Consider the following 288358-nt stretch of genomic DNA (forward strand, 5'->3'; position numbering starts at 1 on the left):
AAATCAGAAGAAAACAAAAGATTGGGTTCTCTGTTATAGATTTTGTCCCGTGTACAGCTCATGCTGAAAAGCTGTGTCATTCGTCTGAACTTTCAGCGCTCTGAACACACAGAATTACACAACAGTTCACTCTGTATCAATGTAATCTGTCCATGTCCCCCTGGCCTGATCAGTTCACAAACAATAACGACAGATAATCACAGAGCAAAACACAAAAAACAAAATCACAACAGTTGGGCCTGGCTCACCATTGTAAAAGGGCGAGTTCAAAAGAAAACAAAAGATTGGGTTTTGTTGTGGATTTTGTACTGTGTATCACTCAGGCTGAAGAGCTGCGTCGCTCATCCGAACTATCAGGGCACCGAACGCATAGAATAGCACAACACTTCACCGTGTATCAATGCTATCTCTGTCCACGTTCCTCCGGCCTGATCAGCTCACGGACACAGGTCTTCACAGACTGAAACACGAAAACTAAATCAACAGTTAGGCCTGGCTCGCCAATGTAAAAGGAGGAGGTTTCCCTCCAAAAATATCAGTAATTAATGGGGGAACTCTCCTACTCCTCTATTGAGGTCCGATATTAACTATTAACATCAAACTTGATTATTAATAATTAATATCCACTAACGTTATCTGTGCCTTATACTATATACCAACTGAGACAAAACCGTGTGCTAATAAAAGGTATTTATTACACAAAAGTCTACAGTTAATATACTACTATTTATCCCACTAACACAGTACACAATAATAATAACAATATACAATTCCCAATTACCTAATTTCCACCCATGTTTCCTAATCACTCATGCAATATCAGCCCACCTAACTATACTAACTTTCCCTATATATATATATATATATATATATACAGATACAAGGATAGGGTTAGTACAGAGTATGTAGGGCTAGTAAGTAAAGAGTTACAGGGGAAGAGAGATACTCAGCCATGTGTTGTGTCCATCCTCTCCAAGTGTCCCAAGAGCAAAAAGAGACCAGCACATGAGTGCTCTGGGGTTTTATGTCCAGCACAGGAAATTATTTATTATTCCCCGCCCACTGGCTAAGGTCTTTGTTCATGTCCAGCCATACTCGCAAAACCTGTTTTAGTACATGGCTGGACATTTTGTTGATCCTGCCCCCAACAGCAGCAAGCAGACTGAAACACATAAGGAGATGGGGGCCAATATATACATGTATACTTATCTGCAAGCATGGCTAGTATGTAGATACATATATACATGTACAACCTAGGACACTTCCCTTTACAGTGGTACCCCTCACCCCCCAATCCTGGTATGCATGGTCCCCTCACCCCCCAATCCTGGTATGCGTGGTACCCCTCATCCTGGTATTCTTGATCCCCTCACCTCACAATCCTGGTATGCATGGTCCCCTCACCCCACAATTCTGGTATGTGTGGCCCCCTCATCCCTTTCACACTGTACACACATACAAAAAAATAAACAGTTATACTCACCTTTCTTCTCTGTGCTCCAGCGCTGCTGCGTCCTGTTCTGCCGGAGGCTGGGGGAGGAGTGTGGCGACGGAGCACCGCGCTGTCCGTCGCCATTTTGCTGAAGACACACTGCAAATGTGTCTTCAGTAAAATGGCGCAAGATAGAGCTATGTGCATGCGCCGATCCGGCGCCCCACTCCTGCCCCAGTCTCCGGTGAAGAGAGGCGCTGCGGCAACGCTCCTCCCGATCAGGTAAGTATGGCGTCGGAGATCACGGTATGCTTTCAGTGCCTACGCATACCGCGATCTCCGGCGCCATACACTCCTCTTACCTGTAACGGCTGGATGGGTGATTCTGTCTGGAGCCAGACTGCGCGTCGCGCATGCGCAGTCTATCGAGGCTTCAGACAGAGACACGCTTGCAGTGTTATATTATAGATGGTGTTTTTCCGGTAACGGTTTTATATGAATTTATGAAGGTGCCTTAGGCTTTTAATTAATGCTGGATCCTACCTGCCCTTTAAATTTTTACGCTTATAGCCCGGGAGAGGCATGACTGATAAATATTAGGATTAGGATCCCATCAAAGAAAGGTCACCTTGTCACCGCTAGTGGGCTCTCCTGAATTTGCCAATTTATGTGCTAAATACTGTAATTTTTATAAGTAAATTCTATATAGCAGTAATGTGGTTCAAATGTCATATATTCAATGTTTGCAGCACTTACAGGGGCGGCTGTATTCTCCTGTATCTATCTATACTGAGGAGAGGGTGGACACGCCTTGGTGTTTGGGACCTGATCTTTTAAGACCCTAACAACGCCCCCGCTGCTATCCGTCCTTGGTGACACTGTCACTTTGCAGCAGCCAACAGAATGTCTCCGCACTGTGACCCTAAACTACATTCTCACTTATCTTTTTGCAAAGGACAAGAAAAAGAGGGGAGGAGACATCACACCATGTGAGCACATCCCGCCCACTTTTACTGCAGTCTTAATGCAATCTAACACTACACTAGATTCATGGGAAATGTCTGCAGCTGCTCCCCCTAGTGTTTAAAAGTTGAAAATATCAAAACTTTTATAATTTTCATCTTTTTTTACCATTAAAAGATTTTTTTTTTTAAATTAAAACTTTAGTGCTTTACATTTTTTCAATTGTTGCTGCGAGACCTCTGAAGATGATGAGTATTATACTATCCATTTCTGAGCTTTACGTTGCTTTACTCCCTACTTCACAGTACACTGACGTTGAGTATGGTCTCATCCATATGGGGTCACAAAGGTTCAGCTAATGTTATCGCGTTTTGCAGGGCTTTTCATACTGGATACATCACCGTCCATCATATAAAGTCCAACCATAAACAATATTCCATGGACCCTCAAGGTAAATCCCAAACTTCTCCCTGATCTTCTCTATGGGATATTCATGAAGCTGCTTTATATTTTATCCATGACTGTATAATAACAAGGGCTCTCTGGTTGATTAGATTATGTATAAGAGAATTTCTAAATGTTTTTTTTTTATTACAGGATGACCCACTACGTGTGGTTCCCTGGAAAAATTCCTCTGAAGATTCCATCAAGCTTCCTCTTTGGATCTTCCGTGCCACAGTTTTTGTTGCGCTGATGACTCTTGTGACAATACTAGAGAACTTGGCTTTAAAGCGCACCTGTCAGCAGGATTGTGCTTAGTAAACCACATACACTGACCGGTGGGCGCCATTACACTGAGTAAAATGATAGCTTTGTTGATGAAATCCATCCAGAGGTTCTTTTATAATCTTTAGTTTCAGTTTTGCCATAATGAGATACTCGTGCTCTGGGGCGGGACTTTAGGGAGGTGCTGTAGCTGGTGCTCTCATTATGTATGCCTATCTCTGACAGGTCACTGTGCTTTCAGTCGCCGGCCTAATATTTTAAATATTGCCTTTGTAATTTCTCTGCCAATTTGAAATTTACATCCCCAAAATGGCTGCAAAGGCCCGCGCATGCGCAGTAGCATCTTTTGGTTGCCGAAAGATGCTACTGCACACGCGCGGTCGCTATTTTGCTAAAGGAAAAAGAAACTTGCCTGCAGCAATATGGCACCCAGCAACCGAAAGATGCTACTGCGCATGCGCGGGCCCCGGCGGCCAATTTGGGGGATGTAAATTTCAAATTGACAGAGAAATTACAAAGGCAATATTTAAAATAGAAGCAGAAGCACAGTGACCTGTCAGAGGCCAGAGATAGGAATACATAATGAGAGCACCACTTACAGCCCCTCCCTAAAGTCCCACCCCAGAGCAAGAGCATATAATTATGACAGAACTGAAAATAAAGATTACAAAAGAACCTCTGGACGGATTTCATCAACAAAGGTATCATTTTACGCAGTGTAATGGCGCCCACCGGTCAGTGTATGTAGTTTACTAAGCACAGTCCTGCTCACATGTTCGCTTTAAGGCTTGTCCTGAGCAAGAAGGCAAAGTCTAAACCTGGTGAAACAACTATAAAACCCACTCCTAAGAACAAAATCATTCTGGAAGAACAAAGTACTTGTAAGGAACCAATTTGTATCCCTCAGATTCAGGAGCAAGTTTCCAGGAGAATAACTGTTCTGCCAAATGGCAAATGTTCTGGTCCATCCATGGCTCCTGCACCATAGGATGCGAATAAAGTTCCTAGACGCAACTATAAAGAGGGTTTCAGTGATATTGTCTGGGTCCATACTGTACCATATTACAGCAGAAGAAGAGCTCGAAGTTCTACAGAGCAAAAAGAGGTTTCTGATCTTTGAATGAAACCAATAACCAATAACCTAGAATTTCAGAGCCGAGAACGCCAGAGTTGAGCACACCAGTACCAAGAATACCAGAGCCTAGAGATTCAGAACCTTGAATGCTGGAGCCTAGAAAGCCCACAATACTGCAACACAGAATCGAGAGGAGAAGATTTTTTTGTAGATGTCTAAGAGGCAAAAAAGATTGAGAAAACATCTGCCTGTAGTTTCCATCGCTTGCATCTCACCTATTCCCGATCCATCACAGATTTGAGGGATACCTCCTGATGTCATCAGCATCGTAACCATCTGTGGTTCACATCCTACAGATGACGATAAACTTGAAGTTCAGATTTCTGGGTGGCTAAATGCTGGAGGGTGATGACCTATTGATGGCCCACAGCCAGAGGTTCATTATCTGTTGATGGTACACAGCTGTACAGTGGGTCAATAACTTTTGATGGGACACATCCAGGTTCCTCCCTGATTACAAGGGACCCTAGTGAACACTGATCATTCTGAACCCCCACTGACTATATACTTGCTCCACCTCACCCTATACCATCATGGAGGACACTTCCACCTGTGTCCACTGTAAGGTTGGACTTTCTTTTATAATTACAGCAGATTAATAAATATCATAAAGCTGAAAAAGTGTCGAGTAATTTTATTATTAATAAATATAAAGTATAATATATATCTATAGAGGGCACATAAGATGACTAACTATAGAAAGCATGGTATCGCCTGATATATACTGTATATTCTAGATGGCGCTATTACACTAAATACATCACAACCTCCAGGGTGATATTACCGTACAATGCGAGATCACTAATAATGGCCACAGATTATGAGAAAATGACCAGCTCCATAGTCCTGGAGTTATTATAAATGTCTCCAGTGTGAGGCAGGGACTGGACGAGTGTTGGAGGGAGGTATATTCCCCCAGGACGTCCTTTATGTATCCATGCTGTAGAATCTGCCGTACACTTCTGTTCTAGCGGTCAGACATTTCACTCTGCAAATCACAGGCTCAACATTGTGTAAAACTACCACCGTATATAAGAGCACTCAGAATAAAAACTAGCGGCATGCCGTGCACTGCCCACGTCATGTGTACGGGATACAGGACCTGCAGGACCTGGTACGGCCATTATAGTTGATAGATTAATGATACCTGTGCAGATGAAGGGAAAAAAAATATGTGCAACAACAGGAGGAGAAAGTCTCAAAATGTAATTTGAAGAGTATGAGATGCAGATATGTGGTACCAGGGAGAAACGTAAGTGTAGTCAGACAACACAATGACCTGGAAACGGGTCAAGCAGAGCCGGGTATGTGGTAATAATAAATGGGCAGGGAAATGAGTCGAAGTTTTGGTAATCATGGTGTAACAGACCGGGCAGACTGACTGGGCAGGAGAGAATTTTATGTTCTTTTGATTATAGAATCATTCGGAGAATTCCTGCTCCTTAATATTTAAAGGGGTTGTCCGGGACTATTTTTTTTTTTTTACCGTGGACCTAACAACTTACAGGCAGATCTTTGCCTGCTAACAGTGGTCACAGCCCGCTCCTGCTGGTGATTCTCCAGCTCCCGCTCTGCTCTGTTGATGGGGCATGACTGCTGCTGTCATGCTGACTGACAGCTGGCTCCCCGCTGCCTAACAGCAGGGAGCTGGCTGCCAATCAGCATGAAGTTGGCAGTCATGCCTCCATGACAGAGCAGATAGGAAAAGGAAGAGCTGTCCTGTTGACGTGAAACACCAGAATTGCTGTTAGGAGCAGTTCAGCTCATCAAGAGACTGCCAAGAGTGTGCAAAGCAGTCATCAAAGCAAAAGGTGGCTACTTTGAAGAACCTAGAATATAAGACATATTTTCAGTTGTTTCACACTTTTTTGTTAAGTATATAATTCCACATGTGTTAATTCATAGTTTTGATGCCTTCAGTGTGAATGTACAATTTTCATAGTCAAGAAAATACAGAAAAATCTTTAAATGAGAAGGTGTGTCCAAACTTTTGGTGTGTACTGTATACGAGTTGGGGGTCACTTGGGTAATAGTGATCACAAAATAATACATTTTCATGTAACCTTTAACCCCTTAATAACATCTGACGTACTAATACGCGTCTGTGCCCTGGGACTTAAGAGCCAGACCCGTATTAGTACGTCATCGCGCGCGCACACAGGCTGTGCGAGCGCGATCGCCGCCGGGTGTCAGCTGATTGTCACAGCTGACACCCGGTACTATGTGCAGGGAGCGGTCCTGCACCGCTCCCAGCACATTAACCCCTGCGATGCTGCGATCGAAGTCGATCGCAGCCGATCGCAGCATTGCGGGGACAAGGGGAGGTGATCGCAGATACTCACCTCCTCTTCCGGCTTCCAGCGCTGTCTGCAAAGGCTTCCTGGGTGTTGCCATGACGACCCGATGTCGTCATGACAACATCCGGGTCACCAGACAGCAGGAAGATTGTTTGGACATGCGCAGTGCATCTCCAAACAATCTTCTCACTGTGCAGCGCTGATAGCCTGTATGACACAGGGATGGTGCTGCATTCCTGTGCCATGCAGGCGATCAGAGAAAAAAAAGTGAAAGTCCCATAGTGGGACAAAGTAATAAAGTATAAAAACTGTCAGTAAGTGAAAAAAAAAAAAAAAAAAAAAAATTGCAAAAATATAAAAAAATAAAAAAATAAAATAATCCACCAAAAATAAAAATATAATGTACCCATCACTAAATATTATTATAAAAAAAACAAAAAAAACAATAAAAGTACACATATTTGGTATCGCCGCGTCCGGAACAACCTGACCTATAAAACTGTCCCACTAGTTAACCCCTTCAGTGAACACGGTAAAAAAAAAAAAAAAAACGAAGCAAAAAACCATGCTTTATCACCATACCGCCAAACAAAAAATGGAATAACACGCGATCAAAAAGACAAATATAAGTAAAAATGGTACCGCTGAAAACGTCATCTCGTCCCGCAAAAAACAAGCCAACATACAGCTCCATCAGCCGAAAAATAAAAAAGTTATAGCTCTCAGAATAAAGCTATGCTAAAAAATATTTTTTTCTATAAAATTGCTTTTATTATGTAAAAGTGCAAAACATAGAAAAACGATATAAATGTGGTACCGCTGTAAACGTACTGACCCGAAGAATAAAGCTGCCTTCTCACTTTTACCACACGCGGAACAGAATAAAAAAAAAAAAAACAATTCCTGAATTGTTGGTTTTTGTTTATTCTGCCTCCCAAAAATCGGAATAGAAAGCGCACAAAAAATGTCACGTGCCTGAAAATGGCACCAATAACAACGTCAACTCTGCGACTGTGTGCGGGGTGTCTGTGCGTGTGTCTGCGAGTGTGTGCGGTGTCTGTGCGATGTCTGCGGGTGTGTGCGTGTAGGCAGACATAGGCCGATGTGACACTACTACTCCCATCGGCCTATGTCTGTCCCCCGTCCACTCGTGCCAGCAGGATCAGCTCGATGGGAGCAGTAGTTCCCATCAGCCTGATCCTGCTATTTAAATTGCCCTACTGTTTCCCCAATAAATTTTAAATACATGTCATTGGTGGCCAGTGGTTACCTAAAATAAATTAGTTCATACATTACCTGTCCCCGCCGATCGCCACCTACAATAAAGTAAAAAATAAAAAACTACACCTATACTCACCTAGACACCTAATTCCCCGAAGCCATCGATCTCCTGTAATAAAATATAAAATAATAAACCACAACCTTATCCTTGCCCCTCCGTAGTAGTCCACGAGTGTCCCACGATGATCTCCAGTTTAGAGCAGCCACATAGAATGTGACCGCTCTGAACCGCTGCCGCCGCTAGAATGACGGGGCCGTAAAGCAGCCCCGTCATTGCATAAGCGGGTTCGCCGGAGTTCAGGCAGCGCTGCTCCGGTTAGCTCCTTTACGGCCCTGCTGTATCGTGAGAAATTCCCACGGTACAGCAGTGCCGTAAAGGAGGTCTCCGGAGCTGCGCTGACTGAATGCACTCCGGTGACCTCAGTCAGTGGCTCCTGCTGCCAGGAGCGGACGTGTTCCCGGCAGTGTGAGCTTACAGCAGCCATGCACAGCTGTCACCATCTCCAGATGTGACAGCTGTGCATGGGAGATCAGCGCAGGAACGTGGACAGGTAACTATTTTTTTTTAGTAAACTAAGAATTAAATAAAATTATGTGTTTTATTTCAAATAAATTATTTTTTTCTGGGTGTAGTGTGTTTTTTCTTTTTAACACTTTGTAGGTTAGTAATAGGGGTGTCTTATAGAAGCCCATCATTACTAACCTGGGCTTCATGGCAGCTGGCGCTGACATGAACCCCACCACTATTACCCCCTGCCACCGCACCAGGGCAGTGGGAAGAGCGAGGCTAAGTGCCAGAATTGGCGCATCCTATGGATGCGCCATTTCTGGGGCGGCTGACGGCTGGTGTTTCTAGCCTGGGAGGGGGCCAATATTCATGGCACCCTTCCTGGGCTATTAATATCAGCCCCCAGCTGTCCGCCTAGCCTTTGCTAGCTATTAAATAGGGGGTACCCCACGTCATTTTTTGGGGGGGGTCCCTCATTTTAATAGCTAGTAAAGGCTAGGTATTCAGCTGGGGGCTGATATTAGTAGCCTGGGAAGCTCTGTGGGCATTACCCCCTTCCCAGGCTTCAAACATCTGCCCCAGCCGTCTGCTTAACCTCCGCTAGAACCTAAAATTATGGGGGATCCCACGCCAATTTTTTTTAAAATAAATCCTTTATTTTAACACTAAATGACATTTGAGGAGTTAATAAAGATGCAGTCCCTAAATTATTATTTATTTTTTAATTAATTTTTCCCAAAAATTTTGACGTGGGCTTTGCCATATTTTTGTATGCCAGCCAGGTACAGCATCCAGCTTCTATGAACGCGCCATTTTCCGGGGTGGCTGCGGACTGCAATTTGCACCGGGGGGGGGGGGGGGGCAGAAAGCTTGGGCCTCCCTGCGCTGCGGATTCCAGCCCCCAGCTGCCTAGTTGTACCTGGCTGGACACAAAAATAGGGAGAAGCCCCACGTATTTTTTTTTTTAATTATTTCATGAAATTCATGAAATAATAAAGAAAAAAAAGGGCTTCCCTATATTGTTGTGTCCGGCCAGGTACAAATAGGCAGCTGGTGGTTGGGGGCAGCCCGTTCCTGCCTGCTGTACCTGGCTGGACACAAATATAGGGATAAGGCCCACGTCAATTTTTTTTTAATTATTTCAGGAAATTCATGAAATAATTAAAAAAAATTGATGTGGGGCTTCGCCCTATATTTGTGTCCAGCCTCGTACAGCAGGCAGGAACGGGCAGCGCCCAACCACCAGCTGCCTATTTGTACCTGGCCGGACACAACAATATAGGGAAGCCCTTTTTTAAAAAAATTATTTCATGAAATAATTTAAAAAAAATTGACGTGGGGCTTCGCACTATATTTGTGTCCAGCCAGGTACAGTAGGCAGGAACGGGCTGCCCCCAACCACCAGCTGCCTATTTGTACCTGGTTGGACACAACAATATAGGGAAGCCCTCTTTTTCTTAATTATTTCATGAATTTCATGAAATAATTTAAAAAAAAATACGTGGGGCTTCGCCCTATTTTTGTGTCCAGCCAGGTACAACTAGGCAGATGGGGCTGGAATCCGCAGCGCAGGGAGGCCCAAGCTTTCTGGGCCCCACCCGCTGCAAATTGCAGTCCGCAGCCACCCCGGAAAATGGCGCGTTCATAGAAGCGCCATCTTCTGGCGCTGTACCCAACTCATTCAGGGCCCTGGTGCGGTGGCTCACTGGGTAATAAAGGGGTTAAGGCCAGCTTGGCATTATCAGCTGGCCCTAAGCCTGAAATTCATGGGGTCACGCCAATATTAGACATGACCACCATGAATTTCTAGTAAAGTATTTAAAAAAAACACAACACCCAGAAAAAAGTCCTTTAATTGAAATAAACACACAATTCTTTATTGTTCTAAATTAAACTCTACTTACCATCACGCCCCTTCCAGCTGAAGCCAACGATCTCCTGCAATAAAAGTAAAATAATAAACCAACCTCATCCTTACCTTTCCATGGTTCCCACGACAGCTTCAGCTCTGCTACATCGAGATGACAGGCTGGACCGCAGCAGAACGCTGCCATCCAGCCTGTCATCCCGCAGACACTGAGAAGCGCAGGCATGCTTGCGCTCCTCAGTGTCTCTCTGTGACGGCATAAAGATGAGGTGAGGTCATGTCCAATGAACTCAGCTCACCTCATGCACGTCACTGACAGCGTGGGAAAATTCTCACGCTGAAGCGCTGAGTGCAGGAGAATTTTCCCACGCTGTCAGTGACGTGCATGAGGTGAGCCGAGTTCATTGGACATGACCTCGGCTCATCTTTATGCCGTCACAGAGAGACACTGAGGAGCGCAAGCATGCCTGCGCTTCTCAGTGTCTGCGGGATGACAGGCTGGAAGGCAGCGTTCTGCTGCGGTCCAGCCTGTCATCTCGATGTAGCAGAGCTGAAGCTGTCGTGGGAACCATGGAAAGGTAAGGATGAGGTTGGTTTATTATTTTACTTTTATTGCAGGAGATCGTTGGCTTCAGCTGGAATGGGCGTGATGGTAAGTAGAGTTTAATTTAGAACAATAAAGAATTGTGTGTTTATTTCAATTAAAGGACTTTATTCTGGGTGTTTGTGTTTTTTTTTTTTACTTTGACTATGGGGTTAGTAATGGGGGTGTCTTATAGATGCCTCTCCATTACTAACCTGGACTTGATGTCAGCTGGCATTATAAGCTGACATCAACCCCAGCCCTATTACCCCACTGCCACCGCTACAGGGCAGTGGGAAGAGCGAGGCTAAGTGCCAGAATTGGCGCATCCTATGGAAGCGCCATTTCTGGGGCGGCTGACGGCTGGTGTTTCTAGCCTGGGAGGGGGCCAATATTCATGGCACCCTTCCTGGGCTATTAATGTTAGCCCCCAGCTGTCTGCCTAGCCTTTGCTAGCTATTAAATTAGGGGGGACCCCACGTCATTTTTTTGAGGGGGTCCCCCATTTTAATAGCTAGTAAAGGCTAGGTATTCAGCTGGGGGATCATATTAGTAGCCTGGGAAGCTCCGTGGGTATTACCCCCTTCCCAGGCTTCAAATATCTGCCCCAGCCGTCTGCTTAACCTCCGCTAGAGACTAAAATTAAGGGGAACCCCACGCCAATTTTTTTTTAAATAAATCCTTTATTTTAACACTAAATGACAAGTACAGTAAGCAACACTGTCACTGTACTTCATATATATGTGACTGACATGTTTCTATCTATCTAATCTATGTGTGAAGCTCTATTCTGTCTGTTATAAATTGTCGGGTACCGCTGCTGAATTGCCGGCCGGCTTTTTTAAAGAGACAGTGCATGAAAACACTATTATTTTTTAAATAAATCCTTTACACTAAATGACAAGTACAGTAAGCAACACTGTCACTGTACTTCATATATATGTGACTGACATGTTTCTATCTATCTAATCTATGTGTGAAGCTCTATTTGTTCTGTAATAAATTGTCGGGTACCGGTGTATGCCGCTGATGAATTGCCGGCTTTTCATGTAATACATTCTACATTATTCTTAGTTGTTTTACTTCATGTAGAATTAACCTACAAGGAAAGAAAGGGTTTATTTTCATTCCGATATTTGTGTCCCATTGACTTGCATTGGTTTCCGGTATCGGAATCGGCGATATCCGATACTTTTTGGGTATCGGTCCGATCCAATCCGATACGATATTTCCTGATATCGGAAGGTATCGCTCAACACTAATGACAACTTATTCAATATGATGACCTAATGTAAACAAATTCTGTGTCGTACCTCTGGGTTCAAAATGTTAACTATACACCTTAATAAAATCCTTGAGGGGTATAGTTTCCAAAATGGGGTCACTTGTGGGGGAGCTCCACTGTTTAGGCACATCACGGGCTCTCCAAATGCGACATGGTGTCCGCTAACAAATTGAATGGAAAATCGGCTCAAATTGTTAGCGGACGCCATGTTGCGTTTGGAGAGCTACTGCGTGCACAAACATTGGAGCTCCCCCACAAGTGACCCCATTTTGGAAACTAGATCCCCCAAGGCACCTATCTAGATGCATAGTGAGCACTTGGAACCCCCAGGTGCTTCACAAATTGATTCGTAAAAATGAAAAAGTGAAAAAAAAACACTTTTTCATGTTTATGAATCAATTTGTGAAACACCTGGGGGTTCCAAGTGCTCACTATGCATCTAGATAGGTGCCTTAGGGGGTCTAGTTTCCAAAATGGGGTCACTTGTGGGGGAGCTCCAATGTTTGGGCACACAGGGACTCTCCAAATGCAACATGGTATCCGCTAACAAATTGTCGGCTCAAATTGTTAGCGGACATCATGTTGTGTTTGGAGAGCCCCTGTGTGCCCAAACATTCGAGCTCCCCCACAAGTGACCCCATTTTGGAAACTAGACACCCAAAGGCACCTATCTAGATGCATAGTGAGCACTTGGAACCCCAGGTGCTTCACAAATTGATTCGTAAAAATGAAAAAGTGTTTTTTTTTTCACTTTTTCATTTTTACGAATCAATTTGTGAAGCACCTGGGGGTTCCAAGTGCTCACTTTGCATCTAGATAGGTGCCTTGGGGTGTCTAGTTTCCAAAATGGGGTCAGTTGTGGGGGAGCTCCAAAGTTTGGGCACACAGGGGCTCTCCAAACGCAACTTGGTGTCCGCTAACAATTTGAGCCGATTTTCCATTCAATTTGTTAGCGAATACCATGTTGCATTTGGAGAGTCCCTGTGTGCCCAAACATTGGAGCTCTCCCACAAGTGACCCCATTTTGGAAACTAGACCCCCCAAGGCACCTATCTAGATGCATAGTGAGCACTTGGAACCCCCAGGTGTTTCACAAATTGATTCATAAATATGAAAAAGTGTTTTTTTTTTCACTTTTTCATTTTTACGAATCAATTTGTGAAGCACCTGGGGGTTCCAATTGCTTACTATGCATCTAGATAGGTGCCTTGGGGGGTCTAGTTTCCAAAATGGGGTCACTTGTGGGGGAGCTCCAATGTTTGGGCACACAGGGGCTCTCCAAACACAACATGGCGTCCGCTAATTATTCAAGCAAATTTTACAATCAAAAAGTCAAATGGCGCTCCTTCCCTTCCGAGCCCTGCCGTGCGCCCAAACAGTGTTTTTTCCCCACATATTGGGTATCTGCGTGCCCAGGGGAAATTGCACAACAAATTTTGGGGTCCATTTTTTCTTGTTACCTCTGTGAAAATAAAAAAAATTGGGTCTAAAGTAACATTTTTGTGAAAAAAGTTAAATGTTCATTTTTTTCTTCCACATTCAAAAAATTCCTGTGAAGCACCTGAAGGGTTAATAAAGTTATTGAATGTGGTTTTGAGCACCTTGAGGGGTGCAGTTTTTAGAATGGTGTCACTTTTGGGTATTTTCTGTCATAAAGACCTCTCAAAGTGACTTCAAATGTGATGTGGTCCCTAAAAAAATGGTTTTGTAAATTTTGTTGGAAAAATGAGAAATCGCTGGTCAACTTTTAACCCTTATAGCTCCCTAACAAAAAAAAATTTTGGTTCCAAAATTGTGCTGATGTAAAGTAGACATTTGGGAAATGTTATTTATTAACTCTTTTGTGTGACATATCTCTCTGATTTAAGGGCATAAAAATTCAAATTTTGAAAATTGCTAAATTTTCAAAATTTTTGCCAAATTTCAGCTTTTTTCACAAATAAACGCAAGTGATATCGAAGAAATTTTACCACAATCATGAAGAACAATATGTCGCGAAAAAACAATCTCAGAATCTGGGGGATTCGTTGAAGCGTTCCAGAGTAATTACCTCATAAAGTGACAGTGGTCAGAATTGTAAAAATTGGCCTGGTCATTAACGTGCAAACCACCCTCGGGGCTTAAGGCAGGGGCGGAACTACCGCCCGTGCAGCCGGTTCATTGAACGGGGGCCCCGAGGGAGAGGGGGCCCCTTCAGCCTCCAGCAGGGCCGCCATCAGGGCATGACTGCCCTGACTCCAGTATGGGGCCCAGCCGGTAGGGGCCCCCTTGGGGGCCCCCCTCTTGTGTGTCTCTCTCCTCATGGGGCCCCCGGCCCCATGCTAAGCGCCGGGGCCGGAACATCTCTGTCATGATTTCTCTGACTTCCGGTCATGTGACGGCACCGTCACATGACCGGAAGTCAGGAGAACCTGGTGTCATCGATTTGGACGAGGATTCTGCAGGGATCGCATGGGGGTAAGTATAACAAGTTTTTTTTTTTTTTTAAATACAATTTACTAGGAGTGGGGGGAATGGGAGGTGCACATGTGGGGGAGGGGAATGAGAGAGGTGCACATGTGGGGGAGGGGGATGAGAGAGGTGCACATGTGGGGGAGGGGGATGAGAGGTGTGCACATGTGGGGGAGGGGAATGAGAGAGGTGCACATGTGGGGGAGGGGGATGAGAGAGGTGCACATGTGGGGGAGGGGGATGAGAGAGGTGCACATGTGGGGGAGGGGGATGAGAGAGGTGCACATGTGGGGGAGGGGGATGAGAGATGTGCACATGGGGGGGATGAGAGAGGGGCACATGTGGGGGAGGGGAATGAGAGAGGTGCACATGTGGGGGAGGGGGATGAGAGAGGTGCACATGTGGGGGAGGGGGATGAGAGAGGTGCACATGTGGGGGAGGGGGATGAGAGAGGTGCACATGTGGGGGAGGGGGATGAGAGAGGTGCACATGTGGGGGAGGGGGATGAGAGAGGTGCACATGTGGGGGAGGGGGATGAGAGAGGTGCACATGTGGGGGAGGGGGATGAGAGAGGTGCACATGTGGGGGAGGGGGAATGAGAGAGGTGCACATGTGGGGGAGGGGGATGAGAGAGGTGCACATGTGGGGGAGGGGGATGAGAGAGGTGCACATGTGGGGGAGGGGGATGAGAGAGGTGCACATGTGGGGGAGGGGGATGAGAGAGGTGCACATGTGGGGGAGGGGGATGAGAGAGGGGCACATGTGGGGGAGGGGGATGAGAGATGTGCACATGGGGGGGTGAGAGCTGCACATGGGGGAATTGGGAGAAAATGAGCTGCACATGGGGGAATTGGGAGTAGGGGGATAATGAGCTGCACATAATGAATGTGGGGTGGGGGACAGTAAATGATGATGGGGTGGGGAGAGCAGGACATGATATAATGAATTGGGGCAGGGGGTGCATGTAAATAATGAATGCGGGGAGCAGGAAGTATAGAGTAGGGGGCGTTGCGGATGCAGGAGTGTAACTGGTAACAAATTGGCGGAAAGAGTAGAGGTTCTAATTAAATTATATATTAAGTGCCTATTTACAGTTAATGGGGGCACCGTGGTGGATTACAATTTATATTTGGAATGGTAGGTTGTATAATAACTAACCATATATTGATGGTGGATACACGTCTGTATTCAGCTGCGTAATGTAGAAGTTGGGGAATGTGCTCTAGATAACTGTGTTATTTTATGCAGAGACGAGTCCTGGCTGGAAGACGTAATGGCGGTCTGTGCTGGATGAAGGAGAAAAGCGTAGCTGAAGGACTTCACCTAGAGACGTCACCAGTGAGTCAGTGTATTACATGTACACTTACACTATATACTATGTACCGGGCTCCTGTGTATAATGTCACTGGTGATCACTGTATTACCTGTACACTGACACTATATACAGAGCTCCTGTGTATAATGTCACTGATGATCACTGTATTACCTGTACACTGACACTATATACAGAGCTCCTGTGTATAATGTCACTGGTGATCACTAGATTACCTGGACACTTACATTATACATACCATGTATAGAGCTCCCGTGCATAATGACACTTATGGTAATATTAGTAATGTGGTGGTAATATTAGTAATGTGGTGGTAATATGTGGTCTGGTCATGGTGTGGCAGTTTTTCCCCCTTCTGTGTGGTATTATTCGGTCACTATGTTGTGGTAATATGTGGTCTGGTCATGGTGTGGCAGTATTCCCTGTATGTGGTATTATTGGTCATTTTTAAAAAAAAATGTATATGACACATTCCCTTAAAGAAAACTAAATAAAAATATATCTAAAAAGAGTATTGGATATTTTAAGAAAATTTTAATAGGTTAGAGTAGGGCCCTGCCAGAAGAGTCTACCTTATCGTGGTGGCGGCTTTAAAAATCTTTTGGCCAAAACAAAAGCTGATGGCTATGCATGTGGCACCGTCTGGTGGCAGCGACGTGGACGAGCGCCAGGATTCTGCAGGGATCGCATGGGGGTAAGTATAACAAGTTTTATTTGTTTTAAATACAAGTAGTTAACTAGGAGTGGGGGGGATGAGAGATGCACATGGGGGGGGATGAGAGATGCACATGGGGGGGATGAGAGATGCACATGGGGGGGATGGGAGATGCACGGGGGGGATGAGAGCTGCACATGGGGGGGGATGAGAGCTGCACATGGGGGGGATGAGAGCTGCACATGGGGGGGATGAGAGCTGCACATGGGGGGGATGAGAGCTGCACATGGGGGGGCGAGAGATGCACATGGGGGGGGGTTATGTTTAGATAACTTTGTTGCCTTATGAAGCGCAGGGGGGGGGGGCCCAAAAAATTTCTTGCACAGGGGCCCACTACAGTCTGTGTCCGCCCCTGGCTTAAGGGGTTAAAAAGATGTGTAGTAGAGAGGTTTCAAGGACACTAAACGTCAGGAAGGCAAATTTCCAACGGTTGAGAGATGATCTTAGTGCAATAAACTGGGACGATATTCTGAGACATAAAGCTACACAAAGCAAATGGGAGACATTTATTAGCATCCTGAATAGGACCTGTGCACAATATATACCCTATGGGAATAAACATGCTAGAAATAGGAGGAAACCACTATGGCTAAATAGAGCTGTAAGGGGTGCAATATGTGACAAAAAGAAAGCATTTAGAGAACTAAAGCAAGTAGGTAGTGATGAGGCATTAAATAAATATAGAAAATTAAATAAATTCTGTAAAAACCAAATCAAGGCAGCAAAGATTGAGGCAGAGAGAATTATTGCCAGAGAAAGTAAAAATAACCCCAAAATATTCTTTAGCTACATAAATAGTAAAAAACTAAAAAATGATAGTGTTGGCCCCCTTAAAAATAGTCTGGGGGAAATGGTGGATGAGGATGAGGAAAAAGCCAATATGCTAAATGATTTTTTTTCAACCGTATTTACACAAGAAAATCGCTTGACAGAAAACATGATCAGTGATAACAAAAATTCTCCATTAAATGTCACTTGCTTAACCCAGCAGGAAGTACGGTGGCGTCTAAAAATCACTAAAGTTGACAAATCCCCGGGCCCGAATGGGATACACCCGCGAGTACTGCAGGAATTAAGTAAAGTCATAGATAGACCATTATTTTTAATCTTTAAAGATTCCATAATAACAGGGTCTGTACCATAGGACTGGCGTATAGCAAATGTGGTGCCAATATTCAAAAAGGGGACAAAAACTGAACTTGGAAATTATAGGCCAGTAAGCTTAACCTCTACTCTGGGTAAAATCCTGGAGGGTTTCCTAAGAGATGCTATACTAGAGTATCTGAAGAAGAATAACCTCATGACCCAATATCAACATGGGTTTACGAGGGACCGTTTCTGTCAAACTAATCTGATCAGCTTTTATGAGGAGGCAAGATCCGCACTGGACCGAGGAAATGCAGTGGATGTTGTGTATATGGACTTTTCAAAAGCTTTTGATACAGTTCCACACAAAAAGTTGATACATAAAATGAGAACAATGGGGATAGGGGAAAATATATGTATGTGGGTTAAGAATTCGCTCAGTGATAGGAAACAAAGGGTGGTTATTAATGGAAAACACTCAGACTGGGTCTCAGTTAACAGTGGGGTACCACAGGGGTCAGTATTGGGCCCCCTTCTTTTTAACATATTTATTAATGACCTTGTAGGGGGCATACAGAGTAATATTTCAATATTTGCAGATGACACTAAACTCTGCAGGGTAATCAATACAGAGGAGGACAATTTTATATTACAGGAGGATCTATGTAAACTAGAAGCTTGGGCTGATAAATGGCAAATGAACTTTAATGGGGATAAATGTAAGGTAATGCACTTGGGCAGAGGAAATAAAATGTATAATTATATGCTTAATTGTAAAACACTGGGCAAAACTGTAACTGAAAAAGACCTGGGTGTATTGGTGGACGACAAGCTCACGTTTAGTGGCCAGTGTCAGGCAGCTGCTGCAAAGGCAAATAAAATAATGGGATGCATTAAAAGAAGCATAGATGCTCATGAGGAGAACATAATTTTACCTCTATACTAGTCACTAGTGCAACCACACTTAGAATACTGTGTTCAGTTCTGGTCTCCGGCGTATAAGAAAGACATAGCTGAACTAGAGAGGGTGCAGAGAAGAGAGACGAAGCTTATTAGAGAACTGGGGGGTCTGCAATACCAAGACAGGTTATTACACTTGGGGTTATTTACTGTGGAAAAACGAAGGCTTAGGGGTGATCTTATTACCATGTTCAAGTACAGTACAGACCAAAAATTTGGACACACCTACTCACTTAAAGATTTTTCTGTATTTTCATGACTATGAAAATTGTACATTCACACTGAAGGCATCAAAACTATGAATTAACACATGTGGAATTATATACTTAACAAAAAAGTGTGAAACAACTGAAAATATCTCTTATATTCTAGGTTCTTCAAAGTAGCCACCTTTTTCTTTGATGACTGCTTTGCACACTATTGGCATTCTCTTGATGAGCTTCAAGACGTAGTCACAGGAAATGGTCTTCACTTCACAGGTGTGCCCTGTCAGGTTTAATAAGTGGGATTTCTTGCCTTATAAATGGGGTAGGGGCCATCAGTTGTGTTGTGCAGAAGTCTGGTGGATACACAGCTGATAGTCCTACTGAATAGACTGTTAGAATTTGTATTATGGCAAGAAAAAAACAGCTAAGTAAAGAAAAACGAGTGGCCATCATCACTTTAAGATATGAAGGTCAGTCAGTGTGAAAAATTGGGAAAACTTTGAAAGTTTCCCCAAGTGCAGTTGCAAAAACCATCAAGCGCTACAAAGAAACTGGCTCACATGAGGACCGCCCCAGGAAAGGAAGACCAAGAGTCACCTCTGCTTCTGAGGATAAGATTATCCGAGTCACCAGCCTCAGAAATCGCAGGTTAACAGCAGCTCAGATTAGAGATCAGGTCAATGCCACACAGAGTTCTAGCAGCAGACACATCTCTGCAACAACTGTTAAGAGGAGACTTTGTGCAGCAGGCCTTCATGGTAAAATAGCTGCTAGGAAACCACTGCTAAGGACAGGCAACAAGCAGAAGAGACTTGTTTGGGCTAAAGAATACAAGGAATGGACATTAGACCAGTGGAAACCTGTGCTATGGTCTGATGAGTCCAAATTTGAGATTTTTAGTTCCAACCACCTTGTCTTTGTGCGACGCAGAAAAGGTGAACGGATGGACTCTACATGCCTGGTTCCCACCGTGAAGCATGGAGGAGGAGGTGTGATGGTGTGGTGGGGCTTTGCTGGTGACACTGTTGGGGATTTATTAAAAATTGAAGGCATAGTGAACCAGCATGGCTAACAAAGCATCTTGCAGCTGCATGCTATTCCATCCGGTTTGCGTTTAGTTGGACCATCATTTATTTTTCAACAGGACAATGACCCCAAACACACCTCCAGGCTGTGTAAGGGCTATTTGACCAAGAAGGAGATTGATGGGGGGCTACGCCAGATGACCTGGCCTCCACAGTCACCAGACCTGAACCCAATCGAGATGGTTTGGGGTGAACTGGACCGCAGAGTGAAGGCAAAAGGGCCAACAAGTGCTAAGCATCTCTGGGAACTCCTTCAAGATTGTTGGAAAACCATTTCCGGTGACTACCTCTTGAAGCTCATCAAGAGAATGCCAAGAGTGTGCAAAGCAGTCATCAAAGCAAAAGGTGGCTACTTTGAAGAACCTAGAATATAAGACATATTTTCAGTTGTTTCACACTTTTTTGTTAAGTATATAATTCCACATGTGTTAATTCATAGTTTTGATGCCTTCAGTGTGAATGTACAATTTTCATAGTCATGAAAATACAGAAAAATCTTTAAATGAGAAGGTGTGTCCAAACTTTTGGTCTGTACTGTATATGAGGGGACAGTACAAAGACCTGTCTACTGATCTTTTTACTCTGAGGCCTGAGACGGGGACAAAGGGGCATCTTCTACGTCTGGAGGAAAGAAGGTTTAATCATAATCACAGACGGGGATTCTTTACTGTAAGAGCAGTGAGACTATGGAGCTCTCTGCCACATGATGATGTAATAAGTGATTCACTAATAAAATTTAAGAAGGGCATGGATTCCTTTCTTGAAAAGTATAATATTACAGGTTATATATACTAGATTCCTTGATAGGGCATTGATCCAGGGAACTAGTCTGATTGTCGTATGCAGTCGGGAAGGAATTTTTTTCCCCAATGAGGAGCTTAGTGTTTGCCACATGGTTTTTTTTTGCCTTCCTCTGGATCAACATGTTAGGCTATGGGTTGAACTAGATGGACTTAGTCTTCTTTCAACCTTAAAAACTATGTTACTATGTTACTTTGCCTGTGCTGTCTCAGGGTTACCCGCTAACCCACAGCTCTACCTCCTTAAGCTCCTGGCCGTATCCAGTGCAGCTGACCTCTTTCTGTCTACAGTCCACTTCACCACACAGGGTACAGGCTGCTTTGGCCATATTACTTTGCCACTGGATCTAGTTACAGAATCTTGCTATCTCTGTTCTGCTTCCTTCCAGTCTCACACTCCTCACTATGCGGCCTCATCTGTCACACTCTCTGTATTTGCCATCACCTCACTACTCATTCCAGTGCTGACTTCTCTAAGCAGGAAGAAACTCTCTTCTTACTTCCAAACACTCCTCCCATCTGTAGGGCCAGCTGACTATTAAGTCTTCCTTACCCAGTTGTCCAATCTACTACAGCTCTGATGGGAGAAATTACATTAAAAACCTGGCAGATCCCAATTCAGACTGGTAGAAGCACTACTCTGACCCTGGTCTGTCCCTACATGATGGTGGAGGTTGGCACCCTAAGATAACGCAATGGCGCCCCCTATCAATAGTGGCTCACCCTGAATGCTCCTAACAACTCCTAGTTTATCTATGCTTGTGTAGCAACTTACTTGGGAAAATAGGTTAAACACTAAAAACTACAACTGACTCTGCTTGCTCCTGTACAGACTAGATACCTTGACTACACAGTCCCCAGTGGTACCTGCGGGTGAAGAGATAGACCTAACCACAGACTAGGAGATGGCAACTATGGCCTAAACTGCCTAAAAGGCAGACAAGTTGCTTCACGTTCCTCCTAAAGAACCAGAGGGCAGAGCATAGTGTGAATTATCTAAAAGAAGAGAAGTGTGCTGAACAAAGGAATAATCCCAAAGCAAGTAAAGTAAGAAACAAAATACCAAACAAAGAATACAGCAAGTACTGTTAACAAATATACTGCCTATTTTCAAATGATAAAAAGAAGAAAAGTGCAAAGTATAGCAAATAAACAGCAAAGCGAAAAACCCTAGCTCCAAATATCAACAGAATGTCAGAATATCCAAATGAATCTATCACCAGCAGGAAACGCAGACTATAAAGCTGCACCCAAAATGTGATAGGCATCCAAATAAAAATACAAATGTGTAAAGCTAAGCAGGCTGCAGACAGAAAAGCAGAACCCAAACACCCAGTGAAAAGGTGTGTGTCCTGTGGCTCGGCAGAAAGAGAAGCCGACCACAGAACACAAACTGAAGGGATCAAATCCTGGAGCATGACATTGCCACAGACAATTCCTCTCTCTTCCTCCTCCCTGACTTCTCTAGTTTTCCATTTCTGTTGTGTCTTGGTAATTGTGGGTAACATGAGGCGGCCCATTCAGCTTGTACAGGTGGTCTGGCTCTGCCAGGACGGCATCCATACGTGCCGTCACAAGAAGGTTTGCTATATCTCGCAGCACAGTCTCAAGAGGACGGAAACAAACTCCATGTGGAAGGCATGAGGGGAAAATATCCTGTAGTGGACAAGGGACAAATCCTGCCACACCATGACCAGATCACATATTACCACCACATAGTGACCGAATACTACCATACTGAGCATTAATACAAAAACAGAATACTAATATTACCATTACTAATAGTGCCATTATTCACAGGAGCTCTGTGTATAGTATACAGTGTATAGTGTCAGTGTACAGATAACACACTGACTCACTAGTGATGTCTCTAGTTGAAGTCCTTCATCTCCACTTTTCCTCTTCATCCATCGCAGACCGCCATCACTTCTTCTCGCCAGGACTCGTCTCTGCATAAAATAACACAGTTATCTAGAGCAGCTTACAGAGCACATTCCCCAATATTTCCCCAACTTCTACACTACACCAGATGAAGAAAAAAAGTGATATAGTGCCGCCCTGCACAGTAACATGAACCCCCCACAGAAAACAGTATCCTTAAAAATAAAATACATTACAGCAGTAATAATATCCTTTAATTAGCCCCTACAGTAATAATGTCCCACATCCTACTCCCATTGTCTTCATCCTGCCCCATTGTTTCCATCCTGCCCCCAATGTCTCCATCCTGCCCCCATGTTTCCATTTGTCTCCATCCTGCCCCCAATGTCTCTCCATCCTGTCCCCAATGTCTCTCCATCCTGCCCCCAATGTCTCTCCATTCTGCCCCAATGTCATTCCATTCTGCCCCAATGTCTCTCCATTCTGCCCCCATTTCTTTCCATTCTGCCAATCTCTCTCCATTCTGCCCACGTCTCCATTCTGCCTCCATGTGTCTATTTTGCCCCATGTGTCCATGCTGCCCTCAATGTTTGTCCATTCTGCCCCCAATGTCTCTCCATCCTGCCCCCAATGTCTCTCCATTCTGCCCCAATGTCTTTCCATTCTGCCCCAATGTCTCTCCATTCTGCCCCCATTTCTTTCCATTCTGCCAATGTCTCTCCATTCTGCCCACGTCTCCATTCTAACTCCATATGTCTATTTTGCCCCATGTCTCCATTCTGCCCCCAATGTCTCTCCATTCTGCCTCCAATGTCTCCATTCTGCCCCGTCTCAATTCTGCCCCGTCTCCATTCTGCCACCAATGTCTCTCCATTCTGCCTCCGATGTCTCCATTCTGCCCCGTCTCCATTCTGCCACCATGTTTCTATTCTGCCTCCATGTTTCTATTATGCACCCAATGTCTCCATTCTGCTCCCCTTTCTCCATTCTGCCCCCCTTGCCTCCATTCTGCCCTAATGTTTCTATTCTGCCCCAATGTCTCCATTCTGCCCCCCTTGTCTCCATTCTGCCCTCCCTGTCTCCATTCTGCCCCCCTGTCTCCATTCTGCCCCCCTTGTCTCCATAATACTCCCTGGTTTCTATTCTGCCCCCAATGTCTCCATTCTGCCCCCGTCTCCATTCTGCCCCCCATGTTTCTATTCTTCCCTCGATGTCTCCATTCTGTCCCCCTTGTCTCCATTCTGCCCCCATGTTTCTATTCTGCCACACTTGTCTCCATCCATACTGCCCTCTGGTTTCTATTCTGCCCCCAATGTCTCCATACTGTCCCCATGTCTCCATTCTGCCCCCTATCTCCATTCTGCCCCCCGGTCTCTATTCTGCCCCGTCTCCATTCTGTCCCCTATCTCCATTCTGCCCCCTATCTCCATTCTGCCCCCCGGTCTCTATTCTGCCCCGTCTCCATTCTGCCCCCCTGTCTCCATTCTTCCCCCATGTTTCTATTCTGCCAACCTTGTCTCCATCCATACTGCCCTTTGGTTTCTATTCTGCCCCCAATGTCTCCATACTGTCCCCATGTCTCCATTCTGCCCCCCGGTCTCTATTCTGCCCCGTCTCCATTCTGCCCCCTATCTACATTCTGCCCCCTGTCTCCATTCTGCCCCCTATCTCCATTCTGCCCCCCGGTCTCTATTCTGCCCCGTCTCCATTCTGCCCCCCTGTCTCCATTCTTCCCCCATGTTTCTATTCTGCCCACCCTTGTCTCCATCCATACTGCCCTTTGGTTTCTATTCTGCCCCCAATGTCTCCATACTGTCCTCATGTCTCTATTCTGCCCCCTATCTCCATTCTGCCCCCCGGTCTCTATTCTGCCCCGTCTCCATCCTGCTCCCTGTCTGCATACTGCCCCCTGTCTCCATTCTGCCCCCTATCTCCATTCTGCCCCCAGGTCTCTATTCTGCCCCGTCGCCATTCTGCCCCCCTGTCTCCATTCTTCTCCCCTGTCTCAATTCTGCCCCGTCTCCATTCTTCCCCCCATGTCTCCATTCTGCCCTCAATGTGTTTCCATTCTGCCTCCAATATGACTCCATTCTCCCCCAATGTGACTCCATTCTTCCCCCCTGTCTCCATTCTGCCCCGTCTCCATTCTGCCCACCTGTCTCCATTCTGCCCCCTGTCTCCATTCTGCCCCCCCGGTCTCTATTCTGCCCCGTCTCCATTCTGCCCCCCTGTCTCCATTCTTCCCACCTGTCTCCATTCTGCCCCGTCTCCATTCTTCCCCCCATGTCTCCATTCTGTCCTCAATGTGTTTCCATTCTGCCTCCAATATGACTCCATTCTCCCCCAATGTGACTCCATTCTGACCCCAATGTCTCCCATTCTGCCTCCATGTTTCCCATTCGACACCCCCATGTCTCCATTCTTCCCCCTTGTCTCCATTCTGCCCCGTCTCCATTCTGCCCCCCATGTCTCTATTCTGCCCTCAATATATTTCCATTCTGCCTCCAATATGACTCCATTCTCCCCAATGTGACTCCATTCTGCCCCCAATGTCTCCCATTCTGCCTCCATGTTTCCCATTCGACCCCCCCATGCCTCCATTCTGCTCTCAGTGTCCCTCACCCTGCACCCACCCTGTGCGGTTTTGGTGATTTTTTTCCTCTATAGACTTCTATGTGGAGCATAAAAAAACGTCTGTAAGAAACTGCAGATACTTTTTTAAGTGCAGAATCAAAGCTTTTCTGTACTGTAAAAAACAATTAAAAACGCGGTTTCACATCTGCACCAAAATGCATCAAATAAGGGGGAAAAAGCCTAAAATAGTGCACCAAAGATGCAATAACCAGAGGAGATTGTTATTGTGTAGATTGGTGCACAGTATTTATGCTACGTGTGAACACGGCCTTACAGACACAAAAAAGCCAGATGTCATATAGTGAAACTACACAGAGATGAGAAAGTTCTGAAGGGTCCGACTGTGAATGAGGGAACAAAAAATAATCCACAGGTCCCAACTAGAGAAGAGCAGGACGCACAGATGATATTGCAGCAGCCCAGGCTAATCTAAAGCCGCGACAGGGCCTCCCGTCCAGCCACCAATTACCACTGACCTGGATGCTGGACCTAAGTCCCATGAGTCGATCCTCTCATCTCTAGTCCCAGCCGTCCTGGATACAGCAGACAGTCCCGGATTTAGGTCTATGCCCTGCAGTCCCGAGTTTCTGCTGAATGTCCCTCACTGCCACCGCCCCTCTGATAACTCTTCCTGCCGGGGGAGAAAGACATGGTAAATGGGCGTAGCTTGGGGTGTGGATAGGGGCGTGGCCAGACTACGCGTGCCGCATGGTTTCGCCCTCTTTCTAGTCCTCATAGGTTGGCGGTATGCTTGTACTGAGGAGATCTGGGATATCAGTGATTAGGTCCCATATTGTGCACTGTAAGGTCTGGAAAAGCTCCTTCTATCCGTCTCTGTAGCACCAGAGGAAGAACAGAGGGGAAAAGACAGGATTTTCTACATGTCGCGTTATGTAGATGTTCTGCAGATTTATCACAACCGTCCACAAGAAGAAACTTCCATCACAGAGCCGCCTTTAGCTGTTGGAAAAGTTTAAACTTAGTTTTGAATAGTTGCTATAGGCAACAAGGACTTTCTATTTACGCTGGGTCACATGATGCTGGTGCTGGGTGATGTCATGTGACGGAATGTTGTGGGTGATGATGTCACAGAGGGCGTTGTGATGTCACCGTTGGGGTATATAAGGGGGCTCCATCCACCTGGAGCTCATATCTCATTGGCCATATCTTGGTGCTGAGATACCCCCTGGAGACAATGAGGATCGCCATATTGTTTCTGTGCTGTACCCTGTTCTACCCTGTGAATTACCATAGGCTGCCGGTGAGTACCTGTCTATTATTACATATGGAGGACGTTTAGAATCAGCTGCGGCAGGGGAAGGGGATGGGGAGGGGGGTCCTGTAAGAATTTACCTGCGGGAATAAGAGGTTATGGCAGGGAAAGGAGCTTAGGAAGTGACAGTCAGAGGGGATATAAGTGTGGGGTGACCCCTCTGACTCCCACATTCCTGCCTTGTCCTTGTAGTGATTAATGACTTTGGTGTTGTCCCTTATATATCACTTTGCAGTCACCAGTGATCGCTCCGCACTGTGATCCCAAACTACAGTCTCATTTACCTTTTTGCAAACGCCCAGAAGGGGAGGAGTGACATCACACCCATGTGAGCAGATCCCGCCCACTTTTACTGCAGTCGTAATGCGAGCTAGCTGCATACTGTTTTCATGGAAATGTCAGCAGCTGCTCCCCCTAGTGTTTACAAGATGAAAACATCAAAAGAGTTAAAATATTTTTTTCAGATTTTATACCATTAAAACCTTTTTAAATATATATGTGTATTTATATATAAATATAAATACTTTACAATTTTACAATTGTCAAAAAATTGCTGACACTTTCCCTTTAAAAGATCTAAAGACGTTCTGCTTCATGTGCCATTGTGACCAATCACAGCACAGATTATATTTTTTAAACTTTTCTTGAAAAACTGAAGCTGCTCCGTGACTGGAAATCATGTGGAAGGGTTCTCTTTTAGACATTTAGTTAGGTCCAAAGTATCAGTGACATGATGGATAGAACTGTGCAATGATGTCACAGAGGGCTTTGTGATGTCACCCCTGGGTATATTAGAAGCCTCGGCCCATCTGCAGCTTGTATCTCATTGACCATACCTTGGTGCTGAGAGACCTCTGGAGATGATGAGTATCATCCTATCATTTCTGTGCTTTACGTTGCTCTACCCCCCACATTACAGTACACTGAGGGCGAGTATGTTCTCATCAATATGGAGGTCACAAGGATCAGCTAATGAGAATATCGCCTCTTGCAGGACTTCTCATACTGGACATGTGACCGTCCGTCATATGAAAGTCCAACTGTAAATAATATTCCATGGACCCTGGAGGTGAATCCCAAACTTCTTCCTGATCTTCTCAATGGGATATTTCTGAAAGTTGCTTGATAATGTATCCATCACTGTATAATAACAAGGGCTCTCTGTTTGACTGGATTGGGTATAAATATACAGGACTTTATTATGTTTTTTTTCTTTATTATAGGATGACCCACTACCTGTGGATCTCAGGAGAAGCGCCTATCAAGCTTCCATCAATCTTCCTCTTTGGCTCTTCCGTGACGCAGTTTTTGTTGCGGTGATGACACTACTGACAATACTAGAGTATTTGGCCTTAAGTCTTGTCCTGAGCAAGTGGGCAATGTCTGAACCTGGTGAAACAATCAGAAAACTCCTGAGAACAAAACCATTCTGAAGGAACAATGTGCTTGTAAGGAGCCGATTTGCATCCCTCAGATTCAGGAGCAAGACTCCAGGAGAACACCTGTCCTGCCCAATGGCAAATGTTCTACTCCATCCATGGCTCCTGCACCGCAGGATGCGAAAAAGGTTCCTAGTTGCAACTATAAAGTGGCGTTCAGTGATATTGTCTGGGTCAGAACGATCCCTCACAACAATATAGGAAGAAGAGCTCGAAGTTCCACGGAGCATAAAGAGAGGTTACTGATTTTTCAGAGAAGCCAACAACCCAGAATTCCAGAGCCAAGAGCACCAGAACCTAGAACACCAGACCCTACCATGTTAGAACCTAGTATGTCAGAACCTAGAATGCCAGAGCCTGAAATGCCTACAACACCTCCACCCAAAATCAAGAGGAGAAGATGTTTCCTTAGATGTCTTAGAGGCGAGGAAGATTGAGAAGGCAACTGCTTGAACTTTCCCATTGCTCGTGTTTTCATCACAGGTTAGTCCTATACATGCTGTCTGATGGGCACCATCTTACTACATACAATGCAGCATTGCACCTGAAATCGAATGGATATTTTGTCACACACTTGCACTTTAGCACCTTATCATATGGCGCATATATCTATGAACGCTTTGCTAAGTATCACTGTCTAGTATGTGCTTCTGATGAACCTATTTTAGGAAAACGTGTCGAGGTTTGGCATACTATGTACTTGAGTTTGGCGTACTATGTGCTTGTTGGTAAATTCTATTGCCATCTATAATCTACTAGATATTATAATGTCTCTGGTGGGATGCCCCATGCCGAATTGTTGATAACTGACTATGAGCATTGTCCTCTATTTCTTATCTACTATGGTTACAGGTTGATGTGAAGAGAGCTGTGCCATTGGTAGCGATTTTTCTACTGATTTGTCAGTTATATTTATGTTAGTTTAGCAAATTTCTGCTTGTAGGGTCTAATGTTTTAGCATAGTGTATGTTCTGTGAGCTAAATTGTCATACGTATGCACTAGATAGATTATAAATTGTGATGCTTATGTACAAGATAGATTATTAGTTTAATCGGTGATTTTTTAAATATTTTTTAGCATCAGGAGACTCAAGAATCGCATCTTACAGAAGACAAGAAGCCTAAATGCCGAAGGGTGATGACCTGTTGATGGCCCACAGCTGGAGCGTCATTACCTCTTGATGGCACAAAACTGGACAGAAGATAAAAACATTTGATGGCACACAGCCGGAGGGTGATGACCTATTGATGGCCATAGCCAGAGGGTCATTACCTGTTGATGACACACAGCCGGACAGAGGATCATTACCTGTTGATGGCACACAGCTGGATGGTCATTACCTGTTCAAGGCGCACTGCTGGATGTTCATTACCTGTTGATGGCACACAGCCGGAGGGTGATGACCTATTGATGGCCATAGCCAGAGGGTCATTACCTGTTGATGGCGCACTGCCGGATGGTCATTACCTGTTGATGGCACACAGCTGGAGGGTGATGACCAGTTGATGTCGCACTGCCAGATGGTCATTACCTGTTGATGGCACACAGCCGGAAAGAGGATCATTACCTGTTGATGGCACACAGCCGGTCAGAGGATAAGATCTTTTGATTGCATACACCGGGTCCCTCCCTGATAACAAGGAACCCTGGGGAATACTGGTCATCTTGATCCCCCACTGACTATATACTTGCTCCACCTCTCCCAGTACCATCATGGAGGACACTTCCACCTGTGTCCACTGTAAGGTTGGACTTTCTTTTATAATTACAGCAGATTAATAAACATCATAAAGCTGTAAAACTATCGAGTAATTTATTATAAATTATTATAAAGAAATATAAAGTATAATAGATAGCTATAGAGGGCACATAAGACGACTAACTATAGTAAGCATGGTATCGCCTGATATATACTGTATATTCTAGATGGCGCTATTACACTAAATACATCACAACCTCCAGGGTGATATTACCGTACAATGCGAGATCACTAATAATGGCCACAGATTATGAGAAAATGACCAGCTCTATAGTCCTGGAGTTATTATAAATGTCTCTAGTGTGAGGCAGGGACTGGACGAGTGTTGGAGGGAGGTATATTCCCCCAGGACGTCCTTTATGTATCCATGCTGTAGAATCTGCCGTATACTTCTGTTCTAGCAGTCAGACATTTCACTCTGCAAATCACAGGCTCAACATTGTGTAAAACTACCACCGTATATAAGAGCACTCAGAATAAAAACTAGCGGCATGCCGTGCACTGCCCACGTCATGTGTACGGGATACAGGACCTGCAGGACCTGGTGCGGCCATTATAGTTGATAGATTAATGATACCTGTGCAGATGAAGGGAAAAAAAATATGTGCAACAACAGGAGGAGAAAGTCTCAAAATGTAATTTGAAAAGAATAATAGAGAAATGGGAAACTTCTGGAGATGCAGATAAGTGGCACCAGGGCGAAACGTAAGTGTAGTCAGACAAGGGAAAAGGGCAAATGATACAGCGTAAAGGTTTGTTTAGTAGAAAAAATATTAAAATTTAGCTTTTATTAGCCATATAAAACACTGCTCCACAAAAATACAGCAAATGTGCAACTATCATAGCTTACAGACCTACGCGTTTCAACAAATCATGTCTTAATTATGGCCCTACTACTAGAATGACAAAAAGGCATATATATATATATATATATATATATATATATATATATATATATATATATATATATATATATATATATCCACGTGCCTGTATGACCTGGACAAAAGCATCCGCCAACTCCTGGACAGTCTGTGGTGCAACGTGACGTTGGCGGATGGAGCGAGACATGATGTCCCAGATGTGCTCAATCGGATTCAGGTCTGGGGAACGGGCGGGCCAGTCCATAGCTTCAATGCCTTCATCTTGCAGGAACTGCTGACACACTCCAGCCACATGAGGTCTGGCATTGTCCTGCATTATAAGGAACCCAGGGCCAACCGCATATGCTCTCACAAGGGGTCCGAGGATCTCATCTCGGTACCTAATGGAAGTCAGGCTACCTCTGGCGAGCACATGGAGGGCTGTGCGGCCCTCCAAAGAAATGCCACCCCACACCATTACTCACCCACTGCCAAACCGGTCATGCTGAAGGATGTCGCTCTCCACGGCGTCTCCAGACTCTGTCACGTCTATCACATGTGCTCAGTGTGAACCTGCTTTCATCTGTGAGGAGCACAGGGCGCGAGTGGCGACTTTGTCAATCCTGGTGTTCTGTGGCAAATGCCAAGCGTCCTGCATGGTGTTGGGCTGTGAGCACAACCCCTATCTGTGGACGTCGGGCCCTCATGCCACCCTCATGGAGTCGGTATCTAACCGTTTGTGCAGACACATGCAAATTTGTGGCCTGATGGAGGTCATTTTGCAGGGCTCTGGCAGTGCTCCTCCTGTTCCTCCTTGCACAAAGGCGGAGGTAGCGCTCCTCCTGCTGGGTTCTTGTCCTCCTATGGCCCCCTCCACATCTCCTGGTGTACTGGCCTGTCTCCTGGTAGCGCCTCCAGCCTCTGGACACAGCCAACCTTCTTGCCACAGCTCGCATTGATGTGCCATCCTGGATGAGCTGCACTATCTGAGCAACTTCTGTGGGTTGTAGAGTCTGTCTCATGCTACCACGAGTGTGAAAGCACAACCAACATTCAAAAGTGACCAAAACATCAGCCAGAAAGCATTGGTACTGAGATGTGGTCTGTGGTCCCCACCTGCAGAACCACTCCTTTATTGAGGGTGTCTTGATAATTGCCAATAATTTCCATCTATCGTCTATTCCATTTGCACATCAGCATGTGAAATTGATTGTCAATCAGTGTTGCTTCCTAAGTGGACAGTTTGATTTCACAGAAGTTTGATTTACTTGGAGTTATATTCTGTTGTTTTAAGTGTTCCCTTTATTTTTGGAGCAGTGTATATAGATACATACAGTGAGTACGGAAAGTATTCAGACTCCTTTAAATTTTTCACTCTTTGTTTCATTGCAGCCATTTGATAAATTCTAAAAAGTTCATTTTTTTTCTCATTAAAGTACACTCTGCACCCCATCTTGACTGAAAAAAACAGCAATGTAGAATTTTTTTGCAAATTTATTAAAAAAGAAAAACTGAAATATCACATGGTCATAAGTATTCAGATCCTTTGCTCAGACACTCATATTTAAGTCACATGCTGTCCATTTCCTTGTGATCCTCCTTGAGATGGTTCTACTCCTTCAATGGAGTCCAAATGTGTTTAATTAAACTGATAGGACTTGATTTGGAAAGGCACACACCTGTCTATATAAGACCCCACAGCTCACAGTGCATGTCAGATCAAATGAGAATCATGAGCTCAAAGGAACTGCCCAAGGAGCTCAGAGACCGAATTGTGGCAAGGCACAGATCTACCCAAGGTTATAAAAGAATTTCTGCATTACTCAAGGTTCATAAGAGCACATTGGCCTCTATAATTCTTAAATGGAAGAAGTTTGGGACCACCAGAAGTCTTCCTAGACCTGGCCGTCCAGCCAAACTGAGCAATCGTGGGAGAAGAGCCTTGGTGAGAGAGGTAAAGAAGAACCCCAAGATCACTGTGACTAAGCTCCAGAGATGCAGTAGGGAGATGGGAGAAAGTTCCACAAAGTCAACTATCACTGCAGCCCTCCACCAGTTGGGCCTTTATGGCAGAGTGGCCAGACGGAAGCCTCACCTCAGTGCAAGACATATGAAAGCCCGCATAGAGTTTGCTCAAAAACACATGAAGGACTCCCAGACTATGAGAAATAAGATTCTCTGGTCTGATGAGATAAAGATAGAACTTTTTGGTGATAATTCTAAGTGGTATTTGTGGAGAAAACCAGGCACTGCTCATCACCTGCCTAATACAATCCCAACAGTGAAACATGGTGGTGGCAGTTGTTAGAACCCTCCTGTTAGCTTTTTCTATTTTGTGGTCACGTGACCTTCTGTCTATTTATTCCAGCTCCGCCCTTCAGGCTTTGCTGGACTTCAGTGTTACTTTGACTCTTAATCTAGCCAGGTGCTTTGTACCTACTGTATCTCTCTAGTTTGTTTGGTCCTTGGACCACTAAGTACTTTTGTCTGTTTGTCTTCTTCTGCTATTACTTCTGCCAGGAGGTGTCCAATTTTGTCCCAGTCCTTAGTTCTTTTAGGGACCCCTCCCTTTAATCTATAGGTCTGTGTTCAGACTAGCCGCGGACGAAGGCGGGTCTATTCACAAGGAAGAGGTTGCCCACTGCATCGCAGGGAATCAGCTTAGTCCTATTGTATGGACAGATTTCCTCTCTTTCCTTAGTTCTTGTAGCAGATCATAACAGCAGTATCATGCTATGGGTGTGTTTTTCAGCTGCATTGACAGGACGACTAGTTGCAATTGAAGGAAACATGAATGCGGCCAAGTACAGAGATATCCTGGATGAAAACCTCTTCCAGAGTGCTCTGCACCTCAGACTTGGCCAAAGGTTCACCTTCCAACAAGACAATGACCCTAAGCACACAGCTAAAATAACAAAGGAGTGGCTTCAGAACAACTATGTGACCATTCTTGACTGGCCCAGCCAGAGCCCTGACCTAAACTCAATTGAGCATCTTTGGAGAGACCTGAAAATGGCTGTCCACCAACGTTTACCATTCATCCTGACGGAACTGGAAAGGATCTGCAAGGAAGAATGGCAGAGTATCCCAAAATGCAGGTGTGAAAAACTTGTTGCATCATTTCCAAGAAGACTCATGGCTGTACTAGCCCAAAAGGGTGCTTCTACTCAATACTGAGCAAAGGGTCTGAATACTTATGCCCGTGTGATATTTCAGTTTTTCTTCTTTATTAAATTTGCAAAAATTTCTACATTTCTGTTTTTTTTCAGACAAGATGGGGTGCAGAGTGTACTTTAATGAGAAAAAAATGAACTTTTTAGAATTTACCAAATGGCTGCAATGAAACAAAGAGTGAAAAATTTAAAGGGGTCTGAATACTTTCCGTACCCAGTGTACATGCATGGAAATAAATGCAGAATTATATTTCTTAATACTGCAGTATCAGATCCTGTCTTGAATTTAACCCCTGTGGTATCCAATGTGAAAATCCACAGGGACTCCCGGTTCTGAAGTTTGCACTTATGATCTCCCCCTCGTGTGAATCTATATACCTTCTCTATCTCCATATATTTAAAGAATGAGGTGTCACCTTTATGAACTCTCGCAAAATGCCTCGATACTGCTGATGTATTTATGGCTTCCAAATTAATCGCATCAGAAAGATGTCTTCTGATACGGACTTTCCGCGCACCTGTGGTACAACCCACATAGTGGACCTTCCACAAGGTGCATTCTATAAGGTATATAACCCCTGATGAATTACAATTGAGGAAATCATGAATTTTATATTCTCTATCATTACTTAAGGACATAAAACTATCTGTTTTAACCGCGTGTAGACACGCTTTGCACTGATTGGCTCCACATCTGAAGAAACCTTTTGTACTGAGCCAATTTGGTTGTACAGTATTAGTCTCACTGGTGTATAAGCTAGGAGAAAGGATGGTTCCCAGAGCGGGCGCTTTCCTGGCTACAAAGCGGATGGCATTAGAAAGTAGGTTTTTTAGTTTCTTGCTCTGATATATAATAGGGTTATACTTTTTAATTCTAGATGTAATTTTATTATACTGAGGACTATAGGTGGTAGAAAACGTTACCCTAGTATCCAATGTGTTAATGTTATTTTTCTGTTTATTTCGGAGTATATCTTTCCGATTTATATTGGAGACAATTCTACTCGCTTTTCTTAAAGACCACTCGGGATAGCACCTATTGGATAGTCTGTTACACATTTTTTCTGATTCCTTCTGAAAAGTGATGTTATCTGAACAATTTCGTATTGTTCGTATTAGCTCACCGTAAGGGATATTTCTCTTAATATGTGGCGGATGACAACATTTAGCTGATAGAATAGAATTTGAGGCTGTAGATTTTCTGTGGGGATTAATTTTGACCAATTCTTTCTCCTTAGTAGCCTCAAGTTCGAGATCCAAAAAAGTAATTTTGGATGAATGGTAGAACTAAGTGGATTTAAGATTAAAATGATTGCAGTTGATGTACTGTACAAATTGTACCACCTCCTCCTGTGTGCCCCCCACACCAGGAGGAGGTCATCAATAAATCTACCGTACCACACAATGTGTCCACTATATGTGTTATCATTATGGTAAATGAAAACCTCCTCCCACCTACACATCACTATGTTCGCTAGCGAAGGAGAAAATTTACTGCCCATGCTGACTCCTCTTTTCTGTAAAAAAAAAACTTTTATCAAAGCTAAAATAATTACGCTCTAAGAGGAACTGTACTGCTATGACCCGAAATTCTTTTATTTCTATAGTGTACGAACTGTATGTGTCAAGGTGGTAGGTTAAACATGCTAAAGCAATATGCTGTGGAATTGAGGGGGTATAATGCCACCACATCACAGGACAATCATCCAAAGTTTTTTGGCCATTCAAATTTTAAAATGGTCACTATGAGTTTTGAATCCCTAATGTAACTCGGAGTTTCCTGAACCAGAGGCTGTAGGTAAAAATCCATCCAGGCACTTAATTTCTCACCATGGGAACCAATCCCCACCACTATGGGTCTTAACCCCTTTACAGCCCAGGGCGTACTAATACGTACTGTACCTGCGCCCTGGGCTTTAAGAGCCAGGTACGTATTAGTACGCCCTGTTGATTTCGGCCACACACAGGCTGTGCGGGCGCGATCGCCACCGGGTGTGAGCTGATTTTTGCTTTGTGCTGGGAACGGTCACGCACGGCTCCCGGCACATTAACTCCCCGCAATGCTGCGATCGAAGTCGATCACAGCATTGTGGAGGTAAGTACTGCATACTCACCTCTTCCCCGGGGTCGTGCGCTGTCTGTGGCTGGGTTCCGTGGTTGTCATGGTAACCCAGATGTCGTCATGACAACATCCCGGTCACCAGACAGCAGAAAGATACTTTGATCATGCACAGTGCATGACCAAAGTATCTTCTGCATCTACAGCGCTGACAGCCTGTATAGCACAGGGATGGTGCTCCATCCCTATGTTATACAGGCGATCAGAGTATAAAAAGTGAAAGTCCCATAGTGGGACAAAGTATAAAAGTAAAAAAAAGTGGGAAAAAAATGTAAAAAAAAATAATCCACCAAAAATAAAAATATAATGTACCCATCAATAAATATTATAATGAAAAAAAACAAACAAAACAATAAAAGTACACATATTTGGTATCGCCACGTCCGGATCAACCTGACCTATAAAACTGTCTCACAAGTTAACTCCTTTAGTGAACACGGTAAAAAATTTAAATAAAAAACAAAGCAGAAAACGATGCTTTATCATCATACCGCCAAACAAAAAATGGAATTAAACGCGATCAAAAAGATGAATATAAATAAAAATGGTACCACTGAAAAGGTCATCTTGTTCCACAAAAAACAAGCCGCCATACAGCTCCATCAGCTGAAAAATAAAAAAGTTATAGCTCTCAGAGTAAAGTGATGCAAAAAAATACTTTTTTCTAGAAAATAGCTTTTATTGTGTAGAAGCGCCAAAACATAAAAAAATATATAAATGTGGTACCGCTGTAAATGTACAGACCCAAAGAATAAAGCTACCTCATCAATTTTACTACACGCGGAACAGCATAAAAAAAATTAAAAAAAACAATTCCTGAATTGTTGGTTTTTGCTTATTCTGCCTCCCAAAAATCGGAATAGAAAGCGATCAAAAAATGTCACGTGCCTGAAAATGGCACCAATAACAACGTCAACTCATCCCGCAAAAAACAAGTTGTCAAATGACTCTGTCGGCCAAAATATGGAAAAATTATAGCTCTCAAAATATGGCGATGCAAAAACTAGATTTTACAAAATATGTGTCTTTTAGTGTGTGACAGCTGTCAATCATAAAAACCCGATATGATTCTGGTATCGCTGTAATCGCACCGACCCAAAGAATAAAGTCGTCTAATCACTTATACTGCACAAGGAACGGTGTGAAAAACAAACTCTAGGGTTAGGGCTGGGGTTGGGATTTTTTTCAAAAGCAAAAAAAAACAAAAAAAACGATTTGGCGACTAGTGTTGAGCACAAGTGCTCGCTACTTGAGTTTGCATCGGGTGCTCGGGTATGCATTGAGTATCGCGGGTGCTCGAGTCTCTGCCCCATATGCTTCACAGTCAAAAAAAACGTGCGGGGATTGCCTGCCATGCACCAGCAATCCCTGCATGTTTGTTTTGGGTGTCTAATAACCGTGAAACATGTGGGCAGGACTCGAGCATGTCACTCGAGCACGTGCGATACATGGTGCATACCCGAGTACACGATGCAAACTCAAGTAGCGAGCACTTGTGCTCAAGACTAATGACAACTTATTCAATATGATGACCTAATGTTATCAAATTATGTGTCGTACCGGGTTCAAAATGTTCATTATACCCCTTGATAAAATCCTTGAGGGGTGTAGTTTCCAAAATGGGGTCACTTGTGGGGGGTTTCAACTATTTAGGCACATCAGGGGCTCTTCAAACGTGACATGGCGTCCGCCCTCAATTCCAGCCAATTTTGCGTTCAAAAAGTCACACAGTGCTCCTTCCCTTCTGAACTCTGCCGTGCACCCAAACACTGTATTTTCCCCACATATAGGGTATTGGCGTACTCAGGAGAAATTGCAAAAAGTTTTTAGGGTCCATTTTCTCCTCTTACCCTTGTGAAAATAAAAAAATTGGGGCTAAAACATAATTTTTGTGGAAAAAGTTTGATTATTTATTTTCATCGCTCCATGTTTAAACTTCTGTAAAGGTTCTCTGAGGGGTCTAGTTTCCAAAATGGTGTCACTTGTGGGGGGTTTCCACTGTTTAGGCACATCACGGGCTCCCCAAACACAACATGGCGTCCGCTAATTATTCAAGCAAATTTTACTTTCAAAAAGTCAAATGGCGCTCCTTCCCTTCCGAACCCTGCCGTACGCCTAAACAGTGGTTTTTCCCCACATATGGGGTATCTGCGTGGTCAGGGGAAATTGAACAACAAATTTTGGGGTCCGTTTTTTCCTGTTAACCCTGTGAAATTAAAAAAAATTGGGTCTAAAGTAACATTTTTGTGAAAAAAGTTAAATGTTAATTTTTTTCTTCCATATTCCAAAAATTTCTGTGAAGCACTTGAAGGGTTAATACATTTTTTGAATGTGGTTTTGAGCACCTTGGGGTGCAGATTTTTGAGTGGTTTTACTTTTAGGTATTTTCTGTCATAAAGACCCCTCAAAGTGACTTCAAATGTGATGTGGTCCCTAAAAAAATGGTTTTGTAAATTTTGTTGGAAAAATGAGAAATCTCTGGTCAACTTTTAACCCTTATAGCTCTCTAATAGAAAAAAAATTTGGTTCCAAAATTGTGCTGATGTAAAGTAGACATGTGGGAAATGTTATTTATTAACTATTTTGTGTGACATATCTCTCTGATTTAAGGGCATAAAAATTCAAATTTTGAAAATTGCTAAATTTTCAAAAATTTTCGCAAAATTTCAGTTTTTGTCACAAATAAATGCAAGTGTTATCGGAGAAATTTTACCACAATCATGAAGTACAATATGTCACGAAAAAACAGTCTCAGAATCAGGGGGATCCGTTGAAGCGTTCCAGAGTAATTACCTCATAAAGTGACAGTGGTCAGAATTGTAAAAATTGGCCTTCTCATTAATGTGCAAACCACCTTGGGTAGTAAAGGGGTTAAAGGTGGTGGGAAAATATTTTTATGTATTTTTGGAGGCGAATGGTAAACTGGAACAATTGGGTGATCTACGTATAAATATTCCATTAATTTTTTTTTTAGGGCCCCTCAGTGCAAACCTTCGTTTAATAGATTATACATAGCAGCATTAAACTCAACAGTAGGATCTCTAGCTAACTCCAAATAAACATCCCTATTTTCTAAATCCATCAAATTCAATTTTTTATACAATCCTGCATTCAGTACTATAGTGCCACCTTTATCCGCTGAGCGGACTAGTATGTCTGAATTATCCTTTAATTTTTTCAGAGCGTCTTTTTCTCTATATGTCAGATTAGAGTCCAAATGATTAGTAGAAGATAATTCATTCTTTAATTCCACTAGTTCTTTTTCAATTAAGTCCTGGAACTGATCCAGAACCAATGGTCTGGACTGAAGTGGGTAAAAGAAAGGATTACCAGCCCGAAAGTCGTCATTTAAATTTACATTTGGAATTAAAGATTCCGTTTCGAATTGTTTCATTTGTAATAAAGACTGTTGTTCTGTGAATAATAACATGGAATCCTGGCTTGTCCTAGGAGAAACTTCTTCTGAAGCTGTATTCTGTGGATTTTTCATGTCCATAAAATGACATCGGATGGTGAGGTTACGTGCTAGTTTGTTAACATCCAGAATTGTTCTGAAAATGTCGAATTCGTTAGAAGGTGAAAAGCTCAGGCCTTTAGCCAGGAGAGAAATTTGACTCTCAGATAAGATGTAGCTAGAGAGATTCCAAACAGGTGACTCTAATAATGGCGTTTTTTGCTCTGTGTCGGGTACTTGTTTGCATTTACGCTTACGTCCCGCCCTTGTGTGACCCGCCACTAGCTGTTTCAGTAGCGCCTAACCCTCCCTGGGAAAGGGGTGTACTCGGACGGCGGGCCCAGTTGGTAGAATGGGGATGCAGTCGCGGCCTCGGCCCGGTCCGTGCCCAGGGCGCACACATTAAAAATAGGGGCCAGTTGATGAGTGGCAATTATGAGTGGATAAACGACTACACCACCTGTGGTGTCTGGTGATGCGCCACCAGCGCTGCTGCAGTCCTCTGAGGGGGGATGTTGTGGCAGCCGATGGTAGTACTACTCCCCACAGGCGGAGCAGGGCCTCAGGGCAGAGGAAAAAGGAGGATGAGGGGAGTCGTAGTAGGTACAGTGGTGCGGTGTGGTGTCGCGCTGCAATAATGGATCGGAGGCAATGGATGTAGTCTTCCAAGCTTTACTCACGTTGTTAGAGGTCAGCTGCAAGGCTTCTCCTTGCTCCTCATGGCGTGCTGTGGCCACCAGAGAAGGGGGTTCGGCACACCCCGGTAGTTCAGGTGCGTCTATCAGGACCCCCAGCACCAGCGTGTTCCTAGAAATCTCCCCCTTGGGCCTCTCCTGTCCGTGTGCAGTGCGTGTTGCAAGGCTGGGTCTCCCTCTGGCTATACACAGAACAAGGGCACGGGTGGCGACTCCGCTCCGTCTGTTACCCGGTGGGAACCACTTAGCCTCCGGGCTTTTCCGACTGAGACGTGAAGTAACAAAGTCAGATATCGGGGGCTGGTACCCCTCTTGCAGCAGGAGTCCCTCTGACTAGGCCAGAATGGAGAGTACAGGTGGCGTATGCCGCTCCATCCGTATTCCCTGGGATCCTTTTGCCTGCGGAGCTCTCCTCCTCAGCTCCCCTCCAGGCCTTCTTAAGCAGGGACCTTGACCGGGTAGAGACCTCCGTTAACTCTATCCTGCTCCTCGTCTCAAGGCCAGAGCACGAGGACCGTGCATCTCCAGCACGCTGCAGGCTCCTACACAAGGCCACTGCCAGCTGTGAAGACCACAATCAAACAACCTTGAACTTAAGATGGCTGGCTGTTAAATATGGACTGTATCTACAAGTGTAACCTAAAAGTGCGTCCTCCACCCTCACCCACTACATGGTTTCCCCTATCTTTGGTTCCCTCATCTCCATTATCCTGCTGGGGCAGCACCCTAGTGCATACTAGCCCCCCATAGGACAGGAGTGTGTAGTGTTGAGTGATGAGGTGGGGTCCTGACAGGTGCTCCATCCTAACCTGGGAGAGGAGATACCACACCTCTTTCACAAGATGCAGTACCCCCCTGTGGCGACCGAACCCTCAGGGGCGCCACGCCCTCTTCCTCCGTTTTTTGTAATCGCTCCACCAGCACTAGATAATTTATTTTTGATAAAATACAATTGTTGCATTTCTCCCATTGAACTCATAGATGAATCTGAGTAATCATCAGAGGTGGCAGCAAAAGAATTATCCGTAACATCATCATGCTCCTTAAAACTCCCTCTTCCAGATCTCTGAAAACGTTTGTGGGAGCGTTTTTTTAAGATGGATGGTAATTGTTTATTCCAACTATAAATCTTGTTCTCCGTATAGTCCTCACTGTCCCTTTTGAACTTGGATCTTTTTATATCCATAATGGTGTTCTCCAACTTGGCCAAATTAGATTTCAGTTTGTCATTACAAATATTAAATTCTTTTAGTTGCACATATTTCCCCAAAGACGATTGTTTATTTTTAATATCCAATTTAATTTAAGTCAGTTCCAGTTCCTCATGTTTGATTATGAGGTGCATAAGATTCAGTGAACATTGACTAAGAATCGCATTCTGATCTTCTTGAAAACCGTCATTGTATATAGTGGTGGTGACTTTTTTTTAAACGCAGACCTCTAGGGATCATTTCCTTTTTTACATATGTGTCCAAGGTTGTGAGATCCCACCAAACTTTAAGTTCTCTGGTCATTTTGTTTTCCATCTGGAACATGAGATCTTTAAATTCATCCGGTTCTGTTGTCACCACTGACGGTTTATTATCAAAAATAGATGCTAGTTTGTTCAGTCTAGCCCAGGGGTCTCAAACACGCGGCCCGCGGGCCGCATGCGGCCCCTGAGGCGGCTTTATGCGGCCCGCAGGCACAGACCCCTTGACGATCCCGACCTGGTCCAGGAGGAGCCGCCGACAGCAGCGCTGAATTGCCACACAGAGACTGTTTCCCAGCACTGCATTTCCAATGTCAGCCGCCGGCCAATCAGAGGCCAGCAGCTGACATCTGCGTGTCGGCGCAGCGAGTATGACGTCATTGCCATATGCAGATGTCAGCTGCTGGCCTCTGATTGGCCGGCGGCTGACATTGGAAATGCAGTGCTGGGAGACGGTCTCTGTGCGGCAATGCAGCGCTGCTGTCGGCGGCTCCTCCTGGACCAGGTCGGGATCGTCAAGGGGTCTGACTCTGTGGTGCCTGCGGGCCACATCTGCAGGAAGGCCGCCGAGGGAACGGAGGACAGGTGAGAATCATCTTTTTTTTTTTCTATTTTATGTGTGTGAAGAACAGCACAGGGGGCACATAGCCACAAGAGGGGACCTGGATGGGGCACATAGCCACAAGATGGGGACCTGGATGGGGCACATAGCCACAGGACGGGGACCTGGATGGGGCACATAGCCACAAGAGGGGACCTGGATGGGGCACATAGCCACAGGATGGGGACCTGGATGAGGCACATAGCCACAGGACGGGGACCTGGATGGGGCACATAGCCACAAGAGGGGACCTGGATGGGGCACATAGCCACAAGATGGGGACCTGGATGAGGCACATAGTCACAAGAGGGGACCTGGATGGGGCACATAGCCACAGGACGGGGACCTGGATGGGGCACATAGCCACAGGACGGGGACCTGGATGGGGCACATAGCCACAAGAGGGGACCTGGATGGGGCACATAGCCACAAGATGGGGACCTGGATGAGGCACATAGCCACAAGAGGGGACCTGGATGGGGCACATAGCCACAGGACGGGGACCTGGATGGGGCACATAGCCACAGGACGGGAACATGGATGGGGCACATAGCCACAGGACGGGGACCTGGATGGGGCACAGAGCCTCAAGATGTGGACCTGGATGGGGCACATAGCCTCAAGATGGGGACCTGGATGGGGCACAGAGCCACAAGATGGGGACCAGAGCCACAAGATGGGGACCTGGATGGGGCACATAGCCACAAGATGGGGACCTGGATGGGGCACATAGCCACAAGATGGGGACCTGGATGGGGCACATAGCCACAAGATGGGGACCTGGATGGGGAACATTGCCACAGGATGGGGACCTGGATGAGGCACATTAGTACAAGATGGGCGCCAGGATGGGGAACGTTGCCACAGGATGGGGACCTGGATGGGGCACAGAGCCACAAGATGGGGACCTAGATGGGGCACAGAGCCACAAGATGGGGACCAGAGCCACAAGATGGGGACCTGGATGGGGAACATTGCCACAGGATGGGGACCTGGATGGGGCACATAGCCACAGGATGGGGACCTGGATGAGGCACATTAGTACAAGATGGGCGTCAGGATGGGGAACGTTGCCACAGGATGGGGACCTGGATGGGGCACATTAGTACAAGATGGGGACTTGGATGGGGAACATTACTACAAGATGTTTTCCATTATTACTATATGATGCTAATTGTAAGACAATATTACTGTATGTGGCCAATTGGGGGAAATAAAATTGTAAAAAAAATAAAAAATAAAATAAAGCATGAAAAAATATTGGGCACTAAAAATGCTGTTTTATATGTAAACTAAAGTAAACACAAAAAAGTGCACGTTTATTATCGCCACATCCATAACGACCCAAGCCATAAAAAAATAAACACGGCAAAAATGTTCAAAAGGTGTATACAAAAAAAATGGTATCACTAAAAATGTCACATTGAACAAAGAATGCGGCCCCCAAATTCAAATTTTTTCCATGTGCGGCCCATATACCCAGCCGAGTTTGAGTCCCCTGGTCTAGCCGAACAATCCTCTGTGTCACTGAAATTCATTATGTCAAATTGAGGGGATGTGAAAATCCACAGGGACTCCCGGTTCAGAAGTGTGCACTTGCAGTCAGACAAGCCAATGGCCTGGTAACAGGGGCCAAGCAGAGCCGGGTAAGTGGTAATACAAGTGGGCAGTGGAATGAGTCGAGGTTTTGGTAATCATGGTGTAACAGATCGGGCAGACTGACTGGGCAGGAGAGAATTTCATGTTTTCTTGATTATAGCATCATGCGGAGAATTCCTGCTCCTTAATATTAAAAGGGGTTGTCCGGGACTTTTTTTTTTTTTTTTTTACCATGGACCTAAGAACTAACAGGCAAGTATTTGCTAACTATGTGCCTGTTGTGCCAGGCGCCGATATTTGCTGGTTCAGAGTGGTCATGGAGCGCTCCTGACAGTGATTTTTCAGCTCCCGCTCTGATCTGTTGATGGGGTGTGACTGCCGGTGTCATGCTGATTGACAGCTGGCTCCCTGCTGCCTATCAGCATAAAGTTGGCAGTCACGCCTCTTTGACAGAGCAGTCGGGAAGAGGAAGAGCTGTTCTGTTGACGTGAAGCAGCAGAATCGCTGTTAGGAGCGGTCCAGGAGCAATCTGAGCCACCACAGGGTAGAACAAGCACGTAATAAGCAATTACCTGCCTGTTAGTTCTTAGGCTCATTGCATTTTTCTATCTCACCCTGTAGGAGTCACCTTCTCCTCAACCAAAAAGAGAAGGTGCATATCCACCGACATTGTGATGCGTCAGCTTCCAGATTCAATTGCAGATAAAATTATGATTTTATTGTTAATCCATTAAAAAGATATACACATTGCAAAAATAAAATAAATAAAGGTGGAGACCTCTGTGAAACCTACACATTTCGAACGCCAAACGTTCTTAGTCCTGCTATAGAAATACATGTAGGGAGTTACAATTTACATGCTCGACCGCGCCATCATATGGGCGTGTTGATCGCTCCTCACGCCCAATTTTCTAAGTAAAGAAATGATAGGGTGTGGGAATAACAGAATAAAAACAAGTGATCTAATCTTGAAAAGTAGGCAGTGTGTATAAAAAATACACAAAGATGATACAAACAATATGATATATACATTAACATAAAATCAAAAAGATAATAAAAGAAAAGTGCTAAACCTGTGTCAGAGAAATAGCTCAGAGCTTAGCGCAAGGAAGCACTCCTTAGAAGAACTCCTTAGGAAAACAGATACAACTACAGCAAGCTGTACCTTCCAGGACTGACCAATGACCAAAATCCAAGCTCTGATTTAATAAGATCACGGTTACACCCACATACCTTCTATTGGTGAGCTCATATGAGGACTTGTCATAGGTGTGCTAGATCTTTTAGAAGTTTATGAGATCCCCAACTTTCAGGATATCTTCGCCCATGGAGGTCTCGGGCGGGAAATATCATGGTCATGTTTTCTATCATGATTTTGCCTTTCTATAGAGATGAAACAGGGCATGGATACATAGGCGGATTATAATGAGGGCAATCCGGGTGACCGCCCGGGGCCCCGAGCCGGCAGGGGGCCCGCGGCTCCAGGCGGGGTGTCTAATGCCGGATTGCCCTCATTATATGTGCGGGCCGCCGCGGCACATAGCGGTAGCAGTGGCGGGAGGGGGGGGCCCGGACCACTCCCCCAGCAGCGGCCGCCGCTACTTCTTCATCGGCCGGGCCAGCACTGCAGCAGTTAACTTCCCTGTGCTGGCCCGGCCGTGTCACTGCTAGGAGACATGGCCCTGTGCGCGGCTGTGTCTCCTAGCTGTGACGTCACGCAGTGCGCCCCGGCCTGCAGTGCTGCACCGGAAAAGAGACAGAGCAGGCAGGAGGAATGGAGCCGGGGGATGGTGAGTGTGTGTGTGGGCGGGCATATGTGTGTGTGGGCAGGTGTGTGTGTGTTTGTGGGCAGCTGTCTGTGTGGGCAGGTGTGTGTGTGTGTGTGTGTGTGGGCAGGTGTGTGTGTGTGTATATGTGTGTGTGTGTGGGCAGGTGTGTTTGTGTGTGGGCAGGTGTGTGTGTGTGTGTGTGGGCAGGTGTGTTTGTGCGTGGGCAGGTGTATGTGTGTGTGGGCAGGTGTGTGTGTGTGTGTGGGCAGGTGTGTGTGTGGGCAGGTGTGTGTGTGTTTGTGGGCAGGTGTCTGTGTGGGCAGGTGTGTGTGTGTAGGTGTGTTTGTGTGTGGGCAGGTGTGTGTGTGTGGGCAGGTGTGTGTGTGTGTTTGTGGGCAGGTGTGTGTGTGTATATGTGTGTGTGTGTGTGGGCAGGTGTGTGTGTGTGTTTGTGGGCAGGTGTGTGTGTGTGTGCGTGTATATGTGTGTGTGTATGTATGTGTGTGTGTATGTGTGTGTGTATGTATGTGTGCGTGTATATGTGTGTGTGTATGTATGTGTGTGTGTGTGTATGTATGCCTGCATGTGTGTGTGTGTATATGCCTGCATGTGTGTGTGTATATATACCTGCATGTGTGTATATGCCTTCATGTGTGTGTGTGTGTATGCCTGCATGTGTGTGTGTGTGTATATTCCTGCTTGTGTGTGTGTATGTATGCCTGCATGTGTGTGTGTGTATATGCCTGCATGTGTGTGTGTGTATATGCCTGCATGTATGTGTGTTTGTGTATGCCTGCATGTGTGTGTGTGTATATGCCTGCATATATGTGTGTGTGTGTGTGTATATGCCTGCTTGTGTGTGTGTGTATGTATGCCTGCATGTGTGTGTGTGTATATGCCTGCATGTGTGTGTGTATATGCCTGCATGTGTGTGTGTGTGTATATGCCTGCATGTATGTGTGTTTGTGTATGCCTGCATGTGTGTGTGTGTATATGCCTGCATATATGTGTGTGTGTGTGTATATGCCTGCTTGTGTGTGTGTGTATGTATGCCTGCATGTGTGTGTGTGTATATGCCTGCATGTGTGTGTGTATATGCCTGCGTGTGTGTGTGTGTATATGCCAGCATGTATATGTATTTGAGTGCCTGCATGCCTACGTGTATATGTGTCTTCACACGTTTGTGCGTGCTTCCCTGCTTGTCTGCATTTTTGTGTGTGATTGTCTGAGTGTGTCTGTGCATGATTGCGTGTGCATTTCTGTGTGTGCTTGCCTGCGTGTGTACGTGTCCCCATTTCTGTGGGTATGTGTATCTGCGTGTGTATATTAGGGCTCTTTCACATGTCCTGATATTTACGGGACTGGAGATATGTGTCCACCTGTGTGTCATCCGTGTGACACATACCAGTGCTTGGGAATCAGTGTACAGTTAACGCTGTTCCCAAGAGCCGGGTGCTGAGCGCTTGCCCTCATCATGGATCCCTGCTGGCACTGCGATCAGCAGCAGCAGGGTCAATGATGAGAGTAGTAGTCAACTCCCGCCGTGTCCAACTGTAAAAATAGGAATAAAATTAAAAAATCCTTGTACTCACCTCTCCTAAGTGTCACCCGCTGTAATCTGTGCGAGCGCTCACGCCGAAGAGAATGACTTCTGCAGCGAGCGGGCCTCGGAGCTGCACTCAGTGATTAACAAGGCACCGCTTGTTGAGCGCAGCTCCGGGGTCCACTCGCTGCAGGAGTCATTCTCCTCGGCGTGAGTGCTCGCACGGATTACAGCGGGTGACTCTTAGGAGAGGTGAGTATAAGGATTTTTTTTATTTTATTCCTATTTTTACAGTTGGACACTGCTGGAGTAGACTACTACTCTCATCATTGACCCTGCTGCTGCTGATCGCAGTGCCAGCAGGGATCTATGATGAGGGCAGCGCTCAGCACCCAGTGCTTGGGAAGAGCACTAACTGTCATCAGTGTGCGGGACGTTTTGCGGCCTGTGCAGCAGGTAAAAAACAGACATGTCACCGTGTTTTGCCCATGGACACCACATGGTCTGTGGAAAGTGGAAACACACTGACGTGTGCACATTCATTTGAATGGGTCTACGTGTACCAGTGTCTGTGGTACATGAGGAAACTGTCACTGCATGTACTGACGTGTGAAAGAGCCCTTAGTATGTGTCTGTGTGCGCTTGTTTTCGTGTGTGTAAGCGCGCTTCTGCATGTCTGTGTGGTCTTCCGATGATTTATTATATTTGGGGAGAGAAATTTTAGGAGACAAAATGGGGAGATGTGTGAAGAAACGGTATGGTGAACTAGAGGAGGGGTGGGAATGAGTGCAGGAACAGAATGGGGAAGGGGGATGTATAAGGAAACAGTATGGAGAGTGGGGGAATAGTGTGAGGAGATAGTATGGAGAGAGAAAAGTGTGATGTGACACAGCACAGAGACTAGGTAGTGAGGGGGAAGGTATAGAGATGCGGCAGTATGGGGGAAACAGTGTGAGGGCACAGAAAGGAGGTAACAGTATGCTGAGGAGGTGGAGTGTGATGAAGGGGCACAGTATAGAGACTGGGTAGTATAGGGGGGACACAGTGTGAGAGGACAGTGTGAAGAGGGGGCCCAGTATGCTAAGGAGAGGACAGTGTGGAGAGCATGTACCCTAACAGTGGTAGAGTGTATGTCATATTTTGTGCAGGGAGCATTGTAAGAGTTAGGTTTATTTAGGGGCTCAGTGTAGATATTTTTATTCAGGAGCATCATAATGACACTGCCATCTTTAAGGGCATCATGTGGGGATGTGCTGCAGAAGACCGGAGAAGATGGAAGTCTGCAGAGACGAGCTGTGGAACTCATCATGGAGTCTGGACAAGAGGAAGAACAGAAAGAGAACGACTCTAATCAGAGAAGCCGTCTCAGGTAAGATACCTGCATGTAAATGTTCATTTGTGATCCTGCCTGTGTCTCATCAGTAATGTGGTTCCTGTATGGTCTGCAGTCTGATGATGACTGATAACTCCCAGTATCTCTATTGTTAATTACATACTGGGAGTTGTAGGTTTATGCGATACAAAGATATATGGGTCTGACCTGACATTACAATTGATGGTGGTTCAGATGATGTATTCGTGTACTGATGTGTTTGTGCGCGTCTGCGTGTTTGTGCGCGTCTGCGTATCTGGAATAATATGTATTTTGTAAGATGCGTGTATGTAACTGTGCATTGTGGTGTGTAATAACATTCATATGCTTGAGGCACCTTTACTAAATCTGTTAGGACTCACTCACATGTGTTAGGGAATTCCATTTGTCTTTCCACATTTAGGAACAGACAAGTGAAATATGCTAACCCTGACAAAACTGTCACCATAGGGATGTGCTTGTATGGACACGGGTTCAGGAGCTGAGCCTGCTCCATACTGGGCAGATGTCGGCTGTGTTACATAGCCGGCGTCTGCCTGTAACAGCAGTGATCAGAGCTCGCCTTGATTGCTGCTGTTTTGAGTATTTAAGTGCCCTTGTCAATCACTAACAGCGGCATTTAGATAGCACAATGGCCGGTGCATGCAGTCACCTGTTCCCTTCAGCCCCCTGTGACGCAGTTGCAGGTTGCTAATGGGTTGCCAGTAGTGCTGAGTGAGCGTGGTCGGATAAGAGACATTACAGTCACCACGAGCTACAAAGTGCTGCAATAACGTCAGGCACCTTAATTGTGACACTTCCATGGAGCCCAACCTCAGGCTGAGCGTTATTGAATGACTAACATGGCAGCAACACCTGGCAACTAGTGCTGAGTGAGTGTGGTCGGATAAGGTGTGATCCCAGCATGCTCAGGTGTTATCTGAGTATCTTGTAGTGCTCTGCTAATATGCTCGAGTCCCCGGGGTAGCATGTTTTGCGGCGGTAGACAGAAGCAACACATGCAGGGATTACCTAACAAACAGGCAATTCCTGCATGTGTTGCGTCTGTCTACTGCCGCAAAACATGCTACCCCGGGGACTCGAGCATATTAGCAGAGCACTACAAGATACTCAGATAACACCTGAACATGCTGGGATCACACCTTATCCGACCACACTCACTCAGCACTAGTTGCCTGGTGTTGCTTCCATGTTAGTCATTCAATGAAGCTCAGCCTGAGGTTGGGCTCCATAGAAGATGTCACAATCAAGGTGCCGGACGTTATTGCAGCACCCTCACTTTGTAGTTCGTGGTGACTGTAATGTCTCCCTCCTTGCACCGACCCAATAACAGGAAGCGAGTGGCGGCAGGGAGAATAAAATGTAATTTTCTCTGTGTAGCCAATGCTTTTCCAATAAGCCGTCTAACCAGGCTTTACACCCTATTTACCTGCAGATTACCCTTTTATCTGCAGATAAATAGCGTTTTTCAAGGTGACAAGTTACCATTAAAGGGACTCTGGCAGTACGGAATGACTGTTCGAATATAGTCCTGCAACTTGGTGCTCCACAGCGCGGCCAATCATGTAATTATAGAACATTATAGAAAAGCATAACAAGTAATAAAACCGTTTATGGTGGGCTGTAGTGTGGGCCCCTAGAGTCAGTTCCCCTGGTGGGCCCTAGCCACCCCAGTCCGACCCTGGTTGTCAGCCTGCAGAATCACATCAAGTGTGTGATGACAGGGGGAGTACCTGGAGCAGTTCAAATTTGTTGAAGAGGTCCTGTTTACTGTGCTTATTACACAATAAGAAGATTTGATAAGTCCTGGGCGGGAGCTTTAAAGGGAACCTGTCACCAGAAAAAGCACTATTAACCTGCAGATATGGGGTCAATCATCAGGGTAATAGCGTTACTAACCTGCCTGGTGCCTGCACTTAGCTGAACGCTGCGAGGAGAAAATGAACTTCATTCCTTCCAGCAGTGTTCCAGTTTCAGTCACGGGGCGGTGCCGGCGCGGTTTCAGTCACCGGTCTGAAAATACAGAGCAGTCGCTGTAACTGCGCCCCCGGCCCTGACTGACAGTCGCTCTGCATTGGGACCGGCTGTCAGTCAAGGCCAGGGGCACGGTACTGTAAACTCAGATCGGTGACTGATCCTGTGCCCCCATGACTGAAACTGAACGTTGCTGGAGTGAATAAAGGACATTTTCTCCCCATAGCGTTCTGATATGTGTGGGCACCAGGCAGGTTAGTAACGCTATTAACCTGCAGATTAAGCCTATATCTGCAGATTAATAGCGTTTTTTTCTGGTGACAGGCTCTCTTTACAATACCCAGCTGACTTGACTTGAGCAACCAATAGTTGCTGTAGAGGGTGAGGGGAGGAGCGCAGAACCACTGTGCAGAAAGGAGACCAGCCATTGGCAGCATTTCTCAAAGGTGCACAAAGAAAAGTTTAGTATTTTGTTGTGTCATATTCAACCTCAGGTAATGGATTTAAAGGGGTTGTCAACTACTAGGGAACCCCCTCTCAAAGGGTTTATCTAGAATTATATTAATTTTTTACTATGGGCATAAGTGCTGACAGGCAGGTGGTTACTAACTACCTGCCTATTCTACCCAGCGCAGATCTCTCCTAGCACAGAGTGGTCACAGACCATTCCTGACGATCATTCTGAGACTTCCGCTGACGTCACATTGTCGCAACAGCTTCTCTTCCGCTCTGTAGCCAGGGTGTAACTGCTGATGTCATGCTGACAGCCAGCTCCTCGCTGCCTCATTGCGGGGAGCCGTCTCTCAATTAGCATGATGTTGACAGTCACATCCTGGCAACAGAGCAGCCCAAGTTACACCACTGACACCAAACATCTACCGCAAAAACTACATAATAGCTCTGCGTTATCAATACAGTTGTTGGGACTGCTTAAGGATCTTTGATGACACCACAGTCGTAACCATGATATCATCACAGGTCCTGTACTGTGCAGGAGTTTAGAAGAAGTGAAGAGGAAGAGACAGACTGGTAAGTATTGTGCATATATACAGTACAGACCAAAAGTTTGGACACACCTTCTCATTTAAAGATTTTTCTGTATTTTCATGACTATGAAAATTGTACATTCACTCTGAAGGCATCAAAACTATGAATTAACACATATGGAATTATATACTTAACAAAAAAGTGTGAAACAACTGAAAATATGTCTTATATTCTAGGTTCTTCAAAGCAGCCACCTTTTGCTTTGATGACTGCTTTGCACACTCTTGGCATTCTCTTGATGAGCTTCAAGAGGTAGTCACCGGAAATGGTCTTCCAACAATCTTGAAGGAGTTCCCAGAGATGCTTAGCACTTGTTGGCCCTTTTGCCTTCACTCTGCGGTCCAGCTCACCCCAAACAATCTCGATTGGGTTCAGGTCTAGTGACTGTGGAGGCTAGGTTATCTGGCGTAGCACCCCATCACTCTCCATCTTGGTCAAATAGCCCTTACACAGCCTGGAGGTGTGTTTGGGGTCATTGTCCTGTTGAAAAATAAGTGATGGTCCAACTAAACGCAAACCGGATGAAATAGCATGCCGCTGCAAGATGCTGTGGTAGCCATACTGGTTCAGTATGCCTTCAATTTTGAATAAATCCCCAACAGTGTCATCAGCAAAGCACCCCCACACCATCACACCTCCTCCTCCATGCTTCACGGTGGAAACCAGGCATGTAGAGTCCATCCGTTCACCTTTTCTGCGTCGCACAAAGACACGGTGGTTGGAACCAAAGATCTTAAATTTGGACTCATCAGAGCAAAGCACAGATTTCCACTGGTCTAATGTCCATTTCGTCTGTTCTTTAGCCCAAACAAGTCTATTCTGCTTGTTGCCTGTCCTTAGCAGTGGTTTCCTAGCAGCTATTTTACCATGAAGGCCTGCTGCACAAAGTCTCCTCTTAATAGTTGTGGAAACGATGTGTCTGCTGCTAGAACTGTGTGTGGCACTGACCTGGTCTCTAATCTGAGCTGCTGTTAACCTGCGATTTCTGAGGCTGGTGACTCGGATAAACTTATCCTCAGAAGCAGAGGTGACTCTTGGTCTTCCTTTCCTGGGGCGGTCCTCATGTGAGCCAGTTTCTTTGTAGCACTTGATGGTTTTTGCAACTGCACTTGGGGACACTTTCAAAGTTTTCCCAATTTTTCGCACTGACTGACCTTCATTTCTTAAAGTAATGATGGCAACTCGTTTTTCTTTACTTAGCTGCTTTTTTCTTGCCATAATACAAATTCTAACAGTCTATTCAGTAGGATTATCAGCTGTGTATCCACCAGACTTCTGCACAACACAACTGATGGTCCCAACCACAATCATAAGGCAAGAAATCCCACTTATTAAACCTGACAGGGCACACCTGTGAAGTGAAAACCATTGTTGGAAGACCATTTCCAGTGATAACCTCTTGAAGCTCATCAAGAGAATGCCAAGAGTGTGTAAAGCAGTCATCAAAGCAAAAGGTGGCTACTTTGAAGAACCTGGAATATAAGACATATTTTCAGTTGTTTCACACTTTTTGTTAAGTATATAATTCCACATGTGTTAATTCATAGTTTTGATGCCTTCAGTGTGAATGGACAATTTTCATAGTCATGAAAATACAGAAAAATCTTTAAATGAGAAGGTGAATCCAAACTTTTGGTCTGTACTGTATATATATGTGCTTAATAAATATATATATATATATAAACACAAGTCTATATCTATGTGCTCATATATACAGTGGGGAAAATAAGTATTTGATACATTGCTGATTTTGCAAGTTTTCCCACCTACAAAGAATGAAGAGGTCTGTAATTTTTATCGCGGGTACACTTCAACTGTGAGAGACAGAATATAAAAAGTAATCTAGAAAATCAGACTGTATGATTTTTACATTTTTACATAATTAATTTGTATATTATTGCTTGAAATAAGTATTTGATATAATAGAAAAACTGAACTATGTGTATGTAGCATCCACAGTTATAAATCCCGGCAGCACAGACAAAAGTTAATAAGTGTAAAGATTGGCAATTGCCCAATGAATGAGCAAAATGCTGCTCATTCATCGGGTGATTGAATTGTTTATGGCAGAACAAAAATCATTATTCTCAGCAGCACATCACTAGTAATTGTTCATCACTGTTCATCATGCGCTCATCATTGTTAGTCAGCCTGTCTAAAGACGCCAAAATCAAGCACAGAACGACTTGACAATTGCACTCGCTTAACGGCCTGAACTCTGTGCATGTAAATGCAACTGAAATGTTTCTGTGTGATGGTACAATATATGAGCGTTTGGTGCCCCACTTTAAACTTTTGCCCAGGGCCCCACTTTGGCTAAAACCGGCCCTGGATGTGGGGGGAACAGGATTGGAAGATATGTCGCCTGCAGTGAGGAGAAGCAGAGAGAGGTAGAGCAGGTGGGAGAAGGAGAGTGACTGTTTTTTCATGTTTTAGTAGGATAGATCTGAGGTTGAAGAGCAGTATGGCAGATGAGGACAGGTGTGGAGATAAGAGGGAAGGAGAGATAATTATTTGGTTAGAGGGTGCTGAGGTTTGGGGATAGCGAAGGAGACTGAGGATTAGTGGAGCCAAAACTGTGAGCATATGTAAGCATGTTGAAGGAGTAGGAGTAGGTTAAAAGAAAAGCTAGGTACATGTAATAAGCAGTGCTTACTGTTCCCTTCTGGTTTATTCCTGGTATACAGTGGGTACGGAAAGTATTCAGACCCCTTTAAAATTTTCACTCTTTGTTTCATTGCAGCCATTTGGTAAATTCTAAATAGTTCATATTTTACTCATTAGAGTACACTCTGCACCCCATCTTGACTGAAAAAAAACAGAAATATAGAAATTTTTGCAAATTTATTAAAAAGAAAAATTTAAATATCACATGGTCATAAGTATTCAGACCCTTTGCTCAGACACTCATATTAAAGTCACATGCTGTCCATTTCCTTGTAATCCTCCTTGAGATGGTTCTACTCCTTCATTGGAGTCCAGCTGTGTTTAATTAACTGATAAGACTTGATTTGTAAAGGCACACCCCTGTCTATATAAGACCTAACAGCTCACAGTGCTTGTCAGACCAAATGAGAATCAAAGGAACTGCCCAAGGAGCTCAGAGACAAAATTGTGGCAAGGCACAGATCTGGCCAAGGTTACAAAAGAATTTCTGTATTACTCAATGTTCCTAAGGGCACAGTGGCCTCCATAATCCTTAAATGGAAGAAGTTTGGGACCACCAGAAGTCTTCCTAGACCTGGCCATCCAGCCAAACTGAGCAATCATGGGAGAAGAGACTTGGTGAGAGAGGTAAAGAAGAACCCCAAGATCACTGTGGCTGAGCTCCAGAGATGCAGTAGGGAGATGGGAGAAAGTTCCATAAAGTCAACTATCACTGCAGTCCGCCACCAGTCAAGGACTCCCAGACTATGAGAAATAAGATTCTCTGGTTTGATGAGATGAAGATAGAACTTTTTGGTGATAATTCTAAGCAGTATTTGTGGAGAAAACCAGGCACTGCTCATTACCTGCCCAATACAATCCCAACAGTGAAACATGGTGGTGGCAGCATTGCTATGGGGGTGTTTTTCAGCTGCAGGGACAGGATGACTGGTTGCAATTGAAGGAAACATGAATGTGGCCAAGTACAGAGATATCCTGGATGAAAACCTCTTCCAGAGTGCTCTTGACCTCAGACTTGGCCAAAGGTTCACCTTCCAACAAGACAATGACCCTAAGCACACAGCTAAAATAACAAAGGAGGGGTTTGAGAACCACTCTGTGACCATTCTTGACTAGCCCAGTCAGAGCCCTAACCTAAACCCAATTGAGCGTCTCTGGAAAGACCTGAAAATGGCTGTCCACCAACGTTCAGCATCCAACCTGACGGAACTTGAGAGGATCTGCAAGGAAGAATGGCAGAGGATCCCCAAATCCAGGAGTGAAAAACTTGTTGCACCATTCCGAAGAAGACTCATGGCTGTACTAATTCAAAAGGGTGCTTCTACTCAGTACTGAGCAAAGATTCTGAATACTTATGACCATGTGATATTTCAGTTTTTCTTTTTTAATAAACTTGCAAAAATGTCTACATTTCTGTTTTTTTCAGTCAAGATGGTGTGCAGAGTGTACTTTAATGAGTAAAATATGAACTATTTAGAATTTACCAAATGGCTGCAATGAAACAAAGAGTGAAAAATGTAAAGGGGTCTGAATACTTTCCGTACCCACTGTATTACTGCAGCACACTTACAGAGCAACACAGAATTCGTCACCAGACCTGTATCTACACATGTAAACCTACATAAGAGATATCACTAAAGAGAAGTGTGTTGTACCCCTAAGAAGATATCAAAACCAAAGAGAAGGGAATCCTAGTCAAATACCGCTCAATATATATAATGTTAATAAATATGGAGGAGACGGAGACCCAAACGAAAACAAAGGTTTGTTAAATATATAAACCATTTTATTGTACATCAATTATAAATATAATACCAATAATACAACAATACAAGGTAAGGGGGAGAAGTGCAATTAAAAAACAGGGAGGATGGAAACAATCCCTGAATATAAGGATAGAACCAGATAATGAGGAGCTCCTGTGAGATGAAAAATGCTCTAGAGTTCTAGGGGCAAACACAATTAAGGTGGGCTAGTAATTACTGCAAACTGCGAGACTAAGAAATATGATGAATAGTCTATAAAAAACAGGAAAAAATATGAATATACCTGCAAAAGAAGTATACTAACAAGTAGAATATGCAAGCATATAATCCGGTATAATTAAATAAATTAAATACTAAAACCTCACAGCTAACTGACAATTATATAAGGTATAAATATCAGAGAGTTTAGCTGATCAATTGTGAGTGGCCGTAGTTTTAATAAGAACCCGGAAAAAAGGCTCGATGTTTATAATACGTTTTAACAGTACGCAAAATATAGGTGAAGCAACCCTGATGTTCTACAGCACTAGTGTCTTATAAGTGGCGTGCATTGCAGTCAGTTAAATAAATACATAGTAGAGAGCAGGAAGGCAAAACTTTAAACTTTGCCTGTATAATACCCCTGCAATATCTATATAATAATCAGAAGTTGGTCAAAAGACGAGATGGCCGCAGTAGATGCTAATCCCCAATATGGGGTGCAGGTGAAAATAATGAAGCCAATTAACCCTGGTAGATATAATCATAACAAGAGCATAAAGAGATAAACATATGATGGTATCAGGAGAGCCCGAAGATAATCAGTCATAAAGTATGTGCACCAGTACCATGTCTCACGAGAAGCACAGGAGCATCCAGATGGTGTGTGTGAGCCTCGACATGCATTTCACCAACTGCGGCCTCGTCAGGCTCTCCGGACACCGTCATATGTTTATGTCCTTATGCTTTTGTTATGATTATATCTAGCAGTGTTGCTAGATATAATGCTATGATTTAACAAAAAAAAAAACCTGGCCTCCTCCACCCCTTAATAGCCAGCCATCACACACCTTATTTCCCCCGTCGCCCAGTACAGCTCAATGAGTTGTTATGGAGGAGGGGGAAAAGTGTAACTATAGTCACAGGTAAATGTAATTATTTTACATAGCAAAGCAATACAGCTTTAAATGCTATGATTTAAAAAAAAAAATCTGGCCTTCTTCCACCCCTTAATAGCCAGCCATCACACACCTTATTTCTCCGTCGCCCAGGACAGCTCAATGAGTTGATATAGAGGAGGGGGAAAAGTGTAACTATAGTCACCAGTAGTCACCGGTAAATATAATTTTTTTTACATAGCAATGCAATATAGCTTTAAATGCTATGATTTAAAAAAAAAAAAAAACTGGCCTCCTTCCACCCCTTAATAGCCAGCCATCACACACCTTATTTCCCCGTCGCCCAGGACAGCTCAATGAGTTGTTATAGAGGAGGGGGAAAAGTGTAACTATAGTCACCGGTAGCCACCGGTAAATATAATTATTTCACACAGCAAAGCAATATAGCTTTAAATGCTATGATTTAAAAAAAAAAAAAAACTGGCCTCCTTCCACCCCTTAATAGCCAGCCATCTCACACCTTATTTCCCCGTCGCCCAGGACAGCTCAATGAGTTGTTATGGAGGAAGGGGAAAAGTGTAATTATAGTCACCGGTAGTCACCGGTAAATATAATTATTTTACATAGCAAAGCAATATAGCTTTAAATGCAATGATTAAAAAAAAAAAAAAAAAACTGGCCTCCTTCCACCCCTTAATAGCCAGCCATCTCACACCTTATTTCCCCGTCGCCCTGGACAGCTCAATGAGTTGTTATGGAGGAGGGGGAAAAGTGTAACTATAGTCACCGGTAGTCACCGGTAAATATAATTATTTTACATAGCAAAGCAATATAGCTTTCAATGCTATGATTTAAAAAAACAAACCAAAAAAAAAAAAACTGGCCTCCTTCCACCCCTTAATAGCCAGCCATCTCACACCTTATTTCCCCGTCGCCCAGGACAGCTCAATGAGTTGTTATGGAGGAGGGGGAAAAGTGTAACTATAGTCACCGGTAGTCACCGGTAAATATAATTATTTTACATAGCAAAGCAATATAGCTTTAAATGCTATGATTTATAAAAAAAAAAAAACTGGCCTCCTTCCACCCCTTAATAGCCAGCCATCTCACACCTTATTTCCCCGTCGCCCAGGACAGCTCAATGAGTTGTTATGGAGGAAGGGGAAAATTGTAATTATAGTCACCGGTAGTCACCGGTAAATATAACTAGAATATTTTTTCTCTTATGTACTATATACATAGCGTAACACTATACATATAGTATCATAAGGCTCTTATTGTCAGGGGCATGTAGTGTGCATGGTATTCCCAGGCACACCATAATGCCACACATAACCCTACTGGGCACTTACCTCCCTTGCCTCATCCATCTTTATGGCCATCCTTTTGAACAGGAATATCTTCTGTGTTCTTCTGGGGTCCTGATCCTGGCTTGAGTCCTGACACGCTTATTTCTTGCTTGTCCAGGTCCTGCTTGCCCTTCCGGATCTTCTTATTTTGATGTTCTTCTTGGGGTTTAGGAAGACAGCTTGCTCTGATGATATTAAAGAGCCGGTGGATGGTTTGGGGTTTTCCAGCTGATGTTGGTAAATGAAAACCCCGTGAACAAGGCCTGGTGGTCTGCTGAGAGGGCTGAGTTGTTAGCCTCTGCTGCTTCCAGAATTTGAAGATTGAATGGTCTGGAGCCGCGCTGGATGTTACTTGGCTATAAGAGAAAAAGAAAACACAAGAAGGTGATTACATAAGAACAGTATATAGTAAAGTTCAGGAAAGCTAGAGGCTCTCTACATATGTCAACCAATGATCGGCAGATTTTGTCACTATCTGCTGATCATTTAACATGTATGGGGGCTTACAATCTCACCACTGACAAATCAGCGACCTTCACTGTTATTAGTAATCTGACGAATTTGGAAAAAGTGATTAAAGCTATGTGAAACTATTCATAAATGAGTCTGTATAAAACATCTCCTCTAATACTTACTGGCACAGGAACATGTGGGGGACACATTCTAAGGGCTTCCACCGAGTCCCAGTCAATACGCTGGAAAAACCTATGGGCTCTGATGTTACCATGGACTCCGAGGCGCCTGGCAGGATCTTCCCGGAGGAGCTACAAAAGAAGAAAAAAAAATGTTTATATTTATATAACAGCTTCATAAATAAAATTTAACTAAAATAAATAAATATTATATATATTTATGAAAAAAAAAAGCCTAATATTAGTGTTTTTTCTGACATCTTCAATAATACATGACAGGTAATATATACCATCACGTCACCCCTACAAGTGTTATATTGAACACGTAAACACTTGACCTAACATGAGATTCCACTCCCACCAATGGAGCTGAATATAATAGTAAATTACCGCTAACATCACAATAAATCACACAATAATATAAAAGTAATACAACTTATATCATGTACTGACCTTTTTAATGATGTTCTTCGCCTCCTTGCTGGAAGCGTTGAATAGTCCTCGATGGTATTTGGACCTGCTGGTAATCATGATGTTCAAAATGATGCCAAATGCATACCAGTCTACCCCAGCATTGTACTCCTCCGCAGCCAGCATCTCAGGAGCCATGAAGCCTGGTGTCCCAGCGTATTCGGTGGCTGTCCGGTCTCCATAGATGTTCTCAAGTGCCAGACCGAAGTCGGCAATCTTTATATGGCCCGTCGCAGCCACCAAGATGTTAGAAGGCTTGAGATCTCTGTGAAGAAGACAAATGGATTCTTATCAGTGTCCGCTGTATAATTCTCAGTATTGCTGTGTATAGTTATAGGCATCACTGGTGGTGGAGGATTAGATGTATTTCTAGTTACCGGTGGATGATGCCCTTAGAATGCAGGTGTTGAATTCCACACACAAGTTCTGCGGCGTAGAATCTGGCCGAAAGAAAAGAGGAGAAAATAGTTTTTAGTGAATCAGAAACTCAGAAATATATATTGCCCAAAAGACTAGACAGGCAGGACTTATCAGGATTTTATATTTCTGGTTATTATATACAGGTATTTATATTATTATAATGGTCTAGAAGGGCAGTCGCACATATCGTATTGATTATAAGGCACCTGGACCTGCTCATCCTAAGTATAGGACATCAATGTTAAAGTAGTGGATAACCTCTTTAAGTTCCTTCTTGCCTATAGGGATACACAATTGCTACTATTACAATGTATATTCATATGGTGTTAAAGGATTATCCAGGATCAGAAAAACATGGTGTCTTTCTTTAAAAAATAACGCCACATGACTAATGTGAATGAGGATGAGCTGCGATGCCTCACACAACCTGTGGACAGGTGCGGTGCTATTTTTGGAAATAAAAATTAGAGCTGTAGTTTTCTAAGTGTTTCCCTAATAACATCCCTGTGAATGGGAGATATGAATTTACGTGAACGTTAGGGCTAACAATCGAATCAATCTAGTCAGTCTCATTTAGAAAATACATAGCTGTATGGCTTAGACTGTGAATACTGTACCGTGCACTGGGGATGTCAAGACACCCCTTCCTCATCAGGAGATGGTGGAATTCGCCACAGGTGACATACTCCATCCCAAGAAGCACAAGCTCCTGTCAGACAAGACGTAGAAATCAGTCGTATGATAAAGTCATTGTAGCAGTCATACATTTACTAACACTCAATAATCAGTGATTTCTTCTGCGATTTCTTCTGTGATTAATCTCTGTTCCACTTACTCGTGGAGATATAGTTGCATAATAATAGCAGTAATGATACTTTCTTCTTTTACTATGTGTTTATTAGTTATTCTAAGTATATACATATAGAAGATATATCTACATATGTAGAATGTGATGTGCTAAATGTACAGCATTACTTTTCACTGTAATGTTGCCTTCTGCATTTCTCACCATTATGAAGTACTCATTAAGAATGACATCCATAGGGGTGGACAAATGACTTCAGATATTGGGAGCCAGTTGAACCACTCCAAGACTTTCCATAGACTTCAATAGAGAAACCCCAAAAGTTAACCGTCAGCATCATATTTCTAGGCACATTGCCTGGTTCCCAGGGTTTGTCCAGTGTTCCCACAGTAGGTGACAGCTACACATACAAGGAGCAGGACATGAAAATGTTTCCAATGCTGAAATGTTAACAAACACCAGATATAAACGTGGACATATCCTGTGCATATAGATGAGTGCACTTTATTCTTTATCCAATATTAATGAACAGGTCACAATTTTACCTTGGTCTGAAAGGCGAATGTGCCATGAAGAAGGAAGGGGCTGCCAGATGCAAGTTGTAACACACGCCGCTCCACCAACGCGCGCTCCTCTCCTTCAGCTAGCAGGTTCCTCTTTGTGATGACTTTTACAGCAAATTGCTGGCGGGTATATCTATCTTCCGCCAGCACCACCTAGAAAAAAATGGTCATTAGTTGATGATCTTCATTAAAGGTGTTGTCTGGCCTTGGGGTACAAGTCTGCAGACACTTTATGTGAGTGTAGACTCATGAGGATTCTCCAGTGATGGGAGCAGATGGTCATTTATCCGGCCTCACTCAATTCCCTTGTATTGAGCGAGCCTGTGTAAGGGGGTGTTGACTGGACCGTCGCATTCATACCCCTGAAGACACCAATCGTGTTGTATTGTAGTGTAAACGATGTCCTGCAGTTTTCAGTATATATGGTGTAATTACATAGTTACAGTATGTCATATTATGTGAATTGTAATATAGAGTGTGATATGGTCATATGTATAATGTATAGTGTACAGCATAGGATTGCGCAAGATAAGACATAGTTTAGGACTTAGGAGTTGACATAGGTAGGATGAGAATAGTGTAAGAAAGTGTTCATGTTTAGGACTAGCTCATAGTGGGAGGGAAAAGTGCCAGTTAAAGGAGACTGCTTCCTGTTTGTAGAGCGTTCGTGAGTGATATAAGATCAAATTCAAGGGCAGTTGGGGCTGATATCAAGAGTGAGTACATATTGTTCTGGGTGATATGAGGCCTTACAAAAATTCACTGCAGACATTCCTGCAATGTCCGGAGATCAGGGCTCGATTCAGGTGCTATGGCAAGCACCTCACCCCTTTACATACAGAGGAAGATGGACGTGCAATTGTGTATGGGAAATGTAACAGATCTCGGGTGTATTGTGGAACTCAACTGGGAAATCCTGGGGCTGACAGGATCAGTGAACGTAGGGATAGTCCAGTTAGAACGTAAATAAATGCTGAAAATGTTCTGTACTATGGAAATAAGAAATGGAGAATGTTGTGCCCGATACTGTGTATTACAATCTGATGCAATTGAACTGTCGAGTAAACTTCTGTGTGTTGAAACGAACTGAGTGTTCCCTAATCTATGTGCGGCAGCTCCTTAAGTTGAAGACCTGGAGACAGCTGGGGCCTGTGGCCTACAAGTGAGTGTAACGCACCCTACACGCAACAGCACATTTGAACTGGCACACAATTTTTCTGTAAAGTGCCAGGGCGACATGGACAGCTGCACATGTCTCGTCGGCACATGACCACATGTATGCAAATTGCATACCTGCAGTTATGCTCCTGCCCATTCCTGGCACCGGCACTGGAGAACCTCAACAGCACACACACTGCACACTGTGAGGACTCACAAGTCTGTAGTCACATAGTTACTGCAGACTTGTACCCTAAGGTCGAACAACTCATTGAAATAAGTGTGGAGGGGAGCAGGAAAGTGACACCATTGCTATTTCTTTAATAATTATTTTATATTTCTACAGTTTCTTACTAGCTTACATACAGGAGATCTAATAGCTATAAACATGGGCACTAGGAAATAACCCCACTAGAATTACCCATTAAAGCTAGGAGGTTAAAGGATTACTTCAGTCTTAGCCATGCATGATTGAGACAGGAATAACTACAACTCCAGAGCTGGTTGGCATTATTCCTGTGTCAGCCATGAAAAGCTGAGATGAGAATCAATATAAACAGACTGTGTTGGGGTGCAGAGCTCAGCTGTACATAGATGCTGGCATCAAAGACCATGCTGCAAATGTATGCCTATCTATACTTGTAGCACCCTGAGGATTCGGCTGCTACAGGGGTATTGCACCTCAACCCAGAGGTGTGATATTCCACTCCCGGGTAAGGATGGAGTGTGGAACTGAGCTCGGTAGGCTGCATGCACTACACACATCCCATTTCCGAGGAACAGGCCGACGGTACTCCCACTTAGAAATGTGCAGGTACGACCGAGTCTGTTCCTGGCTGGAGTGGGAGGGGGGTGGTACATCCCATGTAGTGTAGGGGCAGAATAGGGGGTGCAGTCTGGGTAGTGATAGGAGCTCATTGGGTGCTGGTCACCTGAGCTCACACATAGAGGGATATAAAAGGAGGGCACCAACTAAGATCAGGGTCAGATGCAGAGAACAAGTCAGATGCAGAGGAGCAGACAGCAAGCAGAGAGAGGAAGTCAGCCTGCAGCAAGGGAGAAGAGAGACCCTGAGTGAGAGAGGAGCAGAGAAGGAGTACCCAGAGGGGAAAACAGAGAGGACCCAAGAACCCAAATTAAAGCACCGGGTGAGGAGTCGGCACAGGGTACCGGAACCCAAACTGGTGGGGGTAAAAACACTCCCCAGCCAGAGACCGGAGACCGTGGGCAGCGTTTGTCACGGTCACCCATCACATCCACCCTGAAGGCACACCACATGAAGGGTCAGGGAACCCAAGGCCAAGGGTGTCCCAACAGAAGGCCCGAGGGAGCTGGACCTAGGTGGATCACTGGTGGGGACGGCCAGAGAACGGGACAGAAGGAGAGCTCAGGGCCACGCTCCGGACTTGTTTGGGGGTTGGCTGGATCCAGGACCTGGTGGACGCAGCACGGCTCGGGTGGTCACTAGCAGCTGGAGTGACCCGTACAACATCTGCAGTAAGTAAACACCCTTAACTGCACAACCCGACTCTGTCTTAATTGCCGTCTGCACTGCACCACCACAACCCCCATCCTCTGCACCTGTCCCCTCTGAGGCTATACCCCTCCCGTTGGGGGTTATCCCACCAAGCTGCGCACCCACCATCAGCCTCAGCGGACCCTGCTGCAGCGGCGGCCACAGTGACCGCATCACAACGGGTGGCGTAGTCGACACAAAAGAACTCTTAATAACATCTGTAGGACTGCCACCTAACACTGAGTTTGACGCCCTGGGCACGGGCCGGGTCACAGCCGCTCGGAGACTACAACCCCCCATCTGATCCGGTGCCGGGTATTCCCCTCAAAAAGGAATATGTCCCAGGGGGCGCGTCAACTTTGGCGTAGTCGGCAGGATTACGTGCCCGCAACACCCGGGTACTGCGTGCCTGAAGAAAAGTGCAAGTTTACCTCAGAAAGAAGTCTCCCGCCGGTTCCGGAGGGTCCACGCCATCGGACTCCATCACCAGTCGTTTCCCGCCGATTGTCCGCCATTTCCAACTTGTTCCCGCTATCTGCAGAGTTTCCCGCCACTGGGCGACGCTTCCCGCCAAAACCGCAGATTTCCCGCCTTGGAAGAGCAGCGGACGCCATTATGGGCGTGCCAAAGGAGGGCAAGAGGCCACCTCCCATCGTGGGCCGGGACAGAAAATGGCGCCAAAAGTGGAAACCGCCCCCACCAACAGAGACCGTGATGTTGGAGGTGTCTGTCAGCGTGAAAGAACTACCCCTGGAGCTGACAGTCACCGAGTTGCCCCGGGACCGCCCTCGAAGTGGGAGGAGACGAAAGAGAAGAGAAAAGATGGGTGCCGCCTGGAGCAGTCTGGAGCGAGTGCACCCGGAGGCAGGAAGCCTGGAGAGGAGTAGCAGAGAAGCTCACCCGGAGATGTCCAGAGAGCAGAGCAGCACCGGCCCGCTGGCCAGGAGCCTGCTGGAAGAAGAGCAGAGCAGCACCGACCCGTTGGTCAGGAGCCTGCTGGACACCACGACCCCACTAGGCCTAGTGGAGGTCCTTGCACAGCTCCCCCGAGACCGGGAGTGTGCGCAGACTGCCCTGGAGGGCCTCGCACGGAGGATGGCCCGGGTACAGCGCGAGATATTGGCGGAATGGAGCCGGGAGATGGCCCAGCAAGCTGAAACCAAGACGCAAGCTGAAACCAAGACCCGGAGCACGCCAGCCGAGATGAGGAAGCAGACCGCCTCTGAGGATGGCGCGGGAGGACCCAAGGCCGGAGACGGCGCCGAGAAGGGAGCCGAACGCATGGAGGCAGGTAAAGGGGACGCCTATACCCCAAGCCGTGACACCGCTTACCTGCCCCAGCTCCCCGTCGCAGAGCCCGAAAGTCCCCCTGCTGTGCCCGTAGCCGCCATGTCACCGCTATGGACTAGGCCCCGACCGGAAGCCGCCGCAGCGACCCCTGTGACATCACGCGCCTCGACCCGGAGCGTGACAAAGCAGGAAATACCACCAGCCTGGTCGCAAGGCCTAGTACCCCCGGGCGCCGCATCACCAACAGCGCCCCCTACCTCCGCGGAACCTCCGGCCTGGTCGCGAGGCCAGGTAGCACAGGGCGCCGCCGTATTAACGGTGCCCTTTACGTTCCAAGTGCCCCAGGCCTGGCCGCAAGGCCTGGGCGACCTGGGCGCCACCACCACTGCGCCCGCACCCGCAAAACCAAGGGTGCCGAGTTTGGGAAAGGACCTCTTCAGCCAGCTCACATGGCCGGACGGGCGGCCCTTTATCTGGCCCGAGGAGTTTTGTGAGCTGGAGCGGCAACAAAGACTAGGGCCCTTGTGTGAGCCCCTGATCCCGGCTCCGAAGCCCGTGACTCGGGTCTCGCCTCCTTTAGAAGAAGCCCAATTCGTGTGGGACCCCACGGGAGAAGATTTGATGGGGTTCACCGGAGAAACTCGGGCAGTCGCCGCTGAGCGTACTGAGTGTTGTCGTCAGCAGCTAGCAGAGTTTGCGAGAGAACGGGAGGAGAGGCGGGTCAGAGAACAACAGGCCCAAATCCGGAGCGCGGAGCAGAAGAGCCGGACTAGGAGGAACCCCCGTGCAGCGCACTGTCCCCGCACCATCGGGACGGTGATAAAGTTCAACCCGCAGCATGGGTGGGGCTTTATTCGGGACCGTAACAACCGCGGTGACGTTTTTGTGACCCGCAGAGACGTCGAGTCCCACCTGCCGGAAGGTCACAAAGGCCGTGACCTCTACGTCGGAGACGAGGTCACTTTCACCCGGCACAAGTGTGCCAAAGGACCTTACGCCCTCCACGTACACCGCTTGACGGAGGAGGAGTTGCGGTACGGGGAGGAGGAGCCAGAGGACCCGGACGGGTCTGAAGCAACACCATATCACCAAGAAAAAGCAGGAGGGAGCCGTCGTTGAGGACGGGAGTAGAGACTGTATATAGTTGCCCGTCGGGGCACAGTGAACCGTTGCTGCTAAAATAGTCCCCGTTGGGACCAGTGAACTGTTTACCCGTTAACCCCTTCATCCTACAGGCTGAGGACTGTGAGCAGCCATTCCCTTCCCTCTACCTGGCCGAGGACTGAGAGCGGCCAACTTCCCCTGTATATAGTTGCGCTTCCTAAAGCGCCCCCTACCGGTTTTATAGGAAAACCAGTTTTTTCTAAGAGACTGTCGCACGTTTCCCGGACACACGTTGCACAGTGTCCGGAGGAGGAACCTGAAACAAGAGACGACGAGAATGTTTATATGAAAAGTTTTATATATATAATGTTTTATATGTTTATGAAAAAAAAAAAAATGTATGTTTTTGGTGTTATTTATGTCTTACAGCCCGAGGACGTGCTGTGATTTACCAGGGGGGAATGTAGCACCCTGAGGATTCGGCTGCTACAGGGGTATTGCACCTCAACCCAGAGGTGTGATATTCCACTCCCGGGTAAGGATGGAGTGTGGAACTGAGCTCGGTAGGCTGCATGCACTACACACATCCCATTTCCGAGGAACAGGCCGGCGGTACTCCCACTTAGAAATGTGCAGGTACGACCGAGTCTGTTCCTGGCTGGAGTGGGAGGGGGGTGGTACATCCCATGTAGTGTAGGGGCAGAATAGGGGGTGCAGTCTGGGTAGTGATAGGAGCTCATTGGGTGCTGGTCACCTGAGCTCACACATAGAGGGATATAAAAGGAGGGCACCAACTAAGATCAGGGTCAGATGCAGAGAACAAGTCAGATGCAGAGGAGCAGACAGCAAGCAGAGAGAGGAAGTCAGCGTGCAGCAAGGGAGAAGAGAGACCCTGAGTGAGAGAGGAGCAGAGAAGGAGTACCCAGAGGGGAAAACAGAGAGGACCCAAGAACCCAAATTAAAGCACCGGGTGAGGAGTCGGCACAGGGTACCGGAACCCAAACTGGTGGGGGTAAAAACACTCCCCAGCCAGAGACCGGAGACCGTGGGCAGCGTTTGTCACGGTCACCCATCACATCCACCCTGAAGGCACACCACATGAAGGGTCAGGGAACCCAAGGCCAAGGGTGTCCCAACAGAAGGCCCGAGGGAGCTGGACCTAGGTGGATCACTGGTGGGGACGGCCAGAGAACGGGACAGAAGGAGAGCTCAGGGCCACGCTCCGGACTTGTTTGGGGGTTGGCTGGATCCAGGACCTGGTGGACGCAGCACGGCTCGGGTGGTCACTAGCAGCTGGAGTGACCCGTACAACATCTGCAGTAAGTAAACACCCTTAACTGCACAACCCGACTCTGTCTTAATTGCCGTCTGCACTGCACCACCACAACCCCCATCCTCTGCACCTGTCCCCTCTGAGGCTATACCCCTCCCGTTGGGGGTTATCCCACCAAGCTGCGCACCCACCATCAGCCTCAGCGGACCCTGCTGCAGCGGCGGCCACAGTGACCGCATCACAACGGGTGGCGTAGTCCACACAAAAGAACTCTTAATAACATCTGTAGGACTGCCACCTAACACTGAGTTTGACGCCCTGGGCACGGGCCGGGTCACAGCCGCTCGGAGACTACAACCCCCCATCTGATCCGGTGCCGGGTATTCCCCTCAAAAAGGAATATGTCCCAGGGGGCGCGTCATACTAGGGTTATTTTGTGCAGCATATATACTTTATCACATTTGGCGTCTATTACACTTTATATGTGTGTAGGAATTATTTCCACCCAACATACCTTTTTCTAATAGCCTATTATGTATACATTACTTAATATTGCTGCATATTCTTTTGTTATGCATAATGGGGTTTGCCTGTGTTTTTAGCCTTATCTGATTTTCTCTTTTTTCATCAGATTTTATCATGTGTCTAAATTGTACTAATAAAATATATACCTTTTATGCTACCTTGGCTATTGCTCATAGTTTTTTGTATAGGTTATTTCAAGATCGATAAAGATTTAAGCAAAACAAAAGATCATTTTACCCTATGAAAGACCACTTTGCTTGTTTGTCGGGCGAACGTCAGCCTGTTTCCACTGGTTTCCGATAACTGCGCAGTGTGAATGCACCTTAATCTGCAGCACAGACCTGAGACTACCTTTGCAGACACTTTGTCCTGATCCTAAACTCCTTTTCACTCCACAGCACCTCTGGTGTCAGGTTTTATGTTGCAGTGATGCCAGGAGTTAGGCTATGTGCCCACGATGCAGAAATGAAGCAGAAAATTTCTGCAGCATTTCTGCATCTCCCTGGCAGAAAAAACGCATGCAAATTGTACATGCAGATTGTGCATGCTTTTTTCCTGCAGAATACATGCGGATCCACATGCGGATTCACATGCGTTTCCGCATGCAGATTGACAAGCGCTTTCCAGGCGATAGCATCACTTGGAAAGTGCTTGACAACTAGGTCACACTGTATAAATCCATGCAAACAGCATGGATTTATACAGTGTGAAACGTAAAAATAAAATAAAATAAAGCTATACTCACCCCCGATGCCCCGGCGTGGCTGCAGCGCTCCTTCCTGTCTAGTTCCCGGCTGCCGGCATATCGTGAGACAGAGCGGTGAAGGGCCTGCGGTCACATGACTGTGACGTCACCGAAGGTCCTTCAGCGATGCCGGCATGCAGAGAAGCCTTCGGAAAGGTGAGTATTAACTTTATTTATTATTTTATTCTTTTTTTTACAGGAACAATGGTACCCAGGTCTGGATGAGAGTCTTCTCTCCTCCAGAACTGGGTACCATCCGTACATAGAGACGCATAGAATTCACTTGTAGAAATGTACAGACGCGCATTCTATGCGTCTCAATGCAAGTCAATAGCGGGGCTTCCGCTGCGCTTCCGCAAAATTAAATGACATGCTGCGGATTTTTGTACGCAGCATAAACGCTGCGGAAAAATCCGCAGCATGTGCATAGAACATGCGGAATCCCCTTGGGGACCATGGGGTGCGGATTACCTAGTGTTTCACAAGCGTTTCCGCTGCGGAAATTCCGCATCATAAACGCTTGAAAAACGCTACGTGGGCACCCAGCCTTATAAGAATTGCAGAAAACACGAGAGGTGAATATATTGTGAAGAGTATGCTTTGGGATATTTGCTGGCTTCTCTGGTAATCAAGGAGCTCTCTCCTTTTCCCAGGAATGTCCTAAAAAATCAGAGAGTTGTCTGTAATAGTATTAGGAGGCTTGTCCTCAATTCCATTTTTGTCCTAACTTCAGGGAGTAGTATGATTAAAAAAATAAAACGATACTACCCTGATAAATCCTTTGCTATTCCAGAGCCTGGCACAGTAGTCCAAACCTGCACTTGTTTACCTTGCTGCAGACAATCACTGGTCTCATTGAGGATGTCTCTATTTATTGGACAAAACCATTGAGACGAGTCATTGGTTAGCAATCAGGAGAATGAATGAGACGTCACCACTGCTGACACGGAATTTTTTGAATTATTACTTTTTAACTGTGGACAATATCTTTAATAAATGTCATTCTCAGTACACACACATATATTTACTCATACTTATGTAGCTACGTACATGCAGATGTACAATGTAGTGCCTTGAAAAAGTATTCACATCCTGTGAACTTTTCCACATTTTTTCAAGTTACATGCAAAAACTTAAATGTATTTTATTGGAATTTTATGTGATATACCAACACAGAGTACAAGTATTTGTGAAGTGTAAAGGAAATGATACATGTTTTTCTGAATATTTTAAAAATGTAAATCTGAAAATTGTGACGTGCATTTGTATTCAGCCCCTCTGAGTCAACACTTTGTAGGACCACCTTTTGCTGCAATTACTGCTGCAAGGTATTTTTCTACCAGCTTTGCACTATAGGTTGAAATTTTTGCCCACTCTTCTTTGCAAACTAGCTGTGAGATTGGATAGAGAGCGTTTGTGAACAACAATTTTTAAGCCTTGCCACAAATTCTCAATGAGATTTATGTCTGGACTTTAACTGGGCTATATAAACACACGAGTATGTTTTTATTTAAACCATCTTATTGTAGCTCTGGAAGTATGTTTAGAGTCGTTGTCCTGCGGGAAGGTGAACCTTCATCTCTGTTTCAAGTTTTTCCAGCCTCTAACAGGTTTTTCCTACAAGATTGTCTTGTATTTAGCTCCATCCATCTTCTAATCAACTCTGACGAGCGTCCCTGTTAAAGAAAAGCATCCCCACAGCATGATGATTCCACCACCATGTTTGACGGTGGGGATGGTGTTTTCAGGGTGATCTGCAGTGTTAGTTTTCCTCCACACTTAGTGTTTTTCATTTAGCAAAAAATTTAAATTATTGGTCTCATCTGACCAGAGCACATTCTTCCACATTCTATGTGGGTGACACAGCTAGCATGGATAAAGGTGGATGAAAGTGCTCTGGTCACATATTTGCATGTAGAGTTTCTACGGCAGCTGTCACTTCTGCATGATGTTGTCTATACAGGTGTCTGGCCCACACTTGCACAGCCAACAGGATCGTGCACCTGTATTGAAAAATAGATGTTGTTATCTGCTGGCCATCCAAGATTCCAAGGTGCAGGCATGTGGGGAAAACAGCAGCACCTGCAACTTCCTAGTGCAGAAGTTAGAGGCACCAGAAAAATACTTTAACCCACTGTAGACTATCAGAAAACACTATTACACATATATAGGCAGCAACACATTTGGAAACCGCCCTGCATCTGCCTTTGTCAGAAACACCTGAATTTGGGGATCTAAGATGGTTATTAACAGTGTTATTCTCTACTTCATTCATGATCTTATATTGTATAGCAAACAATATACGATCTGGGCTCGTAATGTTATAGGTTCTTACCTTTCCAAAACTCCCCCGGCCAAGCACTTGATGAAAATCTAGTCTCTTGATGTTGTCAGAGATTGTGCTGCCGGGGAGAGATGGCCGCACACCACTGTCTCCTAAAATGGCAAACAGAAATAAGACGAGAAATTAGAAAAAGAATTTACTGTCCATGTATAAAGTGTTGGTTATTTTGTAACCTTAGCAGAGAATTCAGTTTTGGTCAGCATTGGAGTATTCATCTTTGTAAACATATTGCTTTATGCTGTTAATTGAAAAACAGACTATAATTTACTATTCAGTTTAGCACAAAGGGTTAATTATGTTATTACAAAATGGAGAATCAGTATCATTTATGTGCGGAATAATACTGGTAGCACAGTGATTGTCCTATATTAAGTGTACTGCCTTAGAAAACAATTACAGCTCAACGCTAATATTGTCCTGCAACAGTGTTAAAGGGCCCCTTCCCCTGGGACTGAGAAGTGGGTATACGTTTCGCATGTATAGGCACTCTACCTGAAGCCCTCCATTAGCTCCCCGATGCCTCCTCTGCTGGGATAGGCGTTCCTTTCCTCCTGCTTCCAAGATGACGGTCATAGCAGCATGGAGTACACTGGTAAATCTAAACCTCACCTCTCCTGCCTTTCCTTTCCCATCCCACAGCACAGAAAAGACAGGGAAGATGTGGTTTAGACTTACCAAACTGGTGGCCATCTTGGAGGTAGTAGGAACAGAACACAGATCTAAGCAATGGAGGTAGCGGGAGGCAAAAGAAGGGCGTCAGGAAGGATGACTGTATATTTACAAAGTGTAGTAACTTTTCAGTCTCAGGGTATAAGGTTGCTTTAATATACATTTTTTCCTATACTCAGTCACTAAGTTGCAAAGAGGGGAATTTATTAAATATACATAAAAAAACAAATACATTTTAATCAGATTGATTCTTCCTTGTTCCTCCATATTTTTGCCATTCTGCTAAAACGACTCAACACCGGTATGACATTCACTTCTATATAGTCCACCATCTTATGTGATATATTTAATGCCAAATATTTCAAACTGTTGCCCTCTTGGATAATAAGTATATCACCATCTGTAATTTGGAAATTCTTGTCCAATAATGATATCTGACTTATTCCAATTAATCTTCAATCCAGAAAAAATACCAAATCCATTCACCAATGTAATATCTGTCCTTAGATCTTCCTTTACATTTATTAAAATAATAACAAATCACCTGTGTACATCGCTAATATTTCCTCCTGAGTCCAAAACTGAGAACCCCTTATTCCTTTACAACCTTAGGCTGTGTGCCCACAATGCGTTTTTAATGCGTTTCCGCAGCGTTTTTATAGCTGCTGAAACGCATTAAAAACGCATGGTAGAAGGGCAGCAATGTTCCCCAATGATAATCCGCATGTGCTGTGCACATGCTGCGAAAATTTCCGCTGCGGAAAAAAACGCAGTGCTACCAATTATTTTGCAGAAGTGCTGCGTCTTCGCCGCCATTGACTTGCTTTAGATCACATGGATTACGCATCACTGTATATGTAGATGCGTAATCCACGCGTTCCAATGTACGGATGGTACCCGGGTGTAGATGAGAGGAGAGTCTCCTCCACACCCAGGTACCATTAAAAAATCTGTAAAAAAAGAATAAAATAAAAAATAACTGTCTACTTACCTTCTGTCGGCCCGCGCTGCGCTCCTACTTGCTTCCCGGCACTTTGCAATGAATTGAAGGACCTGCGCTGACGTCAGAGTCATGTGACGGGTCACGCGATGCTGACGTCGGCAGGTCTTTCAATTCACTGTTGCCGGCAAGGGAGAACGGAGTGTAAAGCAGGACACCGGGGGCCATCGGAGGGTAAGTATACATTTATTTTTTTACTTTTACCACTCTCTCGGGTCACACTATATAAATCCATGCAATTTGCATGAATTTATATAGTGTGACCTAGTTGTCACAAGCACTTTCCAAGTGATGCTAATCGCTTGGAAAGCGCTTGTCAATCCGCATGCGGAAATGTCAGTGAATAAAGCTCCATTTCCGCATGTCCCTGGCAGGAAAACGCATGTACAATCCGCATGTACAATCCGCATGTACAATCCGCATGTACAATCCGCATGTACAATCCGCATGCGTTTTTTTCTGCCAGGGAGATGCAGAAACGCTCAGGAAAAAATCCTGAGCATTTCTGCATCGTGGGCACATAGCCTTATATATGGTCAATAAGTAGGGCAAAGAGCAGCTTGGATTAGGAAATCCATGTCTTGTGCCCATAAAAAGGACAAAAAGCTGGGACATAACCCCATGCACCTACTACTTTAGGAGGGCACCATCTAATAACTGGGATCTACCTGCCACATGTCATACAACATCATACGAATTTCAAAAAGAAAAGAAGACATGCACCTAAGCGGTGATCACCTGAAGAAATAATCACGGAATATTTGAATATAAATTACATCAATTTATTACAGTATCTCCTGACACATATATAAGAATACGCACAAAAAAAATTATTTTAAAACACCATTAAAAATAGTGGAGGAATCCACTGCTTGAGGAACCCACTACTTTAGAGACCTTCCCATATTATAATGACAGAAAATACAATAAAGTGCAGTCAAATAGATGAACTCTAACAGGCTGTATAGAATATCTATGATGGTCAATATTGCACAAGCCCAAAGTATTCTATATAAATAGAGAATACACAAAAAACAATATGTATATAAAGTGCAACAACAGGTATCTGTGTGAAAATCAATATGGTGTCCCTGTATACAGGGTAATAGGTCTATAGAACAGTATAATTGTAAACTGGCGATTGCCAATAGACCCTTTCACCTCACACTGGAGATGACTACTCCATAACCACTCCATCACATACACTCAATTGTGGCCACCCGTGCTGCCCCAGCAAAAAATAATAGTAGAGCCAATTAAACAATATGATCATAGAAAGCAAATACTCAATCAAATCAGCCTGTAAATGGGAAGGTGCAAATGGGACCTCAGTGCCCAGTGCGTGTCGCCACACACGGTGGCTTCATCAGGGGCATTTAAAGTACATATCCTCGTGTCCCGGTATATATGTAGCCTAGAATCAAAATAATTACCGAGAAAATGTTTAATTTACCTGGAGAGTGCAGTTTATGAAGTCCGAATAAACCCACCTTGGACATTTTTAAAGAAACTGACTCCTGTGACTATCTTAAAAGTGGCTGAGTGAGTACCAACCCAGTTACAATTAGTGGAGAATGTGGGCAAGATTCCAGGAAAACGTGTACCTGCCACAGAGATCGATGGATGTCCTGGGTAAAGGCCGCCAGCCAGCCAGAGATGTCCGGCACCATGAAAGAGCCACTCAAACACCTGCTGCAAAGCCAACAACAGCAGCACCGGCAGCACTTGCAGAGCCAGCAGAGCCTGCAACAGCAGCACCGGGAGCAGCAACAGATGCAGCAAGAGACTAATAAACTTCTGATGCAGCAGATTCAGCAGCAACAACGGCAGATGGAACTTCTAGCGGGGAAAGTTCGCAGCAGAGAGGCCGTCCCTCCCTCAACTCCAGGTAATGATTCACACGTCAGGAAGACGGTAAGAAGAGCATTGCAAAAGATTACTCCGGGTGATGACGTCGAGGTCCTAACGTTCTTTGGGAGGGTGGCGGAGCGAGAGAGATTGCCTCCAGAGCAGTGGGCGGAGGTGCTGGTGCCATATTTAATGGGCCAGCCTCAGAAAGCCCATTATGACTTGTTTGGCCCTGCAGGACGCAAAGGAGTGCGCCAAATTAAAAACAGAAATTTTGGCGCGCTTGGGAGTGACTCTGACTGTTAGGGTGCAACGGGTGCACCACTGGGCCTATTGCAGTGACAAACCTCCCAGGTCCCAAATGTTCGACCTCCTACACTTGGTTCAAAGTGGTTGTAACCTCAATCTTCCTCCCCAGTACAGATGGTGGAAAAGGTCATCATGGACAGGTTCATCCACTCCCTTCCAAAGTCGGTGCAAGCCTGGGTTGCCCAGGGAGATCCCCGTAAAAGCTGCTGAGTGAGTATCAACCCCCTTAAAGGAGTTTATACAAAATTTCTCCATTGCCAAAAACCATATCAATAGGGAATCAGGATTGCTAAGTCTTAGAGTAACATGAATCCTGATAATCCTTGGGATTAATAAGCCTCTTCCCCAAAAAATTCTTCCAGAGGATTGGAAAAGATGTTGTATCACTAGACTTTGACGCACGTCTACATGATTTTCTATTACAGGTAAAGTCAATTACAGTATTAAAATCTCCTACAATCAAAATCGGATATTGCAAGTTTTCACTTTCTTCATAGTGAAGCTCAGATTTATATGGGAGAGGAATACAGGTGTTTGCAATTTCTAACCTTATGTTGTTAATTTTACATTTCAACAGTTTATATATATATATATATATATATATATATATATTTATATATATATATATATCTTACTTCTACCCTGTGTAATACATACTTATATTTACACCCCTTTGAACAAGGATAAAGACCCTCGTGAGTAGATATTATGTACAGCATGATATACATGTACTTGACAACCCACTTTTAGCTACTTTCTTGAATCACTATCTGAATGTGTCTTTTGAAGACATATCAGAGACATCAGATCTCTTCTCATCCAAGCAAAGAAATACCATTTCAACTTATCTTAAACCCTTCTAACATTAAATTAGATAACTTTCACCATATTAAAATAATAATTAAGTTAAAATATCCCTCCTCTTCTGATACCTCCCCCACTCCACCTTCCACTTCACCCCTTCAAACCATCTCCCACTCTTAGCTCCCCAACTACACGTTAGGCCGGGTCACACAAGTGTTGATTCTCTCATGTGAGAGAATTGGATCATTTATGCTAATGACACTAGGCTCAAGCTCTGACCAGAGTTTGAGCCGAGTGTCAGTTTACTGGGATCCGTTTCTCTTGTTTGAGACAATCATATTACAGGTGCGGAGAAGATGGAGAACTTCGTTTCTCCAACTTTTCCATCGTCTGTGTCTGCATAAATCAAACTGCACTGGGATGAAATCCAAGTCTGGGCCAAGGTTTTACACGCACCCATAGACTTGTATGGGTGCATGTGATCCGATTTGCTGAGCCACTCTCAGCGTGCTGCAATTGTTTTCCCATGCCGAATCGTCATGAGCAAAAACATTTCAGATCTGCACTGTCCCATAGTATAATATTGGGCTGAGTGCTGTCTGATAAAACATCAGAGAGCACTCTACTATGTCATACAGCAGTGTGAACGAGTTCTTAGAGAACTCCTCAACCAGACATCCACCCACCCTCCAACTAACCTGCCTTAAATAAATGAATCTTCCATAATCAATTGTAAGGGAGAATATCTCTCTATTTACATCTCAAAAACCCTTAGATTAGCCACTGACACAGAATTTAAGAAAACAAATAGTAAGATATTGTATGGTAATTCAATAGTGTATTAAATAATGTTTAAGTGCATTTATAAAATGACCCTAAAAATTCTTTATTAGATGTAGATATTTGAGTCTTAAAAGAAGTAGTAATAAGATCTTATTAATACGTATTTTGTCTCAAACTCTGTTTGCAGTTATGAGGAAATGGAAGGTAAAAGAACAACCTGAATTAAATTAATTGATAAGCGAAAAAAGAGAAAGTGGTCTACGATAATAAAAATCAGACAACTGTTTATGAGCATATCTGGGAAGAATGGACAGGTGTAGAGCAATGCTAGTTATGGGGTGAAGGGTTTTCCTTGTATCCTCCCCTTCAGTTTGGGGGTGCAGGTGGGGTTTGTTTTGATTCAAGGGAGGAGGGATGATGGAATAATATGGAAGGGTTAATATTTGTTCCATTTTGTTTTTCTTAAACAGATGATTGAAGCGTATGGATATTTATTGTATATGAGAGAATATAAATAAATGTTATATGTGAAGTACTATAACTGCATTAAAATAAATGAGATTATTGCAACATATTACTATTTAATAAACTATTTGTAATCTTTAAGAAAAAAAAATAGCAAGGAGGGGAATTTTATATGCATTTGTTGGAAATGTGTTTTTTGAGTATAAATGGTGCAAGATAAAAGATCTTCACCCTGAGGTTTCTGCCCCCATAATCAGTGCAGGAGAGCAAATGCTATGCAAAACCATGAATCTGCAACAACAGTAGTGGATTTTCTGTTTCCCATTTTGCTACAATGAATAATAATGGTACATACCCTCAAAATGGTACTTACCACACTAAAGAAATAGAGGCTACATACACATGCATCTCACTAAATTAGAATATTATCAAAAAGTTTATTTATTTCAGTTATTCAATACAAAAAGTGAAACTCACATATTATATAGAGTCATTACAAGCAGAGTGATCTATTTCAAGTGTTTATTTCTGTTAATGTAGATGATTATGGCTAACAGCCAATGAAAACACAAGCGTCATTATCTCAGTAAATTAGAATACTTTATAACAACAGCTTGAAAAATGTTTTTAAAATCTGAAATGTTGGCCTACTGAAATGTATGTTTAGTAAATGCACTCAATACTTGGTCGGGCTCCTCGTGCATCAATTACTGCATCAATGCGGCGTGGCATGGAGGCGATCAGCCTGTGGCACTGCTGAGGTGTTATGAAAGCCCAGGTTGCTTTGATAGCAGCCTTCAGCTCGTCTGCATTGTTGGGTCTGGTGTCTCTCATCTTCCTCTTGACAATACCCCATAGATTCTCTATGGGGTTAAGGTCAGGCGAGTTTACTGGCCAATCAAGCACAGTGATACTGTTGGTTTTAAACCAGGTATTGGTACTTTTGGCAGTGTGGACAGGTGCCAAGTCCTGCTGGAGAATGAAATTTCCATCTCCAAAAAGCTTGTTAGCAGAGGGAAGCATGAAGTGCTCTAAAATTTCCTGGTAGACGGCTGCGCTGACTTTGGCCTGGAAAAAACACAATGGACCTACACCAGCAGATGACATGACTCCCCAAACCATCACTGATTGTGGAAACTTCACACTAGACCTCAAGCAGCTTGGATTGTGGCCTCTCCACTCTTCCTCCAGACTCTGGGACCTTGATTTCCAAATGAAAATTGGAACTCTGGGACCTTGTGGGGTGTGTCAATGACTGCCTTCTGGACATCTGTCAAGTCAGAAGTCTTCCCCATGATTGTGGAGCCTACTGAAACAGACTAAGGGACTTTTTAAATGCTTAGGAAGCCTTTGGAGGTGTTTTTTGTTAATTATTCTAATTTACTGAGACAATGACTTTTGTGTTTTCATTGGCTGTAAGCCATAGTCATCAACATTAACAGAAATAAACACTTGAAATAGAAAGGGTGCTTCTACTCAATACTGAGCCAAGGGTCTGAATTCTTATGACCATGTGATATTTCAGGGGTTTTTTTTAATAAATTTGCAAAAATTTCTACATTTCTGTTTTTTTTCAGTCAAGATGGGATGCAGAGTGTACGTTAATGAGAAAAAAAATGAAATTTTTAGAATTTACCAAATGGCTGCAATGAAACAAAGAGTGAAAAATTTAAAGGGGTCTGAATACTTTCTGTACCCACTGTATGCCCACATACTGTCCCTCTCCAAAATATTCCCCTGTACATTGCCCGATTGAATGAAGGACCCCCCACCACAATTGTGCCCCCTTTGACAATTGTCACCCTCATTATGTGCCCTCACTGTAACATTAGCCCCTTCCTTCCTCATCCACAATGATATAATTAATTTAATCTTTGGCTCCTTGACTTACTATTGGCTGTGCCATCTCTTCTCCTCTGAGGTGTTTGGGTGCCGACAATAGTGTGATGACGTCAGCAGCGTGCCGAGCAGCAGCATGTCGAGGCTGGGACTGACGAGCGCTGTTTTACCCTAGTCCCGATGACAGTGTTCAAATATGTTTGCGTCTGAAACATTTGAATATAAGAAGATGGGAGCTCCATATCCTGGACGGCTCCATGGGCTGCAGCAAAACTTTGGTGGGCTGCATGCGGTACATGAGCTGTTTGTTGTGCAGGTCTGTTCTAAAACAACACTACATTGTATAACACCTGCACCAGATTGTGCAGTTACCTCAGCCGGGAGCCTACCGGCAGTCACAGTCGGACTCCCTATAGAGAAGGTAGAGAGGATTTATTACCATCTCTGGCTTTTCAATTACTGTGATAGATGTTAGAAATGCATTGGGGAAATATTGGCTCATTTTGAAGCAAGACCTAGTCCTTTCCAAATGTACTACACCAGTCCCTTCCACCACCTATAGAAGGGCGATGAACCTGAGGGACTTGCTGGTACATAGTTACCATAAAGATCCGGGACCAGAGAAAGCCTTCAGCTCAAAAGGCCCCAGATGGGGCTTCTATCCATGCAAGAACTGTGCGGCCTGTGTAAATCTGGTGCGGTGTACATCCTTCCCATCAAGTGATGGTCATAAGGAGTTTCAAATCACACAGCATACATCTTGCAATACAGAAGGCGTAATCAACCACGCCTTGTGTCCATGTGGCCTCATCTATGTGGGTCTTACTTTTCGCCAACTGAGAGTGCGTGTGAGGGAGCACGTGCAAGATATTAAGAATGCATCAGAATCTCTTGCCGATACTGTATTGAAGCCTATCCCAAGGCATTTCAAGTTAAAACATGGGTGTGATGCTAGCCTCCTCCAAATTCGGGGTATTGACCGGATATTAATTGACTGGGGGGGGGGGGGATTGGAGAAAGACCGTTGGTGGATTATGAAAATTGATTGCATATGCCCCAAAGGCGTCAACGAGGTCCTCAGTTTTGTCCCTTTCTTGTAATGTGCTATTGTGTTTAGGTTTTACTTATGTTTTATGCTGTTTATAACTTCTCACTTTTTTATTTACATGCAGGGTATCCAGTATTTTTGTACACTCTACTGTGAGACAGATGCTGGACCACCACTCACTTGGAGGATCTTCTTCTCCCTTCCCTCCCTCCCTTTTTCTGCCCCCCTCGGGGACCGGGTGCCTGATCGTCCTTGCGGGCCAGCGCTCCACGCGTCTCCCTTTTTATGGATATGTACTCACCTTTCAGCAGCATCCCGCCCTGCTGCTCTCTCTTTTTCGGACCTGTCTATTTCCTGTGCGGTGTGCCACTAATTGATTCCATCCGCTATAAGCATTTTTTATAAAACATTTTACTCACTATTGTTATTCATCGGCTTTTACTCTTTGTTTATTGTTGCTTTAAATCTGTGATTTTGGATGCACAAAAAAGGGCACTTTAAGATGCACTTCCTGTGTCACACTGACACGTCAGTATTCCTATCACTTGTATATTTTTTATTTTATTTTTTCGATTCCTCTTGCCCATTGTGGCTTATAATTTTCTGATTTTTTTATTGTACATTTTCCATTATACTGATGTCAGTAGCTATGTTACTATATAACACATGTCTATGCTCACTCGTATGTGAAGGGCACACATACATTTGTATTGTGACATTAACTATCTCTTCATACTATTGTTATTTATTATATTTATTTTACCTGTGATTGGTCTCACTAGTAGTGATGGGCGAGCGTGGTTTGTTAACCCTTTCGGCGAGCATGCTCGGGTGCTCGCCCAGTATCTTCAGCGTGCTGAGGTGTTATGTTTGAGTTATTGTGTGTGCATGATTTGCGACTGACAGCTTTAATACATGTGAGGAAAGCCTAACAAACAGGCATTCCTCACATGTGTTAAAGCTGTCAAACAGTCGCAAATCATGCACACACAGTGACTCAAACATGATATTCAAGTACACTGAAGATGCTCGGAAAACACCCGAGCATGCTCATAAATCTCGAGTAACGAACGTGCTCGCTCATCACTACTCACTAGTGTAACACTTTCACGTAACATATGTGGTTTTTCACGTTGCTGTGATTCTGGTTGCCATTGGATGCATCCGACATCTGCACCACATGGGCTTGGTCACGAAATAATAATAAAAAATATTCACACAATTCGTGCACTCTCTGTTTATTATTGTTTCCATGTTTTCATTCACTTGTCACATCTTCATTTTTTCTTCCTTTTCCCTTTCCCTTCCCTCCCCTCTTTTTTACCACCATTAGTTTTGCACATTTATGCACAATTTATAACTTTGTTCTGTTGATACTCATGGTATTCCCATATTCTCTGTACCATATTGAGTACATATTATATTATATTGTCTCATGACTCTCTCTATATATACTCCTTTATATTTAATAATGATACTTTGGGTATTACTTGGTGGACATTATACTTTATACACATATGTTGTATATAATTCTCACAATATGATGTCTATTCCTGATTGTGTGTTTTCATATATTATTTTCCCTCTTTTATCTACATCTTTGTATCTTTGTGTATTTATATATATATATATATATATATATATATATATATAGTGGTCCAAAAGTAGGTGGACAGAAAATAATAACATTTATTTTGATTTATATATAAAATTATATTTACTAACACAAGCATAACATTGACAATTACATTTTATTCTGAACAATAACACAAAAGCCCTTAAATGTTATCAATGCAGGGGCTCAAACTGTTTTCCATTACAATTTGCACAGCTTTGAAGTCGCCTCTTGCGCTTCAACAAACTTTTTTGCACAAGTCTCTTTGGGTATTAATTTCTTGAAGTGCATCTCTTATGTCATTTTTCAAGTCACTGACACTTTTTGGTTTTCGACTATAAATTTTGTCCTTGAGTACTCCCCAAAAGAAAAAATCCATTGGGGTCAAGTCTGGTGAACGTACCGGCCAATCAAGTGGGCCTCTTCGGCCAATCCATTTATTAGGAAATGTTTCATCAGGATACTCGCGGATTACTCTTGAATAATGTGGAGGGGCCCCAACTTGTTGGAAATAGACTTTTTTTTTCAAAGAGTCTGTGAGGAATGAAAAGTGGAATCTGATAGGTTGCTAAGGGCAACTGAGCCAGTTTTACTTTACACCATGTTTGATAAATCTCCCCCTTCATAACCTTATTACACTTTCTGTCCACCTACTTTCGGACCACCCTGTATATATATATATATATATATGTATATATATATATATATATATATATATATATATAATATAACCGGGGATGCATCCCTCTGTCTGAAGCCTCGATAGACTGCGCATGCGCGACGCACAGTCTGGCTTCAGACAGAATCATGCATCCAGCCGTTACAGGTAAGAGGAGGTGTATGGCGCCGGAGATCGCGGTATGCGTAGACACTGAACACATACCGCGTTCTCCGGCGCCATACTTGCATACTTACCTGACCGGGAGGAGCGTTGCCACGGCACCTCTCTTCTGGCCGGAGACCGGGGGCAGGAGTGAGGCGTCGGATCGGCGCGTGCACATAGCGCTATCCTTCGCCATTTTACTGAAGACACATTTACAGTGTGTCTTCAGCAAAATGGCGCCGGACAGCGCGGTGCTCCGGCGCCGGTCTCCGCCCCCGGCCTCCGGCAGAAGAGGACGCAGCAGCGCTGGAGCACAGAGAACAAAGGTGAGTATAACTGTTAATTTTTTTTTGTATATGTGTACAGTGTGAAAGGGATGAGGGGGCCACACATATCAGGATTGTGGGGTGAGGGGACCATGCATATACCAGGATTGTGGGGTGAGGGGACCATGCATATACTAGGATTGTGGGGTGAGGGGTACCCCGCATACTAGGATTGAGGATGAGGGGAGCAACGCATACCGGGATTGGGGATGAGGGGTGCCACGCATATCGGGATTGGGGATGAGGGGTGCCACGCATACCGGGATTGGGGATGAGGGGTGCCACGCATACCGAGATTGGGGATGAGGGGTGCCATGCATACCGGGATTGGGGATGAGGGTTGCCACGCATACCGGGATTGGGAATGAGGGGTGCCACGCATGCCGGGATTGTGGATGAGGGGTGCCACGCATACCGGGATTCGGATGAGGGGCCATGCATACCAGGATAGGGATGAGGAGTGCAATGCATGCCAGGATAGGATGGTGCGGACAGGATGGGGGCAGCACAAATACCAGGAGGGGGGCAGCACATACCACACATACCAGCATGGGAGACCATATACCAATAAAAATGCTCGCCACCCGGGCATAGAACGGCTTCAATAGCTAGTATATATATATACATAGAAAGTCATGATTAACTTACACCAGGTATGGGCCGGTAATGTTCTCCGCAATTTCTTTCTCTCCCTCTAAGTATGTCTGCATCTCTTGGCATCCTGATGATTGTGCACATTCTGCCAGCCGGCAAGAAGCACCTGGTTGCCATGGATACGTGTCCCTATGACGCGGCACTTCGGGGACTCCTTACTGATGTGTCAGCGGGAGGCGGGCACCTGCTGCGTTGGACACTGACTCCCTTGCTTCCGGCGCTGGCTTCCGCCACTGGAAGCGCCGCTGTACCCCCGCTACACGTGCCAAAATACTTTGGATATATATACCCCCCTGCCTGTCACCCATACACAATCGCCCCCTGGAGAAGCAGGACTTGAAACGCGCGTCAGGGCCGCTTTCATGCCATCCACAGGTTGTAACTAGGCTGTACTCTCATTTTATGTGGGACCATAACTTTCTATATGTGTCACTGTGTATTACTCTCACTAGAAGATATACTTATGTTGTGACATCTGTGTCATAGGCATGATTCTTCTCCTTATTTGGATATTAGCAACTTGTACTGTATAACTAGTTCCTGCTGTGCACTCGTACTTTATATGCTTTACTTGTGATCTGGACTCTGATACATTGTTTTCCAGTTGCTCTATGTCTTATCCCTAATTTAGTGTATCATTAACCTTTGTGCATGGGATGCAGTAAGTATGTTAATGAATCAATTGAACGTATTTATTGATTTTTCTCTGCCTCCCTTGGGACGAATCATGCTTTAATAACACTTGTTGATTATTCCTTCTTTATAGACACTTAACTGTATGTATATATATATATATATATATATATATATATATATATATATATATAAAGTTATAAATATATATTTTTACATAATGAAATGGTATTCCTACTTATGGAGGGAATTGGATTGTAATGTATTCCCAATTAAACACCTGAGATTGGGAAGGAGGTGGAGACCTGTTGAGGGTTCCTCCTCTGGCCTATTAATCTCACTCCATGGATGAACCTAGGAATAGGGAATTCCATGGAAGGGTGTTTGGGTTATGTAATAAATATTATCCCTCAGTTCATTTATGGACACAGGAATCACTATTTGAATACTGTCATTGCAATGCAAATATATTGGGAAACTGCTAACAGAATGTTGTCCCTAATAATGAGAAATAGTGCGCTTTTATTATAAATAGGGGATAAGAGAAATCATTAAAGCACATACGTTGTTTACATTTGAAGAAAAGCTTTTGGTGGGGCTTGCCAATTTAAAAGATGGCGATTGTAGCATTAGAAGTGTAATGCGCATGCCCGGTGACGTCACGAAGCGGGCGGACCAGGTTTGCCCCGATCATGTGACGAGATAATGGGGATTTCCTGGGAGACATGCGCAGATGGGATTTTGAGACGCCGAGGACAGCGTGGAGGAAGTAAGAAACGTGGTCATGCATGATTGCTGCAGTGTGAGTCGCAACCTCAAATATATTATGATTTATAATGTACACCTGGCACTGATAAATACTAATCAAAGCACTTATCACTTTATGAGAGTTATGGATACTGTAATTGATGATAATAATATATCTGTCTAAAATTTTATCACTATGTATGTAACTGAATAATATTTTGTGATATGCACTACTGCACTTTTTTTATGTAATCATGGTTTTGTATAAATTAATTATAATTATGGAATCACTGTTTGTAACTATATATATTGCACTATATGCACTTGAACTCTGCTTGAGAAAGGTTCTGTGAACCGAAACGTTGCCTTTGGGCTCATTAAAGTCCATTTTTCTATAATATTTTTGGAGTGCTGCCTCTTGATATTCTTTCTTTCTATATATATATATATATATATATATATATATATATATATAAAATAAATATACTGTATATATATATATATATATATATATATATATACATATATGTATACACAGGGTGGGCCATTTATATGGATTCACCTAAATTAAATGGGAATGGTTGGTGATATCAACTTTCTGTTTGTGGCACATTAGTATATGGGAGGGGGAAAACGTTTCCAGATGGGTGGTGACCATGGTGGCCATTTTGAAGTCGGCCATTTTGGATCTAACTTTATTTTTTTCAATGGGAAGAGGGTCATGTGACACATCAAACTTATTGACAATTTCATAAGAAAAACAATGGTGTGCTTGGTTTTAACGTAACTTTACTCTTTCATGAGTTTTTTACAAGTTTATGACCACTTATAAAATGTGTTCAAAGTGCTGCCCATTGTGTTGGATTGTCAATGCAACCCTCTTCTCCCACTCTTGACACACTGATAGCAACAACGCAGAAGAAATGCTAGCACAGGCTTCCAGTATCCGTTGTTTCAGATGTTGCACATCTCATATCTTCACAGCATAGACAATTGCCTTCAGATGACCCCAAAGATAAAAGTCTAAGGGGGTCAGATCGGGAGACCTTGGTGGCCATTCAACTAGCCCACGACGACCAATCCACTTTCCAGGAAACAGTTCATGTAGGAATGCTCGGACCTGACACCCATAATGTGATCGTGCACCATCTTGTTGGAAAAACTCAGGGAACGTGCCATCTTCAGTGCATAAAGAGGGCAACACATCAACATGTAGCAGTTTCAGATATCCAGTGGCATTGAGGTTTCCATTGATGAAGAATGGCCCCACTATCTTTGTACTCCATATACCACACCATACCATAAAGATGCGAGATGTGCAGCAACTGAAACAATGGATACTGGAAGCCTGTGCTAGCATTTCTTCTGCGGCATTGCTGTCAGTGTGTCAAGAGTGGGAGAAAAGGGTTGCATTGACAATCCAACACAATGGGCAGCACTTTGAACACATTTTATAAGTGATCATAAACTTGTAAAAAACTCATGAAAGAATAAAGTTATGTTAAAACCAAGCACACTATTGTTTTTCTTATGAAGTTCTCAATAAGTTTGATGTTTCACATTACCCTCTTCCCATTGAAAAAAATAAAGTTGGACCCAAAATGGCCGACTTCAAAATGGCCGCTATGGTCACCACCCATCTGGAAAAGTTTTCCCCCTCCCATATACTAATGGGCCACAAACAGGAAGTTGATATCACTTAGGTGTATCCATATAAATGGCCCACCCAGTATATATATATATACATATATATATACATATATATACAGTAGATATATTGTCTCTTGCCTTACATTGGTTTATTCCTGTGGTTCCGTGGCACTTTGTTGTCACCTCTTTCCCTTGGATTTTTTATCTCTTTTGATTATGTCTGATCTTACTTACATTTTTGCAATAAAAATGTAACTTTTATTGGATTTGCTCCTGTTTCCATTTTTCTCTTTTTGGGTTATATAGTTATGGAAGAGCATTTATAGGGGCCGACTCTTTTCTTTTTGGATACTCCCTATAGAGAAGGTAGAGAGGATTTATTACCGTCTCTGCCTTTTCAATTACTGTGTACACAGCTCTGAACAAGTGCTGTGTATTCAGTATGGTAAGCGCAGATAGCACTTCCTGCTCCAGACCCAGAGATCATGTGATGGCCGGGTGTAGAGAAAGAGCAAGAGCTTCTGGGTCCTAGGAGACCCAGTCAACCCTGCTATATAGGCAGTAGGTTGAATGTCCCCTGTAACTAGGATCAATATACCAGCAGATGTGTTTGGGACACAGGTTTATTAACAATTACTATTATATAAGTATGGCAGGTTCTCCTCCTGCACTTGTTAGTTCAGCTTTCCTCACATACTGCACAGCTCTCCAGTCCATACAATGGTCACTGATGGAGGAGCATGTAACCAGACCACTCCATCAGCCTTGTCCTATTGAGAACCTCCCATGAGAAAGATGCTTTTATAGTGAAGTAGACTGACGGACAGGTCTGGTCACTGCTCCTCCACCAGCAGCCATATTATAGACTAGAGAGCTGGGCAGTCTGTAAGGAAAGCTGCAGTAACAAGAGCAGGAGGAGAATCTGACATACCTACAGTATATCATAGTAAATGCCACAAAATCATGTCCCCAACACATCTGTTAAAGTAAAGATAAAATGGTCAACCTCATTAACTAATTCTGCAGCCAGCAATAGACAGCGCAACACAAAGACTATAGGAGGCAAACGACTCAATTTTATTTTAATGAAACCATATTGCAATTTTTTTTATCCATTCAAGCAAGAAAAAAATCAAATGTTTCAAAAGTTAAGACAACACCTGTGTAAAATCATTGAAATAAAGAGCAAAAAAACCAGGAAAAAATAAATAAAAAAACAATGACTATCCAAATTGCATTTACAAGCCCCATCCCTAACAAAAAACCATGTAACTAATATATAAAAATAACACAAGCACAGAAATCCTTTATTTACTACAGATATTACCAGAAAAAAAATAAAATAATATTAAAATATTGTAAAATTTAGACTCGATGTTTCACAAAAAAATATTTAAATATCCAAACATTACAATTTTTTACAGTTTTTTAAACCATATGTATGAAAATAAGAAAAAAATGTGCCTTGGCAAGAATGGGGAAAAATGGCCTGATCATGTAGGGGTTTAACAAAGTACTGAATATATACATATATATAAATGGACTGGGGAACAGTTCTACAACCCTCCAGCTTCAGATCTTGCTCATGTATCACATCCTCCACCTGTCAGATTTAAAAGATGTGTAACTTGTGTAAAGTGACAACATTGCCCTGATCTGTAAGTGTGGGCATGAGAAGCTACATGTCATGGTGCTCCCTGTGGTAAGCTGATGTATAGTATTACCTGTGCCCTTGGTGGTCTTCTGCCCTTCTTCTTCTTTCTTGATTGAAGAGCTTTCATGTGATGAGCCAAAGATTTGTCTTCTCCTCTTGGCTCCACTTCTTCTAGCTAGGACCTCCTGATGACATTCCTGTTCTTCTTTCTGGCCTTGGTGATCAATCTTCTGAGAGACGATCTCCAACTCTGAGCCATTTCTCTTCTCTCCTCTCCTATGGCTCTTCTTGATGGACGGCTTCTCATCATCCGATGAGTCCAAAACATTTCTTCTCCTTTTCTTCCCTCTCATCCTAAAGTCCTCCTCTTTAATCTCCATAATGTCGCTTTGCTGAAGGCAGCTCCTCCTCATCCGCATGCAAGCCAACCGCAACTCTCCAACTGCCAACCGGCAACATTCCAATGTGCTCACTGGTCATGTGATAGGAATTGACCATAAGCAGTCATATATATGAGTTATCAGATATTGGTGTTTTTCTATTTTATTCTCATCATATCACATAGTATTAGGCCAAGCTCACAGATAGAGGTTTATTTTAGCTTTTCTGCTGCCTTTTTTCCTATAGAAAGACTCAAATATCCAGATCTTTTTCACATTTTCAGGTTAAGACTTGAATATACTTTGCAGCAATCTCGATAGTAATATTTACACGTAATGACAACTATAGGTTTCTAAAGAATAATTTCTAGTTACTATAATGGCTTCTTAGAAAACCCACATGTGTGAGTTTGCTGTTTTGCAGAACGCTCTTTGCCACCATTTTCCTTCTGACGCTGTTTTGCAGCATTTAGGGGATGTGCACACGGTTATTATTTGTAGAGGAAAAGAAATACTAGAGTGTTGGCGGGTAAAATGCTGCCTAAAATATGTGCAAAAACGCTTCAAGAATTGACATGCAGAAGATATGAAACTTCTTCAAATCTGCAAGGAAAAAATAAGCAGAATGTACATGAGATTCCATAAATCTCATTGACTTTGCTAGTACATTAAAACACTGCGTTTTTTCATGCAAAGAACGTGCGGAAATAACTTTTGAAAATACGGCAAAAATGCAACATGTGAACATGCCCTTGGCTTCTAGTCCATCAAAAATAGTGTAAGTCTGAACTTGAGATGCCGCTGTGGATACTCATTCTGGTGTTAATACTATAGGAAATGACAAGGCAATGATCGCGCTTTTTATTAGTGTAAATAGGGAAATACAGCCCTCCTAGACCGGACACAAGGATTTTATTTGCCAATAGTAATAATATTGGTGGGTTATATTTTTTACACTATACTACATACTTTTTTCACATATAACTATTTTCCTGTGATAAATTGTATTATCAATATATGGACTGGAGTTATTTGTAATTTAATTCCATATTTGGTGCACACAGATTGTTCTTTCTGCTGAATTCTAGATTAGTCATTGCTAGTGTCTCGGCATATTAGCATGTTTTTGTAATTTTTTGCTAAACCCTAATGAGGATTATTTGCTTATACTTGATATTCGCTTCTCAATAGTATTCGCTTATTCACTATATTCTAGATTATACATTTTGTCTTAGATGTATATTGGAAGTTCTTCATATTTTTTTCTTATGTCACATTATTATTTTTCACAGTGAATGTTTGATAAAGATCATGTTGACGCTTTTGTATTATACATTTTACTTTGACTTAAAAATAATACTTAGTACAATTTTAATGGAAACAATTTGCTTCAATAACACAGACCCTTATTAAATGACCCAGCATGCCACTTCTGGCCTGAGCTTTCAATGTAGAATTACATATTTGCTGTGTAACTAAATAGCTGTAATGCATAGAATAATTGGGCTTACTACAGAAGGGATAGATGCTCTTCTAGTGAAGCTTCATGATGTCCATTGCTCCAGAGTAGACGACCTTCTCTATGAACACTAAATGCCTGTAAGGCACAGTGTGATTATGGGGTGGGAATGCTTTAGGACATTTCTTTAGGATACAATGACATTGGTGGCAGACTGGTATCTGGTGTCACCACTAAAGGACGGCAGAAGTAATTCAGGCACATACTGGTGACAGTTTAGGATAATGTTACTGAAAAGAGGCAACAAGCTTACTGGTCACAGAGTCTCCGAGACGCCAACATGCTTCATAACTACAAATACTCTTAAATAGGGGAACAGCTTCACCACAGATAGATGACTGGCAAAAACATTTACGCTGGGCTTCCACTTTCCAAACTTTACACCACCTGCTGGAAGGCTCCTCCGCAGTATCTCAAGCTGTCTCGGTGTCCGTCCTCTTACAGAACAGCACTCACACGTTCAAGCAGTTATATGACCAGGTTTCACAAAGCAAACTGTAAAAATACTATTAATCAGATCTCGGACCAGATGGGGCTGATGTACGTACTCTGAAAATTCACATCAGGATGGCTGTGCAATCCTGATGTTAAGAGGAGCGTTTTATCCTTATTTTAATGTGATAAAGGAAAAGTTTCACAAAGGATTATACAGCCATCCTTATGCATATGCTGACAAGTACACCAGCCTCATCTGGGCTAACAGATTTGCATAATAATATATAATACTATAAGCAGTATGTATTGTAAAATCAGTGCTTGGATGTGGCATGAGGCATTGGAGGAGCTCAAGGACCCTGAAGGTGGCTGAATCCTGGTATCTAGACAGCTTCTCAGCAGCACTCACAAGCTCCATGGGAAACAAGTTGTAAGCGCTGTCCTCCTTGTTTGGGAGAACAGTCAACTCTGACAGACAGAATGGTGGCTGACCTAGGCAACAAGCAAATTCTAGAATTCAAAATACCTCCTCTCATGAGAAATGAAGAGAATTTTTAAAAAGGGGTTATTTGCAAAGTTCCCTATTTTTACAAGCACTTTGCAATTTTACCCAATTAAGAAATTGCGTATAGCCTTTTAATAATGTAATTAATCTGACTGATGTAAAAAACTATCCTTTTATAGACAGCACATTAAATATAAAATACAGGTGGATACAATTCTGTTACCATATACTGTGAATATAACTAGTGCCATGAACTGCCCATATGGGTAATGCCATTCAACTGTGCCATATAGTTGCCATATGTACAATATAGGAGCTATAAGAAATGTGCACTTTGAACTTCTGAATTCCAGCACCATGCGGAGCCTACACATGTATCGGTATAATGTGCCATAATGACTATTGTCATACCTGGGTTTATAATATTGGTGGTGAATATATTCTTATGGGCTCTGTATGACATTACTGACATGGGCAGCATTTGCCACTAATGATGGAGCACTGCATGACACTTTATGTTGGCGTTTTGTCCTATTATCTTGGGATAATCTTATTTTTCTGATCACTGTATATTACTAATATTCTGGATACTATACTTTTGGAATCATCTTCTAGTTGTAGCTCTGAAACTTGGGATAAAAGTGACTCTGTAAATGTCAGATTGACATTTTCTAGAATTGAAGAGCATTGTGGTAAGTATGAGAATGTACCAGGCAATAGATGTGTGTAATGCAATGCACATACCGCAGCCTCATGCTGAACCCCTCACCGCAGATTCATGAGTGTGAATGGCCCAAAGGCCAGACCGAAATCCCATTGAGGATCTGTGGCAAGACTTGAAATTGCTGTTCACAGACGTCTCCATCCAATCTCACTGAGATAGAGCATTTACAAAGAAGAATGGGAGAAAATGTCACTTCTAGATGCAAAGCTGGTAGAGACATACCTGAAAAGACTTGCAGCAGTAATTGCAGCGAAAGGTGGTCCTACAGACTATTTACTCCGGAGGGATAAATACAAATGCAAGTCACAGTTATCAGATTTATATTTTCTCAATATATAGAAAACCTTGTAGAATTTACTTTACACTTCACACATACAGTGGTGTGAAAAAGTGTTTGCCCCCTTCCTGATTTCTTATTCTTTTGCATCTTTGTCACACTTAAATGTTTCAGGTTAGTAATGGGGGTGTCTTATAGACGCCCATCATTACTAACCTGGGCTTCATGGCAGCTGGCGCTGACATGAAAACCAACCCTATTACCCCCTGCCACCGCACCAGGGCAGCGTGGAAGAGCGAGGCTAAGTGCCAGAATTGGCGCATCCTATGGATGCGCCATTTCTGGGGTGGCTGACGGCTGGTGTTTCTAGCCTGGGAGGGGGCCAATATTCATGGCACCCTTCCTGGGCTATTAGTATCAGCCCCCAGCTGTCTGTCCAGCCTTTGCTAGCTATTAAAATAGGGGGGACCCCACGTCATTTTTTTGGGTGGGTCTCCCATTTTAATAGTTAGTAAAGGCTAGGTATTCAGCTGGGGGCTGATATTAGTAGCCGGGGAAGCTCCATGGGTATTACCCCCTTCCCAGGCTTCAAACATCTGCCCCAGCTGTCTGCTTAACCTCCGATAGAGACTAAAATTATGGGGGATCCCACGTCAATTTTTTTTTAATAAATCCTTTATTTTAACACTAAATGACACTTGAGGGGTTAATAAAGATGCAGTCCCTAAATTAATATTTATTTTTTAATTAATTTTTCCCAAAAATTTTGACGTGGGCTTTGCCATATTTTTGTATGCGAGCCAGGTACAGCAGGCAGGAACGGGCTGCCCCCAACCACCAGCTGCCTATTTGTACCTGGCCGGACACAACAATATAGGGAAGCCCTTTTTTTCTTAATTATTTCATGAATTTCATGAAAAAATTAAAAAAAAAATACGTGGGGCTTCGCCCTATTTTTGTGTCCAGCCAGGTACAACTAGGCAGCTGGGGACTGGAATCTGCAGCACAGGGAGGCCCAAGCTTTCTGGGCCCCACCCGCTGCAAATTGCAGTCCACAGCCACCCCGGAAAATGGCGCGTTCATAGAAGCGCCATCTTCTGGCGCTGTACCCAACTCATCCAGGGCCCTGGTGCGGTGGCTCACTGGGTAATAAAGGGGTTAGGGCCAGCTTGGCATTATCAGCTGGCCCTAAGCCCGAAATTCATGGGGTCACGCCAATATTAGACATGACCGCCATGAATTTCTAGTAAAGTATTTAAAAAAAAACACAAACACCCAGAATAAAGTCCTTTAATTGAAATAAAGACACAATTCTTTATTGTTCTAAATTAAATCATACTTACCATCACGCCCATTCCAGCTGAAGCCAACGATCTCCTGCAATAAAAGAAAAATAATAAAGCAACATCATTCTTACCTTTCGATGGTTCCCAGGACAGCTCCAGCTCTGCTACATCGAGATGACAGGCTGGACCGCAGGAGAAAGCTGCCATCCAGCCTGTCATCCCGCAGACACTGAGAAGCGCAGGCATGCTTGCGCTCCTCAGTATCAGGCTGTGACGGCATCCCGATGAGCCGAGTCTCTCACGCTCACCGTATGCGCAGGAGAATTCTCCCACGCTATCAGTGACGTGCATGAGGTGAGCTGAGTTCATTGTTGGCTCATCGGGATGCCGTCACAGTCAGACACTGAGGAGCGCAAGCATGCCTGTGCTTCTCAGTGTCTGCGGGATGACATGCTGGATGGCAGCTTTCTGCTGCGATCCAGCCTGTCATCTCCATGTAGCAGAGCTGGAGCTGTCCTGGGAGCCATCGAAAGGTAAGGATGATGTTGCTTTATTATTTTTCTTTTATTGCAGGAGATCGTTGGCTTCAGCTGGAATGGGCGTGATGGTAAGTAAGGTTTAATTTAGAACAATAAAGAATTGTGTCTTTATTTCAATTAAAGGACTTTATTCTGGGTGTTTGTGTTTTTTTTTTAACTTTGACTATGGGGTTAGTAATGGGGGTGTCTTATAGACGCCTCTCCATTACTAACCTGGGCTTGATGTCAGCTGGCATTATAAGCTGACATCAACTCCAACCCTATTACCCCACTGCCACCGCTACAGGGCAGTGGGAAGAGCGAGGCTAAGTGCCAGAATTGGCGCATCCTATGGATGCGCCATTTCTGGGGTGGCTGACGGCTGGTGTTTCTAGCCTGGGAGGGGGCCAATATTCATGGCACCCTTCCTGGGCTATTAATATCAGCCCCCAGCTGTCTGCCTAGCCTTTGCTAGCTATTAAAATAGGGGGGACCCCACGTCACTTTTTGGGGGGGGTCCCCCATCTTAATAGCTAGTAAAGGCTAGGTATTCAGCTGGGGGCTGATATTAGTAGCCTGGGAAGCTCCGTGGGTATTACCCTCTTCCCAGGCTTCAAACATCTGCCCTAGCTGTCTGCTTAACCTCCGCTAGAGACTAAAATTACGGGGTGCCCCACGCCAATTTTTTTTTTAATAAATCCTTTATTTTAACACTAAATGACAAGTACAGTAACCAACACTATCACTGTACTTATTATATATGTGACTGACATGTTTCTATCTATCTAATCTATGTGTGATGCTCTATTATTTCTGTTGTAAATTGTCGGGTACCGCTGCTGAATTGCCGGCCGGCTTTTTTAAAGAGACGGTGCATGAAAACACTAAGATTTTTTTAAATAAATCCTTTACACTAAATGACAAGTACAGTAAGCAACACTGTCACTGCACTTCTTATATATGTGACTGACATGTTTCTATGTATCAAATCTATGTGTGATGCTCTTTCTTTCTGTTATAAATTGTCGGGTACCGCTGCTGAATTGCCGGCCGGCTTTTTTAAAGAGACGGTGCATTAAAACACTAATATTTTTTTAAATAAATCCTTTACACTAAATGACAAGTACAGTAAGCAACACTGTCACTGTACTTCATATATATGTGACTGACATGTTTCTATCTAATCTATGTGTGAAGCTCTATTCTTTCTGTTCTAAATTGTCGGGTACCGGTGTATGCCACTGATGAATTGCCGGCTTTTCATGTTTCACTGTGAGCACTGTTCCCATCGATTTGGGCAACCACCTCCACCAATACATTCTACATTATTGTTAGTTGTTTTCCTTCATGTAGAATTAACCTACAAGGAAAGAAAGGGTTTATTTTCATTCCGATATTTGTGTCCCATTGATTTGCATTGGTTTCCGGTATCGGAATCGGCGATATCCGATACTTTTTGGGTATCGGCCCGATCCAATCCGATCCGATATTTCCTGATATCGGAAGGTATCCCTCAATACTAGTCCTGACCTCAATCCCATTGAAAATCTTAGGGGTGAGCTGAAATCTGCCATTGGGAAAAAGAACCCTGCAAACATTCAAGAGCTTGAACAAACTGCAAAGGAAGAGTGGGAGAAAATTCCAGCTGAGAAGTGCAAGAAGCTTACAGATGGCTACAAGAAATGTCTGGAGGCTGTCAGCAATGACAAAGGGTGTGCAACCAAGTATTAATTAGGGGTGCCATTATTGTGGCACATTCAGTTTTTTCTTTGATATTGCAACATTGAAGTTGAAAAACAATATTGTATTGTTGTATTACTTTGGACCACAAATCCTGAGGATATAACTTTGGTACATTTCCATTTATTTCTGAAGATATTGTACAGTCTACGAAAAAATGAAGGCGTGACAAGAATGGTGAGCAGCACTGTAGTACAATAAATCATTAAAAATTTAAATATATATAGAATATAAAAAATAAAAAAAGATTAAATTAAATTAATAATAAATTTTTTAAAACCTTTTTTTAAAAAGCATTTTCCCTTGCAATTATATACTGTATATATAAAGGATAGAGCTTATGTGTTCAGTAATAATGTTGTCGTGTCAATGGAAGGGTGAAAAAAAATGGTAAGAGGAGGATATATAGATGGAAAACGTCCAATCACTAGCTGCCTCTATCTGTACCAGAAGCTAGGTACCACCCGACCAATTATCCATAGATCATCGCAACCCAGGGAATCATCTATTAACTTTCATAGCTGCAAATCATTATCCGGTAATCTTAAGACAAATTTACATACCAAGAAAGGGGGACATTCAACTCATTTTGGTGAAACATTATTTCTATGTCTGTTATTCCTTTCATTCATCCTGCTCTGTTCAGCCGCTGTTTAGCGTGATAGTATCAATCCTTTATCTAGTAGCCATTCTTCCTTACGGGTTTTCACACAGGACCCGCTAATCTATCAGCAGCTTCCAGCAATACCCACTCCCCTTTTTTCGGCGCTAGTGTTTTAAAGCCTAATTTCTTTCTAGATTCAGCTCCGGACATTTGTGATAGATTATTTCCTCCTATACTCGTATATAGATATAGCCATTTGAATTGCTGTTATGAAATGTTTTGAAATGATTGAAAGTGCATGTTTAACAAAAAAAAATTTCTATTCTTATTAATCTGTTCTCCTCTCCTTTTTTAAGAGGTCTCAGAGTCCTGCCAATATATTGCTTTGAACATGGGCACTGAATTAAATCTATAACTCCTTCACTTTCACACCTTAAAATGCACCCAACAAAAAAATGCAAGTGTATTTCTGCAATTGTCCCATCTTTAATGTAACGGCAGTTCACACATTCATTCCTAGTGCTGTATATGGGAATCACTGACATTTCTACAGTATGTTATATTTTATCTTGATTATCAATATTTCTTGCACGGGGTCCCCATGGTATCATATTACTGATTGTAATTTTTTTATGTGTAATAAATGATTATTAATAGGGGGATTTATATGTGCCTGTAATTATTTTTCTTCAATAAACATAAAGCTAGAATCGCTACAGAATGTGCCTCTGCCATATACTAGTCTGTAGAGTTTGAATACTCGTGCAAGAAGCATTTATCAGGTTTGAATTTTATGAGAAAGTTTGCAGATATATAATGAATATGTGTAAATCAATCTGTACCACTAGGTAAAAATCCTTACATCAAGGAGACCAAGTAGACAAAAGTGAGCACTTCAAGTTAGTGTGTATAAAAAACAAATGATTTTACTGAACAATATCATAGACATTACCAAACACATACATAAAATAAAAACAGATGCCTCTTGTTTGAGGGATGGTAAGAAATGCCAACCCAGTATGCATGAATATTATCTCCTGGTGCACCCCACAAAATAGCATAGAACAACCTAGCAGAGATAGTCACTGCAGAGTAACCTATACCATTACATAATCCAACGATTCCAAGGATTGAAACTATCCAAAGTGCATGTGCATGTCAAAGAAGGAAATTGTTCATTAATTGGGGTGGTCCAGTGGTTAAACAAAAACAAAATAAACCCTGCTTCAAAGTCACCAATCAAGAGATAAATACATAATAAACCCTTAAAGTGCATGTGTATGGAGAATTATAATGCTCAGAATTATAATACACCAATGTCTGGAAATGACAGGGCTCCTACAGAGCATGTATATAACTTAGTGTTCACAGAAGCAAAAGCGTAGAGGAGAAAAGCAGTTTATATGCTTGTTAGAAACTCACAACATGTATGGCTATACATGCAATACCGCACGCCTGGAAAACATGGACTGCCTCTGATGTACAAAAGCCCTGCTAGATGCAATCAAAAATAGGTAAAATGCAGTGGTGTACCACTAATGGAGGCAGACCACACGACTGCTATGGGGCCCGTGAGCTGGGGGGCCCCATAGCAGTCCAGGGGCGGACATATCGCTGCTGGTGCAGCTGTGCCGGGGGGCCCGCCGGTGCAGCGTCTCCCTGCTCGTGGCGGGCAGGGAGCGATCCCTGCATCCCCGCTGCTGACAGGACAGAATGGCAGCGGAGCTGCAGAGATCCATCCTCTGCTTCCTGCCCGCCGCTTCCTCCCTTACACAGGCACGCGCTCCTTGATGACATCATCATGCAGCGCGGGCCTGTGTGAGGGAGGAAATTGCAGCGGCCTGCGGGGGCAGAGAGGTAAGTGTTTTTTTTTTTGTTTTTTTTACTGAAACGCTGGTGAGATCAATAATGGGGCTGATGGAGCTGGAGAGCGCAATAAGGGGGCTGATGGGGCTGGGTAGAGCAATGGTGGGGCTGGTGCGGCTGGGGATAACAATGGTGGGGCTGGGAAGAGCAGTGATGATGCAGCTTGCGGGGGAACGGGCAGAGGGGTAAGTGTTTTTTTTTTTATTTTTACTGAAACGCTGGGGAGAGCAATAATGGTTATGACTGGGCTGGAGAGAGCAAAAGTGGGGCTGATGGGGCTGGTGAGAGCAATGGTAGGGCTGATGGGGCTGGGGAGAGCAATGGTGGGGCTGGGGAGAGCAATGGTGGGGCTGATGGGGCTGGGGAGAGCGCTGATGGGTCTGGGGAGAGCAATGGTGGGGCTGGGAAGAGCAGTGATGGGACTGATGGGGCGGGGAGAGCAATGATGGGGATTAGTAGACCAATGACGGGGATGGGGAGAGCAATGATGGGTTGCTGGGAGAGAGCAATGATGGAGGTGCTGGGAGAGTAATGACGGGGGTTGCTGGGAGAGAACAATGATAGGGGTGCTCGGAGAGAGCAATGACGGGGTGCAGGGAGAGAACAATGACGGGGGTGCTGGGAGAGAGCAATGACGGGGGTGCTGGGAGAGAGCAATGATGGGGGTGCTGGGAGAGAGCAATGATAGTGGTGCTGGGACAGAGCAATAATGGGGGTGCTCGGAGAGCGCAATGACGGGGATGCTGGGAGACAACAATGATGGGGTGCAGGGAGAGAGCAATGACGGGGGTGCAGGGAGAGAGCAATGACGGGGGTGCTGGGAGAGAGCAATTACAAGGGTGCTGGGAGAGCAATGACTGGGGTGCTGGGACAGAGCAATGTTGGGGGTGTTGGGAGAGAGCAATGATGGAGGTGCTGGGACAGAGCAATGATGGGGGCGCTTGTATATTTTCCGTGTGCACATAGCCTTACAGTTAATTGGGGAGAGTCACAGAGACTGAATAATTTATATTATTGGCAGGTGGAGATTATAGTTAATGGGGGGCACAGTGCTGCTTATCACTTTATATTTTGATTACTAAGTGGCTACCCCTAGTATATTAATGGGGGATAACAGACCTGTATTCAGGGGCGCAGTGCAGGAGAGACACATGTATATATACAATATATGTGACCTTGTTATTATCTAGGCTGGAGATCATCATGACAAGACGAATCGTGACTGGGAGATGTCGACATGAAGGTCTGACCAGATGGAGAAGAAGCAGCAGAAACCGACTCTGATCAGGCGAGACGTCAGCGGTAAGTGCCTGGATGTAAATATTATTCTGTATCTGCGCTGTATGACTTGGAGTGATAATGTTACATGTAAAATCCCTTAGGCTGCATTCTCACATTTGTGTAAAATGTCAGATTTTTTTATCGGATGGTCCACGGACTTGTAGAGTTTTATAGATCACGGATCACGGATCTGAAAATGAGATCTGTGAGGATCAGAGAATGTCCTGTTCTGATCCGATTTTGAGGATTACAATAGGACATGCTCAATGCGTCTGTAAAACAGGGTAGCACACTGACACTGCACACAAATGCAGGAATATAGCCGTATTATGTATAGCACAGTCCCTTAGTACATAGTGTAATCACTTATTATGTATAGCATACGCCCTTAGTATATAGTGTACTCGCTTATTATGTATAGCGCCGTCCTTAGTTATATAGTTTCATCTTTTATTATATATAACACCCTCCCTTTTTACCTACCATCCTCTCTAGTTCTAGAGCTCACAATTGGGGGATCATACTGTGTTGGGGTCAGCAAACTTTGCCCTGGTAGTTGAGGTGAGGTACAGTAGGGTCATTATACTGCGCATGTGGAGGAATTCACCATGGGGGTATCATACTGTGTTTGGGGGACACTTTTGTTGGTATCACACTTCATGGGACAATGAAAGAGGGGTCTAGGACGTCAGCAGGAGGAAAATTACTATGTAAAGGCTGGAAGGTTGTGTGATCTGCTCTTCTGTGACACCGACAATTATTTACATTTTTTTGGGGGGGGGGCCCAATTTGAACTTCTGCTATGGGGCCCCATGAATCCTATGTACGCCCCTGGTAAAATGTATTGCTAATAGCATTGTGCCACTTACACAGTGGAGTGTGAGACAGGGTTTGTCCTGCATCCCTCTTCCCCGACGCGCATTTTGTCCACACTTCCTCAGGGCCGTGTCAGAGGAGAGGGACGCTGGACCTTTTAAGTGATCACTGTACCAATGGTTGACGGAGGCTAGATATCACATGATTTAAACCTTCAGGGTTGTGAAGGATATGACGTGGCACATCGTAGGATTTTTTACCTTGTACATTGATTTACAGTTGTCCCTGTGACACTATGTTTGTTTTCAATCATTTTTATTAATATTTTATAACAGTTCAAGGGGTAGGGATATGGTTAGGGAATAGAGGAATATATGGGGGACGGGAGAGTAATGGATAAGTGTGGGAAAATGGATAAGGGGAAGGAGAACTCAAAATTGAATAAACAGTAGAATATATAGTATTACAACAAGTAAATTAAGATGAAAATCAAAATTTGGTTATAGAACAACTTAGTCGTAATATAATAGATATCCTATTAAATCTAATAAGTATATGTATTAATAATTTAAGTAACAATCAGGAATATATTTCAGGCCACTTTGTTCATTTTTTGAAATATTTGTTAAGGTTATTATTAGAGTTTGCAAATCAGTATTCATATAATTTATGTAGAGCCATTTTTTCTTTAATAACTGAAAAGATAGGTACATCCGTTTTTTTCCAGTAAGATGCAATGGCATTTTTAACTACCATATTTTTCGGACTATAAGACGCACCGGACCATAAGACGCACCTAGGTTTTAAAGGAGGAAAATAGGAAGAAAAAATGTAAGCAAAAAATGTGGTCCTGATGCCCTGTTATGGGGGAGGGGGTCTGCTGGTGACACTGGCATTGGGGTAATGTCCCTCAATTCTGTTAATATCCTCTATCCTGGTATGTATGGCCTCTCCTTCCTGGTATAAGTGGCCCCCATCCCATCCTGGTATGCATGGCACCCCTTTATCCCCCATCCTGGTATGCATGGCACCCCTTTATACACCATCCTGGTATGCATGACACCCCTTGAGCCCCCATCCTGGTATGCATGGCAACCCTTGAGCCCCCATCCTGGTATGCATGGCACCCCTTGAGCCCCCATCCTGGTATGCATGGCACCCTCTGAACCCCCATCCTGGTATGCATCTTGCCCCGCTTCAAGTGGACCGGGTGAGAGGCCCGAATCTATGAATGTAAAAGTGAACAGCTCTTCAGAGTGTCCATGTGTGGGATCAGTTGTCTCTGGGCGCTTGGCATGGTGGGAGGAAGGAGGATCAGGGTGAGGAATATGCGGTCCAGACTCACGGCTACAGAGACTTGACCGTGTGGAAGACAGGGTGGTGGTGGCGGCTAAGTGACTGGAAGCATTATCCGCTATCCAACCAACAACCTTTTGACACTGCTCTGGGTTCAATAGTGGTGTGCTGCGGTCCCCTAGCAGTTGGGACAGTAAGGTCGGGCGAGAAGATGTGGGTGTTTGTTGTGGCACAATTTCAGCTTGCCCACGGCCTTGTCCTCGGCCTCTGCATGCACCATCACCATCACGTCCAGTTCCCCGTCCCTTGCTACGTGCCTTGCCCATTTGTCTTGTCCTCGGCAGAGATGAGGGGGTTGGAGGGGGCAGTGGTGGGCAGAGGAAGGAGTTAAAAGTATTAAATAACCATTTGGACTTGAAAAATAAGGACAGGGTCGGACTGGCCTGGCGGAATGCCGGTGAAATGCCAGGTGGGCCCCACAGAAGGAGAGGAAAAAAAACTTTTTTGTAAGGACATGGGTCTTTTAAAAGTGCGGGTGGCAGGAGAACGCGCATGCAGACCTGACCCGCCGTGATGACCATGGCCGGCGTCACCGCCACTAGGCGCACCCATGTAAGTGTTGGGGCCCCGGGGTTGAGGGACACCGGCACGCTACTGGGCCTATGAGTCGGGGGAGGGAGAGCCCCCTACGGAGAGGGGGAGCGCCCCCTTCAGGAGGGAGAGCCCCCACCTCTCCTCCTCAAATACTTACCTATCCTCCTCGTTCCCTGCAGCTCCAGTGGTGTTAGCGTCTTCTGATTCTGACGTCTCAGGGCAGAGGGCGAGGTGACATCACTACCGCACTCTGCTCTGAGCACTGCAGAGTCAGAAGACGACGTGCTGAGTACACCAAACCTGCAGGGAACGGGAGAGGTATTTGATTTTTTTTATGTATGCAGCATCATGGGGGCCCATATACTGTATGGAGCAGCATCATGTGGGCCCATATACTGTATGGAGCAGCATCATGGAGGCCCATATACTGTATGGAGCAGCATCATGGAGGCCCATATACTGTATGGAGCAGCATCATGGGGGCCCATATACTGTATGGACCAGCATCAAGGGGGCCCATATACTGTATGAAGCAGCAGCATGGAGGCCCATATACTGTATGGAGCAGCATCATGGAGGCCCATATACTGTATGGAGCAGCATCATGGGGGCCCATATACTGTATGTACCAGCATCATGGGGGCCCATATAATGTAAGGAGCAGCATCATGGGGGCCCATATAATGTAAGGAGCAGCATCATGGGGGCCCATATATTGTATGGAGCAGCATCATGGGGGCCCATATACTGTATGGAGCAGCATCATGGGGGCCCATATAATGTAAGGAGCAGCATCATGGGGGCCCATATAATGTAAGGAGCAGCATCATGGGGGCCCATATACTGTATGGAGCAGCATCATGGGGGCCCATATACTGTATGTACCAGAATCATGGGGGCCCATATAATGTAAGGAGCAGCATCATGGGGGCCCATATATTGTATGGAGCAGCATCATGGGGGCCAAATACTGTATGGAGCAGCATCATGGGGTCCAATATATTGTATAGAGCAGCATCATGGGGGCCCATATACTGTATGGAGCAGCATCATGGAGGCCCATATACTGTATGGACAACAAAGAAAATGACGGCACTTCCACTACAAAAAATAGTTGTGAACAGGTGCTTACTAAGAGCAGCTACCTCCATATATAATGAACAAATAACACTGAGTATATAGATATGAAATATGAAATATGAATAACATAACTGCTGTAGAAAATAGAAATAAATGAAAAAAATTTTGAAAATTTTTTTTTAGCGCATGTAAATATGAAGTATGAAAAATGAATAGCATTACTGCTGTAAGTAAATGAGAAATCTTAGCGTATAAATTGGCCAATTCATGTGTCCCTGATAGCCGCGGTAAGGCGTTTCTCGATGTCAGGACCTACCAATGTGAATACCTCTCTAAGAGGTACACATAATCAGACAGAGGTCTCTTAGAGAGGTATTCACATTGGTAGGTCCTGACATCGAGAAACGCCTTACCGCGGCTGTCGGGTACACATGAATTGGCCAATTTATGTGCTAAGATTTCTCATTTACTTACAGCAGTAATGCTATTCATTTTCCATACTTCATATTTACATGCGCTAAAAATAAATTTTCAAAAAATTTTTCATTTATTTCTATTTTCTACAGCAGTTATGTTATTCATATTTCATATTTCATATCTATATACTCAGTGTTACAGTGTGCTACTTTATTTGTTCTTCATATACTGTATGGAGCAGCATCATGTGGGCCAGTATACTGTATGGAACAGCATCATGGGGGCCCACATACAGTATGGAGCAGCATCGTGGGGGCCCACAAACTGTATGGAGCAGCATCATGGGGGCCGATACAATGTATGGAGCAGCATCATGGGGGTCAATACACTGTATGGAGCAGCATTACATGGGGCCAATATACTGTATGGAGCAGCATCATGGGGGTCAATACACTGTATGGAGCAGCATTATATGGGGTCAATATACTGTATGGAGCAGCATTACATGGGGCCAATATACTGTATGGAGCAGCATCATATGGGGCCAATATACTGTATGGAGCAGCATTACATGGGGCCAATATACTGTATGGAGCAGCATTACATGGGGCCAATATACTGTATGGAGCAGCATTACATGGGGCCAATATACTGTATGGAGCAGCATTACATGGGGCCAATATACTGTATGGAGCAGCATCATATGGAGACAATATACTGTATGGAGCAGCATCATATGGAGACAATATACTGTATGGAGCAGCATTACATGGGGCCAATATACTGTATGGAGCAGCATTACATGGGGCCAATATACTGTATGGAGCAGCATTATATGGGGTCAATATACTGTATGGAGCAGCATTACATGGGGCCAATATACTGTATGGAGCAGCATTACATGGAGCCAATATACTGTATGGACCAGCATCATATGGAGACAATATACTGTATGGAGCAGCATTACATGGAGCCAATATACTGTATGGACCAGCATCATATGGAGACAATATACTGTATGGAGCAGCATGACAGGGGGCCAATATACTGTATGGAACAGCATCATATGGGGCCAATATACTGTATGGAGCAGCATGACATGGGGCCAATATACTGTATGGAGCAGCATCATATGGGGCCAATACACTGTATGGAGCAGCATCATATGGGGCCAATATACTGTGTGGAGCAGCATTACATGGGGCCAATATACTGTATGGAGCAGCATTACATGGGGCCAATATACTGTATGGAGCAGCATCATATGGGGCCAATATACTGTATGGAGCAGCATGATATGGCGCCAATATACTGTATGGAGCAGCATGACATGTGGCCAATATGCTGTATGGAGCAGCATCATATGGGGCCAATACACTGTATGGAGCAGCATCATATGGCACCAATATACAGTATGGAGCAGCATTACATGGGGCCAATATACTGTATAGAGCAGCATCATATGGGGAAAATATACTGTATGGAGCAGCATTACATTGGGCCAGTATACTCTATGGAGCAGCATTACATGGGGCCCATAATTCTGTATGGAGGTGGTCACTGTATTACCTGTATATTTCTGTATTACAGCATATATAGGTACTCTGTATATGCTGTAATGTCTCTGGTGATCACTGTATTACCTGTACACCGACACTATATACAGAGCTCCTGTGTATTATGTCACCAGTGGTAATATTAATGTTATTAGTATTGTGTTTTTTATTAATGATCAGTATTGTATTATTCGGTCACTAAGGTGGTAATATATGATCTGGTCATGGTGTGGAGGTATTTGTTCCTTGTACAGTATGTGGTATTATTCGGTCACTATGTGGTAGTAATACATGCTCTGGTCATGGTGTGACAGTATTATTCAGTCACTATGTGGAGGTAATATGTGGTCTGGTCATGGTGTGACTGTATTAATTGCCTGTATGTGGTATTTGGTCAATATGTGGTCTGGTCATGGTGTGGCGGTATTTATCTCTTGTATGTGGTGGTATTGGTCTTGGTATAGTGGATTGTGTTGTGTATGGAGGTCACTTGTTCCCTTTGATATCAATAAGGGGAAGATTCTTGATTTCCAATGGAGATTAAATACTTGGATGTTTAACGCCTCCCTGTCCTGTGGCTATTGCACAGTAGCAAATATGCACTTACAGGGGTTCTACGGTGAAAACAAGTAATCACCTCTCCTAAGGCCATGTTCACATGTTCAGCATATGGTCAGTATTTTACATCAGTATTTGTAAGACAAAACCAGGAGTGGGTGAAAAATGCAGAAGTGGTGACATCTTTCTACTTTACTTTTCCTCTGATTGTTCCTCACAAATACTGATGTAAAATACTGACCAAATGCTGATCGTGTGTACGTGGCCAAAGGATAAATAAGTTATTGAATGCTGTGACCTGGAGAATGTGCAACCTTTATCCCCATTAGTATGGAGCGGCAAGTACGACTCGACCACTGATCCATTTATTCCCTAAGGGGCTGCACTTGGCTTTTTCTGGAAGCCCCCAAAGAGGATGAATGGAGCTACGGTCAGACATACCACATGCCGCTCCATTTTAAAATGGGGATAAAAGTGTCCTGTCAGGGATAAAAGTTCCCCATTCTTTCAATCAGTGCGGTTTGCAATGCATAAGGAGAAAGGATTACCAGCTTCATGAATAGTTCAAAAAATAGGTTTCTTTATTGTGACAAAAGCTCTTTAAAAACAGATTCCATAGTCACATAGTGTAGCCAGGGCAACGCGTTTCGAACGCTAAAGATGCGTTCTTTGTCAAGACTACAGTAATTGTACATCCCAGTTATGGTGGCGCACAGTAGATGTGCAGGAGCCGCCTGTGATTTACAGTCGACGCTCCACTATAACTGTTATGTTCTGCTACCAAAGCTAAGGAAAGAGAGGAGATCTGTCCCTACTATAGGACTCAGCTTAATCCCTACGATGTAACAGGGAACCTGATCCTGCGATCAGACCTGCTAAAGTCCTAATCTAGTCTGTACGGAGACCTATAGATGTGGGGAGGGAATCCCTACAAGTACTAAGGACTGGGAGGAATATGGGACACCTCCTAACAGAAATAGTAGCAGACAGACGAACAAACAAAATAGATAGAACATAGAGGTCCGTAGACCAAGCAAACTAACAGAGTTAGATACAGAGCACAGGCTAGCTAGAAAGTAGATATACAATGAAGTCCAGCAAAGCCAGAAGGGCGGAGCAGGATTAAATAGGCCAACAAGGTCATGTGACCAGCAAAGGAAAAAAAACCTAACAGCAAGGTTCTAACAGTACCCCCCCTTCTAAGAGGATCCTCCGGATCCCCTAGGACCAGGCTTATCAGGAAATCTCCTGTGAAACGCTCTGATAAGTCTGGACGCGGAAACATCATCTGACCTCACCCAAGAGTTATCCTCGGGTCCGAAACCTTTCCAGGCCACAAGATACTGCAAACTACCTCTATACCGTCTAGAGTCAAGGATGCGAGAAATTTCATATTCCCCGTCCTCCACCACCGGAGGAACAGAGGCAGAGGCGTCACCATCCGACACAACAGCTTTTTTTAACAGAGAGACATGAAAGACCGGATTAATTCTCCAGGAGGTAGGAACCTCCAACCTAACAGCAGATTGGTTGACAACCTGAAGCACCTTAAAGGGCCCTACAAACTTGGGACCCAATTTCTTAGAAGGAATCCTCAACCGCAGATTCCTAGAGGACAACCAAACCATGTCACCAACAGCGAACAAAACCTCCTGTCGTTTCCTATCAAAGTAGTCTTTAGATTTTCTGTTGGCCTCCTGAAGATTACCACGCACATCCGTCCAAACTCTTTCCAAATCACCGGAAAAATTCTCCTCCTCAGGCACGGCAGATCCCAACTTGGAGAACGACCCAAACGACGGATGTCTCCCAGAACAACAAAAAAAAGGCGAACAACCAGCAGAAGAAGATGTATGATTGTTCAGAGCAAATTCGGCAAGTGGCAGAAACTCAGACCACCCCTCTTGATTGTCTGCCACAAAACAACGCAAGAACTGCTCAACATACTGGTTTTTCCTTTCTGTCTGGCCATTAGATTCAGGATGATATCCGGACGAAAACGACAAATGAATTCCCAACCTGTCACAAAAGGCACGCCAAAAACGAGCCACGAACTGAGGACCCCTATCAGAAACAATGTCAGTAGGAACGCCATGAAGTCTGACAATTTCCTTGACAAAGGCCTTAGCGAGAGTTTTAGCGCAGGGCAGTTTGACGAAGGGAACCAAGTGACACATCTTGCTAAAACGGTCCACGACCACCCAGATGACAGTAAAACCCTCAGAGGGGGGAAGGTCAGTTATAAAGTCCATAGCCAAATGTGTCCAAGGAGCACTGGGGACCTCCAAAGGACAAAGCAACCCCGCAGCAGGAGTATGTGAGGACTTAGATCTAGCACATATAGTACATTGGCGCACCCACTTAATGACTTCTTTCTGCCATCCAGGCCACCAAAAACTGCGACCCACCAGTCTCTTGGTCTCAGAGATTCCGGGATGACCTGCCAACCGAGATTCGTGACACTCAACAAACAAATCTCTCCTAAAGGTCCCAGGCACAAACAACCTCCCATGAGGAGTGTTAGATGGGGCATTCTCCTGAGCTTTAAGAATCTCATCTTCCAAAACGGAGTCTAAAGCAGCTATCACAACACCTTCTTGTAAAATGTTTTCCTCTTTCTCAGCACCGACTATGGGAGAAAAACTGCGAGACAAGGCATCCGCCTTAACATTCTTAGTACCAGGGATGTAAGTAACGGAGAAATTAAACCGCGAGAAAAACAGTGCCCACCTAGCCTGACGGGCATTCAGGCGCTTGGCAGCATCAAGATATATCAGATTTTTATGATCCGTAAGAACCTGAACGGGAAATTCCGCACCTTCCAAGAAGTGGCGCCAGTGTTCAAATGCGAGTTTAATAGCCAATAATTCCCGATTACCAATATCGTAATTCAATTCAGTCTCCGAAAATTTTTTTGAAAAAAAGGCACAGGGATGTAATCCATCCCCGTTATCCTGAGACAATACTGCGCCAACCCCCACAGAGGAAGCATCAACCTCAACCAAAAACGGCCTAGTAACATCAGGCTGCATAAGGATGGGAGCAGAGGTGAACCTCTCCTTGAGATACACAAAAGCTTCAATGGCCTCAGAAGACCACTGAACCGCATCAGCACCTTTCCTGGTGAGATCAGTCAGAGGTTTGACAATACTAGAAAAATTTTTTATGAATTTTCTATAGTAATTGGCGAAACCCAAAAACCTCTGTATCGATTTCAAACCAATAGGCCTAGGCCATTCCTGCACAGCCTGAACCTTAACCGGATCCATCTCAAAACCTTTGCTGGAGATAATGTAGCCCAAAAAACTAATTCTCTGTACAGCGAACTCACATTTCTCCAGCTTAGCAAAAAGCGAATTGTCCATTAATAACTGTAATACCTCACGCACGCTCCGCCAATGAGACTCCAGATCTGGCGAATAAATCAAAATGTCATCCAAATACACAACCACATTTTTACCGATCAAAGGTCTAAGGATGTCATTAATCAGATTCTGAAAAAATGCAGGAGCATTAGTAAGACCAAAAGGCATAACCAGATTCTCAAAATGACCCACAGGAGTGTTAAAAGCAGTCTTCCATTCATCACCCTCCTTCATGCGCAACAGATTGTATGCCCCCTTAAGGTCAATTTTAGAGAACCACTTGGCCCCCAATAACTGGTTAAACAGATCAGGAATCAATGGCAGTGGGTAAGGATTGCGTACCGTAATTTTGTTAATCTCACGAAAATCCAGACAAGGACGTAAACCGCCGTCCTTTTTTTTTACAAAAAAATATCCAACCGCCACAGGAGACTTAGAGGGCCTAATGTGACCGGCGGCCAAACTTGTCTGTATGTATTCCTCCAAAGCCTTCCTCTCAGGAATAGTAAGGTTAAATAAACGACTTTTAGGAAGAGTCGCTCCAGGGACAAATTCAATAGAACAATCATAGTCTCTATGGGGAGGCAAAACCTGCGATTCTTTCTCAGAAAAAAGTCTCCAAAAATCCTGAATAGGAACAGGCAATTCTCCCCTATCCAAAGCTGCAATACGCCCGTTACAACACTTGTCATAACATTTATGGCTCCAGGATTTAATTTCACTGGTAGACCAATCCAGTACAGGATTGTGAAATTTTAACCAGGGCAAACCCAATATTACTGGAGAAGGCAAGTTATTCAACACTACCAAATCCAATTTCTCATGGTGAACACCATTAATAGTGAGAGGAAATTCACTGACCTTGAGAGTAATATTCTTCAAAGGGGAGCCATCCACAGAAACCACAGCAATGGGGGATGATAAAGGTTCAGGTTTTAAATTGAGTTTTTCCACGAATCCCCCATCAATTACATTCAGTGTAGACCCGCAATCAACAAACACCCGAAATTCCATTAATTTTTCCTGAGCAATCGTGGAAGCAGCTAAAAATATACCCTTGGAATTTAAACAGGCAATACGGGCGTGACTGACCATTTTTTTTTCTTTCTTCATACGAAGCTCACAGCCTTTAATCAAATGACCAGATTTTCCGCAATAGAAACACAAGCCTTCCGAAAAACGACGGTCTTTTTCTTGAGAGCGAGGTGCCACCGATCCAATCTCCATCGGTTCACCACTGTTAGTACACACATTATCATAACCAGAAACTGACATAGCAGAGGATTTGCTCTCATTAACCCTAGCACGCAGTCTTCTATCCACCCGTATAGCTAATTGCATAGCCTGTTGCAAATCCTCAGGTGTAGGATAAGCAATTAGCAGGTCTTTAACCCTTTCACTGAGCCCAGCAAGAAATAGACTTTTCAGAGCAGAATCGTTCCACCCTGTTTGAGTGGACCAACGACGAAAATGAGTACAATATTTTTCCACATTACCTGATCCTTGTTTTAAACGTCTCAACTCAGTCTCAGCTGATGCCACACGGTCAGGATCATCATATAATAGTCCTAAAGCAGAAAAAAAACTATCCACTGATCTGAAGCATGTATCACTAGGTTGCAAAGAAAAGGCCCACTCCTGAGGCTCTTTGCGCAAAAGTGACATTATGAACCCTACGCGCTGGGATTCATCCCCAGAGGACTTGGGTCTCAAACGAAAATACAATAAGCAAGCATTTTTAAATGAAAAAAATTCTCGATGTTCACCAAAAAATAAATCCGGCAAACATACCTTAGGCTCCAAGAAATATGCTCCAGGACAGTTACTCACGTGCTGACGGAGCTCGGCCACTTCCAGAGAGAGTCCCTGCAGGTGTTTAGCCAAATCCTGAACCGACACCATGATGGAACAAAAAAAAAAACTCTTTCCTTAGAGAATTTGCAGGCTGGACTTACTGTTATGTTCTGCTACCAAAGCTAAGGAAAGAGAGGAGATCTGTCCCTACTATAGGACTCAGCTGAATCCCTACGATGTAACAGGGAACCTGATCCTGTGATCAGACCTGCTAAAGTCCTAATCTAGTCTGTACGGAGACCTATAGATGTGGGGAGGGAATCCCTACAAGTACTAAGGACTGGGAGGAATATGGGACACCTCCTAACAGAAATAGTAGCAGACAGACGAACAAACAAAATAGATAGAACATAGAGGTCCGTAGACCAAGCAAACTAACAGAGTTAGATACAGAGCACAGGCTAGCTAGAAAGTAGATATACAATGAAGTCCAGCAAAGCCAGAAGGGCGGAGCAGGATTAAATAGGCCAACAAGGTCATGTGACCAGCAAAGGAAAAAAAAACCTAACAGCAAGGTTCTAACAATAACAGGGATAACGGCTAACAAGTATGTGCATATAGCTGTAGGGTGGGCCCCTAGGGTCAATTTCCCCTGTGGGCCCCAGACACCCCAGTGTGACCCTGGATAAGGAAGATACGAGGGTTGTGAAGTAAGCCTGTTTAGCAGAGGTAAGGGCTGATTTGAAAGCGAGTGTTGCTTGTTTGAATGCCGAGAAGTCATCTTGCGAATGTGTTTTCTTCCAATGCCGCTCCATGACCCCAGGGCCGCCATCAGGGCATTACTACCCTTACTACTGTATGGGGCCCGGTGAAAAGAAGCAAGAAGGGGGGGCAGGCACGCTGGCAGCCCGGGGCCCCTCTCTTTGCTTCTTCTTACCGGGCCTCAGGGGTAACAGTTAAATGCCCGATGCACCCGGCAGACGGAAATGGGTGCTTTACCTTTAAGCAGCGGCCAGGTGCATCATGGTCCTGACTCCAATCTCCTGACACACTGCATGCTCATCTTCATTCCTGAGCAGAGCAGCATGTCTCGGAGGCGGTGGCTAGTGTGTGAGTAGCAGGAGGAGGAAGCTGCTGCTGAGTTTGGTGGTGAGTGGGGCCTGGTGGTGCTCAGAGGGGCCTGCTGATGGTGATGAGGGGGCCTGCTGATGGTTATGCGGGGCCTGCTGATGGTTGTGGGGGGCCTGGTGATGGCAGGACCTGCTGCTAGTGATGGGCGGCCTGCTGCTGGTGATGCGGGGGCCTGCTGATTGTGGTGGGGGGGCCTGCTGATGACGGTGGGGGGGCCTGCTAATGGTGATGAGGGGAGGCTGCTGCTTCTGGTGGTGAGGGGAGGCTGCTGCTGGTTCTGAGGGGAGGCTGCTGCTGGTGCTGAGGAGAAGCTGCTGCTGGTGCTGAGGGGAGGCTGGTGCTGAGGGGAGGCTGGTGCTATTGCCAAGGGGAGGCTGCTGCTGCTGGTGGTGAGGGGAGGCTGCTGCTGGTTCTGAGGGGAGGCTGCTGCTGGTGCTGAGGAGAAGCTGCTGCTGGTGCTGAGGGGAGGCTGGTGCTGTTGCCAAGGGGAGGCTGCTGCTGGTGCTGAGGAGAGGCTGCTGGTGCTGAGGGGAGGCTTGTGCTGAGGGGAGGCTGGTGCTGGTGCCAAGGGTAGGCTGCTGCTGGTGCTAAGGAGAGGCTGCTGGTGCTGAGGGGAGGCTTGTGCTGAGGGGAGGCTGGTGCTGGTGCTGAGTAGAGGCTGCTGGTGCTGAGGGGAGGCTTGTGTGGAGGTTGCTGCTGGTGCTGAGGGGAGGCTGCTACTGGTGCCAAGGGGAAACTGCTGCTGGGAGGAGGCTGGTGCTGGTGCCGATGGGAGGCTGGTGCTGGTTCCGAGGGGAGGCTGCTGCTTGTGCCGAGGAGAGGCTGGTGCTGGTGCCGAGGGGAGGCTGGTGCTGGTGTCGAGGGGAGGCTGCTGCTGGTACCGAGGAGAGGCTGCTGCTGGTGCAGAGGAGAGGCTGCTGGTGCTGAGGGGAGGCTTGTGGTGAGGCTGATGCTGGTGCTGAGGGGAGGCTGCTGCTGGTGCTGAGGGGAGGCTGTTGCTGGTGGTGAGAGGAGGCTGGAGGTGAGGGAAGGCTGGTGGTGGAGAGGGGAGGTTGCTGCTGGTGATGAGGGGAGGCTGCTGCTGCAGCTGCTGAGGGGAGGCAGCTGCTGGTGCTGAGGAGAGGCTGCTGAGGTGGTGAGGGAAGGCTGCTGATGTTGGTGAGGGGAGACTACTGGTGGTGGTGAGGCGAGGCTGCTGGTGATGAGGGGAGGTTGCTGCTGGTGATGAGGGGAGGCTGCTGCTGGTGATGAGAGGAGGTTGGTGCTGAGTGGTGGCTGGTGCCGAGGAGAGGCTACTGCTGGTGCTGAGGGGAGGCTGATGGGGAGGCTGCTGCTGGTGATGAGGGGAGGCTGGTGATGAGGGGAGGCTGCTGGTGGTTGTGATGAGGGGAGGCTGGTGGTGATGAGGGGAGGCGGCTGGCGGTGGTGAGAGGAGGCTGCAAGTGGTGGTGAGGGGAGTCTGCTGGTGGTGGTGAGGGGAGGCTGCTGCTGGTATTGAGGGGAGGCTGCTGGTGGTTCTGAGTTGAGGCTGTTGCTGGTGCTGAGGGGGGCCTGTTTCTGAGGGGAGGCTGCGTCCGGCAGGGTGAGGCTGGTGCTGAGGGAAGGCTGCGACCGGCAGCGAGAGGCTGAGGAGGCGGTGGCGAGGACGACCAGGGCTAGTCGACAAGGATATGCCAATTGCATATCAAGATGATGCCAACCTCTGTGGACAGGTAGGAGGAACAAGAGTAGTTGACAAATAGGGTGATCAATAGACCTTGGAATAATAATAACTTCCACAATTGGATGTGTTTAAATAAAATGTTCCTGTGCTGAGATAATCTTATACATGTGCCCCTGCTGTGTACTGTGTAATGGCTGTGTCTGACCGTGCAGGAACATGGTCTGATCATACCACATCTCCTGGGCAGGGGAGGAAGAAAAAGAATATACAGACATTACAGCAGGGGATCACAGCTGATTCTTTCTGTGAGGTAAAACATTTCACTGCCTGTTTTTAAACAATGTTTTACTTCAAAGAAAGAAACAGTTGGGATCCCATGCTGAAATGTCTGTATACTCTTTTGTTTCCTCCCCTTAGCATGAGATGTGGTTGTGGCACCCCAGGGGTCAGGTTGCCACAGTGGCATTGCCTCCCTCACAAGAGTTGATGCCATGCCTGGAAGCAAGCAGGAGTCCCCTAATCAGGTTTTACTAAGCATGCAACACTTTCCTGGCTCCAGACCAGCAAGGGGAGTCCCTCCCCTTGGCAACTGGGATCTGGGGGCGTGGTTAGTGAGACTTAGTGTGTGAGGAGTTGAAGTCAGGACATCGAGGAGAGAGGAGCTGGGGACTGGAGCTGCGCGGCAGCTCACCCCAGAAGAACCAGCACAGAAGAACCGGACACCGGAGTCCGAGGCTGTGGGGCACCGAAGGCCCAGCAGTAGAAACCGGAGGGCAGGAGACTGCAGGTCTCCTGGCCCCATCAGACGCCCAAAGGCTCAGCAGCACCGCAGGGTTCAGCACCGCCACGTGAGAGCGACGCACCAGCAAGGCCCGAGCTGCCTGCCATACGAGTGAGCACAGAAACGTTGCACTCAGGGACGAGGGCCGCGCACAGCTACAAGCAGCAGGGCCAAAGAGTTTAGTGTAAAGGGAAGGCCTCCAATTTCACCTGGCAAGGAGGATTCTTTACTTGCTTCCAGGATGCCCGGACTTCCACTTCTAGCCAGCACCCTAGTCCCGGCTTGTCTAATCACCACCAGTAAAGATAAGAGGAAACCGCCATTGAGTTGTGGATTATTGCTGCGCCATCAACCCCTGCACTACAACGTCCAGCATGACCCATAACATCTACACTGCCCTGGAGCTAAGTTCTACCTGTGGAGAGCCACACTATCCCTGCTGCAGTAACATCAGCTCCAGAGGACCTGCTCCGCAGCGGCGGCTCCCCTAGCCGCATACCACAGGTGGCGTCACAAACTTTATACAATCACCATAAATCCCCTATCAATAACCCCTGGGTCACGGACCGGGTCACCGCTACTGTGACATCCCCCAGCATTTACCGGCCCGGCACCGGGTACCCCACGGCCCAGAGGGCGCGTCATGGTATGATCAGACCGTGTTCTGTACACGGTCAGACACAGCCATTACATTATTCAAAGATCTATTGATTAAAATTAACTTTTGTTCGTGGGAAAACCCCTTTAAGTTCATGTATTAATTTGTCCACCATCTCAGTACATGATTATATGATACAATCATTCCCTCTGCTCCTGAAAGGGGGGAGGGGAGGGAATGATTGATATAAGTGTATACAGTGCATTGTGAAAGTATTTGGTCCCCTTGAACTTTTCTAACTTTTGCCACATTTCTGGCTTCAAACATAAAGATATAAAATTCTATTTTTGGGGGAAGAATCAAAAACAAGTGGGACACAATCGTGAAGTGGAACGAAATTTATTGGAAATGTTAAACTTTTTTAACAAATTAAAAACTGTGGGACTGCTGGCTTGTGGATTTAGACTGGACAACCCCTTTAAGGCTCCTTCAGCCATCAGTGAATATCGGTCTGTGCTCGGACCGCAATGCATGGACTTGCCGCGGGTCTCCTGACCTCAACTCAGCAGCCTCACAGCATGTATGAGGATGCGGGTCAGCATGATTGGTGCCCAGTCCAAGCACTGCAGACTGAGAGCAGAACGATTTCTCACTTCCAGTATTTACACTGTCATAATAATAAAGATGTTTCCCAATCATATACAGTGCATTGTGAAAGTATTTGGCCCCCTTGAACTTTTCTACCTTTTGCCACATTTCTGGCTTCAAACATAAAGATATAAAATTCAAATTTTTTGGAAAGAATCAACAACAAGTGGGACACAATCGTGAAGTGGAACGAAATTTATTGGAAATGTTAAACTTTTTTAACAAATTAAAAACTGAAAAGTGGGGCGTGCAATATTATTCGGCCCTCTTGAGTTAATAATCGCCATCTTTTGCTGCGATTACAGCTGAAAGTCGCTTGGGGTATGTCACTATCAGCTTTGCACATCGAGAGGCTGAAATTCTTGCCCATTCTTCCTTGCAAAACAGTTCGAGCTCATTGAGGTTGGATGGAGGGCGTTTGTGAACAGCAGTTTTCAGCTCTTTCCACAGATTCTCGATTGGATTCAGGTCTGGACTTTGACTTTGCCATTCTAACACCTGGATACGTTTATTTTTGAACCATTTTATTGTAGATTTTGCTTTATGTTTGGGATCATTGTCTTGTTGGAAGATAAATCTCCGTCCCAGTCTCAGGTCTTTTGCAGACTCCAACAGGTTTTCTTCCAGAATGGTCCTGTATTTGGCTCCGTCCATCTTCCCATCAATATTAACCATCTTCCCTGTCCCTGCTGAAGAAAAGCAGGCCCAAACCATGATGCTGCCACCACCATGTTTGACAGTGGGGATAGTGTTTTGAGGGTGATGAGCTGTGTTGCTTTTACGCCAAAGATATCGTTTTGCATTGTGGCCAAAAAGTTTGATAATGGTTTCATCTGACCAGAGCACCTTATTCCACATGTTTGGTGTGTCTCCCAGGTGGCTTGTGGCAAACTTCAAATGAGACTTTTTATGGATATCTTTGAAAAATGGCTTTCTTCTTGCCACTCTTCCATAAAGGCCAGATTTGTGCAGTGTATGACTGATTGTTGTCCTATGGACAGACTCTCCCACCTCAGCTGTAGATCTCTGCAGTTCAACCAGAGTGATCATGGGCCTTTTGGCTGCATCTCTGATCAGTCTTCTCCTTGTTCGAGATGAAAGTTTAGAGGGACGGCTGGGTCTTGATAGATTTGCAGTGGTCTGATAATCCTTCCATTTCAATATGATCGCTTGTACAGTGCTCCTCGAGATGTTAAAAACTTGGGAAATCTTTTTGTATCCAAATCCGGCTTTAAACTTCACCACAACAGTATCTCGGACCTGCCTGGTGTGATCCTTGGTCTTCATGATGCTCTCTGCACTTGAAACAGAACCCTGAGACTATCACAGAGCAGGTGCATTTATACGGAGACTTGATTACACACAGGTGGATTCTATTTATCATTACCAGTCATTTAGGACAACATTGGATCATTCAGAGATCCTCACTGAACTTCTGGACTGAGTTTGCTGCACTGAAAGTAAAGGGGCCGAATAATATTGCACGCCCCACTTTTCAGTTTTTAATTTGTTAAAAAAGTTTAAAATATCCAATAAATTTCGTTCCACTTCACGATTGTGTCCCACTTGTTGTTGATTCTTTCCAAAAAAATTGAATTTTATATCTTTATGTTTGAAGCCAGAAATGTGGCAAAAGGTAGAAAAGTTCAAGGGGGCCAAATACTTTCACAATGCACTGTATATGATTGGGAAACATCTTTATTATTATGACAGTGTAAATACTGGAAGTGAGAAATCGTTCTGCTCTCAGTCTGCAGTGCTTGGACTGGGCACCAATCATGCTGACCCGCATGCTCATACATGCTGTGAGGCTGCTGAGTTGAGGTCAGGAGACCCGCGGCAAGTCCATGCATTGCGGTCCGAGCACAGACCGATATTCACTGATGGCTGAAGGAGCCTTAAAGGGGTTGTCCAGTCTAAATCCACAAGCCAGCAGTCCCTCTGTGTCACTGACTGAAGACTTGTGAATCCACACATCGTAAGCACTGTGAGGATTCGCTGGTGTCAGAGCCAGGAATGGCAATCACTTGGCTTCAAGGATGTGAAATGCAGACTCCCAGACAGAAGGGGGGGTGTGGAGATAGAGGGAGAACAAACAGGTGGGCAGGTGAATTTAAAGGGTTGGCTCTGCCGTGAAGTACCGAGTGGTGGGACTTTATTTGAACAGTCATCCTGTGCTGACAGAGTCCCTTTAAACATAAGTCATACTCATCTTCTGGCGTCTTCATCAATTTTCAGCACTGCTTCGGTCTTGCGGCGCCATCTTGTGAATGCAGCTTCTGACTGACTGGAAGTCAGAAGCTATGTCACAATCTCTCAATGCAAGTCTGAAAGCCTGAACGATGCTCTCATAGACTTGATCTGGTCATGGTGTGACAGTATTTGTCTCTTGTATGTGGTATTATTCAGTCACTATGTGGTGGTAATATGTGGTGTGGTCACAGTGTGGCAGAAAGTAGAGTTTTTCCAAGAGTGGTCGGTGGGACTGTGGAAGGTTTGAGGAGTGGAGGCGGAGCTGGGGTGAAGCCTGGGTGGAGTTTCAAGGGGGCCCCAAAATTTTGCCAGTATGGGGCACCGAAATTCCTAGCAGCAGCCCTGCACGACCCTGGACACTTGCCAAAGCTTTTTAGTGATGCTATTGTGCCAGTTTTGTCTATTGATTCGTCACACTCTGTCATGCATGAGAGGGGTAACCGAGTCAATAGCTGGTGCTATGCTAGAGTGGCATTGTAGAAGGCAGTGACACTGTCTGTGTCGTGGAGTGAAGATATGGATGTCAGTGGTAGAATAGAATTAGAGAGTGTGTGAGTGTGGAGACATGCAAGGTTTCTTCAGGGGTGTGCTATTTGCTGACATGGGTGACAGGTGAGGAGGACAGAGATGAGAAAGTGTTGGAATAATACATATTAATCTGTATGTGTATTGCAACAACTACTGTGCTGTTTCATATGTTGTGCATATTGTGAGGTTGTTAACAAAGTTTAGTTAAAAAAAAAAAAAAAAAACTCCCACAGACAGGATGCCCCCTCCTTCTCTTCCTGTGTTGTTGTTATATATCTGATTTGATTTCCTCATGCTGCAGTAACATCATGCTGTGCCTGTGCTGGATATAAATAAACCTACATTCTGTGTTCTAAACTCTGGATGTCACGCGGATTAATCCTCTGCTAACAGGTTATGGGCCCAGATGTACCAGAGTCCCAGAGTCACAGATCCCCAGAACACAGAGGAAAGAAAAGAAAGAAAGACAGCAAACTGAGAAGAAGCAAAGATGGCCACCAGCAGCAGCTCCATGAAATTTACAGTGCCAAGTCTCACTAACCAGAATTATCAATCCTGGAAATTCAAAGTGAAAATGCTGCTAATAAGAGAAGGTACGTGGAAATACACACAGGAGCCTAAACCTGACCCAGTGCCACAGGAGTGGACAGAGATGGATCAGAAAGCACAAAGTACCATATCACTCAGTATAGATGATGACCAGATTGTGCATGTGTGTAAATGTAATACTGCAAAGGAAATGTGGGAGCAGTTGCAAAAGGTACATGAGAGGATAAATTTAAGCAATAAGCTCTATCTCATGAGAAAGCTGTACCAGTCTAAGCTACAGAAAGGCCAGGATATGCAGGATTACATAAGAAGTGTTCTGGAAGTTGTAGAACGCCTGAGAGTCATTGGGGAAGATCTAAAGGACTTTCATGTGGCCGCATTACTGCTTAGTGGCCTTTCAGAGAGGTATGATACGCTTGTAACCGCACTAGATGCGCGTCCAGATGATGAGCTTACACTGGATTATGTCAGGGGGAAGCTCATAAATGAATATAAGCGAAAGGCAGAAGGTGTAAACAGTAGGACATGCAACACAGAATCTGCTTTACAGACACAAAACCTAACTGATAACAGGAAGCACATAAAAGAAACACGTGAATGTTTTGTTTGCAAGAAATCAGGACATTTGAAAGCTGACTGCAGAGTCTGGAAAGCTAGAATGAATCAGCTGAAAAAGCAAAGCAGTCATCAAAGGGTTAAAAGTGCTGTATCTGGAGAAAATGATTCTGTGAATACTGAAACTGCATTTACTGTCAGTGCAAATACATCAAAGCATGCATGGTGTATAGACTCTGGAGCAGCTAGTCACATGACTAATAACAGAGACTTCTTTTCTAAGCTTAACCAAAGTAAATCAGAGAAATTGATTATGGCTAATGGTCAGTACATGACTTCAGAAGGCATAGGAGATGGTTATATTGATTGTCAAATCTCACCAACACAAAGCAGGAAGATCCCAGTAAAGGATGTGCTGTATGTGCCTAGTCTTGAAAGTAATCTACTATCTGTGAAGAAACTCACAAAACAAGGAAATGAAGCTACATTTAAGCATGATAGCTGCATCATCTCAAAGGAAGGTCACACACTAGTAGAGGGAAACATCACAGATGAACTTTATCAGCTGAAATGCAAAGAGTGTGTGTATACAGCGCAACAAGAAGAGCATAAAAACTGTATTCATGTGTGGCATATGCGTCTGGCACACAGAGACCCAGAAGCAATAAGAAAGTTAGTCCAAAAGCAACTAGCTGAGGATATTACAATTGATCTATGTAACCAGACAATGAAGTGTACTAGCTGCATCAAAGGGAAAATGTCTAGGAAAGCTTTTCCTAAGAGAATTAGTACAACAACAGCACAGCCACTAGATTTAATACACACAGATGTCTGTGGTCCAATGAGCACTCTGACCCCAGGGAAGAAGAGATATTTTCTCACATTTATTGATGATCATTCAAGATATACAGTTGTCCACCTGCTTCACAGCAAGAAGGAAGTTCCAGAGAAACTTGAAATATACCAGCTGAAGTATATAATAAATTTGGAAGAATGTCAAAGATTCTACGTGCAGATAATGGGACTGAATATACAAGTAATGAGACACAGAGCATTTTAAAGAAAAATGGAATCCTATTTCAGACCACTGTACCGTACAACCCAGAGCAAAATGGTGTCGCGGAAAGAAGGAACCGAACACTATGTGAAAGTGGAAGAAGCATGTTATTTGATGCAAATCTGCCCACAGTATATTGGGGTGAAGCAATCATGACAGCTTGCTATCTTCAGAACAGACTACCAGGTAAAGCTACAGACAAAACTCCATTTGAGCAATGGAATAGCAGAAAGCCAAAACTACATCACATAAGAATATTCGGAAGTAATGCATTTGTGCATGTTCCCAAAGAAAAGCGAACTAAGTGGGAATCTCACGCTAAGGAAGGTATCCTGGTAGGCTACAGCGAAACCCAGAAAGGTTATAGGATTCTACACCCAGATAAAATATGTGCAAAATACAAGGACCTAAAAACACAGATGTACTGTCTGTGATATTAGATAGCCAAAATACTTCCATGTATTGTTGCGTCCAAAGATATTTTCTTCATATTTCTTCATATTTCTTCATATTCCCCTTTTTTTTTTTCATAATTTCACCTTTATTTCCATTTTTATTTTCATAATAATTTTTTGTTTGGGCTTTAAGTGCGCTCTCGACCTGGGCCGTGGCACCACTGTGCGGTTTTGACCTATGAGGTATTTCCAGCTCATGAACCATTGGGGCAGAATATACGCGGTTAGTATATACCGCGGTACATACGGTATGTGCCTGGATGGGTGTCAGCTACTGTATAACTTGGACATTTGCCCTGGCCTGGGGTACTTATGGATGGGAGGGCTTCATGTCACCATCCAACACAAGATGTCAGTTGGTTACCTTGTGTGCCCCTTAATCGTCGCTCCGTAGTGTGCGGTTTTTCCTTGTCTGTGATGCGCACACCGGATGTGACGCTTGCGTGTCACGCCCGGCACCTGCGTTCCACATACCGGATGTCAGCTGACCGGAACCGGAAGTGACACGATCGCGAGTATAGCGCGACTAGGATTTAAAAGAGGACTTATCAGAGTGTCAAATGGCGCTGTCTGGTGAATGAGCTGCGCGATTGTGGGCAGCGTGCATACCGCATGTCTTCTCTTTTTTTCCCCTGATGACTAGCTAAGGCAAAGAAACGCGTCGGGAGCGGTATATTGTGATGGGCTGGTGACCCTATGAGACTTGGTCTGCCCCCATCATATGGAGCTATCTTGAAGTCTGAGAGCAGGAACGGATATCAAAATTGGTGAGGATGTTCCATTTCTATATATAGCAAGGTTAAATACTTACCATTGATAGGGTTAATGTTTCTGCGTTCTCACATATTGAGACACAATAAGTTGTTATAGTGTCCCGTAGGCTCCATCATTTTCTTTTTGCCACACTTTCTTGGTTGCGTCAGAGATACAATATGCTTATACAGGGGCGGAACTACCGACCGTGCAGCCGGTTCATTGAACGGGGGCCCCGAGGGAGAGGGGGCCCCTCCAGCCTCCAGCAGGGCCGCCATCAGGGCATGACTGCCCTGACTCCAGTATGGGGCCCGGCCGGTAGGGGCCCCCTCGGAGCCCCCCCTCTTGTGCGTCTCTCTCCTCATGGGGCCCCCGGCCCCATGCTAAGCGCCGGGTCCGGGACATCAGCGCTGCGCTGCTCTGCTGCGGCAGCGCCTTTATGATTCCCCTGACTTCCGGTCATGTGACCGCGCCGTCACATGACCGGAAGTCAGGAGAACCTGGTGTCAGCGATTTGGACGAGCGCCAGGATTCTGCAGGGATCGCATGGGGGTAAGTATAACAAGTTTTATTTTTTTTTTTTAAATACAATTAACTAGGAGTGGGGGGAAATGGGAGATGCACATGGGGGGGAAGGGGAATGGGAGATGCACATATGGGGGGGGGGGATGGGAGATGCACATGGGGGGGAAGGGGAATGGGAGATGCACATATGGGGGGGGGAAATGGGAGATGCACATATGGGGGGGGGAAATGGGAGATGCACATATGGGGGGGGGAAATGGGAGATGCACATATGGGGGGGTGAAATGGGAGATGCACATATGGAGGGGGGGGGAAATGGGAGATGCACATATGGGGGGGGGAATGGGAGATGAACATGGGGGGGAATGGGAGATGCACATGGGGGTAGGGGGATGAGAGAGGTGCACATGGGGGGGGAATGGGAGATGCACATGGGGGGAGGGGGATGAGAGGTGCACATGTGGGGGAGGGGGATGAGAGAGGTGCACATGTGGGGGAGGGGGATGAGAGAGGTGCACATGTGGGGGATGAGAGAGCTGCACATGGGGGTGGTGGTGAGAGCTGCACATGTGGGGGGATGAGAGATGCACATGGGGAGGGGGATGAGAGATGTGCACATAGGGGGGATGAGAGCTGCACATGGGGGAATTGGGAGAAAATGAGCTGCACATAATGAATGTGGGGTGGGGGAGAGTAAATGATGATGGGGTGGGGAGTGTTAGAACCTTGCTGTTAGGTTTTTTTTCCTTTGCTGGTCACATGACCTTGTTGGCCTATTTAATCCTGCTCCGCCCTTCTGGCTTTGCTGGACTGCATTGTATATCTACTTTCTAGCTAGCCTGTGCTCTGTATCTAACTCTGTTAGTTTGCTTGGTCTACGGACCTCTAGGTTCTATCTATTTTGTTTGTTCGTCTGTCTGCTGCTATTTCTGTTAGGAGGTGTCCCATATTCCTCCCAGTCCTTAGTACTTGTAGGGATTCCCTCCCCAAATCTATAGGTCTCCGTACAGACTAGATTAGGACTTTAGCAGGTCTGATCGCAGGATCAGGTTCCCTGTTACATCGTAGGGATTCAGCTGAGTCTTATAGTAGGGACAGATCTCCTCTCTTTCCTTAGCTTTGGTAGCAGAACATAACAGTAAGTCCAGCCTGTAAATTCTCTAAGGAAAGATTTTTTTTTGTTCCATCATGGTGTCGGTTCAGGATTTGGCTAAACACCTGCAGGGACTCTCTCTGGAAGTGGCCGAGCTCCGTCAGCACGTGAGTAACTGTCCTGGAGCATATTTCTTGGAGCCTAAGGTATGTTTGCCGGATTTATTTTTTGGTGAACATCGAGAATTTTTTTCATTTAAAAATGCTTGCTTATTGTATTTTCGTTTGAGACCCAAGTCCTCTGGGGATGAATCCCAGCGCGTAGGGTTCATAATGTCACTTTTGCGCAAAGAGCCTCAGGAGTGGGCCTTTTCTTTGCAACCTAGTGATACATGCTTCAGATCAGTGGATAGTTTTTTTTCTGCTTTAGGACTATTATATGATGATCCTGACCGTGTGGCATCAGCTGAGACTGAGTTGAGACGTTTAAAACAAGGATCAGGTAATATGGAAAAATATTGTACACATTTTCGTCGTTGGTCCACTCAAACAGGGTGGAACGATTCTGCTCTGAAAAGTCTATTTCTTGCTGGGCTCAGTGAAAAGGTTAAAGACCTGCTAATTGCTTATCCTACACCTGAGGATTTGCAACAGGCTATGCAATTAGCTATACGGGTGGACAGAAGACTGCGTGCTAGGGTTAATGAGAGCAAATCCTCTGCTATGTCAGTTTCTGGTTATGATAATGTGTGTACTAACAGTGGTGAACCGATGGAGATTGGATCGGTGGCACCTCGCTCTCAAGAAAAACACCGTCGTTTTTCAGAAGGCTTGTGTTTCTATTGTGGAAAATCTGGTCATTTGATTAAAGGCTGTGAGCTTCGTATGAAGAAAGAAAAAAAAATGGTCAGTCACGCCCGTATTGCCTGTTTAAATTCCAAGGGTATATTTTTAGCTGCTTCCACGATTGCTCAGGAAAAATTAATGGAATTTCGGGTGTTTGTTGATTGCGGGTCTACACTGAATGTTATTGATGGGGGATTCGTGGAAAAACTCAATTTAAAACCTGAACCTTTATCATCCCCCATTGCTGTGGTTTCTGTGGATGGCTCCCCTTTGAAGAATATTACTCTCAAGGTCAGTGAATTTCCTCTCACTATTAATGGTGTTCACCATGAGAAATTGGATTTGGTAGTGTTGAATAACTTGCCTTCTCCAGTAATATTGGGATTGCCCTGGTTAAAATTTCACAATCCTGTACTGGATTGGTCTACCAGTGAAATTAAATCCTGGAGCCATAAATGTTATGACAAGTGTTGTAACGGGCGTATTGCAGCTTTGGATAGGGGAGAATTGCCTGTTCCTATTCAGGATTTTTGGAGAGTTTTTTCTGAGAAGGAATCGCAGGTTTTGCCTCCCCATAGAGACTATGATTGTTCTATTGAATTTGTCCCTGGAGCGACTCTTCCTAAAAGTCGTTTATTTAACCTTACTATTCCTGAGAGGAAGGCTTTGGAGGAATACATACAGACAAGTTTGGCCGCCGGTCACATTAGGCCTTCCAAGTCTCCTGTGGCTGTTGGATTTTTTTTTGTAAAAAAAAAGGATGGCGGTTTACGTCCTTGTCTGGATTTTCGTGAGATTAACAAAATTACGGTACGCAATCCTTACCCACTGCCATTGATTCCTGATCTGTTTAACCAGTTATTGGGGGCCAAGTGGTTCTCTAAAATTGACCTTAAGGGGGCATACAATCTGTTGCGCATGAAGGAGGGTGATGAATGGAAGACTGCTTTTAACACTCCTGTGGGTCATTTTGAGAATCTGGTTATGCCTTTTGGTCTTACTAATGCTCCTGCATTTTTTCAGAATCTGATTAATGACATCCTTAGACCTTTGATCGGTAAAAATGTGGTTGTGTATTTGGATGACATTTTGATTTATTCGCCAGATCTGGAGTCTCATTGGCGGAGCGTGCGTGAGGTATTACAGTTATTAATGGACAATTCGCTTTTTGCTAAGCTGGAGAAATGTGAGTTCGCTGTACAGAGAATTAGTTTTTTGGGCTACATTATCTCCAGCAAAGGTTTTGAGATGGATCCGGTTAAGGTTCAGGCTGTACAGGAATGGCCTAGGCCTATTGGTTTGAAATCGATACAGAGGTTTTTGGGTTTCGCCAATTACTACAGAAAATTCATAAAAAATTTTTCTAGTATTGTCAAACCGCTGACCGATCTCACCAGGAAAGGTGCTGATGCGGTTCAGTGGTCTTCTGAGGCCATTGAAGCTTTTGTGTATCTCAAGGAGAGGTTCACCTCTGCTCCCATCCTTATGCAGCCTGATGTTACTAGGCCGTTTTTGGTTGAGGTTGATGCTTCCTCTGTGGGGGTTGGCGCAGTATTGTCTCAGGATAACGGGGATGGATTACATCCCTGTGCCTTTTTTTCAAAAAAATTTTCGGAGACTGAATTGAATTACGATATTGGTAATCGGGAATTATTGGCTATTAAACTCGCATTTGAACACTGGCGCCACTTCTTGGAAGGTGCGGAATTTCCCGTTCAGGTTCTTACGGATCATAAAAATCTGATATATCTTGATGCTGCCAAGCGCCTGAATGCCCGTCAGGCTAGGTGGGCACTGTTTTTCTCGCGGTTTAATTTCTCCGTTACTTACATCCCTGGTACTAAGAATGTTAAGGCGGATGCCTTATCTCGCAGTTTTTCTCCCATAGTCGGTGCTGAGAAAGAGGAAAACATTTTACAAGAAGGTGTTGTGATAGCTGCTTTAGACTCCGTTTTGGAAGATGAGATTCTTAAAGCTCAGGAGAATGCCCCATCTAACACTCCTCATGGGAGGTTGTTTGTGCCTGGGACCTTTAGGAGAGATTTGTTTGTTGAGTGTCACGAATCTCGGTTGGCAGGTCATCCCGGAATCTCTGAGACCAAGAGACTGGTGGGTCGCAGTTTTTGGTGGCCTGGATGGCAGAAGGAAGTCATTAAGTGGGTGCGCCAATGTACTATATGTGCTAGATCTAAGTCCTCACATACTCCTGCTGCGGGGTTGCTTTGTCCTTTGGAGGTCCCCAGTGCTCCTTGGACACATTTGGCTATGGACTTTATAACTGACCTTCCCCCCTCTGAGGGTTTTACTGTCATCTGGGTGGTCGTGGACCGTTTTAGCAAGATGTGTCACTTGGTTCCCTTCGTCAAACTGCCCTGCGCTAAAACTCTCGCTAAGGCCTTTGTCAAGGAAATTGTCAGACTTCATGGCGTTCCTACTGACATTGTTTCTGATAGGGGTCCTCAGTTCGTGGCTCGTTTTTGGCGTGCCTTTTGTGACAGGTTGGGAATTCATTTGTCGTTTTCGTCCGGATATCATCCTGAATCTAATGGCCAGACAGAAAGGAAAAACCAGGATGTTGAGCAGTTCTTGCGTTGTTTTGTGGCAGACAATCAAGAGGGGTGGTCTGAGTTTCTGCCACTTGCTGAATTTGCTCTGAACAATCATACATCTTCTTCTGCTGGTTGTTCGCCTTTTTTTTGTTGTTCTGGGAGACATCCGTCGTTTGGGTCGTTCTCCAAGTTGGGATCTGCCGTGCCTGAGGAGGAGAATTTTTCCGGTGATTTGGAAAGAGTTTGGACGGATGTGCGTGGTAATCTTCAGGAGGCCAACAGAAAATCTAAAGACTACTTTGATAGGAAACGACAGGAGGTTTTGTTCGCTGTTGGTGACATGGTTTGGTTGTCCTCTAGGAATCTGCGGTTGAGGATTCCTTCTAAGAAATTGGGTCCCAAGTTTGTAGGGCCCTTTAAGGTGCTTCAGGTTGTCAACCAATCTGCTGTTAGGTTGGAGGTTCCTACCTCCTGGAGAATTAATCCGGTCTTTCATGTCTCTCTGTTAAAAAAAGCTGTTGTGTCGGATGGTGACGCCTCTGCCTCTGTTCCTCCGGTGGTGGAGGACGGGGAATATGAAATTTCTCGCATCCTTGACTCTAGACGGTATAGAGGTAGTTTGCAGTATCTTGTGGCCTGGAAAGGTTTCGGACCCGAGGATAACTCTTGGGTGAGGTCAGATGATGTTTCCGCGTCCAGACTTATCAGAGCGTTTCACAGGAGATTTCCTGATAAGCCTGGTCCTAGGGGATCCGGAGGATCCTCTTAGAAGGGGGGGTACTGTTAGAACCTTGCTGTTAGGTTTTTTTTCCTTTGCTGGTCACATGACCTTGTTGGCCTATTTAATCCTGCTCCGCCCTTCTGGCTTTGCTGGACTGCATTGTATATCTACTTTCTAGCTAGCCTGTGCTCTGTATCTAACTCTGTTAGTTTGCTTGGTCTACGGACCTCTAGGTTCTATCTATTTTGTTTGTTCGTCTGTCTGCTGCTATTTCTGTTAGGAGGTGTCCCATATTCCTCCCAGTCCTTAGTACTTGTAGGGATTCCCTCCCCAAATCTATAGGTCTCCGTACAGACTAGATTAGGACTTTAGCAGGTCTGATCGCAGGATCAGGTTCCCTGTTACATCGTAGGGATTCAGCTGAGTCTTATAGTAGGGACAGATCTCCTCTCTTTCCTTAGCTTTGGTAGCAGAACATAACAGGGAGAGCACGGACATGATATAATGAATTGGGGCAGGGGGTGCATGTAAATAATGAATGCGGGGAGCAGGAAGTATAGAGTAGGGGGCGTTGCGGATGCAGGAGTGTAACTGGTAACAAATTGGTGGAAAGAGTAGAGGTTCTAATTAAATTATATATTAAGTGCCTATTTACAGTTAATGGGGGCACCGTGGTGGATTACAATTTATATTTGGAATGGTGGGTGGCATAATAACTATATATTAATGGTGGGTGCACGTCTGTATTCAGCTGCGTAATGTAGAAGTTGGGGAATGTGCTCTAGATAACTGTGTTATTTTATGCAGAGACGAGTCCTGGCTGGAAGACGTGATGGCGGTCTGTGCTGGATGAAGGAGAAAAGCGTAGCTGAAGGACTTCACCTAGAGACGTCACCAGTGAGTCAGTGTATTACATGTACACTTACACTATATACTATGTACCGGGCTCCTGTGTATAATGTCACTGGTGATCACTGTATTACCTGTACACTGACACTATATACAGAGCTCCTGTGTATAATGTCACTGGTGATCACTGTATTACCTGTACACTGACACTATATACAGAGCTCCTGTGTATAATGTCACTGGTGATCACTAGATTACCTGGACACTTAAATTATACATACCATGTATAGAGCTCCCGTGTATAATGACACTTATGGTAATATTAGTAATGTGGTGGTAATATGTGGTCTGGTCATGGTGTGGCAGTTTTTCTTCCTTCTGTGTGGTATTATTCGGTCACTATGTTGTGGTAATATGTGGTCTGGTCATGGTGTGGCGGTATTCCCTGTATGTGGTATTATTGGTCATTTAAAAAAAAATGTATATGACACATTCCCTTAAAGAAAACGAAATAAAAATATATCTAAAAAGAGTATTGGATGTTTTAAGAAAATTTTAATAGGTTAGAGTAGGGCCCGGCCAGAAGAGTCTACCTTATCGTGGTGGCGGCTTTAAAAATCTTTTGGCCAAAACAAAAGCTGCTGGCTATGTATGTGCCGCCGTCACATGGCCGAACGTCAGGAGAACCTGGTGGCAGCGACGTGGACGAGCGCCAGGATTCTGCAGGGATCGCATGGGGGTAAGTATAACAAGTTTTATTTTTTTTAAATACAATTAATTAACTAGGAACGGGGGGGATGAGATGCACGGGGGGGATGAGAGATGCACATGGGGGGGGGGTGAGAGATGCACATGGGGGGGGTGAGAGATGCACATGGGGGGGGATGAGAGATGCACATGGGGGGGATGAGAGATGCACATGGGGGGCGATGAAAGATGCACATGGGGGGCGATGAAAGATGCACATGGGGGGGGATGAGAGATGCACATGGGGGGGTTATGTTTACATAACTTTGTTGCCTTATGAAGGGCAGGGGGGGGCCCCAAAAATTTCTTGCACAGGGGCCCACTACAGTCTGTGTCCGCCCCTGTGCTTATATGACATATATCTATATCTTTGGACGCAACAATACATGGAAGTATTTTGGCTATCTAATATCACAGACAGTACATCTGTGTTTTTAGGTCCTTGTATTTTGCACATATTTTATCTAGTGGTAATAAATGTTAAGTTTTACATTTCTATAGCACTACACCTGCTTGTGTTTACATTTATTTTTTTGTGTAGTTATTTCTAAAACCCCTGCTGCTGCATTTTGATTCTACACCCAGAAACAAACTAGATCACAATAAGTAGAGATGTAGTGATTGATGAGAACTTTGTATCACCCAAGTTTTGTGACATCACGCCAGTAGTCCAGCTGAAGTCACAATTACAAGACAGCAACAAGGAGGATGTAGAGGTCTGGCTGGATTCTTCAACTAATGATGGAACAACAGAAAAATCAGGTGAATCTGAAATCAGGAGATCGTCAAGATCAAGCAAAGGTATACCAGCTAAACGTCTATCCTACATTGTCAAGACACTACCTGAGTCAGAGCCGCAGTCATGGGATGAAATGCAAGCACTACCTGTCCATGAAAGAACAAAGTGGATCGATGCCGCTAATGAGGAAATCAAATCGCTTCATCAACTCCAAACTTGGAAACTCACCAAGCTACCACAGGGCAAAAAGGCAATCAAGTGCAAGTGGGTCTTCAAAACCAAATATGACTCAGAAGGTAAAGTCCACAGATTCAAAGCAAGGTTAGTCGCAAAAGGATATTCTCAAAAGTATGGCGAAGATTACGATGCTACATTTGCTCCAGTCACTAAACAGACCACGTTCAGAGCTTTGTTAGCTGTAGTTGCTGTACAAAAGATGTATGTCAGACATTTGGATATAAAAACTGCCTTTTTAAATGGTGACATTGAGGAGGACTTATACATGACTCAATCTGAAGGTTATGTAAAAAGAGGTCAAGAGAATCTTGTTTGCAAACTACAAAAATCTCTCTATGGTCTTAAGCAATCAGCAAGAGCATGGAACACCAAGATGAATAAAGTCTTGTTGGAAGACAAAATATACAGATGGAAAGTGGATGTATATTCTCTTATATGTGGACGACGTGATTGTTGTTCATCAAGACGACGCAGAAATTGGAAAAATGACTGAAATTCTGAATCAGCACTTTGAATCAAAAGACCTTGGAAGTGTGACATATTATCTAGGAATCCAAATCCAGAGAGAGGAAGATGGAAGTTTTCTTCTAAACCAAAGTGCAAAAATTAATTTGATTCTGAATCAGTTTAAAATGTCGGAGGTCAAAGGTATATCAACCCCAATGGAACCATCCTACCTGAAGCTGGAAGGAGAAGATGACCTGTTGCCTAACAATGAGAAATATCGTCAGGCAGTGGGGACACTTCTATACATATCAACTATGACTCGACCGGATATCACAACAACAGTTGGAATCCTTTGCAGATATGTGGAAAAACCGCGCCAAAGAGACTGGAATGCTGTTAAGAGACTTCTCCGATATTTGAAAGAAACGCAAGATGTAAATTTAAAACTATCTGCAGCAGGAGATCTAGAACTTACCGGCTATGTAGATGTGGATAGGGCTGGTGATTCGCGTGATCATAAATCCACAAGTGGATACTTGTTTAAAGTTGGAGAAAGTTCAATCTCCTGGTCTAGTAGGAAACAAGTGTCTGTTGCCTTGTCATCTACAGAAGCGGAGTATGTGTCCGCAGCCTATGCAAGCCAGGAGGTTGTTTGGCTAAGACAATTGATGGACGATCTTGGCAAACCGACAACTCAGCCGACGGTGATTTATGAGGACAACCAAGGATGCATTAAACTTGCATGCAGTGAAAAAATCAGTGCTAGAACCAAGCACATTGACGTCAGACATCATCATCTACGTGATTTGATAGATCGTGGGATAATTCACTTTGTCTATTGTGAAACTGATAAGATGGTAGCTGACATTATGACAAAGCCATTGCCACGAGCTAGGTTAAAAGAATTGAGAACCACAATGGGACTAAGAGGATAAGTAGTTGTTGAGTGGGGGTGTTGGAATAATACATATTAATCTGTATGTGTATTGCAACAACTACTGTGCTGTTTCATATGTTGTGCATATTGTGAGGTTGTTAACAAAGTTTAGTTAAAAAAAAAAAAAAACTCCCACAGACAGGATGCCCCCTCCTTCTCTTCCTGTGTTGTTATATATCTGATTTGATTTCCTCATGCTGCAGTAACACCAGACTCCATGCTGTGCCTATGCTGGATATAAATAAACCTACATTCTGTGTTCTAAACTCTGGATGTCACGCGGATTAATCCTCTGCTAACAGAAAGTGAGTAGATGGTGATGAGGTAGGGGGAGAAGGGAGGTTGTGAAGTTAGATAGGGAGCAGAGACGGGTGAAGATAAGGTCTAATGTATTTCCGTCTGTGTGGGTGGCTGAGGAGGAACATTGAGTAAGTTCAAAAGATAAAGTAAGACACAGGAGTTTGGAGGCTGCTGACTGGAGGGTGTCAGTAGGGATGCTGAAGTCACCCATTATGATAGTGGGAATGTCAGCGGAAAGAAAGTGAAGAAGCCAGGTGGAGAATTAGTCAATATAGGTAGTGGCCGGGCCCGGAGGTCGGTATATGACGGCCACTTGGAGGTAGAATAGATGCGGACAGAGTGGACTTCAAAAGAGAAGATAAGGGAGGTTAGAGGTGGGATTGGATTAAAGGTGCAGTTGGTAGAAAGAAGAAGACCCACTCCTCCGCCATGTATGTTGCCAAGGAGAAGAGTGTGGGCAAAGTGGAGGCCATCATAACACAGCGGAGCAAGGGAGGCAGTGTTGGAGGGTGTCAGCCATGTTTCGGTGAGGCCCAGGAAGGAGAAATTGTGAGAGGTAAGGAGGTCATGAATCACATGGAGCTTATTACAGACAGAGTGGGCATTTCAGAGTGCTCCAGAGAGAGGGAGCAGAGGGGTGGTCGTCAAGGACACAGGTTTTACATAGGAGAGATTGCGGTAATTCATATTAGGATGAGAGCGATAAGAGGGGGAATAAATGGGAAGTATCAGATGTGGGCAGGCTGACATTATGGGGAGGCAAACAAAGCAAATGCCTGGGGCCCCCACTCCCTCAGGGGCCCCCAGTGGGGGCATAATGGTTGCGGTCACACTGGGGGCTGTGTTGGGGGCTCCTTTCCAATTATCAATGAGACAGGAGCTACGTCGTTCCTGCACTCTCAATAGAAACGGCCAGGCAGCGCTCCATCCCCTCCAGCCCCTGCCAGTGACTTTGGTCTGAGACTGAGCTAGTTTTTTCTGCGCATGTGACAGGATGCTGAAGGAATCAGGTGAGGCGCTGACACGTACAAGTGTGTGAGGCAAAACCTGTGCCTCGTCCCAGCACTGCAGCCTCTGTCTGTTCCCTCTGACTCCCAGCTCATGGTCCGTGACTTGAAGCTTATCTTTTAATGTTCCATGCTATTATGGACAACAGCAAGATATCTTACTGAAAAGTGCAGCCGGCATTCCAGGCTGTGCGGTGGGCTGCCTTTTCTGCAATATATCTTAGTGGAAACTGTCAGACTGATGTCAGCTGGGCTCACCAAGCAGAAAACACTTTGGTAACTAGTAGCTGATGGAGCGGGGATGAGGGAGGCTGGGAGATAGGAGAGTGGGGGGTTGTCAGCAGGCTCGGACAGGCCTGGCGGGGTGCCAGGAAATTTCCCGGTGGGCCCCGGCCCCCTGCAGAGAAGGCAGAGGAGAATTTAAAAAAAAAAAAAGGAAAAAAAAAGTGGTCGCGGGCCCTTTAAGGGCGCGCGCACACACTCTCACCGCCGCCGCGATGCCCAGAACAGTAGCGGGAGTGGCCTGGGAGCAGGAGAGCCGAAGAGCAGAGCAGGGGCTGTACTGCAGCGTCACATTTAGCAGACAGGGCCGCACGTCTGCTGAAAGTGACGTCACAGCGCGCCCTGCACTGCAGTCTCCCGCCTTAGGAGCGCTTCTGTAGAGAATGACACCAAAATTATATTTTCACATGATCTGCTGGCCTCTGGTTTTTATTAGTGTTTGTCTGATGTTTATATCACATACAGAAATATAATTGCAATCATATTATGAGTACAAATAGGTTATATTGACAGTTAGAATGAGTTAATGCAGCAAGTCAATATTTGCAGTGTTGCCCCTTCTTCTTCAAGACCTCTGTAATTCTCCCTGGCATGCTCTCAATCAACTTTTGGACCAAATCCTGACTGATAGCAGTCCATTCTTGCATAATCAATGCTTGCATTTTGCCAGAATTTGTTGGTTTTTGTTTGTCCACCCGTCTCTTGATGATTGACCACAAGTTCTCAATGGGATTAAGATCTGGGGAGTTTCCAGGCCATGGACCCAAAATCTCTATGTTTTGTTCCATAAGCCATTTTGTTATCACCTTTGCTTTATGGCAAGGTGCTCCATCATGCTGGAAAAGGCATTTTTGGGCGCCAAACTGCTCTTGGACGGTTGGGAGAAGTTGCTCTTGGAGGACATTCTGGTACCATTCTTTATTCATGGCTGTGTTTTTAGGCAAGACTGTGAGTGAGCCGATTCCCTTGGCTGAGAAGCAACCCCACACATGAATGGTTTCAGGATGCTTTACAGTTGGCATGAGACAAGACTGGTGGTAGCGCTCACCTCTTCTTCTCCGAATAAGCTGTTTTCCAGATGTCCCAAACAATCGAAAAGGGGATTCATCAGAGAAAATGACTTTGCCCCAGTCCTCAGCAGTCCACTCCCTGTACCTTTTGCAGAATATCAGTCGGTCCCTGATGTTTTTTCTGGAGAGAAGTGGCTTCTTTGCTGCCCTCCTTGAAACCAGCCCTTGCTCAAAGAGTCTCCGCCTCACAGTGCGTGCAGAAGCACTCACATCAGCCTGCTGCCATTCCTGAGCAAGCTCGGCACTGCTGGTAGTCCGATCCCGCAGCTGAAACAGTTTTAAGATACGGTCCTGGTGCTTGCTGGTCTTTCTTGGGTGCCCTGGAGCCTTTTTGACATGCTTCTCCTTGAAGTTCTTGATGATGCGATAGATTGTTGACTGAGGTGCAATCTTTGTAGCTGCGATACTCTTCCCTGTTAGGCCATTTTTGGGCATTGCAATGATGGCTGCACATGTTTCTTTAGAGATAACCATGGTTAACTGAAGAGAAACAATGATACCAAGAACCAGCCTCCTTTTAAAGTGTCCAGTGATGTCATTCTTACTTAATCATGACTGATTGATCGCCAGCCCTGTCCTCATCAACACCCACACCTGAGTTAATGGATCAATCACTAAAACGATGTTAGCTGCTCCTTTTAAGGCAGGACTGCAATGATGTTAAAATGTGTTTTGGGGGTTAAAGTTCATTTTCTGGGCAAATATTGACTTTGCAAGTACAGTAATTGCTGTTAAGCTGATCAATCTTTGACATTCAGGAGTATATGCAAATTGCCATTACAAAAAATGAAGCAGTAAACTTTGGAAAAATTACTATTTGTCTCATTCTCAATACTTTTGGCCATGACTGTATGTGTATATGCCTGCGTGTGTGTATATTCCTGTGTGTGTGTATATGCCTGCATTTGTGTGTGTATATGCCTGTGTGTGTACAGTGTGTGTATATGCCTGCCTTCATGTGTGTGTGTGTATGCCTGCATGTGTGTACAGTGTGTGTGTATATGCCTGCATGTGTGTGTGTATATATACCTGCATGTGTGTGTATATGCCTGCATGTGTGTGTGTGTATGCCTGCATGTGTGTGTGTGTGTATATGCCTGCTTGTGTGTGTGTATGTATGCCTGCATGTGTGTGTGTGTATATGCCTGCATGTGTGTGTGTGTGTATATGCCTGCATGTATGTGTGTTTGTGTATGCCTGCATGTGTGTGTGTGTATATGCCTGCATATATGTGTGTGTGTGTGTATATGCCTGCTTGTGTGTGTGTGTATGTATGCCTGCATGTGTGTGTGTGTATATGCCTGCATGTGTGTGTGTATATGCCTGCGTGTGTGTGTGTGTATATGCCAGCATGTGTATGTATTTGAGTGCCTGCATGCCTACGTGTATATGTGTCTTCACACGTTTGTGCGTGCTTCCCTGCTTGTCTGCATTTTTGTGTGTGATTGTCTGAGTGTGTCTGTGCATGATTGCGTGTGCATTTCTGTGTGTGCTTGCCTGCGTGTGTACGTGTCCCCATTTCTGTGGGTATGTGTATCTGCGTGTGTATATTAGGGCTCTTTCACATGTCCTGATATTTACGGGACTGGAGATATGTGTCCACCTGTGTGTCATCCGTGTGACACATACCAGTGCTTGGGAATCAGTGTACAGTTAACGCTGTTCCCAAGAGCCGGGTGCTGAGCGCTTGCCCTCATCATGGATCCCTGCCGGCACTGCGATCAGCAGCAGCAGGGTCAATGATGAGAGTAGTAGTCAACTCCCGCCGTGTCCAACTGTAAAAATAGGAATAAAATTAAAAAATCCTTGTACTCACCTCTCCTAAGTGTCACCCTCTGTAATCTGTGCGAGCGCTCACGCCGAAGAGAATGACTTCTGCAGCGAGCGGGCCTCGGAGCTGCACTCAGTGATTGACAGGGCACCGCTTGTTGAGCGCAGCTCCGGGGTCCACTCGCTGCAGGAGTCATTCTCCTCGGCGTGAGTGCTCGCACGGATTACAGCGGGTGACTCTTAGGAGAGGTGAGTATAAGGATTTTTTTTATTTTATTCCTATTTTTACAGTTGGACACTGCTGGAGTAGACTACTACTCTCATCATTGACCCTGCTGCTGCTGATCGCAGCGCCAGCAGGGATCTATGATGAGGGCAGCGCTCAGCACCCAGTGCTTGTTAAGAGCACTAACTGTCATCAGTGTGTGGGACGTTTTGCGGCCTGTGCAGCAGGTAAAAAACAGACATGTCAGCGTGTTTTGCCCATGGACACCACATGGTCTGTGGAAAGTGGAAACACACTGACGTGTGCACATTCATTTGAATGGGTCTACGTGTACCAGTGTCTGTGGTACATGAGGAAACTGTCACCGCATGTACTGACGTGTGAAAGAGCCCTTAGTATGTGTCTGTGTGCGCTTGTTTTCGTGTGTGTAAGCGCGCTTCTGCATGTCTGTGTGGTCTTCCGATGATTTATTATATTTGGGGAGAGAAATTTTAGGAGACAAAATGGGGAGATGTGTGAAGAAACGGTATGGTGAACTAGAGGAGGGGTGGGAATGAGTGCAGGAACAGAATGGGGAAGGGGGATGTATAAGGAAACAGTATGGATAGTGGGGGAATAGTGTGAGGAGACAGTATGGAGAGAGAAAAGTGTGATGTGACACAGCACAGAGACTAGGTAGTGAGGGGGAAGGTATAGAGATGCGGCAGTATGGGGGAAACAGTGTGAGGGCACAGAAAGGAGGTAACAGTATGCTGAGGAGGTGGAGTGTGATGAAGTGGCACAGTATAGAGACTGGGTAGTATAGGGGGGACACAGTGTGAGAGGACAGTGTGAAGAGGGGGCCCAGTATGGTAAGGAGAGGACAGTGTGGAGAGCATGTACCCTAACAGTGGTAGAGTGTATGTCATATTTTGTGCAGGGAGCATTGTAAGAGTTAGGTTTATTTAGGGGCTCAGTGTAGATATTTTTATTCAGGAGCATCATAATGACACTGCTATCTTTAAGGGCATCATGTGGGGATGTGCTGCAGAAGACCGGAGAAGATGGAAGTCTGCAGAGACGAGCTGTGGAACTCATCATGGAGTCTGGACAAGAGGAAGAACAGAAAGAGAACGACTCTAATCAGAGAAGCCGTCTCAGGTAAGATACCTGCATGTAAATGTTCATTTGTGATCCTGCCTGTGTCTCATCAGTAATGTGGTTCCTGTATGGTCTGCAGTCTGATGATGACTGATAACTCCCAGTATCTCTATTGTTAATTACATACTGGGAGTTGTAGGTTTATGCGATACAAAGATATATGGGTCTGACCTGACATTACAATTGATGGTGGTTCAGATGATGTATTCGTGTACTGATGTGTTTGTGCGCGTCTGCGTGTTTGTGCGCGTCTGCGTATCTGGAATAATATGTATTTTTGTAAGATGCGTGTATGTAACTGTGCATTGTGGTGTGTAATAACATTCATATGCTTGAGGCACCTTTACTAAATCTGTTAGGACTCACTCACATGTGTTAGGGAATTCCATTTGTCTTTCCACATTTAGGAACAGACAAGTGAAATATGCTAACCCTGACAAAACTGTCACCATAGGGATGTGCTTGTATGGACACGGGTTCAGGAGCTGAGCCTGCTCCATACTGGGCAGATGTCGGCTGTGTTACATAGCCGGCGTCTGCCTGTAACAGCAGTGATCAGAGCTCGCCTTGATTGCTGCTGTTTTGAGTATTTAAGTGCCCTTGTCAATCACTGACAGCGGCATTTAGATAGCACAATGGCCGGTGCATGCAGTCACCTGTTCCCTTCAGCCCCCTGTGACGCAGTTGCAGGTTGCTGATGGGTTGCCAGTAGTGCTGAGTGCGCGTGGTCGGATAAGAGACATTACAGTCACCGCGAGCTACAAAGTGCTGCAATAACGTCAGGCACCTTAATTGTGACACTTCCATGGAGCCCAACCTCAGGCTGAGCGTTATTGAATGACTAACATGGCAGCAACACCTGGCAACTAGTGCTGAGTGAGTGTGGTTGGATAAGGTGTGATCCCAGCATGCTCAGGTGTTATCTGAGTATCTTGTAGTGCTCTGCTAATATGCTCGAGTCCCCGGGGTAGCATGTTTTGCGGCGGTAGACAGAAGCAACACATGCAGGGATTACCTAACAAACAGGCAATTCCTGCATGTGTTGCGTCTGTCTACTGCCGCAAAACATGCTACCCCGGGGACTCGAGCATATTAGCAGAGCACTACAAGATACTCAGATAACACTTGAACATGCTGGGATCACACCTTATCCGACCACACTCACTCAGCACTAGTTGCCAGGTGTTGCTGCCATGTTAGTCATTCAATGAAGCTCAGCCTGAGGTTGGGCTCCATAGAAGATGTCACAATCAAGGTGCCGGACGTTATTGCAGCACCCTCACTTTGTAGTTCGTGGTGACTGTAATGTCTCCCTCCTTGCACCGACCCAATAACAGGAAGCGAGTGGCGGCAGGGAGAATAAAATGTAATTTTCTCTGTGTAGCCAATGCTTTTCCAATAAGCCGTCTAACCAGGCTTTACACCCTATTTACCTGCAGATTACCCTTTTATCTGCAGATAAATAGCATTTTTCAAGGTGACAAGTTACCATTAAAGGGACTCTGGCAGTACGGAATGACTGTTCGAATATAGTCCTGCAACTTGGTGCTCCACAGCGCGGCCAATCATGTAATTATAGAACATTATAGAAAAGCATAACAAGTAATAAAACCGTTTATGGTGGGCTGTAGTGTGGGCCCCTAGAGTCAGTTCCCCTGGTGGGCCCTAGCCACCCCAGTCCGACCCTGGTTGTCAGCCTGCAGAATCACATCAAGTGTGTGATGACAGGGGGAGCATCTGGAGCAGTTCAAATTTGTTGAAGAGGTCCTGTTTACTGTGCTTATTACACAATAAGAAGATTTGATAAGTCCTGGGCGGGAGATTTAAATGGAACCTGTCACCAGAAAAAGCACTATTAACCTGCAGATATGGGGTCAATCATCAGGGTAATAGCGTTACTAACCTGCCTGGTGCCTGCACTTAGCTGAACGCTGCGAGGAGAAAATGAACTTCATTCCTTCCAGCAGTGTTCCAGTTTCAGTCACGGGGCGGTGCCGGCGCGGTTTCAGTCACCGGTCTGAAAATACAGAGCAGTGGCTGTAACTGCGCCCCCGGCCCTGACTGACAGTCGCTCTGCATTGGGGCCGGCTGTCAGTCAAGGCCAGGGGCACGGTACTGTAAACTCAGATCGGTGACTGATCCTGTGCCCCCATGACTGAAACTGAACGTTGCTGGAGTGAATAAAGGACATTTTCTCCCCATAGCGTTCTGATATGTGTGGGCACCGGGCAGGTTAGTAACGCTATTAACCTGCAGATTAAGCCTATATCTGCAGATTAATAGCGTTTTTTTCTGGTGACAGGCTCTCTTTACAATACCCAGCTGACTTGACTTGAGCAACCAATAGTTGCTGTAGAGGGTGAGGGGAGGAGCGCAGAACCACTGTGCAGAAAGGAGACCAGCCATTGGCAGCATTTCTCAAAGGTGCACAAAGAAAAGTTTAGTATTTTGTTGTGTCATATTCAACCTCAGGTAATGGATTTAAAGGGGTTGTCAACTACTAGGGAACCCCCTCTCAAAGGGTTTATCTAGAATTATATTAATTTTTTACTATGGGCATAAGTGCTGACAGGCAGGTGGTTACTAACTACCTGCCTATTCTACCCAGCGCAGATCTCTCCTAGCACAGAGTGGTCACAGACCATTCCTGACGATCATTCTGAGACTTCCGCTGACGTCACATTGTCGCAACAGCTTCTCTTCCGCTCTGTAGCCAGGGTGTAACTGCTGATGTCATGCTGACAGCCAGCTCCTCGCTGCCTCATTGCGGGGAGCCGTCTCTCAATTAGCATGATGTTGACAGTCACATCCTGGCAACAGAGCAGCCCAAGTTACACCACTGACACCAAACATCTACCGCAAAAACTACATAATAGCTCTGCGTTATCAATACAGTTGTTGGGACTGCTTAAGGATCTTTGATGACACCACAGTCGTAACCATGATATCATCACAGGTCCTGTACTGTGCAGGAGTTTAGAAGAAGTGAAGAAGAAGAGACAGACTGGTAAGTATTGTGCATATATACAGTACAGACCAAAAGTTTGGACACACCTTCTCATTTAAAGATTTTTCTGTATTTTCATGACTATGAAAATTGTACATTCACACTGAAGGCATCAAAACTATGAATTAACACATGTGGAATTATATACTTAACAAAAAAGTGTGAAACAACTGAAAATATGTCTTATATTCTAGGTTCTTCAAAGCAGCCACCTTTTGCTTTGATGACTGCTTTGCACACTCTTGGCATTCTCTTGATGAGCTTCAAGAGGTAGTCACCGGAAATGGTCTTCCAACAATCTTGAAGGAGTTCCCAGAGATGCTTAGCACTTGTTGGCCCTTTTGCCTTCACTCTGCGGTCCAGCTCACCCCAAACAATCTCGATTGGGTTCAGGTCTAGTGACTGTGGAGGCTAGGTTATCTGGCGTAGCACCCCATCACTCTCCATCTTGGTCAAATAGCCCTTACACAGCCTGGAGGTGTGTTTGGGGTCATTGTCCTGTTGAAAAATAAGTGATGGTCCAACTAAACGCAAACCGGATGAAAAAGCATGCCGCTGCAAGATGCTGTGGTAGCCATACTGGTTCAGTATGCCTTCAATTTTGAATAAATCCCCAACAGTGTCATCAGCAAAGCACCCCCACACCATCACACCTCCTCCTCCATGCTTCACGGTGGAAACCAGGCATGTAGAGTCCATCCGTTCACCTTTTCTGCGTCGCACAAAGACACGGTGGTTGGAACCAAAGATCTTAAATTTGGACTCATCAGAGCAAAGCACAGATTTCCACTGGTCTAATGTCCATTTCGTCTGTTCTTTAGCCCAAACAAGTCTATTCTGCTTGTTGCCTGTCCTTAGCAGTGGTTTCCTAGCAGCTATTTTACCATGAAGGCCTGCTGCACAAAGTCTCCTCTTAATAGTTGTGGAAACGATGTGTCTGCTGCTAGAACTGTGTGTGGCACTGACCTGGTCTCTAATCTGAGCTGCTGTTAACCTGCGATTTCTGAGGCTGGTGACTCGGATAAACTTATCCTCAGAAGCAGAGGTGACTCTTGGTCTTCCTTTCCTGGGGCGGTCCTCATGTGAGCCAGTTTCTTTGTAGCACTTGATGGTTTTTGCAACTGCACTTGGGGACACTTTCAAAGTTTTCCCAATTTTTCGCACTGACTGACCTTCATTTCTTAAAGTAATGATGGCAACTCGTTTTTCTTTACTTAGCTGCTTTTTTCTTGCCATAATACAAATTCTAACAGTCTATTCAGTAGGATTATCAGCTGTGTATCCACCAGACTTCTGCACAACACAACTGATGGTCCCAACCACAATCATAAGGCAAGAAATCCCACTTATTAAACCTGACAGGGCACACCTGTGAAGTGAAAACCATTGTTGGAAGACCATTTCCAGTGATAACCTCTTGAAGCTCATCAAGAGAATGCCAAGAGTGTGTAAAGCAGTCATCAAAGCAAAAGGTGGCTACTTTGAAGAACCTGGAATATAAGACATATTTTCAGTTGTTTCACACTTTTTGTTAAGTATATAATTCCACATGTGTTAATTCATAGTTTTGATGCCTTCAGTGTGAATGGACAATTTTCATAGTCATGAAAATACAGAAAAATCTTTAAATGAGAAGGTGTTTCCAAACTTTTGGTCTGTACTGTATATATATGTGCTTAATAAATATATATATATATATAAACACAAGTCTATATCTATGTGCTCATATATACAGTGGGGAAAATAAGTATTTGATACATTGCTGATTTTGCAAGTTTTCCCACCTACAAAGAATGAAGAGGTCTGTAATTTTTATCGCGGGTACACTTCAACTGTGAGAGACAGAATATAAAAAGTAATCTAGAAAATCAGACTGTATGATTTTTACATTTTTACATAATTAATTTGTATATTATTGCTTGAAATAAGTATTTGATATAATAGAAAAACTGAACTATGTGTATGTAGCATCCACAGTTATAAATCCCGGCAGCACAGACAAAAGTTAATAAGTGTAAAGATTGGCAATTGCCCAATGAATGAGCAAAATGCTGCTCATTCATCGGGTGATTGGATTGTTTATGGCAGAACAAAAATCATTATTCTCAGCAGCACATCACTAGTAATTGTTCATCACTGTTCATCATGCGCTCATCATTGTTAGTCGGCCTTTCTAAAGACGCCAATATCAAGCACAGAACGACTTGACAATTGCACTCGCTTAACGGCCTGAACTCTGTGCATGTAAATGCAATTGAAATGTTTCTGTGTGATGGTACAATATATGAGCGTTTGGTGCCCCACTTTAAACTTTTGCCCAGGGCCCCACTTTGGCTAAAACCGGCCCTGGATGTGGGGGGAACAGGATTGGAAGATATGTCGCCTGCAGTGAGGAGAAGCAGAGAGAGGTAGAGCAGGTGGGAGAAGGAGAGTGACTGTTTTTTCATGTTTTAGTAGGATAGATCTGAGGTTGAAGAGCAGTATGGCAGATGAGGACAGGTGTGGAGATAAGAGGGAAGGAGAGATAATTATTTGGTTAGAGGGTGCTGAGGTTTGGGGATAGCGAAGGAGACTGAGGATTAGTGGAGCCAAAACTGTGAGCATATGTAAGCATGTTGAAGGAGTAGGAGTAGGTTAAAAGAAAAGCTAGGTACATGTAATAAGCAGTGCTTACTGTTCCCTTCTGGTTTATTCCTGGTATACAGTGGGTACGGAAAGTATTCAGACCCCTTTAAAATTTTCACTCTTTGTTTCATTGCAGCCATTTGGTAAATTCTAAATAGTTCATATTTTACTCATTAGAGTACACTCTGCACCCCATCTTGACTGAAAAAAAACAGAAATATAGAAATTTTTGCAAATTTATTAAAAAGAAAAATTTAAATATCACATGGTCATAAGTATTCAGACCCTTTGCTCAGACACTCATATTAAAGTCACATGCTGTCCATTTCCTTGTAATCCTCCTTGAGATGGTTCTACTCCTTCATTGGAGTCCAGCTGTGTTTAATTAACTGATAAGACTTGATTTGTAAAGGCACACCCCTGTCTATATAAGACCTAACAGCTCACAGTGCTTGTCAGACCAAATGAGAATCAAAGGAACTGCCCAAGGAGCTCAGAGACAAAATTGTGGCAAGGCACAGATCTGGCCAAGGTTACAAAAGAATTTCTGTATTACTCAATGTTCCTAAGGGCACAGTGGCCTCCATAATCCTTAAATGGAAGAAGTTTGGGACCACCAGAAGTCTTCCTAGACCTGGCCATCCAGCCAAACTGAGCAATCATGGGAGAAGAGACTTGGTGAGAGAGGTAAAGAAGAACCCCAAGATCACTGTGGCTGAGCTCCAGAGATGCAGTAGGGAGATGGGAGAAAGTTCCATAAAGTCAACTATCACTGCAGTCCTCCACCAGTCAAGGACTCCCAGACTATGAGAAATAAGATTCTCTGGTTTGATGAGATGAAGATAGAACTTTTTGGTGATAATTCTAAGCAGTATTTGTGGAGAAAACCAGGCACTGCTCATTACCTGCCCAATACAATCCCAACAGTGAAACATGGTGGTGGCAGCATTGCTATGGGGGTGTTTTTCAGCTGCAGGGACAGGATGACTGTTTGCAATTGAAGGAAACATGAATGTGGCCAAGTACAGAGATATCCTGGATGAAAACCTCTTCCAGAGTGCTCTTGACCTCAGACTTGGCCAAAGGTTCACCTTCCAACAAGACAATGACCCTAAGCACACAGCTAAAATAACAAAGGAGGGGTTTGAGAACCACTCTGTGACCATTCTTGACTAGCCCAGTCAGAGCCCTAACCTAAACCCAATTGAGCGTCTCTGGAAAGACCTGAAAATGGCTGTCCACCAACGTTCAGCATCCAACCTGACGGAACTTGAGAGGATCTGCAAGGAAGAATGGCAGAGGATCCCCAAATCCAGGAGTGAAAAACTTGTTGCACCATTCCGAAGAAGACTCATGGCTGTACTAATTCAAAAGGGTGCTTCTACTCAGTACTGAGCAAAGATTCTGAATACTTATGACCTTGTGATATTTCAGTTTTTCTTTTTTAATAAACTTGCAAAAATGTCTACATTTCTGTTTTTTTCAGTCAAGATGGTGTGCAGAGTGTACTTTAATGAGTAAAATATGAACTATTTAGAATTTACCAAATGGCTGCAATGAAACAAAGAGTGAAAAATGTAAAGGGGTCTGAATACTTTCCGTACCCACTGTATTACTGCAGCACACTTACAGAGCAACACAGAATTCGTCACCAGACCTGTATCTACACATGTAAACCTACATAAGAGATATCACTAAAGAGAAGTGTGTTGTACCCCTAAGAAGATATCAAAACCAAAAAGAAGGGAATCCTAGTCAAATACCGCTCAATATATATAATGTTAATAAATATGGAGGAGACGGAGACCCAAACGAAAACAAAGGTTTGTTAAATATATAAACCATTTTATTGTACATCAATTATAAATATAATACCAATAATACAACAATACAAGGTAAGGGGGAGAAGTGCAATTAAAAAACAGGGAGGATGGAAACAATCCCTGAATATAAGGATAGAACCAGATAATGAGGAGCTCCTGTGAGATGAAAAATGCTCTAGAGTTCTAGGGGCAAACACAATTAGGGCGGGCTAGTAATTACTGCAAACTGCGAGACTAAGAAATATGATGAATAGTCTATAAAAAACAGGAAAAAATATGAATATACCTGCAAAAGAAGTATACTAACAAGTAGAATATGCAAGCATATAATCCGGTATAATTAAATAAATTAAATACTAAAACCTCACAGCTAACTGACAATTATATAAGGTATAAATATCAGAGAGTTTAGCTGATCAATTGTGAGTGGCCGTAGTTTTAATAAGAACCCGGAAAAAAGGCTCGATGTTTATAATACGTTTTAACAGTACGCAAAATATAGGTGAAGCAACCCTGATGTTCTACAGCACTAGTGTCTTATAAGTGGCGTGCATTGCAGTCAGTTAAATAAATACATAGTAGAGAGCAGGAAGGCAAAACTTTAAACTTTGCCTGTATAATACCCCTGCAATATCTATATAATAATCAGAAGTTGGTCAAAAGACGAGATGGCCGCAGTAGATGCTAATCCCCAATATGGGGTGCAGGTGAAAATAATGAAGCCAATTAACCCTGGTAGATATAATCATAACAAGAGCATAAAGAGATAAACATATGATGGTATCAGGAGAGCCCGAAGATAATCAGTCATAAAGTATGTGCACCAGTACCATGTCTCACGAGAAGCACAGGAGCATCCAGATGGTGTGTGTGAGCCTCGACATGCATTTCACCAACTGCGGCCTCGTCAGGCTCTCCGGACACCGTCATATGTTTATGTCCTTATGCTTTTGTTATGATTATATCTAGCAGTGTTGCTAGATATAATGCTATGATTTAACAAAAAAAAAAACCTGGCCTCCTCCACCCCTTAATAGCCAGCCATCACACACCTTATTTCCCCCGTCGCCCAGTACAGCTCAATGAGTTGTTATGGAGGAGGGGGAAAAGTGTAACTATAGTCACAGGTAAATGTAATTATTTTACATAGCAAAGCAATACAGCTTTAAATGCTATGATTTAAAAAAAAAAATCTGGCCTTCTTCCACCCCTTAATAGCCAGCCATCACACACCTTATTTCCCCGTCGCCCAGGACAGCTCAATGAGTTGTTATAGAGGAGGGGGAAAAGTGTAACTATAGTCACCGGTAGCCACCGGTAAATATAATTATTTCACACAGCAAAGCAATATAGCTTTAAATGCTATGATTTAAAAAAAAAAAAAAAACTGGCCTCCTTCCACCCCTTAATAGCCAGCCATCTCACACCTTATTTCCCCGTCGCCCAGGACAGCTCAATGAGTTGTTATGGAGGAAGGGGAAAAGTGTAATTATAGTCACCGGTAGTCACCGGTAAATATAATTATTTTACATAGCAAAGCAATATAGCTTTAAATGCAATGATTAAAAAAAAAAAAAAAAAACTGGCCTCCTTCCACCCCTTAATAGCCAGCCATCTCACACCTTATTTCCCCGTCGCCCTGGACAGCTCAATGAGTTGTTATGGAGGAGGGGGAAAAGTGTAACTATAGTCACCGGTAGTCACCGGTAAATATAATTATTTTACATAGCAAAGCAATATAGCTTTCAATGCTATGATTTAAAAAAACAAACCAAAAAAAAAAAACTGGCCTCCTTCCACCCCTTAATAGCCAGCCATCTCACACCTTATTTCCCCGTCGCCCAGGACAGCTCAATGAGTTGTTATGGAGGAGGGGGAAAAGTGTAACTATAGTCACCGGTAGTCACCGGTAAATATAATTATTTTACATAGCAAAGCAATATAGCTTTAAATGCTATGATTTATAAAAAAAAAAAAAAACTGGCCTCCTTCCACCCCTTAATAGCCAGCCATCTCACACCTTATTTCCCCGTCGCCCAGGACAGCTCAATGAGTTGTTATGGAGGAAGGGGAAAATTGTAATTATAGTCACCGGTAGTCACCGGTAAATATAACTAGAATATTTTTTCTCTTATGTACTATATACATAGCGTAACACTATACATATAGTATCATAAGGCTCTTATTGTCAGGGGCATGTAGTGTGCATGGTATTCCCAGGCACACCATAATGCCACACATAAAAGTCCCTACTGGGCACTTACCTCCCTTGCCTCATCCATCTTTATGGCCATCCTTTTGAACAGGAATATCTTCTGTGTTCTTCTGGGGTCCTGATCCTGGCTTGAGTCCTGACACGCTTATTTCTTGCTTGTCCAGGTCCTGCTTGCCCTTCCGGATCTTCTTATTTTGATGTTCTTCTTGGGGTTTAGGAAGACAGCTTGCTCTGATGATATTAAAGAGCCGGTGGATGGTTTGGGGTTTTCCAGCTGATGTTGGTAAATGAAAACCCCGTGAACAAGGCCTGGTGGTCTGCTGAGAGGGCTGAGTTGTTAGCCTCTGCTGCTTCCAGAATTTGAAGATTGAATGGTCTGGAGCCGCGCTGGATGTTACTTGGCTATAAGAGAAAAAGAAAACACAAGAAGGTGATTACATAAGAACAGTATATAGTAAAGTTCAGGAAAGCTAGAGGCTCTCTACATATGTCAACCAATGATCGGCAGATTTTGTCACTATCTGCTGATCATTTAACATGTATGGGGGCTTACAATCTCACCACTGACAAATCAGCGACCTTCACTGTTATTAGTAATCTGACGAATTTGGAAAAAGTGATTAAAGCTATGTGAAACTATTCATAAATGAGTCTGTATAAAACATCTCCTCTAATACTTACTGGCACAGGAACATGTGGGGGACACATTCTAAGGGCTTCCACCGAGTCCCAGTCAATACGCTGGAAAAACCTATGGGCTCTGATGTTACCATGGACTCCGAGGCGCCTGGCAGGATCTTCCCGGAGGAGCTACAAAAGAAGAAAAAAAAATGTTTATATTTATATAACAGCTTCATAAATAAAATTTAACTAAAATAAATAAATATTATATATATTTATGAAAAAAAAAAGCCTAATATTAGTGTTTTTTTTCTGACATCTTCAATAATACATGACAGGTAATATATACCATCACGTCACCCCTACAAGTGTTTACGTGTTATATTGAACACGTAAACACTTGACCTAACATGAGATTCCACTCCCACCAATGGAGCTGAATATAATAGTAAATTACCGCTAACATCACAATAAATCACACAATAATATAAAAGTAATACAACTTATATCATGTACTGACCTTTTTAATGATGTTCTTCGCCTCCTTGCTGGAAGCGTTGAATAGTCCTCGATGGTATTTGGACCTGCTGGTAATCATGATGTTCAAAATGATGCCAAATGCATACCAGTCTACCCCAGCATTGTACTCCTCCGCAGCCAGCATCTCAGGAGCCATGAAGCCTGGTGTCCCAGCGTATTCGGTGGCTGTCCGGTCTCCATAGATGTTCTCAAGTGCCAGACCGAAGTCGGCAATCTTTATATGGCCCGTCGCAGCCACCAAGATGTTAGAAGGCTTGAGATCTCTGTGAAGAAGACAAATGGATTCTTATCAGTGTCCGCTGTATAATTCTCAGTATTGCTGTGTATAGTTATAGGCATCACTGGTGGTGGAGGATTAGATGTATTTCTAGTTACCGGTGGATGATGCCCTTAGAATGCAGGTGTTGAATTCCACACACAAGTTCTGCGGCGTAGAATCTGGCCGAAAGAAAAGAGGAGAAAATAGTTTTTAGTGAATCAGAAACTCAGAAATATATATTGCCCAAAAGACTAGACAGGCAGGACTTATCAGGATTTTATATTTCTGGTTATTATATACAGGTATTTATATTATTATAATGGTCTAGAAGGGCAGTCGCACATATCGTATTGATTATAAGGCACCTGGACCTGCTCATCCTAAGTATAGGACATCAATGTTAAAGTAGTGGATAACCTCTTTAAGTTCCTTCTTGCCTATAGGGATACACAATTGCTACTATTACAATGTATATTCATATGGTGTTAAAGGATTATCCAGGATCAGAAAAACATGGTGTCTTTCTTTAAAAAATAACGCCACATGACTAATGTGAATGAGGATGAGCTGCGATGCCTCACACAACCTGTGGACAGGTGCGGTGCTATTTTTGGAAATAAAAATTAGAGCTGTAGTTTTCTAAGTGTTTCCCTAATAACATCCCTGTGAATGGGAGATATGAATTTACGTGAACGTTAGGGCTAACAATCGAATCAATCTAGTCAGTCTCATTTAGAAAATACATAGCTGTATGGCTTAGACTGTGAATACTGTACCGTGCACTGGGGATGTCAAGACACCCCTTCCTCATCAGGAGATGGTGGAATTCGCCACAGGTGACATACTCCATCCCAAGAAGCACAAGCTCCTGTCAGACAAGACGTAGAAATCAGTCGTATGATAAAGTCATTGTAGCAGTCATACATTTACTAACACTCAATAATCAGTGATTTCTTCTGCGATTTCTTCTGTGATTAATCTCTGTTCCACTTACTCGTGGAGATATAGTTGCATAATAATAGCAGTAATGATACTTTCTTCTTTTACTATGTGTTTATTAGTTATTCTAAGTATATACATATAGAAGATATATCTACATATGTAGAATGTGATGTGCTAAATGTACAGCATTACTTTTCACTGTAATGTTGCCTTCTGCATTTCTCACCATTATGAAGTACTCATTAAGAATGACATCCATAGGGGTGGACAAATGACTTCAGATATTGGGAGCCAGTTGAACCACTCCAAGACTTTCCATAGACTTCAATAGAGAAACCCCAAAAGTTAACCGTCAGCATCATATTTCTAGGCACATTGCCTGGTTCCCAGGGTTTGTCCAGTGTTCCCACAGTAGGTGACAGCTACACATACAAGGAGCAGGACATGAAAATGTTTCCAATGCTGAAATGTTAACAAACACCAGATATAAACGTGGACATATCCTGTGCATATAGATGAGTGCACTTTATTCTTTATCCAATATTAATGAACAGGTCACAATTTTACCTTGGTCTGAAAGGCGAATGTGCCATGAAGAAGGAAGGGGCTGCCAGATGCAAGTTGTAACACACGCCGCTCCACCAACGCGCGCTCCTCTCCTTCAGCTAGCAGGTTCCTCTTTGTGATGACTTTTACAGCAAATTGCTGGCGGGTATATCTATCTTCCGCCAGCACCACCTAGAAAAAAATGGTCATTAGTTGATGATCTTCATTAAAGGTGTTGTCTGGCCTTGGGGTACAAGTCTGCAGACACTTTATGTGAGTGTAGACTCATGAGGATTCTCCAGTGATGGGAGCAGATGGTCATTTATCCGGCCTCACTCAATTCCCTTGTATTGAGCGAGCCTGTGTAAGGGGGTGTTGACTGGACCGTCGCATTCATACCCCTGAAGACACCAATCGTGTTGTATTGTAGTGTAAACGATGTCCTGCAGTTTTCAGTATATATGGTGTAATTACATAGTTACAGTATGTCATATTATGTGAATTGTAATATAGAGTGTGATATGGTCATATGTATAATGTATAGTGTACAGCATAGGATTGCGCAAGATAAGACATAGTTTAGGACTTAGGAGTTGACATAGGTAGGATGAGAATAGTGTAAGAAAGTGTTCATGTTTAGGACTAGCTCATAGTGGGAGGGAAAAGTGCCAGTTAAAGGAGACTGCTTCCTGTTTGTAGAGCGTTCGTGAGTGATATAAGATCAAATTCAAGGGCAGTTGGGGCTGATATCAAGAGTGAGTACATATTGTTCTGGGTGATATGAGGCCTTACAAAAATTCACTGCAGACATTCCTGCAATGTCCGGAGATCAGGGCTCGATTCAGGTGCTATGGCAAGCACCTCACCCCTTTACATACAGAGGAAGATGGACGTGCAATTGTGTATGGGAAATGTAACAGATCTCGGGTGTATTGTGGAACTCAACTGGGAAATCCTGGGGCTGACAGGATCAGTGAACGTAGGGATAGTCCAGTTAGAACGTAAATAAATGCTGAAAATGTTCTGTACTATGGAAATAAGAAATGGAGAATGTTGTGCCCGATACTGTGTATTACAATCTGATGCAATTGAACTGTCGAGTAAACTTCTGTGTTTTGAAACGAACTGAGTGTTCCCTAATCTATGTGCGGCAGCTCCTTAAGTTGAAGACCTGGAGACAGCTGGGGCCTGTGGCCTACAAGTGAGTGTAACGCACCCTACACGCAACAGCACATTTGAACTGGCACACAATTTTTCTGTAAAGTGCCAGGGCGACATGGACAGCTGCACATGTCTCGTCGGCACATGACCACATGTATGCAAATTGCATACCTGCAGTTATGCTCCTGCCCATTCCTGGCACCAGCACTGGAGAACCTCAACAGCACACACACTGCACACTGTGAGGACTCACAAGTCTGTAGTCACATAGTTACTGCAGACTTGTACCCTAAGGCCGAACAACTCATTGAAATAAGTGTGGAGGGGAGCAGGAAAGTGACACCATTGCTATTTCTTTAATAATTATTTTATATTTCTACAGTTTCTTACTAGCTTACATACAGGAGATCTAATAGCTATAAACATGGGCACTAGGAAATAACCCCACTAGAATTACCCATTAAAGCTAGGAGGTTAAAGGATTACTTCAGTCTTAGCCATGCATGATTGAGACAGGAATAACTACAACTCCAGAGCTGGTTGGCATTATTCCTGTGTCAGCCATGAAAAGCTGAGATGAGAATCAATATAAACAGACTGTGTTGGGGTGCAGAGCTCAGCTGTACATAGATGCTGGCATCAAAGACCATGCTGCAAATGTATGCCTATCTATACTAGGGTTATTTTGTGCAGCATATATACTTTATCACATTTGGCGTCTATTACACTTTATATGTGTGTAGGAATTATTTCCACCCAACATACCTTTTTCTAATAGCCTATTATGTATACATTACTTAATATTGCTGCATATTCTTTTGTTATGCACCATGGGGTTTGCCTGTGTTTTTAGCCTTATCTGATTTTCTCTTTTTTCATCAGATTTTATCATGTGTCTAAATTGTACTAATAAAATATATACCTTTTATGCTACCTTGGCTATTGCTCATAGTTTTTTGTATAGGTTATTTCAAGATCGATAAAGATTTAAGCAAAACAAAAGATCATTTTACCCTATGAAAGACCACTTTGCTTGTTTGTCGGGCGAACGTCAGCCTGTTTCTACTGGTTTCCGATAACTGCGCAGTGTGAATGCACCTTAATCTGCAGCACAGACCTGAGACTACATTTGCAGACACTTTGTCCTGATCCTAAACTCCTTTTCACTCCACAGCACCTCTGGTGTCAGGTTTTATGTTGCAGTGATGCCAGGAGTTAGGCTATGTGCCCACGATGCAGAAATGAAGCAGAAAATTTCTGCAGCATTTCTGCATCTCCCTGGCAGAAAAAACGCATGCAGATTGTACATGCAGATTGTGCATGCTTTTTTCCTGCAGAATACATGCGGATCCACATGCGGATTCACATGCGTTTCCGCATGCAGATTGACAAGCGCTTTCCAGGCGATAGCATCACTTGGAAAGTGCTTGACAACTAGGTCACACTGTATAAATCCATGCAAACAGCATGGATTTATACAGTGTGAAACGTAAAAATAAAATAAAATAAAGCTATACTCACCCCCGATGCCCCGGCGTGGCTGCAGCGCTCCTTCCTGTCTAGTTCCCGGCTGCCGGCATATCGTGAGACAGAGCGGTGAAGGGCCTGCGGTCACATGACTGTGACGTCACCGAAGGTCCTTCAGCGATGCCGGCATGCAGAGAAGCCTTCGGAAAGGTGAGTATTAACTTTATTTATTATTTTATTCTTTTTTTTACAGGAACAATGGTACCCAGGTCTGGATGAGAGTCTTCTCTCCTCCAGAACTGGGTACCATCCGTACATAGAGACGCATAGAATTCACTTGTAGAAATGCACAGACGCGCATTCTATGCGTCTCAATGCAAGTCAATAGCGGGGCTTCCGCTGCGCTTCCGCAAAATTAAATGACATGCTGCGGATTTTTGTACGCAGCATAAACGCTGCGGAAAAATCCGCAGCATGTGCATAGAACATGCGGAATCCCCTTGGGGACCATGGGGTGCGGATTACCTAGTGTTTCACAAGCGTTTCCGCTGCGGAAATTCCGCATCATAAACGCTTGAAAAACGCTACGTGGGCACCCAGCCTTATAAGAATTGCAGAAAACACGAGAGGTGAATATATTGTGAAGAGTATGCTTTGGGATATTTGCTGGCTTCTCTGGTAATCAAGGAGCTCTCTCCTTTTCCCAGGAATGTCCTAAAAAATCAGAGAGTTGTCTGTAATAGTATTAGGAGGCTTGTCCTCAATTCCATTTTTGTCCTAACTTCAGGGAGTAGGATGATTAAAAAAATAAAACGATACTACCCTGATAAATCCTTTGCTATTCCAGAGCCTGGCACAGTAGTCCAAACCTGCACTTGTTTACCTTGCTGCAGACAATCACTGGTCTCATTGAGGATGTCTCTATTTATTGGACAAAACCATTGAGACGAGTCATTGGTTAGCAATCAGGAGAATGTATGAGACGTCACCACTGCTGACACGGAATTTTTTGAATTATTACTTTTTAACTGTGGACAATATCTTTAATAAATGTCATTCTCAGTACACACACATATATTTACTCATACTTATGTAGCTACGTACATGCAGATGTACAATGTAGTGCCTTGAAAAAGTATTCACATCCTGTGAACTTTTCCACATTTTTTCAAGTTACATGCAAAAACTTAAATGTATTTTATTGGAATTTTATGTGATATACCAACACAGAGTACAAGTATTTGTGAAGTGTAAAGGAAATGATACATGTTTTTCTGAATATTTTAAAAATGTAAATCTGAAAATTGTGACGTGCATTTGTATTCAGCCCCTCTGAGTCAACACTTTGTAGGACCACCTTTTGCTGCAATTACTGCTGCAAGGTATTTTTCTACCAGCTTTGCACTATAGGTTGAAATTTTTGCCCACTCTTCTTTGCAAACTAGCTGTGAGATTGGATAGAGAGAGTTTGTGAACAACAATTTTTAAGCCTTGCCACAAATTCTCAATGAGATTTATGTCTGGACTTTAACTGGGCTATATAAACACACGAGTATGTTTTTATTTAAACCATCTTATTGTAGCTCTGGAAGTATGTTTAGAGTCGTTGTCCTGCGGGAAGGTGAACCTTCATCTCTGTTTCAAGTTTTTCCAGCCTCTAACAGGTTTTTCCTACAAGATTGTCTTGTATTTAGCTCCATCCATCTTCTAATCAACTCTGACGAGCGTCCCTGTTAAAGAAAAGCATCCCCACAGCATGATGATTCCACCACCATGTTTGACGGTGGGGATGGTGTTTTCAGGGTGATCTGCAGTGTTAGTTTTCCTCCACACTTAGTGTTTTTCATTTAGCAAAAAATTTAAATTATTGGTCTCATCTGACCAGAGCACATTCTTCCACATTCTATGTGGGTGACACAGCTAGCATGGATAAAGGTGGATGAAAGTGCTCTGGTCACATATTTGCATGTAGAGTTTCTACGGCAGCTGTCACTTCTGCATGATGTTGTCTATACAGGTGTCTGGCCCACACTTGCACAGCCAACAGGATCGTGCACCTGTATTGAAAAATAGATGTTGTTATCTGCTGGCCATCCAAGTTTCCAAGGTGCAGGCATGTGGGGAAAACAGCAGCACCTGCAACTTCCTAGTGCAGAAGTTAGAGGCACCAGAAAAATACTTTAACCCACTGTAGACTATCAGAAAACACTATTACACATATATAGGTAGCAACACATTTGGAAACCGCCCTGCATCTGCCTTTGTCAGAAACACCTGAATTTGGGGATCTAAGATGATTATTAACAGTGTTATTCTCTACTTCATTCATGATCTTATATTGTATAGCAAACAATATACAATCTGGGCTCGTAATGTTATAGGTTCTTACCTTTCCAAAACTCCCCCGGCCAAGCACTTGATGAAAATCTAGTCTCTTGATGTTGTCAGAGATTGTGCTGCCGGGGAGAGATGGCCGCACACCACTGTCTCCTAAAATGGCAAACAGAAATAAGACGAGAAATTAGAAAAAGAATTTACTGTCCATGTATAAAGTGTTGGTTATTTTGTAACCTTAGCAGAGAATTCAGTTTTGGTCAGCATTGGAGTATTCATCTTTGTAAACATATTGCTTTATGCTGTTAATTGAAAAACAGACTATAATTTACTATTCAGTTTAGCACAAAGGGTTAATTATGTTATTACAAAATGGAGAATCAGTATCATTTATGTGCGGAATAATACTGGTAGCACAGTGATTGTCCTATATTAAGTGTACTGCCTTAGAAAACAATTACAGCTCAACGCTAATATTGTCCTGCAACAGTGTTAAAGGGCCCCTTCCCCTGGGACTGAGAAGTGGGTATACGTTTCGCATGTATAGGCACTCTACCTGAAGCCCTCCATTAGCTCCCCGATGCCTCCTCTGCTGGGATAGGCGTTCCTTTCCTCCTGCTTCCAAGATGACGGTCATAGCAGCATGGAGTACACTGGTAAATCTAAACCTCACCTCTCCTGCCTTTCCTTTCCCATCCCACAGCACAGAAAAGACAGGGAAGATGTGGTTTAGACTTACCAAACTGGTGGCCATCTTGGAGGTAGTAGGAACAGAACACAGATCTAAGCAATGGAGGTAGCGGGAGGCAAAAGAAGGGCGTCAGGAAGGATGACTGTATATTTACAAAGTGTAGTAACTTTTCAGTCTCAGGGTATAAGGTTGCTTTAATATACATTTTTTCCTATACTCAGTCACTAAGTTGCAAAGAGGGGAATTTATTAAATATACATAAAAAAACAAATACATTTTAATCAGATTGATTCTTCCTTGTTCCTCCATATTTTTGCCATTCTGCTAAAACGACTCAACACCGGTATGACATTCACTTCTATATAGTCCACCATCTTATGTGATATATTTAATGCCAAATATTTCAAACTGTTGCCCTCTTGGATAATAAGTATATCACCATCTGTAATTTGGAAATTCTTGTCCAATAATGATATCTGACTTATTCCAATTAATCTTCAATCCAGAAAAAATACCAAATCCATTCACCAATGTAATATCTGTCCTTAGATCTTCCTTTACATTTATTAAAATAATAACAAATCACCTGTGTACATCGCTAATATTTCCTCCTGAGTCCAAAACTGAGAACCCCTTATTCCTTTACAACCTTAGGCTGTGTGCCCACAATGCGTTTTTAATGCGTTTCCGCAGCGTTTTTATAGCTGCTGAAACGCATTAAAAACGCATGGTAGAAGGGCAGCAATGTTCCCCAATGATAATCCGCATGTGCTGTGCACATGCTGCGAAAATTTCCGCTGCGGAAAAAAACGCAGCGCTACCAATTATTTTGCAGAAGTGCTGCGTCTTCGCCGCCATTGACTTGCTTTAGATCACATGGATTACGCATCACTGTATATGTAGATGCGTAATCCACGCGTTCCAATGTACGGATGGTACCCGGGTGTAGATGAGAGGAGAGTCTCCTCCACACCCAGGTACCATTAAAAAATCTGTAAAAAAAGAATAAAATAAAAAATAACTGTCTACTTACCTTCTGTCGGCCCGCGCTGCGCTCCTACTTGCTTCCCGGCACTTTGCAATGAATTGAAGGACCTGCGCTGACGTCAGAATCATGTGACGGGTCACGCGATGCTGACGTCGGCAGGTCTTTCAATTCACTGTTGCCGGCAAGGGAGAACGGAGTGTAAAGCAGGACACCGGGGGCCATCGGAGGGTAAGTATACATTTATTTTTTTATTTTTACCACTCTCTCGGGTCACACTATATAAATCCATGCAATTTGCATGAATTTATATAGTGTGACCTAGTTGTCACAAGCACTTTCCAAGTGATGCTAATCGCTTGGAAAGCGCTTGTCAATCCGCATGCGGAAATGTCAGTGAATAAAGCTCCATTTCCGCATGTCCCTGGCAGGAAAACGCATGTACAATCCGCATGTACAATCCGCATGTACAATCCGCATGTACAATCCGCATGTACAATTCACATGTACAATCCGCATGCGTTTTTTTCTGCCAGGGAGATGCAGAAACGCTCAGGAAAAAATCCTGAGCATTTCTGCATCGTGGGCACATAGCCTTATATATGGTCAATAAGTAGGGCAAAGAGCAGCTTGGATTAGGAAATCCATGTCTTGTGCCCATAAAAAGGACAAAAAGCTGGGACATAACCCCATGCACCTACTACTTTAGGAGGGCACCATCTAATAACTGGGATCTACCTGCCACATGTCATACAACATCATACGAATTTCAAAAAGAAAAGAAGACATGCACCTAAGCGGTGATCACCTGAAGAAATAATCACGGAATATTTGAATATAAATTACATCAATTTATTACAGTATCTCCTGACACATATATAAGAATACGCACAAAAAAAATTATTTTAAAACACCATTAAAAATAGTGGAGGAATCCACTGCTTGAGGAACCCACTACTTTAGAGACCTTCCCATATTATAATGACAGAAAATACAATAAAGTGCAGTCAAATAGATGAACTCTAACAGGCTGTATAGAATATCTATGATGGTCAATATTGCACAAGCCCAAAGTATTCTATATAAATAGAGAATACACAAAAAACAATATGTATATAAAGTGCAACAACAGGTATCTGTGTGAAAATCAATATGGTGTCCCTGTATACAGGGTAATAGGTCTATAGAACAGTATAATTGTAAACTGGCGATTGCCAATAGACCCTTTCACCTCACACTGGAGATGACTACTCCATAACCACTCCATCACATACACTCAATTGTGGCCACCCGTGCTGCCCCAGCAAAAAATAATAGTAGAGCCAATTAAACAATATGATCATAGAAAGCAAATACTCAATCAAATCAGCCTGTAAATGGGAAGGTGCAAATGGGACCTCAGTGCCCAGTGCGTGTCGCCACACACGGTGGCTTCATCAGGGGCATTTAAAGTACATATCCTCGTGTCCCGGTATATATGTAGCCTAGAATCAAAATAATTACCGAGAAAATGTTTAATTTACCTGGAGAGTGCAGTTTATGAAGTCCGAATAAACCCACCTTGGACATTTTTAAAGAAACTGACTCCTGTGACTATCTTAAAAGTGGCTGAGTGAGTACCAACCCAGTTACAATTAGTGGAGAATGTGGGCAAGATTCCAGGAAAACGTGTACCTGCCACAGAGATCGATGGATGTCCTGGGTAAAGGCCGCCAGCCAGCCAGAGATGTCCGGCACCATGAAAGAGCCACTCAAACACCTGCTGCAAAGCCAACAACAGCAGCACCGGCAGCACTTGCAGAGCCAGCAGAGCCTGCAACAGCAGCACCGGGAGCAGCAACAGATGCAGCAAGAGACTAATAAACTTCTGATGCAGCAGATTCAGCAGCAACAACGGCAGATGGAACTTCTAGCGGGGAAAGTTCGCAGCAGAGAGGCCGTCCCTCCCTCAACTCCAGGTAATGATTCACACGTCAGGAAGACGGTAAGAAGAGCATTGCAAAAGATTACTCCGGGTGATGACGTCGAGGTCCTAACGTTCTTTGGGAGGGTGGCGGAGCGGGAGAGATTGCCTCCAGAGCAGTGGGCGGAGGTGCTGGTGCCATATTTAATGGGCCAGCCTCAGAAAGCCCATTATGACTTGTTTGGCCCTGCAGGACGCAAAGGAGTGCGCCAAATTAAAAACAGAAATTTTGGCGCGCTTGGGAGTGACTCTGACTGTTAGGGTGCAACGGGTGCACCACTGGGCCTATTGCAGTGACAAACCTCCCAGGTCCCAAATGTTCGACCTCCTACACTTGGTTCAAAGTGGTTGTAACCTCAATCTTCCTCCCCAGTACAGATGGTGGAAAAGGTCATCATGGACAGGTTCATCCACTCCCTTCCAAAGTCGGTGCAAGCCTGGGTTGCCCAGGGAGATCCCCGTAAAAGCTGCTGAGTGAGTATCAACCCCCTTAAAGGAGTTTATACAAAATTTCTCCATTGCCAAAAACCATATCAATAGGGAATCAGGATTGCTAAGTCTTAGAGTAACATGAATCCTGATAATCCTTGGGATTAATAAGCCTCTTCCCCAAAAAATTCTTCCAGAGGATTGGAAAAGATGTTGTATCACTAGACTTTGACGCACGTCTACATGATTTTCTATTACAGGTAAAGTCAATTACAGTATTAAAATCTCCTACAATCAAAATCGGATACTGCAAGTTTTCACTTTCTTCATAGTGAAGCTCAGATTTATATGGGAGAGGAATACAGGTGTTTGCAATTTCTAACCTTATGTTGTTAATTTTACATTTCAACAGTTTATATATATATATATATATATATATATATATATATATATTTATATATATATATATCTTACTTCTACCCTGTGTAATACATACTTATATTTACACCCCTTTGAACAAGGATAAAGACCCTCGTGAGTAGATATTATGTACAGCATGATATACATGTACTTGACAACCCACTTTTAGCTACTTTCTTGAATCACTATCTGAATGTGTCTTTTGAAGACATATCAGAGACATCAGATCTCTTCTCATCCAAGCAAAGAAATACCATTTCAACTTATCTTAAACCCTTCTAACATTAAATTAGATAACTTTCACCATATTAAAATAATAATTAAGTTAAAATATCCCTCCTCTTCTGATACCTCCCCCACTCCACCTTCCACTTCACCCCTTCAAACCATCTCCCACTCTTAGCTCCCCAACTACACGTTAGGCCGGGTCACACAAGTGTTGATTCTCTCATGTGAGAGAATTGGATCATTTATGCTAATGACACTAGGCTCAAGCTCTGACCAGAGTTTGAGCCGAGTGTCAGTTTACTGGGATCCGTTTCTCTTGTTTGAGACAATCATATTACAGGTGCGGAGAAGATGGAGAACTTCGTTTCTCCAACTTTTCCATCGTCTGTGTCTGCATAAATCAAACTGCACTGGGATGAAATCCAAGTCTGGGCCAAGGTTTTACACGCACCCATAGACTTGTATGGGTGCATGTGATCCGATTTGCTGAGCCACTCTCAGCGTGCTGCAATTGTTTTCCCATGCCGAATCGTCATGAGCAAAAACATTTCAGATCTGCACTGTCCCATAGTATAATATTGGGCTGAGTGCTGTCTGATAAAACATCAGAGAGCACTCTACTATGTCATACAGCAGTGTGAACGAGTTCTTAGAGAACTCCTCAACCAGACATCCACCCACCCTCCAACTAACCTGCCTTAAATAAATGAATCTTCCATAATCAATTGTAAGGGAGAATATCTCTCTATTTACATCTCAAAAACCCTTAGATTAGCCACTGACACAGAATTTAAGAAAACAAATAGTAAGATATTGTATGGTAATTCAATAGTGTATTAAATAATGTTTAAGTGCATTTATAAAATGACCCTAAAAATTCTTTATTAGATGTAGATATTTGAGTCTTAAAAGAAGTAGTAATAAGATCTTATTAATACGTATTTTGTCTCAAACTCTGTTTGCAGTTATGAGGAAATGGAAGGTAAAAGAACAACCTGAATTAAATTAATTGATAAGCGAAAAAAGAGAAAGTGGTCTACGATAATAAAAATCAGACAACTGTTTATGAGCATATCTGGGAAGAATGGACAGGTGTAGAGCAATGCTAGTTATGGGGTGAAGGGTTTTCCTTGTATCCTCCCCTTCAGTTTGGGGGTGCAGGTGGGGTTTGTTTTGATTCAAGGGAGGAGGGATGATGGAATAATATGGAAGGGTTAATATTTGTTCCATTTTGTTTTTCTTAAACAGATGATTGAAGCGTATGGATATTTATTGTATATGAGAGAATATAAATAAATGTTATATGTGAAGTACTATAACTGCATTAAAATAAATGAGATTATTGCAACATATTACTATTTAATAAACTATTTGTAATCTTTAAGAAAAAAAAATAGCAAGGAGGGGAATTTTATATGCATTTGTTGGAAATGTGTTTTTTGAGTATAAATGGTGCAAGATAAAAGATCTTCACCCTGAGGTTTCTGCCCCCATAATCAGTGCAGGAGAGCAAATGCTATGCAAAACCATGAATCTGCAACAACAGTAGTGGATTTTCTGTTTCCCATTTTGCTACAATGAATAATAATGGTACATACCCTCAAAATGGTACTTACCACACTAAAGAAATAGAGGCTACATACACATGCATCTCACTAAATTAGAATATTATCAAAAAGTTTATTTATTTCAGTTATTCAATACAAAAAGTGAAACTCACATATTATATAGAGTCATTACAAGCAGAGTGATCTATTTCAAGTGTTTATTTCTGTTAATGTAGATGATTATGGCTAACAGCCAATGAAAACACAAGCGTCATTATCTCAGTAAATTAGAATACTTTATAACAACAGCTTGAAAATTGTTTTTAAAATCTGAAATGTTGGCCTACTGAAATGTATGTTCAGTAAATGCACTCAATACTTGGTCGGGCTCCTCGTGCATCAATTACTGCATCAATGCGGCAATGTGGCATGGAGGCGATCAGCCTGTGGCACTGCTGAGGTGTTATGGAAGCCCAGGTTGCTTTGATAGCAGCCTTCAGCTCGTCTGCATTGTTGGGTCTGGTGTCTCTCATCTTCCTCTTGACAATACCTCATAGATTCTCTATGGGGTTAAGGTCAGGCGAGTTTACTGGCCAATCAAGCACAGTGATACTGTTGTGTGTAAACCAGGTATTGGTACTTTTGGCAGTGTGGACAGGTGCCAAGTCCTGCTGGAGAATGAAATTTCCATCTCCAAAAAGCTTGTTAGCAGAGGGAAGCATGAAGTGCTCTAAAATTTCCTGGTAGACGGCTGCGCTGACTTTGGCCTGGAAAAAACACAGTGGACCTACACCAGCAGATGACATGACTCCCCAAACCATCACTGATTGTGGAAACTTCACACTAGACCTCAAGCAGCTTGGATTGTGGCCTCTCCACTCTTCCTCCAGACTCTGGGACCTTGATTTCCAAATGAAAATTGGAACTCTGGGACCTTGTGGGGTGTGTCAATGACTGCGTTCTGGACATCTGTCAAGTCAGAAGTCTTCCCCATGATTGTGGAGCCTACTGAAACAGACTAAGGGACTTTTTAAATGCTTAGGAAGCCTTTGGAGGTGTTTTTTGTTAATTATTCTAATTTACTGAGACAATGACTTTTGTGTTTTCATTGGCTGTAAGCCATAGTCATCAACATTAACAGAAATAAACACTTGAAATAGAAAGGGTGCTTCTACTCAATACTGAGCCAAGGGTCTGAATTCTTATGACCATGTGATATTTCAGGGTTTTTTTTTAATAAATTTGCAAAAATTTCTACATTTCTGTTTTTTTTCAGTCAAGATGGGATGCAGAGTGTACGTTAATGAGAAAAAAAATGAAATTTTTAGAATTTACCAAATGGCTGCAATGAAACAAAGAGTGAAAAATTTAAAGGGGTCTGAATACTTTCTGTACCCACTGTATGCCCACATACTGTCCCTCTCCAAAATATTCCCCTGTACATTGCCCGATTGAATGAAGGACCCCCCACCACAATTGTGCCCCCTTTGACAATTGTCACCCTCATTATGTGCCCTCACTGTAACATTAGCCCCTTCCTTCCTCATCCACAATGATATAATTAATTTAATCTTTGGCTCCTTGACTTACTATTGGCTGTGCCATCTCTTCTCCTCTGAGGTGTTTGGGTGCCGACAATAGTGTGATGACGTCAGCAGCGTGCCGAGCAGCAGCATGTCGAGGCTGGGACTGACGAGCGCTGTTTTACCCTAGTCCCGATGACAGTGTTCAAATATGTTTGCGTCTGAAACATTTGAATATAAGAAGATGGGAGCTCCATATCCTGGACGGCTCCATGGGCTGCAGCAAAACTTTGGTGGGCTGCATGCGGTACATGAGCTGTTTGTTGTGCAGGTCTGTTCTAAAACAACACTACATTGTATAACACCTGCACCAGATTGTGCAGTTACCTCAGCCGGGAGCCTACCGGCAGTCACAGTCGGACTCCCTATAGAGAAGGTAGAGAGGATTTATTACCATCTCTGGCTTTTCAATTACTGTGATAGATGTTAGAAATGCATTGGGGAAATATTGGCCCATTTTGAAGCAAGACCTAGTCCTTTCCAAATGTACTACACCAGTCCCTTCCACCACCTATAGAAGGGCGATGAACCTGAGGGACTTGCTGGTACATAGTTACCATAAAGATCCGGGACCAGAGAAAGCCTTCAGCTCAAAAGGCCCCAGATGGGGCTTCTATCCATGCAAGAACTGTGCGGCCTGTGTAAATCTGGTGCGGTGTACATCCTTCCCATCAAGTGATGGTCATAAGGAGTTTCAAATCACACAGCATACATCTTGCAATACAGAAGGCGTAATCAACCACGCCTTGTGTCCATGTGGCCTCATCTATGTGGGTCTTACTTTTCGCCAACTGAGAGTGCGTGTGAGGGAGCACGTGCAAGATATTAAGAATGCATCAGAATCTCTTGCCGATACTGTATTGAAGCCTATCCCAAGGCATTTCAAGTTAAAACATGGGTGTGATGCTAGCCTCCTCCAAATTCGGGGTATTGACCGGATATTAATTGACTGGGGGGGGGGGGGATTGGAGAAAGACCGTTGGTGGATTATGAAAATTGATTGCATATGCCCCAAAGGCCTCAACGAGGTCCTCAGTTTTGTCCCTTTCTTGTAATGTGCTATTGTGTTTAGGTTTTACTTATGTTTTATGCTGTTTATAACTTCTCACTTTTTTATTTACATGCAGGGTATCCAGTATTTTTGTACACTCTACTGTGAGACAGATGCTGGACCACCACTCACTTGGAGGATCTTCTTCTCCCTTCCCTCCCTCCCTTTTTCTGCCCCCCTCGGGGACCGGGTGCCTGATCGTCCTTGCGGGCCAGCGCTCCACGCGTCTCCCTTTTTATGGATATGTACTCACCTTTCAGCAGCATCCCGCCCTGCTGCTCTCTCTTTTTCGGACCTGTCTATTTCCTGTGCGGTGTGCCACTAATTGATTCCATCCGCTATAAGCATTTTTTATAAAACATTTTACTCACTATTGTTATTCATCGGCTTTTACTCTTTGTTTATTGTTGCTTTAAATCTGTGATTTTGGATGCAAAAAAAGGGCACTTTAAGATGCACTTCCTGTGTCACACTGACACGTCAGTATTCCTATCACTTGTATATTTTTTATTTTATTTTTTTCGATTCCTCTTGCCCATTGTGGCTTATAATTTTCTGATTTTTTTATTGTACATTTTCCATTATACTGATGTCAGTAGCTATGTTACTATATAACACATGTCTATGCTCACTCGTATGTGAAGGGCACACATACATTTGTATTGTGACATTAACTATCTCTTCATACTATTGTTATTTATTATATTTATTTTACCTGTGATTGGTCTCACTTGTAGTGATGGGCGAGCGTGGTTTGTTAACCCTTTCAGCGAGCATGCTCGGGTGCTCGCCCAGTATCTTCAGCGTGCTGAGGTGTTATGTTTGAGTTATTGTGTGTGCATGATTTGCGACTGACAGCTTTAATACATGTGAGGAAAGCCTAACAAACAGGCATTCCTCACATGTGTTAAAGCTGTCAAACAGTCGCAAATCATACACACACAGTGACTCAAACATGATATTCAAGTACACTGAAGATGCTCGGAAAACACCCGAGCATGCTCATAAATCTCGAGTAACGAACGTGCTCGCTCATCACTACTCACTAGTGTAACACTTTCACGTAACATATGTGGTTTTTCACGTTGCTGTGATTCTGGTTGCCATTGGATGCATCCGACATCTGCACCACATGGGCTTGGTCACGAAATAATAATAAAAAATATTCACACAATTCGTGCACTCTCTGTTTATTATTGTTTCCATGTTTTCATTCACTTGTCACATCTTCATTTTTTCTTCCTTTTCCCTTTCCCTTCCCTCCCCTCTTTTTTACCACCATTAGTTTTGCACATTTATGCACAATTTATAACTTTGTTCTGTTGATACTCATGGTATTCCCATATTCTCTGTACCATATTGAGTACATATTATATTATATTGTCTCATGACTCTCTCTATATATACTCCTTTATATTTAATAATGATACTTTGGGTATTACTTGGTGGACATTATACTTTATACACATATGTTGTATATAATTCTCACAATATGATGTCTATATTTTCCTGATTGTGTGTTTTCATATATTATTTTCCCTCTTTTATCTACATCTTTGTATCTTTGTGTATTTATATATATATATATATATATATATATATATATATATATATATATAGTGGTCCAAAAGTAGGTGGACAGAAAATAATAACATTTATTTTGATTTATATATAAAATTATATTTACTAACACAAGCATAACATTGACAATTACATTTTATTCTGAACAATAACACAAAAGCCCTTAAATGTTATCAATGCAGGGGCTCAAACTGTTTTCCATTACAATTTACACAGCTTTGAAGTCGCCTCTTGCGCTTCAACAAACTTTTTTGCACAAGTCTCTTTGGGTATTAATTTCTTGAAGTGCATCTCTTATGTCATTTTTCAAGTCACTGACACTTTTTGGTTTTCGACTATAAACTTTGTCCTTGAGTTCTCCCCAAAAGAAAAAATCCATTGGGGTCAAGTCTGGTGAACGTACCGGCCAATCAAGTGGGCCTCTTCGGCCAATCCATTTATTAGGAAATGTTTCATCAGGATACTCGCGGATTACTCTTGAATAATGTGGAGGGGCCCCAACTTGTTGAAAATAGACTTTTTTTTTCAAAGAGTCTGTGAGGAATGAAAAGTGGAATCTGATAGGTTGCTAAGGGCAACTGAGCCAGTTTTACTTTACACCATGTTTGATAAATCTCCCCCTTCATAACCTTATTACACTTTCTGTCCACCTACTTTCGGACCACCCTGTATATATATATATATATATATATATATATATATATATATATATATATATAATATAACCGGGGATGCATCCCTCTGTCTGAAGCCTCGATAGACTGCGCATGCGCGACGCACAGTCTGGCTTCAGACAGAATCATGCATCCAGCCGTTACAGGTAAGAGGAGGTGTATGGCGCCGGAGATCGCGGTATGCGTAGACACTGAACGCATACCGCGTTCTCCGGCGCCATACTTGCATACTTACCTGACCGGGAGGAGCGTTGCCACGGCACCTCTCTTCTGGCCGGAGACCGGGGGCAGGAGTGAGGCGTCGGATCGGCGCGTGCACATAGCGCTATCCTTCGCCATTTTACTGAAGACACATTTACAGTGTGTCTTCAGCAAAATGGCGCCGGACAGCGCAGTGCTCCGGCGCCGGTCTCCGCCCCCGGCCTCCGGCAGAAGAGGACGCAGCAGCGCTGGAGCACAGAGAACAAAGGTGAGTATAACTGTTAATTTTTTTTTGTATATGTGTACAGTGTGAAAGGGATGAGGGGGCCACACATATCAGGATTGTGGGGTGAGGGGACCATGCATATACCAGGATTGTGGGGTGAGGGGACCATGCATATACTAGGATTGTGGGGTGAGGGGTACCACGCATACTAGGATTGAGGATGAGGGGAGCCACGCATACCGGGATTGGGGATGAGGGGTGCCACGCATATCGGGATTGGGAATGAGGGGTGCCACGCATACCGGGATTGGGGATGAGGGGTGCCACGCATACCGAGATTGGGGATGAGGGGTGCCATGCATACTGGGATTGGGGATGAGGGTTGCCACGCATACCGGGATTGGGAATGAGGGGTGCCACGCATGCCGGGATTGTGGATGAGGGGTGCCACGCATACCGGGATTCGGATGAGGGGCCATGCATACCAGGATAGGGATGAGGAGTGCCATGCATGCCAGGATAGGATGGTGCGGACAGGATGGGGGCAGCACAAATACCAGGAGGGGGGCAGCACATACCACACATACCAGCATGGGAGACCATATACCAATAAAAATGCTCGCCACCCGGGCATAGAACGGCTTCAATAGCTAGTATATATATATACATAGAAAGTCATGATTAACTTACACCAGGTATGGGCCGGTAATGTTCTCCGCAATTTCTTTCTCTCCCTCTAAGTATGTCTGCATCTCTTGGCATCCTGATGATTGTGCACATTCTGCCAGCCGGCAAGAAGCACCTGGTTGCCATGGATACGTGTCCCTATGACGCGGCACTTCGGGGACTCCTTACTGATGTGTCAGCGGGAGGCGGGCACCTGCTGCGTTGGACACTGACTCCCTTGCTTCCGGCGCTGGCTTCCGCCACTGGAAGCGCCGCTGTACCCCCGCTACACGTGCCAAAATACTTTGGATATATATACCCCCCTGCCTGTCACCCATACACAATCGCCCCCTGGAGAAGCAGGACTTGAAACGCGCGTCAGGGCCGCTTTCATGCCATCCACAGGTTGTAACTAGGCTGTACTCTCATTTTATGTGGGACCATAACTTTCTATATGTGTCACTGTGTATTACTCTCACTAGAAGATATACTTATGTTGTGACATCTGTGTCATAGGCATGATTCTTCTCCTTATTTGGATATTAGCAACTTGTACTGTATAATTAGTTCCTGCTGTGCACTCGTACTTTATATGCTTTACTTGTGATCTGGACTCTGATACATTCTTTTCCAGTTGCTCTATGTCTTATCCCTAATTTAGTGTATCATTAACCTTTGTGCATGGGATGCAGTAAGTATGTTAATGAATCAATTGAACGTATTTATTGATTTTTCTCTGCCTCCCTTGGGACGAATCATGCTTTAATAACACTTGTTGATTATTCCTTCTTTATAGACACTTAACTGTATGTATATATATATATATATATATATATATATATATATATATATATAAAGTTATAAATATATATTTTTACATAATGAAATGGTATTCCTACTTATGGAGGGAATTGGATTGTAATGTATTCCCAATTAAACACCTGAGATTGGGAAGGAGGTGGAGACCTGTTGAAGGTTCCTCCTCTGGCCTATTAATCTCACTCCATGGATGAACCTAGGAATAGGGAATTCCATGGAAGGGTGTTTGGGTTATGTAATAAATATTATCCCTCAGTTCATTTATGGACACAGGAATCACTATTTGAATACTGTCATTGCAATGCAAATATATTGGGAAACTGCTAACAGAATGTTGTCCCTAATAATGAGAAATAGTGCGCTTTTATTGTATCGGTTTGCCCCGATCATGTGACGAGATAATGGGGATTTCCTGGGAGACATGCGCAGATGGGATTTTGAGACGCCGAGGACAGCGTGGAGGAAGTAAGAAACGTGGTCATGCATGATTGCTGCAGTGTGAGTCGCAACCTCAAATATATTATGATTTATAATGTACACCTGGCACTGATAAATACTAATCAAAGCACTTATCACTTTATGAGAGTTATGGATACTGTAATTGATGATAATAATATATCTGTCTAAAATTTTATCACTATGTATGTAACTGAATAATATTTTGTGATATGCACTACTGCACTTTTTTTATGTAATCATGGTTTTGTATAAATTAATTATAATTATGGAATCACTGTTTGTAACTATATATATTGCACTATATGCACTTGAACTCTGCTTGAGAAAGGTTCTGTGAACCGAAACGTTGCCTTTGGGCTCATTAAAGTCCATTTTTCTATAATATTTTTGGAGTGCTGCCTCTTGATATTCTTTCTTTCTATATATATATATATATATATATATATATATATATATAAAAATAAATATACTGTATATATATATATATATATATATATACATATATGTATACACAGGGTGGGCCATTTATATGGATTCACCTAAATTAAATGGGAATGGTTGGTGATATCAACTTTCTGTTTGTGGCACATTAGTATATGGGAGGGGGAAAACGTTTCCAGATGGATGGTGACCATGGTGGCCATTTTGAAGTTGGCCATTTTGGATCTAACTTTATTTTTTTCAATGGGAAGAGGGTCATGTGACACATCAAACTTATTGACAATTTCATAAGAAAAACAATGGTGTGCTTGGTTTTAACGTAACTTTACTCTTTCATGAGTTTTTTACAAGTTTATGACCACTTATAAAATGTGTTCAAAGTGCTGCCCATTGTGTTGGATTGTCAATGCAACCCTCTTCTCCCACTCTTGACACACTGATAGCAACAACGCAGAAGAAATGCTAGCACAGGCTTCCAGTATCCGTTGTTTCAGATGTTGCACATCTCATATCTTCACAGCATAGACAATTGCCTTCAGATGACCCCAAAGATAAAAGTCTAAGGGAGTCAGATCGGGAGACCTTGGTGGCCATTCAACTAGCCCACGACGACCAATCCACTTTCCAGGAAACAGTTCATGTAGGAATGCTCTGATCTGACACCCATAATGTGATCGTGCACCATCTTGTTGGAAAAACTCAGGGAACGTGCCATCTTCAGTGCATAAAGAGGGCAACACATCAACATGTAGCAGTTTCAGATATCCAGTGGCATTGAGGTTTCCATTGATGAAGAATGGCCCCACTATCTTTGTACTCCATATACCACACCATACCATAAAGATACGAGATGTGCAGCAACTGAAACAATGGATACTGGAAGCCTGTGCTAGCATTTCTTCTGCGGCATTGCTGTCAGTGTGTCAAGAGTGGGAGAAAAGGGTTGCATTGACAATCCAACACAATGGGCAGCACTTTGAACACATTTTATAAGTGATCATAAACTTGTAAAAAACTCATGAAAGAATAAAGTTATGTTAAAACCAAGCAAACTATTGTTTTTCTTATGAAGTTCTCAATAAGTTTGATGTTTCACATTACCCTCTTCCCATTGAAAAAAATAAAGTTGGACCCAAAATGGCCGACTTCAAAATGGCCGCTATGGTCACCACCCATCTGGAAAAGTTTTCCCCCTCCCATATACTAATGGGCCACAAACAGGAAGTTGATATCACTTAGGTGTATCCATATAAATGGCCCACCCAGTATATATATATATATATATATATATATATACATATATATACAGTAGATATATTGTCTCTTGCCTTACATTGGTTTATTCCTGTGGTTCCGTGGCACTTTGTTGTCACCTCTTTCCCTTGGATTTTTTATCTCTTTTGATTATGTCTGATTTTACTTACATTTTTGCAATAAAAATGTAACTTTTATTGGATTTGCTCCTGTTTCCATTTTTCTCTTTTTGGGTTATATAGTTATGGAAGAGCATTTAGAGGGACCGACTCTTTTCTTTTTGGATACTCCCTATAGAGAAGGTAGAGAGGATTTATTACCGTCTCTGCCTTTTCAATTACTGTGTACACAGCTCTGAACAAGTGCTGTGTATTCAGTATGGTAAGCGCAGATAGCGCTTCCTGCTCCAGACCCAGAGATCATGTGATGGCCGGGTGTAGAGAAAAAGCAAGAGCTTCTGGGTCCTAGGAGACCCAGTCAACCCTGCTATATAGGCAGTAGGTTGAATGTCCCCTGTAACTAGGATCAATATACCAGCAGATGTGTTTGGGACACAGGTTTATTAACAATTACTATTATATAAGTATGGCAGGTTCTCCTCCTGCACTTGTTAGTTCAGCTTTCCTCACATACTGCACAGCTCTCCAGTCCATACAATGGTCACTGATGGAGGAGCATGTAACCAGACCACTCCATCAGCCTTGTCCTATTGAGAACCTCCCATGAGAAAGATGCTTTTATAGTGAAGTAGACTGACGGACAGGTCTGGTCACTGCTCCTCCACCAGCAGCCATATTATAGACTAGAGAGCTGGGCAGTCTGTAAGGAAAGCTGCAGTAACAAGAGCAGGAGGAGAATCTGACATACCTACAGTATATCATAGTAAATGCCACAAAATCATGTCCCCAACACATCTGTTAAAGTAAAGATAAAATGGTCAACCTCATTAACTAATTCTGCAGCCAGCAATAGACAGCGCAACACAAAGACTATAGGAGGCAAACGACTCAATTTTATTTTAATGAAACCATATTGCAATTTTTTTTATCCATTCAAGCAAGAAAAAAATCAAATGTTTCAAAAGTTAAGACAACACCTGTGTAAAATCATTGAAATAAAGAGCAAAAAAAACAGGAAAAAATAAATAAAAAAACAATGACTATCCAAATTGCATTTACAAGCCCCATCCCTAACAAAAAACCATGTAACTAATATATAAAAATAACACAAGCACAGAAATCCTTTATTTACTACAAATATTACCAGAAAAAAAATAAAATAATATTAAAATATTGTAAAATTTAGACTCGATGTTTCACAAAAAAATATTTAAATATCCAAACATTACAATTTTTTACAGTTTTTTAAACCATATGTATGAAAATAAGAAAAAAATGTGCCTTGGCAAGAATGGGGAAAAATGGCCTGATCATGTAGGGGTTTAACAAAGTACTGAATATATACATATATATAAATGGACTGGGGAACAGTTCTACAACCCTCCAGCTTCAGATCTTGCTCATGTATCACATCCTCCACCTGTCAGATTTAAAAGATGTGTAACTTGTGTAAAGTGACAACATTGCCCTGATCTGTAAGTGTGGGCATGAGAAGCTACATGTCATGGTGCTCCCTGTGGTAAGCTGATGTATAGTATTACCTGTGCCCTTGGTGGTCTTCTGCCCTTCTTCTTCTTTCTTGATTGAAGAGCTTTCATGTGATGAGCCAAAGATTTGTCTTCTCCTCTTGGCTCCACTTCTTCTAGCTAGGACCTCCTGATGACATTCCTGTTCTTCTTTCTGGCCTTGGTGATCAATCTTCTGAGAGACGATCTCCAACTCTGAGCCATTTCTCTTCTCTCCTCTCCTATGGCTCTTCTTGATGGACGGCTTCTCATCATCCGATGAGTCCAAAACATTTCTTCTCCTTTTCTTCCCTCTCATCCTAAAGTCCTCCTCTTTAATCTCCATAATGTCGCTTTGCTGAAGGCAGCTCCTCCTCATCCGCATGCAAGCCAACCGCAACTCTCCAACTGCCAACCGGCAACATTCCAATGTGCTCACTGGTCATGTGATAGGAATTGACCATAAGCAGTCATATATATGAGTTATCAGATATTGGTGTTTTTCTATTTTATTCTCATCATATCACATAGTATTAGGCCAAGCTCACAGATAGAGGTTTATTTTAGCTTTTCTGCTGCCTTTTTTCCTATAGAAAGACTCAAATATCCAGATCTTTTTCACATTTTCAGGTTAAGACTTGAATATACTTTGCAGCAATCTCGATAGTAATATTTACACGTAATGACAACTATAGGTTTCTAAAGAATAATTTCTAGTTACTATAATGGCTTCTTAGAAAACCCACATGTGTGAGTTTGCTGTTTTGCAGAACGCTCTTTGCCACCATTTTCCTTCTGACGCTGTTTTGCAGCATTTAGGGGATGTGCACACGGTTATTATTTGTAGAGGAAAAGAAATACTAGAGTGTTGGCGGGTAAAATGCTGCCTAAAATATGTGCAAAAACGCTTCAAGAATTGACATGCAGAAGATATGAAACTTCTTCAAATCTGCAAGGAAAAAATAAGCAGAATGTACATGAGATTCCATAAATCTCATTGACTTTGCTAGTACATTAAAACACTGCGTTTTTTCATGCAAAGAACGTGCGGAAATAACTTTTGAAAATACGGCAAAAATGCAACATGTGAACATGCCCTTGGCTTCTAGTCCATCAAAAATAGTGTAAGTCTGAACTTGAGATGCCGCTGTGGATACTCATTCTGGTGTTAATACTATAGGAAATGACAAGGCAATGATCGCGCTTTTTATTAGTGTAAATAGGGAAATACAGCCCTCCTAGACCGGACACAAGGATTTTATTTGCCAATAGTAATAATATTGGTGGGTTATATTTTTTACACTATACTACATACTTTTTTCACATATAACTATTTTCCTGTGATAAATTGTATTATCAATATATGGACTGGAGTTATTTGTAATTTAATTCCATATTTGTTGCACACAGATTGTTCTTTCTGCTGAATTCTAGATTAGTCATTGCTAGTGTCTCGGCATATTAGCATGTTTTTGTAATTTTTTGCTAAACCCTAATGAGGATTATTTGCTTATACTTGATATTCGCTTCTCAATAGTATTCGCTTATTCACTATATTCTAGATTATACATTTTGTCTTAGATGTATATTGGAAGTTCTTCATATTTTTTTCTTGTCACATTATTATTTTTCACAGTGAATGTTTGATAAAGATCATGTTGACGCTTTTGTATTATACATTTTACTTTGACTTAAAAATAATACTTAGTACAATTTTAATGGAAACAATTTGCTTCAATAACACAGACCCTTATTAAATGACCCAGCATGCCACTTCTGGCCTGAGCTTTCAATGTAGAATTACATATTTGCTGTGTAACTAAATAGCTGTAATGCATAGAATAATTGGGCTTACTACAGAAGGGATAGATGCTCTTCTAGTGAAGCTTCATGATGTCCATTGCTCCAGAGTAGACGACCTTCTCTATGAACACTAAATGCCTGTAAGGCACAGTGTGATTATGGGGTGGGAATGCTTTAGGACATTTCTTTAGGATACAATGACATTGGTGGCAGACTGGTATCTGGTGTCACCACTAAAGGACGGCAGAAGTAATTCAGGCACATACTGGTGACAGTTTAGGATAATGTTACTGAAAAGAGGCAACAAGCTTACTGGTCACAGAGTCTCCGAGACGCCAACATGCTTCATAACTACAAATACTCTTAAATAGGGGAACAGCTTCACCACAGATAGATGACTGGCAAAAACATTTACGCTGGGCTTCCACTTTCCAAACTTTACACCACCTGCTGGAAGGCTCCTCCGCAGTATCTCAAGCTGTCTCGGTGTCCGTCCTCTTACAGAACAGCACTCACACGTTCAAGCAGTTATATGACCAGGTTTCACAAAGCAAACTGTAAAAATACTATTAATCAGATCTCGGACCAGATGGGGCTGATGTACGTACTCTGAAAATTCACATCAGGATGGCTGTGCAATCCTGATGTTAAGAGGAGCGTTTTATCCTTATTTTAATGTGATAAAGGAAAAGTTTCACAAAGGATTATACAGCCATCCTTATGCATATGCTGACAAGTACACCAGCCTCATCTGGGCTAACAGATTTGCATAATAATATATAATACTATAAGCAGTATGTATTGTAAAATCAGTGCTTGGATGTGGCATGAGGCATTGGAGGAGCTCAAGGACCCTGAAGGTGGCTGAATCCTGGTATCTAGACAGCTTCTCAGCAGCACTCACAAGCTCCATGGGAAACAAGTTGTAAGCGCTGTCCTCCTTGTTTGGGAGAACAGTCAACTCTGACAGACAGAATGGTGGCTGACCTAGGCAACAAGCAAATTCTAGAATTCAAAATACCTCCTCTCATGAGAAATGAAGAGAATTTTTAAAAAGGGGTTATTTGCAAAGTTCCCTATTTTTACAAGCACTTTGCAATTTTACCCAATTAAGAAATTGCGTATAGCCTTTTAATAATGTAATTAATCTGACTGATGTAAAAAACTATCCTTTTATAGACAGCACATTAAATATAAAATACAGGTGGATACAATTCTGTTACCATATACTGTGAATATAACTAGTGCCATGAACTGCCCATATGGGTAATGCCATTCAACTGTGCCATATAGTTGCCATATGTACAATATAGGAGCTATAAGAAATGTGCACTTTGAACTTCTGAATTCCAGCACCATGCGGAGCCTACACATGTATCGGTATAATGTGCCATAATGACTATTGTCATACCTGGGTTTATAATATTGGTGGTGAATATATTCTTATGGGCTCTGTATGACATTACTGACATGGGCAGCATTTGCCACTAATGATGGAGCACTGCATGACACTTTATGTTGGCGTTTTGTCCTATTATCTTGGGATAATCTTATTTTTCTGATCACTGTATATTACTAATATTCTGGATACTATACTTTTGGAATCATCTTCTAGTTGTAGCTCTGAAACTTGGGATAAAAGTGACTCTGTAAATGTCAGATTGACATTTTCTAGAATTGAAGAGCATTGTGGTAAGTATGAGAATGTACCAGGCAATAGATGTGTGTAATGCAATGCACATACCGCAGCCTCATGCTGAACCCCTCACCGCAGATTCATGAGTGTGAATGGCCCAAAGGCCAGACCGAAATCCCATTGAGGATCTGTGGCAAGACTTGAAATTGCTGTTCACAGACGTCTCCATCCAATCTCACTGAGATAGAGCATTTACAAAGAAGAATGGGAGAAAATGTCACCTCTAGATGCAAAGCTGGTAGAGACATACCTGAAAAGACTTGCAGCAGTAATTGCAGCGAAAGGTGGTCCTACAGACTATTTACTCCGGAGGGATAAATACAAATGCAAGTCACAGTTATCAGATTTATATTTTCTCAATATATAGAAAACCTTGTAGAATTTACTTTACACTTCACACATACAGTGGTGTGAAAAAGTGTTTGCCCCCTTCCTGATTTCTTATTCTTTTGCATCTTTGTCACACTTAAATGTTTCAGGTTAGTAATGGGGGTGTCTTATAGACGCCCATCATTACTAACCTGGGCTTCATGGCAGCTGGCGCTGACATGAAAACCAACCCTATTACCCCCTGCCACCGCACCAGGGCAGCGTGGAAGAGCGAGGCTAAGTGCCAGAATTGGCGCATCCTATGGATGCGCCATTTCTGGGGTGGCTGACGGCTGGTGTTTCTAGCCTGGGAGGGGGCCAATATTCATGGCACCCTTCCTGGGCTATTAGTATCAGCCCCCAGCTGTCTGTCCAGCCTTTGCTAGCTATTAAAATAGGGGGGACCCCACGTCATTTTTTTGGGTGGGTCTCCCATTTTAATAGTTAGTAAAGGCTAGGAGGGGGCCAATATTCATGGCACCCTTCCTGGGCTATTAGTATCAGCCCCCAGCTGTCTGTCCAGCCTTTGCTAGCTATTAAAATAGGGGGGACCCCACGTCATTTTTTTGGGTGGGTCTCCCATTTTAATAGTTAGTAAAGGCTAGGTATTCAGCTGGGGGCTGATATTAGTAGCCGGGGAAGCTCCATGGGTATTACCCCCTTCCCAGGCTTCAAACATCTGCCCCAGCTGTCTGCTTAACCTCCGATAGAGACTAAAATTATGGGGGATCCCACGTCAATTTTTTTTTAATAAATCCTTTATTTTAACACTAAATGACACTTGAGGGGTTAATAAAGATGCAGTCCCTAAATTAATATTTATTTTTTAATTAATTTTTCCCAAAAATTTTGACGTGGGCTTTGCCATATTTTTGTATGCGAGCCAGGTACAGAATCCAGGAACGGGCTGCCCCCAACTCCCAGCTGCCTATTTGTACCTGGCCGGACACAATATAGGGAAGCCCTTTTTTTTTTATTATTTCATGAATTTCATGAAATAAGTTTAAAACAGAAAAATACGTGGGGCTTCGCCCTATTTTTGTGTCCAGCCAGGTACAAATAGGCAATTTTTTTTTAATTATTTCAGGAAATTCATGAAATAATTAAAAAAAAATTGATGTGGGGTTTCGCACTATATTTGTGTCCAGCCAGGTACAGCAGACAGGAACGGGCTGACCCCAACCTCCAGCTGCCTATTTGTACCTGGCCGGACACAACAATATAGGGAAGCCCTTTTTTTTTAATTATTTCATGAAATAATTAAAAAAAAATTGACGTGGGGCTTCGCACTATATTTGTGTCCAGCCAGGTACAGCAGGCAGCAACGGGCTGCCCCCAACCACCAGCTGCCTATTTGTACCTGGCCGGACACAACAATATAGGGAAGCCCTTTTTTTCTTAATTATTTCATGAATTTCATGAAAAAATAAAAAAAAAAATACGTGGGGCTTCGCCCTATTTTTGTGTCCAGCCAGGTACAACTAGGCAGCTGGGGACTGGAATCTGCAGCGCAGGGAGGCCCAAGCTTTCTGGGCCCCACCCGCTGCAAATTGCAGTCCACAGCCACCCCGGAAAATGGCGCGTTCATAGAAGCGCCATCTTCTGGCGCTGTACCCAACTCATCCAGGGCCCTGGTGCGGTGGCTCACTGGGTAATAAAGGGGTTAGGGCCAGCTTGGCATTATCAGCTGGCCCTAAGCCCGAAATTCATGGGGTCACGCCAATATTAGACATGACCGCCATGAATTTCTAGTAAAGTATTTAAAAAAAAACACAAACACCCAGAATAAAGTCCTTTAATTGAAATAAAGACACAATTCTTTATGGTTCTAAATTAAATCATACTTACCATCACGCCCATTCCAGCTGAAGCCAACGATCTCCTGCAATAAAAGAAAAATAATAAAGCAACATCATTCTTACCTTTCGATGGTTCCCAGGACAGCTCCAGCTCTGCTACATCGAGATGACAGGCTGGACCGCAGGAGAAAGCTGCCATCCAGCCTGTCATCCCGCAGACACTGAGAAGCGCAGGCATGCTTGCGCTCCTCAGTATCAGGCTGTGACGGCATCCCGATGAGCAGAGTCTCTCACGCTCACCGCATGCGCAGGAGAATTCTCCCACGCTATCAGTGACGTGAATGAGGTGAGCTGAGTTCATTGTTGGCTCATCGGGATGCCGTCACAGTCAGACACTGAGGAGCGCAAGCATGCCTGTGCTTCTCAGTGTCTGCGGGATGACATGCTGGATGGCAGCTTTCTGCTGCGATCCAGCCTGTCATCTCCATGTAGCAGAGCTGGAGCTGTCCTGGGAGCCATCGAAAGGTAAGGATGATGTTGCTTTATTATTTTTCTTTTATTGCAGGAGATCGTTGGCTTCAGCTGGAATGGGCGTGATGGTAAGTAAGGTTTAATTTAGAACAATAAAGAATTGTGTCTTTATTTCAATTAAAGGACTTTATTCTGGGTGTTTGTGTTTTTTTTTTAACTTTGACTATGGGGTTAGTAATGGGGGTGTCTTATAGACGCCTCTCCATTACTAACCTGGGCTTGATGTCAGCTGGCATTATAAGCTGACATCAACTCCAACCCTATTACCCCACTGCCACCGCTACAGGGCAGTGGGAAGAGCGAGGCTAAGTGCCAGAATTGGCGCATCCTATGGATGCGCCATTTCTGGGGTGGCTGACGGCTGGTGTTTCTAGCCTGGGAGGGGGCCAATATTCATGGCACCCTTCCTGGGCTATTAATATCAGCCCCCAGCTGTCTGCCTAGCCTTTGCTAGCTATTAAAATAGGGGGGACCCCACGTCATTTTTTGGGGGGGGTCCCCCATCTTAATAGCTAGTAAAGGCTAGGTATTCAGCTGGGGGCTGATATTAGTAGCCTGGGAAGCTCCGTGGGTATTACCCTCTTCCCAGGCTTCAAACATCTGCCCTAGCTGTCTGCTTAACCTTCGCTAGAGACTAAAATTACGGGGAGCCCCACGCCAATTTTTTTTTTAATAAATCCTTTATTTTAACACTAAATGACAAGTACAGTAACCAACACTATCACTGTACTTATTATATATGTGACTGACATGTTTCTATCTATCTAATCTATGTGTGATGCTCTATTATTTCTGTTGTAAATTGTCGGGTACCGCTGCTGAATTGCCGGCCGGCTTTTTTAAAGAGACGGTGCATGAAAACACTAAGATTTTTTTAAATAAATCCTTTACACTAAATGACAAGTACAGTAAGCAACACTGTCACTGCACTTCTTATATATGTGACTGACATGTTTCTATGTATCAAATCTATGTGTGATGCTCTTTCTTTCTGTTATAAATTGTCGGGTACCGCTGCTGAATTGCCGGCCGGCTTTTTTAAAGAGACGGTGCATTAAAACACTAATATTTTTTTAAATAAATCCTTTACACTAAATGACAAGTACAGTAAGCAACACTGTCACTGTACTTCATATATATGTGACTGACATGTTTCTATCTAATCTATGTGTGAAGCTCTATTCTTTCTGTTCTAAATTGTCGGGTACCGGTGTATGCCACTGATGAATTGCCGGCTTTTCATGTTTCACTGTGAGCACTGTTCCCATCGATTTGGGCAACCACCTCCACCAATACATTCTACATTATTGTTAGTTGTTTTCCTTCATGTAGAATTAACCTACAAGGAAAGAAAGGGTTTATTTTCATTCCGATATTTGTGTCCCATTGATTTGCATTGGTTTCCGGTATCGGAATCGGCGATATCCGATACTTTTTGGGTATCGGCCCGATCCAATCCGATCCGATATTTCCTGATATCGGAAGGTATCCCTCAATACTAGTCCTGACCTCAATCCCATTGAAAATCTTAGGGGTGAGCTGAAATCTGCCATTGGGAAAAAGAACCCTGCAAACATTCAAGAGCTTGAACAAACTGCAAAGGAAGAGTGGGAGAAAATTCCAGCTGAGAAGTGCAAGAAGCTTACAGATGGCTACAAGAAATGTCTGGAGGCTGTCAACAATGACAAAGGGTGTGCAACCAAGTATTAATTAGGGGTGCCATTATTGTGGCACATTCAGTTTTTTCTTTGATATTGCAACATTGAAGTTGAAAAACAATATTGTATTGTTGTATTACTTTGGACCACAAATCCTGAGGATATAACTTTGGTACATTTCCATTTATTTCTGAAGATATTGTACAGTCTACGAAAAAATGAAGGTGTGACAAGAATGGTGAGCAGCACTGTAGTACAATAAATCATTAAAAATTTAAATATATATAGAATATAAAAAATAAAAAAAGATTAAATTAAATTAATAATTAATTTTTTAAAACCTTTTTTTAAAAAGCATTTTCCCTTGCAATTATATACTGTATATATAAAGGATAGAGCTTATGTGTTCAGTAATAATGTTGTCGTGTCAATGGAAGGGTGAAAAAAAATGGTAAGAGGAGGATATATAGATGGAAAACGTCCAATCACTAGCTGCCTCTATCTGTACCAGAAGCTAGGTACCACCCGACCAATTATCCATAGATCATCGCAACCCAGGGAATCATCTATTAACTTTCATAGCTGCAAATCATTATCCGGTAATCTTAAGACAAATTTACATACCAAGAAAGGGGGACATTCAACTCATTTTGGTGAAACATTATTTCTATGTCTGTTATTCCTTTCATTCATCCTGCTCTGTTCAGCCGCTGTTTAGCGTGATAGTATCAATCCTTTATCTAGTAGCCATTCTTCCTTACGGGTTTTCACACAGGACCCGCTAATCTATCAGCAGCTTCCAGCAATACCCACTCCCCTTTTTTCGGCGCTAGTGTTTTAAAGCCTAATTTCTTTCTAGATTCAGCTCCGGACATTTGTGATAGATTATTTCCTCCTATACTCGTATATAGATATAGCCATTTGAATTGCTGTTATGAAATGTTTTGAAATGATTGAAAGTGCATGTTTAACAAAAAAAAATTTCTATTCTTATTAATCTGTTCTCCTCTCCTTTTTTAAGAGGTCTCAGAGTCCTGCCAATATATTGCTTTGAACATGGGCACTGAATTAAATCTATAACTCCTTCACTTTCACACCTTAAAATGCACCCAACAAAAAAATGCAAGTGTATTTCTGCAATTGTCCCATCTTTAATGTAACGGCAGTTCACACATTCATTCCTAGTGCTGTATATGGGAATCACTGACATTTCTACAGTATGTTATATTTTATCTTGATTATCAATATTTCTTGCACGGGGTCCCCATGGTATCATATTACTGATTGTAATTTTTTTATGTGTAATAAATGATTATTAATAGGGGGATTTATATGTGCCTGTAATTATTTTTCTTCAATAAACATAAAGCTAGAATCGCTACAGAATGTGCCTCTGCCATATACTAGTCTGTAGAGTTTGAATACTCGTGCAAGAAGCATTTATCAGGTTTGAATTTTATGAGAAAGTTTGCAGATATATAATGAATATGTGTAAATCAATCTGTACCACTAGGTAAAAATCCTTACATCAAGGAGACCAAGTAGACAAAAGTGAGCACTTCAAGTTAGTGTGTATAAAAAACAAATGATTTTACTGAACAATATCATAGACATTACCAAACACATACATAAAATAAAAACAGATGCCTCTTGTTTGAGGGATGGTAAGAAATGCCAACCCAGTATGCATGAATATTATCTCCTGGTGCACCCCACAAAATAGCATAGAACAACCTAGCAGAGATAGTCACTGCAGAGTAACCTATACCATTACATAATCCAACGATTCCAAGGATTGAAACTATCCAAAGTGCATGTGCATGTCAAAGAAGGAAATTGTTCATTAATTGGGGTGGTCCAGTGGTTAAACAAAAACAAAATAAACCCTGCTTCAAAGTCACCAATCAAGAGATAAATACATAATAAACCCTTAAAGTGCATGTGTATGGAGAATTATAATGCTCAGAATTATAATACACCAATGTCTGGAAATGACAGGGCTCCTACAGAGCATGTATATAACTTAGTGTTCACAGAAGCAAAAGCGTAGAGGAGAAAAGCAGTTTATATGCTTGTTAGAAACTCACAACATGTATGGCTATACATGCAATACCGCACGCCTGGAAAACATGGACTGCCTCTGATGTACAAAAGCCCTGCTAGATGCAATCAAAAATAGGTAAAATGCAGTGGTGTACCACTAATGGAGGCAGACCACACGACTGCTATGGGGCCCGTGAGCTGGGGGGCCCCATAGCAGTCCAGGGGCGGACATATCGCTGCTGGTGCAGCTGTGCCGGGGGGCCCGCCGGTGCAGCGTCTCCCTGCTCGTGGCGGGCAGGGAGCGATCCCTGCATCCCCGCTGCTGACAGGACAGAATGGCAGCGGAGCTGCAGAGATCCATCCTCTGCTTCCTGCCCGCCGCTTCCTCCCTTACACAGGCACGCGCTCCTTGATGACATCATCATGCAGCGCGGGCCTGTGTGAGGGAGGAAATTGCAGCGGCCTGCGGGGGCAGAGAGGTAAGTGTTTTTTTTTTTTTTTTTTTTACTGAAACGCTGGTGAGATCAATAATGGGGCTGATGGAGCTGGAGAGCGCAATAAGGGGGCTGATGGGGCTGGGTAGAGCAATGGTGGGGCTGGTGCGGCTGGGGATAACAATGGTGGGGCTGGGAAGAGCAGTGATGATGCAGCTTGCGGGGGAACGGGCAGAGGGGTAAGTGTTTTTTTTTTTATTTTTACTGAAACGCTGGGGAGAGCAATAATGGTTATGACTGGGCTGGAGAGAGCAAAAGTGGGGCTGATGGGGCTGGTGAGAGCAATGGTAGGGCTGATGGGGCTGGGGAGAGCAATGGTGGGGCTGGGGAGAGCAATGGTGGGGCTGATGGGGCTGGGGAGAGCGCTGATGGGTCTGGGGAGAGCAATGGTGGGGCTGGGAAGAGCAGTGATGGGACTGATGGGGCGGGGAGAGCAATGATGGGGATTAGTAGACCAATGACGGGGATGGGGAGAGCAATGATGGGTTGCTGGGAGAGAGCAATGATGGAGGTGCTGGGAGAGTAATGACGGGGGTTGCTGGGAGAGAACAATGATAGGGGTGCTCGGAGAGAGCAATGACGGGGTGCAGGGAGAGAACAATGACGGGGGTGCTGGGAGAGAGCAATGACGGGGGTGCTGGGAGAGAGCAATGATGGGGGTGCTGGGAGAGAGCAATGATAGTGGTGCTGGGACAGAGCAATAATGGGGGTGCTCGGAGAGCGCAATGACGGGGATGCTGAGAGACAACAATGATGGGGTGCAGGGAGAGAGCAATGACGGGGGTGCAGGGAGAGAGCAATGACGGGGGTGCTGGGAGAGAGCAATTACAAGGGTGCTGGGAGAGCAATGACTGGGGTGCTGGGACAGAGCAATGTTGGGGGTGTTGGGAGAGAGCAATGATGGAGGTGCTGGGACAGAGCAATGATGGGGGCGCTTGTATATTTTCCGTGTGCACATAGCCTTACAGCTAATTGGGGAGAGTCACAGAGACTGAATAATTTATATTATTGGCAGGTGGAGATTATAGTTAATGGGGGGCACAGTGCTGCTTATCACTTTATATTTTGATTACTAAGTGGCTACCCCTAGTATATTAATGGGGGATAACAGACCTGTATTCAGGGGCGCAGTGCAGGAGAGACACATGTATATATACAATATATGTGACCTTGTTATTATCTAGGCTGGAGATCATCATGACAAGACGAATCGTGACTGGGAGATGTCGACATGAAGGTCTGACCAGATGGAGAAGAAGCAGCAGAAACCGACTCTGATCAGGCGAGACGTCAGCGGTAAGTGCCTGGATGTAAATATTATTCTGTATCTGCGCTGTATGACTTGGAGTGATAATGTTACATGTAAAATCCCTTAGGCTGCATTCTCACATTTGTGTAAAATGTCAGATTTTTTTATCGGATGGTCCACGGACTTGTAGAGTTTTATAGATCACGGATCACGGATCTGAGAATGAGATCTGTGAGGATCAGAGAATGTCCTGTTCTGATTCGATTTTGAGGATTACAATAGGACATGCTCAATGCGTCTGTAAAACAGGGTAGCACACTGACACTGCACACAAATGCAGGAATATAGCCGTATTATGTATAGCACAGTCCCTTAGTACATAGTGTAATCACTTATTATGTATAGCATACGCCCTTAGTATATAGTGTACTCGCTTATTATGTATAGCGCCGTCCTTAGTTATATAGTTTCATCTTTTATTATATATAACACCCTCCCTTTTTACCTACCATCCTCTCTAGTTCTAGAGCTCACAATTGGGGGATCATACTGTGTTGGGGTCAGCAAACTTTGCCCTGGTAGTTGAGGTGAGGTACAGTAGGGTCATTATACTGCGCATGTGGAGGAATTCACCATGGGGGTATCATACTGTGTTTGGGGGACACTTTTGTTGGTATCACACTTCATGGGACAATGAAAGAGGGGTCTAGGACGTCAGCAGGAGGAAAATTACTATGTAAAGGCTGGAAGGTTGTGTGATCTGCTCTTCTGTGACACCGACAATTATTTACATTTTTTTTGGGGGGGGGCCCAATTTGAACTTCTGCTATGGGGCCCCATGAATCCTATGTACGCCCCTGGTAAAATGTATTGCTAATAGCATTGTGCCACTTACACAGTGGAGTGTGAGACAGGGTTTGTCCTGCATCCCTCTTCCCCGACGCGCATTTTGTCCACACTTCCTCAGGGCCGTGTCAGAGGAGAGGGACGCTGGACCTTTTAAGTGATCACTGTACCAATGGTTGACGGAGGCTAGATATCACATGATTTAAACCTTCAGGGTTGTGAAGGATATGACGTGGCACATCGTAGGATTTTTTAACCTTGTACATTGATTTACAGTTGTCCCTGTGACACTATGTTTGTTTTCAATCATTTTTATTAATATTTTATAACAGTTCAAGGGGTAGGGATATGGTTAGGGAATAGAGGAATATATGGGGGACGGGAGAGTAATGGATAAGTGTGGGAAAATGGATAAGGGGAAGGAGAACTCAAAATTGAATAACCAGTAGAATATATAGTATTACAACAAGTAAATTAAGATGAAAATCAAAATTTGGTTATAGAACAACTTAGTCGTAATATAATAGATATCCAATTAAATCTAATAAGTATATGTATTAATAATTTAAGTAACAATCAGGAATATATTTCAGGCCACTTTGTTCATTTTTTGAAATATTTGTTAAGGTTATTATTAGAGTTTGCAAATCAGTATTCATATAATTTATGTAGAGCCATTTTTTCTTTAATAACTGAAAAGATAGGTACATCCGTTTTTTTCCAGTAAGATGCAATGGCATTTTTAACTACCATATTTTTCGGACTATAAGACGCACCGGACCATAAGACGCACCTAGGTTTTAAAGGAGGAAAATAGGAAGAAAAAATGTAAGCAAAAAATGTGGTCCTGATGCCCTGTTATGGGGGAGGGGGTCTGCTGGTGACACTGGCATTGGGGTAATGTCCCTCAATTCTGTTAATATCCTCTATCCTGGTATGTATGGCCTCTCCTTCCTGGTATAAGTGGCCCCCATCCCATCCTGGTATGCATGGCACCCCTTTATCCCCCATCCTGGTATGCATGGCACCCCTTTATACACCATCCTGGTATGCATGACACCCCTTGAGCCCCCATCCTGGTATGCATGGCAACCCTTGAGCCCCCATCCTGGTATGCATGGCACCCCTTGAGCCCCCATCCTGGTATGCATGGTACCCTCTGAACCCCCATCCTGGTATGCATCTTGCCCCGCTTCAAGTGGACCGGGTGAGAGGCCCGAATCTATGAATGTAAAAGTGAACAGCTCTTCAGAGTGTCCATGTGTGGGATCAGTTGTCTCTGGGCGCTTGGCATGGTGGGAGGAAGGAGGATCAGGGTGAGGAATATGCGGTCCAGACTCACGGCTACTGAGACTTGACCGTGTGGAAGACAGGGTGGTGGTGGCGGCTAAGTGACTGGAAGCATTATCCGCTATCCAACCAACAACCTTTTGACACTGCTCTGGGTTCAATAGTGGTGTGCTGCGGTCCCCTAGCAGTTGGGACAGTAAGGTCGGGCGAGAAGATGTGGGTGTTTGTTGTGGCACAATTTCAGCTTGCCCACGGCCTTGTCCTCGGCCTCTGCATGCACCATCACCATCACGTCCAGTTCCCCGTCCCTTGCCACGTGCCTTGCCCATTTGTCTTGTCCTCGGCAGAGATGAGGGGGTTGGAGGGGGCAGTGGTGGGCAGAGGAAGGAGTTAAAAGTATTAAATAACCATTTGGACTTGAAAAATAAGGACAGGGTCGGACTGGCCTGGCGGAATGCCGGTGAAATGCCAGGTGGGCCCCACAGAAGGAGAGGAAAAAAAACTTTTTTTGTAAGGACATGGGCCTTTTAAAAGTGCGGGTGGCAGGAGAACGCGCATGCAGACCTGACCCGCCGTGATGACCATGGCCGGCGTCACCGCCACTAGGCGCACCCAAGTAAGTGTTGGGGCCCCGGGGTTGAGGGACACCGGCACGCTACTGGGCCTATGAGTCGGGGGAGGGAGAGCCCCCTACGGAGAGGGGGAGCGCCCCCTTCAGGAGGGAGAGCCCCCGCCCCCACCTCTCCTCCTCAAATACTTACCTATCCTCCTCGTTCCCTGCAGCTCCAGTGATGTTAGCGTCTTCTGATTCTGACGTCTCAGGGCAGAGGGCGAGGTGACATCACTACCGCACTCTGCTCTGAGCACTGCAGAGTCAGAAGACGACGTGCTGAGTACACCAAACCTGCAGGGAACGGGAGAGGTATTTGATTTTTTTTATGTATGCAGCATCATGGGGGCCCATATACTGTATGGAGCAGCATCATGTGGGCCCATATACTGTATGGAGCAGCATCATGGAGGCCCATATACTGTATGGAGCAGCATCATGGAGGCCCATATACTGTATGGAGCAGCATCATGGGGGCCCATATACTGTATGGACCAGCATCATGGGGGCCCATATACTGTATGAAGCAGCATCATGTGGGCCCATATACTGTATGGACCAGCATCATGGAGGCCCATATACTGTATGGAGCAGCATCATGGGGGCCCATATACTGTATGGAGCAGCATCATGGAGGCCCATATACTGTATGGACCAGCATCATGGAGGCCCATATACTGTATGGAGCAGCATCATGGGGGCCCATATACTGTATGGAGCAGCATCATGGAGGCCCATATACTGTATGGAGCAGCATCATGGAGGCCCATATACTGTATGGACCAGCATCATGGGGGCCCATATACTGTATGAAGCAGCATCATGTGGGCCCATATACTGTATGGAGCAGCATCATGGAGGCCCATATACTGTATGGAGCAGCATCATGTGGGCCCATATACTGTATGGAGCAGCATCATGGAGGCCCATATACTGTATGGAGCAGCATCATGGAGGCCCATATACTGTATGGAGCAGCATCATGGGGGCCCATATACTGTATGGACCAGCATCATGGGGGCCCATATACTGTATGAAGCAGCAGAATGGAGGCCCATATACTGTATGAAGCAGCAGCATGGAGGCCCATATACTGTATGGAGCAGCATCATGGAGGCCCATATACTGTATGAAGCAGCAGCATGGAGGCCCATATACTGTATGGAGCAGCATCATGGAGGCCCATATACTGTATGGAGCAGCATCATGGGGGCCCATATACTGTATGTACCAGCATCATGGGGGCCCATATAATGTAAGGAGCAGCATCATGGGGGCCCATATATTGTATGGAGCAGCATCATGGGGGCCAAATACTGTATGGAGCAGCATCATGGGGTCCAATATATTGTATAGAGCAGCATCATGGGGGCCCATATACTGTATGGAGCAGCATCATGGAGGCCCATATACTGTATGGAGCAGCATCATGGGGGCCCATATACTGTATGGAGCAGCATTACATGGGGCCGATACAATGTATGGAGCAGCATCATGGGGGTCAATACACTGTATGGAGCAGCATTACATGGGGCCAATATACTGTATGGAGCAGCATTATATGGGGTCAATATACTGTATGGAGCAGCATTATATGGGGTCAATATACTGTATGGAGCAGCATTACATGGGGCCAATATACTGTATGGAGCAGCATCATATGGGGCCAATATACTGTATGGAGCAGCATTACATGGGGCCAATATACTGTATGGAGCAGCATTACATGGGGCCAATATACTGTATGGAGCAGCATTATATGGGGTCAATATACTGTATGGAGCAGCATCATATGGGGCCAATATACTGTATGGAGCAGCATTACATGGAGCCAATATACTGTATGGACCAGCATCATATGGAGACAATATACTGTATGGAGCAGGATTACATGGAGCCAATATACTGTATGGACCAGCATCATATGGAGACAATATACTGTATGGAGCAGCATGACAGGGGGCCAATATACTGTATGGAACAGCATCATATGGGGCCAATATACTGTATGGAGCAGCATGACATGGGGCCAATATACTGTATGGAGCAGCATCATATGGGGCCAATACACTGTATGGAGCAGCATCATATGGGGCCAATATACTGTGTGGAGCAGCATTACATGGGGCCAATATACTGTATGGAGCAGCATTACATGGGGCCAATATACTGTATGGAGCAGCATCATATGGGGCCAATATACTGTATGGAGCAGCATGATATGGCGCCAATATACTGTATGGAGCAGCATGACATGTGGCCAATATGCTGTATGGAGCAGCATCATATGGGGCCAATACACTGTATGGAGCAGCATCATATGGCACCAATATACAGTATGGAGCAGCATTACATGGGGCCAATATACTGTATAGAGCAGCATCATATGGGGAAAATATACTGTATGGAGCAGCATTACATTGGGCCAGTATACTCTATAGAGCAGCATTACATGGGGCCCATAATTCTGTATGGAGGTGGTCACTGTATTACCTGTATATTTCTGTATTACAGCATATATAGGTACTCTGTATATGCTGTAATGTCTCTGGTGATCACTGTATTACCTGTACACCGACACTATATACAGAGCTCCTGTGTATTATGTCACCAGTGGTAATATTAATGTTATTAGTATTGTGTTTTTTATTAATGATCAGTATTGTATTATTCGGTCACTGAGGTGGTAATATATGATCTGGTCATGGTGTGGAGGTATTTGTTCCTTGTACAGTATGTGGTATTATTCGGTCACTATGTGGTAGTAATACATGCTCTGGTCATGGTGTGACAGTATTATTCAGTCACTATGTGGAGGTAATATGTGGTCTGGTCATGGTGTGACTGTATTAATTGCCTGTATGTGGTATTTGGTCAATATGTGGTCTGGTCATGGTGTGGCGGTATTTATCTCTTGTATGTGGTGGTATTGGTCTTGGTATAGTGGATTGTGTTGTGTATGGAGGTCACTTGTTCCCTTTGATATCAATAAGGGGAAGATTCTTGATTTCCAATGGAGATTAAATACTTGGATGTTTAACGCCTCCCTGTCCTGTGGCTATTGCACAGTAGCAAATATGCACTTACAGGGGTTCTACGGTGAAAACAAGTAATCACCTCTCCTAAGGCCATGTTCACATGTTCAGCATATGGTCAGTATTTTACATCAGTATTTGTAAGACAAAACCAGGAGTGGGTGAAAAATGCAGAAGTGGTGACATCTTTCTACTTTACTTTTCCTCTGATTGTTCTTCACAAATACTGATGTAAAATACTGACCAAATGCTGATCGTGTGTACGTGGCCAAAGGATAAATAAGTTATTGAATGCTGTGACCTGGAGAATGTGCAACCTTTATCCCCATTAGTATGGAGCGGCAAGTACGACTCGACCACTGATCCATTTATTCCCTAAGGGGCTGCACTTGGCTTTTTCTGGAAGCCCCCAAAGAGGATGAATGGAGCTACGGTCAGACATACCACATGCCGCTCCGTTTTAAAATGGGGATAAAAGTGTCCTGTCAGGGATAAAAGTTCCCCATTCTTTCAGTGTCCTGTCAGGGATAAAAGTTCCCCATTCTTTCAATCAGTGCGGTTTGCAATGCATAAGGAGAAAGGATTACCAGCTTCATGAATAGTTCAAAAAATAGGTTTCTTTATTGTGACAAAAGCTCTTTAAAAACAGATTCCATAGTCACATAGTGTAGCCAGGGCAACGCGTTTCGAACGCTAAAGATGCGTTCTTTGTCAAGACTACAGTAATTGTACATCCCAGTTATGGTGGCGCACAGTAGATGTGCAGGAGCCGCCTGTGATTTACAGTCGACGCTCCACTATAACTGTTATGTTCTGCTACCAAAGCTAAGGAAAGAGAGGAGATCTGTCCCTACTATAGGACTCAGCTGAATCCCTACGATGTAACAGGGAACCTGATCCTGCGATCAGACCTGCTAAAGTCCTAATCTAGTCTGTATGGAGACCTATAGATGTGGGGAGGGAATCCCTACAAGTACTAAGGACTGGGAGGAATATGGGACACCTCCTAACAGAAATAGTAGCAGACAGACGAACAAACAAAATAGATAGAACATAGAGGTCCGTAGACCAAGCAAACTAACAGAGTTAGATACAGAGCACAGGCTAGCTAGAAAGTAGATATACAATGAAGTCCAGCAAAGCCAGAAGGGCGGAGCAGGATTAAATAGGCCAACAAGGTCATGTGACCAGCAAAGGAAAAAAAACCTAACAGCAAGGTTCTAACAGTACCCCCCCTTCTAAGAGGATCCTCCGGATCCCCTAGGACCAGGCTTATCAGGAAATCTCCTGTGAAACGCTCTGATAAGTCTGGACGCGGAAACATCATCTGACCTCACCCAAGAGTTATCCTCGGGTCCGAAACCTTTCCAGGCCACAAGATACTGCAAACTACCTCTATACCGTCTAGAGTCAAGGATGCGAGAAATTTCATATTCCCCGTCCTCCACCACCGGAGGAACAGAGGCAGAGGCGTCACCATCCGACACAACAGCTTTTTTTAACAGAGAGACATGAAAGACCGGATTAATTCTCCAGGAGGTAGGAACCTCCAACCTAACAGCAGATTGGTTGACAACCTGAAGCACCTTAAAGGGCCCTACAAACTTGGGACCCAATTTCTTAGAAGGAACCGCAGATTCCTAGAGGACAACCAAACCATGTCACCAACAGCGAACAAAACCTCCTGTCGTTTCCTATCAAAGTAGTCTTTAGATTTTCTGTTGGCCTCCTGAAGATTACCACGCACATCCGTCCAAACTCTTTCCAAATCACCGGAAAAATTCTCCTCCTCAGGCACGGCAGATCCCAACTTGGAGAACGACCCAAACGACGGATGTCTCCCAGAACAACAAAAAAAAGGCGAACAACCAGCAGAAGAAGATGTATGATTGTTCAGAGCAAATTCGGCAAGTGGCAGAAACTCAGACCACCCCTCTTGATTGTCTGCCACAAAACAACGCAAGAACTGCTCAACATCCTGGTTTTTCCTTTCTGTCTGGCCATTAGATTCAGGATGATATCCGGACGAAAACGACAAATGAATTCCCAATCTGTCACAAAAGGCACGCCAAAAACGAGCCACGAACTGAGGACCCCTATCAGAAACAATGTCAGTAGGAACGCCATGAAGTCTGACAATTTCCTTGACAAAGGCCTTAGCGAGAGTTTTAGCGCAGGGCAGTTTGACGAAGGGAACCAAGTGACACATCTTGCTAAAACGGTCCACGACCACCCAGATGACAGTAAAACCCTCAGAGGGGGGAAGGTCAGTTATAAAGTCCATAGCCAAATGTGTCCAAGGAGCACTGGGGACCTCCAAAGGACAAAGCAACCCCGCAGCAGGAGTATGTGAGGACTTAGATCTAGCACATATAGTACATTGGCGCACCCACTTAATGACTTCCTTCTGCCATCCAGGCCACCAAAAACTGCGACCCACCAGTCTCTTGGTCTCAGAGATTCCGGGATGACCTGCCAACCGAGATTCGTGACACTCAACAAACAAATCTCTCCTAAAGGTCCCAGGCACAAACAACCTCCCATGAGGAGTGTTAGATGGGGCATTCTCCTGAGCTTTAAGAATCTCATCTTCCAAAACGGAGTCTAAAGCAGCTATCACAACACCTTCTTGTAAAATGTTTTCCTCTTTCTCAGCACCGACTATGGGAGAAAAACTGCGAGACAAGGCATCCGCCTTAACATTCTTAGTACCAGGGATGTAAGTAACGGAGAAATTAAACCGCGAGAAAAACAGTGCCCACCTAGCCTGACGGGCATTCAGGCGGTTGGCAGCATCAAGATATATCAGATTTTTATGATCCGTAAGAACCTGAACGGGAAATTCCGCACCTTCCAAGAAGTGGCGCCAGTGTTCAAATGCGAGTTTAATAGCCAATAATTCCCGATTACCAATATCGTAATTCAATTCAGTCTCCGAAAATTTTTTTGAAAAAAAGGCACAGGGATGTAATCCATCCCCGTTATCCTGAGACAATACTGTGCCAACCCCCACAGAGGAAGCATCAACCTCAACCAAAAACGGCCTAGTAACATCAGGCTGCATAAGGATGGGAGCAGAGGTGAACCTCTCCTTGAGATACACAAAAGCTTCAATGGCCTCAGAAGACCACTGAACCGCATCAGCACCTTTCCTGGTGAGATCAGTCAGAGGTTTGACAATACTAGAAAAATTTTTTATGAATTTTCTATAGTAATTGGCGAAACCCAAAAACCTCTGTATCGATTTCAAACCAATAGGCCTAGGCCATTCCTGCACAGCCTGAACCTTAACCGGATCCATCTCAAAACCTTTGCTGGAGATAATGTAGCCCAAAAAACTAATTCTCTGTACAGCGAACTCACATTTCTCCAGCTTAGCAAAAAGCGAATTGTCCATTAATAACTGTAATACCTCACGCACGCTCCGCCAATGAGACTCCAGATCTGGCGAATAAATCAAAATGTCATCCAAATACACAACCACATTTTTACCGATCAAAGGTCTAAGGATGTCATTAATCAGATTCTGAAAAAATGCAGGAGCATTAGTAAGACCAAAAGGCATAACCAGATTCTCAAAATGACCCACAGGAGTGTTAAAAGCAGTCTTCCATTCATCACCCTCCTTCATGCGCAACAGATTGTATGCCCCCTTAAGGTCAATTTTAGAGAACCACTTGGCCCCCAATAACTGGTTAAACAGATCAGGAATCAATGGCAGTGGGTAAGGATTGCGTACCGTAATTTTGTTAATCTCACGAAAATCCAGACAAGGACGTAAACCGCCGTCCTTTTTTTTTACAAAAAAAAATCCAACCGCCACAGGAGACTTAGAGGGCCTAATGTGACCGGCGGCCAAACTTGTCTGTATGTATTCCTCCAAAGCCTTCCTCTCAGGAATAGTAAGGTTAAATAAACGACTTTTAGGAAGAGTCGCTCCAGGGACAAATTCAATAGAACAATCATAGTCTCTATGGGGAGGCAAAACCTGCGATTCTTTCTCAGAAAAAAGTCTCCAAAAATCCTGAATAGGAACAGGCAATTCTCCCCTATCCAAAGCTGCAATACGCCCGTTACAACACTTGTCATAACATTTATGGCTCCAGGATTTAATTTCACTGGTAGACCAATCCAGTACAGGATTGTGAAATTTTAACCAGGGCAAACCCAATATTACTGGAGAAGGCAAGTTATTCAACACTACCAAATCCAATTTCTCATGGTGAACACCATTAATAGTGAGAGGAAATTCACTGACCTTGAGAGTAATATTCTTCAAAGGGGAGCCATCCACAGAAACCACAGCAATGGGGGATGATAAAGGTTCAGGTTTTAAATTGAGTTTTTCCACGAATCCCCCATCAATTACATTCAGTGTAGACCCGCAATCAACAAACACCCGAAATTCCATTAATTTTTCCTGAGCAATCGTGGAAGCAGCTAAAAATATACCCTTGGAATTTAAACAGGCAATACGGGCGTGACTGACCATTTTTTTTTCCTTTCTTCAAACGAAGCTCACAGTCTTTAATCAAATGACCAGATTTTCCGCAATAGAAACACAAGCCTTCCGAAAAACGACGGTCTTTTTCTTGAGAGCGAGGTGCCACCGATCCAATCTCCATCGGTTCACCACTGTTAGTACACACATTATCATAACCAGAAACTGACATAGCAGAGGATTTGCTCTCATTAACCCTAGCACGCAGTCTTCTATCCACCCGTATAGCTAATTGCATAGCCTGTTGCAAATCCTCAGGTGTAGGATAAGCAATTAGCAGGTCTTTAACCCTTTCACTGAGCCCAGCAAGAAATAGACTTTTCAGAGCAGAATCGTTCCACCCTGTTTGAGTGGACCAACGACGAAAATGAGTACAATATTTTTCCACATTACCTGATCCTTGTTTTAAACGTCTCAACTCAGTCTCAGCTGATGCCACACGGTCAGGATCATCATATAATAGTCCTAAAGCAGAAAAAAAACTATCCACTGATCTGAAGCATGTATCACTAGGTTGCAAAGAAAAGGCCCACTCCTGAGGCTCTTTGCGCAAAAGTGACATTATGAACCCTACGCGCTGGGATTCATCCCCAGAGGACTTGGGTCTCAAACGAAAATACAATAAGCAAGCATTTTTAAATGAAAAAAATTCTCGATGTTCACCAAAAAATAAATCCGGCAAACATACCTTAGGCTCCAAGAAATATGCTCCAGGACAGTTACTCACGTGCTGACGGAGCTCGGCCACTTCCAGAGAGAGTCCCTGCAGGTGTTTAGCCAAATCCTGAACCGACACCATGATGGAACAAAAAAAAAAACTCTTTCCTTAGAGAATTTGCAGGCTGGACTTACTGTTATGTTCTGCTACCAAAGCTAAGGAAAGAGAGGAGATCTGTCCCTACTATAGGACTCAGCTGAATCCCTACGATGTAACAGGGAACCTGATCCTGCGATCAGACCTGCTTGTTATGTTCTGCTACCAAAGCTAAGGAAAGAGAGGAGATCTGTCCCTACTATGAGACTCAGCTGAATCCCTACGATGTAACAGGGAACCTGATCCTGCGATCAGACCTGCTAAAGTCCTAATCTAGTCTGTACGAAGACCTATAGATGTGGGGAGGGAATCCCTACAAGTACTAAGGACTGGGAGGAATATGGGACACCTCCTAACAGAAATAGTAGCAGACAGACGAACAAACAAAATAGATAGAACATAGAGGTCCGTAGACCAAGCAAACTAACAGAGTTAGATACAGAGCACAGGCTAGCTAGAAAGTAGATATACAATGAAGTCCAGCAAAGCCAGAAGGGCGGAGCAGGACTAAATAGGCCAACAAGGTCATGTGACCAGCAAAGGAAAAAAAAACCTAACAGCAAGGTTCTAACAGTACCCCCCCTTCTAAGAGGATCCTCCGGATCCCCTAGGACCAGGCTTATCAGGAAATCTCCTGTGAAACGCTCTGATAAGTCTGGACGCGGAAACATCATCTGACCTCACCCAAGAGTTATCCTCGGGTCCGAAATCTTTCCAGGCCACAAGATACTGCAAACTACCTCTATACCGTCTAGAGTCAAGGATGCGAGAAATTTCATATTCCCCGTCCTCCACCACCGGAGGAACAGAGGCAGAGGCGTCACCATCCGACACAACAGCTTTTTTTAACAGAGAGACATGAAAGACCGGATTAATTCTCCAGGAGGTAGGAACCTCCAACCTAACAGCAGATTGGTTGACAACCTGAAGCACCTTAAAGGGCCCTACAAACTTGGGACCCAATTTCTTAGAAGGAATCCTCAACCGCAGATTCCTAGAGGACAACCAAACCATGTCACCAACAGCGAACAAAACCTCCTGTCGTTTCCTATCAAAGTAGTCTTTAGATTTTCTGTTGGCCTCCTGAAGATTACCACGCACATCCGTCCAAACTCTTTCCAAATCACCGGAAAAATTCTCCTCCTCAGGCACGGCAGATCCCAACTTGGAGAACGACCCAAACGACGGATGTCTCCCAGAACAACAAAAAAAAGGCGAACAACCAGCAGAAGAAGATGTATGATTGTTCAGAGCAAATTCGGCAAGTGGCAGAAACTCAGACCACCCCTCTTGATTGTCTGCCACAAAACAACGCAAGAACTGCTCAACATCCTGGTTTTTCCTTTCTGTCTGGCCATTAGATTCAGGATGATATCCGGACGAAAACGACAAATGAATTCCCAACCTGTCACAAAAGGCACGCCAAAAACGAGCCACGAACTGAGGACCCCTATCAGAAACAATGTCAGTAGGAACGCCATGAAGTCTGACAATTTCCTTGACAAAGGCCTTAGCGAGAGTTTTAGCGCAGGGCAGTTTGACGAAGGGAACCAAGTGACACATCTTGCTAAAACGGTCCACGACCACCCAGATGACAGTAAAACCCTCAGAGGGGGGAAGGTCAGTTATAAAGTCCATAGCCAAATATGTCCAAGGAGCACTGGGGACCTCCAAAGGACAAAGCAACCCCGCAGCAGGAGTATGTGAGGACTTAGATCTAGCACATATAGTACATTGGCGCACCCACTTAATGACTTCCTTCTGCCATCCAGGCCACCAAAAACTGCGACCCACCAGTCTCTTGGTCTCAGAGATTCCGGGATGACCTGCCAACCGAAATTCGTGACACTCAACAAACAAATCTCTCCTAAAGGTCTCAGGCACAAACAACCTCCCATGAGGAGTGTTAGATGGGGCATTCTCCTGAGCTTTAAGAATCTCATCTTCCAAAACGGAGTCTAAAGCAGCTATCACAACACCTTCTTGTAAAATGTTTTCCTCTTTCTCAGCACCGACTATGGGAGAAAAACTGCGAGACAAGGCATCCGCCTTAACATTCTTAGTACCAGGGATGTAAGTAACGGAGAAATTAAACCGCGAGAAAAACAGTGCCCACCTAGCCTGACGGGCATTCAGGCGCTTGGTAGCATCAAGATATATCAGATTTTTATGATCCGTAAGAACCTGAACGGGAAATTCCGCACCTTCCAAGAAGTGGCGCCAGTGTTCAAATGCGAGTTTAATAGCCAATAATTCCCGATTACCAATATCGTAATTCAATTCAGTCTCCGAAAATTTTTTTGAAAAAAAGGCACAGGGATGTAATCCATCCCCGTTATCCTGAGACAATACTGCGCCAACCCCCACAGAGGAAGCATCAACCTCAACCAAAAACGGCCTAGTAACATCAGGCTGCATAAGGATGGGAGCAGAGGTGAACCTCTCCTTGAGATACACAAAAGCTTCAATGGCCTCAGGAGACCACTGAACCGCATCAGCACCTTTCCTGGTGAGATCAGTCAGAGGTTTGACAATACTAGAAAATTTTTTTATGAACTTTCTATAGTAATTGGCGAAACCCAAAAACCTCTGTATCGATTTCAAACCAATAGGCCTAGGCCATTCCTGCACAGCCTGAACCTTAACCGGATCCATCTCAAAACCTTTGCTGGAGATAATGTAGCCCAAAAAACTAATTCTCTGTACAGCGAACTCACATTTCTCCAGCTTAGCAAAAAGCGAATTGTCCATTAATAACTGTAATACCTCACGCACGCTCCGCCAATGAGACTCCAGATCTGGTGAATAAATCAAAATGTCATCCAAATACACAACCACATTTTTACCGATCAAAGGTCTAAGGATGTCATTAATCAGATTCTGAAAAAATGCAGGAGCATTAGTAAGACCAAAAGGCATAACCAGATTCTCAAAATGACCCACAGGAGTGTTAAAAGCAGTCTTCCATTCATCACCCTCCTTCATGCGCAACAGATTGTATGCCCCCTTAAGGTCAATTTTAGAGAACCACTTGGCCCCCAATAACTGGTTAAACAGATCAGGAATCAATGGCAGTGGGTAAGGATTGCGTACCGTAATTTTGTTAATCTCACGAAAATCCAGACAAGGACGTAAACCGCCGTCCTTTTTTTTTACAAAAAAAAATCCAACCGCCACAGGAGACTTAGAGGGCCTAATGTGACCGGCGGCCAAGCTTGTCTGTATGTATTCCTCCAAAGCCTTCCTCTCAGGAATAGTAAGGTTAAATAAACGACTCTTAGGAAGAGTCGCTCCCAGGGACAAATTCAATAGAACAATCATAGTCTCTATGGGGAGGCAAAACCTGCGATTCCTTCTCAGAAAAAAGTCTCCAAAAATCCTGAATAGGAACAGGCAATTCTCCCCTATCCAAAGCTGCAATACGCCCGTTACAACACTTGTCATAACATTTATGGCTCCAGGATTTAATTTCACTGGTAGACCAATCCAGTACAGGATTGTGAAATTTTAACCAGGGCAAACCCAATATTACTGGAGAAGGCAAGTTATTCAACACTACCAAATCCAATTTCTCATGGTGAACACCATTAATAGTGAGAGGAAATTCACTGACCTTGAGAGTAATATTCTTCAAAGGGGAGCCATCCACAGAAACCACAGCAATGGGGGATGACAAAGGTTCAGGTTTTAAATTGAGTTTTTCCACGAATCCCCCATCAATTACATTCAGTGTAGACCCGCAATCAACAAACACCCGAAATTCCATTAATTTTTTCTGAGCAATCGTGGAAGCAGCTAAAAATATACCCTTGGAATTTAAACAGGCAATACGGGCGTGACTGACCATTTTTTTTTCTTTCTTCATACGAAGCTCACAGCCTTTAATCAAATGACCAGATTTTCCGCAATAGAAACACAAGCCTTGCGAAAAACGACGGTCTTTTTCTTGAGAGCGAGGTGCCACCGATCCAATCTCCATCGGTTCACCACTGTTAGTACACACATTATCATAACCAGAAACTGACATAGCAGAGGATTTGCTCTCATTAACCCTAGCACGCAGTCTTCTATCCACCCGTATAGCTAATTGCATAGCCTGTTGCAAATTTTCAGGTGTAGGATAAGCAATTAGCAGGTCTTTAACCCTTTCACTGAGCCCAGCAAGAAATAGACTTTTCAGAGCAGAATCGTTCCACCCTGTTTGAGTGGACCAACGACGAAAATGTGTACAATATTTTTCCACATTACCCGATCCTTGTTTTAGACGTCTCAACTCAGTCTCAGCTGATGCGACACGGTCAGGATCATCATATAATAGTCCCAAAGAAGAAAAAAAACTATCCACTGATCTGAAGCATGAATCACTAGGTTGCAAAGAAAAGGCCCACTCCTGAGGCTCTTTGCGCAAAAGTGACATTATGAACCCTACGCGCTGGGATTCATCCCCAGAGGACTTAGGTCTCAAACGAAAATACAATAAGCAAGCATTTTTAAATGAAAAAAATTCTCGGTGTTCACCAAAAAACAAATCCGGCAAACATACCTTAGGCTCCAAGAAATGTGCTCCAGGACAGTTACTCACGTGCTGACGGAGCTCGGCCACCTCCAGAGAGAGTCCCTGCAGGCGATGAGTCAAATCCTGAACCGACACCATGATGGAACAGAAAAATCTTTCCTTAGAGAATTTGCTGGCTGGACTTACTGTTATGTTCTGCTACCAAAGCTAAGGAAAGAGAGGAGATCTGTCCCTACTATGAGACTCAGCTGAATCCCTACGATGTAACAGGGAACCTGATCCTGCGATCAGACCTGCTAAAGTCCTAATCTAGTCTGTACGAAGACCTATAGATGTGGGGAGGGAATCCCTACAAGTACTAAGGACTGGGAGGAATATGGGACACCTCCTAACAGAAATAGTAGCAGACAGACGAACAAACAAAATAGATAGAACATAGAGGTCCGTAGACCAAGCAAACTAACAGAGTTAGATACAGAGCACAGGCTAGCTAGAAAGTAGATATACAATGAAGTCCAGCAAAGCCAGAAGGGCGGAGCAGGACTAAATAGGCCAACAAGGTCATGTGACCAGCAAAGGAAAAAAAAACCTAACAGCAAGGTTCTAACACTGCTAAAGTCCTAATCTAGTCTGTACGGAGACCTATAGATGTGGGGAGGGAATCCCTACAAGTACTAAGGACTGGGAGGAATATGGGACACCTCCTAACAGAAATAGTAGCAGACAGACGAACAAACAAAATAGATAGAACATAGAGGTCCGTAGACCAAGCAAACTAACAGAGTTAGATACAGAGCACAGGCTAGCTAGAAAGTAGATATACAATGAAGTCCAGCAAAGCCAGAAGGGCGGAGCAGGATTAAATAGGCCAACAAGGTCATGTGACCAGCAAAGGAAAAAAAAACCTAACAGCAAGGTTCTAACAATAACAGGGATAACGGCTAACAAGTATGTGCATATAGCTGTAGGGTGGGCCCCTAGGGTCAATTTCCCCTGTGGGCCCCAGACACCCCAGTGTGACCCTGGATAAGGAAGATACGAGGGTTGTGAAGTAAGCCTGTTTAGCAGAGGTAAGGGCTGATTTGAAAGCGAGTGTTGCTTGTTTGAATGCCGAGAAGTCATCTTGCGAATGTGTTTTCTTCCAATGCCGCTCCATGACCCCAGGGCCGCCATCAGGGCATTACTACCCTTACTACTGTATGGGGCCCGGTGAAAAGAATCAAGAAGGGGGGGCAGGCACGCTGGCAGCCCGGGGCCCCTCTCTTTGCTTCTTCTTACCGGGCCTCAGGGGTAACAGTTAAATGCCCGATGCACCCGGCAGACGGAAATGGGTGCTTTACCTTTAAGCAGCGGCCAGGTGCATCATGGTCCTGACTCCAATCTCCTGACACACTGCATGCTCATCTTCATTCCTGAGCAGAGCAGCATGTCTCGGAGGCGGTGGCTAGTGTGTGAGTAGCAGGAGGAGGAAGCTGCTGCTGAGTTTGGTGGTGAGTGGGGCCTGGTGGTGCTCAGAGGGGCCTGCTGATGGTGATGAGGGGGCCTGCTGATGGTTATGCGGGGCCTGCTGATGGTTGTGGGGGGCCTGGTGATGGCAGGACCTGCTGCTAGTGATGGGCGGCCTGCTGCTGGTGATGCGGGGGCCTGCTGATTGTGGTGGGGGGGCCTGCTGATGACGGTGGGGGGGCCTGCTAATGGTGATGAGGGGAGGCTGCTGCTTCTGGTGGTGAGGGGAGGCTGCTGCTGGTTCTGAGGGGAGGCTGCTGCTGGTGCTGAGGAGAAGCTGCAGCTGGTGCTGAGGGGAGGCTGGTGCTGAGGGGAGGCTGGTGCTATTGCCAAGGGGAGGCTGCTGCTGCTGGTGGTGAGGGGAGGCTGCTGCTGGTTCTGAGGGGAGGCTGCTGCTGGTGCTGAGGAGAAGCTGCTGCTGGTGCTGAGGGGAGGCTGGTGCTGTTGCCAAGGGGAGGCTGCTGCTGGTGCTGAGGAGAGGCTGCTGGTGCTGAGGGGAGGCTTGTGCTGAGGGGAGGCTGGTGCTGGTGCCAAGGGTAGGCTGCTGCTGGTGCTAAGGAGAGGCTGCTGGTGCTGAGGGGAGGCTTGTGCTGAGGGGAGGCTGGTGCTGGTGCTGAGTAGAGGCTGCTGGTGCTGAGGGGAGGCTTGTGTGGAGGTTGCTGCTGGTGCTGAGGGGAGGCTGCTACTGGTGCCAAGGGGAAACTGCTGCTGGGAGGAGGCTGGTGCTGGTGCCGATGGGAGGCTGGTGCTGGTTCCGAGGGGAGGCTGCTGCTTGTGCCGAGGAGAGGCTGGTGCTGGTGCCGAGGGGAGGCTGGTGCTGGTGTCGAGGGGAGGCTGCTGCTGGTACCGAGGAGAGGCTGCTGCTGGTGCAGAGGAGAGGCTGCTGGTGCTGAGGGGAGGCTTGTGGTGAGGCTGATGCTGGTGCTGAGGGGAGGCTGCTGCTGGTGCTGAGGGGAGGCTGTTGCTGGTGGTGAGAGGAGGCTGGAGGTGAGGGAAGGCTGGTGGTGGAGAGGGGAGGTTGCTGCTGGTGATGAGGGGAGGCTGCTGCTGCAGCTGCTGAGGGGAGGCAGCTGCTGGTGCTGAGGAGAGGCTGCTGAGGTGGTGAGGGAAGGCTGCTGATGTTGGTGAGGGGAGACTACTGGTGGTGGTGAGGCGAGGCTGCTGGTGATGAGGGGAGGTTGCTGCTGGTGATGAGGGGAGGCTGCTGCTGGTGATGAGAGGAGGTTGGTGCTGAGTGGTGGCTGGTGCCGAGGAGAGGCTACTGCTGGTGCTGAGGGGAGGCTGATGGGGAGGCTGCTGCTGGTGATGAGGGGAGGCTGGTGATGAGGGGAGGCTGCTGGTGGTTGTGATGAGGGGAGGCTGGTGGTGATGAGGGGAGGTGGCTGGCGGTGGTGAGAGGAGGCTGCAAGTGGTGGTGAGGGGAGTCTGCTGGTGGTGGTGAGGGGAGGCTGCTGCTGGGGGGAGGCTGCTTCTGGTATTGAGGGGAGGCTGCTGGTGGTTCTGAGTTGAGGCTGTTGCTGGTGCTGAGGGGGGCCTGTTTCTGAGGGGAGGCTGCGTCCGGCAGGGTGAGGCTGGTGCTGAGGGAAGGCTGCGACCGGCAGCGAGAGGCTGAGGAGGCGGTGGCGAGGACGACCAGGGCTAGTCGACAAGGATATGCCAATTGCATATCAAGATGATGCCAACCTCTGTGGACAGGTAGGAGGAACAAGAGTAGTTGACAAATAGGGTGATCAATAGACCTTGGAATAATAATAACTTCCACAATTGGATGTGTTTAAATAAAATGTTCCTGTGCTGAGATAATCTTATACATGTGCCCCTGCTGTGTACTGTGTAATGGCTGTGTCTGACCGTGCAGGAACATGGTCTGATCATACCACATCTCCTGGGCAGGGGAGGAAGAAAAAGAATATACAGACATTACAGCAGGGGATCACAGCTGATTCTTTCTGTGAGGTAAAACATTTCACTGCCTGTTTTTAAACAATGTTTTACTTCAAAGAAAGAAACAGTTGGGATCCCATGCTGAAATGTCTGTATACTCTTTTGTTTCCTCCCCTTAGCATGAGATGTGGTTGTGGCACCCCAGGGGTCAGGTTGCCACAGTGGCATTGCCTCCCTCACAAGAGTTGATGCCATGCCTGGAAGCAAGCAGGAGTCCCCTAATCAGGTTTTACTAAGCATGCAACACTTTCCTGGCTCCAGACCAGCAAGGGGAGTCCCTCCCCTTGGCAACTGGGATCTGGGGGCGTGGTTAGTGAGACTTAGTGTGTGAGGAGTTGAAGTCAGGACATCGAGGAGAGAGGAGCTGGGGACTGGAGCTGCGCGGCAGCTCACCCCAGAAGAACCAGCACAGAAGAACCGGACACCGGAGTCCGAGGCTGTGGGGCACCGAAGGCCCAGCAGTAGAAACCGGAGGGCAGGAGACTGCAGGTCTCCTGGCCCCATCAGACGCCCAAAGGCTCAGCAGCACCGCAGGGTTCAACACCGCCACGTGAGAGCGACGCACCAGCAAGGCCCGAGCTGCCTGCCATACGGGTGAGCACAGAAACGTTGCACTCAGGGACGAGGGCCGCGCACAGCTACAAGCAGCAGGGCCAAAGAGTTTAGTGTAAAGGGAAGGCCTCCAATTTCACCTGGCAAGGAGGATTCTTTACTTGCTTCCAGGATGCCCGGACTTCCACTTCTAGCCAGCACCCTAGTCCCGGCTTGTCTAATCACCACCAGTAAAGATAAGAGGAAACCGCCATTGAGTTGTGGATTATTGCTGCGCCATCAACCCCTGCACTACAACGTCCAGCATGACCCATAACATCTACACTGCCCTGGAGCTAAGTTCTACCTGTGGAGAGCCACACTATCCCTGCTGCAGTAACATCAGCTCCAGAGGACCTGCTCCGCAGCGGCGGCTCCCCTAGCCGCATACCACAGGTGGCGTCACAAACTTTATACAATCACCATAAATCCCCTATCAATAACCCCTGGGTCACGGACCGGGTCACCGCTACTGTGACATCCCCCAGCATTTACCGGCCCGGCACCGGGTACCCCACGGCCCAGAGGGCGCGTCATGGTATGATCAGACCGTGTTCTGTACACGGTCAGACACAGCCATTACATTATTCAAAGATCTATTGATTAAAATTAACTTTTGTTCGTGGGAAAACCCCTTTAAGTTCATGTATTAATTTGTCCACCATCTCAGTACATGATTATATGATACAATCATTCCCTCTGCTCCTGAAAGGGGGGAGGGGAGGGAATGATTGATATAAGTGTATACAGTGCATTGTGAAAGTATTTGGTCCCCTTGAACTTTTCTAACTTTTGCCACATTTCTGGCTTCAAACATAAAGATATAAAATTCTATTTTTGGGGGAAGAATCAAAAACAAGTGGGACACAATCGTGAAGTGGAACGAAATTTATTGGAAATGTTAAACTTTTTTAACAAATTAAAAACTGTGGGACTGCTGGCTTGTGGATTTAGACTGGACAACCCCTTTAAGGCTCCTTCAGCCATCAGTGAATATCGGTCTGTGCTCGGACCGCAATGCATGGACTTGCCGCGGGTCTCCTGACCTCAACTCAGCAGCCTCACAGCATGTATGAGGATGCGGGTCAGCATGATTGGTGCCCAGTCCAAGCACTGCAGACTGAGAGCAGAACGATTTCTCACTTCCAGTATTTACACTGTCATAATAATAAAGATGTTTCCCAATCATATACAGTGCATTGTGAAAGTATTTGGCCCCCTTGAACTTTTCTACCTTTTGCCACATTTCTGGCTTCAAACATAAAGATATAAAATTCAAATTTTTTGGAAAGAATCAACAACAAGTGGGACACAATCGTGAAGTGGAACGAAATTTATTGGAAATGTTAAACTTTTTTAACAAATTAAAAACTGAAAAGTGGGGCGTGCAATATTATTCGGCCCTCTTGAGTTAATAATCGCCATCTTTTGCTGCGATTACAGCTGAAAGTCGCTTGGGGTATGTCACTATCAGCTTTGCACATCGAGAGGCTGAAATTCTTGCCCATTCTTCCTTGCAAAACAGTTCGAGCTCATTGAGGTTGGATGGAGGGCGTTTGTGAACAGCAGTTTTCAGCTCTTTCCACAGATTCTCGATTGGATTCAGGTCTGGACTTTGACTTTGCCATTCTAACACCTGGATACGTTTATTTTTGAACCATTTTATTGTAGATTTTGCTTTATGTTTGGGATCATTGTCTTGTTGGAAGATAAATCTCCGTCCCAGTCTCAGGTCTTTTGCAGACTCCAACAGGTTTTCTTCCAGAATGGTCCTGTATTTGGCTCCGTCCATCTTCCCATCAATATTAACCATCTTCCCTGTCCCTGCTGAAGAAAAGCAGGCCCAAACCATGATGCTGCCACCACCATGTTTGACAGTGGGGATAGTGTTTTGAGGGTGATGAGCTGTGTTGCTTTTACGCCAAAGATATCATTTTGCATTGTGGCCAAAAAGTTTGATAATGGTTTCATCTGACCAGAGCACCTTATTCCACATGTTTGGTGTGTCTCCCAGGTGGCTTGTGGCAAACTTCAAATGAGACTTTTTATGGATATCTTTGAAAAATGGCTTTCTTCTTGCCACTCTTCCATAAAGGCCAGATTTGTGCAGTGTATGACTGATTGTTGTCCTATGGACAGACTCTCCCACCTCAGCTGTAGATCTCTGCAGTTCAACCAGAGTGATCATGGGCCTTTTGGCTGCATCTCTGATCAGTCTTCTCCTTGTTCGAGATGAAAGTTTAGAGGGACGGCTGGGTCTTGATAGATTTGCAGTGGTCTGATAATCCTTCCATTTCAATATGATCGCTTGTACAGTGCTCCTCGAGATGTTAAAAACTTGGGAAATCTTTTTGTATCCAAATCCGGCTTTAAACTTCACCACAACAGTATCTCGGACCTGCCTGGTGTGATCCTTGGTCTTCATGATGCTCTCTGCACTTGAAACAGAACCCTGAGACTATCACAGAGCAGGTGCATTTATACGGAGACTTGATTACACACAGGTGGATTCTATTTATCATTACCAGTCATTTAGGACAACATTGGATCATTCAGAGATCCTCACTGAACTTCTGGAGTGAAAGTAAAGGGGCCGAATAATATTGCACGCCCCACTTTTCAGTTTTTAATTTGTTAAAAAAGTTTAAAATATCCAATAAATTTCGTTCCACTTCACGATTGTGTCCCACTTGTTGTTGATTCTTACCAAAAAAATTGAATTTTATATCTTTATGTTTGAAGCCAGAAATGTGGCAAAAGGTAGAAAAGTTCAAGGGGGCCAAATACTTTCACAATGCACTGTATATGATTGGGAAACATCTTTATTATTATGACAGTGTAAATACTGGAAGTGAGAAATCGTTCTGCTCTCAGTCTGCAGTGCTTGGACTGGGCACCAATCATGCTGACCCGCATGCTCATACATGCTGTGAGGCTGCTGAGTTGAGGTCAGGAGACCCGCGGCAAGTCCATGCATTGCGGTCCGAGCACAGACCGATATTCACTGATGGCTGAAGGAGCCTTAAAGGGGTTGTCCAGTCTAAATCCACAAGCCAGCAGTCCCTCTGTGTCACTGACTGAAGACTTGTGAATCCACACATCGTAAGCACTGTGAGGATTCGCTGGTGTCAGAGCCAGGAATGGCAATCACTTGGCTTCAAGGATGTGAAATGCAGACTCCCAGCCAGAAGGGGGGGTGTGGAGATAGAGGGAGAACAAACAGGTGGGCAGGTGAATTTAAAGGGTTGGCTCTGCCGTGAAGTACCGAGTGGTGGGACTTTATTTGAACAGTCATCCTGTGCTGACAGAGTCCCTTTAAACATAAGTCATACTCATCTTCTGGCGTCTTCATCAATTTTCAGCACTGCTTCGGTCTTGCGGCGCCATCTTGTGAACGCAGCTTCTGACTGACTGGAAGTCAGAAGCTATGTCACAATCTCTCAATGCAAGTCTGAAAGCCTGAACGATGCTCTCATAGACTTGATCTGGTCATGGTGTGACAGTATTTGTCTCTTGTATGTGGTATTATTCAGTCACTATGTGGTGGTAATATGTGGTGTGGTCACAGTGTGGCAGAAAGTAGAGTTTTTCCAAGAGTGGTCGGTGGGACTGTGGAAGGTTTGAGGAGTGGAGGCGGAGCTGGGGTGAAGCCTGGGTGGAGTTTCAAGGGGGCCCCAAAATTTTGCCAGTATGGGGCACCGAAATTCCTAGCAGCAGCCCTGCACGTCCCTGGACACTTGCCAAAGCTTTTTAGTGATGCTATTGTGCCAGTTTTGTCTATTGATTCGTCACACTCTGTCATGCATGAGAGGGGTAACCGAGTCAATAGCTGGTGCTATGCTAGAGTGGCATTGTAGAAGGCAGTGACACTGTCTGTGTCGTGGAGTGAAGATATGGATGTCAGTGGTAGAATAGAATTAGAGAGTGTGTGAGTGTGGAGACATGCAAGGTTTCTTCAGGGGTGTGCTATTTGCTGACATGGGTGACAGGTGAGGAGGACAGAGATGAGAAAGTGTTGGAATAATACATATTAATCTGTATGTGTATTGCAACAACTACTGTGCTGTTTCATATGTTGTGCATATTGTGAGGTTGTTAACAAAGTTTAGTTAAAAAAAAAAAAAAAAAAACTCCCACAGACAGGATGCCCCCTCCTTCTCTTCCTGTGTTGTTGTTATATATCTGATTTGATTTCCTCATGCTGCAGTAACATCATGCTGTGCCTGTGCTGGATATAAATAAACCTACATTCTGTGTTCTAAACTCTGGATGTCACGCGGATTAATCCTCTGCTAACAGGTTATGGGCCCAGATGTACCAGAGTCCCAGAGTCACAGATCCCCAGAACACAGAGGAAAGAAAAGAAAGAAAGACAGCAAACTGAGAAGAAGCAAAGATGGCCACCAGCAGCAGCTCCATGAAATTTACAGTGCCAAGTCTCACTAACCAGAATTATCAATCCTGGAAATTCAAAGTGAAAATGCTGCTAATAAGAGAAGGTACGTGGAAATACACACAGGAGCCTAAACCTGACCCAGTGCCACAGGAGTGGACAGAGATGGATCAGAAAGCACAAAGTACCATATCACTCAGTATAGATGATGACCAGATTGTGCATGTGTGTAAATGTAATACTGCAAAGGAAATGTGGGAGCAGTTGCAAAAGGTACATGAAAGGATAAATTTAAGCAATAAGCTCTATCTCATGAGAAAGCTGTACCAGTCTAAGCTACAGAAAGGCCAGGATATGCAGGATTACATAAGAAGTGTTCTGGAAGTTGTAGAACGCCTGAGAGTCATTGGGGAAGATCTAAAGGACTTTCATGTGGCCGCATTACTGCTTAGTGGCCTTTCAGAGAGGTATGATACGCTTGTAACCGCACTAGATGCGCGTCCAGATGATGAGCTTACACTGGATTATGTCAGGGGGAAGCTCATAAATGAATATAAGCGAAAGGCAGAAGGTGTAAACAGTAGGACATGCAACACAGAATCTGCTTTACAGACACAAAACCTAACTGATAACAGGAAGCACATAAAAGAAACACGTGAATGTTTTGTTTGCAAGAAATCAGGACATTTGAAAGCTGACTGCAGAGTCTGGAAAGCTAGAATGAATCAGCTGAAAAAGCAAAGCAGTCATCAAAGGGTTAAAAGTGCTGTATCTGGAGAAAATGATTCTGTGAATACTGAAACTGCATTTACTGTCAGTGCAAATACATCAAAGCATGCATGGTGTATAGACTCTGGAGCAGCTAGTCACATGACTAATAACAGAGACTTCTTTTCTAAGCTTAACCAAAGTAAATCAGAGAAAGTGATTATGGCTAATGGTCAGTACATGACTTCAGAAGGCATAGGAGATGGTTATATTGATTGTCAAATCTCACCAACACAAAGCAGGAAGATCCCAGTAAAGGATGTGCTGTATGTGCCTAGTCTTGAAAGTAATCTACTATCTGTGAAGAAACTCACAAAACAAGGAAATGAAGTTACATTTAAGCATGATAGCTGCATCATCTCAAAGGAAGGTCACACACTAGTAGAGGGAAACATCACAGATGAACTTTATCAGCTGAAATGCAAAGAGTGTGTGTATACAGCGCAACAAGAAGAGCATAAAAACTGTATTCATGTGTGGCATATGCGTCTGGCACACAGAGACCCAGAAGCAATAAGAAAGTTAGTCCAAAAGCAACTAGCTGAGGATATTACAATTGATCTATGTAACCAGACAATGAAGTGTACTAGCTGCATCAAAGGGAAAATGTCTAGGAAAGCTTTTCCTAAGAGAATTAGTACAACAACAGCACAGCCACTAGATTTAATACACACAGATGTCTGTGGTCCAATGAGCACTCTGACCCCAGGGAAGAAGAGATATTTTCTCACATTTATTGATGATCATTCAAGATATACAGTTGTCCACCTGCTTCACAGCAAGAAGGAAGTTCCAGAGAAACTTGAAATATACCAGCTGAAGTATATAATAAATTTGGAAGAATGTCAAAGATTCTACGTGCAGATAATGGGACTGAATATACAAGTAATGAGACACAGAGCATTTTAAAGAAAAATGGAATCCTATTTCAGACCACTGTACCGTACAACCCAGAGCAAAATGGTGTCGCGGAAAGAAGGAACCGAACACTATGTGAAAGTGGAAGAAGCATGTTATTTGATGCAAATCTGCCCACAGTATATTGGGGTGAAGCAATCATGACAGCTTGCTATCTTCAGAACAGACTACCAGGTAAAGCTACAGACAAAACTCCATTTGAGCAATGGAATAGCAGAAAGCCAAAACTACATCACATAAGAATATTCGGAAGTAAAGCATTTGTACATGTTCCCAAAGAAAAGCGAACTAAGTGGGAATCTCACGCTAAGGAAGGTATCCTGGTAGGCTACAGCGAAACCCAGAAAGGTTATAGGATTCTACACCCAGATAAAATATGTGCAAAATACAAGGACCTAAAAACACAGATGTACTGTCTGTGATATTAGATAGCCAAAATACTTCCATGTATTGTTGCGTCCAAAGATATTTTCTTCATATTTCTTCATATTTCTTCATATTCCCCTTTTTTTTTTTTTTTTTTTTTCATAATTTCACCTTTATTTCCATTTTTATTTTCATAATAATTTTTTGTTTGGGCTTTAAGTGCGCTCTCGACCTGGGCCGTGGCACCACTGTGCGGTTTTGACCTATGAGGTATTTCCAGCTCATGAACCATTGGGGCAGAATATACGCGGTTAGTATATACCGCGGTACATACGGTATGTGCCTGGATGGGTGTCAGCTACTGTATAACTTGGACATTTGCCCTGGCCTGGGGTACTTATGGATGGGAGGGCTTCATGTCACCATCCAACACAAGATGTCAGTTGGTTACCTTGTGTGCCCCTTAATCATCGCTCCGTAGTGTGCGGTTTTTCCTTGTCTGTGATGCGCACACCGGATGTGACGCTTGCGTGTCACGCCCGGCACCTGCGTTCCACATACCGGATGTCAGCTGACCGGAACCGGAAGTGACACGATCGCGAGTATAGCGCGACTAGGATTTAAAAGAGGACTTATCAGAGTGTCAAATGGCGCTGTCTGGTGAATGAGCTGCGCGATTGTGGGCAGCGTGCATACCGCATGTCTTCTCTTTTTTTCCCCTGATGACTAGCTAAGGCAAAGAAACGCGTCGGGAGCGGTATATTGTGATGGGCTGGTGACCCTATGAGACTTGGTCTGCCCCCATCATATGGAGCTATCTTGAAGTCTGAGAGCAGGAACGGATATCAAAATTGGTGAGGATGTTCCATTTCTATATATAGCAAGGTTAAATGGTTACCATTGATAGGGTTAATGTTTCTGCGTTCTCACATATTGAGACACAATAAGTTGTTATAGTGTCCCGTAGGCTCCATCATTTTCTTTTTGCCACACTTTCTTGGTTGCGTCAGAGATACAATATGCTTATATGACATATATCTATATCTTTGGACGCAACAATACATGGAAGTATTTTGGCTATCTAATATCACAGACAGTACATCTGTGTTTTTAGGTCCTTGTATTTTGCACATATTTTATCTAGTGGTAATAAATGTTAAGTTTTACATTTCTATAGCACTACACCTGCTTGTGTTTACATTTATTTTTTTGTGTAGTTATTTCTAAAACCCCTGCTGCTGCATTTTGATTCTACACCCAGAAACAAACTAGATCACAATAAGTAGAGATGTAGTGATTGATGAGAACTTTGTATCACCCAAGTTTTGTGACATCACGCCAGTAGTCCAGCTGAAGTCACAATTACAAGACAGCAACAAGGAGGATGTAGAGGTCTGGCTGGATTCTTCAACTAATGAAGGAACAACAGAAAAATCAGGTGAATCTGAAATCAGGAGATCGTCAAGATCAAGCAAAGGTATACCAGCTAAACGTCTATCCTACATTGTCAAGACACTACCTGAGTCAGAGCCGCAGTCATGGGATGAAATGCAAGCACTACCTGTCCATGAAAGAACAAAGTGGATCGATGCCGCTAATGAGGAAATCAAATCGCTTCATCAACTCCAAACTTGGAAACTCACCAAGCTACCACAGGGCAAAAAGGCAATCAAGTGCAAGTGGGTCTTCAAAACCAAATATGACTCAGAAGGTAAAGTACACAGATTCAAAGCAAGGTTGGTCGCAAAAGGATATTCTCAAAAGTATGGCGAAGATTACGATGCTACATTTGCTCCAGTCACTAAACAGACCACGTTCAGAGCTTTGTTAGCTGTAGTTGCTGTACAAAAGATGTATGTCAGACATTTGGATATAAAAACTGCCTTTTTAAATGGTGACATTGAGGAGGACTTATACATGACTCAACCTGAAGGTTATGTAAAAAGAGGTCAAGAGAATCTTGTTTGCAAACTACAAAAATCTCTCTATGGTCTTAAGCAATCAGCAAGAGCATGGAACACCAAGATGAATAAAGTCTTGTTGTAAGACAAAATATACAGATGGAAAGTGGATGTATATTCTCTTATATGTGGACGACGTGATTGTTGTTCATCAAGACGACGCAGAAATTGGAAAAATGACTGAAATTCTGAATCAGCACTTTGAATCAAAAGACCTTGGAAGTGTGACATATTATCTAGGAATCCAAATCCAGAGAGAGGAAGATGGAAGTTTTCTTCTAAACCAAAGTGCAAAAATTAATTTGATTCTGAATCAGTTTAAAATGTCGGAGGTCAAAGGTATATCAACCCCAATGGAACCATCCTACCTGAAGCTGGAAGGAGAAGATGACCTGTTGCCTAACAATGAGAAATATCGTCAGGCAGTGGGGACACTTCTATACATATCAACTATGACTCGACCGGATATCACAACAACAGTTGGAATCCTTTGCAGATATGTGGAAAAACTGCGCCAAAGAGACTGGAATGCTGTTAAGAGACTTCTCCGATATTTGAAAGAAACGCAAGATGTAAATTTAAAACTATCTGCAGCAGGAGATCTAGAACTTACCGGCTATGTAGATGTGGATAGGGCTGGTGATTCGCGTGATCATAAATCCACAAGTGGATACTTGTTTAAAGTTGGAGAAAGTTCAATCTCCTGGTCTAGTAGGAAACAAGTGTCTGTTGCCTTGTCATCTACAGAAGCGGAGTATGTGTCCGCAGCCTATGCAAGCCAGGAGGTTGTTTGGCTAAGACAATTGATGGACGATCTTGGCAAACCGACAACTCAGCCGACGGTGATTTATGAGGACAACCAAGGATGCATTAAACTTGCATGCAGTGAAAAAATCAGTGCTAGAACCAAGCACATTGACGTCAGACATCATCATCTACGTGATTTGATAGATCGTGGGATAATTCACTTTGTCTATTGTGAAACTGATAAGATGGTAGCTGACATTATGACAAAGCCATTGCCACGAGCTAGGTTAAAAGAATTGAGAACCACAATGGGACTAAGAGGATAAGTAGTTGTTGAGTGGGGGTGTTGGAATAATACATATTAATCTGTATGTGTATTGCAACAACTACTGTGCTGTTTCATATGTTGTGCATATTGTGAGGTTGTTAACAAAGTTTAGTTAAAAAAAACAAAAAAACTCCCACAGACAGGATGCCCCCTCCTTCTCTTCCTGTGTTGTTGTTATATATCTGATTTGATTTCCTCATGCTGCAGTAACACCAGACTCCATGCTGTGCCTATGCTGGATATGAATAAACCTACATTCTGTGTTCTAAACTCTGGATGTCACGCGGATTAATCCTCTGCTAACAGAAAGTGAGTAGATGGTGATGAGGTAGGGGGAGAGGGGAGGTTGTGAAGTTAGATAGGGAGCAGAGACGGGTGAAGATAAGGTCTAATGTATTTCCGTCTGTGTGGGTGGCTGAGGAGGAACATTGAGTAAGTTCAAAAGATAAAGTAAGACACAGGAGTTTGGAGGCTGCTGACTGGAGGGTGTCAGTAGGGATGCTGAAGTCACCCATTATGATAGTGGGAATGTCAGCGGAAAGAAAGTGAAGAAGCCAGGTGGAGAATTAGTCAATATAGGTAGTGGCCGGGCCCGGAGGTCGGTATATGACGGCCACTTGGAGGTAGAATAGATGCGGACAGAGTGGACTTCAAAAGAGAAGATAAGGGAGGTTAGAGGTGGGATTGGATTAAAGGTGCAGTTGGTAGAAAGAAGAAGACCCACTCCTCTGCCATGTATGTTGCCAAGGAGAAGAGTGTGGGCAAAGTGGAGGCCATCATAACACAGCGGAGCAAGGGAGGCAGTGTTGGAGGGTGTCAGCCATGTTTCGGTGAGGCCCAGGAAGGAGAAATTGTGAGAGGTAAGGAGGTCATGAATCACATGGAGCTTATTACAGACAGAGTGGGCATTTCAGAGTGCTCCAGAGAGAGGGAGCAGAGGGGTGGTCGTCAAGGACACAGGTTTTACATAGGAGAGATTGCGGTAATTCATATTAGGATGAGAGCGATAAGAGGGGGAATAAATGGGAAGTATCAGATGTGGGCAGGCTGACATTATGGGGAGGCAAACAAAGCAAATGCCTGGGGCCCCCACTCCCTCAGGGGCCCCCAGTGGGGGCATAATGGTTGCGGTCACACTGGGGGCTGTGTTGGGGGCTCCTTTCCAATTATCAATGAGACAGGAGCTACGTCGTTCCTGCACTCTCAATAGAAACGGCCAGGCAGCGCTCCATCCCCTCCAGCCCCTGCCAGTGACTTTGGTCTGAGACTGAGCTGGGTTTTTTCTGCGCATGTGACAGGATGCTGAAGGAATCAGGTGAGGCGCTGACACGTACAAGTGTGTGAGGCAAAACCTGTGCCTCGTCCCAGCACTGCAGCCTCTGTCTGTTCCCTCTGACTCCCAGCTCATGGTCCGTGACTTGAAGCTTATCTTTTAATGTTCCATGCTATTATGGACAACAGCAAGATATCTTACTGAAAAGTGCAGCCGGCATTCCAGGCTGTGCGGTGGGCTGCCTTTTCTGCAATATATCTTAGTGTAAACTGTCAGACTGATGTCAGCTGAGCTCACCAAGCAGAAAACACTTCGGTAACTAGTAGCTGATGGAGCGGGGATGAGGGAGGCTGGGAGATAGGAGAGTGGGGGGTTGTCAGCAGGCTCGGACAGGCCTGGCGGGGTGCCAGGAAATTTCCCGGTGGGCCCCGGCCCCCTGCAGAGAAGGCAGAGGAGAATTTAAAAAAAAAAAAGGAAAAAAAAAGTGGTCGCGGGCCCTTTAAGGGCGCGCGCACACACTCTCACCGCCGCCGCCGCGATGCCCAGAACAGTAGCGGGAGTGGCCTGGGAGCAGGAGAGCTGAAGAGCAGAGCAGGGGCTGTACTGCAGCGTCACATTTAGCAGACAGGGCCGCACGTCTGCTGAAAGTGACGTCACAGCGCGCCCTGCACTGCAGTCTTCCGCCTTAGGAGCGCTTCTGTACTGTACAGATTGTGTAATATAGTGTGTGTTTGTATGAATTTTTATGTATATGCTGCCTGCCTGTGTGTGTATATGCCTGTGTGTGTGTGTGTATATATCCCTGTGTATGTGTATATGCCTGTGTGTACAGTCATGGCCAAAAGTTTTGAGAATGACACCAAAATTATATTTTCCCATGATCTGCTGGCCTCTGGTTTTTATTAGTGTTTGTCTGATGTTTATATCACATACAGAAATATAATTGCAATCATATTATGAGTACAAATAGGTTATATTGACAGTTAGAATGAGTTAATGCAGCAAGTCAATATTTGCAGTGTTGCCCCTTCTTCTTCAAGAACTCTGTAATTCTCCCTGGCATGCTCTCAATCAACTTTTGGACCAAATCCTGACTGATAGCAGTCCATTCTTGCATAATCAATGCTTGCATTTTGCCAGAATTTGTTGGTTTTTGTTTGTCCACCCGTCTCTTGATGATTGACCACAAGTTCTCAATGGGATTAAGATCTGGGGAGTTTCCAGGCCATGGACCCAAAATCTCTATGTTTTGTTCCATAAGCCATTTTATTATCACCTTTGCTTTATGGCAAGGTGCTCCATCATGCTGGAAAAGGCATTTTTGGGCGCCAAACTGCTCTTGGACGGTTGGGAGAAGTTGCTCTTGGAGGACATTCTGGTACCATTCTTTATTCATGGCTGTGTTTTTAGGCAAGACTGTGAGTGAGCCGATTCCCTTGGCTGAGAAGCAACCCCACATATGAATGGTTTCAGGATGCTTTACAGTTGGCATGAGACAAGACTGGTGGTAGCGCTCACCTCTTCTTCTCCGAATAAGCTGTTTTCCAGATGTCCCAAACAATCGAAAAGGGGATTCATCAGAGAAAATGACTTTGCCCCAGTCCTCAGCAGTCCACTCCCTGTACCTTTTGCAGAATATCAGTCGGTCCCTGATGTTTTTTCTGGAGAGAAGTGGCTTCTTTGCTGCCCTCCTTGGAACCAGCCCTTGCTCAAAGAGTCTCCGCCTCACAGTGCGTGCAGAAGCACTCACATCAGCCTGCTGCCATTCCTGAGCAAGCTCGGCACTGCTGGTAGTCCGATCCCGCAGCTGAAACAGTTTTAAGATACGGTCCTGGTGCTTGCTGGTCTTTCTTGGGTGCCCTGGAGCCTTTTTGACATGCTTCTCCTTGAAGTTCTTGATGATGCGATAGATTGTTGACTGAGGTGCAATCTTTGTAGCTGCGATACTCTTCCCTGTTAGGCCATTTTTGGGCATTGCAATGATGGCTGCACATGTTTCTTTAGAGATAACCATGGTTAACTGAAGAGAAACAATGATACCAAGAACCAGCCTCCTTTTAAAGTGTCCAGTGATGTCATTCTTACTTAATCATGACTGATTGATCGCCAGCCCTGTCCTCATCAACACCCACACCTGAGTTAATGGATCAATCACTAAAACGATGTTAGCTGCTCCTTTTAAGGCAGGACTGCAATGATGTTAAAATGTGTTTTGGGGGTTAAAGTTCATTTTCTGGGCAAATATTGACTTTGCAAGTACAGTAATTGCTGTTAAGCTGATCAATCTTTGACATTCAGGAGTATATGCAAATTGCCATTACAAAAAATGAAGCAGTAAACTTTGGAAAAATTACTATTTGTCTCATTCTCAATACTTTTGGCCATGACTGTATGTGTATATGCCTGCGTGTGTGTATATTCCTGTGTGTGTGTATATGCCTGCATTTGTGTGTGTATATGCCTGTGTGTGTACAGTGTGTGTATATGCCTGCCTTCATGTGTGTGTGTGTATGCCTGCATGTGTGTACAGTGTGTGTGTATATGCCTGCATGTGTGTGTGTATATATACCTGCATGTGTGTGTATATGCCTGCATGTGTGTGTGTGTATGCCTGCATGTGTGTGTGTGTATATGCCTGCTTGTGTGTGTGTATGTATGCCTGCATGTGTGTGTGTGTGTATATGCCTGCATGTGTGTGTGTGTGTATATGCCTGCATGTATGTGTGTTTGTGTATGCCTGCATGTGTGTGTGTGTATATGCCTGCATATGTGTGTGTGTGTGTGTGTATATGCCTGCTTGTGTGTGTGTGTATGTATGCCTGCATGTGTGTGTGTGTATATGCCTGCATGTGTGTGTGTATATGCCTGCGTGTGTGTGTGTGTATATGCCAGCATGTGTATGTATTTGAGTGCCTGCATGCCTACGTGTATATGTGTCTTCACACGTTTGTGCGTGCTTCCCTGCTTGTCTGCATTTTTGTGTGTGATTGTCTGAGTGTGTCTGTGCATGATTGCGTGTGCATTTCTGTGTGTGCTTGCCTGCGTGTGTACGTGTCCCCATTTCTGTGGGTATGTGTATCTGCGTGTGTATATTAGGGCTCTTTCACATGTCCTGATATTTACGGGACTGGAGATATGTGTCCACCTGTGTGTCATCCGTGTGGCACATACCAGTGCTTGGGAATCAGTGTACAGTTAACGCTGTTCCCAAGAGCCGGGTGCTGAGCGCTTGCCCTCATCATGGATGCCTGCCGGCACTGCGATCAGCAGCAGCAGGGTCAATGATGAGAGTAGTAGTCAACTCCCGCCGTGTCCAACTGTAAAAATAGGAATAAAATTAAAAAATCCTTGTACTCACCTCTCCTAAGTGTCACCCGCTGTAATCTGTGCAAGCGCTCACGCCGAAGAGAATGACTTCTGCAGCGAGCGGGCCTCGGAGCTGCACTCAGTGATTGACAGGGCACCGCTTGTTGAGCGCAGCTCCGGGGTCCACTCGCTGCAGGAGTCATTCTCCTCGGCGTGAGTGCTCGCACGGATTACAGCGGGTGACTCTTAGGAGAGGTGAGTATAAGGATTTTTTTTATTTTATTCCTATTTTTACAGTTGGACACTGCTGGAGTAGACTACTACTCTCATCATTGACCCTGCTGCTGCTGATCGCAGCGCCAGCAGGGATCTATGATGAGGGCAGCGCTCAGCACCCAGTGCTTGGGAAGAGCACTAACTGTCATCAGTGTGCGGGACGTTTTGCGGCCTGTGCAGCAGGTAAAAAACAGACATGTCAACGTGTTTTGCCCATGGACACCACATGGTCTGTGGAAAGTGGAAACACACTGACGTGTGCACATTCATTTGAATGGGTCTACGTGTACCAGTGTCTGTGGTACATGAGGAAACTGTCACCGCATGTACTGACGTGTGAAAGAGCCCTTAGTATGTGTCTGTGTGCGCTTGTTTTCGTGTGTGTAAGCGCGCTTCTGCATGTCTGTGTGGTCTTCCGATGATTTATTATATTTGGGGAGAGAAATTTTAGGAGACAAAATGGGGAGATGTGTGAAGAAACGGTATGGTGAACTAGAGGAGGGGCGGGAATGAGTGCAGGAACAGAATGGGGAAGGGGCATGTATAAGGAAACAGTATGGAGAGTGGGGGAATAGTGTGAGGAGATAGTATGGAGAGAGAAAAGTGTGATGTGACACAGCACAGAGACTAGGTAGTGAGGGGGAAGGTATAGAGATGCGGCAGTATAGGGGAAACAGTGTGAGGGCACAGCAAGGAGGTAACAGTATGCTGAGGAGGGGGAGTGTGATGAAGGGGCACAGTATAGAGACTGGGTAGTATAGGGGGGACACAGTGTGAGAGGACAGTGTGAAGAGGGGGCCCAGTATGGTAAGGAGAGGACAGTGTGGAGAGCATGTACCCTAACAGTGGTAGAGTGTATGTCATATTTTGTGCAGGGAGCATTGTAAGAGTTAGGTTTATTTAGGGGCTCAGTGTAGATATTTTTATTCAGGAGCATCATAATGACACTGCTATCTTTAAGGGCATCATGTGGGGATGTGCTGCAGAAGACCGGAGAAGATGGAAGTCTGCAGAGACGAGCTGTGGAACTCATCATGGAGTCTGGACAAGAGGAAGAACAGAAAGAGAACGACTCTAATCAGAGAAGCCGTCTCAGGTAAGATACCTGCATGTAAATGTTCATTTGTGATCCTGCCTGTGTCTCATCAGTAATGTGGTTCCTGTATGGTCTGCAGTCTGATGATGACTGATAACTCCCAGTATCTCTATTGTTAATTACATACTGGGAGTTGTAGGTTTATGCGATACAAAGATATATGGGGCTGACCTGACATTACAATTGATGGTGGTTCAGATGATGTATTCGTGTACTGATGTGTTTGTGCGCGTCTGCGTGTTTGTGCGCGTCTGCGTATCTGGAATAATATGTATTTTTGTAAGATGTGTGTATGTAACTGTGCATTGTGGTGTGTAATAACATTCATATGCTTGAGGCACCTTTACTAAATCTGTTAGGACTCACTCACATGTGTTAGGGAATTCCATTTGTCTTTCCACATTTAGGAACAGACAAGTGAAATATGCTAACCCTGACAAAACTGTCACCATAGGGATGTGCTTGTATGGACACGGGTTCAGGAGCTGAGCCTGCTCCATACTGGGCAGATGTCGGCTGTGTTACATAGCCGGCGTCTGCCTGTAACAGCAGTGATCAGAGCTCGCCTTGATTGCTGCTGTTTTGAGTATTTAAGTGCCCTTGTCAATCACTGACAGCGGCATTTAGATAGCACAATGGCCGGTGCATGCAGTCACCTGTTCCCTTCAGCCCCCTGTGACGCAGTTGCAGGTTGCTGATGGGTTGCCAGTAGTGCTGAGTGCGCGTGGTCGGATAAGAGACATTACAGTCACCGCGAGCTACAAAGTGCTGCAATAACGTCAGGCACCTTAATTGTGACACTTCCATGGAGCCCAACCTCAGGCTGAGCGTTATTGAATGACTAACATGGCAGCAACACCTGGCAACTAGTGCTGAGTGAGTGTGGTTGGATAAGGTGTGATCCCAGCATGCTCAGGTGTTATCTGAGTATCTTGTAGTGCTCTGCTAATATGCTCGAGTCCCCGGGGTAGCATGTTTTGCGGCGGTAGACAGAAGCAACACATGCAGGGATTACCTAACAAACAGGCAATTCCTGCATGTGTTGCGTCTGTCTACTGCCGCAAAACATGCTACCCCGGGGACTCGAGCATATTAGCAGAGCACTACAAGATACTCAGATAACACTTGAACATGCTGGGATCACACCTTATCCGACCACACTCACTCAGCACTAGTTGCCAGGTGTTGCTGCCATGTTAGTCATTCAATGAAGCTCAGCCTGAGGTTGGGCTCCATAGAAGATGTCACAATCAAGGTGCCGGACGTTATTGCAGCACCCTCACTTTGTAGTTCGTGGTGACTGTAATGTCTCCCTCCTTGCACCGACCCAATAACAGGAAGCGAGTGGCGGCAGGGAGAATAAAATGTAATTTTCTCTGTGTAGCCAATGCTTTTCCAATAAGCCGTCTAACCAGGCTTTACACCCTATTTACCTGCAGATTACCCTTTTATCTGCAGATAAATAGCGTTTTTCAAGGTGACAAGTTACCATTAAAGGGACTCTGGCAGTACGGAATGACTGTTCGAATATAGTCCTGCAACTTGGTGCTCCACAGCGCGGCCAATCATGTAATTATAGAACATTATAGAAAAGCATAACAAGTAATAAAACCGTTTATGGTGGGCTGTAGTGTGGGCCCCTAGAGTCAGTTCCCCTGGTGGGCCCTAGCCACCCCAGTCCGACCCTGGTTGTCAGCCTGCAGAATCACATCAAGTGTGTGATGACAGGGGGAGCATCTGGAGCAGTTCAAATTTGTTGAAGAGGTCCTGTTTACTGTGCTTATTACACAATAAGAAGATTTGATAAGTCCTGGGCGGGAGATTTAAAGGGAACCTGTCACCAGAAAAAGCACTATTAACCTGCAGATATGGGGTCAATCATCAGGGTAATAGCGTTACTAACCTGCCTGGTGCCTGCACTTAGCTGAACGCTGCGAGGAGAAAATGAACTTCATTCCTTCCAGCAGTGTTCCAGTTTCAGTCACGGGGCGGTGCCGGCGCGGTTTCAGTCACCGGTCTGAAAATACAGAGCAGTGGCTGTAACTGCGCCCCCGGCCCTGACTGACAGTCGCTCTGCATTGGGGCCGGCTGTCAGTCAAGGCCAGGGGCACGGTACTGTAAACTCAGATCGGTGACTGATCCTGTGCCCCCATGACTGAAACTGAACGTTGCTGGAGTGAATAAAGGACATTTTCTCCCCATAGCGTTCTGATATGTGTGGGCACCGGGCAGGTTAGTAACGCTATTAACCTGCAGATTAAGCCTATATCTGCAGATTAATAGTGTTTTTTTCTGGTGACAGGCTCTCTTTACAATACCCAGCTGACTTGACTTGAGCAACCAATAGTTGCTGTAGAGGGTGAGGGGAGGAGCGCAGAACCACTGTGCAGAAAGGAGACCAGCCATTGGCAGCATTTCTCAAAGGTGCACAAAGAAAAGTTTAGTATTTTGTTGTGTCATATTCAACCTCAGGTAATGGATTTAAAGGGGTTGTCAACTACTAGGGAACCCCCTCTCAAAGGGTTTATCTAGAATTATATTAATTTTTTACTATGGGCATAAGTGCTGACAGGCAGGTGGTTACTAACTACCTGCCTATTCTACCCAGCGCAGATCTCTCCTAGCACAGAGTGGTCACAGACCATTCCTGACGATCATTCTGAGACTTCCGCTGACGTCACATTGTCGCAACAGCTTCTCTTCCGCTCTGTAGCCAGGGTGTAACTGCTGATGTCATGCTGACAGCCAGCTCCTCGCTGCCTCATTGCGGGGAGCCGTCTCTCAATTAGCATGATGTTGACAGTCACATCCTGGCAACAGAGCAGCCCAAGTTACACCACTGACACCAAACATCTACCGCAAAAACTACATAATAGCTCTGCGTTATCAATACAGTTGTTGGGACTGCTTAAGGATCTTTGATGACACCACAGTCGTAACCATGATATCATCACAGGTCCTGTACTGTGCAGGAGTTTAGAAGAAGTGAAGAGGAAGAGACAGACTGGTAAGTATTGTGCATATATACAGTACAGACCAAAAGTTTGGACACACCTTCTCATTTAAAGATTTTTCTGTATTTTCATGACTATGAAAATTGTACATTCACACTGAAGGCATCAAAACTATGAATTAACACATATGGAATTATATACTTAACAAAAAAGTGTGAAACAACTGAAAATATGTCTTATATTCTAGGTTCTTCAAAGCAGCCACCTTTTGCTTTGATGACTGCTTTGCACACTCTTGGCATTCTCTTGATGAGCTTCAAGAGGTAGTCACCGGAAATGGTCTTCCAACAATCTTGAAGGAGTTCCCGGAGATGCTTAGCACTTGTTGGCCCTTTTGCCTTCACTCTGCGGTCCAGCTCACCCCAAACAATCTCGATTGGGTTCAGGTCTAGTGACTGTGGAGGCTAGGTTATCTGGCGTAGCACCCCATCACTCTCCATCTTGGTCAAATAGCCCTTACACAGCCTGGAGGTGTGTTTGGGGTCATTGTCCTGTTGAAAAATAAGTGATGGTCCAACTAAACGCAAACCGGATGAAAAAGCATGCCGCTGCAAGATGCTGTGGTAGCCATACTGGTTCAGTATGCCTTCAATTTTGAATAAATCCCCAACAGTGTCATCAGCAAAGCACCCCCACACCATCACACCTCCTCCTCCATGCTTCACGGTGGAAACCAGGCATGTAGAGTCCATCCGTTCACCTTTTCTGCGTCGCACAAAGACACGGTGGTTGGAACCAAAGATCTTAAATTTGGACTCATCAGAGCAAAGCACAGATTTCCACTGGTCTAATGTCCATTTCGTCTGTTCTTTAGCCCAAACAAGTCTATTCTGCTTGTTGCCTGTCCTTAGCAGTGGTTTCCTAGCAGCTATTTTACCATGAAGGCCTGCTGCACAAAGTCTCCTCTTAATAGTTGTGGAAACGATGTGTCTGCTGCTAGAACTGTGTGTGGCACTGACCTGGTCTCTAATCTGAGCTGCTGTTAACCTGCGATTTCTGAGGCTGGTGACTCGGATAAACTTATCCTCAGAAGCAGAGGTGACTCTTGGTCTTCCTTTCCTGGGGCGGTCCTCATGTGAGCCAGTTTCTTTGTAGCACTTGATGGTTTTTGCAACTGCACTTGGGGACACTTTCAAAGTTTTCCCAATTTTTCGCACTGACTGACCTTCATTTCTTAAAGTAATGATGGCAACTCGTTTTTCTTTACTTAGCTGCTTTTTTCTTGCCATAATACAAATTCTAACAGTCTATTCAGTAGGATTATCAGCTGTGTATCCACCAGACTTCTGCACAACACAACTGATGGTCCCAACCACAATCATAAGGCAAGAAATCCCACTTATTAAACCTGACAGGGCACACCTGTGAAGTGAAAACCATTGTTGGAAGACCATTTCCAGTGATAACCTCTTGAAGCTCATCAAGAGAATGCCAAGAGTGTGTAAAGCAGTCATCAAAGCAAAAGGTGGCTACTTTGAAGAACCTGGAATATAAGACATATTTTCAGTTGTTTCACACTTTTTGTTAAGTATATAATTCCACATGTGTTAATTCATAGTTTTGATGCCTTCAGTGTGAATGGACAATTTTCATAGTCATGAAAATACAGAAAAATCTTTAAATGAGAAGGTGTTTCCAAACTTTTGGTCTGTACTGTATATATATGTGCTTAATAAATATATATATATATATATATAAACACAAGTCTATATCTATGTGCTCATATATACAGTGGGGAAAATAAGTATTTGATACATTGCTGATTTTGCAAGTTTTCCCACCTACAAAGAATGAAGAGGTCTGTAATTTTTATCGCGGGTACACTTCAACTGTGAGAGACAGAATATAAAAAGTAATCTAGAAAATCAGACTGTATGATTTTTACATTTTTACATAATTAATTTGTATATTATTGCTTGAAATAAGTATTTGATATAATAGAAAAACTGAACTATGTGTATGTAGCATCCACAGTTATAAATCCCGGCAGCACAGACAAAAGTTAATAAGTGTAAAGATTGGCAATTGCCCAATGAATGAGCAAAATGCTGCTCATTCATCGGGTGATTGGATTGTTTATGGCAGAACAAAAATCATTATTCTCAGCAGCACATCACTAGTAATTGTTCATCACTGTTCATCATGCGCTCATCATTGTTAGTCAGCCTGTCTAAAGACGCCAATATCAAGCACAGAACGACTTGACAATTGCACTCGCTTAACGGCCTGAACTCTGTGCATGTAAATGCAACTGAAATGTTTCTGTGTGATGGTACAATATATGAGCGTTTGGTGCCCCACTTTAAACTTTTGCCCAGGGCCCCACTTTGGCTAAAACCGGCCCTGGATGTGGGGGGAACAGGATTGGAAGATATGTCGCCTGCAGTGAGGAGAAGCAGAGAGAGGTAGAGCAGGTGGGAGAAGGAGAGTGACTGTTTTTTCATGTTTTAGTAGGATAGATCTGAGGTTGAAGAGCAGTATGGCAGATGAGGACAGGTGTGGAGATAAGAGGGAAGGAGAGATAATTATTTGGTTAGAGGGTGCTGAGGTTTGGGGATAGCGAAGGAGACTGAGGATTAGTGGAGCCAAAACTGTGAGCATATGTAAGCATGTTGAAGGAGTAGGAGTAGGTTAAAAGAAAAGCTAGGTACATGTAATAAGCAGTGCTTACTGTTCCCTTCTGGTTTATTCCTGGTATACAGTGGGTACGGAAAGTATTCAGACCCCTTTAAAATTTTCACTCTTTGTTTCATTGCAGCCATTTGGTAAATTCTAAATAGTTCATATTTTACTCATTAGAGTACACTCTGCACCCCATCTTGACTGAAAAAAAACAGAAATATAGAAATTTTTGCAAATTTATTAAAAAGAAAAATTTAAATATCACATGGTCATAAGTATTCAGACCCTTTGCTCAGACACTCATATTAAAGTCACATGCTGTCCATTTCCTTGTAATCCTCCTTGAGATGGTTCTACTCCTTCATTGGAGTCCAGCTGTGTTTAATTAACTGATAAGACTTGATTTGTAAAGGCACACCCCTGTCTATATAAGACCTAACAGCTCACAGTGCTTGTCAGACCAAATGAGAATCAAAGGAACTGCCCAAGGAGCTCAGAGACAAAATTGTGGCAAGGCACAGATCTGGCCAAGGTTACAAAAGAATTTCTGTATTACTCAATGTTCCTAAGGGCACAGTGGCCTCCATAATCCTTAAATGGAAGAAGTTTGGGACCACCAGAAGTCTTCCTAGACCTGGCCATCCAGCCAAACTGAGCAATCATGGGAGAAGAGACTTGGTGAGAGAGGTAAAGAAGAACCCCAAGATCACTGTGGCTGAGCTCCAGAGATGCAGTAGGGAGATGGGAGAAAGTTCCATAAAGTCAACTATCACTGCAGTCCTCCACCAGTCAAGGACTCCCAGACTATGAGAAATAAGATTCTCTGGTTTGATGAGATGAAGATAGAACTTTTTGGTGATAATTCTAAGCAGTATTTGTGGAGAAAACCAGGCACTGCTCATTACCTGCCCAATACAATCCCAACAGTGAAACATGGTGGTGGCAGCATTGCTATGGGGGTGTTTTTCAGCTGCAGGGACAGGATGACTGGTTGCAATTGAAGGAAACATGAATGTGGCCAAGTACAGAGATATCCTGGATGAAAACCTCTTCCAGAGTGCTCTTGACCTCAGACTTGGCCAAAGGTTCATCTTCCAACAAGACAATGACCCTAAGCACACAGCTAAAATAACAAAGGAGGGGTTTGAGAACCACTCTGTGACCATTCTTGACTAGCCCAGTCAGAGCCCTAACCTAAACCCAATTGAGCGTCTCTGGAAAGACCTGAAAATGGCTGTCCACCAACGTTCAGCATCCAACCTGACGGAACTTGAGAGGATCTGCAAGGAAGAATGGCAGAGGATCCCCAAATCCAGGAGTGAAAAACTTGTTGCACCATTCCGAAGAAGACTCATGGCTGTACTAATTCAAAAGGGTGCTTCTACTCAGTACTGAGCAAAGATTCTGAATACTTATGACCATGTGATATTTCAGTTTTTCTTTTTTAATAAACTTGCAAAAATGTCTACATTTCTGTTTTTTTCAGTCAAGATGGTGTGCAGAGTGTACTTTAATGAGTAAAATATGAACTATTTAGAATTTACCAAATGGCTGCAATGAAACAAAGAGTGAAAAATGTAAAGGGGTCTGAATACTTTCCGTACCCACTGTATTACTGCAGCACACTTACAGAGCAACACAGAATTCGTCACCAGACCTGTATCTACACATGTAAACCTACATAAGAGATATCACTAAAGAGAAGTGTGTTGTACCCCTAAGAAGATATCAAAACCAAAAAGAAGGGAATCCTAGTCAAATACCGCTCAATATATATAATGTTAATAAATATGGAGGAGACGGAGACCCAAACGAAAACAAAGGTTTGTTAAATATATAAACCATTTTATTGTACATCAATTATAAATATAATACCAATAATACAACAATACAAGGTAAGGGGGAGAAGTACAATTAAAAAACAGGGAGGATGGAAACAATCCCTGAATATAAGGATAGAACCAGATAATGAGGAGCTCCTGTGAGATGAAAAATGCTCTAGAGTTCTAGGGGCAAACACAATTAAGGTGGGCTAGTAATTACTGCAAACTGCGAGACTAAGAAATATGATGAATAGTCTATAAAAAACAGGAAAAAATATGAATATACCTGCAAAAGAAGTATACTAACAAGTAGAATATGCAAGCATATAATCCGGTATAATTAAATAAATTAAATACTAAAACCTCACAGCTAACTGACAATTATATAAGGTATAAATATCAGAGAGTTTAGCTGATCAATTGTGAGTGGCCGTAGTTTTAATAAGAACCCGGAAAAAAGGCTCGATGTTTATAATACGTTTTAACAGTACGCAAAATATAGGTGAAGCAACCCTGATGTTCTACAGCACTAGTGTCTTATAAGTGGCGTGCATTGCAGTCAGTTAAATAAATACATAGTAGAGAGCAGGAAGGCAAAACTTTAAACTTTGCCTGTATAATACCCCTGCAATATCTATATAATAATCAGAAGTTGGTCAAAAGACGAGATGGCCGCAGTAGATGCTAATCCCCAATATGGGGTGCAGGTGAAAATAATGAAGCCAATTAACCCTGGTAGATATAATCATAACAAGAGCATAAAGAGATAAACATATGATGGTATCAGGAGAGCCCGAAGATAATCAGTCATAAAGTATGTGCACCAGTACCATGTCTCACGAGAAGCACAGGAGCATCCAGATGGTGTGTGTGAGCCTCGACATGCATTTCACCAACTGCGGCCTCGTCAGGCTCTCCGGACACCGTCATATGTTTATGCCCTTATGCTTTTGTTATGATTATATCTAGCAGTGTTGCTAGATATAATGCTATGATTTAACAAAAAAAAAAACCTGGCCTCCTCCACACCTTAATAGCCAGCCATCACACACCTTATTTCCCCCGTCGCCCAGTACAGCTCAATGAGTTGTTATGGAGGAGGGGGAAAAGTGTAACTATAGTCACAGGTAAATGTAATTATTTTACATAGCAAAGCAATACAGCTTTAAATGCTATGATTTAAAAAAAAAAATCTGGCCTTCTTCCACCCCTTAATAGCCAGCCATCACACACCTTATTTCTCCGTCGCCCAGGACAGCTCAATGAGTTGATATAGAGGAGGGGGAAAAGTGTAACTATAGTCACCAGTAGTCACCGGTAAATATAATTTTTTTTACATAGCAATGCAATATAGCTTTAAATGCTATGATTTAAAAAAAAAAAAAAACTGGCCTCCTTCCACCCCTTAATAGCCAGCCATCACACACCTTATTTCCCCGTCGCCCAGGACAGCTCAATGAGTTGTTATAGAGGAGGGGGAAAAGTGTAACTATAGTCACCGGTAGCCACCGGTAAATATAATTATTTCACACAGCAAAGCAATATAGCTTTAAATGCTATGATTTAAAAAAAAAAAAAAAAAAAAACTGGCCTCCTTCCACCCCTTAATAGCCAGCCATCTCACACCTTATTTCCCCGTCGCCCAGGACAGCTCAATGAGTTGTTATGGAGGAAGGGGAAAAGTGTAATTATAGTCACCGGTAGTCACCGGTAAATATAATTATTTTACATAGCAAAGCAATATAGCTTTAAATGCAATGATTAAAAAAAAAAAAAAAAAAAAAACTGGCCTCCTTCCACCCCTTAATAGCCAGCCATCTCACACCTTATTTCCCCGTCGCCCTGGACAGCTCAATGAGTTGTTATGGAGGAGGGGGAAAAGTGTAACTATAGTCACCGGTAGTCACCGGTAAATATAATTATTTTACATAGCAAAGCAATATAGCTTTCAATGCTATGATTTAAAAAAACAAACCCAAAAAAAAAAACTGGCCTCCTTCCACCCCTTAATAGCCAGCCATCTCACACCTTATTTCCCCGTCGCCCAGGACAGCTCAATGAGTTGTTATGGAGGAGGGGGAAAAGTGTAACTATAGTCATCGGTAGTCACCGGTAAATATAATTATTTTACATAGCAAAGCAATATAGCTTTAAATGCTATGATTTATAAAAAAAAAAAAACTGGCCTCCTTCCACCCCTTAATAGCCAGCCATCTCACACCTTATTTCCCCGTCGCCCAGGACAGCTCAATGAGTTGTTATGGAGGAAGGGGAAAATTGTAATTATAGTCACCGGTAGTCACCGGTAAATATAACTAGAATATTTTTTCTCTTATGTACTATATACATAGCGTAACACTATACATATAGTATCATAAGGCTCTTATTGTCAGGGGCATGTAGTGTGCATGGTATTCCCAGGCACACCATAATGCCACACATAAAAGTCCCTACTGGGCACTTACCTCCCTTGCCTCATCCATCTTTATGGCCATCCTTTTGAACAGGAATATCTTCTGTGTTCTTCTGGGGTCCTGATCCTGGCTTGAGTCCTGACACGCTTATTTCTTGCTTGTCCAGGTCCTGCTTGCCCTTCCGGATCTTCTTATTTTGATGTTCTTCTTGGGGTTTAGGAAGACAGCTTGCTCTGATGATATTAAAGAGCCGGTGGATGGTTTGGGGTTTTCCAGCTGATGTTGGTAAATGAAAACCCCGTGAACAAGGCCTGGTGGTCTGCTGAGAGGGCTGAGTTGTTAGCCTCTGCTGCTTCCAGAATTTGAAGATTGAATGGTCTGGAGCCGCGCTGGATGTTACTTGGCTATAAGAGAAAAAGAAAACACAAGAAGGTGATTACATTAGAACAGTATATAGTAAAGTTCAGGAAAGCTAGAGGCTCTCTACATATGTCAACCAATGATCGGCAGATTTTGTCACTATCTGCTGATCATTTAACATGTATGGGGGCTTACAATCTCACCACTGACAAATCAGCGACCTTCACTGTTATTAGTAATCTGACGAATTTGGAAAAAGTGATTAAAGCTATGTGAAACTATTCATAAATGAGTCTGTATAAAACATCTCCTCTAATACTTACTGGCACAGGAACATGTGGGGGACACATTCTAAGGGCTTCCACCGAGTCCCAGTCAATACGCTGGAAAAACCTATGGGCTCTGATGTTACCATGGACTCCGAGGCGCCTGGCAGGATCTTCCCGGAGGAGCTGCAAAAGAAGAAAAAAAAATGTTTATATTTATATAACAGCTTCATAAATAAAATTTAACTAAAATAAATAAATATTATATATATTTATGAAAAAAAAAAGCCTAATATTAGTGTTTTTTATCTGACATCTTCAATAATACATGACAGGTAATATATACCATCACGTCACCCCTACAAGTGTTTACGTGTTATATTGAACACGTAAACACTTGACCTAACATGAGATTCCACTCCCACCAATGGAGCTGAATATAATAGTAAATTACCGCTAACATCACAATAAATCACACAATAATATAAAAGTAATACAACTTATATCATGTACTGACCTTTTTAATGATGTTCTTCGCCTCCTTGCTGGAAGCGTTGAATAGTCCTCGATGGTATTTGGACCTGCTGGTAATCATGATGTTCAAAATGATGCCAAATGCATACCAGTCTACCCCAGCATTGTACTCCTCCGCAGCCAGCATCTCAGGAGCCATGAAGCCTGGTGTCCCAGCGTATTCGGTGGCTGTCCGGTCTCCATAGATGTTCTCAAGTGCCAGACCGAAGTCGGCAATCTTTATATGGCCCGTCGCAGCCACCAAGATGTTAGAAGGCTTGAGATCTCTGTGAAGAAGACAAATGGATTCTTATCAGTGTCCGCTGTATAATTCTCAGTATTGCTGTGTATAGTTATAGGCATCACTGGTGGTGGAGGATTAGATGTATTTCTAGTTACCGGTGGATGATGCCCTTAGAATGCAGGTGTTGAATTCCACACACAAGTTCTGCGGCGTAGAATCTGGCCGAAAGAAAAGAGGAGAAAATAGTTTTTAGTGAATCAGAAACTCAGAAATATATATTGCCCAAAAGACTAGACAGGCAGGACTTATCAGGATTTTATATTTCTGGTTATTATATACAAGTATTTATATTATTATAATGGTCTAGAAGGGCAGTCGCACATATCGTATTGATTATAAGGCACCTGGACCTGCTCATCCTAAGTATAGGACATCAATGTTAAAGTAGTGGATAACCTCTTTAAGTTCCTTCTTGCCTATAGGGATACACAATTGCTACTATTACAATGTATATTCATATGGTGTTAAAGGATTATCCAGGATCAGAAAAACATGGTGTCTTTCTTTAAAAAATAACGCTACATGACTAATGTGAATGAGGATGAACTGCGATGCCTCACACAACCTGTGGACAGGTGCGGTGCTATTTTTGGAAATAAAAATTAGAGCTGTATTTTTCTAAGTGTTTCCCTAATAACATCCCTGTGAATGGGAGATATGAATTTACGTGAACGTTAGGGCTAACAATCGAATCAATCTAGTCAGTCTCATTTAGAAAATACATAGCTGTATGGCTTAGACTGTGAATACTGTACCGTGCACTGGGGATGTCAAGACACCCCTTCCTCATCAGGAGATGGTGGAATTCGCCACAGGTGACATACTCCATCCCAAGAAGCACAAGCTCCTGTCAGACAAGACGTAGAAATCAGTCGTATGATAAAGTCATTGTAGCAGTCATACATTTACTAACACTCAATAATCAGAAGATATATCTACATATGTAGAATGTGATGTGCTAAATGTACAGCATTACTTTTCACTGTAATGTTGCCTTCTGCATTTCTCACCATTATGAAGTACTCATTAAGAATGACATCCATAGGGGTGGACAAATGACTTCAGATATTGGGAGCCAGTTGAACCACTCCAAGACTTTCCATAGACTTCAATAGAGAAACCCCAAAAGTTAACCGTCAGCATCATATTTCTAGGCACATTGCCTGGTTCCCAGGGTTTGTCCAGTGTTCCCACAGTAGGTGACAGCTACACATACAAGGAGCAGGACATGAAAATGTTTCCAATGCTGAAATGTTAACAAACACCAGATATAAACGTGGACATATCCTGTGCATATAGATGAGTGCACTTTATTCTTTATCCAATATTAATGAACAGGTCACAATTTTACCTTGGTCTGAAAGGCGAATGTGCCATGAAGAAGGAAGGGGCTGCCAGATGCAAGTTGTAACACACGCCGCTCCACCAACGCGCGCTCCTCTCCTTCAGCTAGCAGGTTCCTCTTTGTGATGACTTTTACAGCAAATTGCTGGCGGGTATATCTATCTTCCGCCAGCACCACCTAGAAAAAAATGGTCATTAGTTGATGATCTTCATTAAAGGTGTTGTCTGGCCTTGGGGTACAAGTCTGCAGACACTTTATGTGAGTGTAGACTCATGAGGATTCTCCAGTGATGGGAGCAGATGGTCATTTATCCGGCCTCACTCAATTCCCTTGTATTGAGCGAGCCTGTGTAAGGGGGTGTTGACTGGACCGTCGCATTCATACCCCTGAAGACACCAATCGTGTTGTATTGTAGTGTAAACGATGTCCTGCAGTTTTCAGTATATATGGTGTAATTACATAGTTACAGTATGTCATATTATGTGAATTGTAATATAGAGTGTGATATGGTCATATGTATAATGTATAGTGTACAGCATAGGATTGCGCAAGATAAGACATAGTTTAGGACTTAGGAGTTGACATAGGTAGGATGAGAATAGTGTAAGAAAGTGTTCATGTTTAGGACTAGCTCATAGTGGGAGGGAAAAGTGCCAGTTAAAGGAGACTGCTTCCTGTTTGTAGAGCGTTCGTGAGTGATATAAGATCAAATTCAAGGGCAGTTGGGGCTGATATCAAGAGTGAGTACATATTGTTCTGGGTGATATGAGGCCTTACAAAAATTCACTGCAGACATTCCTGCAATGTCCGGAGATCAGGGCTCGATTCAGGTGCTATGGCAAGCACCTCACCCCTTTACATACAGAGGAAGATGGACGTGCAATTGTGTATGGGAAATGTAACAGATCTCGGGTGTATTGTGGAACTCAACTGGGAAATCCTGGGGCTGACAGGATCAGTGAACGTAGGGATAGTCCAGTTAGAACGTAAATAAATGCTGAAAATGTTCTGTACTATGGAAATAAGAAATGGAGAATGTTGTGCCCGATACTGTGTATTACAATCTGATGCAATTGAACTGTCGAGTAAACTTCTGTGTGTTGAAACGAACTGAGTGTTCCCTAATCTATGTGCGGCAGCTCCTTAAGTTGAAGACCTGGAGACAGCTGGGGCCTGTGGCCTACAAGTGAGTGTAACGCACCCTACACGCAACAGCACATTTGAACTGGCACACAATTTTTCTGTAAAGTGCCAGGGCGACATGGACAGCTGCACATGTCTCGTCGGCACATGACCACATGTATGCAAATTGCATACCTGCAGTTATGCTCCTGCCCATTCCTGGCACCGGCACTGGAGAACCTCAACAGCACACACACTGCACACTGTGAGGACTCACAAGTCTGTAGTCACATAGTTACTGCAGACTTGTACCCTAAGGTCGAACAACTCATTGAAATAAGTGTGGAGGGGAGCAGGAAAGTGACACCATTGCTATTTCTTTAATAATTATTTTATATTTCTACAGTTTCTTACTAGCTTACATACAGGAGATCTAATAGCTATAAACATGGGCACTAGGAAATAACCCCACTAGAATTACCCATTAAAGCTAGGAGGTTAAAGGATTACTTCAGTCTTAGCCATGCATGATTGAGACAGGAATAACTACAACTCCAGAGCTGGTTGGCATTATTCCTGTGTCAGCCATGAAAAGCTGAGATGAGAATCAATATAAACAGACTGTGTTGGGGTGCAGAGCTCAGCTGTACATAGATGCTGGCATCAAAGACCATGCTGCAAATGTATGCCTATCTATACTTGTAGCACCCTGAGGATTCGGCTGCTACAGGGGTATTGCACCTCAACCCAGAGGTGTGATATTCCACTCCCGGGTAAGGATGGAGTGTGGAACTGAGCTCGGTAGGCTGCATGCACTACACACATCCCATTTCCGAGGAACAGGCCGACGGTACTCCCACTTAGAAATGTGCAGGTACGACCGAGTCTGTTCCTGGCTGGAGTGGGAGGGGGGTGGTACATCCCATGTAGTGTAGGGGCAGAATAGGGGGTGCAGTCTGGGTAGTGATAGGAGCTCATTGGGTGCTGGTCACCTGAGCTCACACATAGAGGGATATAAAAGGAGGGCACCAACTAAGATCAGGGTCAGATGCAGAGAACAAGTCAGATGCAGAGGAGCAGACAGCAAGCAGAGAGAGGAAGTCAGCCTGCAGCAAGGGAGAAGAGAGACCCTGAGTGAGAGAGGAGCAGAGAAGGAGTACCCAGAGGGGAAAACAGAGAGGACCCAAGAACCCAAATTAAAGCACCGGGTGAGGAGTCGGCACAGGGTACCGGAACCCAAACTGGTGGGGGTAAAAACACTCCCCAGCCAGAGACCGGAGACCGTGGGCAGCGTTTGTCACGGTCACCCATCACATCCACCCTGAAGGCACACCACATGAAGGGTCAGGGAACCCAAGGCCAAGGGTGTCCCAACAGAAGGCCCGAGGGAGCTGGACCTAGGTGGATCACTGGTGGGGACGGCCAGAGAACGGGACAGAAGGAGAGCTCAGGGCCACGCTCCGGACTTGTTTGGGGGTTGGCTGGATCCAGGACCTGGTGGACGCAGCACGGCTCGGGTGGTCACTAGCAGCTGGAGTGACCCGTACAACATCTGCAGTAAGTAAACACCCTTAACTGCACAACCCGACTCTGTCTTAATTGCCGTCTGCACTGCACCACCACAACCCCCATCCTCTGCACCTGTCCCCTCTGAGGCTATACCCCTCCCGTTGGGGGTTATCCCACCAAGCTGCGCACCCACCATCAGCCTCAGCGGACCCTGCTGCAGCGGCGGCCACAGTGACCGCATCACAACGGGTGGCGTAGTCGACACAAAAGAACTCTTAATAACATCTGTAGGACTGCCACCTAACACTGAGTTTGACGCCCTGGGCACGGGCCGGGTCACAGCCGCTCGGAGACTACAACCCCCCATCTGATCCGGTGCCGGGTATTCCCCTCAAAAAGGAATATGTCCCAGGGGGCGCGTCAACTTTGGCGTAGTCGGCAGGATTACGTGCCCGCAACACCCGGGTACTGCGTGCCTGAAGAAAAGTGCAAGTTTACCTCAGAAAGAAGTCTCCCGCCGGTTCCGGAGGGTCCACGCCATCGGACTCCATCACCAGTCGTTTCCCGCCGATTGTCCGCCATTTCCAACTTGTTCCCGCTATCTGCAGAGTTTCCCGCCACTGGGCGACGCTTCCCGCCAAAACCGCAGATTTCCCGCCTTGGAAGAGCAGCGGACGCCATTATGGGCGTGCCAAAGGAGGGCAAGAGGCCACCTCCCATCGTGGGCCGGGACAGAAAATGGCGCCAAAAGTGGAAACCGCCCCCACCAACAGAGACCGTGATGTTGGAGGTGTCTGTCAGCGTGAAAGAACTACCCCTGGAGCTGACAGTCACCGAGTTGCCCCGGGACCGCCCTCGAAGTGGGAGGAGACGAAAGAGAAGAGAAAAGATGGGTGCCGCCTGGAGCAGTCTGGAGCGAGTGCACCCGGAGGCAGGAAGCCTGGAGAGGAGTAGCAGAGAAGCTCACCCGGAGATGTCCAGAGAGCAGAGCAGCACCGGCCCGCTGGCCAGGAGCCTGCTGGAAGAAGAGCAGAGCAGCACCGACCCGTTGGTCAGGAGCCTGCTGGACACCACGACCCCACTAGGCCTAGTGGAGGTCCTTGCACAGCTCCCCCGAGACCGGGAGTGTGCGCAGACTGCCCTGGAGGGCCTCGCACGGAGGATGGCCCGGGTACAGCGCGAGATATTGGCGGAATGGAGCCGGGAGATGGCCCAGCAAGCTGAAACCAAGACGCAAGCTGAAACCAAGACCCGGAGCACGCCAGCCGAGATGAGGAAGCAGACCGCCTCTGAGGATGGCGCGGGAGGACCCAAGGCCGGAGACGGCGCCGAGAAGGGAGCCGAACGCATGGAGGCAGGTAAAGGGGACGCCTATACCCCAAGCCGTGACACCGCTTACCTGCCCCAGCTCCCCGTCGCAGAGCCCGAAAGTCCCCCTGCTGTGCCCGTAGCCGCCATGTCACCGCTATGGACTAGGCCCCGACCGGAAGCCGCCGCAGCGACCCCTGTGACATCACGCGCCTCGACCCGGAGCGTGACAAAGCAGGAAATACCACCAGCCTGGTCGCAAGGCCTAGTACCCCCGGGCGCCGCATCACCAACAGCGCCCCCTACCTCCGCGGAACCTCCGGCCTGGTCGCGAGGCCAGGTAGCACAGGGCGCCGCCGTATTAACGGTGCCCTTTACGTTCCAAGTGCCCCAGGCCTGGCCGCAAGGCCTGGGCGACCTGGGCGCCACCACCACTGCGCCCGCACCCGCAAAACCAAGGGTGCCGAGTTTGGGAAAGGACCTCTTCAGCCAGCTCACATGGCCGGACGGGCGGCCCTTTATCTGGCCCGAGGAGTTTTGTGAGCTGGAGCGGCAACAAAGACTAGGGCCCTTGTGTGAGCCCCTGATCCCGGCTCCGAAGCCCGTGACTCGGGTCTCGCCTCCTTTAGAAGAAGCCCAATTCGTGTGGGACCCCACGGGAGAAGATTTGATGGGGTTCACCGGAGAAACTCGGGCAGTCGCCGCTGAGCGTACTGAGTGTTGTCGTCAGCAGCTAGCAGAGTTTGCGAGAGAACGGGAGGAGAGGCGGGTCAGAGAACAACAGGCCCAAATCCGGAGCGCGGAGCAGAAGAGCCGGACTAGGAGGAACCCCCGTGCAGCGCACTGTCCCCGCACCATCGGGACGGTGATAAAGTTCAACCCGCAGCATGGGTGGGGCTTTATTCGGGACCGTAACAACCGCGGTGACGTTTTTGTGACCCGCAGAGACGTCGAGTCCCACCTGCCGGAAGGTCACAAAGGCCGTGACCTCTACGTCGGAGACGAGGTCACTTTCACCCGGCACAAGTGTGCCAAAGGACCTTACGCCCTCCACGTACACCGCTTGACGGAGGAGGAGTTGCGGTACGGGGAGGAGGAGCCAGAGGACCCGGACGGGTCTGAAGCAACACCATATCACCAAGAAAAAGCAGGAGGGAGCCGTCGTTGAGGACGGGAGTAGAGACTGTATATAGTTGCCCGTCGGGGCACAGTGAACCGTTGCTGCTAAAATAGTCCCCGTTGGGACCAGTGAACTGTTTACCCGTTAACCCCTTCATCCTACAGGCTGAGGACTGTGAGCAGCCATTCCCTTCCCTCTACCTGGCCGAGGACTGAGAGCGGCCAACTTCCCCTGTATATAGTTGCGCTTCCTAAAGCGCCCCCTACCGGTTTTATAGGAAAACCAGTTTTTTCTAAGAGACTGTCGCACGTTTCCCGGACACACGTTGCACAGTGTCCGGAGGAGGAACCTGAAACAAGAGACGACGAGAATGTTTATATGAAAAGTTTTATATATATAATGTTTTATATGTTTATGAAAAAAAAAAAAATGTATGTTTTTGGTGTTATTTATGTCTTACAGCCCGAGGACGTGCTGTGATTTACCAGGGGGGAATGTAGCACCCTGAGGATTCGGCTGCTACAGGGGTATTGCACCTCAACCCAGAGGTGTGATATTCCACTCCCGGGTAAGGATGGAGTGTGGAACTGAGCTCGGTAGGCTGCATGCACTACACACATCCCATTTCCGAGGAACAGGCCGGCGGTACTCCCACTTAGAAATGTGCAGGTACGACCGAGTCTGTTCCTGGCTGGAGTGGGAGGGGGGTGGTACATCCCATGTAGTGTAGGGGCAGAATAGGGGGTGCAGTCTGGGTAGTGATAGGAGCTCATTGGGTGCTGGTCACCTGAGCTCACACATAGAGGGATATAAAAGGAGGGCACCAACTAAGATCAGGGTCAGATGCAGAGAACAAGTCAGATGCAGAGGAGCAGACAGCAAGCAGAGAGAGGAAGTCAGCGTGCAGCAAGGGAGAAGAGAGACCCTGAGTGAGAGAGGAGCAGAGAAGGAGTACCCAGAGGGGAAAACAGAGAGGACCCAAGAACCCAAATTAAAGCACCGGGTGAGGAGTCGGCACAGGGTACCGGAACCCAAACTGGTGGGGGTAAAAACACTCCCCAGCCAGAGACCGGAGACCGTGGGCAGCGTTTGTCACGGTCACCCATCACATCCACCCTGAAGGCACACCACATGAAGGGTCAGGGAACCCAAGGCCAAGGGTGTCCCAACAGAAGGCCCGAGGGAGCTGGACCTAGGTGGATCACTGGTGGGGACGGCCAGAGAACGGGACAGAAGGAGAGCTCAGGGCCACGCTCCGGACTTGTTTGGGGGTTGGCTGGATCCAGGACCTGGTGGACGCAGCACGGCTCGGGTGGTCACTAGCAGCTGGAGTGACCCGTACAACATCTGCAGTAAGTAAACACCCTTAACTGCACAACCCGACTCTGTCTTAATTGCCGTCTGCACTGCACCACCACAACCCCCATCCTCTGCACCTGTCCCCTCTGAGGCTATACCCCTCCCGTTGGGGGTTATCCCACCAAGCTGCGCACCCACCATCAGCCTCAGCGGACCCTGCTGCAGCGGCGGCCACAGTGACCGCATCACAACGGGTGGCGTAGTCCACACAAAAGAACTCTTAATAACATCTGTAGGACTGCCACCTAACACTGAGTTTGACGCCCTGGGCACGGGCCGGGTCACAGCCGCTCGGAGACTACAACCCCCCATCTGATCCGGTGCCGGGTATTCCCCTCAAAAAGGAATATGTCCCAGGGGGCGCGTCATACTAGGGTTATTTTGTGCAGCATATATACTTTATCACATTTGGCGTCTATTACACTTTATATGTGTGTAGGAATTATTTCCACCCAACATACCTTTTTCTAATAGCCTATTATGTATACATTACTTAATATTGCTGCATATTCTTTTGTTATGCATAATGGGGTTTGCCTGTGTTTTTAGCCTTATCTGATTTTCTCTTTTTTCATCAGATTTTATCATGTGTCTAAATTGTACTAATAAAATATATACCTTTTATGCTACCTTGGCTATTGCTCATAGTTTTTTGTATAGGTTATTTCAAGATCGATAAAGATTTAAGCAAAACAAAAGATCATTTTACCCTATGAAAGACCACTTTGCTTGTTTGTCGGGCGAACGTCAGCCTGTTTCCACTGGTTTCCGATAACTGCGCAGTGTGAATGCACCTTAATCTGCAGCACAGACCTGAGACTACCTTTGCAGACACTTTGTCCTGATCCTAAACTCCTTTTCACTCCACAGCACCTCTGGTGTCAGGTTTTATGTTGCAGTGATGCCAGGAGTTAGGCTATGTGCCCACGATGCAGAAATGAAGCAGAAAATTTCTGCAGCATTTCTGCATCTCCCTGGCAGAAAAAACGCATGCAAATTGTACATGCAGATTGTGCATGCTTTTTTCCTGCAGAATACATGCGGATCCACATGCGGATTCACATGCGTTTCCGCATGCAGATTGACAAGCGCTTTCCAGGCGATAGCATCACTTGGAAAGTGCTTGACAACTAGGTCACACTGTATAAATCCATGCAAACAGCATGGATTTATACAGTGTGAAACGTAAAAATAAAATAAAATAAAGCTATACTCACCCCCGATGCCCCGGCGTGGCTGCAGCGCTCCTTCCTGTCTAGTTCCCGGCTGCCGGCATATCGTGAGACAGAGCGGTGAAGGGCCTGCGGTCACATGACTGTGACGTCACCGAAGGTCCTTCAGCGATGCCGGCATGCAGAGAAGCCTTCGGAAAGGTGAGTATTAACTTTATTTATTATTTTATTCTTTTTTTTACAGGAACAATGGTACCCAGGTCTGGATGAGAGTCTTCTCTCCTCCAGAACTGGGTACCATCCGTACATAGAGACGCATAGAATTCACTTGTAGAAATGTACAGACGCGCATTCTATGCGTCTCAATGCAAGTCAATAGCGGGGCTTCCGCTGCGCTTCCGCAAAATTAAATGACATGCTGCGGATTTTTGTACGCAGCATAAACGCTGCGGAAAAATCCGCAGCATGTGCATAGAACATGCGGAATCCCCTTGGGGACCATGGGGTGCGGATTACCTAGTGTTTCACAAGCGTTTCCGCTGCGGAAATTCCGCATCATAAACGCTTGAAAAACGCTACGTGGGCACCCAGCCTTATAAGAATTGCAGAAAACACGAGAGGTGAATATATTGTGAAGAGTATGCTTTGGGATATTTGCTGGCTTCTCTGGTAATCAAGGAGCTCTCTCCTTTTCCCAGGAATGTCCTAAAAAATCAGAGAGTTGTCTGTAATAGTATTAGGAGGCTTGTCCTCAATTCCATTTTTGTCCTAACTTCAGGGAGTAGTATGATTAAAAAAATAAAACGATACTACCCTGATAAATCCTTTGCTATTCCAGAGCCTGGCACAGTAGTCCAAACCTGCACTTGTTTACCTTGCTGCAGACAATCACTGGTCTCATTGAGGATGTCTCTATTTATTGGACAAAACCATTGAGACGAGTCATTGGTTAGCAATCAGGAGAATGAATGAGACGTCACCACTGCTGACACGGAATTTTTTGAATTATTACTTTTTAACTGTGGACAATATCTTTAATAAATGTCATTCTCAGTACACACACATATATTTACTCATACTTATGTAGCTACGTACATGCAGATGTACAATGTAGTGCCTTGAAAAAGTATTCACATCCTGTGAACTTTTCCACATTTTTTCAAGTTACATGCAAAAACTTAAATGTATTTTATTGGAATTTTATGTGATATACCAACACAGAGTACAAGTATTTGTGAAGTGTAAAGGAAATGATACATGTTTTTCTGAATATTTTAAAAATGTAAATCTGAAAATTGTGACGTGCATTTGTATTCAGCCCCTCTGAGTCAACACTTTGTAGGACCACCTTTTGCTGCAATTACTGCTGCAAGGTATTTTTCTACCAGCTTTGCACTATAGGTTGAAATTTTTGCCCACTCTTCTTTGCAAACTAGCTGTGAGATTGGATAGAGAGCGTTTGTGAACAACAATTTTTAAGCCTTGCCACAAATTCTCAATGAGATTTATGTCTGGACTTTAACTGGGCTATATAAACACACGAGTATGTTTTTATTTAAACCATCTTATTGTAGCTCTGGAAGTATGTTTAGAGTCGTTGTCCTGCGGGAAGGTGAACCTTCATCTCTGTTTCAAGTTTTTCCAGCCTCTAACAGGTTTTTCCTACAAGATTGTCTTGTATTTAGCTCCATCCATCTTCTAATCAACTCTGACGAGCGTCCCTGTTAAAGAAAAGCATCCCCACAGCATGATGATTCCACCACCATGTTTGACGGTGGGGATGGTGTTTTCAGGGTGATCTGCAGTGTTAGTTTTCCTCCACACTTAGTGTTTTTCATTTAGCAAAAAATTTAAATTATTGGTCTCATCTGACCAGAGCACATTCTTCCACATTCTATGTGGGTGACACAGCTAGCATGGATAAAGGTGGATGAAAGTGCTCTGGTCACATATTTGCATGTAGAGTTTCTACGGCAGCTGTCACTTCTGCATGATGTTGTCTATACAGGTGTCTGGCCCACACTTGCACAGCCAACAGGATCGTGCACCTGTATTGAAAAATAGATGTTGTTATCTGCTGGCCATCCAAGATTCCAAGGTGCAGGCATGTGGGGAAAACAGCAGCACCTGCAACTTCCTAGTGCAGAAGTTAGAGGCACCAGAAAAATACTTTAACCCACTGTAGACTATCAGAAAACACTATTACACATATATAGGCAGCAACACATTTGGAAACCGCCCTGCATCTGCCTTTGTCAGAAACACCTGAATTTGGGGATCTAAGATGGTTATTAACAGTGTTATTCTCTACTTCATTCATGATCTTATATTGTATAGCAAACAATATACGATCTGGGCTCGTAATGTTATAGGTTCTTACCTTTCCAAAACTCCCCCGGCCAAGCACTTGATGAAAATCTAGTCTCTTGATGTTGTCAGAGATTGTGCTGCCGGGGAGAGATGGCCGCACACCACTGTCTCCTAAAATGGCAAACAGAAATAAGACGAGAAATTAGAAAAAGAATTTACTGTCCATGTATAAAGTGTTGGTTATTTTGTAACCTTAGCAGAGAATTCAGTTTTGGTCAGCATTGGAGTATTCATCTTTGTAAACATATTGCTTTATGCTGTTAATTGAAAAACAGACTATAATTTACTATTCAGTTTAGCACAAAGGGTTAATTATGTTATTACAAAATGGAGAATCAGTATCATTTATGTGCGGAATAATACTGGTAGCACAGTGATTGTCCTATATTAAGTGTACTGCCTTAGAAAACAATTACAGCTCAACGCTAATATTGTCCTGCAACAGTGTTAAAGGGCCCCTTCCCCTGGGACTGAGAAGTGGGTATACGTTTCGCATGTATAGGCACTCTACCTGAAGCCCTCCATTAGCTCCCCGATGCCTCCTCTGCTGGGATAGGCGTTCCTTTCCTCCTGCTTCCAAGATGACGGTCATAGCAGCATGGAGTACACTGGTAAATCTAAACCTCACCTCTCCTGCCTTTCCTTTCCCATCCCACAGCACAGAAAAGACAGGGAAGATGTGGTTTAGACTTACCAAACTGGTGGCCATCTTGGAGGTAGTAGGAACAGAACACAGATCTAAGCAATGGAGGTAGCGGGAGGCAAAAGAAGGGCGTCAGGAAGGATGACTGTATATTTACAAAGTGTAGTAACTTTTCAGTCTCAGGGTATAAGGTTGCTTTAATATACATTTTTTCCTATACTCAGTCACTAAGTTGCAAAGAGGGGAATTTATTAAATATACATAAAAAAACAAATACATTTTAATCAGATTGATTCTTCCTTGTTCCTCCATATTTTTGCCATTCTGCTAAAACGACTCAACACCGGTATGACATTCACTTCTATATAGTCCACCATCTTATGTGATATATTTAATGCCAAATATTTCAAACTGTTGCCCTCTTGGATAATAAGTATATCACCATCTGTAATTTGGAAATTCTTGTCCAATAATGATATCTGACTTATTCCAATTAATCTTCAATCCAGAAAAAATACCAAATCCATTCACCAATGTAATATCTGTCCTTAGATCTTCCTTTACATTTATTAAAATAATAACAAATCACCTGTGTACATCGCTAATATTTCCTCCTGAGTCCAAAACTGAGAACCCCTTATTCCTTTACAACCTTAGGCTGTGTGCCCACAATGCGTTTTTAATGCGTTTCCGCAGCGTTTTTATAGCTGCTGAAACGCATTAAAAACGCATGGTAGAAGGGCAGCAATGTTCCCCAATGATAATCCGCATGTGCTGTGCACATGCTGCGAAAATTTCCGCTGCGGAAAAAAACGCAGTGCTACCAATTATTTTGCAGAAGTGCTGCGTCTTCGCCGCCATTGACTTGCTTTAGATCACATGGATTACGCATCACTGTATATGTAGATGCGTAATCCACGCGTTCCAATGTACGGATGGTACCCGGGTGTAGATGAGAGGAGAGTCTCCTCCACACCCAGGTACCATTAAAAAATCTGTAAAAAAAGAATAAAATAAAAAATAACTGTCTACTTACCTTCTGTCGGCCCGCGCTGCGCTCCTACTTGCTTCCCGGCACTTTGCAATGAATTGAAGGACCTGCGCTGACGTCAGAGTCATGTGACGGGTCACGCGATGCTGACGTCGGCAGGTCTTTCAATTCACTGTTGCCGGCAAGGGAGAACGGAGTGTAAAGCAGGACACCGGGGGCCATCGGAGGGTAAGTATACATTTATTTTTTTACTTTTACCACTCTCTCGGGTCACACTATATAAATCCATGCAATTTGCATGAATTTATATAGTGTGACCTAGTTGTCACAAGCACTTTCCAAGTGATGCTAATCGCTTGGAAAGCGCTTGTCAATCCGCATGCGGAAATGTCAGTGAATAAAGCTCCATTTCCGCATGTCCCTGGCAGGAAAACGCATGTACAATCCGCATGTACAATCCGCATGTACAATCCGCATGTACAATCCGCATGTACAATCCGCATGCGTTTTTTTCTGCCAGGGAGATGCAGAAACGCTCAGGAAAAAATCCTGAGCATTTCTGCATCGTGGGCACATAGCCTTATATATGGTCAATAAGTAGGGCAAAGAGCAGCTTGGATTAGGAAATCCATGTCTTGTGCCCATAAAAAGGACAAAAAGCTGGGACATAACCCCATGCACCTACTACTTTAGGAGGGCACCATCTAATAACTGGGATCTACCTGCCACATGTCATACAACATCATACGAATTTCAAAAAGAAAAGAAGACATGCACCTAAGCGGTGATCACCTGAAGAAATAATCACGGAATATTTGAATATAAATTACATCAATTTATTACAGTATCTCCTGACACATATATAAGAATACGCACAAAAAAAATTATTTTAAAACACCATTAAAAATAGTGGAGGAATCCACTGCTTGAGGAACCCACTACTTTAGAGACCTTCCCATATTATAATGACAGAAAATACAATAAAGTGCAGTCAAATAGATGAACTCTAACAGGCTGTATAGAATATCTATGATGGTCAATATTGCACAAGCCCAAAGTATTCTATATAAATAGAGAATACACAAAAAACAATATGTATATAAAGTGCAACAACAGGTATCTGTGTGAAAATCAATATGGTGTCCCTGTATACAGGGTAATAGGTCTATAGAACAGTATAATTGTAAACTGGCGATTGCCAATAGACCCTTTCACCTCACACTGGAGATGACTACTCCATAACCACTCCATCACATACACTCAATTGTGGCCACCCGTGCTGCCCCAGCAAAAAATAATAGTAGAGCCAATTAAACAATATGATCATAGAAAGCAAATACTCAATCAAATCAGCCTGTAAATGGGAAGGTGCAAATGGGACCTCAGTGCCCAGTGCGTGTCGCCACACACGGTGGCTTCATCAGGGGCATTTAAAGTACATATCCTCGTGTCCCGGTATATATGTAGCCTAGAATCAAAATAATTACCGAGAAAATGTTTAATTTACCTGGAGAGTGCAGTTTATGAAGTCCGAATAAACCCACCTTGGACATTTTTAAAGAAACTGACTCCTGTGACTATCTTAAAAGTGGCTGAGTGAGTACCAACCCAGTTACAATTAGTGGAGAATGTGGGCAAGATTCCAGGAAAACGTGTACCTGCCACAGAGATCGATGGATGTCCTGGGTAAAGGCCGCCAGCCAGCCAGAGATGTCCGGCACCATGAAAGAGCCACTCAAACACCTGCTGCAAAGCCAACAACAGCAGCACCGGCAGCACTTGCAGAGCCAGCAGAGCCTGCAACAGCAGCACCGGGAGCAGCAACAGATGCAGCAAGAGACTAATAAACTTCTGATGCAGCAGATTCAGCAGCAACAACGGCAGATGGAACTTCTAGCGGGGAAAGTTCGCAGCAGAGAGGCCGTCCCTCCCTCAACTCCAGGTAATGATTCACACGTCAGGAAGACGGTAAGAAGAGCATTGCAAAAGATTACTCCGGGTGATGACGTCGAGGTCCTAACGTTCTTTGGGAGGGTGGCGGAGCGAGAGAGATTGCCTCCAGAGCAGTGGGCGGAGGTGCTGGTGCCATATTTAATGGGCCAGCCTCAGAAAGCCCATTATGACTTGTTTGGCCCTGCAGGACGCAAAGGAGTGCGCCAAATTAAAAACAGAAATTTTGGCGCGCTTGGGAGTGACTCTGACTGTTAGGGTGCAACGGGTGCACCACTGGGCCTATTGCAGTGACAAACCTCCCAGGTCCCAAATGTTCGACCTCCTACACTTGGTTCAAAGTGGTTGTAACCTCAATCTTCCTCCCCAGTACAGATGGTGGAAAAGGTCATCATGGACAGGTTCATCCACTCCCTTCCAAAGTCGGTGCAAGCCTGGGTTGCCCAGGGAGATCCCCGTAAAAGCTGCTGAGTGAGTATCAACCCCCTTAAAGGAGTTTATACAAAATTTCTCCATTGCCAAAAACCATATCAATAGGGAATCAGGATTGCTAAGTCTTAGAGTAACATGAATCCTGATAATCCTTGGGATTAATAAGCCTCTTCCCCAAAAAATTCTTCCAGAGGATTGGAAAAGATGTTGTATCACTAGACTTTGACGCACGTCTACATGATTTTCTATTACAGGTAAAGTCAATTACAGTATTAAAATCTCCTACAATCAAAATCGGATATTGCAAGTTTTCACTTTCTTCATAGTGAAGCTCAGATTTATATGGGAGAGGAATACAGGTGTTTGCAATTTCTAACCTTATGTTGTTAATTTTACATTTCAACAGTTTATATATATATATATATATATATATATATATATTTATATATATATATATATCTTACTTCTACCCTGTGTAATACATACTTATATTTACACCCCTTTGAACAAGGATAAAGACCCTCGTGAGTAGATATTATGTACAGCATGATATACATGTACTTGACAACCCACTTTTAGCTACTTTCTTGAATCACTATCTGAATGTGTCTTTTGAAGACATATCAGAGACATCAGATCTCTTCTCATCCAAGCAAAGAAATACCATTTCAACTTATCTTAAACCCTTCTAACATTAAATTAGATAACTTTCACCATATTAAAATAATAATTAAGTTAAAATATCCCTCCTCTTCTGATACCTCCCCCACTCCACCTTCCACTTCACCCCTTCAAACCATCTCCCACTCTTAGCTCCCCAACTACACGTTAGGCCGGGTCACACAAGTGTTGATTCTCTCATGTGAGAGAATTGGATCATTTATGCTAATGACACTAGGCTCAAGCTCTGACCAGAGTTTGAGCCGAGTGTCAGTTTACTGGGATCCGTTTCTCTTGTTTGAGACAATCATATTACAGGTGCGGAGAAGATGGAGAACTTCGTTTCTCCAACTTTTCCATCGTCTGTGTCTGCATAAATCAAACTGCACTGGGATGAAATCCAAGTCTGGGCCAAGGTTTTACACGCACCCATAGACTTGTATGGGTGCATGTGATCCGATTTGCTGAGCCACTCTCAGCGTGCTGCAATTGTTTTCCCATGCCGAATCGTCATGAGCAAAAACATTTCAGATCTGCACTGTCCCATAGTATAATATTGGGCTGAGTGCTGTCTGATAAAACATCAGAGAGCACTCTACTATGTCATACAGCAGTGTGAACGAGTTCTTAGAGAACTCCTCAACCAGACATCCACCCACCCTCCAACTAACCTGCCTTAAATAAATGAATCTTCCATAATCAATTGTAAGGGAGAATATCTCTCTATTTACATCTCAAAAACCCTTAGATTAGCCACTGACACAGAATTTAAGAAAACAAATAGTAAGATATTGTATGGTAATTCAATAGTGTATTAAATAATGTTTAAGTGCATTTATAAAATGACCCTAAAAATTCTTTATTAGATGTAGATATTTGAGTCTTAAAAGAAGTAGTAATAAGATCTTATTAATACGTATTTTGTCTCAAACTCTGTTTGCAGTTATGAGGAAATGGAAGGTAAAAGAACAACCTGAATTAAATTAATTGATAAGCGAAAAAAGAGAAAGTGGTCTACGATAATAAAAATCAGACAACTGTTTATGAGCATATCTGGGAAGAATGGACAGGTGTAGAGCAATGCTAGTTATGGGGTGAAGGGTTTTCCTTGTATCCTCCCCTTCAGTTTGGGGGTGCAGGTGGGGTTTGTTTTGATTCAAGGGAGGAGGGATGATGGAATAATATGGAAGGGTTAATATTTGTTCCATTTTGTTTTTCTTAAACAGATGATTGAAGCGTATGGATATTTATTGTATATGAGAGAATATAAATAAATGTTATATGTGAAGTACTATAACTGCATTAAAATAAATGAGATTATTGCAACATATTACTATTTAATAAACTATTTGTAATCTTTAAGAAAAAAAAATAGCAAGGAGGGGAATTTTATATGCATTTGTTGGAAATGTGTTTTTTGAGTATAAATGGTGCAAGATAAAAGATCTTCACCCTGAGGTTTCTGCCCCCATAATCAGTGCAGGAGAGCAAATGCTATGCAAAACCATGAATCTGCAACAACAGTAGTGGATTTTCTGTTTCCCATTTTGCTACAATGAATAATAATGGTACATACCCTCAAAATGGTACTTACCACACTAAAGAAATAGAGGCTACATACACATGCATCTCACTAAATTAGAATATTATCAAAAAGTTTATTTATTTCAGTTATTCAATACAAAAAGTGAAACTCACATATTATATAGAGTCATTACAAGCAGAGTGATCTATTTCAAGTGTTTATTTCTGTTAATGTAGATGATTATGGCTAACAGCCAATGAAAACACAAGCGTCATTATCTCAGTAAATTAGAATACTTTATAACAACAGCTTGAAAAATGTTTTTAAAATCTGAAATGTTGGCCTACTGAAATGTATGTTTAGTAAATGCACTCAATACTTGGTCGGGCTCCTCGTGCATCAATTACTGCATCAATGCGGCGTGGCATGGAGGCGATCAGCCTGTGGCACTGCTGAGGTGTTATGAAAGCCCAGGTTGCTTTGATAGCAGCCTTCAGCTCGTCTGCATTGTTGGGTCTGGTGTCTCTCATCTTCCTCTTGACAATACCCCATAGATTCTCTATGGGGTTAAGGTCAGGCGAGTTTACTGGCCAATCAAGCACAGTGATACTGTTGGTTTTAAACCAGGTATTGGTACTTTTGGCAGTGTGGACAGGTGCCAAGTCCTGCTGGAGAATGAAATTTCCATCTCCAAAAAGCTTGTTAGCAGAGGGAAGCATGAAGTGCTCTAAAATTTCCTGGTAGACGGCTGCGCTGACTTTGGCCTGGAAAAAACACAATGGACCTACACCAGCAGATGACATGACTCCCCAAACCATCACTGATTGTGGAAACTTCACACTAGACCTCAAGCAGCTTGGATTGTGGCCTCTCCACTCTTCCTCCAGACTCTGGGACCTTGATTTCCAAATGAAAATTGGAACTCTGGGACCTTGTGGGGTGTGTCAATGACTGCCTTCTGGACATCTGTCAAGTCAGAAGTCTTCCCCATGATTGTGGAGCCTACTGAAACAGACTAAGGGACTTTTTAAATGCTTAGGAAGCCTTTGGAGGTGTTTTTTGTTAATTATTCTAATTTACTGAGACAATGACTTTTGTGTTTTCATTGGCTGTAAGCCATAGTCATCAACATTAACAGAAATAAACACTTGAAATAGAAAGGGTGCTTCTACTCAATACTGAGCCAAGGGTCTGAATTCTTATGACCATGTGATATTTCAGGGGTTTTTTTTAATAAATTTGCAAAAATTTCTACATTTCTGTTTTTTTTCAGTCAAGATGGGATGCAGAGTGTACGTTAATGAGAAAAAAAATGAAATTTTTAGAATTTACCAAATGGCTGCAATGAAACAAAGAGTGAAAAATTTAAAGGGGTCTGAATACTTTCTGTACCCACTGTATGCCCACATACTGTCCCTCTCCAAAATATTCCCCTGTACATTGCCCGATTGAATGAAGGACCCCCCACCACAATTGTGCCCCCTTTGACAATTGTCACCCTCATTATGTGCCCTCACTGTAACATTAGCCCCTTCCTTCCTCATCCACAATGATATAATTAATTTAATCTTTGGCTCCTTGACTTACTATTGGCTGTGCCATCTCTTCTCCTCTGAGGTGTTTGGGTGCCGACAATAGTGTGATGACGTCAGCAGCGTGCCGAGCAGCAGCATGTCGAGGCTGGGACTGACGAGCGCTGTTTTACCCTAGTCCCGATGACAGTGTTCAAATATGTTTGCGTCTGAAACATTTGAATATAAGAAGATGGGAGCTCCATATCCTGGACGGCTCCATGGGCTGCAGCAAAACTTTGGTGGGCTGCATGCGGTACATGAGCTGTTTGTTGTGCAGGTCTGTTCTAAAACAACACTACATTGTATAACACCTGCACCAGATTGTGCAGTTACCTCAGCCGGGAGCCTACCGGCAGTCACAGTCGGACTCCCTATAGAGAAGGTAGAGAGGATTTATTACCATCTCTGGCTTTTCAATTACTGTGATAGATGTTAGAAATGCATTGGGGAAATATTGGCTCATTTTGAAGCAAGACCTAGTCCTTTCCAAATGTACTACACCAGTCCCTTCCACCACCTATAGAAGGGCGATGAACCTGAGGGACTTGCTGGTACATAGTTACCATAAAGATCCGGGACCAGAGAAAGCCTTCAGCTCAAAAGGCCCCAGATGGGGCTTCTATCCATGCAAGAACTGTGCGGCCTGTGTAAATCTGGTGCGGTGTACATCCTTCCCATCAAGTGATGGTCATAAGGAGTTTCAAATCACACAGCATACATCTTGCAATACAGAAGGCGTAATCAACCACGCCTTGTGTCCATGTGGCCTCATCTATGTGGGTCTTACTTTTCGCCAACTGAGAGTGCGTGTGAGGGAGCACGTGCAAGATATTAAGAATGCATCAGAATCTCTTGCCGATACTGTATTGAAGCCTATCCCAAGGCATTTCAAGTTAAAACATGGGTGTGATGCTAGCCTCCTCCAAATTCGGGGTATTGACCGGATATTAATTGACTGGGGGGGGGGGGGATTGGAGAAAGACCGTTGGTGGATTATGAAAATTGATTGCATATGCCCCAAAGGCGTCAACGAGGTCCTCAGTTTTGTCCCTTTCTTGTAATGTGCTATTGTGTTTAGGTTTTACTTATGTTTTATGCTGTTTATAACTTCTCACTTTTTTATTTACATGCAGGGTATCCAGTATTTTTGTACACTCTACTGTGAGACAGATGCTGGACCACCACTCACTTGGAGGATCTTCTTCTCCCTTCCCTCCCTCCCTTTTTCTGCCCCCCTCGGGGACCGGGTGCCTGATCGTCCTTGCGGGCCAGCGCTCCACGCGTCTCCCTTTTTATGGATATGTACTCACCTTTCAGCAGCATCCCGCCCTGCTGCTCTCTCTTTTTCGGACCTGTCTATTTCCTGTGCGGTGTGCCACTAATTGATTCCATCCGCTATAAGCATTTTTTATAAAACATTTTACTCACTATTGTTATTCATCGGCTTTTACTCTTTGTTTATTGTTGCTTTAAATCTGTGATTTTGGATGCACAAAAAAGGGCACTTTAAGATGCACTTCCTGTGTCACACTGACACGTCAGTATTCCTATCACTTGTATATTTTTTATTTTATTTTTTCGATTCCTCTTGCCCATTGTGGCTTATAATTTTCTGATTTTTTTATTGTACATTTTCCATTATACTGATGTCAGTAGCTATGTTACTATATAACACATGTCTATGCTCACTCGTATGTGAAGGGCACACATACATTTGTATTGTGACATTAACTATCTCTTCATACTATTGTTATTTATTATATTTATTTTACCTGTGATTGGTCTCACTAGTAGTGATGGGCGAGCGTGGTTTGTTAACCCTTTCGGCGAGCATGCTCGGGTGCTCGCCCAGTATCTTCAGCGTGCTGAGGTGTTATGTTTGAGTTATTGTGTGTGCATGATTTGCGACTGACAGCTTTAATACATGTGAGGAAAGCCTAACAAACAGGCATTCCTCACATGTGTTAAAGCTGTCAAACAGTCGCAAATCATGCACACACAGTGACTCAAACATGATATTCAAGTACACTGAAGATGCTCGGAAAACACCCGAGCATGCTCATAAATCTCGAGTAACGAACGTGCTCGCTCATCACTACTCACTAGTGTAACACTTTCACGTAACATATGTGGTTTTTCACGTTGCTGTGATTCTGGTTGCCATTGGATGCATCCGACATCTGCACCACATGGGCTTGGTCACGAAATAATAATAAAAAATATTCACACAATTCGTGCACTCTCTGTTTATTATTGTTTCCATGTTTTCATTCACTTGTCACATCTTCATTTTTTCTTCCTTTTCCCTTTCCCTTCCCTCCCCTCTTTTTTACCACCATTAGTTTTGCACATTTATGCACAATTTATAACTTTGTTCTGTTGATACTCATGGTATTCCCATATTCTCTGTACCATATTGAGTACATATTATATTATATTGTCTCATGACTCTCTCTATATATACTCCTTTATATTTAATAATGATACTTTGGGTATTACTTGGTGGACATTATACTTTATACACATATGTTGTATATAATTCTCACAATATGATGTCTATTCCTGATTGTGTGTTTTCATATATTATTTTCCCTCTTTTATCTACATCTTTGTATCTTTGTGTATTTATATATATATATATATATATATATATATATATATAGTGGTCCAAAAGTAGGTGGACAGAAAATAATAACATTTATTTTGATTTATATATAAAATTATATTTACTAACACAAGCATAACATTGACAATTACATTTTATTCTGAACAATAACACAAAAGCCCTTAAATGTTATCAATGCAGGGGCTCAAACTGTTTTCCATTACAATTTGCACAGCTTTGAAGTCGCCTCTTGCGCTTCAACAAACTTTTTTGCACAAGTCTCTTTGGGTATTAATTTCTTGAAGTGCATCTCTTATGTCATTTTTCAAGTCACTGACACTTTTTGGTTTTCGACTATAAATTTTGTCCTTGAGTACTCCCCAAAAGAAAAAATCCATTGGGGTCAAGTCTGGTGAACGTACCGGCCAATCAAGTGGGCCTCTTCGGCCAATCCATTTATTAGGAAATGTTTCATCAGGATACTCGCGGATTACTCTTGAATAATGTGGAGGGGCCCCAACTTGTTGGAAATAGACTTTTTTTTTCAAAGAGTCTGTGAGGAATGAAAAGTGGAATCTGATAGGTTGCTAAGGGCAACTGAGCCAGTTTTACTTTACACCATGTTTGATAAATCTCCCCCTTCATAACCTTATTACACTTTCTGTCCACCTACTTTCGGACCACCCTGTATATATATATATATATATATGTATATATATATATATATATATATATATATATATAATATAACCGGGGATGCATCCCTCTGTCTGAAGCCTCGATAGACTGCGCATGCGCGACGCACAGTCTGGCTTCAGACAGAATCATGCATCCAGCCGTTACAGGTAAGAGGAGGTGTATGGCGCCGGAGATCGCGGTATGCGTAGACACTGAACACATACCGCGTTCTCCGGCGCCATACTTGCATACTTACCTGACCGGGAGGAGCGTTGCCACGGCACCTCTCTTCTGGCCGGAGACCGGGGGCAGGAGTGAGGCGTCGGATCGGCGCGTGCACATAGCGCTATCCTTCGCCATTTTACTGAAGACACATTTACAGTGTGTCTTCAGCAAAATGGCGCCGGACAGCGCGGTGCTCCGGCGCCGGTCTCCGCCCCCGGCCTCCGGCAGAAGAGGACGCAGCAGCGCTGGAGCACAGAGAACAAAGGTGAGTATAACTGTTAATTTTTTTTTGTATATGTGTACAGTGTGAAAGGGATGAGGGGGCCACACATATCAGGATTGTGGGGTGAGGGGACCATGCATATACCAGGATTGTGGGGTGAGGGGACCATGCATATACTAGGATTGTGGGGTGAGGGGTACCCCGCATACTAGGATTGAGGATGAGGGGAGCAACGCATACCGGGATTGGGGATGAGGGGTGCCACGCATATCGGGATTGGGGATGAGGGGTGCCACGCATACCGGGATTGGGGATGAGGGGTGCCACGCATACCGAGATTGGGGATGAGGGGTGCCATGCATACCGGGATTGGGGATGAGGGTTGCCACGCATACCGGGATTGGGAATGAGGGGTGCCACGCATGCCGGGATTGTGGATGAGGGGTGCCACGCATACCGGGATTCGGATGAGGGGCCATGCATACCAGGATAGGGATGAGGAGTGCAATGCATGCCAGGATAGGATGGTGCGGACAGGATGGGGGCAGCACAAATACCAGGAGGGGGGCAGCACATACCACACATACCAGCATGGGAGACCATATACCAATAAAAATGCTCGCCACCCGGGCATAGAACGGCTTCAATAGCTAGTATATATATATACATAGAAAGTCATGATTAACTTACACCAGGTATGGGCCGGTAATGTTCTCCGCAATTTCTTTCTCTCCCTCTAAGTATGTCTGCATCTCTTGGCATCCTGATGATTGTGCACATTCTGCCAGCCGGCAAGAAGCACCTGGTTGCCATGGATACGTGTCCCTATGACGCGGCACTTCGGGGACTCCTTACTGATGTGTCAGCGGGAGGCGGGCACCTGCTGCGTTGGACACTGACTCCCTTGCTTCCGGCGCTGGCTTCCGCCACTGGAAGCGCCGCTGTACCCCCGCTACACGTGCCAAAATACTTTGGATATATATACCCCCCTGCCTGTCACCCATACACAATCGCCCCCTGGAGAAGCAGGACTTGAAACGCGCGTCAGGGCCGCTTTCATGCCATCCACAGGTTGTAACTAGGCTGTACTCTCATTTTATGTGGGACCATAACTTTCTATATGTGTCACTGTGTATTACTCTCACTAGAAGATATACTTATGTTGTGACATCTGTGTCATAGGCATGATTCTTCTCCTTATTTGGATATTAGCAACTTGTACTGTATAACTAGTTCCTGCTGTGCACTCGTACTTTATATGCTTTACTTGTGATCTGGACTCTGATACATTGTTTTCCAGTTGCTCTATGTCTTATCCCTAATTTAGTGTATCATTAACCTTTGTGCATGGGATGCAGTAAGTATGTTAATGAATCAATTGAACGTATTTATTGATTTTTCTCTGCCTCCCTTGGGACGAATCATGCTTTAATAACACTTGTTGATTATTCCTTCTTTATAGACACTTAACTGTATGTATATATATATATATATATATATATATATATATATATATATATATAAAGTTATAAATATATATTTTTACATAATGAAATGGTATTCCTACTTATGGAGGGAATTGGATTGTAATGTATTCCCAATTAAACACCTGAGATTGGGAAGGAGGTGGAGACCTGTTGAGGGTTCCTCCTCTGGCCTATTAATCTCACTCCATGGATGAACCTAGGAATAGGGAATTCCATGGAAGGGTGTTTGGGTTATGTAATAAATATTATCCCTCAGTTCATTTATGGACACAGGAATCACTATTTGAATACTGTCATTGCAATGCAAATATATTGGGAAACTGCTAACAGAATGTTGTCCCTAATAATGAGAAATAGTGCGCTTTTATTATAAATAGGGGATAAGAGAAATCATTAAAGCACATACGTTGTTTACATTTGAAGAAAAGCTTTTGGTGGGGCTTGCCAATTTAAAAGATGGCGATTGTAGCATTAGAAGTGTAATGCGCATGCCCGGTGACGTCACGAAGCGGGCGGACCAGGTTTGCCCCGATCATGTGACGAGATAATGGGGATTTCCTGGGAGACATGCGCAGATGGGATTTTGAGACGCCGAGGACAGCGTGGAGGAAGTAAGAAACGTGGTCATGCATGATTGCTGCAGTGTGAGTCGCAACCTCAAATATATTATGATTTATAATGTACACCTGGCACTGATAAATACTAATCAAAGCACTTATCACTTTATGAGAGTTATGGATACTGTAATTGATGATAATAATATATCTGTCTAAAATTTTATCACTATGTATGTAACTGAATAATATTTTGTGATATGCACTACTGCACTTTTTTTATGTAATCATGGTTTTGTATAAATTAATTATAATTATGGAATCACTGTTTGTAACTATATATATTGCACTATATGCACTTGAACTCTGCTTGAGAAAGGTTCTGTGAACCGAAACGTTGCCTTTGGGCTCATTAAAGTCCATTTTTCTATAATATTTTTGGAGTGCTGCCTCTTGATATTCTTTCTTTCTATATATATATATATATATATATATATATATATATATATAAAAATAAATATACTGTATATATATATATATATATATATATATATATACATATATGTATACACAGGGTGGGCCATTTATATGGATTCACCTAAATTAAATGGGAATGGTTGGTGATATCAACTTTCTGTTTGTGGCACATTAGTATATGGGAGGGGGAAAACGTTTCCAGATGGGTGGTGACCATGGTGGCCATTTTGAAGTCGGCCATTTTGGATCTAACTTTATTTTTTTCAATGGGAAGAGGGTCATGTGACACATCAAACTTATTGACAATTTCATAAGAAAAACAATGGTGTGCTTGGTTTTAACGTAACTTTACTCTTTCATGAGTTTTTTACAAGTTTATGACCACTTATAAAATGTGTTCAAAGTGCTGCCCATTGTGTTGGATTGTCAATGCAACCCTCTTCTCCCACTCTTGACACACTGATAGCAACAACGCAGAAGAAATGCTAGCACAGGCTTCCAGTATCCGTTGTTTCAGATGTTGCACATCTCATATCTTCACAGCATAGACAATTGCCTTCAGATGACCCCAAAGATAAAAGTCTAAGGGGGTCAGATCGGGAGACCTTGGTGGCCATTCAACTAGCCCACGACGACCAATCCACTTTCCAGGAAACAGTTCATGTAGGAATGCTCGGACCTGACACCCATAATGTGATCGTGCACCATCTTGTTGGAAAAACTCAGGGAACGTGCCATCTTCAGTGCATAAAGAGGGCAACACATCAACATGTAGCAGTTTCAGATATCCAGTGGCATTGAGGTTTCCATTGATGAAGAATGGCCCCACTATCTTTGTACTCCATATACCACACCATACCATAAAGATGCGAGATGTGCAGCAACTGAAACAATGGATACTGGAAGCCTGTGCTAGCATTTCTTCTGCGGCATTGCTGTCAGTGTGTCAAGAGTGGGAGAAAAGGGTTGCATTGACAATCCAACACAATGGGCAGCACTTTGAACACATTTTATAAGTGATCATAAACTTGTAAAAAACTCATGAAAGAATAAAGTTATGTTAAAACCAAGCACACTATTGTTTTTCTTATGAAGTTCTCAATAAGTTTGATGTTTCACATTACCCTCTTCCCATTGAAAAAAATAAAGTTGGACCCAAAATGGCCGACTTCAAAATGGCCGCTATGGTCACCACCCATCTGGAAAAGTTTTCCCCCTCCCATATACTAATGGGCCACAAACAGGAAGTTGATATCACTTAGGTGTATCCATATAAATGGCCCACCCAGTATATATATATATACATATATATATACATATATATACAGTAGATATATTGTCTCTTGCCTTACATTGGTTTATTCCTGTGGTTCCGTGGCACTTTGTTGTCACCTCTTTCCCTTGGATTTTTTATCTCTTTTGATTATGTCTGATCTTACTTACATTTTTGCAATAAAAATGTAACTTTTATTGGATTTGCTCCTGTTTCCATTTTTCTCTTTTTGGGTTATATAGTTATGGAAGAGCATTTATAGGGGCCGACTCTTTTCTTTTTGGATACTCCCTATAGAGAAGGTAGAGAGGATTTATTACCGTCTCTGCCTTTTCAATTACTGTGTACACAGCTCTGAACAAGTGCTGTGTATTCAGTATGGTAAGCGCAGATAGCACTTCCTGCTCCAGACCCAGAGATCATGTGATGGCCGGGTGTAGAGAAAGAGCAAGAGCTTCTGGGTCCTAGGAGACCCAGTCAACCCTGCTATATAGGCAGTAGGTTGAATGTCCCCTGTAACTAGGATCAATATACCAGCAGATGTGTTTGGGACACAGGTTTATTAACAATTACTATTATATAAGTATGGCAGGTTCTCCTCCTGCACTTGTTAGTTCAGCTTTCCTCACATACTGCACAGCTCTCCAGTCCATACAATGGTCACTGATGGAGGAGCATGTAACCAGACCACTCCATCAGCCTTGTCCTATTGAGAACCTCCCATGAGAAAGATGCTTTTATAGTGAAGTAGACTGACGGACAGGTCTGGTCACTGCTCCTCCACCAGCAGCCATATTATAGACTAGAGAGCTGGGCAGTCTGTAAGGAAAGCTGCAGTAACAAGAGCAGGAGGAGAATCTGACATACCTACAGTATATCATAGTAAATGCCACAAAATCATGTCCCCAACACATCTGTTAAAGTAAAGATAAAATGGTCAACCTCATTAACTAATTCTGCAGCCAGCAATAGACAGCGCAACACAAAGACTATAGGAGGCAAACGACTCAATTTTATTTTAATGAAACCATATTGCAATTTTTTTTATCCATTCAAGCAAGAAAAAAATCAAATGTTTCAAAAGTTAAGACAACACCTGTGTAAAATCATTGAAATAAAGAGCAAAAAAACCAGGAAAAAATAAATAAAAAAACAATGACTATCCAAATTGCATTTACAAGCCCCATCCCTAACAAAAAACCATGTAACTAATATATAAAAATAACACAAGCACAGAAATCCTTTATTTACTACAGATATTACCAGAAAAAAAATAAAATAATATTAAAATATTGTAAAATTTAGACTCGATGTTTCACAAAAAAATATTTAAATATCCAAACATTACAATTTTTTACAGTTTTTTAAACCATATGTATGAAAATAAGAAAAAAATGTGCCTTGGCAAGAATGGGGAAAAATGGCCTGATCATGTAGGGGTTTAACAAAGTACTGAATATATACATATATATAAATGGACTGGGGAACAGTTCTACAACCCTCCAGCTTCAGATCTTGCTCATGTATCACATCCTCCACCTGTCAGATTTAAAAGATGTGTAACTTGTGTAAAGTGACAACATTGCCCTGATCTGTAAGTGTGGGCATGAGAAGCTACATGTCATGGTGCTCCCTGTGGTAAGCTGATGTATAGTATTACCTGTGCCCTTGGTGGTCTTCTGCCCTTCTTCTTCTTTCTTGATTGAAGAGCTTTCATGTGATGAGCCAAAGATTTGTCTTCTCCTCTTGGCTCCACTTCTTCTAGCTAGGACCTCCTGATGACATTCCTGTTCTTCTTTCTGGCCTTGGTGATCAATCTTCTGAGAGACGATCTCCAACTCTGAGCCATTTCTCTTCTCTCCTCTCCTATGGCTCTTCTTGATGGACGGCTTCTCATCATCCGATGAGTCCAAAACATTTCTTCTCCTTTTCTTCCCTCTCATCCTAAAGTCCTCCTCTTTAATCTCCATAATGTCGCTTTGCTGAAGGCAGCTCCTCCTCATCCGCATGCAAGCCAACCGCAACTCTCCAACTGCCAACCGGCAACATTCCAATGTGCTCACTGGTCATGTGATAGGAATTGACCATAAGCAGTCATATATATGAGTTATCAGATATTGGTGTTTTTCTATTTTATTCTCATCATATCACATAGTATTAGGCCAAGCTCACAGATAGAGGTTTATTTTAGCTTTTCTGCTGCCTTTTTTCCTATAGAAAGACTCAAATATCCAGATCTTTTTCACATTTTCAGGTTAAGACTTGAATATACTTTGCAGCAATCTCGATAGTAATATTTACACGTAATGACAACTATAGGTTTCTAAAGAATAATTTCTAGTTACTATAATGGCTTCTTAGAAAACCCACATGTGTGAGTTTGCTGTTTTGCAGAACGCTCTTTGCCACCATTTTCCTTCTGACGCTGTTTTGCAGCATTTAGGGGATGTGCACACGGTTATTATTTGTAGAGGAAAAGAAATACTAGAGTGTTGGCGGGTAAAATGCTGCCTAAAATATGTGCAAAAACGCTTCAAGAATTGACATGCAGAAGATATGAAACTTCTTCAAATCTGCAAGGAAAAAATAAGCAGAATGTACATGAGATTCCATAAATCTCATTGACTTTGCTAGTACATTAAAACACTGCGTTTTTTCATGCAAAGAACGTGCGGAAATAACTTTTGAAAATACGGCAAAAATGCAACATGTGAACATGCCCTTGGCTTCTAGTCCATCAAAAATAGTGTAAGTCTGAACTTGAGATGCCGCTGTGGATACTCATTCTGGTGTTAATACTATAGGAAATGACAAGGCAATGATCGCGCTTTTTATTAGTGTAAATAGGGAAATACAGCCCTCCTAGACCGGACACAAGGATTTTATTTGCCAATAGTAATAATATTGGTGGGTTATATTTTTTACACTATACTACATACTTTTTTCACATATAACTATTTTCCTGTGATAAATTGTATTATCAATATATGGACTGGAGTTATTTGTAATTTAATTCCATATTTGGTGCACACAGATTGTTCTTTCTGCTGAATTCTAGATTAGTCATTGCTAGTGTCTCGGCATATTAGCATGTTTTTGTAATTTTTTGCTAAACCCTAATGAGGATTATTTGCTTATACTTGATATTCGCTTCTCAATAGTATTCGCTTATTCACTATATTCTAGATTATACATTTTGTCTTAGATGTATATTGGAAGTTCTTCATATTTTTTTCTTATGTCACATTATTATTTTTCACAGTGAATGTTTGATAAAGATCATGTTGACGCTTTTGTATTATACATTTTACTTTGACTTAAAAATAATACTTAGTACAATTTTAATGGAAACAATTTGCTTCAATAACACAGACCCTTATTAAATGACCCAGCATGCCACTTCTGGCCTGAGCTTTCAATGTAGAATTACATATTTGCTGTGTAACTAAATAGCTGTAATGCATAGAATAATTGGGCTTACTACAGAAGGGATAGATGCTCTTCTAGTGAAGCTTCATGATGTCCATTGCTCCAGAGTAGACGACCTTCTCTATGAACACTAAATGCCTGTAAGGCACAGTGTGATTATGGGGTGGGAATGCTTTAGGACATTTCTTTAGGATACAATGACATTGGTGGCAGACTGGTATCTGGTGTCACCACTAAAGGACGGCAGAAGTAATTCAGGCACATACTGGTGACAGTTTAGGATAATGTTACTGAAAAGAGGCAACAAGCTTACTGGTCACAGAGTCTCCGAGACGCCAACATGCTTCATAACTACAAATACTCTTAAATAGGGGAACAGCTTCACCACAGATAGATGACTGGCAAAAACATTTACGCTGGGCTTCCACTTTCCAAACTTTACACCACCTGCTGGAAGGCTCCTCCGCAGTATCTCAAGCTGTCTCGGTGTCCGTCCTCTTACAGAACAGCACTCACACGTTCAAGCAGTTATATGACCAGGTTTCACAAAGCAAACTGTAAAAATACTATTAATCAGATCTCGGACCAGATGGGGCTGATGTACGTACTCTGAAAATTCACATCAGGATGGCTGTTCCATCCTGATGTTAAGAGGAGCGTTTTATCCTTATTTTAATGTGATAAAGGAAAAGTTTCACAAAGGATTATACAGCCATCCTTATGCATATGCTGACAAGTACACCAGCCTCATCTGGGCTAACAGATTTGCATAATAATATATAATACTATAAGCAGTATGTATTGTAAAATCAGTGCTTGGATGTGGCATGAGGCATTGGAGGAGCTCAAGGACCCTGAAGGTGGCTGAATCCTGGTATCTAGACAGCTTCTCAGCAGCACTCACAAGCTCCATGGGAAACAAGTTGTAAGCGCTGTCCTCCTTGTTTGGGAGAACAGTCAACTCTGACAGACAGAATGGTGGCTGACCTAGGCAACAAGCAAATTCTAGAATTCAAAATACCTCCTCTCATGAGAAATGAAGAGAATTTTTAAAAAGGGGTTATTTGCAAAGTTCCCTATTTTTACAAGCACTTTGCAATTTTACCCAATTAAGAAATTGCGTATAGCCTTTTAATAATGTAATTAATCTGACTGATGTAAAAAACTATCCTTTTATAGACAGCACATTAAATATAAAATACAGGTGGATACAATTCTGTTACCATATACTGTGAATATAACTAGTGCCATGAACTGCCCATATGGGTAATGCCATTCAACTGTGCCATATAGTTGCCATATGTACAATATAGGAGCTATAAGAAATGTGCACTTTGAACTTCTGAATTCCAGCACCATGCGGAGCCTACACATGTATCGGTATAATGTGCCATAATGACTATTGTCATACCTGGGTTTATAATATTGGTGGTGAATATATTCTTATGGGCTCTGTATGACATTACTGACATGGGCAGCATTTGCCACTAATGATGGAGCACTGCATGACACTTTATGTTGGCGTTTTGTCCTATTATCTTGGGATAATCTTATTTTTCTGATCACTGTATATTACTAATATTCTGGATACTATACTTTTGGAATCATCTTCTAGTTGTAGCTCTGAAACTTGGGATAAAAGTGACTCTGTAAATGTCAGATTGACATTTTCTAGAATTGAAGAGCATTGTGGTAAGTATGAGAATGTACCAGGCAATAGATGTGTGTAATGCAATGCACATACCGCAGCCTCATGCTGAACCCCTCACCGCAGATTCATGAGTGTGAATGGCCCAAAGGCCAGACCGAAATCCCATTGAGGATCTGTGGCAAGACTTGAAATTGCTGTTCACAGACGTCTCCATCCAATCTCACTGAGATAGAGCATTTACAAAGAAGAATGGGAGAAAATGTCACTTCTAGATGCAAAGCTGGTAGAGACATACCTGAAAAGACTTGCAGCAGTAATTGCAGCGAAAGGTGGTCCTACAGACTATTTACTCCGGAGGGATAAATACAAATGCAAGTCACAGTTATCAGATTTATATTTTCTCAATATATAGAAAACCTTGTAGAATTTACTTTACACTTCACACATACAGTGGTGTGAAAAAGTGTTTGCCCCCTTCCTGATTTCTTATTCTTTTGCATCTTTGTCACACTTAAATGTTTCAGGTTAGTAATGGGGGTGTCTTATAGACGCCCATCATTACTAACCTGGGCTTCATGGCAGCTGGCGCTGACATGAAAACCAACCCTATTACCCCCTGCCACCGCACCAGGGCAGCGTGGAAGAGCGAGGCTAAGTGCCAGAATTGGCGCATCCTATGGATGCGCCATTTCTGGGGTGGCTGACGGCTGGTGTTTCTAGCCTGGGAGGGGGCCAATATTCATGGCACCCTTCCTGGGCTATTAGTATCAGCCCCCAGCTGTCTGTCCAGCCTTTGCTAGCTATTAAAATAGGGGGGACCCCACGTCATTTTTTTGGGTGGGTCTCCCATTTTAATAGTTAGTAAAGGCTAGGTATTCAGCTGGGGGCTGATATTAGTAGCCGGGGAAGCTCCATGGGTATTACCCCCTTCCCAGGCTTCAAACATCTGCCCCAGCTGTCTGCTTAACCTCCGATAGAGACTAAAATTATGGGGGATCCCACGTCAATTTTTTTTTAATAAATCCTTTATTTTAACACTAAATGACACTTGAGGGGTTAATAAAGATGCAGTCCCTAAATTAATATTTATTTTTTAATTAATTTTTCCCAAAAATTTTGACGTGGGCTTTGCCATATTTTTGTATGCGAGCCAGGTACAGAATCCAGGAACGGGCTGCCCCCAACTCCCAGCTGCCTATTTGTACCTGGCCGGACACAATATAGGGAAGCCCCTTTTTTTTTATTATTTCATGAATTTCATGAAATAAGTTTAAAAAAGAAAAATACGTGGGGCTTCGCCCTATTTTTGTGTCCAGCCAGGTACAAATAGGCAATTTTTTTTTAATTATTTCAGGAAATTCATGAAATAATTAAAAAAAAATTGATGTGGGGTTTCGCACTATATTTGTGTCCAGCCAGGTACAGCAGACAGGAACGGGCTGACCCCAACCTCCAGCTGCCTATTTGTACCTGGCCGGACACAACAATATAGGGAAGCCCTTTTTTTTAATTATTTCATGAAATAATTAAAAAAAAATTGACGTGGGGCTTCGCACTATATTTGTGTCCAGCCAGGTACAGCAGGCAGCAACGGGCTGCCCCCAACCACCAGCTGCCTATTTGTACCTGGCCGGACACAACAATATAGGGAAGCCCTTTTTTTCTTAATTATTTCATGAATTTCATGAAAAAATTAAAAAAAAAATACGTGGGGCTTCGCCCTATTTTTGTGTCCAGCCAGGTACAACTAGGCAGCTGGGGACTGGAATCTGCAGCACAGGGAGGCCCAAGCTTTCTGGGCCCCACCCGCTGCAAATTGCAGTCCACAGCCACCCCGGAAAATGGCGCCTTCATAGAAGCGCCATCTTCTGGCGCTGTACCCAACTCATCCAGGGCCCTGGTGCGGTGGCTCACTGGGTAATAAAGGGGTTAGGGCCAGCTTGGCATTATCAGCTGGCCCTAAGCCCGAAATTCATGGGGTCACGCCAATATTAGACATGACCACCATGAATTTCTAGTAAAGTATTTAAAAAAAAACACAAACACCCAGAATAAAGTCCTTTAATTGAAATAAAGACACAATTCTTTATTGTTCTAAATTAAACCATACTTACCATCACGCCCATTCCAGCTGAAGCCAACGATCTCCTGCAATAAAAGAAAAATAATAAAGCAACATCATTCTTACCTTTCGATGGTTCCCAGGACAGCTCCAGCTCTGCTACATCGAGATGACAGGCTGGACCGCAGGAGAAAGCTGCCATCCAGCCTGTCATCCCGCAGACACTGAGAAGCGCAGGCATGCTTGCGCTCCTCAGTATCAGGCTGTGACGGCATCCCGATGAGCCGAGTCTCTCACGCTCACCGCATGCGCAGGAGAATTCTCCCACGCTATCAGTGACGTGCATGAGGTGAGCTGAGTTCATTGTTGGCTCATCGGGATGCCGTCACAGTCAGACACTGAGGAGCGCAAGCATGCCTGTGCTTCTCAGTGTCTGCGGGATGACATGCTGGATGGCAGCTTTCTGCTGCGATCCAGCCTGTCATCTCCATGTAGCAGAGCTGGAGCTGTCCTGGGAGCCATCGAAAGGTAAGGATGATGTTGCTTTATTATTTTTCTTTTATTGCAGGAGATCGTTGGCTTCAGCTGGAATGGGCGTGATGGTAAGTAAGGTTTAATTTAGAACAATAAAGAATTGTGTCTTTATTTCAATTAAAGGACTTTATTCTGGGTGTTTGTGTTTTTTTTTTAACTTTGACTATGGGGTTAGTAATGGGGGTGTCTTATAGACGCCTCTCCATTACTAACCTGGGCTTGATGTCAGCTGGCATTATAAGCTGACATCAACTCCAACCCTATTACCCCACTGCCACCGCTACAGGGCAGTGGGAAGAGCGAGGCTAAGTGCCAGAATTGGCGCATCCTATGGATGCGCCATTTCTGGGGTGGCTGACGGCTGGTGTTTCTAGCCTGGGAGGGGGCCAATATTCATGGCACCCTTCCTGGGCTATTAATATCAGCCCCCAGCTGTCTGCCTAGCCTTTGCTAGCTATTAAAATAGGGGGGGCCCCACGTCATTTTTTGGGGGGGGTCCCCCATCTTAATAGCTAGTAAAGGCTAGGTATTCAGCTGGGGGCTGATATTAGTAGCCTGGGAAGCTCCGTGGGTATTACCCTCTTCCCAGGCTTCAAACATCTGCCCTAGCTGTCTGCTTAACCTCCGCTAGAGACTAAAATTACGGGGAGCCCCACGCCAATTTTTTTTTTAATAAATCCTTTATTTTAACACTAAATGACAAGTACAGTAACCAACACTATCACTGTACTTATTATATATGTGACTGACATGTTTCTATCTATCTAATCTATGTGTGATGCTCTATTATTTCTGTTGTAAATTGTCGGGTACCGCTGCTGAATTGCCGGCCGGCTTTTTTAAAGAGACGGTGCATGAAAACACTAAGATTTTTTTAAATAAATCCTTTACACTAAATGACAAGTACAGTAAGCAACACTGTCACTGCACTTCTTATATATGTGACTGACATGTTTCTATGTATCAAATCTATGTGTGATGCTCTTTCTTTCTGTTATAAATTGTCGGGTACCGCTGCTGAATTGCCGGCCGGCTTTTTTAAAGAGACGGTGCATTAAAACACTAATATTTTTTTAAATAAATCCTTTACACTAAATGACAAGTACAGTAAGCAACACTGTCACTGTACTTCATATATATGTGACTGACATGTTTCTATCTAATCTATGTGTGAAGCTCTATTCTTTCTGTTCTAAATTGTCGGGTACCGGTGTATGCCACTGATGAATTGCCGGCTTTTCATGTTTCACTGTGAGCACTGTTCCCATCGATTTGGGCAACCACCTCCACCAATACATTCTACATTATTGTTAGTTGTTTTCCTTCATGTAGAATTAACCTACAAGGAAAGAAAGGGTTTATTTTCATTCCGATATTTGTGTCCCATTGATTTGCATTGGTTTCCGGTATCGGAATCGGCGATATCCGATACTTTTTGGGTATCGGCCCGATCCAATCCGATCCGATATTTCCTGATATCGGAAGGTATCCCTCAATACTAGTCCTGACCTCAATGCCATTGAAAATCTTAGGGGTGAGCTGAAATCTGCCATTGGGAAAAAGAACCCTGCAAACATTCAAGAGCTTGAACAAACTGCAAAGGAAGAGTGGGAGAAAATTCCAGCTGAGAAGTGCAAGAAGCTTACAGATGGCTACAAGAAATGTCTGGAGGCTGTCAACAATGACAAAGGGTGTGCAACCAAGTATTAATTAGGGGTGCCATTATTGTGGCACATTCAGTTTTTTCTTTGATATTGCAACATTGAAGTTGAAAAACAATATTGTATTGTTGTATTACTTTGGACCACAAATCCTGAGGATATAACTTTGGTACATTTCCATTTATTTCTGAAGATATTGTACAGTCTACGAAAAATGAAGGCGTGACAAGAATGGTGAGCAGCACTGTAGTACAATAAATCATTAAAAATTTAAATATATATAGAATATAAAAAATAAAAAAAGATTAAATTAAATTAATAATTAATTTTTTAAAACCTTTTTTTAAAAAGCATTTTCCCTTGCAATTATATACTGTATATATAAAGGATAGAGCTTATGTGTTCAGTAATAATGTTGTCGTGTCAATGGAAGGGTGAAAAAAAATGGTAAGAGGAGGATATATAGATGGAAAACGTCCAATCACTAGCTGCCTCTATCTGTACCAGAAGCTAGGTACCACCCGACCAATTATCCATAGATCATCGCAACCCAGGGAATCATCTATTAACTTTCATAGCTGCAAATCATTATCCGGTAATCTTAAGACAAATTTACATACCAAGAAAAGGGGACATTCAACTCATTTTGGTGAAACATTATTTCTATGTCTGTTATTCCTTTCATTCATCCTGCTCTGTTCAGCCGCTGTTTAGCGTGATAGTATCAATCCTTTATCTAGTAGCCATTCTTCCTTACGGGTTTTCACACAGGACCCGCTAATCTATCAGCAGCTTCCAGCAATACCCACTCCCCTTTTTTCGGCGCTAGTGTTTTAAAGCCTAATTTCTTTCTAGATTCAGCTCCGGACATTTGTGATAGATTATTTCCTCCTATACTCGTATATAGATATAGCCATTTGAATTGCTGTTATGAAATGTTTTGAAATGATTGAAAGTGCATGTTTAACAAAAAAAAATTTCTATTCTTATTAATCTGTTCTCCTCTCCTTTTTTAAGAGGTCTCAGAGTCCTGCCAATATATTGCTTTGAACATGGGCACTGAATTAAATCTATAACTCCTTCACTTTCACACCTTAAAATGCACCCAACAAAAAAATGCAAGTGTATTTCTGCAATTGTCCCATCTTTAATGTAACGGCAGTTCACACATTCATTCCTAGTGCTGTATATGGGAATCACTGACATTTCTACAGTATGTTATATTTTATCTTGATTATCAATATTTCTTGCACGGGGTCCCCATGGTATCATATTACTGATTGTAATTTTTTTATGTGTAATAAATGATTATTAATAGGGGGATTTATATGTGCCTGTAATTATTTTTCTTCAATAAACATAAAGCTAGAATCGCTACAGAATGTGCCTCTGCCATATACTAGTCTGTAGAGTTTGAATACTCGTGCAAGAAGCATTTATCAGGTTTGAATTTTATGAGAAAGTTTGCAGATATATAATGAATATGTGTAAATCAATCTGTACCACTAGGTAAAAATCCTTACATCAAGGAGACCAAGTAGACAAAAGTGAGCACTTCAAGTTAGTGTGTATAAAAAACAAATGATTTTACTGAACAATATCATAGACATTACCAAACACATACATAAAATAAAAACAGATGCCTCTTGTTTGAGGGATGGTAAGAAATGCCAACCCAGTATGCATGAATATTATCTCCTGGTGCACCCCACAAAATAGCATAGAACAACCTAGCAGAGATAGTCACTGCAGAGTAACCTATACCATTACATAATCCAACGATTCCAAGGATTGAAACTATCCAAAGTGCATGTGCATGTCAAAGAAGGAAATTGTTCATTAATTGGGGTGGTCCAGTGGTTAAACAAAAACAAAATAAACCCTGCTTCAAAGTCACCAATCAAGAGATAAATACATAATAAACCCATATTAAAGTGCATGTGTATGGAGAATTATAATGCTCAGAATTATAATACACCAATGTCTGGAAATGACAGGGCTACTACAGAGCATGTATATAACTTAGTGTTCACAGAAGCGAAAGAGTCGAGGTGAAAAGCAGTTTATATGCTTGTTAGAAACTCACAACATGTATGGCTATACATGCAATACCGCACGCCTGGAAAACATGGACTGCCTCTGATGTACAAAAGCCCTGCTAGATGCAATCAAAAATAGGTAAAATGCAGTGGTGTACCACTAATGGAGGCAGACCACACGACTGCTATGGGGCCCGTGAGCTGGGGGGCCCCATAGCAGTCCAGGGGCGGACATATCACTGCTGGTGCAGCTGTGCCGGGGGGCCCGCCGGTGCAGCGTCTCCCTGCTCGTGGCGGGCAGGGAGCGATCCCTGCATCCCCGCTGCTGACAGGACAGAATGGCAGCGGAGCTGCAGAGATCCATCCTCTGCTTCCTGCCCGCCGCTTCCTCCCTTACACAGGCACGCGCTCCTTGATGACATCATCATGCAGCGCGGGCCTGTGTGAGGGAGGAAATTGCAGCGGCCTGCGGGGGCAGAGAGGTAAGTGTTTTTTTTTTTGTTTTTTTTACTGAAACGCTGGTGAGATCAATAATGGGGCTGATGGAGCTGGAGAGCGCAATAAGGGGGCTGATGGGGCTGGGTAGAGCAATGGTGGGGCTGGTGCGGCTGGGGATAACAATGGTGGGGCTGGGAAGAGCAGTGATGATGCAGCTTGCGGGGGAACGGGCAGAGGGGTAAGTGTTTTTTTTTTTATTTTTACTGAAACGCTGGGGAGAGCAATAATGGTTATGACTGGGCTGGAGAGAGCAAAAGTGGGGCTGATGGGGCTGGTGAGAGCAATGGTAGGGCTGATGGGGCTGGGGAGAGCAATGGTGGGGCTGGGGAGAGCAATGGTGGGGCTGATGGGGCTGGGGAGAGCGCTGATGGGTCTGGGGAGAGCAATGGTGGGGCTGGGAAGAGCAGTGATGGGACTGATGGGGCGGGGAGAGCAATGATGGGGATTAGTAGACCAATGACGGGGATGGGGAGAGCAATGATGGGTTGCTGGGAGAGAGCAATGATGGAGGTGCTGGGAGAGTAATGACGGGGGTTGCTGGGAGAGAACAATGATAGGGGTGCTCGGAGAGAGCAATGACGGGGTGCAGGGAGAGAACAATGACGGGGGTGCTGGGAGAGAGCAATGACGGGGTGCTGGGAGAGAGCAATGATGGGGGTGCTGGGAGAGAGCAATGATAGTGGTGCTGGGACAGAGCAAAAATGGGGGTGCTCGGAGAGCGCAATGACGGGGATGCTGGGAGACAACAATGATGGGGTGCAGGGAGAGAGCAATGACGGGGGTGCAGGGAGAGAGCAATGACGGGGGTGCTGGGAGAGAGCAATTACAAGGGTGCTGGGAGAGCAATGACTGGGGTGCTGGGACAGAGCAATGTTGGGGGTGTTGGGAGAGAGCAATGATGGAGGTGCTGGGACAGAGCAATGATGGGGGCGCTTGTATATTTTCCGTGTGCACATAGCCTTACAGTTAATTGGGGAGAGTCACAGAGACTGAATAATTTATATTATTGGCAGGTGGAGATTATAGTTAATGGGGGGCACAGTGCTGCTTATCACTTTATATTTTGATTACTAAGTGGCTACCCCTAGTATATTAATGGGGGATAACAGACCTGTATTCAGGGGCGCAGTGCAGGAGAGACACATGTATATATACAATATATGTGACCTTGTTATTATCTAGGCTGGAGATCATCATGACAAGACGAATCGTGACTGGGAGATGTCGACATGAAGGTCTGACCAGATGGAGAAGAAGCAGCAGAAACCGACTCTGATCAGGCGAGACGTCAGCGGTAAGTGCCTGGATGTAAATATTATTCTGTATCTGCGCTGTATGACTTGGAGTGATAATGTTACATGTAAAATCCCTTAGGCTGCATTCTCACATTTGTGTAAAATGTCAGATTTTTTTATCGGATGGTCCACGGACTTGTAGAGTTTTATAGATCACGGATCACGGATCTGAGAATGAGATCTGTGAGGATCAGAGAATGTCCTGTTCTGATCCGATTTTGAGGATTACAATAGGACATGCTCAATGCGTCTGTAAAACAGGGTAGCACACTGACACTGCACACAAATGCAGGAATATAGCCGTATTATGTATAGCACAGTCCCTTAGTACATAGTGTAATCACTTATTATGTATAGTATACGCCCTGAGTATATAGTGTACTCGCTTATTATGTATAGCGCCGTCCTTAGTTATATAGTTTCATCTTTTATTATATATAACACCCTCCCTTTTTACCTACCATCCTCTCTAGTTCTAGAGCTCACAATTGGGGGATCATACTGTGTTGGGGTCAGCAAACTTTGCCCTGGTAGTTGAGGTGAGGTACAGTAGGGTCATTATACTGCGCATGTGGAGGAATTCACCATGGGGGTATCATACTGTGTTTGGGGGACACTTTTGTTGGTATCACACTTCATGGGACAATGAAAGAGGGGTCTAGGACGTCAGCAGGAGGAAAATTACTATGTAAAGGCTGGAAGGTTGTGTGATCTGCTCTTCTGTGACACCGACAATTATTTACATTTTTTTTGGGGGGGGGCCCAATTTGAACTTCTGCTATGGGGCCCCATGAATCCTATGTACGCCCCTGGTAAAATGTATTGCTAATAGCATTGTGCCACTTACACAGTGGAGTGTGAGACAGGGTTTGTCCTGCATCCCTCTTCCCCGACGCGCATTTTGTCCACACTTCCTCAGGGCCGTGTCAGAGGAGAGGGACGCTGGACCTTTTAAGTGATCACTGTACCAATGGTTGACGGAGGCTAGATATCACATAATTTAAACCTTCAGGGTTGTGAAGGATATGACGTGGCACATCGTAGGATTTTTTACCTTGTACATTGATTTACAGTTGTCCCTGTGACACTATGTTTGTTTTCAATCATTTTTATTAATATTTTATAACAGTTCAAGGGGTAGGGATATGGTTAGGGAATAGAGGAATATATGGGGGACGGGAGAGTAATGGATAAGTGTGGGAAAATGGATAAGGGGAAGGAGAACTCAAAATTGAATAAACAGTAGAATATATAGTATTACAACAAGTAAATTAAGATGAAAATCAAAATTTGGTTATAGAACAACTTAGTCGTAATATAATAGATATCCTATTAAATCTAATAAGTATATGTATTAATAATTTAAGTAACAATCAGGAATATATTTCAGGCCACTTTGTTCATTTTTTGAAATATTTGTTAAGGTTATTATTAGAGTTTGCAAATCAGTATTCATATAATTTATGTAGAGCCATTTTTTCTTTAATAACTGAAAAGATAGGTACATCCGTTTTTTTCCAGTAAGATGCAATGGCATTTTTAACTACCATATTTTTCGGACTATAAGACGCACCGGACCATAAGACGCACCTAGGTTTTAAAGGAGGAAAATAGGAAGAAAAAATGTAAGCAAAAAATGTGGTCCTGATGCCCTGTTATGGGGGAGGGGGTCTGCTGCTGACACTGGCATTGGGGTAATGTCCCTCAATTCTGTTAATATCCTCTATCCTGGTATGTATGGCCTCTCCTTCCTGGTATAAGTGGCCCCCATCCCATCCTGGTATGCATGGCACCCCTTTATCCCCCATCCTGGTATGCATGGCACCCCTTTATACACCATCCTGGTATGCATGACACCCCTTGAGCCCCCATCCTGGTATGCATGGCAACCCTTGAGCCCCCATCCTGGTATGCATGGCACCCCTTGAGCCCCCATCCTGGTATGCATGGCACCCTCTGAACCCCCATCCTGGTATGCATCTTGCCCCGCTTCAAGTGGACCGGGTGAGAGGCCCGAATCTATGAATGTAAAAGTGAACAGCTCTTCAGAGTGTCCATGTGTGGGATCAGTTGTCTCTGGGCGCTTGGCATGGTGGGAGGAAGGAGGATCAGGGTGAGGAATATGCGGTCCAGACTCACGGCTACTGAGACTTGACCGTGTGGAAGACAGGGTGGTGGTGGCGGCTAATTGACTGGAAGCATTATCCGCTATCCAACCAACAACCTTTTGACACTGCTCTGGGTTCAATAGTGGTGTGCTGCGGTCCCCTAGCAGTTGGGACAGTAAGGTCGGGCGAGAAGATGTGGGTGTTTGTTGTGGCACAATTTCAGCTTGCCCACGGCCTTGTCCTCGGCCTCTGCATGCACCATCACCATCACGTCCAGTTCCCCGTCCCTTGCCACGTGCCTTGCCCATTTGTCTTGTCCTCGGCAGAGATGAGGGGGTTGGAGGGGGCAGTGGTGGGCAGAGGAAGGAGTTAAAAGTATTAAATAACCATTTGGACTTGAAAAATAAGGACAGGGTCGGACTGGCCTGGCGGAATGCCGGTGAAATGCCCGGTGGGCCCCACAGAAGGAGAGGAAAAAAAACTTTTTTTGTAAGGACATGGGCCTTTTAAAAGTGCAGGTGGCAGGAGAACGCGCATGCAGACCTGACCCGCCGTGATGACCATGGCCGGCGTCACCGCCACTAGGCGCACCCAAGTAAGTGTTGGGGCCCTGTGGTTGAGGGACACCGGCACGCTACTGGGCCTATGAGTCGGGGGAGGGAGAGCCCCCTACGGAGAGGGGGAGCGCCCCCTTCAGGAGGGAGAGCCCCCGCCCCCACCTCTCCTCCTCAAATACTTACCTATCCTCCTCGTTCCCTGCAGCTCCAGTGATGTTAGCGTCTTCTGATTCTGACGTCTCAGGGCAGAGGGCGAGGTGACATCACTACCACACTCTGCTCTGAGCACTGCAGAGTCAGAAGACGACGTGCTGAGTACACCAAACCTGCAGGGAACGGGAGAGGTATTTGATTTTTTTTATGTATGCAGCATCATGGGGGCCCATATACTGTATGGATCAGCATCATGTGGGCCCATATACTGTATGGAGCAGCATCATGGAGGCCCATATACTGTATGGAGCAGCATCATGGAGGCCCATATACTGTATGGAGCAGCATCATGGGGGCCCATATACTGTATGGACCAGCATCATGGGGGCCCATATACTGTATGAAGCAGCAGCATGGAGGCCCATATACTGTATGGAGCAGCATCATGGAGGCCCATATACTGTATGGAGCAGCATCATGGGGGCCCATATACTGTATGTACCAGCATCATGGGGGCCCATATAATGTAAGGAGCAGCATCATGGGGGCCCATATATTGTATGGAGCAGCATCATGGGGGCCAAATACTGTATGGAACAGCATCATGGGGGCCCACATACAGTATGGAGCAGCATCGTGGGGGCCCACAAACTGTATGGAGCAGCATCATGGGGGCCGATACAATGTATGGAGCAGCATCATGGGGGTCAATACACTGTATGGAGCAGCATTACATGGGGCCAATATACTGTATGGAGCAGCATTATATGGGGTCAATATACTGTATGGAGCAGCATTACATGGGGCCAATATACTGTATGGAGCAGCATCATATGGGGCCAATATACTGTATGGAGCAGCATTACATGGGGCCAATATACTGTATGGAGCAGCATTACATGGGGCCAATATACTGTATGGAGCAGCATTACATGGGGCCAATATACTGTATGGAGCAGCATCATATGGGGCCAATATACTGTATGGAGCAGCATTACATGGGGCCAATATACTGTATGGAGCAGCATTACATGGGGCCAATATACTGTATGGAGCAGCATTATATGGGGTCAATATACTGTATGGAGCAGCATCATATGGGGCCAATATACTGTATGGAGCAGCATTACATGGAGCCAATATACTGTATGGACCAGCATCATATGGAGACAATATACTGTATGGAGCAGCATTACATGGAGCCAATATACTGTATGGACCAGCATCATATGGAGACAATATACTGTATGGAGCAGCATGACAGGGGGCCAATATACTGTATGGAACAGCATCATATGGGGCCAATATACTGTATGGAGCAGCATGACATGGGGCCAATATACTGTATGGAGCAGCATCATATGGGGCCAATACACTGTATGGAGCAGCATCATATGGGGCCAATATACTGTGTGGAGCAGCATTACATGGGGCAAATATACTGTATGGAGCAGCATCATATGGGGCCAATATACTGTATGGAGCAGCATCATATGGGGCCAATATACTGTATGGAGCAGCATGATATGGCGCCAATATACTGTATGGAGCAGCATGACATGTGGCCAATATGCTGTATGGAGCAGCATCATATGGGGCCAATACACTGTATGGAGCAGCATCATATGGCACCAATATACAGTATGGAGCAGCATTACATGGGGCCAATATACTGTATAGAGCAGCATCATATGGGGAAAATATACTGTATGGAGCAGCATTACATTGGGCCAGTATACTCTATGGAGCAGCATTACATGGGGCCCATAATTCTGTATGGAGGTGGTCACTGTATTACCTGTATATTTCTGTATTACAGCATATATAGGTACTCTGTATATGCTGTAATGTCTCTGGTGATCACTGTATTACCTGTACACCGACACTATATACAGAGCTCCTGTGTATTATGTCACCAGTGGTAATATTAATGTTATTAGTATTGTGTTTTTTATTAATGATCAGTATTGTATTATTCGGTCACTGAGGTGGTAATATATGATCTGGTCATGGTGTGGAGGTATTTGTTCCTTGTACAGTATGTGGTATTATTCGGTCACTATGTGGTAGTAATACATGCTCTGGTCATGGTGTGACAGTATTATTCAGTCACTATGTGGAGGTAATATGTGGTCTGGTCATGGTGTGACTGTATTAATTGCCTGTATGTGGTATTTGGTCAATATGTGGTCTGGTCATGGTGTGGCGGTATTTATCTCTTGTATGTGGTGGTATTGGTCTTGGTATAGTGGATTGTGTTGTGTATGGAGGTCACTTGTTCCCTTTGATATCAATAAGGGGAAGATTCTTGATTTCCAATGGAGATTAAATACTTGGATGTTTAACGCCTCCCTGTCCTGTGGCTATTGCACAGTAGCAAATATGCACTTACAGGGGTTCTACGGTGAAAACAAGTAATCACCTCTCCTAAGGCCATGTTCACATGTTCAGCATATGGTCAGTATTTTACATCAGTATTTGTAAGACAAAACCAGGAGTGGGTGAAAAATGCAGAAGTGGTGACATCTTTCTACTTTACTTTTCCTCTGATTGTTCCTCACAAATACTGATGTAAAATACTGACCAAATGCTGATCGTGTGAACGTGGCCAAAGGATAAATAAGTTATTGAATGCTGTGACCTGGAGAATGTGCAACCTTTATCCCCATTAGTATGGAGCGGCAAGTACGACTCGACCACTGATCCATTTATTCCCTAAGGGGCTGCACTTGGCTTTTTCTGGAAGCCCCCAAAGAGGATGAATGGAGCTACGGTCAGACATACCACATGCCGCTCCATTTTAAAATGGGGATAAAAGTGTCCTGTCAGGGATAAAAGTTCCCCATTCTTTCAATCAGTGCGGTTTGCAATGCATAAGGAGAAAGGATTACCAGCTTCATGAATAGTTCAAAAAATAGGTTTCTTTATTGTGACAAAAGCTCTTTAAAAACAGATTCCATAGTCACATAGTGTAGCCAGGGCAACGCGTTTCGAACGCTAAAGATGCGTTCTTTGTCAAGACTACAGTAATTGTACATCCCAGTTATGGTGGCGCACAGTAGATGTGCAGGAGCCGCCTGTGATTTACAGTCGACGCTCCACTATAACAGGGATAACGGCTAACAGGTATGTGCATATAGCTGTAGGGTGGGCCCCTAGGGTCAATTTCCCCTGTGGGCCCCAGACACCCCAGTGTGACCCTGGATAAGGAAGATACGAGGGTTGTGAAGTAAGCCTGTTTAGCAGAGGTAAGGGCTGATTTGAAAGCGAGTGTTGCTTGTTTGAATGCCGAGAAGTCATCTTGCGAATGTGTTTTCTTCCAATGCCGCTCCATGACCCCAGGGCCGCCATCAGGTCATTACTACCCTTACTACTGTATGGGGCCAGGTGAAAAGAAGCAAGAAGGGGGGCAGGCACGCTGGCAGCCCGGGGCCCCTCTCTTTGCTTCTTCTTACCGGGCCTCAGGGGTAACAGTTAAATGCCCGATGCACCCGGCAGACGGAAATGGGTGCTTTACCTTTAAGCAGCGGCCAGGTGCATCATGGTCCTGACTCCAATCTCCTGACACACTGCATGCTCATCTTCATTCCTGAGCAGAGCAGCATGTCTCGGAGGCGGTGGCTAGTGTGTGAGTAGCAGGAGGAGGAAGCTGCTGCTGAGTTTGGTGGTGAGTGGGGCCTGGTGGTGCTCAGAGGGGCCTGCTGATGGTGATGAGGGGGCCTGCTGATGGTTATGCGGGGCCTGCTGATGGTTGTGGGGGGCCTGGTGATGGCAGGACCTGCTGCTAGTGATGGGCGGCCTGCTGCTGGTGATGCGGGGGCCTGCTGATTGTGGTGGGGGGGCCTGCTGATGACGGTGGGGGGGCCTGCTAATGGTGATGAGGGGAGGCTGCTGCTTCTGGTGGTGAGGGGAGGCTGCTGCTGGTTCTGAGGGGAGGCTGCTGCTGGTGCTGAGGAGAAGCTGCTGCTGGTGCTGAGGGGAGGCTGGTGCTGAGGGGAGGCTGGTGCTATTGCCAAGGGGAGGCTGCTGCTGCTGGTGGTGAGGGGAGGCTGCTGCTGGTTCTGAGGGGAGGCTGCTGCTGGTGCTGAGGAGAAGCTGCTGCTGGTGCTGAGGGGAGGCTGGTGCTGTTGCCAAGGGAAGGCTGCTGCTGGTGCTGAGGAGAGGCTGCTGGTGCTGAGGGGAGGCTTGTGCTGAGGGGAGGCTGGTGCTGGTGCCAAGGGTAGGCTGCTGCTGGTGCTAAGGAGAGGCTGCTGGTGCTGAGGGGAGGCTTGTGCTGAGGGGAGGCTGGTGCTGGTGCTGAGTAGAGGCTGCTGGTGCTGAGGGGAGGCTTGTGTGGAGGTTGCTGCTGGTGCTGAGGGGAGGCTGCTACTGGTGCCAAGGGGAAACTGCTGCTGGGAGGAGGCTGGTGCTGGTGCCGATGGGAGGCTGGTGCTGGTTCCGAGGGGAGGCTGCTGCTTGTGCCGAGGAGAGGCTGGTGCTGGTGCCGAGGGGAGGCTGGTGCTGGTGTCGAGGGGAGGCTGCTGCTGGTACCGAGGAGAGGCTGCTGCTGGTGCAGAGGAGAGGCTGCTGGTGCTGAGGGGAGGCTTGTGGTGAGGCTGATGCTGGTGCTGAGGGGAGGCTGCTGCTGGTGCTGAGGGGAGGCTGTTGCTGGTGGTGAGAGGAGGCTGGAGGTGAGGGAAGGCTGGTGGTGGAGAGGGGAGGTTGCTGCTGGTGATGAGGGGAGGCTGCTGCTGCAGCTGCTGAGGGGAGGCAGCTGCTGGTGCTGAGGAGAGGCTGCTGAGGTGGTGAGGGAAGGCTGCTGATGTTGGTGAGTGGAGACTACTGGTGGTCGTGAGGCGAGGCTGCTGGTGATGAGGGGAGGTTGCTGCTGGTGATGAGGGGAGGCTGCTGCTGGTGATGAGAGGAGGTTGGTGCTGAGTGGTGGCTGGTGCCGAGGAGAGGCTACTGCTGGTGCTGAGGGGAGGCTGATGGGGAGGCTGCTGCTGGTGATGAGGGGAGGCTGGTGATGAGGGGAGGCTGCTGGTGGTTGTGATGAGGGGAGGCTGGTGGTGATGAGGGGAGGCGGATGGCGGTGGTGAGAGGAGGCTGCAAGTGGTGGTGAGGGGAGTCTGCTGGTGGTGGTGAGGGGAGGCTGCTGCTGGGGGGAGGCTGCTGCTGGTATTGAGGGGAGGCTGCTGGTGGTTCTGAGTTGAGGCTGTTGCTGGTGCTGAGGGGGGCCTGTTTCTGAGGGGAGGCTGCGTCCGGCAGGGTGAGGCTGGTGCTGAGGGAAGGCTGCGACCGGCAGCGAGAGGCTGAGGAGGCGGTGGCGAGGACGACCAGGGCTAGTCGACAAGGATATGCCAATTGCATATCAAGATGATGCCAACCTCTGTGGACAGGTAGGAGGAACAAGAGTAGTTGACAAATAGGGTGATCAATAGACCTTGGAATAATAATAACTTCCACAATTGGATGTGTTTAAATAAAATGTTCCTGTGCTGAGATAATCTTATACATGTGCCCCTGCTGTGTACTGTGTAATGGCTGTGTCTGACCGTGCAGGAACATGGTCTGATCATACCACATCTCCTGGGCAGGGGAGGAAGAAAAAGAATATACAGACATTACAGCAGGGGATCACAGCTGATTCTTTCTGTGAGGTAAAACATTTCACTGCCTGTTTTTAAACAATGTTTTACTTCAAAGAAAGAAACAGTTGGGATCCCATGCTGAAATGTCTGTATACTCTTTTGTTTCCTCCCCTTAGCATGAGATGTGGTTGTGGCACCCCAGGGGTCCGGTTGCCACAGTGGCATTGCCTCCCTCACAAGAGTTGATGCCATGCCTGGAAGCAAGCAGGAGTCCCCTAATCAGGTTTTACTAAGCATGCAACACTTTCCTGGCTCCAGACCAGCAAGGGGAGTCCCTCCCCTTGGCAACTGGGATCTGGGGGCGTGGTTAGTGAGACTTAGTGTGTGAGGAGTTGAAGTCAGGACATCGAGGAGAGAGGAGCTGGGGACTGGAGCTGCGCGGCAGCTCACCCCAGAAGAACCAGCACAGAAGAACCGGACACCGGAGTCCGAGGCTGTGGGGCACCGAAGGCCCAGCAGTAGAAACCGGAGGGCAGGAGACTGCAGGTCTCCTGGCCCCATCAGACGCCCAAAGGCTCAGCAGCACCGCAGGGTTCAGCACCGCCACGTGAGAGCGACGCACCAGCAAGGCCCGAGCTGCCTGCCATACGGGTGAGCACAGAAACGTTGCACTCAGGGACGAGGGCCGCGCACAGCTACAAGCAGCAGGGCCAAAGAGTTTAGTGTAAAGGGAAGGCCTCCAATTTCACCTGGCAAGGAGGATTCTTTACTTGCTTCCAGGATGCCCGGACTTCCACTTCTAGCCAGCACCCTAGTCCCGGCTTGTCTAATCACCACCAGTAAAGATAAGAGGAAACCGCCATTGAGTTGTGGATTATTGCTGCGCCATCAACCCCTGCACTACAACGTCCAGCATGACCCATAACATCTACACTGCCCTGGAGCTAAGCTCTACCTGTGGAGAGCCACACTATCCCTGCTGCAGTAACATCAGCTCCAGAGGACCTGCTCCGCAGCGGCGGCTCCCCTAGCCGCATACCACAGGTGGCGTCACAAACTTTATACAATCACCATAAATCCCCTATCAATAACCCCTGGGTCACGGACCGGGTCACCGCTACTGTGACATCCCCCAGCATTTACCGGCCCGGCACCAGGTACCCCACGGCCCAGAGGGCGCGTCATGGTATGATCAGACCGTGTTCTGTACACGGTCAGACACAGCCATTACATTATTCAAAGATCTATTGATTAAAATGAACTTTTGTTCGTGGGAAAACCCCTTTAAGTTCATGTATTAATTTGTCCACCATCTCAGTACATGATTATATGATACAATCATTCCCTCTGCTCCTGAAAGGGGGGAGGGGAGGGAATGATTGATATAAGTGTATACAGTGCATTGTGAAAGTATTTGGTCCCCTTGAACTTTTCTAACTTTTGCCACATTTCTGGCTTCAAACATAAAGATATAAAATTCTATTTTTGGGGGAAGAATCAAAAACAAGTGGGACACAATCGTGAAGTGGAACGAAATTTATTGGAAATGTTAAACTTTTTTAACAAATTAAAAACTGTGGGACTGCTGGCTTGTGGATTTAGACTGGACAACCCCTTTAAGGCTCCTTCAGCCATCAGTGAATATCGGTCTGTGCTCGGACCGCAATGCATGGACTTGCCGCGGGTCTCCTGACCTCAACTCAGCAGCCTCACAGCATGTATGAGGATGCGGGTCAGCATGATTGGTGCCCAGTCCAAGCACTGCAGACTGAGAGCAGAACGATTTCTCACTTCCAGTATTTACACTGTCATAATAATAAAGATGTTTCCCAATCATATACAGTGCATTGTGAAAGTATTTGGCCCCCTTGAACTTTTCTACCTTTTGCCACATTTCTGGCTTCAAACATAAAGATATAAAATTCAAATTTTTTGGAAAGAATCAACAACAAGTGGGACACAATCGTGAAGTGGAACGAAATTTATTGGAAATGTTAAACTTTTTTAACAAATTAAAAACTGAAAAGTGGGGCGTGCAATATTATTCGGCCCTCTTGAGTTAATAATCGCCATCTTTTGCTGCGATTACAGCTGAAAGTCGCTTGGGGTATGTCACTATCAGCTTTGCACATCGAGAGGCTGAAATTCTTGCCCATTCTTCCTTGCAAAACAGTTCGAGCTCATTGAGGTTGGATGGAGGGCGTTTGTGAACAGCAGTTTTCAGCTCTTTCCACAGATTCTCGATTGGATTCAGGTCTGGACTTTGACTTTGCCATTCTAACACCTGGATACGTTTATTTTTGAACCATTTTATTGTAGATTTTGCTTTATGTTTGGGATCATTGTCTTGTTGGAAGATAAATCTCCGTCCCAGTCTCAGGTCTTTTGCAGACTCCAACAGGTTTTCTTCCAGAATGGTCCTGTATTTGGCTCCGTCCATCTTCCCATCAATATTAACCATCTTCCCTGTCCCTGCTGAAGAAAAGCAGGCCCAAACCATGATGCTGCCACCACCATGTTTGACAGTGGGGATAGTGTTTTGAGGGTGATGAGCTGTGTTGCTTTTACGCCAAAGATATCGTTTTGCATTGTGGCCAAAAAGTTTGATAATGGTTTCATCTGACCAGAGCACCTTATTCCACATGTTTGGTGTGTCTCCCAGGTGGCTTGTGGCAAACTTCAAATGAGACTTTTTATGGATATCTTTGAAAAATGGCTTTCTTCTTGCCACTCTTCCATAAAGGCCAGATTTGTGCAGTGTATGACTGATTGTTGTCCTATGGACAGACTCTCCCACCTCAGCTGTAGATCTCTGCAGTTCAACCAGAGTGATCATGGGCCTTTTGGCTGCATCTCTGATCAGTCTTCTCCTTGTTCGAGATGAAAGTTTAGAGGGACGGCTGGGTCTTGATAGATTTGCAGTGGTCTGATAATCCTTCCATTTCAATATGATCGCTTGTACAGTGCTCCTCGAGATGTTAAAAACTTGGGAAATCTTTTTGTATCCAAATCCGGCTTTAAACTTCACCACAACAGTATCTCGGACCTGCCTGGTGTGATCCTTGGTCTTCATGATGCTCTCTGCACTTGAAACAGAACCCTGAGACTATCACAGAGCAGGTGCATTTATACGGAGACTTGATTACACACAGGTGGATTCTATTTATCATTACCAGTCATTTAGGACAACATTGGATCATTCAGAGATCCTCACTGAACTTCTGGACTGAGTTTGCTGCACTGAAAGTAAAGGGGCCGAATAATATTGCACGCCCCACTTTTCAGTTTTTAATTTGTTAAAAAAGTTTAAAATATCCAATAAATTTCGTTCCACTTCACGATTGTGTCCCACTTGTTGTTGATTCTTTCCAAAAAAATTGAATTTTATATCTTTATGTTTGAAGCCAGAAATGTGGCAAAAGGTAGAAAAGTTCAAGGGGGCCAAATACTTTCACAATGCACTGTATATGATTGGGAAACATCTTTATTATTATGACAGTGTAAATACTGGAAGTGAGAAATCGTTCTGCTCTCAGTCTGCAGTGCTTGGACTGGGCACCAATCATGCTGACCCGCATGCTCATACATGCTGTGAGGCTGCTGAGTTGAGGTCAGGAGACCCGCGGCAAGTCCATGCATTGCGGTCCGAGCACAGACCGATATTCACTGATGGCTGAAGGAGCCTTAAAGGGGTTGTCCAGTCTAAATCCACAAGCCAGCAGTCCCTCTGTGTCACTGACTGAAGACTTGTGAATCCACACATCGTAAGCACTGTGAGGATTCGCTGGTGTCAGAGCCAGGAATGGCAATCACTTGGCTTCAAGGATGTGAAATGCAGACTCCCAGCCAGAAGGGGGGGTGTGGAGATAGAGGGAGAACAAACAGGTGGGCAGGTGAATTTAAAGGGTTGGCTCTGCCGTGAAGTACCGAGTGGTGGGACTTTATTTGAACAGTCATCCTGTGCTGACAGAGTCCCTTTAAACATAAGTCATACTCATCTTCTGGCGTCTTCATCAATTTTCAGCACTGCTTCGGTCTTGCGGCGCCATCTTGTGAACGCAGCTTCTGACTGACTGGAAGTCAGAAGCTATGTCACAATCTCTCAATGCAAGTCTGAAAGCCTGAACGATGCTCTCATATACTTGATCTGGTCATGGTGTGACAGTATTTGTCTCTTGTATGTGGTATTATTCAGTCACTATGTGGTGGTAATATGTGGTGTGGTCACAGTGTGGCAGAAAGTAGAGTTTTTCCAAGAGTGGTCGGTGGGACTGTGGAAGGTTTGAGGAGTGGAGGCGGAGCTGGGGTGAAGCCTGGGTGGAGTTTCAAGGGGGCCCCAAAATTTTGCCAGTATGGGGCACCGAAATTCCTAGCAGCAGCCCTGCACGACCCTGGACACTTGCCAAAGCTTTTTAGTGATGCTATTGTGCCAGTTTTGTCTATTGATTCGTCACACTCTGTCATGCATGAGAGGGGTAACCGAGTCAATAGCTGGTGCTATGCTAGAGTGGCATTGTAGAAGGCAGTGACACTGTCTGTGTCGTGGAGTGAAGATATGGATGTCAGTGGTAGAATAGAATTAGAGAGTGTGTGAGTGTGGAGACATGCAAGGTTTCTTCAGGGGTGTGCTATTTGCTGACATGGGTGACAGGTGAGGAGGACAGAGATGAGAAAGTGTTGGAATAATACATATTAATCTGTATGTGTATTGCAACAACTACTGTGCTGTTTCATATGTTGTGCATATTGTGAGGTTGTTAACAAAGTTTAGTTAAAAAAAAAACAAAAAAAACTCCCACAGACAGGATGCCCCCTCCTTCTCTTCCTGTGTTGTTGTTATATATCTGATTTGATTTCCTCATGCTGCAGTAACATCATGCTGTGCCTGTGCTGGATATAAATAAACCTACATTCTGTGTTCTAAACTCTGGATGTCACGCGGATTAATCCTCTGCTAACAGGTTATGGGCCCAGATGTACCAGAGTCCCAGAGTCACAGATCCCCAGAACACAGAGGAAAGAAAAGAAAGAAAGACAGCAAACTGAGAAGAAGCAAAGATGGCCACCAGCAGCAGCTCCATGAAATTTACAGTGCCAAGTCTCACTAACCAGAATTATCAATCCTGGAAATTCAAAGTGAAAATGCTGCTAATAAGAGAAGGTACGTGGAAATACACACAGGAGCCTAAACCTGACTGTAACATACCTGGCGGCGTCCTTGCATAGTGGTCCATCTCCCACTGTGCAAGAGCGCGCACTTGATCTCCTGTCCAGAATGTCTCTCTGGCTTCCCTCCATGCTATCTGTTTGTGTCTGTTTCTGCTGCTTAAGGGCGGCGCCCGATCACTTCCTGCTTTTTGTACCTGCTGTGGGTCACACCTCTTGTGCGTCCTCAGCCTATTGCTGTCTGTCACCTGGTATATAGCTCAGCTGCGCCCATCTATTCCTGCCTGAGCATAGTGTTTCATTCAGTGTGTGCTTGCACTCTGAAGGTGCCAGGTCCCGTTCTGTGTTCTCTTGTCTGCCTATCCTGGAGGCTGTATTTCCAGGCCTGTCTGAACACGCTCCTAGCCTGTTCCTCCTGCCTTCTAGGGGCCGATTTCCTAGACCCGTTCCTGTATCTTGTCTGACCTGTCTGAACACGCTCCTAGCCTGTTCCTCCCGCCTTCTAGGGGCCGATTACCTAGACCCGCTCCTGTATCTTGTCTGTCCTGTCTGAACACGCTCCTTGCCTGTTCGTCCTGCCTCTCTGGGGGCCGTATTCCCAGACCCGCTCCTGTATTCCGCTGCAGTGTCGGTCTCCTCCGTACACTCAGTTCCAGTCTGAACTCTCTCCTATCCTTTACCTGTTTTGCCTCTATGTCCGTTCCCTTCCTTTTTCTGCAGAGTCTGAACTCGTACCTAACTCCTGCTTGTTGTCTCTGTACTCCCGTTTGTGAGTTTGTGGTCCACTCGCTACTTCACTGCAAGTACCCTGTGGGTGTCTGGCTCTGCCTTTCCCTTCCTGTCTGTTCCGTGTGAACAGAGCCCTGTCCCCCCTACTCAGCCTAGCCTGCTCTGACTCCTTTGCTCACCGCTCCGGCGGTTCTAGCCTGCTCTGACTCCTTTGCTCACTGCTCCGGCAGTCTCGCTCCGCTCTTATCCTTTTGCTCACTGCTCCGGCAGTCTTGCTCCGCTCTTGCTCACTACTCCAGGCGGTCTCGTCCTGCTTTACTCTTGCTCACTGCTCCGGCAGTCTCGCTCAGCTCTGACCCTTTGCTCACTGCTCCTGGCGTCCTGTCCTGCCCTGCTTCTGCCCGCTGCTCTGGCAGTCCTGTCCTGCCCTGCTTCTGCCCGCTGCTCCGGCAGTCCTGTCCTGCCCTGCTTCTGCCCGCTGCTCCGGCAGTCCTGTCCTGCCCTGCTTCTGCCCGCTGCTCCGGCAGTCCTGTCCTGCCCTGCTTCTGCCCGCTGCTCCGGCAGTCCTGTCCTGCCCTGCTTCTGCCCGCTGCTCCGGCAGTCCTGTCCTGCCCTGCTTCTGCCCGCTGCTCCTGCAGCCCCGTCCTGCTCTGTTCTTGCCCACCGCTTCGGGCGTTCCCTCTCTGCTGTGGTTGTCTACCGCATCTGCGGTTCTGTGACCCAGTCTGTACTGGGTCTTAACCTTTCTGTGCTCCAGCCCGTCCTTTCGGCCAGTACCTCCCTGCCTGCATACTCGCCTGTATCCACCCATCTGCATACCTGCCGTGTTTGCTTTTATCCACCAGTCTGTGCCAGCCTAACCTGCCTGTTCCTGAGTCCCAGTGTGTACTGGGTCCTATCCCGCCTGTGTTCCTACCTGCTAGTGCCTCCCTGTCTGCACTCTAGCTGTGCTTGCCTGTACCCCTCTACCTGTATTGTTCCTGAGTCCCAGTGTGTACTGGGTCCTATCCCGCCTGTGTTCCTACCTGCTAGTGCCTCCCTGTCTGCACTCTAGCTGCGCTTGCCTTTACCCGCCTGCCTGCATACCAGTCGTGCCTGCCTATACCCTCCAGTCTGTGCGCCAGCCTAACCAGCCTGATCCAGTAATCCCTGTTTGGGTCAACCCCCGTGTCCGGAGTTTGACCTGGAGTAGCACCTGGTCCCTCTGCCCGGTTTCTCCCTGGTGCACTGGCGTCGTATGCCGTCGTGCCATCTTGGTCGGATCGGCCAGATACTTAGTCACGCCCCTCCAGGCACTCTCCGGTTCATGGTCCAGTGGAATCACTACAATCACACGCACACGCCGCTCAGCCCGGGCGTGTGCATAACAGCATGCTCAGGCCATGGTTCCCGTTGAGCCCCACGGCCTTCGCTCTCTGAGAAGTTTTCCAGCGAATACATGCATTAAAATAAATAAATAAATATTTTTTTTTCCTTTAGCTGAGTTCCAGGCGAATTACGCACCCGTCCAGATGGATCTATCTGCTCTCGTTCCCGCGGATCCGCTACGTTATTATGGGGATCCTAGACAAAGTCGTGCATTTGTGGAGCAATGCATGCTACACTTCAAGTTCTACCCTCTATGTTTTCCCACCGATCGGGTTAAGGTGGCATTCATTATGTCTTACCTGGCGGGTGATGCCTTGGAATGGATCAACCCCCTATATGAAACACAGGATCCGATCCTCCTGGACCTAATGGCCTTCCTGGTGGCCTTTCTAATGGTCTTCGATGATCCTAACCCGGAGGCTCCTGCTGAAGCTTCACTTCCCAATATCCCGGAGCAGCCCCAATGGGTAATGTGTGTGGGTAGCGCAATAGTCCTCCAGCCCAATGAGACTACTGCCCACCCAGAATCCTCACAGGGTGACTACGCTTTCCGGAATACTTCTCCCAACCTCAAGAGGCAGTCCAGACGTGCTAGACGTAGAGGCAAGCCGTCACGCCAGGGTCTGTCCTCCCTGAGACCTCCTGACCCCAACCTTGAAGTCCCTACTGAAGCTTCATCTCCCTGTATCCCGGAGAAGCCCCAACGGGTAATGTGCGTGGGTAGTGCACCAGTTCTCCTGCCCGAAGAGACTTCTGCCCATCCAGACTCCACACAGGAGAACTTCCTGCACCCGGCATCAGATGCTTCACCCACTTTAACCGGTGTGCATGTCCAAGGATGCTCCAAAGCTGTGGTTACCTCAGAGTCTGTGCACCTCTACTACCTGGCGGAGGACCCCCTGTTGCCTCCTGAATCCTCCGGGATACCACTCGATGACAAATGGAGAGAGAATTCTCTACACCCGGTACTCGATACTTTGTCCGCTTCGTCCTGTGAGCCTGACAATGGGTACCCCAAAGTGGTAGTTACCCCCGAGTCTCTACACCCCTCCGACCAGGCGGAGGACCTCCAGTTGTCTCCTGAACCCTTCGGGGTGCTACCTGGTAGCGAAAGGACAGAGACTCTCCTATACTCTGTACCTGATACCTCGCTCGCTTCGTCCAGTGAGTCCAACCTAGTGTACTCCGAAGCAGAGGTTACTCCCGAGTCTCTACACCCCTCCGACCAGGCGGAGGACCTCCAGTTGTCTCCTGAACCCTTCGGGGTGCTACCTGGTAGCAAAAGGACAGAGACTCTCCTATACTCTGTACCTGATACCTCGCTCGCTTCGTCCAGTGAGTCCAACCTAGTGTACTCTGAAGCAGTGGTTACTCCCGAGTCTCTACACTCCTCTGACCAGGCGGAGGACCTCCAGTTGTCTCCAGAACCCTTCGGGGTGCCACCTGGTGGTAAATGGACAGAGACTTTCCTATATCCTGGATCTGATACCTCGCTTGCTTCGTCCAGTGAGTCCGACCTAGTGTACTCTGAAGCAGAGGTTACCCGTGAGTCTCTACACCCCTCTGACCAGGCAGAGGACCGCCAGTTGTCTCCAGAACCCTTCGGGGTGCCACCTGGTGGAGAATGGACAGAGACTTTCCTATACTCGGTACCCGATACCTCGCCTGCTTCGTCCAGTGAGTCCGACCTAGTGTACTCTGAAGCAGATGTTTTCTCTGAGCCTCTGCACTCTTCTGACCCGGCAGAGGACCTCCAGTTGTTTCCTGAATCCTCCGGGGTACCACCAGAAAACAAAGAGACAGTGACTTTTCCTCATTATGTACCTGATAACCCGTCTATTTCTTCCTGTGAGCTTGACAAGATGTACCTCGAAGCAGAGATTACCCCCAAGTCTCTGTCCCCCTCCAACCCGGTGGAGGACTTCCAGTTGTCTCCTGTACCCTCTGGGGTGCCACCTGAAAATATGTGGAGAGAGACTTCCTTGTGTGCTGTTCCTGGTACTCCACCCGTTTCGTCTGTTGCTAAGGGTGGCTGGATGGGAGGTAGCATCCTAGCTACCCAGAGGAGACCAGTTTTTCCGGTGGACAGGGGAAGTGATCTCTTCGAAGTGAAGAATTGGCCCTCGAATTCCCTGCGGAAGATTCTGGCAGGCCTGAAGAAGAGGGGGCGTAAGGGGGGGGGTACTGTAACATACCTGGCGGCGTCCTTGCATAGTGGTCCATCTCCCACTGTGCAAGAGCGCGCACTTGATCTCCTGTCCAGAATGTCTCTCTGGCTTCCCTCCATGCTATCTGTTTGTGTCTGTTTCTGCTGCTTAAGGGCGGCGCCCGATCACTTCCTGCTTTTTGTACCTGCTGTGGGTCACACCTCTTGTGCGTCCTCAGCCTATTGCTGTCTGTCACCTGGTATATAGCTCAGCTGCGCCCATCTATTCCTGCCTGAGCATAGTGTTTCATTCAGTGTGTGCTTGCACTCTGAAGGTGCCAGGTCCCGTTCTGTGTTCTCTTGTCTGCCTATCCTGGAGGCTGTATTTCCAGGCCTGTCTGAACACGCTCCTAGCCTGTTCCTCCTGCCTTCTAGGGGCCGATTTCCTAGACCCGTTCCTGTATCTTGTCTGACCTGTCTGAACACGCTCCTAGCCTGTTCCTCCCGCCTTCTAGGGGCCGATTACCTAGACCCGCTCCTGTATCTTGTCTGTCCTGTCTGAACACGCTCCTTGCCTGTTCGTCCTGCCTCTCTGGGGGCCGTATTCCCAGACCCGCTCCTGTATTCCGCTGCAGTGTCGGTCTCCTCCGTACACTCAGTTCCAGTCTGAACTCTCTCCTATCCTTTACCTGTTTTGCCTCTATGTCCGTTCCCTTCCTTTTTCTGCAGAGTCTGAACTCGTACCTAACTCCTGCTTGTTGTCTCTGTACTCCCGTTTGTGAGTTTGTGGTCCACTCGCTACTTCACTGCAAGTACCCTGTGGGTGTCTGGCTCTGCCTTTCCCTTCCTGTCTGTTCCGTGTGAACAGAGCCCTGTCCCCCCTACTCAGCCTAGCCTGCTCTGACTCCTTTGCTCACCGCTCCGGCGGTTCTAGCCTGCTCTGACTCCTTTGCTCACTGCTCCGGCAGTCTCGCTCCGCTCTTATCCTTTTGCTCACTGCTCCGGCAGTCTTGCTCCACTCTTGCTCACTACTCCAGGCGGTCTCGTCCTGCTTTACTCTTGCTCACTGCTCCGGCAGTCTCGCTCAGCTCTGACCCTTTGCTCACTGCTCCTGGCGTCCTGTCCTGCCCTGCTTCTGCCCGCTGCTCCGGCAGTCCTGTCCTGCCCTGCTTCTGCCCGCTGCTCCGGCAGTCCTGTCCTGCCCTGCTTCTGCCCGCTGCTCCGGCAGTCCTGTCCTGCCCTGCTTCTGCCCGCTGCTCCGGCAGTCCTGTCCTGCCCTGCTTCTGCCCGCTGCTCCGGCAGTCCTGTCCTGCCCTGCTTCTGCCCG

The sequence above is a fragment of the Phyllobates terribilis genome, unplaced genomic scaffold (assembly GCF_046119375.1).
Source record: "Phyllobates terribilis strain yellow unplaced genomic scaffold, ASM4611937v1 Scaffold_156__1_contigs__length_4398808, whole genome shotgun sequence".
Taxonomy (NCBI): Eukaryota; Metazoa; Chordata; class Amphibia; order Anura; family Dendrobatidae; genus Phyllobates; species Phyllobates terribilis.